At 36.3% G+C, this 263,294-nt stretch overlaps 4 protein-coding genes across 6 annotated transcripts; 3 read left to right on the top strand and 1 right to left on the bottom strand.

The window, feature by feature from the left end:
- Positions 1 to 21,964: 21,964 nt before the first annotated feature.
- Wdr49 (WD repeat domain 49) lies at positions 21,965 to 201,589 on the top strand. 2 transcript variants are annotated; one of them, XM_021253888.2, is made up of 19 exons: positions 21,965 to 22,106; positions 22,419 to 22,654; positions 78,480 to 78,920; positions 83,390 to 83,563; positions 84,792 to 84,966; positions 98,096 to 98,263; positions 103,767 to 103,915; positions 119,196 to 119,429; positions 135,466 to 135,630; positions 139,808 to 139,923; positions 155,665 to 155,795; positions 158,622 to 158,720; positions 160,343 to 160,507; positions 162,196 to 162,383; positions 163,253 to 163,450; positions 167,470 to 167,651; positions 181,049 to 181,158; positions 184,610 to 184,753; positions 200,152 to 201,586. In XM_021253888.2, exons 2-19 carry the CDS (start codon positions 22,490 to 22,492, stop codon positions 200,280 to 200,282), a joined length of 3,135 nt encoding a protein of 1,044 aa, XP_021109547.2. In that variant the 5' UTR covers positions 21,965 to 22,106; positions 22,419 to 22,489; the 3' UTR covers positions 200,283 to 201,586. The 2 variants fall into 2 exon arrangements, with proteins under 2 accessions (XP_021109547.2, XP_087042602.1); XM_087186476.1 differs by lacking the exons at positions 21,965 to 22,106; positions 22,419 to 22,654 and adding an exon at positions 68,218 to 75,509 and having other exon boundaries at positions 200,152 to 201,589.
- LOC101715120 (endogenous retrovirus group K member 25 Env polyprotein-like) lies at positions 27,742 to 68,068 on the top strand. The gene is made up of 3 exons (XM_013066611.3): positions 27,742 to 29,350; positions 52,651 to 52,742; positions 57,931 to 68,068. Exon 3 carries the CDS (start codon positions 57,932 to 57,934, stop codon positions 59,588 to 59,590), a length of 1,659 nt encoding a protein of 552 aa, XP_012922065.2. The 5' UTR covers positions 27,742 to 29,350; positions 52,651 to 52,742; position 57,931; the 3' UTR covers positions 59,591 to 68,068.
- Positions 98,261 to 102,528, bottom strand: LOC101714760 (DNA-dependent metalloprotease SPRTN-like). 2 transcript variants are annotated; one of them, XM_013066546.3, is made up of 2 exons: positions 100,966 to 102,528; positions 98,261 to 99,569 (listed from the first exon to the last, which is right to left on the bottom strand). In XM_013066546.3, the coding sequence occupies exons 1-2, from the start codon at positions 102,248 to 102,250 to the stop codon at positions 99,391 to 99,393; spliced, it is 1,464 nt and encodes a 487-aa protein (XP_012922000.2). In that variant the 5' UTR covers positions 102,251 to 102,528; the 3' UTR covers positions 98,261 to 99,390. The 2 variants fall into 2 exon arrangements, with proteins under 2 accessions (XP_012922000.2, XP_087042603.1); XM_087186477.1 differs by having other exon boundaries at positions 98,261 to 102,528.
- A 9,995-nt stretch (positions 201,590 to 211,584) lies between the features above and the next one.
- On the top strand, positions 211,585 to 245,312 carry Serpini2 (serpin family I member 2). Its single transcript, XM_004834550.3, has 8 exons — positions 211,585 to 211,954; positions 220,142 to 220,372; positions 221,307 to 221,501; positions 221,582 to 221,774; positions 235,131 to 235,228; positions 238,339 to 238,425; positions 240,991 to 241,080; positions 244,983 to 245,312. The coding sequence occupies exons 1-8, from the start codon at positions 211,708 to 211,710 to the stop codon at positions 245,057 to 245,059; spliced, it is 1,218 nt and encodes a 405-aa protein (XP_004834607.1). The 5' UTR covers positions 211,585 to 211,707; the 3' UTR covers positions 245,060 to 245,312.
- The last annotated feature ends 17,982 nt before the right edge of the window (positions 245,313 to 263,294 follow it).

Genomic DNA, 263,294 nt, shown 5'->3' with positions numbered 1-263,294 from the left:
TTACCCTTTCTGTGTCACACACACTTCTAGATACATTTATTTAATTTATTTTCTTAAAAGTTCTGTGACAATTATTTACACAGCTGGTAACTGCTGGGGTTAGCTTGAATTCATTTGTCTCTGTCCTCTCCACTGTACTTTCTCTACTGCCAAAAATACACCATTTAGAATTCTATTTCCTGATTACCAAACTCCTTTATAGTTCACCAGAAAGGGAGAAAAATTAAGACGAATGTGATTTTTTCATAAAATGAATTTCTTTTAAGATTATTACTGTTTTCAGTGTTTAAAATGCCTCCTCCCCAATCCTTTGAAAGAAAACAATACATGATAATTGTGTGGTTTTGTTTAAATTATATAACCTTATTAGACAAAACGTGAGAGTGGCAAGCCAATAGGTCCTTTTTAATTTTTTCAACTTTCATATGGAAATAATTTCAAGTTTAGAGAAATTTTGCAGGAATGAAAGTAGTACAAAGAACATTCATATACTTTTTACCCATATTAACTGTTGTTAACTGTTTACTTTCTTACTTTTGTCATTTGCTTGTTTTCCCCAACTTAGGTCTCACCAACTCTGGATCATTTTTGTGGCCACTTTTGTCTTACATAGGATTAACATGTTTTAAAAGTACAACCATCTTTCTCTTCCCTCCCATTTTTTAATAGAATGTTCCTCAATTTGGGCTTCCTCATGATTAGATTCAAGTTACATATTCTTGGTTCAAATACTACACTGGTGGCTGTGTCCTCAAAAGTGTGACATCTAGGAGCATACAATATCCATTTTCTCACTGATAATTTTGGTCACCTGGTAATGATGGAGTTCTATTTTTCTAACATACAGTTACCATTTTTTACCTTCTAACTAATAAGCTGTCTCTGGGACTCCTAAGTCCCCAATAATAATCTTTCCTTCAGGATTAAAATCCACTCCTGATTCTTCAGTCTGTACTTTGACAGTAGCTATGTGGTGATTTCCCAATCCCAGCATTTCTTCCTCATGTACCAGTTGTCACTCAACATTCTACTCCAAGCAGGATCCCTCCTTTATCCCCCTCCATCCATCCATTTATCCATCTGTGTATCCTCTTAAATTTTATATATGGTGGGCTGGGGATTTAGCTCAGTGGTTTCGCCGCCTGCTGTGTAAGCGCAAGGACCCAAGTTCGATCCCCGGTACCAAAAAAAAAAGATTTATATATGGTATTGTTATAGACTCCTTGTTTCTTATATCCCTTTTCAGTGCTTTATACCTCATTAATGAACTTAGCACTCAAATTGTCATGGCAGTTTGGCAATAGATACTTCTTCAATCTGTGTGGAATCAGCAATTTCTTCAAAGAATCATAGTGTGTAGGGTATTGGATGCCTAGATCTGGATCCTAGGTGTTTTTATTGCTACTGTCTGCTTCTAGGCCATTCAGTAGACAACTGGGAAATGTCATGTATATACATACATTCACAGATGTGCATGTACAGACACATATTTTGTACATGCACATATTTTTGATGATTTAGCAATCACACCAACACCACCAAATCTGATTCAATCATCCTCACAGGGTTCTTCTTTGCCGTCTCCATTTTCTGTTTCAATATTTCTTCCTCAAATTCCTGGCTTCAATTTATTCAATTGCTCAATCCTATAATATATCAAAAACAGGTTTAGAATTGCTTTTGCCCTATCTATAAAAAAACAAGACTTACATGTGGTTTCCTCCCTTCCTGTATGCTGCCTGAAGCTGAGGGTACTTACTGCATTATGTTTTCATAAATTATTCTGATTCTTTAATTTTTACTTTGGTGTGGTATTTATTGAAATATAGTTGGGTTAATTTTTAAAGTGTGCCTACAGATTTAAGATCCTCCCCATAACCCCATAACATTCTTGTTTAGATATTTAAATTATGTAGCACCTTACATGTTTGTAGAAGTCAGAATTGTATCCAAAAAAGTAGAACTTTCATATACCCTTTCTGCCCCATTCTCTACCCATTGAAGGTATCAGTCTTCACAGTTCTTAGGGTGTTTCCCCTGTTTGAAGGAAAACAAGCCTGTGTTTTCCTTTTGCTTCTTCCATAGTACATATGTGGGATACCAACTATCTCAGTTTTCTCAAGAGGACTGAGACAAAACTTGCAGAGCTAAAACTGGGAAAATGAGGGAAACTGACATGGTTAGTCTCTGTATTAAATGGTCACTGTATCATTTTCTGTTGCTTACAATACTGCAGATTGGGTCAATTATGAACATGAGATTTTTGGCTCACAGTTTTTGTCCAAGGTTGAGGGGCTGCATCTGACTGGTGGCCTGCTTCCTGTCAAGGTCCCAAAGTAGTACAGTACCTCACATGACAGGAGACTTTGGAGTACATGCCTAGAAGTGGTGTATTGCTGGGTTGTATGGTAAAATTCTATGTAACTTTAAAAAACTGCCAGACTATACCATTACATCCTTGCCTGCAAGGTTAGAGTGTTCTCCATTTCCTCACAGCCTCATGGTTTGTTACTAACTTATTATAGATGTTGTTATAGAGATTCTAGTAAGTGTGAAATGGTTTTAATTTTCATTTTTTGATGACAGTGATATTAAAATCTTTGCATGCGCTTATCTACTTAATATACATGCTTTCATGCATTTTTCATTTTTCACTTAACATTTTCAGAAATCACTGTGTAAGTTAATAGAGACTGTTCTCGATGAGTTTTTAAAAATAATACTCCACAGTGCAACATAGTTTATCTGATCCATCAACTATACAAGAGTAGGTAGTATTTAATATATTGTAAACATACAAATACAGTGAATGACTACACAAGCATGTGCACACACACAGACACATTTGTTACAGGTGTATCTTCTGAATAGATTCCTAGAAGTGAGGTTACTGAATCTAAGGATATGAACATACATAATTTTACGGGATGTTACCAGTATTCTTTACATGAAGGTTATAGCGTTTCACTTTCCATCAACAGTGTAAAAGGTCATTTCCTTACAGGTTTACTGACAATGAATCATAAAGCATTTTAATTTTTCCCAATGTGCTAGGTGAGAAATGGTATCTCATGGTAACTTTAATTTGTATTTTACTTTTTACAAGTGAAATTAATACTTATAAATTAGTATTTTTATTCTTTTATACTAGGAATTGAAATCAAGGCTTTTGCACTGAGCTATGTCTCAACCCTTTTTACTTTGAGACAGAGTCTCCTTCCATTGCTAATTTACCCAGGTTGGGCTTGAACTTGCCATCCTGCTTCAGTCTCCCATAATTCCGGGATTCTAGGCATGTGCCCTGAAAGAACAGTTTTGGTATCTATGACCTTGACTTACATTTATTTTTTTCTATTTTTTTTTTTTTTTTTTGGTACCAGGGATCGATCGAACTTGGGTCCTTGTGCTTGCAAGGCAGGCGGCGGAACCACTGAGCTAAATCCCCAGCCAGAATTTTTGGGGTTTTGTTTTTGGTACCGGGGATTGAACTCGGGTCCTTACGCTTGTGTAGCAGGCAGTGAAACCACTGAGCTAAATCCCTGGCCCCCTCTATGCTTATTTTTATCAACTCGTGATTTTTATGAACCCTTAATGATTTTTTTTTTGTTGAGTAGTTCTTGATAACTTTATTTCTTCTATAAAAATTGATTTCTTTAACTTTCTTTTTCTACTATGCATGGGTCAGTTTGTTACATTAGTTTTTGTTTTGTTTTGTTTTTTCTTGGTACCAGGGATCGAACTCGACCTTGCACTTGCCAGGCAGGCGTGGCACCATTGAACTAAATCCCCAGCCCTACATTTTTTTTTTTAAAGAAACTATCTCCCATTTTAAAATTACATCAAAGTAATTGTATGTTTTAAATTTTTCTGTGTTGATAGTATTTCTTATTATTTCTTACTCTGTATATTTGCACTTGTTTTCTTTACTCAAACAACAAATCACTTGTTTTGAGTTTTCCAGGATTTTACTCATTAATTTGACTTACCGGTTTTCTTTTCTCTATTTCCTAAACCCTACTCTTGTTATTTTCTTCCTTGGACTTTATTTTTTTTAAATTTTTCTTCTAATTCTTTCAGTTGTAATTTCATTCTTTTAAGTTGAAACAATTGTTAGTGCTATGAAATTTTCTTTACTGTTTAAAAGGTCTCCGGTTGATATTATTATTGTTATTTTTTAGAAAGTCTATAATTTCTGTTGTATTTTCTATTTTGCCTAAAAGTTAAATAGAATATATTTATTTTCCACATGGAAGGACCTTTGTATTTAATTTTTAATTTGTTTTTTATTTCTAGTACTTCATGTTTCCTGCTGCTGATTTCTTTATGCCCTAATGTATGATCAATTTTTTTTTTCACAAATGTAAATGTTTCATGAATTTGCTTCACAAATGTGAATGTTTCACAAATGTGAGTATTTCGTGAATACTTGTGATGATTGTATATTCTCTATTATTGGGATATGGTATTCAGTATATATCAAAAATTCTATTATGTTGTTTTAGATATTCTTATTTTTTTGTTCATTTAATATGCCTTGCACTTATGTTAAAATTATTTAGCAGTATGTTTATATTTCTCCTTAGATCTCTTCTAGTTTTTGTTCTATATAGATGGCTGCTATGTTATTTGTTTTATAGATACGTTTTACATCCTAAATGTGAAATGTAAATTTTGACGTTATAAAGTGTCTTTGTCATGTTTAATGATTTTTGAAATTTGACTTTTGACCTTGAGTTAAACTCATTTACATTTATTTCTATGGCTGTTATGTTTGGGCTTAATTCTTGTATATTAGTTATAATTTCTGTGTCTATTATGTTATAGTTACTATATATCTTTGTCTTTTTTGTTTTTTAAAACATTTGTTTTGAGGGAGATTTTATATTTTTTCTTCATAGGTACTTTGTATTAATATTTTACGATATTTCCCTTCTATCCTTAAACTTTTACATCTATATTCCAGTTTTTTTAAATGTATTGACATATTTGCAATACTAGGAATTGGATCCAGAATCTTCACACTGAGTTACATCCCCAGTCTTTTTTTTGAGACAGTCTTGCTAGTTCGCTAAATTGGCTAAACTGAGGTCAAACTTGGAATTTTCCTGCCTTAGCCTCATAGAAGACTGGGATTACAGGCATGTGCCACCACACTCAACTTCTGAATATCAGTTTTAAAACATTTCCTTTGACTTCTAGTACCTAAGTGACAGTTGATGTTCCTATTCTACCTTTCCCTTTTTTTTCCTCTCTTCTTTATTGCATTTTTCCTACTATATCAAAACATAAAATTCTACCTATTTTATACTTCTAACAATATTTGCATCATTATCTGTCTAATTTCCCCAGTTAATTACAGGAAATGCTCACTGTTACATTGTTAACCAAATTCAGTCATCCGTTGGTTAAAGTACATTAGTAGATTCTTCAGCAAGGGTATATCTGAAACATCCTCTGGGTTTTTACATATTCAACATTTTTCTATAGTTTTGATATTTGAAGGGCATTTTGATTGTTTATGATGTCCTGGTTTCCTAAAAAGTTTGTTGAAATGTGATCTCTTTGATGCCTTGCCCTGTATATCATTTTTGATAAGTCTGTTATCTGTTTAATTCTCTTGCCTTTAAATTTTCATCCTTTTGCTTAGAAACCTTGCAGGCTTTTCTTTAATTTTAGAATTTATTAGTTTTATTAGAATGTATCAAAGTGGATTATTCCAGGTCCTTTTTCTTTGTGCCAAGTGGACATTTTCCATGTATAGATTGAAGTCTTCTATTTCTGGAAAATTTTCGTAGATTACAGTTTTAAATATTCGTTTTGTTCCATTGTTTTTTGTCCTTCCAAGCCATCAAGTGAACATATGTTGGAACTCCTTTGCCTATCTTCCAATTGAACCACACTTTCTGTGAACTCCTTTATTTTATTTCATTTCTTTTACTCCTTTATTTTATTTCTGGTTTTCCTGCTCTGCAAAATTCTTAATTAAATTTTTAGCCAAATCTGTTCTCCTCTGTCCTTGGAATTTAATCTGTGTTTCTGGTATAATTTGTTTTTCTATTTCTTTCTTACGATCAACTTTTATTTCTTCCTACATATGTATATTTTTCTTCTTAATACTTTTACTTATGATTTAGTCTAGCTTTTTAAAATACCATATACTTGTTTGAAGATAATAAATTTAGATGGAATGTGCTGTACGGTTTCTTTCGCTGTTTGTTTTGCTTTGCATAGAGGAAGATTTTTGTCAGCAGAAATGAATTGTGTTGATGTTAATGACAGGAAGATCAGCATTTCTCCAACTCTTTTTTATATGCCCAGATGCTTACATTTTCCTTTATCTATATATTTATTTTTTAATTCTTTTAACTGCTTCATTTTCTAGAAGTGGTGCCTCACATTAACTGCTACATCCATTCCAGCCTCTTCTTATGTAGGTAGTTTTGTGGCCTGCCAAGTATCCATGTATGTTTAGAATTTTGGCCTCTAATGTTGCACCTTTTCTTTCTAAGCAAAATTTTACTTTTGCTCTAAGTCCATAGGTACTTTGTACTCCTTTTCACAGACTGTGTTAAATCTCTCCTTACCTCCTCCTGCAGTCACAGATTTGTAGCAATTAGGGAGCAGTGGGAGCTCTTTTGGGATTTTCTTCCATTTACAAGGCAATTTGAAGGTTTCAGTATTTGCCTCCCAGTAGTACTGAAGGCATATGTCACTAAGGTTAAATTTAATGTCCATGTTGATGTATCACTTTATTTAGAAGAATATCAAAGAAATTTGAACTTAGCCAACATTGTTCTCCAAACCTAGAAATTCTATTTTCAATTTTAAAAATAATTTTTCAGGGTGTTAAAGCCAAAATTTCTGAAAAGTGCCTTTAAAAGACTGAGGTAGAGAAAAATCATAACCTTGTGTTGTCCTTTGAGAGGAAAGATTTAGTAAAAGCTCGTACCTAAAGTCCAGTGATTGTTTCCATCGCCAGATCAACTATGCAAACCAACTATGATAAGTTATATAATAGTGCACATTTTGAGTAAAACTCAGTTTTACTAATGATCACTAAACCCACTATTTGTCTTCTTGGATTGGTAAAACAAAATACAATAGAGTGGAACCTTAAACAACAAAAATTTATTTTCTCACAGTTGTAACTGTTGGAAGTCTGAGATCAGAGTGTTAACATGGTAGGGTGCTGGTCAGGGCCCTTTTCTGGCTTACAGCCAGCCATTTTCTCACTGTTTTCCCATCATAGAAAAAGAAAAAGATACATATAGAGAAAGTATTTGGCAGCTTCTATTACTGTTACAAACATCTGAGATAATCAACATAAAAATGGAAAAAGTTTGTTTTGACTCAATTTCAAAGGTTTCAGTCCATGACCCTGCAGATTTGGGCCTGTGGAAGAACATGAGTGGTGGAGCAAAGCCAGTCATCTCATGGCTAGCAAGCAAAAGAGAAAAAGTGGATCTCACAACCACCTTAAAGTCACATTCCCAATGGCTGAAGATCTCCCAATAGGCCCCACTTCTTAAGGGAGGCCCCACCATCTCCTCATACATAGTGTCACCTTGTGACCAATGTGACCAAGCCTTTGCACATGGGCCTTTTAGAGACATCCTAGATTTAAACTATAGAAGGGAAAGGGGCATTCTGATATCCTCCAGTATCCCTTCTCCTAAGAGTATTAATGCTGTCATGAAAGTCACATCCTCCTGACCTTGAAATCTAATTGCCTCTTCAGCTTCCATCCAGCATTCTGCATGTTTGGGCTTCAACATACAAATTTTAGGTGATACGATTCAGTTAAAATCATCAGAAGTATAGAACTCAGGATTATTATGAGGGAAGTAAAGTATCAGTGGCTCAAAAGAATAATATTATTTAAAAGAACAAAAATGTATAATTGATAATGTTAGGTAATTATCATGTGCACAAATGGAGACCAGTCCACAGGGAAGAAAGATTCAAAGAATTTCTGTAGAGCAGGGATAACACTACACACACACACATATACAGACACAAAACAGCAAACAAATGATCATGTACTAAGCTTCAGTTAATCCTGAGAATGCACCAGAAAACAAAACAGCAACTCAGATATAAGGATATAGAATCTTCATTTTCTCAAATGTTATACTTTCCCAGAAGGCTATTTGTAAATGAGAGATGCAATGTACATTTTATTTCCATAATGCCTGTCAGTGTATGGGATCACTATCCTGCCTCTTATTAGCTGTATGTTCTTATATAAATCATAAATGCCTGTGCTTCAGTTTCATCTATAAAACTTGGGGGCACACCTTCACACCAAAATATTAGTCCCTTTTATTTCCTCCACTCTGTTTTACTGAGATGATCCTCACCGTATTTTGTCTTTTGTTCCCTTTCTAACATCCCCTCCTGTATAGAAGATGGCATGGAGGCTAGAGAATGGGACTGTGTATCATTCAAGATTCTCCAGAGAAACAGGATACATAGGATGTATGTATACTCAATAGGACATATGTACCCCAGTTGGGTACATATATATATATATATATATATATATATATATATATATATATGCTGTATAATTTCATATATAGGTAAGATTTGTAGTAAAGAATTGGCTGGTGTTAACTAGGGAAACTGACAAGTCCCAATATCTGGATGGTGAACCAATAAGCTACAGACTCAAGAGACTTGATAGTTTGATTCTAGTTTGAGACCACAAAGGCCTCAGAATGAGGAGAGCCAATGGTGGAATTCCCATCCAAAGGCTATCAGCCATAAGAGCAAATGTTTTAGTTCATGTATGAAGGCAGGAAAAAGTTGTGTTCCAGTTCAAAGACCACCAGGAAAAAAGAATTCTCTTCCTCAGGGAAGGGTCAGCCTTTTGTCCTATTCAAGCTTCAACTGATTGGATGAGGTTCATCCTCATTATAGAGACAATCTGCCTTTTAGTTTACTGATTCAAATATTGATCACATTAAAAAAATAAAACCTCATATAAATACCCAGAGTAATGTTTGACCAATTATCTGGGCATCCTATGACCTAATTAAGTTGTCATAAAATTAACTATAACAATTGCGCTACAAGGAGAGAACCTCTGCAGGTGGGACTAGCAATGGAGGAGAAAGCACACAACAACCTAGAAGTGATGGATGAAAATGTCTGAATTTGTAGTTTAAGTCATGTGGAATATTCCATTTTCTTTGAAATGTGATTGTAACATCACTAATGAGATCAATCGTTATACTAATTTTGGTTTGAATATAAAAACATCTTAATGTTTTATTTTGACATCAATAGTACAGTTTTGGCTCTCCCTGACCCCCACCCATGAAAGACAGCCTCTACTGTTTATCAATAAATAGGAGTAAAGAAAATACAGTTGTACCTTGGTTCACAAACTTGATTCTTTCCAGAGAACTGAATTGAATTCAATAGATTCCATGTTGACCTTATGGGGAAATTTGATTCCCTTCTAGTCCAGTTCGGTTTGCAACCAGAGTCATGGAGAAAATCTATTGGAAAATAAATCAGAGTACTACATGAAATTTGTTAATTATCTTATTGACCTGACAATGCTAAAAAAAAAAATACAGAGAAAAGTATTTAGTACACAAAAGAAGAAAGAGAGCATAGCATTTAGCTAAGCACTCAGAACAGTGCTTAACTGAGTAGGCACTTCATAAATACTGAAGGAATGATCTATTAGACTTCCATTGCTTCATTAATATCAAATGTGTATTATATGCAGAAAATCTGTAGATGATATTACGAGTTGAGTGAAGGTCTTAAATGGAGACAGAGGGTTTTTTTCTTGCAGAGCAACAGATAAAAGAATAATCAGAGAAGAATGCTAGATAAACCTGATGAACCGTCAGATATTCTAAGGGAGACCTAAGATAGATAGTTTCACTCATTAAAATTAATATGAAAGAGGGCTGGGGGTTTAGCTCAGTGGTTTCGCCGCCTGCTGCGCAAGTGCAAGGACCCGACTTCGATCCCTGGGCCCAAAAAAAATAATAATGTGAAAGAAAAGAGGGAGAAAGCTATGAAAAAAACCCCACACAAATTCAAAAATACATTTTTATACTATGGCTTTCAACTATAAGAATTAAGAAGTTAGAGGAAGAAAAAAATGTCCTTGGGCCGGGGATTTGGTTCAGCGGTTTTGCCGCCTGCTGCACAAGCACGAGGACCCGAGTTCGATCCCCGATACCAAAAAAAAAAAAAAAAAAAAAAAAATGTCCTGGACAATTATTTTGAGTTATCCTCGCTTATAAATGGACTGAAATGTTTCACTCAGCTTAAAATAATTATTCGGGGTTTCTTGTTATGACGCTAAATAGGAAACAAACAGTAGTTCAGAAAAGATGACTCCAGCTAGGCACTTGCCTAAAAAACAACAAATTACCAACAAGATATTATTCTCAAGGGAATTTTAAACAGAAGAAATTAAAAAGATTAAATTTTAAATAGAATTAAGATTACTATGGGGGGAGGCTGAATATTGATCTAATTCATTTCCCTTTTGATTGACATTTTTATTTTTCCTCTTTTTCATGTTTATGCATTCCTCTTTTTCTATTAAGCTTTTTCGAAAAATTGTTTTAGGGAGTTTTTATGATTTTTGATAGTTTGACATTTATATTCCAAGCAAAAGTGCTAAGCGTTTTCAAGCTTGTTTTACTAAGGTCTTAGAGAAAATAAATCCAGTCATTTGGTACCACCACAGGGACGGAGCAGTCATCTTTTTAAATCAAATCAGCTATTCACAAGCTTATTGAATATCACATTTCTTCTATGATTATCCAAGGCATCTGATTTTTCAAGTGTGAGTAGGAAGTGTTTCTGTGCATGCCACTGAACTCGAGTATCTATTTCTTAGTTGTTTTTTTTTTTTTTTTTTTTTTGGTCTTGTCCACAAGTACCAAATGAGGTACATTGGTTTCCTTCACACTCCCCTTTGAAGGAGGCTGCAACCACAGATGCTTGCTGCCCCCTTCACCACTGAAGGATAGGGATGTTTCCACTTCCTACTTGACTCTTTCTAGTTAAAATGATCAGAGCAAGGGAAGAAACCTCATCCAAGAGCACAAACTGCTAATTCGTGGCCTTTAAAAAGATACCCAACCCATAGTGTAGCTCCACTCAACCATGATGAGCTGGGTCACTTCAGATTCTTGCTCCACAAACCGCGTAGTACTAAGAGTGCATCAGCAGTGGCAGAGGAAGCTGAAAGAACACAATGAGGCTTAAAGCAAAGGGGGTGCATATGAGCCAACATGAAGAGGAAGTAGAAACCAAAATCAAGGAAAATCAACCAGAAGATAAGTTGTCAATTGAGAGGAGAAAGTGGAGTGAAGAAACACCAAGCTGAAGAGTTGCTCAAGTGACATCTAAATGAAAATCCAGTTGATTGCTACTGATATAAAATAATCCAATCCTCAGCCTTGGTTTGCCTCCCAGTTAAACCCAGCTGTGCTGTAATCCCTTCTCCTGACTCCCTTTCTCTTTCACTCTTTTAAATGACACATATGGCCATTATATTAACAAATCCCCTTACTAGGCTATACTTTTGTGACTCTGTTCTTTATAATCATAGTGTGATCTGCATGGCCTAATGGTCATTTTGGGCAGCTGAATTTTTTAGGATATTCATTTTCCTACTGTCAAAATATTACATTTATTCTCCTAATTTCATCATCTCTCCCAATTTGTATATTTACCTACCCACTTTTGAAAAGTGAACTCTGCAATGAAGGAGGAAGGAGAAAGAGTGGAATCTAACTATACAGTGCTCTTTTTTCTCCTGGTCTTCATACTTGTCAGTTACAGAACGCCCCTGGCTCATCAGAATTTCAAGAACAGAAAGCAACTATTTACTTATAATTTAGAAAAGAATGATTCACAAAATTCTACCTATAACTAATAAAACATAACTAGTGTTTTTAATTTGTTTTGTTTTTCAATTTTCTTTTCTACATTACAAACAAAACAGGTATGAGCAGATACTTCCCAGGCAACAAAATAACCACAAGTGAAAAACAACCCTTTCCTATTCCTGATGTGTACAAAATACAGAAAGGTGGGAAATATAGTAAAATGGTTTCGGGTATAGCTTTACTATGAATAATGGATGGAATCCTGATCTGCAGTGATCCTTTTACCTTGGTCTCCCTTATTTTCCTTCTTTGTCCATTTTCTAAACAAACAAATCATGAAAGAAAACATAGCCTGTTCTTGATAGAGGGTTTTTTCTTGCAGAGCAACAGATAAAAGAATAATCAGAGGAGAATGCTAGATAAACCTGATAAACCTGATGAAATTTCAGGTATTCTAAGGGAGACCTAAGATAGTTTCACAGCCTGTTCTTGATTGCCTACCCCCTTAATTCGGTATCAGAAATTTAATGGTGCTGTCATACCCCTATTTGTTTATATGTTAGTAATATATTCATTCAATTGGTGATAGTAATACAAATTAATGTTTAAATAAATAGGATTTTTTTTTTCACATGACAGGTTTAGGAAAAGGCAGTTGCTGATATTAGTGAAGTGGCTTAAATAGGGTCTGTTATGGTTTAGATCTAAAATGTCTCCAAAAATTCTCATATGTACAGAAGGTAACTGGATCATGGGGCATTATACTCATCAGTGGATTCATCCATTGTGAGTTCAGTCCCTGAATGTGCTGTTAGGTGGTGGGGACTTGTTAGAGGTGGGTCCCAAGGGGGAGTGAGTGACCTGGAAGAGTATATTCTTGTTCCTTCTCTCTTTACTTCCTGGCAGCTGTGGGGTGAGCAACTTTTCCTCTGCTATACCCCTTTGCTATCCTGATTCAGGCTTGGAGCCTGCTGAGGACGGACTAAAGCTATGAGCCAAAATAAACTTCTCCTCCCTTAAACATTAGGTGTTGGATATTGTGGAAGTGACTAAGACAAGAAGTTTCCAAGATTTTGGCAGTCTTAACCTCAGCTACTCCAATCATCATGCCCACATTCAAGTCAGGACAAGGGGAAGAGGACGCACTTTTCTCTTATCAGATAAAACAAAAGCTACAAGAATTAAAACCCCTAAGCTAACTACTTTTTCATATATGTCTTAAGAACAAGTGTGCTCTCCTGCTTAACTGCAGAGCAAAATCAAGTTAAGAAAACTATTTATTCAGTACTATTTCTAATATACAGTCTATACTCAAATTTTGCCTATTTTAAAAACTGCCTAGGTGAAAACCACTGAGCAATCAATGATTGATTCAATCCTTCATAGAACATCTCTTCATGTTACATTTCCAGTTTAAAAATTACCGGAGCATCCCAATTAACTCAGAATGAATAACTAGCTCCACATGGTTGCTGGGTGGATTTAAGGCATGTGATACTGGGATTAAGGATGTGTAGTACTCAATTAGTCCACTGATTGGAATTGCATAGTTCTGGGTGTGGATAATGGGAAGGCCCACCTTGGGTGTGGGTGGCATCATCCAAAAGACTTGTATCTGGATGGGTTAAAAAGAAAAATCAGGCTTGTTGTTTGCTGCTCGCTCCCTGCCATGGACTATTTCCCCTCTGCCATGGCCCTCTGCCATGATACCCTGCCTTGGAACTGACCATGGACTGAAACTTCTACAAATTGTGAGCTAAAATAAACCTTTCTTCCTTGTGGGTATTGGGTATTTTGTTTCATCAATGAAAAAAGTAACCATCTTACATTTTTCCAGCCAGACTCTTGCCCCTTATTGTTAGTCCTCCTTTCCCATGCTGTAAGAACCATCTAAATCTAAACTACGTGTGTGTGTGTGTGTGTGTGTGTTTGGTTCTGGGGATTGAACACAGGGCCTTCTCATTGTTTTACATCCCCAGTTCTTTTATTATTTTTTATTTTGAGACATGGTCTTGCTAAGTTGCCAAATTGTTCAGGCTGAAATTTTAGGCTGCACTCAAACTTGTGATCCTCTGTGCTCAGCCACCCAGAGTGCTGGGATTATAGGAGTTTTGTCAGGAGCCATTCTACATAATTTTTGGGGGGAAAATAATTTCATAATTAAAATCTGACTACAGCTGTCTAAATCCCAATGTCACCTTGCCCACAAATAGGCTATAACATGTGGAAATATAACTGTTTTGCCTCCAGTCACAAGTTGAGGCCTCAATGGTCTCGTGATGCCTTGACACTCAAGGGCAAGATGGGAGCAGCTGAAGACTTCCTGGTACTTTGAGAACCAAATAGTAATATAAAAAAAATGCAAATGTTGTTTCCTCTGCTTAATCTCTCTTCTTCCTAATTTTTATTTGTCAGTACCTAATTATCATTTGGTTGCTGTCACAGCTATGACTTCTCTCAATCATATCTTCCTTCCTGATGTGAGCCCTTGTATGTTCGTTCTTGGATATCCCTCATCACTAGATTGCAAGCTTCATGGGAGCAGAAACCAGTCTGTGTTCATCACTTTATACCACCAGTGCTTAACAGTATTCTTTGCCATAGTGACTGCTCAATCGGTGTTTTGAGAATTGAGTGACTGGGTAATAACCAAATACATGTAAATGTCATTCTATTGAAAGAATCCATTTTCCATGAGCCAATAGTAAAATCCTCACTAGTAATACAATAAAAGAAGCAGATAATACAGGACTAAGTGTGTGGCAGATATACAGATGCTTGAATTACAGATGCATTAGTTGATCCATTTAATGATCTCAGTCATTACCATTTAAAAAGTATTTACAGTGTTTATAGTCATGTTCTCAGTACTTTCAACATGAATCCAGTATCTGGGACAGAGCACCTTTTGTTGTTGTTTTGTTTTGCTGCAAAGCCATAAAGTACAGGTGATTTAAGTAAATACTAGAAAGGAGTTTAAATATCTTGCGATTTAATTTTTAGCTTTTGCAGATGAAGATTCTGAAATCAGAGAATTTAAGTAACTTCCCCAAAGTCACACCACTGGTTGTTGTCATAAATCTGTGTTATTTTTCCTTAATTGAAAATTTAACTTACTTCCCTAAATTTATAACCACTTCATAAAACTGTAAGCCGCACCATTACCACTGCTCTATTTTTGCAATCTGTAGATGAGCTCTTTCTTCTGAGCTAATTGCACCTACCATATCTGTAGTGGATATGAGCCCAATGATTAGCACTTCTATCATTCGCTCTGAACATGCTTAACTCCCTAATTCAAGGGTACATTTTTAAAGCTCATCTTTAAAGAATCTCATATTTCTTCAGACAGTGGCAAGACTTAATCTTGAAAATTACAAGAACAAATGTGTTGAGTAAATTGAGATCCATTTTCTCTGACAGCATTTGGCCTAGGCAATCATTGCAAAAGCTCTATCTGCATTTAGTAAGATGCTTCTCTCTGAGTACGCTGGCAACAACTTGATTTAGGAGTGTTATTTCCCATATTAATTTGACAATTGCTGCTCTTGCTGCAGAGAAACAGAGGCCATTGGTCTTCAGGGCATTTAATCAGCCACGCCATGTTCAGGAGCACTAACTTCTGAGAGAAGTATACATGTGGCGCTGTGCTCTCTTGTGACAGCAGCCTTCAATCTTTTAAGGTACAGTTTGTTTCAGAACTTTGATTTTTACAGTTTCAAATTCATTTTTATTACCTTTTTCCTTTTATTTTGGGGCTTTCTTATACAGAATTTCTTAAAGCAAGGTGAAGTTGCAGCAAGGGAAGTGGACTTTCTTAATTCTTTTTCAAGGAAGTTGAAGATTGGCTCAGAAAAAATAGAATCTGAAACAAGAGTATGAAATGGATTTTTAAAAATATATTTGATGCCAATTCATTCTTTCTTGGATTTCCTTTTTCTTTACTAAGACATTCATTTAATACATATTCATTTGGTGCCAAGCACCATGATAGATCTTTAATATTATATTACTGTAGTATGGTGACTATAAATAGTAATATTTTATATTAGCTTAAGAATATCAATAAACATTAAAATTATACATTTCTAGCCATAAACTTTCTTTCCTGTATTTCCATATAACCAACTGAATTAGTTTCCAAGGGCTATCATAATAATGAACCATAGAGTCAGTGGCTGAGCCAACAGAAATTTACTGTCTCAGTTCTGAAGGCCAGAAGTCTAATATCAAGGCATTGCTGGGGCCATGCTCCCTTTAAAGGTAGAAAGGATCTGCTCTAGTTCGTATTCCTACCTTCTCATAGTTCCTTGATTTGTGGCAGCAAAACTGCAGTTTTAACATGCTTTCCCTATGTGTGTTTATATACAAAGTTCTCCCTTTTTATAAGGAACCTAGTCATATTGAATTAGGGATCCGCCCTGATCCAGTGTGATTTTATTGACTTAATTGCACCTGCAATTACCCTATTTCCAAATAAGGTCATATTTTGAGACACTGGGAGTTAGGATTTGAACTTATGCATTTTGAGGTCATGTAATTCCAGCTATAATACTATCTCCAATGTCACCTCTCCCCAAAGCACCTTTGCTCCACCTACCATGCCTCTTTGGCTGCATTTATCTTTTTCTTAGCTGAATTTACACAATATTTCATCTATATCATTTTACCTGTATAATTCATGTAGATGGTTTATGTCATAATCTAGGCTTTGTGCCCCTTAATGTTAAGACCTATGATTGATAGCCATTGGTATTGCCAGGATGGTGTCCTAGACACATTATAACATAAAAATATTATGAAACGAATAAACTGACCAACCAATATTTACATAGCCCTTTCTGGTTAGCATATATCTTCACATAAATAATCACATTTGAAACTTAAAATGATTATTTCATATGTGCATGTAGGAATTATTATTTGCAGTTATGACTGTAGAAACTGAAGCCCACAAAGGTTTAATGTCCAGAGTCACATTGATATGTGGAGACTGCAGAAAAATCCAGGTCTCCTAAATATGAATTTAAATCATATTTAAATTATTACATTTAATAACTAAATGTACTTAAATAAATATAAATAACTATAATAAATATAAATAACTAAATATAACTTAAAATATTGATTAGCATTGTTCTGTGGGATAGATTCAGACTAAAGGCCTCCCTAGAAGCACTAAAAATGATTGTATAATTTTAGCTTCATTGCTACAGGGATTTTGGCTTTTTCAATGTGCTAATATTGATGTTAATTTGCATGCATAATGTTTTTACAACTTACATAAAACTTTCACCACATTTTTCCATTTTTCGCTTAAAACCATCCTGGGACAGAAATAGAATTGCCATCTTCATTGTGAGTAGGCTCAATCTGTCCAACATCATGGGACTGAAAATGGGAGAAGCAAGACTTGAACCTGGTATTCTAACTCCAGATTCTAAACCCCTTTGACTTTATTGCCTGGTATGTACTTTCTTGTTTCCTTACTTTTTGTACATTTTAGTTTCCAAACTGGATTAGAATTTACTGTGGTGTTTAGCAGGTTACCCTGACAGGTCTTTATACTATAGAGTAGCTAGAAAGGTCTGGAGTTAGAATTTCAGCTTTTCTACTATTTTGCTAGATAATCTTGAACAAGATATTTTGTCTAAGCTTCAGTTTACTTATTTAAAGATGTTGATAATAATAGAGCCCATAGAATTGGGGTTTCATTCAATTAGAGAATTGAATGAAATAATCTTTATAAGTTTCTCAGCAGAAGAACTAGCTAGCATCATTTCACTGGCATTATTATAGAATTTGCAAGTTGTAGAAAATTGAACACAACACTTAAGTTTTGCTTCAGTTTTCTTATTGGTTAAAAAAGGGGAAATGAAATATAAAGCAAAGATATCATGAAGTTTAAATAAAATAACATTTGTGAAAGTGCTTAACACAGTGTTTGGCACATACAAGGAACTCATTAATTGTTAATTTCCAACCTACTTCTTTCTGTCTTTCTTCAAAGAGGTAATCAATTAAGTGTTTACTGGATTCTCAGTGACCCCTTTCATGCAATGACTTTATGACTGTTGTTTCTTGGTTCTATCGATGGACGCAGGCATTCAATATCAAGGTGACTTTAACAGACTGTTCTAAAGCTCTAAGCAGCAGTGAATGCAGTGTTCTCTCAGAGAGGCAACATGAAGGAATTGGTAGCCTCGTTCATGGTAATTGGCCATGGTAATTGGCCAGTAAGTGGCTCCCTACTGAAAGGCAGGCTGACAACTGAGAGGCCCACAGAGGACAGAAAACAAGGACAATAGATTTCAAAGAGAAGAATGTGTTAAAGCAAAGAGGGCCCAAAAGCTATTTGCTGTTAGGGATGACCATCGGAATTTGCATAAACAGATTAAACCTGAGAATCTTTTTAAACATCAGTTCTCAAATTTGATGGATTCTGAGTGCCTACTGATAAAGTCACGGTAGCCTTTTTTCAAATAAGTAGAAACAGTGAAGTCATTAATTAGAATTTTCCTCTCAATTTTCCGTTTTATACACACATATATACATTTAACTTGGCTACCACCACTTACTTAGACTAAAATTCAACATTTGGTGATATATAGTTATAAAATTATAACATCATATATTCAGTTATTTTCAGTTATTTTTATTCAGGATATCAAGAGTTCATGACTTCTATGTTCAGATACCTAAGTCTGAGAAATGCTGTTGTGAAAATCCGATTCTGTTATTTTGAAATATTTAAGAAATCAAAAAAGATTAATAGTATGTTGCCTAAGTTTAACAGGGAATCTGCTTTCCCAAAGATAGGATTAATATGCTGTCATGTGAGCAATGGTGGACATAGGGATGAATTTCACTCACCTTTGCTTTTTTGTTGCCAAAAGCAGGGACAGGGACAAAGCAAGAGCCTTAACACATGTTATATATTACATGGAATTTGTATGTCCAAAAAAAATACTTTATTTCTAAAGTACTTGAATAGTTTATTTTGTTACGTGGCTTAAAAACACAATCTCAAATTCATTGCTTATCATTTTTTGCTTTCACGGAATTGAGACTTTCTTTCTGATTCAGTGCTACCTACTCCCAGCACTGCCCACTAATCACTCAAGGTGGCAGGTGAATGTCCCTTTCACCTATGGTATTCTACAGATGAAGAAGATACATCGGAGTACTGTTGTCTAGTTTGCTCAAAGCTTTGTGGTAAGTAATGTAAGGCTTCAGGGATTAGTGAGGAACCATCCCTGTTCTTAGGGAGTTAACCTAGTGGGAGAAATATACGGACAGCTAATTATATTGCAGGTCAAAAATAAAAAGTGCTGTGGTTAGAATATAAAAAAATGCAGTGGTTGCAGAGTGGAGGGAATAATTAATTCTAACTGGGAAGATCAGAAACAAGGCAGGAAAAAAATTAATATTTGTTAACTGTTTATAAAGTGCCAAAGCAAGATCTGGCTTTAAATTGGGGCAATATATGTCACTGGGGCCATGTTGGGAAGCCAGGGGTTCAAGAGGCAGGGAGATGGAGGGAAGGTACCTTTTTCTGGCCTAGAGAGGTGGGGACTGACACAAGAGGCAGCCTGGATTTGAAATAGTTTGGTAGAAAATGGGGTTAGCAAAAACCGGTTTCAGTTCTAGTGAGGAGGTAAGGGGAGAATTCTAAGGGAAGTTGAAGGACATTCATAAGCATAGCTTCCAGCATGAATGAAGGGCAAGCAAAAGGAAAAGGAATTGGGGAAAGGGAAGGTCTCTACCTAGGCGGGGAACAATTACTAGAGAGGAAGAGAGCACGGATTTGAGTATGGACTGGAGATTTGGGATAAGGACACATATGAGGAAGTCTGCTCAGAGGGGAGAATTATTTGGTCCCAGAGTTTCAAAGGCCAAGGGATGTCTAGGCTGACTCAGTCCTCCTGGGCGCTTCCTGCTCCACTGCATTAATGAGTGTCAGCTCTTCTCTGCAGGACAAGGGAGCAAGTGTCATTTATTACTGCTTTCTGGATTAAATGGTCAACATTTTGAAAGCACAGACTGTCTTCATCTCTGCCACATTCATCATAGAGCCTAGTATTTGTCAGCTTTTCACAAAATCCTAATTGATTCATGACAAGCAAAGAAGTAAATTCCAGCAGTCAAGGGGTTAGTTATGGATTTTACAATGCTGCAGAAATTTAACCTGAAAATTAGCCATACAGTTGCAAAGTCACTTAAGACTTTACCATCAAGAATTATTTCTAATGTTGTAATTTTATGGAAAGAAAAGTATGTCAATTGACTATCTCCTACTGCAATTTGTTAGCTGTTCATTAGACTTTCCTATTTTTACTAATGAAAACATTTAGAACTGCATCTTTATGGAAGCTAAGTAGGCCAGGCAGTCTGACGATCTTAGAATAATTAAAAATTTTGCTTTATCAGCCAGTGGGTTACCTGCCTCTCTGTGTGCAATTTCACAGAATGGTATTTCTATTTTCTCTTCCTTCCCTCATTAGTGTCTGTTGCTAAACTAAGCTGGACTCTGCAGAATAGCACTAGAAAATATTTTATAAACATTTATGGGGCTGACTTAGTTGATCTAAACTATTATTAACCTACTCACTAGGATGGTAGGAAGAAAATTTTGTTCCCATATGAGATAACTTAGGTGAATATATGATAGTAGGTCTTAAATTGTTTTTTTCTAACTTGTATGGAAGGGTAAGGAAGGAAAGGTAAATTTGTGGTAAATATGTCCCCCCCCACCGCCCTCCTGTGCCTGTGATACCTATCTGTAACATATTATGCCACCTTTTCCTCTGAGCCTATCTGCCGCCTCAGGATCCTTCTCAACACAGCACTATACATAGCAAAAAGCTGGAATTAGCCTGAAAAATGAACTAACCAGTTAACTAACTAACCAGTTAACTAACTAACTAACTCTCACTAGTCTGTGAACATCCAATCCAGGACTTGACACACTGTATGGTGTTAATAAATGATTTTTTGAACAGAGAATATACAGATACACAAATGAATTAATGAATGCAATTTTAATTTTTTCTACAGTTGTTCAAGAATGGTGGCAGAAAGTATCCTTCCCTGTGCTGTAGGGAATGAACTGAAAGCACATGTGCCTTTGAACACCAGCTCCCAGACACTTAGAGCAGAAAGAGATCTCAGAGAATATCTAGTGCCAACTTTCCAAACTGCATAAGACGAAAACGAGATACAAAGAGGACATCTGTCTATAACAGGCTCTGAAGCTTGGGAACCTTTCTGTTGCCTTCCACATTTTATATCTTACTAACTTCCTTGTCTGACCTTCAGCATTTTCTTTGCCATTTCATTCATAAAATGGAGATCATGATCATATCTCCTTCGTAGAGTTTTCTGAAGGTTAAACAAGAAAAAGAATGCATCCCAGTACATGGAAGGCTGAGGCAGAAGATTGAGTTTGAGGCCAACCTGGCTACATAGTGAGTTCAAGGCCAGCTCAGTGAGAACTTGTCTCAACAAAACAAAACAAAACACAATTAAAAGGAATGTAAGGTGCACAGAGAGCAGTTCCTGGAACATGATAAATATTCACAGAAAGTTAATTTTTTTCCTTTTTCTCTTACTTTTCATTTTTTTCATCACTAGTTCAGCTTACTGTAAATAGTTTCATCATTGAGTTTATCATGTTATGCTTTACTTTCTTTTCACATTTTCAATGAGTGCAAAACTGTTTTATGAGCCATGCTTAATTTATACACACAGAAACTAGGGTAAAGAGAATATAAGGAATAGTGTTCTTATTAAATAAGACTTACAAATTTCTGTGTAGAAAAAAATAAAATTCCAGAATGCCATACTCTTTTTCTTTGGCTAATCATATTGGTTCATAGGAGATAATATGCTTCACAGAAAATACGTTTGTAGTAAAAATAGTCTTTAAATAATGCAGGATGTAGTTTCATTAAAAAGTGAGTGGGCTGACCCATTCTTTAAAAAAAAGTAATTCAAGGTTTACATTATCCTTTCACACTTTCAGTTCAATTATTAGTTAGGAAGGGGAAGGAAAAGAAAAGTTTTAGTTGGCTTTATGATGGTTGCCAGGAAACATACAAAGGCATCAGAAACAAATGAAACAAACAACTCCACATTGCTGGGAAGGTGGGTTTCTGTCGACAGCGCCTCATTGGAGCTGCTTCATCTAATGCCCCCTTGACAAAAAAACGGAATTGAAAACGACATGTTAATGTAAGCAAGTTTAACCAAAGAGATTTTGAAAAGTTGCTTTTCTAATGCATTTAAAAGAGGATCTGAAGGTGTTTCAGTATCAATTGCTATAAACTTGGGGGGAGGTTCACACATTTTTAACCATGCCATTTGTAACCGTAGAAGATAAGCAGGGGGATGGTAGATTTTGGAAATGAACTATAGAAACAAATAATGGGGGGGGGGATTTCTTTTCTTAGCTTAGCTTAAGCATTTTGCCTCCTAATTTCATTGTCAGAAAGGTTTGTAGTTTCATTCTGGGATTCTGTTGCTAAGTTGTGTTTCTTTTCAAAGGCATCTGTTGAAGAAAATAAAACAAAAACATAGGAAAGAGGTGAAAGCTACTGAAAAGAGGTGAAGCTATTATGAGTTGCCAGAATTCTGCACCTGAATTAAATATGGGGCCCAAGCCCGGGCCAGGAATCCCTGAGAAAATAGCAGGTCTAAATGCGGACAAAGACTGTGGCACAGGCCTGCTTGAAAACCACCTTGAAGTGAATGATTTTTTAAAAATACAGAGGGCTTTTGAGGTAAGTGCTCAGCTTATTGACCAGAGACTGAGTTGTTCACGAAGGACACTAGGAAGAAACAGATTTTTCTTTCTTTTCTCCCTCTCTCCTCTCTCTCTCTCTTCTTCCTTCTCTTCCTCCCTCCTTCCTTCCATTTTCTTTCTTTCTTTCCTTTCTTTCTTTCTTTCTTTCTTTCTTTCTTTTTCTTTCTTTCTTTCTTTCTTTCTTTCTTTCTTTCTTTCTTTCTTTCTTTCCCTCTCTGTCTCTGTCTCTGTCTCTCTCTCTCTCTCTGTCTCTCTCTCTCTCTCTTTCTCTCCTTTTCCCTTTCTCTTAATGTAATATAGTTAATAGTTAAAGCAGGGAATTGAAAATAGCCAGACTTGAATTTAACATCATTGCTTGGTAACTTTATCGCTCAGTTCTTTAAGACGAATACCACTATGTAGCTTGAAATTGCTACACATAGTGGGAGTGGTGGCTCATATCTGTAATACCAACTGCTTGGGAGGTTGCAGCAGGAGGATCAGGAGGATCCCAAGTTCATGGCCAGCCTGGACGACTTAAGAGACACTAACTCAAAAACTGAAACCCAAAATATAAATAAAAAGCAAAATAAAAGATAAATATTGGAAACAGGGAGATACATCTTTTGCAAAAGGGAAGGGGACCAAGAGATGAAGTGAGGAGGGGAGGAGAAGGGGATGAAAAAAGAATGAAGATGTGTCATGAATGTGTACCACCTCCCCATGAGGAATGTAATCACTATGTTCTGCAAACATGTACTAATAACAAAATAAAAATTGAAAAAAAGAACCAAGAATGAAGATAAAATAAAAAGATCTGGGGATGTTATACAATACCTCTAGGTTCCAATCTTTAGTACTAAAAATGAAACGAAACAAAACAAAACAAAAAAATCCAAAAACCAGAAACAACGGAATTGTTGCACATAAATATTATTCCCATAAGGAAGGAGAATTAATTCTTGGAATTATTTTTTCTTAGAAATCAACATATTTGATGGTAACCAAAAATTATGGTTGTGCATGAGAAAAACCAGAGTACCCCAGATTATTTGAATGACCGCAATAATAACTGTCCTTGCATCTGATATGGACCTAGGATGAGGCAAATGCAGCTGTACACACCCAGTTCTGACTGTTCTCTCCTGCCTCCCTCTGAGGGACACAGCTCCCTTCAGAGCTGATTTTGGTCATTTGCTGTCCCATGGACCCACAGGAAGGACCGGCCTCAGGTGCTTCTTGTCAGTCCTGGAGCAATGCCAATAAAAACAAAATGAAAAGTTTTCATTTTAATTCCACACACAAAATAAACTATAGGAATTTAACTACCAAAGAATAATTTCCTTCTCCCTAACTTAGTTAATTAATTTAAAATTCTGCAGCTATGCCTAATTAATAGCATACCAAAGTGATTTTTAGTTTCAAATGTGGGTAGGAAGAAGTGCCCTTCTGTGCTGTGAAATGGACATGAGCCTCCATGCTTTCTACTCCATTATGTTTGCTAAAATATGATCTCAGTTACAAGGTCCTCCTGGGGGTGCTTGGTGTATTTATTACTTTGAAGCAGACATACACTATTTGGGAATACAACTTTAAATGAATAAAACATGAAGTCTAACAGTTATATTGACCTATAATTGGAATAAATTTTATTTGTTAACTATCCAACAAACAAGTTAACATAAATAAAAGTTACTAACCATGGAAATTCAATTATACCCCATTTTGTATAATAATTTCAATTCTATTTGTGTTGATACATTTATGCCCCAATAGTAGCAATCATTTATTTACAATAGATTCTATCATATTGGGTAGCAAAGATATGGTCTTACACTTTTCTCATTTTAATCTCCATGTATTTGCTATTCCTCTAACCTCATTTTTCTGAAAGATTTCAGGGCTGCTCATGCCCAATGCCCCAGTGAATTTGGCATATTTTGATAAACATAGCAAACATTTTGACAGCTTGAGGACAATCAGAAAAATATAACTGCAGATTATGACAGCTTTGACTCTGGAATGAACAGAAATGTGACAGCTTTGTTCTGGTGCTAAGAGCACAAATAATTTGAACTCAAAGTTCCATTAGGAGAGTTAGTTTTATAATCAGTATGTTAGTGAAACTGCTACTCAAGGTTGGGGTGGATGTCTTGCCAAACTACACACTTGTCTTAAATGAACCCAAGATAAAATAGAAAGTTCAGTCTCAAGTGTTTTTTTCTTTTTTAGTTTTCTTTTGTTTTACATTAGACCTTTCAAAATAGGATCACTGATTTTGAAATTGCCAGTTGGAAAAGTAGGCACTGATGGACCACAAAGGAGAAGAAAATACAGTTCTGACCTTCCATGAACACAGAGTATCTATAGCAGTTTTTTTAGTTGACTTTTGAGTCAAAAAAAAAAGAAGAAAAAATGGCAATGATCTATTTTTAATACAGAATAGAGCAAACCAAGGGCCATGTACAGCTGGTATTAAGAGTCAAGCCCTTGAGCAAACATGATTTCTAAACACAGGATGGACACTCTGAGAAGACAACACCCTGGACGAGGTCAGTGGACTTCAGCCCATCTGTCAGGAGTGCTGGGCTCACACCTAGGTGTGAGGTGAAAACTGTAGCAGAAGGTAAAAATGCCCTTAGCTGCTGTCTAGCAGCACAGACTCTGCAGGCAGTGGTTTGTGATGCACTCACTAAAGACATGCCCCTGGAAATGCCAGACTCTGCACCAGGTTCCTTCATTTTTTGTTTTTATTTATTTATTTGACTATTTATTTGAGATTTAAGAGTTGACATATATTGGCAGAAGCCCATCTCCTTAAATAGCAGTAGCAATGCTTACATGAAGAACAGGGAGTTCTTAGAACGGTGCAATGGTTGTTATACATATGTTGCCAAGTGAAATGTCCATACCATATTATTCTTAGTAGTAACATTTAGGAATAAAGCATGTAGTTATGTTGTTTGTATAGTAGTGTAAATGGTTCAGGGTCATCTAGTGTTCAAGAGTCCCAAGTCAGATTTCCTAGATTTGAATACCAATTTTGCCACTTACAATGTGATATTGTGCATTTCTAGACCTCAGTTTCTTTTATTTCTAATGTGGACATAATGGAGTTTTTTTTTCAAGGATTAAGTGAGGTATTAGTGGGCAGCACAGGGAAGAGTGCTATCCACACAGATGGAGTATGCAATTAACATTTGGTGTTACTTATTCAGTTAGAAGTTGAAATACATACTCTCTAACACTGTCTTGATTCTAATTCATGTTTCCTAAAGGAAATAAGCTTCCGATGACACTTGTTAATGTTTTTCTACATTCCTTTTTCTTGTGGTCAGAGATGGGAGCTAAGGCAAAATGCGCCTAGAAGAATAAAAATGTATCATTTTTCATCCTCTATTTCACATCATATTAGGAAGCAAAGATGCTAATTGATGTCTTGATTCTATTCTTTGGAACGAAGTTATATATGTGGAGAGACTAGCAAAGAAACTTCATTTTCTTTTAAGTGATGGTGTCAAAAGAACATATACCAGCCTAAAGAGAGTGAAACTTGTGTTATTCATAGAATTGTAAGATGGTTGTTACTCAAACTTTCCTGTAGAAATGCAATGCCTAGAGAAATGACATGGTCTCTGGATATCTATATTAATTTGATGTCAACCATATTTTACATTTTCTTAGAAACTTCATAAGCCAGCTATTGCATGAAAGAAAGAATGGCTGTAGTTGCTGATTTTATAGGAATAATGAGAAGTCAAAATTATGGTGTAAAGGAAATGAAACTTTTGGAAAGCCCCATTGGGACTTCATATATATTTTGTTCTGTGCATTGGTTACGTTGGTATCAACATATTTCTCTCCTTGCTTTCTCTCTTGTTGACCTCATTGTGTAAGAACTTTCTGCCTTTGATACTGGATGCTCTGTTGCCTCTCTAATCTGTTTTGCCTGATATAATTTGCTCACAACTGCTGAGCTCTCTAGATAGGGTCCCGATTTGCCTCTATAAATAAAGTCCTTACACATCCCTTCCAGCTCAGGTTATGTGCCCAAAGCTGGGGGCCATCCTCACCCTATTTATGCTGCCATTTGCCAAAACCTTGCTAAATCTTTAATTTTAACTAACACTAGAAATAAAAACCCCCAAAACTAACATGTAGCACAAGATGTATTCATACTCAAGGTCAGAAGGATGAAAATAGTTCAGTGTGAAAAAGTCACAGTGAAAACTCCTCTAACAGGAAGTCTCTGGAGACTGTTCGGTGAGAATTCTTGGAATGAAAGTGTCCTGAGAGCGAATGGAATCTAAACACACTGTACTGAGGCTACCTTAATCTCAAAAGATGAGAAAAGTTCAGGAAGTAATTCTCCAAGTCCTAACATTGCAATTGAGGAAAATTAAAATAATTACATTTGTAGAATTTATGGTATCCTTATTCTAGATCACCTGTATAAAATTCCCAAGATGACTGCAGACAATTTTATAACAGGGCCTAGGAAATATGCTTCTTTCCTTCAACAAAACACAGCTGAGATTTACTTACCCTGTCATACCCTTGCGGGCAGACTAGGATTTCAGGGGATACAGAGGTTTGGCCCCTTCATCTCTTTCCCGTATTTGTTCTTCTTTCTGAACCACCAAGCTTCCTCCCAATTTGTTAAGGATCTAGAAACCTCTAGGCCTTCACATTGCCCATGGCAACTTCACTATTCAGGTACACAGGAGAACAGGCCCCACTGCACGTGCCTCACATTCCACAGGTAACCTCATCTCTTGCTTCTTTTCTTTCCACTACATGTGCCACCATCTCAAACGCATAAACAAAATTACCCATTTCTGTTTTATTGTCTTCCCTCAGAATGTTTATATTTTATATTTTGTCTCTGATAAGATATGATATAGTTCAAGAAGACAGTTTAACATTTTTATTAGATAAGCCTGATAGCTAAATATTTAATAAATAATTTAATAAATATTATTTATTAAATTATAATTTAATAAATAATATTTAATAAATAATTTAGTGTTATATTATCATATAATCTTCTAAATTAGACAACTTTGTTTTTTTTAGGATGTGAAAATTGAGTAAAATGTACTTATGCATCACTTAAAGACAGGACTTGTGAAAAATGTGTTTACAGGTGATCTCATTGGGTGAATATCATAGTGTGTACTTACACAAACTTTTACGGCTACAGCATCGCTAGATGACCACCATCATATTTATGTGGCCCATTTGTCTTAGTTACTTTCTCATTAGTTACTTTCTCTGACACAATACTTGACACTAACAATTTAAGGAGGTTTCAGTCCATTGTCAACTGGCTCCAAGGCAGGGTGGCATGGCAGAAGGGCATCACAGAGGAGAAACAGTTCATAGCATGGCAGTTGGAAGCAGAGAGTGGAGAAAGGAGGGAGATAGACCCTTCCAGGCTATGCCCCTGGTGACCCTCCTCCTCCAACCAGGCCTCACCTCCCAACATCACATTATCATGCCCTCATTACCCAGTCATCTCCCACCCATGAGTGCATGAGGCTCTAGGGGCTTATATGTAGATATAAGCTATAACACCATTGTTGACAATAATGTCATTCTTTATACATTATGTGATTGGTTTCAATTTGGATAGTGTCCCCTTAAAGTCCATGTGTTAAAAGCAAAGTCTCCAGAGCTGAGGTATTGGGAGGTGCTGTGGACCTTTAAGAGAGGGAGCCGAGGTACTTAGGTCATTGAGAGTGTTTTCTCAGAGGGTATTGTGGGACCCCAAAATCTCTGTCTCTCTCCTTCCTGACCCCAGATGTAAGGAGTTTGCTCTGTCACACCCTCCCACATTGATGTGTCATCATCACCAGACCAGCAGACCAACGGAGCTACTCAATCTTGGAATGAATCTCCAGAACTCATCTTTTTACCCTACAAGTGGCATGTCTCAGTTCATTATAGTGATACAAAGTTAAGTACTACAACTGCACATAGATTAAACATGAAAGAGGCTTATTTCTTGCTCATGTAAAATAGAAAGCAGATTTTTTAAATTGATAAGTGGCTCCAAATAAGTATTCAAGTCCCTTATCCTCTTCTATCTGCTGCCTTCCAACCATGCCATGCATCAAGCTGCTAGGAAGGGAAGGAGCATGGGGGAACACATAGGGAAGGTTTTTGAGGCTTAGGCTCCCATCTCATTGGCTAGAACCCAGTCACATGACCATATCTAACTGCAAGAGGAGTATAGACAAGTGCGTGTCCCCAACACAATCTCACATTCATGTCCTCCTAGCCTTTAATGGCAGGAAAATTTCTGTCTCTCTTAATGACTCTGCACACTTCATTTTGTAATTTAGGAGAACCAAATGCCTAATTGTGTTCTGTTTTTTGCCTTCATTCAAATCTGAGTTTAGTGCTCAATTGAAGCAACTATTCTTAATGTAGATTTTCCAGAACAAATATCTGCTATTTCCATTATGTGAATTGTTATATTATCTGTGCTGTAATAGTCTTACTATGTTCCTTCTGTTGTAACTGAACTAAAACTCTTTCTGGAAATCAGTGTGTTGCAGAAATCTCAGAAAGAAATACACAGAGACACAGAATTCAGATAAAATAATAAAATTTCTTCTTGAGAGCAAGCGGGAATGCCAGAAACCAGACCAGTCAGTATCAGCCCCTTTTGTTCAGCATTTCCCTTTTTGTATCCTTTTTAGCCATTATCTCATCCCTAGTGGTCTTTGATATGTAAATACAATTCCAGTTCCTATTTACAAGTCACAGACACAAGATAGGCCATATACATTGTAAATTCACCCTGGCAAGGTAACTTTGTTAGGTTAATGAAGTTACTGGTTAGAGTCAGATAATCCTCACCTTAAACAAGGAGTTATGAGAAAAGCAAATCTTAAAAGAACACATTACTTATTTTGCTTCTACAATTACCTTAATATTCAATCTATTAAGTTATCTAAAACTTTTCTGTATCAAGTGGGGATAAAAAGGAGGAATAAAAATTTAAAACCTTTCAAGTGTGGTAAGATTTTATAAAGCACTTCTGTAAGCATGATGTTATTTGATCCTCTCACTAGCCTGAAATATATAAACCTCTTCTTTAAGCATTTTTATTTCCTGATTACATATAAGGGCATACAGATAATGAGACAGAGATTGGACTCAGAAGTAGACTGTCAACTTTTCATTCCATTGAATGGCATGACTCTCACTTGCCACAAGGCAACCTTCCTTTTTTAAAATTTAAATATTTATTTTTTATTTTATTAGTACATGTTTGCAATTCATGCAGTTTACAATCATCTTGGAAAGTGGTTACATGTACATACCACAGCTTATTTCTTTTTTATTTTTATTTCCCTTCTTCCCTCCTCCTCAAATTCCTCCACCCCATTTTTCACTCTTGTTGGTATTATTAATCTTAGCTCATGTTATAGCATATACTGTTTACATTAAATGAGATTATTAGGTTCCTGTACTTGGTATATCTTTATTCTACTTATTTCACTTCCCTTCTGATAGGTCTCCCACTACCTCAGCAGCTATTATGGATAGTAGCTGCCCTCTTCCTAGTGTGCCTTGCCCCCTCCCCTGTGTGATGTCATGCCAGGATGGTTGCTCCCACCAAAGAATAAACCCTTCTTCCCAGCATGCCCCTGTTCCTGCCTAGAGAGTAACCTAATACTCACCTCCTACCACCTAGTGATATCACCGGCTCCTCCATTCCCTAGTCACTACCTCATTCAACCCCACCTCAGCCCCTACAAGTCCCACCCCAGTATCTATAAAAGACTCTCCCTGCCCCGGCCATGTTGCTTTTGTCTCTCCTTTGTTCAGAGACAGCCTGGCAGATCTATTCCCCTAGTAAAGGCTTGTTGTGGCCTGGTCTGGTCTTGGTCTTTGGCCTTTTACCTGACACCTTCTTCCTCATCCCTCACACTTTTCACCTTGAACCATTTACCTATTGCAAGAGATTCATCTCCTTGTCCACTTCTCTCCATCCTTTATTATTGTCTTTGTTTGTACTTTGTCTCAGTCAAATGAGAGATACCATATGGTATTTAAACATATGTGTCTGGTTTATTTCACTTAACATTGTATTTCCTAGGTGCATCCATTTTCCTACAAATGTCTCAAATCTGTCATTCTTTATAGCAAAGTAGTAGTTCATTATATATAAATAGCACATTTTCTTTATTTAATTGTCTGGTTTTGGGTATACAGGCTATTTCCAGCATTTAGCTATTACAAGTTGTGCTGCTATAAACATTGGTGTGCATTGTTAAGACTGAGGGCCTTACCAAATGCTCTGAGGAGTGGACTGCAGTGAAGAACACCCGGGAAGGAACACACCGGACAAGTTGGAAAGTAAAACAGACCTTAGTCTGGCCAGATGGCACTCCCAAAGCAAAGTAGCTTAGAGAGGCGACTAGCCCAGAGTCCCAGGCTCTTTTTATAGGGGGTTGCAGGGGAAGTTAACAGGCGAAATTTACAGAAGAGGAACAAAGGTTAGTGGTCAGCTGACATGTACTGATGGTCAGCAGATGTTTGTAGATTGTTCTATAGATAGTGGTGTCTGGAACATCAGTTTTCGAACAAAGAGTTGAGTAATTTACTTTGGGACCTTATGGCTGATACAGATCTTATCTAGTGTCCCAGAACTAACAAGCATCTTTATCTATTTACTCACATTCAATCACAGTTGGGGCTAGGGGAGTTTTATGATTACAGAGTTATGCAGTCCCACATGCATGTATTGTATCTGTGTGTAGTATGCTGTTTTTAAGCTCTTTGGGGAATATACCTAGCAAGGTATATGGAATTTCTAATTTCAATTCTTTGAGAAATCTCCATACTGATTTCCATAATGGTTGTACTAGTTTATGTTCTGCCCAGATTGCAAGGTCCCCAAAGACCACCAAGGAGCCGATTCCGATGCAAACACACGAGGGTCATTTATTCAAGCTCAAGCAGGGACTCTCATCCCACACTGATGCAGCAGGTCAGGGTTGAGAGCCCCGACTCTAAAACACCAGGGGTTTTTATAGAGGTTACAGCAAGGCGCGGGGTTTCAAAAAGGTGCAGGGTTTCAAATCACACACAAATCACACAATTGGCTAGCATGTAGCAAGTTTTGAAAGTTTAAACCTAATTGGTTGGGCCTTGTGCGCTGAACTGCAAATGGCTGCTCAAGTCATCGAAAAGAACATCTGGGATACTGGGGTATTGGGATAACTACTGATTAGCTGTTTCAGGCCATCGAGAAGAGCATCTGGGACATTGAGGTAGCTACCAACTAGCTGTTGCTAGGCTAGTTGCTAGGCTAGTTGCTAGGGGACTGCTGAACATTATCACAGGCAGGTGGCCGAAGTGCATCTTGTGGTTTTTCTTGGAACTAGAATTTATGTCCAGGCCACCTTACTCTAAAATGGGGCCAAAATTTTAAAATGGAGTCACTCAGGTCTCACATTCCCCCCTTCTCATGAGACTATCGAGGCCCAATCATGGGTCTTGGAGGGTTAACTCTATTGGGTTTTCTGATATATGTTGATACTGTGACCTGAGAGCCAATATTTGCACTGCACTGACACGTTCTCTAATGAATGAAGTCAATTTGTTAAGTAAGCAAGGTCCAAATATCAAGAGAAGCAGCAAAATAAGCAGAGGACCAAACAGGGTAGAAATCAGGGCAGTCAGCCATGGCCCATCCCTGGGCCAGTTCACGTTCACATTTTCGTTTAGCTAGGCCCTCTCTGACTTTTGCCATGGACTCTTTGACCACACCTGAATGATCTATATAGAAACAACATTTTTCTCCCAGGGCGGCACAGAGCCCTCCCTGTTGTAGGAAGACCAAGTCCAAGCCCCTTTTATTTTGAAGCACTACCTCTGCCAGGGAGGACAGTGATTCCTATAAGTGAGAGATCAAACTCTCGAGTCTCTCAATGTCTAAATCAATGGCTGTTCTTAAATCATTATAATGCTTGTTTTGCAAAATCAGGGCGGAGACCCCCACCCCAGCTCCGGCTAGGCCTAGACCCAAGAGCACTGTCAAAGTGATGGCTGTTATGGGCTCCCATTTAATCCTAGTTGGGGCTTTACCTAAGTATGGGGTATAAATATCTTTTTCAGGGTGATAGATCAGCCTGGGAACTAGTTGTACTAATATACAAAAGTCACTAGTCTGGTTGAGCACTGTTTCATGTGCACAAGGGATGAGCCCCATGGAGCAGGCCCACCATCCATTGGGGGGGAGGTTATAAGGTATCTTCCAGAATAAGGCCAGAGAGTCTGGCTACAAAGGCGTTGGTGAGTAGTCGGGATGTTACCAATACAAGTGCCGCTCCCAACTATGGATTGTAGAGTCAGTCTACCTGTCCCCTTCTGTTGTCACCTGCATTGACTAGCATTTTCTGATTTAGTAAGGTTTCCAGGGAAAGCTATTCCTTCATAGTAGGGGGGCTTGATATCATAGCATAGCCAACAAGATTAAGTAAGATCAGGTCGAGAGGCATTTAGGGTTTTAAAAGTCTGGACCATAAGCTCCCAGAGAGGGTCGTTTCGGACCTGGACCTGGTTTTGTCTACTCTGGGCAGTAGGCAGAAGGGGCAGAGTAGTGGTAGTAGGCAGAGGAGTAGTAGTAGTTGTGGTAGTAGTCGGGGGAGGAGGCAGGGCAGTAGGAGGAGGCTTTAGCATTGGGAAGATTGCAGGTAGGGGCCCAATAGGGTGAGACCATAGTGGCTTTTCTATTAGCCGGAGAGTGACTAAGAGCCCGGGGTCATTGCTTGGTGTCTTAAGGTGGAGACCCCAGTGTTCTGGCCCACGGGTAAGTCAATGGAGACCCTAGAGGGGGGGTGAGAATGACAAAGGACAGGGGACACAAGAGATGGAGACAAGACAGGTTTCTGATCAAGTCTCGTTTATTGCGGAAGCTGCTACTGCATATATACCGTAGGGCTAGAGGGAGGGAGCAAGGGGAGGGTACTGAGGCTACTTCCTTGTTGCCGGGTAGACTTGCAGCAGGCTTAGACATGCCCGTAAAAGGCACTCAAGAGTACTAGCGGGGGGGGGGAACAAGGCCCCCCACAGGTCCTCCCTTTAAAATTATAATTATAAGAAAGGCGTCAGGAGAGCCAAGCCTGCAGGGGCTGAGCCTGTCTTGGGTCAGAGCAACATACGTGTCTGCACCATGCACCTTACCCGTCATCGGTTAACCAGAGAATCAAGGCTCTGGCACCTGTCTTAGGTGGCACACGAGGGCTCTCTCATTGCATGGCATGCTTGCTCAGTTGCCCGTCATTGGCTTACCAGCCAACTCACCAGGTGGGGCGAGAACACTTCACCACGGCGAGGACCTAATCAACGGTCTGGCATTCGTCCTGGTCAGCCATTGCCAATCTATGATAGTAGACCTGTATGGGCGCTGTTTTTATCACCTCTATTTGGGCTCTAAGAAAGGCCATGATTTTGTTATAAAGTATGGGCCCCAAAGAAATGAGCAAGAGTAGACCCAATAAGGGTCCCAGCAAAGGGAGAAGATAAGGGAGGAAACCATTGAGGCCAGTCCAGAGGGGATTTTGAATGAATTCTTGTCGTTGTCTGTTTAAATCTTCCTGAAGTTCGCAAACTTTTCCCCTGACGATCCCAGATTTATTGGCATAGAAGCAACAATATTCATTTAGGGCTATGCAAGTCCCTCCTTGTTCTGCCGTGAGGAGGTCCAGACCCCTTCTATTTTGAAGGACCACCTCAGCCAGAGAATCAATCTGATCTTGTATATCTGTAAGAGTGTTGGAGAGAGCTCGAACATCATTAATCAACTGGTTGGATAATTTGGCATAGGAATGTAACGCCACTCCAACGCCAGCAGAGCCAGTGGCAAGGGCGCCGGACAACCCTAGCCCCACAAGCAGGGGGACCAGTGAGACGGCCCTTTTATGTCACCCAGCAATATAGTCAAAGCTGGGCAAGGGCACTGGCTCATCTCCTGGAATGAGGGAGATGTCCGGGAGGACAGTCGCCACCACGCACAGCCCAGTCCAATTAGTGGGGAGGGAGGTGAATGCCAAGCTCCCTCCACAGACGAGCACGTGACCCAGGGCAGGGCAAATGGCGGCAGGGCCATTAAGCACTACCGAGCAGAGAGAGAAATTTTGGACTCCAACATGTATATCGAAACTATTGTTGTGGCCCGTATTTAGATAGCAAACTGAGGCATTGAACTGTACTGGCTGGACCCTGAAGGGCAGAGAAAAACTGCAATTGTAACTAGAACTGTTGGCATAATTAGTTTGGTCAATAACTGGCAAGGCGAGGGGCAGGGGTGTGCCAAGGGTCAAGCATAGCCAACAATCTGCAGCAAAGGCTGGGTTAGATGTATTGATCAAATGGTAAGTGGCCTCTAGGACACTCAGGGTTTGGGCATCAGGGTCTGGGCCTCGAGGTTTGGGAAGGGCCAGTGGATGATAATTTAGGGAGGGGTACATCTCTTGGATGATAGTCTCCAGTTGTTTTGTATTCGCTCTTCCCTGAGCTGATCTGAAGGCCCGCCACCATCAGATACATGAATTGGGGCCTGTGGCGGCCAGCAGACATCTTTGCCGAGACCGCCATTACAGGAGGCTTGGCCAAATTTAGAATATCCAGTGGGGCTGGAAAAATCCCAGTCACCTCCGATGGAGTCCCTCTAAGTTCTTTGTAGAACAGCAGTCAAATATATTTTTCCGTCGGAATATGTACATTGTTGGGCTTCAGTGTAACAGGTAGAATGCATCTCTGTGGCCATGACACAACCGGCAGGGCATGGCCCTGGTTTGCCATTGACAGTGGGTATGATTTTGGGCTTAGTGACACATTTCCATTTTTGGTTATATCCTCCCACTAATGCGGCCTCATAAACTAAGTAGGCAATCTTGTCGCCGCAATCAGTACTACGAGTGTAACTTGTGGGTGCAGCCCTGCCAGAACCCCCAGCACAGTCACAGGGGTTACCATACAGGGCAATGAGCAATTGTTCTTTGTTAACTGGTTGAAATCCACTTTTTGTTGTCGATGCCAGGAACAGCAACAGACCATGCAACGGAATCAGGGATGTCATCTTCTTAACCTGTAAGCAAAATTTCGTACTGCGATGTAAACAAGGCTGGGCTGTAGATAAGAGGGTTAGGCTAACCTGATTAAGCTTTTGAAGATAACCAATGTGGGCATATTGCAATAACATTTTCAGAACTAAACCAATGTAAACATTTTGTAACAACATATTCAGTGCTTAAATATCAAGGACAACCAATACAATCAATTTATAACATATTTAGATAATATTCATTGTGATATGTCTCCCATAATATTATATAATATAAAATTTACTAGGGGGTCCCTTTAATGAATTAAGACCAGAATAATCATTTTCTGGGTGGCCACTTCTATATTCATCAAAGGGAGTTCCCATCTATAATCGTTTTGACAAACAATTAAGAATATATATCTTTTTATTTTATAACTGTTAATTGCAATTTGATTGTTGCGTGTGGGTGACAATGCACGTCACTTTCATAAAATAAATTTCAGTGGTACTTTGATCAATTAACAACCTAGGAAGAAAAGCATGTCTTTAGTTTAATAATATTTATGTATAAGTCAATTTAACAATAGGCGAATATCCTTTGAAGAGGAAGGGAAACATTGAGCTCAACTGTATGAACACAAACAACAGACAATAGACAAACATATGATACAGTGTATAAATTAGGGTGCACCCAAATATAACTAGCCAAATTGAATTATACTATACTCTTGATGATTATTAGATTGTAATTGTAGACACCATTATTAACTGGTTGAAATTGGACAATGTTGGATCATCGGCATCATCAACACGCTTATCAACTTGTTTTACTAAGCGTTCTGGAAGCCACCTGGCTGATTTCATTTCCTTGGAGTAAACACACACTGACCCTCGGCCCCAGACGAGTACGGGGTCAGGCCCATGCCGTGAGTGGTCCAGGGGGTCTCTCCACATCACAGAGGCAAATTGTTTTTGTGTCTCTGGTTGCCAGAAACGGTTGGCTGCAGATAATCCTTTGGCATCCAAATTTAAGAAGTTAAGAATAAATAGTGCATGTGATATCAGGTTTCTAGGTGACCCCTTGATAGGGTACCATTCCCCTCTTTTTATTTTATCTAATGTAATTTTGAGTATGAGGTTGGCTCTTTTTATAATGCCTTGTCCCTGTGGATTATATGGGATTCCCGTTATGTGTGTTATTTCTAATTGTTTGTAAAACTTTGAGAAGCCAGAACTGGTATAGCCTGGACCATTGTCTGTCTTAATTTGCTGTGGACATCCAAGTACTGAGAAGGCAACTAGAAGGTGGGCAATTACATGTTTAGTAGCCTTCCCGGATTGTAGGGTGGCAAATACAAATCCACTATATGTATTAATGTTGACATGTATATATTTAAGATTTCCAAATTTAGGGTAATGTGTGACATCCATATAGTGTATAACATACATTTGGGCCCAAGATTTACGTACGGCCTGAATAGCTGAAGCTACAAAGGACTGGCTCAATGGGCTGCACAATACCTGTAGAGTGTTTACCTAGCCCTTTGCCTGGAATGTACCCATTTTTAAACATCTGCATAGTGACAATTTCATTAGGGCTAGAAATAATCATCCCCATTTGTGATAATAGGTCTCTCCCCCATAGATTAATGGGTAACCCTGAGATGATATAAGGTTGAATGGTGCCCTGATTACCATCTTGGTCTCTCCAGGTCAGATCTTTGGCACTTTGTTTAGGATTTTGACTCTGACCTATACCCCTGAGATGGGTGAGGGTGTCTTTTAATGGCCACGCCTGAGGCCAATTTTTTCCCTTGATGATAGTTACATCAGCACCAGTGTCTACCAATCCAGAAAATTGTCTCCCATCCAACCACAAGGTCATGAGAGGCTTTTGGGCTGAAAGCATCTCCGACCAGTAGACATCGGATGAGCCGAATCCCTGGCTGCCTCGGGCGTTGTTAAGAGCCTTATTAGAGGTAGGGAGAACGGGAAGGAGTAACAATTGAGCAAATCTCTGGCCTGATGGAATGGTGTTAATGACTTTGGGGGAAGAAACCATAACTGTAATCTCTCCGGAATAATCATTATCAATCACCCCTGGGTAGATCAGCAGCCCATCCATAGTGCTGCTGCTTCTGCCTATTATAAGCCCAAAAGTTTCCTTAGGCAGGGGCCCAAAGACCCCTGTCTGAAGGGCCTGTACCCCCATTTCTGGAGTCAATACTGTGTGGGCGGTGGAACTGAGGTCCAGTCCGGCACTTCCCATTGTTGCTCTGAAGAGGTCTGAAATGGATTGTTGCTTGCTGGAGCAAAATTGAGTGCCCCATAAATTTGTTTGGGTGCAGGGGCCTGGGGCTGGCCCCCTCTCCCGTTTCCCTGATCCGGGTTATGGACAAGCGGGAGGGGCTGGCCCTGAGCATCCGTCTTGGACCTACAGTCTCTCGCCCAATGTCTACCCCTATTGCATCGAGGGCAAGGCCCCGGAAGTGAGGCCCCAGGGGCCAACGCCCTAGGGGCCTGACATTCCTTAGCAAAATGACCCATTGTCCCGCACCAAAAACACTTGTTTCCTGGGTGGTGCGACAAAAACTGTTTGACCGTGTAACCCTGCATGGCAGCAGCCATAGCAAGTCCCTGTTGGTAGGCGGTCCCAATTTCTGAGCAAAGGCGAATGTAACCTGAGAGATCAGTTTTCTTTTTATAAGGGCGGATGGCGGCCTGGCAAGCAGCATTTGCATTTTCAAAAGCAAGCTGTTTAACAAAATCTGTCCCGGTTTTTGCGCTCCCAAAAATCAGACCCACTGTTGTGAGCAGGCGGTGAACAAAATCCGCGAAGAGCTCATCAGGCCCCTGTCGGATATTGGTGAGAGAAGTCAATTTTTTGTCACCGATTTTAAAATGGCCATTGTGTAAGGTGCAATGGCCCCGTATTGAGCTGCAGCAGTTTTAAGTTCTTTAATAACCTTAAAATCGAAACCACTGTGGTGTCTCCACGCCTGTCCCTGTGTGTCAGTAGTTTCAGTTACGGGAAAGGCTTCCGCATTTTCAAGTTTTAGGGATACTCCCGACCCAGATGGCACCCTAGGGGCCGCCCCTCTAATGGGGGGTTGTGGCTTAAATTTGTCCTCTCTACGGACATTTTCATGGGCTTTGCCTGTTCTTAAGCCTTTGAGCTGGGCAATAAGTTCTTGATGTTCCTTTTCTAATCTTATTTGTACTTTTAGAAATTTTATCTTATCCCGGAGTTCCTTTTGGGGATCAACAACAGGGCATGCTAAAGCGGGCGCAATGGGAGTGTTGGGTTCTGGAAGATAAGGAGGCGGGCATTGAACTACGGGTGGCCAATCAGGCTTGCGATATCTGGTTGCCTCCTCCTCGAGATTGGCCCAGTCAGCCTCCCCCGGACTGTTCTGTGAAAAGGGGGGGTTTCTGAAATGTCGGAGAGAAGGATACAAGGCTGGTACCTCCTTAACAGGCGGGACGGGGTCAGAGGCAGGGGCTGAAAGAGCGGAGGCGGAAGCTGAGGAGCGCCGAAGCTTTTCTTTAAAAGGCTTGGAAGAGGCAGAGCCCACCGGTAAACCCTCATCAATAACATTTTGTTTTTTCTTGTCTAAGTCATCGTCGCTATCAAAAGACATCAAGTCTTCTCCTTCATCCTTTGAGGGAGTCCCGTCCAGCAGGGGCTCGGGCCTCGGCACCATCTTGGCGTCCCACAGGGTATTTACAAACTTCTCACTCTGAGGGAGAGTGATCGATCCTTCCTCCGATCGGAGAGCTATCTCCCCGACCTGGATGGCTTGAGCCACCACCGGATCTTTGGTTTTTTGAGAGATAATGTCATTAATAAGATTCCAATAAGAAAATGCAGTGATCGGGACCTTTCCTGGTCCGCGAGTAGCATAATAATCCTTAAGGGCCTCCCCTACTCTTTTCCATCGCCTCTCGTCAATGGTACCCTTGGCGGGAAACCAAGGGCAGAGATCTCTAATATAATCAGAAAATTTTAACAACTGTTTGACTGTAACCTTTACCCCTCGTGCCTGTAAAGTTTCTTTAAGACCTTGTACAAATAACTCATGCTGGCTAATGCCCTGTCCCATAATCGCTGCTCAACTCACCGAGGTGCAGGAAAGACGGCAGGTTCACGTCAGACGCAATCCTCTTTTTTCTATTTTATTTTATTGGGCCCCCGAGCAGCGTTCTTCACTGGATCCCCCCGTTCTCTGGCCCCACGTTGGGCGCCACTTGTCCCAGCCCGCAGGTAAGTCAACGGAGACCCTGGGGGGGGTGAGAATGACAAAGGACAGGGGACACAAGAGATGGAGACAAGACAGGTTTCTGATCAAGTCTCATTTATTGCGAAAGCTGTTACTGCATATATACCGTAGGGCTAGAGGGAGGGAGCAAGGGGAGGGTACTGGGGCTACTTCCTTGTTGCCGGGTAGACTTGCAGCAGGCTTAGACATGCCCGTAAAAGGCACTCAAGAGTACTAGCGGGGGGGGGGAACAAGGCCCCCCACACCCCAGGTCCTGCCTGTTTCCCACCCAGAGGCCTGTTTACCTGTTGGAGTGAATTCTAGCCGTATCTGGGAGTTTCCGGGAACCCGAGCCAAGGAAATAGGGTCTGGTCCCTTTTTCGGTTTCCATAATTCTCTCCACTGTGTAGCTGGATTTCCTATAACCATGGTCTCACAGCCCCAACTTGTGGAAAAGTAAGTCTCGGGACCCCCACATATGGTGGTTCTTCCACCCCCTGGGCACACATAAAATATCCTCCAAAAGCAACCCGGGTATACGTCTGCCAACTTTTGGGTATGTGTCCAAGAATCCTTGGCCAGTTGGCAGAGATCAAACGTTAAGCACTCAGGGAACCAGGGGGCTCTAGGTCCCATGGTTGAGGCCAAAGTCAAGTGGAGCCCAGTCTCAGTATTGATAATTACCCAAGTCCGATTGAAGGGGACATGGGGATTTGTAGCTGTCACTTGGGCACTGCAGGTTATGGCGACCACCCAAATCAGGAGCGTTTGAATCTGAGTTTGAGGGGGTTGTTGTTGTCTTTGGATACCTGACATGATGGGCTGAAGTCTGTTAATATGGCGTGTGGATCTGCAGGGCGGACATGAGTGTAATGTATCCATGAGGCGATCCTGTCGACTTTGAGAGCAGTGGGCGTGGTCAGAACAGTAACATAGGGTCCCTTCCAATGAGGCTCAAGGTTTTTCTCTCGCTATCCCAGGATGAAGACCCAGTCCCCTGGCTAGTAACGATGGGGCTCAGGGGGTGGCCCGGACTCGTACAGGGCTTTCAGTTTAGGCCAGATGTTTTCATGAACATGCTGGAGGCTTTTTAAAGAGGATAACAATTTTTGGTCATCAAATTTAACAAGTACATTTGATTGGAGGTTGGGGACAATGGGAGGGGGTATTCCAAACATAATCTCAAAGGGAGTCAGTCCCATTTTATAGGGTGAATTGCATACCGTATAGAGGGCAAAGGGGAGGAGAGCCACCCAGTCACTGCCAGTCTCTAAGGCTAATTTAGTTAAGGTCTCTTTTAGGGTCCTATTCATTCTCTCTACCTGTCCTGAACTTTGGGGCCTATATGCGCAATGTAATTTCTAATTTGCCCCCAGAACTAGGGCTAAACCCTGACTCACCTTGGAGATGAAAGCAGGTCCATTGTCTGACCCTAGCATTATTGGGAAACCATACCTTGGCAAGATGTCTTCTAGCAGTTTTTTTGTCACAATCCGTGCTCTCTCATGTTTGGTAGGAAAAGCTTCTGTCCATCCTGAAAAAGTGTCTACAAAGACTAGCAGGTATTAGTAACCATATTTTCCAGGTCTTACCTCAGTAAAGTCTAATTCCCAGTATGCGCCAGGTCGGTCTCCTCTCAATCTGTTACCAGGGTTAGCCTTATTTGAAGTAGCATTGGTCAGTTGGCAGGCCTTGCAAGTAGCAACAATACGCTCAATTTTGGAGTTGGCGTCTCGAATCTTGATTTCAGCATGTCTTAGGAGGTCCTGCATCTTGCAGACACCCATGTGGGTGGATCGGTGCATTTTGGAGAGAACTTGTTCTCCCAAGGCCTCAGGCAGAATGATTTTACAGTCAGATGATTTCCACCATCCTTTGAGACATTGGGTCATGGGCAGTTGTTTTATCCAATTTAAGTCTGCCTTGGTGTACTGAGGTTTACCTGGCAGAGCGGTGCCCCCTGGATCAGGCAGTTGAGTGGTCAGCATCAGATCAGCCTCTAGGGCTATTTTTCGAGCTGTCTGGTCAGGCAAATTATTTCCTCGGGCAATCGGAGTATCGTTCTTTTGGTGCCCAGGACAGTGGACAATAGCCAATTTCTTTGGTAGCCATAGGGCCGCCAGTAAGGCGAGAATTTCCTCTTTGTTTTTAATAGTCTTTCCTTCAGCCGTTAACAGTCCTCTTTCCCTGTATATGGCCCCATGTATGTGAGCAGTGGCAAAAGCATATCTGTTGTCTGTATGCACGTTTAGCATTCGGCCCTTTCCCAGAGTCAGTGCCTTAGTTAGCACTATGAGCTCTGCTCGCTGTGCTGATGTTCCAGTGGGCAAGGGCTCAGCCCAAACGACCTCAGTTTCAGTGACCACAGCCGCCCCCACATACCTTCGGCCATTCTGGACAAAACTGCTCCCATCGGTGTACCAGGTGTCTTCAGCATCTGGCAACGTTTGGTCCTTTAGGTCCTCTCAGGTCCTGTGTACCTGAGCCAAGATGCCAGCACAGTCATGCAGCAGGGCTTCCAGGTCTGGGTCAGGCAGTGATGTGGCCAGGTTTAGGGTGGCCAGGGTCTGGAAGACAACTTGGGTCAGGTTCAAGAGCAGGCCCTGATAGTGGGTGAGGCGAGCATTGCTGAGCCATCTATCTGGAGGCTGTTTTAGAACCCCTTCAATGGTGTGGGGGGTGGTTACATACAGTTTTTGGCCTAAGGTCAACTTATCAGCATCTTTGACCATCAGGGCCACTGCAGCAATCATTCTCAGGCATGCGGGCCATCCAGCCGCAATAGGATCAAGTTTCTTGGACAGGTATGCTACTGGTTGGTGCCATGGGCCCAGATATTGCACTAGAACACCCTTGGCAATTCCTTTGCTCTCATCAATGTAAAGGTGGAAGGGTTTAGTAATATCGGGCAAGCCCAAGGCTGGTGCTGACAACAAGGCAGCCTTAATTTGATCGAAGGATTTTTGTAGTTTATCTGTCCATTGAAAGGCCTGATTGTCTCTAGTTGCCTCATAAAGGGGCCTCGCAAGCTGCGCGAATCCTGGTATCCATAAGCGGCAGAAGCCAGCCGATCCCAGGAACTCTCTAACCTTCCGAGGGGAACCTGGTACAGGTATTTTAAGAACTGTCTCTTTTCTAGCATCTGACAGCCATCTTTGTCCCTTTTTAAGCATATACCCCAGGTAGCTTACCTCAGGTTTGCAGATTTGGGCCTTTCTGGCAGATGCCTGGTATCCCAGTTCCCCTATGACTGTTAAGAGTTTCCTGGTTCCATCTAGGCAGTCTTTTCACATTTCAGCTGCTATAAGGAGGTCATCTACATATTGTAACAGAGTCAGTTGGGGGTTTCAGAGGCGAAACTCACCCAGGTCTTCATGTAGGGCCTCATCAAAGATGGTGGGAGAATTTTTGAACCCCTGAGGTAATCGGGTCCAGGTCAACTGTCCATTGAGGCCCTGTTCGGGGTCACTCCATTCAAATGCAAAAATATGTTGGCTTTTGGGTGCCAGCGGAAGGCTAAAGAAGGCATCCTTGAGATCCAAGACCGTGTACCATTGATGGCTCGGGGGGAGTGAGCTCAGAAGGGTGTATGGATTAGGCACCGTAGGGTGGATATCTACGACCCTTTTGTTTACCTCACAGAGGTCCTGTGCTGGTCGATAGTCACCTGAGTGGGGTTTCCACACTGGCAACAAGGGGGTGTTCCAGGCCGATTGACAGGGCCTTAGAATACCCTGAGCAAGCAACCTCCTGATGTGTGGAGTTATTTCTTTGCAGGCCTCTAGGGTCATGGTATATTGGCAAACTCATGCAGGGTCTGCTCCTGACTTTATCTCGACGAACACAGGTGTTCTGTATGCGGCCAGCCCCATACCCCCAGTCTCAGCCCATGTTCACGGGAACATGGCAAGCCATTGTTCCACATCAGGATCAGGAGGGGGCTGTCTCTGATGTAGCAGATATTCATCCTCAAGGCTCATAGTTAACATTTGGATGGGCTTTCCCTCTTGGTTAAGGACCTCCACACCCCCAGGCTGAAAATGGATTTGGGCTCCTAATTTAGTGAGCAAGTCTCTTCCAAGTAAAGGGTAGGGGCAGTCTGGTGTAATCATAAATGAGTGGGTTACCCGGCCCACTCCCAAGTCTACCATTCTTTGGATAGTCCATGAATATTTTTTCATGCCTGTGGCTCCTTGGACCCAGGAGGTTTTGTCAGATATGTGGCCATGTGGTTTAAACAGGACTGAATGTTGAGCGCTGGTATCTACCAGGAACTCAATGGGCTCCCCCTCCACTTTAAGGGTTACCCTGGGCTCAGGGAGGGGCACCGAGCCCCATTCCCCCTAATCAATTAGTTCATTCATGGCCAGGACAGGGGCCTTTGAGGGGCCTCCCTGCTGTCTTTTGGGGCACTCCTTAGCCCAGTGGCCTTCCTCTTTGTAGTAAGCACATTGATTTTTCCCCAACTGGGGGTGTTTCCTACTTTTTCCCTTACCTTCTCCTTCTGCTGCAATTTTTTTCAGGCGATGTTCACATTCCCTCGTCTCTTCTGCTGTGGTGGCCAGAAGGATCCGAGCCAGGTTTCGGGTCTGGCGGTTGTCAGTTCTCACCTGCCTTTCCTCTGTGGTTTCCTGGTTGTTATACACTCTCTCTACCACTGCCACTAAGTCCTGAATACTCTTTTCCCCTAATCTGTCTACTTTTCATAACTTTCTCTTAATATCTAGCGCTGCCTGGTTGACAAAATGTATTATTACAGCTGCCTTTGTCTCATTTGCTTCTGGGTCCATAGGAGTATACCTATGGAATGCTTCCTGAATTCGTTCTAGGAAGGCAGCAGGGCTTTCATTTGGCCCCTGTTGTACATCCCCTATCTTAGCCAAATTGGTGGGCTTCCAAGCCGCTGCTTTAAGACCCCCCAGTAGAGCCTGGCAATAGACCCGGAGCCTCTCCTTACCTTCTGCTGTGTTGAAGTCCCAATTGGGCCAGGACAAAGGAAAAGAAATGTTGATAGTGTCAACATTAGTGGTGGGTTGACCATTGTCACCAGGAACAAATTTTCTGGCTTCATTTTGGATTCTCTCTTGCTCCTCTGTGGTAAACAGGATCTGGAGGAGTTGTTGACAATCATCCCAAGTGGGCTGATGAGTAAACAAAACAGTTTCTAATAGGTTAATCAAATCTCTAGGGTTATCAGAGAACTTGGCGTGTTGAGTATGCCAGTTATAAAGGTCACTGGTGGTGAAGGGCCAGTTATGATGAGGCTGGTTACCATGCTCATCAGGGGCCCCTATTGCTCTCAGTGGGAAAACGGTAGAGTCTGCCAGCCCTGCCAGAGAGATGGCACACCGGTGGCGAGTGTTCTGGGTGGGGCCATCCCCCCGGCCAGCACCCGGTGCCGGCCCCTCCTCCCCAGCTCCGGCTGGGGCCGGGTCCTCTCTCCCCACCTGTTGTTGTGGGGGAGTAAAGAGAGAGTTGTAAGGGGGGGAAGGAGATCTTCCTCGGTTCCTCCTTGGAGGACTGGGTAAAGCAGCGCAGTTTCGGTCCACCTTTTGCCGTCGCGCTCTCTGGGAGTCTTCTCACAGGCTGTCAGGATTAGCTCCAGCTGCTGTTTCTGTGGAGGCAGAAAGGGCTTAACCCATGGGGGTGGGTTACAGATTAGACTCTCCCAAGTGACAATGTAGGGAACCTGATCAGGATGTCTGGTATAGGGACGGAAAACAGCTCCACGGACCCTCCATGTGATCTGCAAATCAAAAGTTCCCTCGGGGGGCCATTCTTTCTCAAAGGAAGGCCACTCCAAGCTACACAGAGTGACAAGTCTAGACTTTTTTATTTCTAAATTTAGACTATGGGTGCACTCCCTAACCTCTCTAAAGTGGTCCGTCATGAGGGACAGGGGGGTGGTCACAGTCTGTCCCATCATCTCCGTCCAAGTCACCACAATAAACAGACAAACAAACACAACAGCAGAACAAAAAAGCAAGACAAAACTGTCCTCAGTCCGATTGGAGGCAACACCAAAAATGGGACTTCGGCCTCACGCCGTACCACGGGAGTGACCCGCACCGTCCCCCTAGGAGTCTCACAGACTCGTACTCATGGCACACTTCTGTCCCCTCCAGATGGATCCAGAACATCTTCCAGGAATCCCGGCTCGGTGGCCCTCGCAGTGTGTCCACCTAGACCATTTGCTGACCTATTCAGAATTGGGCCCCCCGGATTGCAGACAAACAAGGAGACACCAGACACTCACCGGTCAGCCTCAACGCTCCAGTATGGAGATCCTGGGGTCTTGGGGATCCTGGACGAGCCCCCAAATGTTGTGCCCAGATCACGAGGTCCCCAAAGACCACCAAGGAGCCAATTCCGATGCAAACACATGAGGGTCATTTATTCAAGCTCGAGCAGGAACTCTCATCCGACACTGACGCAGCAGGTCAGGGTTGAGAGCCCCGACTCTAAAACACCAGAGGTTTTTATACAGGTTACAGCAAGGCGTGGGGTTTCAAAAAGGCGCAGGGTTTCAAATCACACACAAATCACACAATTGGCTAGCATTTAGCAAGTTTTGAAAGTTTAAACCTAATTGGTTGGGCCTTGTGCGCTGAACTGCAAATGGCTGCTCAAGTCATTGAAAAGAACATCTTGGATACTGGGGTATTGGGGTAACTACTGATTAGCTGTTTCAGGCCATCGAGAAGAGCATCTGGGACATTGAGGTAGCTACCAACTAGCTGTTGCTAGGCTAGTTGCTAGGGGACTGCTGAACATTATCACAGGCAGGTGGCCGAAGTGCATCTTGTGGTTTTTCTTGGAACTAGAATTTATGTCCAGGCCACCTTACTCTAAAATGGGGCCAAAATTTTAAAATGGAGTCACTCAGGTCTCACAGTTTACATTCCCACCAACAATGAAGAGGCTTCCTTTTCCACCACAGCCTCACCAGAATTTGTTATTGTTTGATTTCTTAATGATTGCCATTCTTTCTGGGATAAGACAGAATCTTAGTGTTACTTTAATTTGCATTTCTCTGATGGCCAGAGCTGTTGAACAATTTCTATACATTTGTTGACCATTTGTATTTCTTCCTCTGTGATGTTTCTGTTCATTTTTCTTGCCCATTTCTTGACTGGATCTTTAATTTTAGGTGATTTAATCTTTTTGAGTTCTTTGTATATTCTAGATATTAGTCCTCTGAGGAGTAGCTGGCAAAAATTTTTTCCACTTCTGTAGGTTGTCTCTTCACTCTGCCAATTGATTCTTTTGCTGTACAGAAGATTTTTAGTCCAATATAATCCCATTTGTTGATTCTTACTGTTATTGCTTGTGCAATTTGGGTTCTGTTTAGAAAATCCTTTTATATACCTGTATGTTTAAATGTTTACCTATTTTATTTTCAAGTTTAATGGTTCTGTTTTAATGTTGAGACCTTTGATACATTTTGATTTAGTATATGGTGAGAAATAAGGGTCCAGTTTAAATCTTCTGTACACAGATAACCAGTTTTGCTAGTACCATTTGTTGAATAGGCTGTCTTTCCTCCAACATGTTTTTGGCCCCTTTTTCAAAGATAAAATAGCTGAATGTGTTTGGGGAAGTTTCTGTATCCTTAATTCTGTTCCATTGATTCACATTTCTGCTTAAGGCAACCTTGCTTTAGGGTATTGTTTTAAAGAAGGAGAACCAAATAACATAAAGACTTCATTAACAACACAAGAATGTTATCAGTATTCAGGCTCTGTGTTCTGCTAACTTGGAGTTAAAACATAATCATCAAGTAATCAACTATCACAATAAAATCAAGCTAAGAAAACTGTTGAAAATAAGAAGATGAGAATAACCTATTGCTTTAAAATTATCTTTTCCTTTCTAAAAGCATCTCAATAGAGATGTGTAAGAAAGTAAACAGGTAAACCTGAATTTATAATTCAATTCTATGATACAAAGTATATTTACTAGCCTTAATCAATTTATCACCTGCTAAACAGGTCAATAGGTCAGTGCATCCTCACCAGTTCCTTAATGGAATCAAAAAACATGTCATTGATGGCAGTAGAGAATTGATAGAGCTCTGCAGGTCCCCCTCCTTAAAATTAAAGTAATAGTGTAAAGTCAAATCTGATATCACCACAGCTGGGATAATTGGAATTGGCAAAGGAATTCTATTGTTTGATTTGTTAAAATTTCTGGGCGGTAAGAAAAAATGGTGTCATCACCAAAATTCAAGAAACTGCAGTTGCTTGTCAGTACAAATAAAAACTGCCTTCTGAAGTGCTGCTTTTAGCATTTGGGAGGACAAGTGCTGAACTGTGTGACAAGTTCTAACAGCTTCATGCCTTTTCCAATTTCTCTGTGTACTTTTGTAACAGATGCTTCAAATAAAAATCTGGATCAGAGGAGGGGATGTTGAGTGCTTTCGGTAGGCAAATGCTTTAACCTTGAGCTTTGGCCAGGATTGGAACAGAGAAGGTAACTCAGAAAAACCTTGTTATAAAGGTGGAAAAAGGAAGCAAATGTCACCGTTGTTGATTATGTGAAATGCATCTTAGCTGGACCTGTAGACCAAGGGGGTCTCTTCAAAATTTGCTGAGGAACAGACAGGAAAAATGAAGAAAATAGACAATGAAAGATCTGATTTGTGCCATTTGTATGTCACATTTGTTGTGTTTTACCAACTATGGTGTATCAATAATGAAATAAGATACCACCAAGTATTTCTAGAAATAGGAAGACTCCAAATTGTCCCCTGGTGATTTGTGATTTACCCCAAGGCCCCATCTCACACTTGCTCAGGGCCAAATCCTGGGGTCTTTTCTCACAAGCACCGCCCATATTTCATGTGCTTAGTAGACACATGTGGCCAGTGGCAGTCATATTGGACTGAAGAGAATATAAAACATTGTCATCATGGAAGAAAGTTCTATTGGACATGCTGCTTTAGACCTTTCTTCCTCATACTTCCCTACTACTTTGTTCTGCTTGCTTTCTTCAGGCCACACTTACATGACTAAGGAGGTATTCTTAGCTCTTCAATCCCCTGGAAATGAACCAGACCATTCATGCCTGAGAATTTATAGGCCAAATTGATTCTTGGCCCAGAGATAGCAGAAAATATTATCTCTAAACCTAGTCTAAGAATTGTTTTTCCATGTTTCATAGGACTATGGAGAATGGGAACTTCAATTCCTTTCAGGGGAAATACTTCTTTCCCAGTCTATACCATTGTAACTCCAGTCACACAGGTGTTTAGTGTGGATTTATGGTTCCAAAAAGTCAGTGACATAATTATTTGATGTAGGATCATTATCTAAAGTGTTTCAGTCATATCAATCCTATTTTATTTTCATTTTCCAGTTTTATGGCTTACCAAGTGCTGGTACCTTAGTTTAGAATAAGCCCCAACAATTTTCCATCTAATTTATAGGAATTATAGGTCTGGAACTATAATTCATATTTAAATACTACTGCCTCAGGAAAGTCTTCTCTCACCACTCAGGTTGGATTCATGCTTTAACAAGATCCTGTTTTCTCATAATTTCTTTGTATGTTCCTTTTGTTGCTTTTACCACACATACTCTGATTAAGCATAATGCCCTAATTGTTTAAAGACAAGTAGAAGAATCAGGCAAACTATAAGAGAGCAGTCAGTTTGAGAAGATCTTAACATCGATCCTAGAGGTTAAGGCTATTTGTACAGATGAGATGTCTGGAGAAGAGAACAGACTATCTAATACTGGATGTTGTAGGCACTTTTTCATTTCTGGAACAAAACATCTGGCACTCGCATTTAAGGGAGGAGATATTTATTTTGGTTCATGGTTTCAGTCCATGGTCAGCTGGCTTCAAGGCAAAAAGAGATTGGTGGAAGGGCATGGCAGAGGAAAAGGTGCACAACTTATCGAAGCCAGGAATCAGGGAGAAAAGTGAGGGGCCTGGGTTAAGAATACACCCTTCTAGGTCATGCACCAAATGACCCACCTCTTCTGACCAGGCTCAACCTTCTAACAACACATTTAGCTACTGAACTCATCAATGGATGGATCCACTGATAAGTGCAGTGCCCCCATGATCCAATCACTTTCCATACACATGAGAATTTTGGAGAAAATTTTAGGTCTAAACCATAATATTCTTCCCTGGCTCCCAAAAGATTTATTTTCTTCTCATTATGCAAAATGCACTTAGTCCATCTCGAAGACTCACCAAAGTCTTTTTTTTTCTTCTTTGTACTAGGGATCGAATTTAGGACCTTGCGATTGCAAGGCAGGTGGTAGAACCACTGAGCTAAATCCCCAGTCCTGGTTAGTGTAATCTTAATAGCCTGCAGTATTATTAGTGTACTGATTACTGTTACTAATTATGTTAGTGTAATCTTAATAATTGGCAGTATTATTTCTAAATGCATGTCTAACCATACTGAATTTAAACAGTGCTGAATTTAAAAGCAATACCTTTCATAGATATATGTCTTTACACTAAGTAGTGTTTCTTCATGGACTTCCTTCTATTGAGTTTTAGGATTAAGAGAGACCAGAAACCTATTCTACTATTTTCATTTTAGAGATGAGGAAACAAAAATCCAAAATAAGGGATTTCCTTTTGTTCACCTGAGTTTTCAGCTGAGCGCACAGATTAGCCACCATGCTCTGATAACTAGTTTTGTGTCTTTTCTCTTAGCAAACAATTCTAAACTTTTCTCCTTCAAATTTATTTCTAATTTCTCAAGTTTATTTTGCACATTTTTATTCTATACTGTTGGCCATCATTCCCTCCTTAAACTTGCTATTATGGGTAAAATAGGTAAAAAAAATTTTATAATATAGAAGAAAATATTTACAGTACATTTGCTAATTTACTCATTCTCACAACAGTCATTTGTTGGATGTCTGTCTTGTGGCAACTGAAAGCCACTCAACTCAGGCCTTCCCTTGTGGCTGTTGCTTAGTTCTGTGAGAGGAAGAGAACAGTCTTGAGAGAGTACATGTGTTGCTCCAGGAGAGATCTCTGGGAAGGCTCTCTGGAGGATGTGTCTTAGTCGCTTTCCTCATCACTGAAATTCAATACCCTATACCCACAATTTAAAGGAGGGGAGGTTTATTTGCCTCATGTTTTAGTCCATAGTCAGATGGCTTCAAGGCAGGATGCCACAGCAGAGGGGCAAGTCAGAGGAGAGCTGCTCACAGCATGTCAGGGGAAGCAGAGAGATAGAGAAGTAGCAGGGGAAGGAGATAAACCTTACAAGCCACACCCCCAGTGACCTGTCTCCTCTGACCAGACCCTATCTCCAAATATCATGCCAATAGTTCAGTACCCATAATCCAGTCACATCCCTAAAGTCCCACCTATGATGAAATGAAGCTTTGAGGGTCCTCTAGATACAAACCATAAGACAAGGTCTCATCCAGACTGCCTTCTGAGGGCAGGGCACCATTCAAGTAGGTGGAATGGGAGCTGGGCGAGAACTTTTCTAAAGAGAGTGTTTCAAGGTTGTGGCCAAGGGAATATGGTGCATTTAGATGTTTATTGGCAGGAGTCAGGGTACTCTTCTGCAGAGGAGCAAAGACATAGAAAATGAGGCCAGAGAACCAAAGCAGAACCATATCAAGGGGTGTTCAGGGCTCCACATTAAAGAGACTGAGTGCTCTGGAGAGCTATTGATCTGTTTTAATCATGGAAGTGATGTGGTAAGAATGACATTTTGGAAATGGCCTTTGTGCCTGTGTTCTTTGAAAATGGTTTGGGATTAGAGGTAAGTGGAGTTGGGAACATAGTTAGAGGAGGAAGAGAAGCTATTCTGAAGGCTGGTGCTATGATTTGTGAGTGCAGAAGAGGCCAATAAGAGTTTCACATATCAAGAGCTGTGATGCACAGAACTTGTTGATTGGGAATGTCCAGTAAGGTACAAACATATATACATATAGGGAACACAGAGGAGGAACTAGTAATTTTTCTCCCTAAATTTTAAAGAAATATCAAACCTATATTTTGATCCTTATTTATACTTCCAGTTTCTCACATTAGAGAAACTATTTGATATTTACACATGTGTATCCTATTTATTTCACTTAAGAGTATGGCCTCAATATGCATCCATTTATCTATAAATGTCTCTAGTTTCTAATTCTTTATGGCTGAGTAGTACTCCATTTTATATAAAAAAAAAAACCCACTTCTTTATCCAGTCTCCAGTTGATGGGCAAATGGGCTGTTTCCAAGTTTTAGCTATTACAAACTGTGCCGCTATAAACATGGGTGCATGTATACCACTGTGGTATGATTCTTTTAATTCTTTTGGGAAGATACTGTGGAGAGCGAAGGGTTGAAACAACCCTGAGCCTTTTGAGATTCTTGAGTCAGATAAGAACATAATGAGCCAGGATAGCCTTTTGAGATTCTTGAGTCAGATAAGAACATAATGACTGCTGGACAAGAAAGTAACATTCCCGGAATTGTAAAAATATAATTGACCTTTTCCCTGTAAAAATAATTAGTCACCTGGTCACGAGGGGAGGAGGGGAGGGAGGCTGTGGGTGATGGAGGATATATAAAAGGCTCAATAAAGTGGGAAGGAGAAGGCTCTCCCTCTCCTCTCCTTTTCTTTTCTCCCGAATTTGTGTTGTTTTTCTTAATCCTCACCCCTCTCCTCGGATACTGTTCATCTAGTGACGGCTGGCTCCGTCACAAGTGGCACCCTAACAGGGACCTGAGAACGGAGGACAAGGTGAAGGACGCCGCTGGATTGTGAGCTCGGACAAGTAAGTACGGAGTGGCGATATAAAATATGGGGACGACTAATAGTCAGATCCTGTTCATTCAGATATTAAAAAAGATGCTCTGTAATCGGGGAGCTAAGGTTGGGCAACAGCAACTGTGTCACTTTTTAGAATTTGTAGAGAAAGTCTGCCCATGGTCCCCCGAAGAGGGATCAATTGATTTGGAACTTTGGACTAAAGTAGGAAAACAGTTACAAGGTTATTATGATCAAGAAGGGCCTTCCAAATTTCCTGTTCATGTGTTTAGTCTTTGGGGTCTTATCAAGGAGAGCTTGGATCCTCGTCAGGGGACTTCAATGTGTAACTCACAAGGAGACGTGGTTGCTTCTAGTCCGGAGGACATTCCGTGCATAGATAGAGAAACTGAGTGCCTTTCTTCTTCAGCCGCCCCCCCTTGTGGAAGGTTTAGATGAACCCCTCGACCCCTCTGATGCCATGGATCTGGAGGAGGAGGTGGCTAAGTATAATAATGAGGAATGGCCTCCCTTCTCTTTGATAGCTCTTACCGAAAAAATGAAAGTAAAAGATAAAAAAGGATGAATCTGAAAATATACATCCCTCAAATCCTTTAGATATGTTATGGTTTAATTGGAAATGGAAGCAAAAGGAACAAGCACTGCTGAAGGAACGGCCACTTCGGCCCAGTATCCTGGCAGGGCTCGACCCTTTTCCTGAGGTTGCCCGCCCCGACCTTCAGTTAGATTCCCCTCCTGTCCCACAACTTTCATCCCCAGCGCTCTGCCCTCTCTTGGCCCTGCAGGCTACTTTACAGGTGGCCGCCGAGAGAGGGGAGGATCTGGCTGGGTTCCAAATGGTCTGTCTTGTTTTTGAGGAACCAGATCAACAAGGGCAAATGGTCCGCGTTCATAGACCTCTTCCTTTTAAACAACTTAAGGAGCTAAAAGTTGCTTGTGTTCAGTATGGCCCTACGGCCCCTTTTACCCAGGCCATGCTCGAGTCTTTAAGCTCAGATGCTCTCCCCGCTGGGGATTGGAAACAAATAGCTAAAGCCTGCCTTTCTGGTGGAGATTATTTATTGTGGAAGACAGAGATCGTGGAACAATGCCAAAAGATGGCTGAACTCAACCGTGCCACCAGTAATAACATTACTTATGATATGTTAGCAGGGGAGGGACAGTATGCTGATATAGCAAATCAATTATTGTTTCCTGGGGGAGCATATGCCCAAATTAATACAGCGGTGAAACGAGCCTGGGAAAAGCTGCCCATGACGGGGTGAGCTTCTGAGGACCTCTCTAAGATCAGGCAAGGTCCCGACAAGCCTTTTCAGGAATTTGTTGCCTGTCTTTTACAGACTGCTTCACGTCTGCTAGGAGATGCTGATGCTGGATTATTGCTGGTTAAACAGCTAGCTTATGAGAATGCTAACTCCCCCTGCCAAGCTGCTGTCTGCCCTTTCAGAAAAAAGGGGCACCTGGGTGATTATATAAGGTTATATGCGGACATTGGACTTGCCTATACTCAAGGGCTGGCCATGGCTGTGGCTTTGCAAGGAAAGACCGTAAGAGAGGTTCTTTTTCAACAAGCGCATAAAGGGGCTCAGACACGAGTTGCTGGGCCCCTAGGAAGCTGTTATGGGTGTGGAAAGATTGGACATAGAGTTAAACAATGCCCAGAGAGAAAGGTCCCAGTAAAAACTGCTTCATCCTCCCCGAGAGAGCCAGGATTATGCCCAAAATGTAAAAGAGGGAATCATTGGGCAAATGAATGTAAGTCAAAAAGGGATCATTTGGGTAATGCACTGGAGCAGGAAAACTCCAGGCGGGGCTGGCCCCAGGCCCCAAAACAATGTTATGGGGCACTCCAGTCCTTCATTCCTCAACAAAACAATCCATTCAAGACCTCTTTAGAGCCACCCCAGGCAGTGCAGGACTGGACCTCAGTTCCACCGCCTTCACAGTACTAACTCCTGAGATGGGGGTCCAGGCCCTCCCCACGGGGGTCTATGGGCCCCTACCTGAAGGCACTCTAGGTTTACTCCTGGGTTGAAGCAGCACGACCCTTAAGGGAATTTTCGTCGCCCCTGGAGTCATAGATCAGGATTATGAAGGAGAAATCAAAATCATGGTCCATTCCCCTACTACTATATCTACTATACCAGCTGGACAGTGCATAGCTCAGCTGCTTTTGATACCTTTAGTAAAAAAGGAAGGAAAAGTTAAAAACACTCATAGAGGCCAAAAGGGATTCGGCTCTTCAGGAGCCTACTGGGTACAGCCTATAGGAGCCCATCGACCTGAGATTCATTTAAAAATCAATGGAAAACTCTTTTCAGGTCTCCTTGATACTGGTGCTGAAGTTTCAGTATTAACTGCTGAACAGTGGCCCGCTAAATGGCCCAAACAAGCCACTATGATGCACCTACAAGGGATTGGGCAGAGTAAAAGTACCAAACAGAGCAGTGATCTTTTACTATGGCAGGATCATGAGGGCCATCAAGGACATTTCTGCCCATTTATCGTCCCTGGATTGCCTGTAAATTTGTGGGGAAGGGATGTGATGAAAGATATGGGAGTTTATTTACATTCATCTAACCCACAAGTTATGCAACAATTATTTGATCAAGGTTTACTCCCTTATCAAGGACTTGGAGCACACAATCAGGGCCCCTCTTCCCCTTTGGAGACTGAACAAAAATTAGATAAAACAGGGATAGGGTATTTTTGATGGGGGCTGTTGACCTCCCTGTGCCCCATGCAGATCCCATCACATGGAAAACTAATGACCCTGTGTGGGTGGATCAATGGCCCTTAACCCAAGAAAAAATTCTCACTGCAGAGCAGTTGGTACAGGAACAGCTTTGTGCTGGACATATTGAATCTTCTAATTCCCCATGGAATTCTCCTATTTTCGTAATTAAGAAAAAATCAGGAAAGTGGTGACTTTTACAGGATTTGAGGGTGATTAACAAAACCATGGAAATTATGGGGGCCCTACAGCCCGGGCTTCTGATACCGTCAGCTGTCCCAGCACAAACTTTCAAGATAATTGTAGATTTGAAAGATTGCTTTTATACAATTCCTCTTGCCCCACAAGATTGTAGATGTTTTGCTTTCAGTCTACCCTCAGTAAATTTTAAAAGACCCATGCAACGCTTTCAGTGGAAGGTCTTGCCACAGGGTATGGCCAATAGCCCCACCTTGTGTCAAAAGTTTGTAGCTTGGGCAATTCAGATAGGACAGATTACCCGTCATTATATTTGGTCCATTATATAGATGACATACTTTTAGCCTCTAGTAATGAACCCCTTTTACTACTCGCGTTTGCTGATCTATGCCAGGCCTTGGTAAAAAATGGATTAGTTGTGGCCCCTGAAAAAATCCAAACTCGACCTCCTTTCTCCTATCTTGGTCATATCTTATACCCTAAGGTCATCCATCCTCAAAAATTTCAATTAAGAAAAGATGCTTTACGCACTTTAAATGATTATCAAAAATTGTTGGGAGATATAAATTGGCTGCGTCCATATCTAAAACTGTCCACGGGAGATTTGAAACCCCTTTTTGATGTTTTGAAAGGGGATCCCGACCCCTCTTCACCTCGACAACTCTCTGAACAGGCCAGAAAAGCTCTCCATAAGGTTGAGTCAGCTATTCAAGACTGGACTGTCCACTATTTTGATTATAGCCGCCCTTGGGCTGCTTATGTTTTGGCCACACAACATATGCTTACTGCTGTTCTTTGGCAGGATGGCCCACTCCTTTGGTTACATTTGCCTGTTTCCCCTGATAAAGTTTTATCTCCTTACTATGAATCTGTAGCCCAGCTTGTGCAGCTCATATGCAAGGAATCATGTAAATATTTTGGCGTTGAGCCTTCTTTAATACGGGTCCCTTTTACACAACAACATATTGATTGGCTTTTTCATAATGTTGATTCTTGGGCCCTCACCTTTGCCCACTTTAAAGGTTCTATTGGTAATCACCTCCCTCCGGATAAATTACTTCAATTTGCTAACATTCATTCGTTTGTTTTCCCAAAAATTATTCGTCACTCTCCCATCCCCCAAGCTAAGTCTATTTTCACTGATGGTTCATCCAACGGACGTGCAGTGTATGTTGTGGGAGACGATGTTCATACTTTTTCTTTCACTCCCTCTTCCGCACAAGTGATAGAGCTTTGAGCCGTTGCCATAGTTTTTGATCTCTTTCATAATGAATCTTTTAATCTATATACGGATAGCCAATATATTGCAAAGGCCATTCCTTTATTGGAGACGGTGTCTTTTATTGCTTCTGCCGCCTCCCCCATCCAATCTCTTTTTGCACAGATTCAACGATTTTTATGTTCTCGTACGGAACCATGCTATATTGGTCATGTACACGCTCATTCTAATCTCCCTGGTGCTATATCAGTGGGGAATTGTCTTGCGGATCAGGCCACCAAAATTGTCGCCCCTACACAACTGCAATTGGCACAACAGCATCATGCTATTCATCATCAAAATAGTTGTAGCCTCCGCTACCAATTTGGCCTTATGCGTGAGGCTGCTAGGCAAATTGTCAAACAGTGTGCTCATTGTCCACTTTTCTGTACTGTCCCCCATTATGGAGTTAATCCCCAACGTTTTAAACCTAATCAATTATGGCAGATGGACATCACTCATATTTCTGAGTTTGGAAAACAGAAATATGTTCATGTCAGCATTGATACTTTTTCAGGCTTCGTTGTGGCTACCGCTCTTACAGATGAAGCTACAAGACATGTTATTTCCCATTGTTTACACTGTTTTTCTGTGATCGGTCTACCCCAAATTATTAAAACAGATAATGGCTCTGGATATACCAGTAAACAGTTTTCTCAATTCTGCATGTGTCTACAAATTTCACCTAAAACTGGCATACCCTATAATCCCCAGGGGCAGGGGATTGTTGAATGAGCTCATAACACCCTTAAACATCAGCTTCAAAAAATAAAAAAGGGGGAATTATACCCCTTGTCTCCTCAGAATCTTCTAAACCATACCCTTTTCATTTTAAATTTTCTTACTTTGGATGCACAGAAATTAACACCTGCTGATCGATTATGGCATCCAAGCACAAAAACATCCTATGCACAAGTAAAATGGAAAGACCCCCTCATGGACTGATGGAATGGTCCTGACCCTGTACTAATCTGAGGACGAGGGCATGTCTGTGTTTTTCCACAGAATGAAGACAATGCGCGATGGTTACCAGAACGGCTCGTGCACCAGGAAGATGTCTCTTCAGCAGATTCTCCTCCTCCTCATGGCGATGGTCACGATGACTAAGTGTGAGATGTTTTGGGCCTATGTCCCTGACCCCCCTCTTTTGCATCATCCTGTCACCTGGGAGGATTCACCAGTTTCAGTATATGTGAATAATACTGCAATAGCTGGCCCCCCCTCACTCGGTCATATAAAAGAAGAGATAAAAGAAGGTTTTAATTATTCAGGGAAAGGATGGGGAATCCCTATATGTTTTTCACAAAATGGTACCATAAAGAGTTGTTTAAATTTTACATGGGATACTTTTAATGAAGGGTCTCTGTATGGCAACAAGAGACACAATATTCGAATGCCATGGCCAAGTTGTGGAGGCTCTCTAGAGATAGATGATCCTCCCCAAGACTACCCCCAATGTATGAATAAGGCACTCACCAATAACAGAATCATACCATGGGCCAGATGTAGAGTGGACCGGCCGGCCATCTATAACTTCACCGATCAACAAGAAGTGCTACAGGATTGGAGTGCCCAATTGGACAATTGTCAAGGTGGGGCGAACACAGAACAGCAGTTGACTGTGGGACTTTGGCGAGTGCCTTCCGGCCCTTTTCAGCCCATGATATGGAAACTTATGGTTGCTATGGGAGGGATAAAAAGGATTGGTGTGGGACCAGACTCTGGGTTGGAGGGAAATATCACAGCTTGTGTGCCCCAGCCCTACTTACTGTTATTGGGAGGTTTTGAGATTGATTATGAAAATGGAACTCGTCAATTTAATGTAACATGTGATAATTGCACATTGTCAAATTGTGTGAAATTCGGGTATCAAAATGTTTTAATAATTCATCAGCCCTCTTTTGTAATGTTGCCAGTTAATCTTTCAGAACCATGGTATGCAGAAAGAGGACTTCAAATATTGGAGAGTCTAAATGGTTTATTGAAAAGAGAAAAAAGGGTGGCCGGTATGATTGTAGCTGGAATTGTTACCTTTATAGCATTTTTGATTAGCTTATCTACTGCTGTGGTTGCTTTATCCCAGTCTGTGCAGACAGCAGCTTTTGTAGATAATCTTTCGATGAATGTATCACAAGCCTTAGAGTTGCAAGAAGATATTGATATAAAAATGGAAGAGAAGTTGAATGCTCTTTTTGACACGGTGATATATTTGGGACGCTCCCTTGAGGCTCTCAAACATAGAAACCATTTACAGTGCCATGGAGAATATCGTTGGATCTGTGTCACATCACTAGCTTATAATATGACAGATTATAACTGGCAGATGGTCCAGGACCATCTAAAAGGGGCATGGTCACATGGCAATGAAACCTCAGACCTATTAAAGCTCCATCAGCAGATATTGAGCATTCAACAAGCGGGAAGAATAAGTCTGTCACCTGCACAGGTGGCACAGTCTCTTTATGATCATTTAAAAACATTGGTGCCTTCCTCATTCTTTGCTAAACAGATAGTGAGAGGCCTTGGACTACTGGCTGTCGGACTTCTGCTTATGTTTCTTTTTTTTGTCATATTCAGCCAGTATGTTCGATCCATGTTCTTAACACTGGCTGTTCAATTACATTATCAAAAATTGATCACCTCTAAGAGGCCGGTTAGTCAATGATGGGTTTGGGACCAGGAGAATCCCTTACCAACCTAAGACAGGGAAGGTTCTCTTCCCAATGACAGGTAAGGTGGGATTTTGTTCTGAGATCTCACCTAAGACAGGCACAGTCCTCTAATAAATAAAAAAGGGAGAGGTGTGGAGAGCAAAGTGTTGAAACAACCCTGAGCCTTTTGAGATTCTTGAGTCAGATAAGAACATAATGACTGCTGGACAAGAAAGTAACATTCCCGGAATTGTAAAAATATAATTGACCTTTTCCCTGTAAAAATAATTAGTCACCTGGTCATGAGGGGAGGAGGGGAGGGAGGCTGTGGGTGATGAAGGAGGATATATAAAAGGCTCAATAAAGTGGGAAGGAGAAGGCTCTCCCTCTCCTCTCCTTTTCTTTTCTCCTGAATTTGTGTTGTTTTTCTTAATCCTCACCCCTCTCCTCGGATACTGTTCATCTAGTGATGGCTGGCTCCATCAAGATACCCAGCAGGGGAATAGAGGGGGATAGCTGCGTCAAATGGAACCTCTAATCCTAGTTTTTTGAGGTGTCTCCATACTGATTTCCACAGTGGTTGCACCAGTCTATACTCCCACCAGCAGTGGAGAAGGGTATAATAGATAATGTGAAATAGGAAGAAAAGGCCCAAAGGGGAAGTGGGAGTGGTAGGGGAAAAGAAAGAAAGGAAAGGAATAAATATGAGAAAAGGAAAAAATGTAAACAGAGTCTTTGTAAATAGGGAGGGGTTGTGAGGTTGAAGGGAGGGCAGGGGAATGGGGGAAAAATAAGAACCAATATATATCATGTAAAGGTATAAATTTCCAATGATGAATGTCACCATATTGTATACCTAAAATGTACCAATAAACTTAATGAAAAAAAACATCAGACCCACAGAAGATATAAAAATGAAAAGACAAGTACGATGAACTCTTCCATCTATATTCAACAATTTTATCTGTAACTAAAACATAACTTGCAGGCATCATAATATTTTATTTCTAATTAGCTCAGTATATATCTCCTGCTAATAAGCACATTCTTCTAGGTCCTTTTAAGACATTTCCACCAATTCTTTTATATCCCTCTTTTCTTTCTAGCACAAAATTATATTACTGTACAAGTTCTGGAACCAGCTGTTTCTCCAGGGATTCCCATGTTCTGTTAATTGTAGAATAGTAATTAGAAAAATAGAATCTGAGTCATAGCATGCTCATTGTTGTTAGAAATGTCATTGCTTCTATGCTTTTTCAGTTGACAGAGCTAAAATATATCTACACCTATCTGCACATATATCTATAGGTCATTGATCAATAGATTTTAAAAAACTTTGTATTAATACTTACAATTAAATTCCAGCATCATAAGGTTCTTTTTGGTCTCTGCCATTCTATACCTGTATCATTTGCATTTTCTCTCACATTTGAACCTTTGTTTCAGCAACATCAATGTGTTTACTCTCAAACTGCATTCAATAATACATAAAAGCTGGTTTCAGAATTTCTATATCATTATCACTCTTTAAAAAGTCAAATTCAAAATTTATTTGCAGTTCTTTTTATCCTTACATTATATTGCATTAAGTGCACATGGGCCAGAGAACTGGGCTTATTGATTACTAAAATTTTTTTACCTTGTGGTTGTGTTATTAGTTGTTATATGATTAGGTTAGTATATATTACATTTTAGAATTTTGAATATCCTTGTTTTAATTGAATTTTATTGACTACATTCTGCATCTGTAACTATTTTTATTAGCTTCAGAAAATGTTCTCCTTTTAGTTGGTTTTTTATTTGTTACATAATACATCTGTGTCAACATATATTTTTTACCTTCTCTTCTTTCTCATATAAAAGGTGGCATAAGGTCCGGGGACTTAGCTCAGTGGTTCCACCACCTGCCTTGCAAGCACAAGGATCCAAGTTTGATCTCCGGTACCAAAAAAAAAAAAGGTGGCATATTTTCATTTGCTACTGTATATAATTTATTCACATAACAGTATTTACATATGCTCATAGAGACTATTATTATTTGTTTAATAGGTATATTATGCTTCCTTGTTTCAATATACCATGCATGATCCTGTAGATTGTGTTTTCTCCATAATTGTTAATTTTGAAAATATTCATAACTAAAGAAAAGGGGGAAAAAGATGATTTTTGAGGAATGATAAATTGATACTTAGATATATTGATTTGAGGTGCCTATATGGGATGCATACATTGAGATATCTACTAGACAATTAGATGCAAAAGTTCAGTGCTTAGAAGAGAGGTTTAGTTAAAGATAACACTTCGATGTTCTCAGCAATTAGATCATGTTTGAAGTCATGAAATTGGATGATATAAATTAGAATATGTGAAGGGAGATGCTGTGGGAGGAAGCTAATGCATACCAAGATTTAAAGGATGTAGAGAAAAAGTAGAAACCACAAAATGATTGAAAAGGAATGATCAAAAATGTCAGGAGAAAATCAAGACACAGAGTTGTTATGTAAATTAAAGAAAGCATGCATCCTAAGTATTAGGGAAGAGTCAACAGAAGCAAATTTTGCAGAGGCATGTGTTAGAATCATATACCTTATGGGCGAGTATGACCCAAACTTGGAGTTATGGAAGCATTGGCTCAAATCCAATGTGCTACAATCCTGGCTATCAAATGCCCTTCCTAAATTTCTGAAAATTCAAAGTCATCTCTGACGTTTCTTTAGCATAGTTGTCTCTCTGATCTCTCTTCTCTATTAGATTATACAAGTTCAAGATGCAGTTCCTAGTTACCCAAGAATTCCCCTTTAGAAAGCATTTACAAAAAATTAGCTGATGTAACTGAGCATTTGGATGTGAGACTGAGTGGGGAATATGTGAGAATGATTTTCATTTCCACAACACAAGGACACTTCTGTTATTAAAAGTCATTTCAGCCATATTGCTATGAGGTGTGTCCATGATCTCATGATGCCTGGCCATCCTGTCTTCTCCTGTTTGCTCTACCTCATCTCTCTGCCACTATTCTCTTCTCTCCCTCTCTGTCTAATCAAACAGCAAAATGGTTTCAATAAACACAAATACCAAATTCTCCTTTCATTCAGAGCAGCCTGACCCTGTTTTATCTGCCCTTGATTTATGTCTTGCACAAACTTCAGGTTTCATTTGTCCACTAAATGGGAATCTCAAAGATGTTCAGGTACTAAACATTAACTTGGTACATTTTTCACTTCAAATAAGAACTGGAAAGAACTCATTGAAAGATTCAGCTACAATATTGTTAGTCTTCTTTTTTTTAAAATTAATTTCATTAGTACATTTTAGGTATACAATATAATGACATTCAACATTGGAAATTTGCACTTTAACATAATCTCTCTTGTTTCTTATTTTTTCCCCATTCCTCTGCCCTCCATTCAACCCCTCTGTCCCTCCTTATTTACAAAGACTTTTACATTTTTTCATTGTCTTATATTAATTCCATTCCCTTTTTCCTTTTGTTTACCCCTCCCACTTTCCCTTCCCCTTTGCCCCTTTTCTTCCAATTTCAAATTATCTGTTATCCATTTTAGTCCTTATTTACACTTTCAGGTTCTCAAACTAGAGATACTATTCAGTATTTACACATGTGTGTCCTATTTATTTCACTTAAGAGTATCACCTCAATGTGCATCCATTTAGCTATAAATGTCTCCAGTTTCTCATTCTTTATGGCTAATACTCCATTTTATATAAAAAAAACCAAAACCCACATTTTCTTTATCCAGTCTCCAGTTGATGGGCAATTGGGCTGCTTCCAAGTTTTAGCTATTACAAATTGTGCTGCTATGAATATGGGTGTGCATATATCACTGTGGTATGATTCTTTTAATTCTTTGGGGAAGATTCCCAGCAGGGGAATAGCTGGGTCAAATGGGACTTCCAGCCCTAGTTCTATGAGGTAACTTCATACTGATTTCCACAGAGGTTGTACCGTCTACTCTCCCACCAGCAGTGGAGCAGGGTTCCTATTTCCCCACAGCCCCACCAGCATTTGTTATTGGTTGATTTCATGATGGCATCCATTCTTTCTGGGGTAAGATGGAATCTCAGCATTGTTTACATTTGCATCTCTTAAAGGACCAGTGATGTTGAACATTTTTTCATATGTTTATTTGCTATTTCTACTTCTTTGTCTGAGAAATATCTGTTCATTTCAGATGCCCATTTTTGAATTGGGTCTTTAAATTTGGGAGGACTGATTTTTTTAAGTTCTTTATAGATTCTAGAGAGTAGACCTTTGTCTGAGGAATGGCAGGTGAACATTATTTCCCACACTGTGGGTTGTCTCTTGAAACTGCTGGCGGTTTCTCTGGCTGTGCAGAAGCTTTTCAATAAGAAGAGATCTCACTTGTTGATTGTTTTTGCTATTTCACAGGCAATTGAGGTTTTGTTTATAAAATCTTTCCCTACACCAATGTTTTCAAGAGTTCTACCTAACCTCTGTTCCAGGCGATTCAGTGCTTCTCTTTTAAAATTTAAATCTTTAATCCATTTTGATTTTAGTTTAGAGGTGGTGAGAGATATAGGCTTAGTTTTAATCTTTGACAAGTTGAAACCCAATTTTTCCAGCACCATTTATTAAAGATTCCTCCAGTGAGGGTGTTTGGCTCCTTTATCAAAAATGAGGTGGCTGAGTGTGTCTGGAGTTATTTCTGAATCTTCCAATCTGTTCCACTGGTTCTCAGGTCTGTTTCTTTGCCAGTACCATGCTGTTTATATTGCAGTAGCTTTGTAGTATAGTTTCAAGTTGGGGGTTGTGAACTCCCTGCCATGTCTCTGTTGCCTAGAATTGCTTTTGCTATTCTAGGTATCTTCTTATTCCAAATTAATTTTTGGATTGTTTTCTCCAGGATCATGAAGTATGCTGCTGGAATTTCAATTGAGATAGTATTGAATCTATATAGAAGTTTTGGAAGAATGACCATTTTCACTATGTTGATTCTTTCCACCCAGCAACAAGGGATGTCTTTCCATTTTCTGATATCATCTTAAGTCTCTGTTTTCAGAGTGATATAGTTTTCAGAGAAGAGGTCTTTGATTTCTTTTGTTAGGATGATTCCTAGGTATTTGAGTTTTTTGGATGCTATGGTGAAAAGAATTGTTTGCCCTATCTCTCTCTCAGTGAGTCTGTTGTTCATGTAGAGGAAAGCTATTGATTTTTGTGTGTTGACCTTGTATCCAGCTACTTTGCTGAATTGGTTATTAAGTCTTGAAGACTTTTGTTAGAGTTCTTGGGGGTCTTCTAAATAGAGTATCATGTTATCTGGAAATAATGACAATTTGACTTCTTCATTTCCTATCTTTATTCCTTTTATTTCTTTGTCTTGTCTAACTGCTGTGGCTAATGTTTCCAAGACTATATTGAACAGGAGTGGTGATAGTGGACATCCTTGTCTTGTTCCTGATTTTACTGTGAAGGATTTTAGTTTTTAACCATTTAGTATGATATTGGGTGTTGGTTTTTCATAGATGGCTTTTATCAGATTGAGGTAAAGACCATCTGTTCCAATTTTTTGTAAGGTTTTTTTTTTCATAAATGTGTGTTGGATTTGTCAAATGCTTTTTATGCATCTATTGAGATGATCATATGGTTTTTGTCCTTGGCTCTATTGATACAGTGTATTACATTTGTTGATTTGTGTATGTTAAACCATCCCTGCACCCCCAGGATGAATCCAACTTGATCAGAGTGTATGATCTTCTTAATGATCTTCTGCATTCTATTTGCTAGTATCTTATTAAGAATTTTTGCATCCATGTTCATTAGTGAGATTGGCCTATAGTTATCTTTTTTGGTTGGGTCTTTCTCTGCTTTGGGGATCAAGGTGATGCTTGCTTCCAGGAATGAATTCGGGAGCATTGCTTCCCTTTCAATTTCCTTGAGCAGTTTAAACGGTTGTGACAATAGTTCCTCTCTAAATGTCTTGTAGAATTCAGCAGTGAATCCATCAGGACCTGAGCTTTTCTTAGTTGATAAGTTTTTAATTACATTTTCAATTTCATTGATTGATATTGGGTTGTTTAAAATTTTTATGTCTTTTTCGTTCAACTCTGGTAATTCATACGTAACTAGGAATCTCTCCATTTCTTCTGTGTTTTCCATCTTACTGCTGTATAGGTTCTCAAAGTAGGTATTGATGATCCTTTGGATTTCTGCTGGGTCTGTTGTAATTTCACCCTTTTCATTCCTAATTGCATTGATTTGGGCCTTTTCTTTCCTTTTTCTGATAAGGTTGGCTAAGGGTTTGTCAATTTTGTTTATTCTTTTGAAGAATCAACTCTTGACTTCATTTTTTTTTTTTGTATTGTTCTCTTAAACTCCATTGCATTGATTTCTGCTCTGATCTTTATAATTTCCTCCCTTGTATGAGCTTTGAGTTTGCTCTGCTCTTCTTTTCTAGAAACTTGAGGTTCAGCATCAGGTTGTTTAATTGGGCTCTCTCTGTTTTCCTAATATGATTATTCACTGCTATGAATTTCCCTTGTAATACTGCTTTCATTGTGTCCCATAGATTCTGATATGTTGTATTGTCACTGTCATTTAATTGAAGGAACTGTCTGATTTCTTCTTTAACTTTGCTTGTGACCCATTGGTTATTTAGGTGTGTGTTCTTCAATTTCCAAGTGCTTTTGAAATTCTTGCGGTTTCTTTTGCTATTGATCTCCAATTTCATTGCACTATGGTCTGATAATATACAGAGGATAAGTTCAATTCCTTTGCACTTACTCAAACATGTTCTATGAGCGAGTATGTGGTCTATTTTGGAGAAGGACCTGTGTGCAACTGAAAAGTATGTGTGTTCTGATTTTGTGGGGTGGAACACTCTGTAAACATCTGTTAAGTTCATTTGTTCAAGAGTTTGATTGAGTTCTAGTATTTCATTGCTTATTTTTTGTCTAGGTGATCTGTCTGTTTGTGACAGTGGGGTACTGAGGTCCCCACTACTATTGTGTTAGTGCTTATTTGATTTTTCGCCTGCATTAATATTTGCTTTATATAGTTGGGTGCACTAGTTTTTGGTGCATATATATTCATGATTGTCATCTCTCCCTCTTGAATTGTTCCCTTTACAAGCATGTAGTATCCTTCTTTTGTCTCTCTTAATCAGTGTTGTTTTGAAATCCACTTGATCGTCAAAGAGAATAGCTACTCCTGCTTCTTTTCAGGTTCCTGTTGCATGGAGTATTGTTTTCCGCCCTTTAACTTTCAATCTATGAGTTTCTTGTTATGCAGCATATTTTTGGGTCTTGCTTCTTGACCTATTCTTCCTGTCTATTTCTTTAGTTTTTGGTACTTTGGATTGAACTCTGGTCCTTGCACTTGTGAGGCAGGTGGTGGAACAACTGAGCTAAATCCCCATCCCTGTCTATTTCTTTTGATTGGTGAATTGAGACCATTAACATTGACAGTTATAACGGATATATATTGAGTTATCATTGTCATGAGTTTTTCTTATTGTTGGATTCTCCTCCTTTGCATTTAATTTCTTGTCATGCCTGATGGATTCATTCTGCTGGGCTTCCTGGGGTTGTGATCCTCATTGTCTTTTCCTAGGATATTGTCTGAAACTTTTTGGAGTGCTGGTTTGGTATTCATGAAGTTCCTAAGGTGCTCTTTGTCATGAAAGTATCTTATTTCTCCATCAATTTTGAAAGATAGTTTTGCAAGGTACATCAGTCTGGGTTGGAGGCTGTTTTCTTTTAGGGCTTGAAGTATGTCACTCCAAGCTCTTCTTGCCTTGGGGGTTTGCATTGAGAAGTCTGCTGTGATTCTGATGGGCTTTCTTTTGTATGTGATTTGTTTCTTTTCTCTAACTGCTTGTAGAACTTTGTTCTTCTGTTGAGTTTCTGGAATCTTAACAATTATATGCGTATGTGTAGATTTTTTTTTTTCAAGGCTATTTGGAGTCCTATATGCCTCACTTATGTGTATGTCAAGCTCTTTTCCCCTGCTTGGGAAGTTTTCTGCCATCACTTCTGTGAAGAGTTTTTTTATGTTGTTTGTCCTCTCTCCTGTTTCTTCATTGACTCCAATCAGTCTTATGTTATTCTTCTTTGCATCATCTAGCAGCTGCTGGGTTGATTTCTCATGTTCCCTTATAATTTTGAAGCAATTTTTCTTTTCCTGGTCACTAATTGCAATCTTATCTTCTATATCTGAAATTCTGTCCTCACATTGGCTCATTCTGCTGTGTAGACTTTCAGTGGAGTTTTTCATGTCCTGGAAATCTATTTGCATCTGTTTTATGGATTCCATTTGTTTCTTATGTTGGGATTCCATCATGTTCCCCAGCTCCTGTATTTTTTAATCTGTGTCCACTCTAGATTTATTAATCATGTCTTGTACTATGCACACAATCTCTGCTGTTATCTGAGAAATTATTTCTGTTTTCATTTTTTCAAGATCCTCTTTTTTTTTTTTTTTTTTTGCCAGTTCAAGGAGTCCAGGTGGTTGAATATCAGAGTGTCCCATCTTCTTTCCTTTTGGGGTTGCTTTAGGTGATCTGAAAGTCTGGTTTTGAGAATTGTTTACATGTCTTCTCATTTTGATGGGAGGCAGGGTTTGCCATTGGCACCTGCGCACTTCACCTCCTTTGTGCTGGGGTGGTTGGAAGTATGTTGGCCTGGAATCCTTCTCCTGGGTTCTGGGAGCGGCTCACCTCCTCTGCCCTGGGGGAGGGGGGTTCATGGTATGGTGGCCTGAAAGCCTCCTCCTGGGCACTGGGAGTGGCTCACCTCCTCTTTGCCTGGGAGGCTGGTGGTACAGTGGCCCAGAAGCCTCCTCCTGGGTGCTTGGAATCACTCACCTCTGCCTTATTTGGTTTTTCATGTCCCCTAATATTTGTTTTGTATAGTGGGGGGTATTCGTATTTGGTACATATATTTTTATGCTTGTCATCTCTTCCTCTTGGATTGTTCCCTTTACAAGGTTGTAGTGACTTTCTTTGTTTCTCTTAATTAGTTTTGATTTGAAATTTACTTTGTCTGAAAATATGATAGCTACCCCTGCTTTTTGGGGGGTTCCTGTCACATGGAAAACTGTTTTCTATCCTTTTACTTTCAGTGTATACATTTCTTTTGAACTAGGTGCATTTCTTATATATAGCATAGTGTTGTATTTTGCTTCTTAATCTACTCTACTGGTCTGTTTCTTTTTGATTGGTGAGTTGAGGCCATTAACATTAATGGTTATAACTGATATGTATTGACTTATCATTGTCATGTTATTTTCCTGTTGCTGGTTCTTTTTTATTTTTTCTCCCTCTCCTTTCAATTTCTTACCCTGCCTGATGGATTTGCTCTGTTGGGCCTCATGGAGTTGTGACTTTCATTGTCTTTTTCTGGATATTTTTTAGAATTTTTTGGAGTGCTGGTTTTTTATTTGTCAAGTTTCTCAGGTGTTCTTTGTCGTGGAAGTATCTTATTTCCCCATCAATTTGAAAAGATAGTTTTTCAGGATGCATCAGTTTAGGTTGGAGATTGTTTTCTTTTAGGCCTTGAAATATCTCAACCCAGGCTCTCCTTGATTTGAGGGTTTGTGTTGAAAAGTCTGATGTGATACCGATGGGCTTTCCTTTGCATGTGATTTGTTTCTTTTCTCTGACTGCTGGTAGTATTTTGTTCTTGTGTTGGGTTTCCAGGATCTTGATTATTATATGTCTAGGTTATATTTTTTTGATCATGGCTAGTTGAGTCCTATGTGCCTCACTTACCTGTACATCAAATTCTTTTGCTGTGTTTGGACTGTTTTCTGTCATTAATTCTGTGAACAGTTTTTTATGTCATTTGTACTTTCTCCTGCTTTTTTATGGACTCTTATCTGTCTTATATTATTCTTCTTTGCATCATCTAGGAGCTGTTGGATTGATTTCACATGGTCCTTTACTAGTTTTAAGAGATCTCTCTTTTCCTGGTCACTGACTGCCATCCTATCTTCTATATCTGATATTCTGTCATCAGATTGGCTCAGTCTGCTGTATATACTTTCAATAGAGTTTTTAATCTCCTGGTATCTGTTTGAATCTGTTTCATGGATTCCATTTCTTTACTATGTTGGGCATTCATGATTTCCATTTCTTTCTTATGCTGACCATTCATGGCTTCCACCATGGTCCTGAACTCATCTATTTTTTTTTTATCTGTTTCTGTTTTAGAGTGTCTAATCATGTCTTTAATTCTGCTCATTATCTCTGTAGTTATCTGGGAAATTATTTCTGTTTTGAATTTTTCTAGAGCCTCATTCATGTGTTTTGTTACTTTCTGTGTTACTTCCTGTGTGTCCAGGTGGTTGATTATCAGACTTTTCCATTTGTTTCCCCCAGAGTTTGCCCTTGGTGAGCTGGAAGGCTGCAATTGTGCCTTGCTTAAATGTCTTCTCATTTTCATTTTTGTTGTTGATACTGTCCTTGGTTTAATTTCTGGGTTGATACTTCAATAGTGCTTATTGTATGTATCTTTGTTGTTTGTATTTAGAACCCTTATGGAATGATTGCTTCTCAGAGGTGTCTTCCAGATATAGCTGGTCTTAAGGTTTTAGTCTCTAATGACTCTGGGGCAATCTCATTTTCACTATACCAGAAGAATAACCGATTAAATCAATCACAACACCTTAGCCCAAGTGATACAATCAGCTACAATAATAGCATCAAGCACAGCTTAGAAAATGACTATTTGTGGTAGCTCTTAATCTATCACCTTTAACTGTGTGAATTAAATAAAAATTGAAGACTAGCCCAAAATATGTTTATAGTGAATAAACTCTTCAATATAGTAACTTTACCCTTTGGGATGGGGACTTAGAAGAAGTTGGGGAGGGATAGATAGGTAGAAGGATAGGAAAAAGTTAGCAGTGAGGCCAGAGGACACAGGAAGATCACACAAACTCTAGGGAACTGTTGAAGACAAGAGCAAAAGACAGAATGAAAGAACATAGACAAGAACAAAACAACCTATCAGCAATAGGGAAGCTAGAAACTGTATTGACTTTCCTTTGAAAGTAATGACAATTGGGAGAAGGAAAAAGAGAGAGAAGAAAAGAAAAAGAAAGAATCTGAATTAGGGCAAGAATGGGAACAGAAAGGGAGATGAAGATCAACGTGGGAGAGTGAGAGTGAGAGAAAGAGAGAAAGAAAAGAAAAAAGAAAAAGAAGGAAGAAAAAAATTGAAAAGAATAGAAAAAACTAAAAATTAAAAATTAAAAATAAGAGGAAAAAATAATTTTGAAAATAAAAAATAAAAATGAAGGGCCTCTTTCAGGGTATGTCTCTGCTGTCACAATAGACTATGTGGGCAGCAGTGTGCAGATCTAAGTCAATTAGTCTCAGCAAGCCAGCAGCAGATCCCTGAGATTCAGGCTGATTTCTGGCTACAAGGCCTAAATTGAGCTCCCTGACCTCCTGCAAGGTTGAACTCTGCAAGGTTCTACTGCAGGTTCCAGCTGGCCTTCCCCTGAAGATAGTCTAGGTTCTTATGGGAGGTGATGATCCCTCCAACTTACCAACCATGGTGGTCTGGTGTGCCTTTATTGCAGAGATTCTCTTCACTTTTCTGGTGGGCTTCAATTTTCATGCAGGAGCCTGAGAGAGGCCCTCTTTCTGTTGTTCACTTCTGCTCTATCTTCTGGAGCTCAGGAGAATGGCCATTATGAACCCCTGTGCCTCTGGGGTGTGGATCCAGGTACAGGTCCATCCAGCAGGCCAGAGGTGGGGGAGGGGGGCTGAGGCAGGCACCCATGGGGCTCAGCTCCTCACCAGTGTACCCCTGGCTGGGAGGCCTGCAAGGGGGTGCTCATTTTACTCTTGATTGATTCAAAATTTATTTGAGTAAAAATTAAGTGTATCATTACAAAGCTTTTTGGTTTAAATATATAACTTTTACCAGAAAGTATGCGCTAATTTGGTCATAAACATGGTTTTTTTGGGTTTGTTTATGACTGTGTTACCTTGGAGAGAAAGTTTTTATTGAAGCCAATATATTTATGATGTGGCTAAAGTGATTAGGAATCTAGGCCTGATTTTGGTAATGGTGACCCATTATTTTCTGTGATCTTATCAATGTGGTCTTTTAAGCCATCTGGGCCTCAGTTTCTTCCTTTTAAATAAAGGATTTGGTGTAGATTCTCTCCAGGTGTATTCCTTCCAACTGCCAAATACCATTAATTCAGAATCTTACAAATGCATGAAATTCTTTGCTGCTATTATCTTGTGGCTTCCAAAAACAAGACATGCAGTGTATTTAAAGCATATTTATGTTGCTGTTATGAGACTTCCAAATGGAGATCAGTGGAGGTTAGGTGACTGGTTGCTATCCCATTCCACCAGTCAGGCTCATCCCTCAAATTTGGAGCTTAGACAAAACCAGGTGATAGTAATAAATATCATCTTAGACCTAGAGCAGAGAAAAATTTCCATAGACTCAGAGAAAAATTAGATATCTCAGCATCATGATCATCTGTATTTAAAAGAAGAAGATAGAACTATTGATTTTTCTTTCTCCTGCAGTTCCAGTTTACTTCGAATTCACCAGCTGGATAGGAAACCTAATTATTACATTTTTGGTATGAGAGTTTGGCTCCATACTTTAAATCCAGTACAAGGATTTCAAGGTCTGTGTCTTTGTTAGTCATAATGCTGTAATTCTATTTGAATCAGTGAGCTCTTGAATCATTGATACCATAATTAAAATGAAAATGAAAGCCAACTAACTCCACTGAAGCATGAACCCTAGCTAGCAGACCAGTCTGTCTTGTCCTGTTGCTCAGTCTCTCATGAATGTTTATTGGTAGGTGAAAATTGCATGGGATGATATAAGCTGATGAATCTGTTTTGAAATAATGTATCTAATCTTCTGCTCCAAAAGATGTTCACAGGGTTTGACAGTGAACCCTAATACATATTCATAACCAATATGCTTTGTAACCAGGGGACATTGAGGCAAGTACAACAGAATGAAATATGAGAAAGCAGTCTGTTAATTTTAAATTTAATTATAGAGATAGAGGGAAAGGATGCATTTTGATGGTGTATACTCTCAGCTGTTATGGGACATTACCTAAAAATCATGCTGAATGGCTGACAAAAGATATATTAATTTTGGTGAAGTGGTTGATAAAGCGAGCAGTTTCTGGAGAAAACAAGATTCTGAGATCCTATTATAAACTATTTTTTTTTATGTAGAGAAAAAAGCATTGCAGAACTCTAGTGATTTGAAGTAAAAGCAAAGAAATTTACAACTTAAGGGAAGGTTTCTTATCTTTATAAGATGTTTATTTATAGAATGATTCAAGATGCTTAAATCCTACCCTCAGTTTGAAATTTGGAAAAGCAATAGTGTATGTGATGCTTGTGACCTTATAACTTTTGGTAACCTGGGATCGTGTGTCATTCACTATGACATAGGCACTCCTATGCTCTCACACCCTAGGAACGAAAATATTGGAGGGGGTTGACCTGTATGTCTTGTTCAAAGTTAATGTTGAGTGTTTAGAATAGTATTTGACAAGGAATAAGCACTTAGTAATTATTTGTTGAAATAATAAATAAATCACCTTGTGCCACTTTGTATGGCTTATAAACTAATTATACATTTAATGAATGTACCAATGGATGATGGAAATACTTCAGCTCACCTTTTGACACTTATTTCCAGGATCTGGAAACAAATACCAATGGATGAGGGCATGGACCTTTGGCTAGCGACATGCTAACCAAGCGTCAGGCTTTGACAGAGGACAAAATACCCAGTTTCTGACCACATTGGCTCATGCTCTCTCTATAGCTTTAACTGTGGACTTGTACTCTTATCTTTGACAAGTCCTTAGCAGAGTAGGAGAAAAAGAAGGAAGTTTTTCTTTTTAAATGTAATTATTAAATTATTCCTATAAGAAAGGGTTAGAAAGAATATATGAATAACATTTCCAAGTCTTGGCAGATTTTGAAAGCTAGAGTTAAGTGTCTCATAGGGAAACATATTGCTCTTTTCTCCAGAAAGTATGTAAACATTTAGGTTTACTGAAACTATTTTTAAGAAATAGTTGATAAGTCTTAAGAAGAATAACGTGTTGGTGTGGTGAGCACCTTTGGTATAGGCAACCTCATACTTTGTTGATAGGAATGTGAGCTTGTTCAAACATTTTGAGGAGGATTTTTCAAGACATATCAAAAATTTTAAGAATGTACAGATTCTTAGCCTCAGCATTTCTGCTTCTAGGGAATTTTTCTTAGGAATTAATTGCACAACAGGGCAGAAATGTATGCATGGAGATATTTGTTTAATTAAAGGTCGTTTATATGTAACAGTAATACATTGAGAATAGTTAAATATTTTATTAATACAGGTTAAAATAATTATATGTTTTCTCCATAGAATAGGTGATGATAAAATTCAATATATGTTATAAGACACATAGCTTTATTGTATGATCTAAGTGGAAAAAGCTACATGAAAGATGTATATGATGAAACTCTTTGGTAAATAATGCATGGTCATTTTTATTTCTGCCTATACTGGTAAATGGAGGATTTTCATTTTAGCTTTATGTATATTTTCTCTAATAAGCATGGCTTATTTAAGCAAATGATAAATAATTTTTAACACGATTGCTTCTTGGTGCCAAAATCAAAGGTTGTCAGGTATCATGCAAAAGGTATTTTTATTCTTGAGATTTACATCTAGGTTTAGAGTGACTTTCTACGTAAGTTACAATGAAATTCAGATCTAATAGAACTCAGAGGCTGAAGAGAATTTTACAGAGTTAATGCTTTAAAATAGACACACATACATTCACACACACACACACACACACACACACACGTGCTGCTCTCTAGAACTGACTGTAGGTGCAGAAAATGCTTTCTAGCCAAAAATAAATGATTTTTATAAAGTTCTTTGAAATAAACTAAGGAAGATAGATTTTCTAAAAGTCTAAGTTGTGCCTATTGAGATAATCAACTAGGCATTCATTCTAAGTATATTAATTTTTTGGTTCTCATAAAAGCAATTTGAGACAATAATTGGTCACTTTTTAAATCAGTAATTAAATATATATAGCAAAATAAATTTGCAAACAATTTGCAATCTTGGGAAGAGATGTGTTTTCTAATTGCATATATACTTTACACCTGTACTTGAAAAATTGTTCTGATAGTGGCAAGAGTACTAATGTTTTACTTCAAAAAGATTGGACTGAATATTGATTAATAGGATTGAAACATATGTTTCAGAAACACTGTTAAGTAGTATTTATCTGAAAGTCTTACATTTAAATTGTAACAAATTTTCTCCTGGGAAAAAGAGTTTTATACATTGTAATTAAACTTTTATTTGAAATGAATGAGAGTTAATTATTTTTGCTTTATATTTTATGACTAAATAAAATTTCCTAAATTCTTAATATTTCCCTATTTATACTAAATAATGCTTGTGAATCTTGCTTTATGTGTATACCTCTTCAACAACAATAGCTAATGTTTGAACACAATTATTTTATATATAGATGATTTTTTTATACAGATTATCTTATTAGAGCCTCTACAACCTTAAAAGAGGTTATGACTGGCTGGTCCAAGGTCACACAAATATTGTGTGGGAGATTCAGGCATAAAATCCATATTCTAACTAAATTAATACTAATCTAATTATATACATATATGCATACATCTGTATCTCTGTATTTCCAAAGATAGCTCAAAGATAAATTATTTTGTCACACAATGCTGAATCTAATACAAACTCAGAGCTTGTACCAACTAAATCATGGTATATATAAATTAACTTTTAGATTGAAGGGCCATCTCAGCTACTTTTCTGTAGTGTAACTGCCTGCCCAGAAGTTCAGGATGGAACCTCTGGCACACCTAAAATCATGAGCAACCCTACAAATGACTCAAGACAAAATGAAAGGTATGGTTAAAAAAAAAGAAAGCTGTGGTTATCCACGTTGAGGAAATGTTGATCTTGTGCACATAAAAAGGTTACACATGAATCTGGCTAAATTCTTAGATGTTAATGATATGCTGACTTAAGTTATAGAGCCCTTAATATTTTTGTAAACCTCTTACCAGAGAATTAATATTTACGTATAAATAATACTATAGGCATTAAATTATCCCATGTATAATACATACATGAAATTATCAATTAATCCTGATAAAAGCACTAACAGTAAGTTATCATTGTTCTTATTTAAAAGTTCAATAAATGAGACTGAGGCTACCCCAGCTACACCACAACACAATCTCCCTGACACAGTATGATATGTACAGTAGGACTGAATGAATTAATTCTAGTCCCAGAGGGAACCACTGACAAATGAAAATTAATTGTGTGGTAAAAGTTAATGTATTCATGCTTCTAAGCTTATGCAAAAGATCAAGTACTTTATGTAATTGTACTTTTAACTAATTTATTCAAGTTGGCATATGATTAATAAACATAGACTACATATTGATTGAGACATGCTTTTGTAAATAAGTTAAGATTTTCAGTAAAGGTAAACTCTTAAATTTTAACCAAAGGTATGGCCAAAATGTGATTATATTTTCAAATATACAGTACAAATGTGAATGGCTGAACAGTCAATAATGAAATTGTTAGGGATATATATATATATATATATATATATATATGGTGTGTGTGTGTATATATATATGTATATATATATATATACACAAGTGGGTAGTTTTTTTCAGTTTCATAAATTGAAAGTATTTATCATCTCTTCAGTTTATATTTGGACTATCACTGTACAGAAAACTATGCAGTTAATTTCTTATGTTACTTTGGGGACAAAAATTTCTTATATATGCGATATTTGCAATTTTACATTCTTGAATGTAATGAGGAAATTGTTTTGGCTTTTGTCAGGATAATTTTCTGTTCTCAGAAAAAAATGAAGTAATGGCTCATACAAATACACTGCTTTTAAAATTCTGTTTTAATAATGAGATGGTGATATAGATATGAGATTGGCATCATGATGAAATAGTTTACAATAAAGATCAACATTGACTTAATTTTCAAAAAAAGTTTGCAGTTTTTGCTCAGATGAATGCTTTTGAGTTCAGATTTCTTTGAACTAAAAATCTGGGTCACTAAAAAATTTCATCCATCTAAGCTTTCTAGACTAAAAATAATTTAATGGAGATAAATTGATGGGCTTTTGTCTGGTTCAAAGGACTGAATACTAATTATTTTTCAGAAAATTAATATAGTTAATTAAAAGCCTGGACAAACTTCTATTAAACATCTGATCATTAAATTCTCGCACACATAATATCTGTTAATCTTCATAATAATTTTATTGTGATGCTGCTGCCATATACATTGTACATATGGAGAAATGAAGGCTTAGCAGTGAAGTACTAGTGTAATGTGGATTAAGAGTGCACTTGTTTGATTTGTTCTGCAATATGCCGCCTCCTGTGCTGAATGTCAATCTTGACTCATTGGATCCAACACAGGAAAACTTGATTTTCTCATCACAAATCTTACTGGACTAAACAGCCTACCAATATTAATCTTTATGCTTATTCAAAATATAGTCAATCTTTACTATATCTAGATTCTGTATTTGTGACTTTTCAAGTCAATATTCACAGTACTTCCACGGCCCTCCATAGACATATGAGGAATATGGAAAAATGTGTCTCCCAATGGGTGCATTTTAAACTGAAGTCAAGCAAGTCAATACTCTGGCTTCTTATTCCAGCTCTCACACTATACATAAGTATCTGTTCCTATTTCTCTGTAGTACCACATTTTGACTTTTTCTTTTTTGCTTTTTTATTGATTTTTATGTTGTTTACAATAGCTCCAAGTATTACACTGGTGAGCTGACTAGTGTTCAACATCACAACAAGGTTGTGAAGTGCTTTACTGACAGAATACGAGTTTTAGCTTCATTCAGGCACAACTTATAATGCCATTGGCCATGTGTCTAACTGTGATTAATTAATAATACTATGTATTAGTAAGGTATCTTTTAATGGAAATACACATAAAGCAAAATTATATATTGAGGAGCATATGAAAACAGGGTGACCAGAAATTTGTAGATACTTGATCCTGTATTTCCACAGAAGCGGTGTTTCAATGTCTGCTAATAGAGTGTTTGCCAACACTATAGAACAGTGGAGGCGAACCTACAGCACTTGTGCCACAGTGGGCTGTTTGTGTCATTGAAAGCCCTAAAAGATTCACCACCACTGCTCTAGAACATCATAGCAATAGTCAGCTGCATGTGAGTTTACTGTTCTTTGTAATACTGTCTTTACAGAAGTGAAATTCTTATTCGTGGATTAAAGTTTTACTATGTTATAATTATCCTGCTGCTCTAAGCCCTGTGCAGGATTCATCTATATTCTATAAAGCACTGTATTAGTTTTCTATTGCTGTTGTAACAAATAAGCATAAACTTAACGGATTAAACATACATATATATTAATTGAAAGTTCTGGAAATCAGAAGTTCATAAAGTGTTTTATAGGGCCAAACTTAAGGATTGCCTTCCCTCTGGAGGCTATAGGGGTGAATCCTTTTCTTGCTCTTTCCAACTTCTAGAGGCTACCTGCATTCCTCATCTAATAGTATTGCATCCCTCTGACCTCTGCTTCCATCACCACTTCTTCTTTGACTCTCTTGCCTCCCTCTTTCAGTTATAAGGACATTCATAACAAAGGATGCCAGCTCCTAGCCTTGTAAGTTATTTATTACCCAGACCAAATTTACTTAATGTATAATAGTAGCATTAGGAAGTAAAAGATATTTTTCTCTGAATCTTAGAATTGCCGATTCAATCCAATGTCCAGTTAGTCCAATGCTTTTGTACCTTTTGCTTACACTTGTGACTCATATTTTTACTCTTATTTTTAGTCCCTAGAGTCAAGGAAAACCAATTGTATGTCCAGAGAAGAGTTCATGCAGAAGATGACAGAGATTGTTGGTTGGGGCACACAGGAAGAATATGGCGAGCTCTTTGATAAAGTGGATGTGGACCAAGATGGCTTTATTAATTGGGACAAATTGACTTCATTTATACTGTTATCGCTTTATGAGAAAGATGAACGAGAAAAAGCAACTGTGGTTCCCCAGTGGAAGGACCTTGAATTCCTCGAAGGAAAACACAAGGACACCATCCAAAAAGTAATTTTCTTAAAGAGTTCAAGTCGTTACATAACTATTAGCAAAGAAGGTTTGCTGGGAATCTGGGGAGAGAATTTAAAGCTCCAAGAAACACTTCCCATCACTTCTGATGCCACTAAGCTCAAACACCTGTGGGTGACAAGTCTGGTTTCCCTGGAAAATGCAAACAAGGTACAAAATCTTTAAAAATAAACTGCTTGTAAAAAGGGGGCAAATGATGGGACAGGGCTCCTGATCATCAGCAAGTATAACACTCATAGTGAGAGAGAGCCGAATTACTCATTTGGTGCTTCTCACTGACCTGGAAGGAAAACACACACAGCCAAGTGAGCTACTTGATTTTCCAAGCTGTTCTCTTGGGTGCCTTAAAATGACACTGCTGATAACTGCTGGGATTCTCAGCTCTCTCCTAATGCGGCCATGCTGCATCGGTAGCTGATAAAGCCTTTATTCCTGTATAGGTTACAGCAGGATCATGGATCTTACGCAAAGCAGAGGCTGCCAAGTGCCTGACACAGCATAATGCTGCTTATCTGATTTTGAGTGCTTTACTAGTCAGCTTCTTAATTCTAGTAAGTAGGGCCTACTCAGAAAAAATTTCTTCTGATTACCTGTAAACAACGGAAGATAAGATAGTCAAATAACTTTTTAGCTTAAAGGACTCATATTCTTAATACATGAAACAGAGATAAATTTTATCATAAACAATTTCAAGTGTTCACACATGAAGACAGCATAGGATTAGCAACCTGGATCCACCTTTACAGCCACTTTTAACACATAGCCAATCTTGTTTCATCTGCCTCTCCCATTTAGATTAGAAAACATTAAATCACCTCAACTCTAAATAGTTCTGTATTTTAAAAAAGATAGTCTGAAACTATCAAGTACTTAAGTTTGATTATCAATTTACTGGTAATATAATGTTAAGCTACCCCATGTACACAATATGCAAAATCCAGATATGTAAGACAAATATTAAGTTTAACTCTCACAGACAAATATTGAGCTTAATAAAATATGTCAACTGCAATATCCAAAAAATGCAAAAAGGCAGAAGAGATGGAGGAAAACATGTAGATCAAAAAAAGACATTGCTAAAGATATCTTTTTAACATAACCAGAACACCTGTATCACTCTTAATAGCAGTAATTCCATTCAATGTCCAGTCATGTACACATTCCCCTAGCTTAATCATTTCCTTTAACTCCTTAACAGAATTCAATGTCCAGTCATGTACATATTCTCCTAGCTTAATCATTTCCTCTCTCTTTACAATCTGGAATATCACTATAAAAGGAAATTATCTTCGTTAATTACTTATCATTTGGGACATATTATATAAAAATGGAGGATAGATATCTGATTCTTCACCTTTATTCACTAAAAATAATGAGCTGGTTTTCTAGTATCTTCTAAAGATAAACCATAAACACTAGCATCATTATTGTTGTCAGTAAAATTTAAAACCATTGATTTAAAATAATTTGATTTTTTTAATCCACTGAGTTTTTAATCCCTTGCAAAACCCTCTACCATCTTTAGACGGAACTAACACAAGTTAGCTTTGAGTATTTTTGTAACTGTGAGTCTTTAGAAGCTACTTTGCTTCCTGGTATGACAGGATATTCAAGAACTGTCTTGCGTAATTCCTGTGTCTGACTTGTAGTCAGCCACTTTTCTAAAGAGTCAGGTTCTTTCAAGTGGGAAATATATATATTCTACTGCCTAGAAAAGTAAAGAATCATCATCAATAGCTTCATGGGGAATGCCCTGATCAGCTAGTCCCCTCTAGATCACCATAAAGTACTATTATTTCAACATAAAGATGGGTGGCTGAGCAAGCAAAAGTTGTGTGATTTATCCTAATCACACAAGATGTAATGAATGTTGTCACAATTAGTAAACTGAGGCAGCCCATCTTCTCAGCCTGCACTTCCCAGTCTGCTGCCTCCTTGTTGCTGCTTTATCTATACACTGTTATTAGTTGTTTTTCCTAAGGATCTAATGCTAAGGCTTAAAAGCATTAGAACATTGAAGATTAAGACATATTTCTAGAATGATTATGTGTTTTTATGTATTTGTGTGCAGTGCTCTGCTAGCATCATGTTATGTTTGTCTTACAGTGTTTCTTCTTTTTAAAACTGGTAACTAAATTGTAGCCTTTCCTTTGTATTATTGAGGTATAATTATATAGAATATACTACACATATTGAAAGTGTTCCATGTGAAAAGTTTTTGTACATGTATGTCTTCTTCTGGAAAATCAACAATATGATGAAGGTAGTGAGCATATTTTTCACCTTCGAAAATTTTCTCTCATTACTTTGTAACTCTTCTCCTGGTTGCAAAGCAAAACAGCTGTTTCCCAAGAATTTTCTTATTTGGTATGTTGCCACCCTTGTTTTCTACTGTATTGCACGTTTTCATCTGTATCTTTTCAAGGTTTTTTTTTTTTTTTTTTTGAGGAATCTAGGTTAGTGATAGTGAGGTAGAGTGTAAGTCAGAATCAGCTCCTGCTTCGATGTATAATGGGTTTGATAAGCAGATGAGTCCAATCCTGGAAAATTATAGACTTTGTTGTATGACAAGCCCATAGTAGATTATAAGTCCTCATAATTAATTGGTATTAATTATTTTTTAAATATTGGTAGAATTTATCAGTAACACCATCTTCACTGGAATAGTCTTTGTGGAATTTATCTCATTTAGTCCTTTTGTTCTCAATTTGTAATAGCCATGATGATATTTTCTAAGTCTTCTTGACTTAGTTTAGACACTTTTGGTATTTCTCAGAATTTTTCTATATCTAAAGTTACATAGTTTCTTGGCCTATAATTATTTATACTTTCTCTTTCTTAAAAATTAATTTTATTGGAACATTTTATTGGCATACTTTAGGTATACAATTCATTTACATTTATCATTGGGTGCGTGTACCTGTACATGATGTATCTTGGTTCTTATTTTTTTCCCCATTACCTGTGAGCCCTTCACCCTCTCCACCCTTCCCTATTTACATAGATTTCATTTCCATTTTTTTTTCTTTTCTCATAGTTTTTCCTTTCCCTCTTTTCCTTTTATACTTTCTCTTTTAATCATTTTGTTGTTTCTCTAAAGTTGGTAATACTGTCTACCATCTCCTCCCTGCACACTGTCCACACTGAAGGCCTTGCACACACTTGAGTTACACCCCCAGAACTCTACCCCTTTATTTCCAATTTTAATAATTTTATCTTCTCCTCCCTTAGTCTAATTAAAGATTTGTCAATTTTGTTGATCTTCTCAAGAACCCTGTTTAGTTTTGTTGATTTTTTTCATTTCCTTTCTACTTTCTATTTTCAAAAAATTTCTATGCTAATCTTTAAGATTTCTTTTAAGATGGAAAGTTAGGTTATTGGTTGTATCTCTTGTGTATGCTATGTTTGTATTTTCATCCATCTCAGTATATTTTCTAATATCCCTGTGATTTGTTAATTGGCTTTTTTTTTAGGACTATGTTGTTTAATTTCTATGCTGAGGTACATTTCCTGTTTCCTTTTGTTAAATAAAATTCCCAATTTCATCCGATTATTTTCAGAGAACAAAATTTGTATGATATCATATCTTTTAAATTTATTAAGGCTTATGTTTGTCACCTAATGTATGGGTCTATCTTGCAAAATGTTTCATATGCTCTTGAGGAGAATGTATATTTTGCTATATTGTAGGATGTGTTCAATAGATACTTGTTAGTCTATATCTATTTGTTTTAAAATGTTGATCTTCAGCCTAGTGTTTCTATCCATATTAAAAATAGGATACTATTATTACTGAAATGTCAAATTTTTCTTCAATTCTTTCAGTTTTTGGTCCATATATTTTGGGGTTCTGTTAGAAAAAATGCAAATGTAAATCTTACCTTGTCATCTAAATCTACATTTATTAAATATTTCATTTAAAAACAGAGATCAACAGAATTCTTCTTTAATGATTTATACGTGTTTACTTATTTTATATTTTCTTTAGTTAGACATCATTCTTATACTTTCACTTAGCTGTTTTGGCACTATTTCTTTAGTCCTTTGAACGTATTTCTGATAGCTGAATTAAAGACTTTGTCTAATAAATCCAATAGTGTGGCTCCCACAGGGAGAATTTCCACTGACTGATTTTTATGTTGTTTGATCATTTACTCTTTTAAAAACAGCCTTTAGGGTATTTTGTATAACTTATAATAAGACTACTTACACAGTTTTTATCAATTCATTTCTGTGAAAAATCCCTGCTTGCTTCATAAAACATGGTTAATAAAGTGTCTGGTGTGATGTTTGATGCTGTAGCTTTCTGTGTCTTTATTTTCCCTATATGATTAGTGTTCTTTCTTGCCTCCCATGGATGGAGGATATTCGTGGCTGTGTAGAGTAGAAACAGAGAAGAAAGGATGTTCAAATGCTTTTAATGAGAAAAGTTTCTTTTGGGTAGAGTTCAATGTTAGACTGAAGTACATTTGTGCCACCATGCTATACTTCTGTAAAACTGTTAAAGCCCCTCAGGGAACGATGTCTGATTTGACAATTACATTTGCATGTCTGCTTTGCATATTGATTTCACTAAATTCACGAGGAATATTTTCCGACTTTCTATTCTACTACTTTAGATAGCGGTGACATTTACAAGCAAAGAGATTTGTTTCTATGATCTGCTGTCTGAAGAATTTCCTTGTCAATACAAACTCCAAGGCCTGAAAGGAACACCAATTTGTATGGATTATTGGTACAATCCTCTTGATGCCAATGAATCAATTCTTTCCTTAGGAGATACAGCTGGAAAGGTAAGTGAGGGAAGAAAAGATTGAACATTATAGATTTAATTATTGAACTGTATGTCAAGACAGAAATTAAAATGCCATGAGTATGACCTCCTAATTGGACTACTTTATAGTGGATAAGGTCACACATAGATGGAAGACTTGGATTAGATTACAGTTTCTCTTCTGACTTAGAGAAACAAATCTTCATTGTATTTTTTTTTGTCTCTGGATAGTCATATTTTTTCTTATTCAGAAAATCTTGCTAGCTTTACATCATAGGATACTTAATCTATCTGATCTCAATATTAATAAATATTTAAAATTAAATGTCTTAGCTTATCTCCCATAAGTCTTTCAAATTATCTGTTCTGATCTCCATTTGTAAGATTTTGGGATTCTCAGTATCATCCAACTAGGAAATACTAATTTCCTGTATCATATAACAAAGAGATGGATCCATTAGAGAGAGTGACACTAAAGCTCAGACATTTGATACATTGATTTCTCTGTTTCTATCAAATTCCATTCAACATGTGAAAAATTATACTTAATGAGATATGCCAGAGACCTCTGAAGTAGCTTAATTTGAACAGCTGTATTCCATAATTGTGAAAGCTTTTCAGTCTGTTTTTAATCATAAGTGTATCTTAAAAAGAAGTGATTATATTCTTAAGTGAAGTAAATCAGACACATATGTTTAAATACCACATTGTTTCTCTGGTGTGAGAAACCGAAAGTGGAAATAAGGACTAAAATGTATAACAGATATTGGGAAATGGGAAGAAAATGTTCAAATGGGAAGGAGAACAAAGGAGGGAAGGGAAGGAGAAAGGAAGGAAAGGACAAGAAAAAAAGTAAAAATAGAAGGAAAAAATGGAAACAAAGCTTTTGCATATAGAGAGGGGATGGGGGATTGAAGGGAGTGGGGAGAGGAAAAAAAGAAGAGGCGGGATACCATATACAGGTGCAAATTCCCTATGATGGGGGATGAGTGTTACCATTACGTATATCTAAAATGCACCAATAAACATTTTGCTTAAAAAAACACAATAATGTTTTACATGCCAGATCAAAAAAAGTGATAATGAGTTGCTTAACCAACCTTGTCCGTATTCTTGTATCCTCTAAATAATACTGAAGGAATTCTTATTAATACACTATCTATTCCTTATCAATCTTTAACAATATAAAATCTTCTTGCAACAATTATCTTGTCTATATTTGACTTTCACTCAATGACTCTTTCAAGGTTCGAGCAATTGTTTTCACAGCAGCTTTGATTTCCCTGTTTGAAAAGCCTGTTAGTACATGGGAAGATGAAGAAGCCACTATGACCATTAACTGGGAAGAACTGCTTTCTGGATGTCACAGATGTTGCCATGTATTAGAACACAAGCTTCATCATGGAGATTGGGTGAGGCAAGGTACTGAATCTGAAAAGTCAACTTTCACTTCTACATTTATATTCTTTGATGAAAATATTTCACATAGAACATTGAAGTCTAGAAACCAATAGTTGGTTCTCTGGAGGTTTTGATCTGAGTTCTGCTATCCCTGAACACTGGCAGGAACTATTTCTTTTCTTTCTTTCTAAAATTTGTCTTTTATATAATTAATTCAGGTGAACTGTGAACTCAAGAAATCTCAAGAGAAGGAAGAAAATTGTCACAGAATCAGTCCACTTAGTTTTAGTCCCACTCTGATTCTAACTAATGTCACATAGTCACATTCAGGGGTGCTTAATAAAAGAATGTAAGAAGTTTCCCCAAACTCACTTCTTTGTTTTCTCCACATTGTATGAGAACTATATTACTTTGTTTTCAAAACGGAATTGTCTTAAATTTCTTTTCTTCTTTTTTTTTTTCATTTTCTTCCTTTTTTTTTTGATATAATGACTACTTGGTCATGTGAAGCAGTTGAGCAACAATTCTCTGATAGGTATATTACAAATCAGAATCTGTAGAATACCAGAAATTACTTAAAACTTTGTCACCAATTAGTTAATTCATTTCATAATATACTTTAAATCTACAGTATTTTTATCTGGTGATTGAAGACCTAAATGAACAATATCTGCTCTACTGTAATGGTCCAGATACTAAAATACTATCATAGCTTTCTCATTTCCAAATTGCCACTTTAAGGATTTCCATCGAAAAAGGTGGGAAATCAACAGTTTTATTGACTTTACTGAGGTTTAAAGAAATTAATTGTGTTGATCTTTTTAAAATAGAGTTGGAAAAAGAGAATCAAACGGATTCTACTGTTAGATTTTATGGTAGTTCTACTGTCTTTGGGTTTCAAAAAGGTGGAATAATTCTCTAGTATGCCCATAATGGTTCCTATATGAGGAATTATATACCTTTAGCATTTTTCTTTAACATAAGCACATCATGTGTTTGCTACATTTTATCCATCCTTTAATTTTAGCATGATATCAAGTGAGGGATAAACAAAAGATGATGGTTTTTAGTCATCCACTATGTGTGACAAGCACAAAATAATGTGTTAAATTTTCATAGCACTTAAATAAAAATCAAAGTACTAGAAGTGAACAGAGCAAAGCTATTGCAGCTGCTTTGGCAAAATGTATTTTGATATACAAACCAAAGTCTAAATAATAGTAATAATAATAATGATAATAATAAAATAATAATTCTTAAAATCTACTTTTAGTGGGTTCTCTGAGGAAGAGTGTATTATTTTAGTTCCATGATCTGAAATTAGTATGAAAAACAAAAAGAAATATCCTGTAGAATGATCTCTTCAAAAAGACTGAGGATATAACATGTAAGCTTTAAAATTGAGATTGTTTTTTTCGGAAGATGGATAACATCTAAATACCTTCTTCATTCTCAGGAAGAAAATTAAAAGATCTTTTGTTTAGACCCTGCTTCAATTTCATTTAATCCTCTCAAAACCCAACCCTACTGCCAATGAGTAACCTGCCAATGAGCATTTGTCTCTTAGGTTGCAGGGCAAATTTGTTTTCTAGGTCACTGTGAATTTGTTACTCATCACGTCTCCATCATTCTGATCTTTGATTCCCTCATCTACTGACAAAGAATATGGGAACATAGTTTAATAAGCAAGAATTCTCCCTTATGACCTATGTAATCCTACTTGAGAGTCTGGCCTCTAAATCACTGCACATTAGGAATTGACTACAGAAAAATATATGCATTTTGTATATAATTGCATATATTGTTAGAGATTTTTATTGTCTTTTTGGATTTCACATTTATTTGCTTTCAGAATAAAAATGCATTGTAATTATATTGAAAAACTAAGTGAAATATATATGTAAATATATAGTTAGAAGAATATTATCCAGTTTATGTGAATTGTGGACTTTATGTGACAATCAACAATTATTTCTTGATATTTAACATGTTTTAAAACCATCTTAGGGCCGGGGATATAGTTCAGTGGCTTAGTGCCTGCCTGGCAAGTGCGAGGTTCTGAATTCGATACCCCCCACCCTGAATCTTAGGCAGTTGAAACTGTAGAGGAAATATTTATTATAGGCACAACTCTTGAAAAACATACATTTGAAAGAGAATTAAAGATTAACATAAAGGAATTTATGAGAACATTTTACATGGAACTGAAAATTAACTAAGCCATTAAATAAGTTTTTAATTTCTATAGTAGTTCTTAAGCCAGAAAAGCCATAAGGTAAAACTTGAAGGTTGTGTGATGGCATTTGAAGAATAGATAAATGGAAAGAAAAAGAGGAAAAAGAGAGAAGACAAAGAACATGGCAAAGGCATAATTATGGCAGAAGAAAGGTGAACATGAATAGATCAAACTAAGCATTGAAGAAATGATAGTGAGGAGCTCAAACGAGGACACATGTTGGAAGACCTTGGCCAACTTCATATTTGATACAATGAAAGAGTGAAGCATTGAAAATCTCTGAAGAAACTTAAATCTGATGTGAACTGCATTTAGGAAAGGTTTAGTTGGTAGTTCTGTTATGCATAAGTTGGAGAAAAAGTGAAGTGAGTCTGGCTAGTCATAAAGTTTGTTATTTTCTATTTTGTGTGTGTGTGTGTGTGTCTGTGTGTGTGTGTGTGGTGTTGGGGACTGAACCTAAGACCTCACACATGCCACCACTGAAAATCCACTCTCAGCACTTAGAAAGTTTTTGTTCATGCAAAGATAGAAATGATAAAGCAACAATAGGAATAAGCAACCTTATGCAGCCAGAATCTTCAGGAGTTGAGGTCTGAAGATGTGGAATAATAAGCACTCTTAGAAAATTTTACAGAAATTTTACTTTTCTAGTAGGGAAATCTGTATTTGCAGGTCATAGATTTCCATCTATGCTAAGTCTAATGCTCAGGCTCTTCCCAGCTCATCGTTTCAACTTTGATCACTTCTAGAGGATTGTTTTCCCTTTGGTTCTCCAGATCCTGCCACCAAAGGACCTTTCTTGCTAGCATTGAGCCTGGAGCTTCTCACCTTTTGCCATTTCACCTCCTATTAACTGCCTTAGTTTGCTTCTTCATTCATCTAATTTGAGCAAATTCTTCATGGCATTATTTGCATGTGGTTCTCAGTTTTGGCTTTGCTCCTAGATTCTTTTTTTAAAATCTTGCTTTCAGATGCTGCTCAGACTGTGAGCCAGTACTACTGATTTCTATACTCAGTTAGAGTTTGGGTCTTGCCCTCATTACCCTCCTAACCCAAGAAGGAAATTTGAATTTATCACATGCAAGTTACATTGACATTTAAACATCAATCAAAGCATCCTTCTTGGTGGTGGCAATATGCCTTTTATTTTCCTTAGTGTCCATGATGACATAATGCATAATAGAAGACTTTGTAATGCTTTCTCTTAATTACTTATTTCAAGGAATTTAATTATGATATGCCTCAGTTTTTCTTGATGTGCGTGTGTGTGTGTGTGTGTGTGTGTGTGTGTGTGTGTGTTCATGCTGAGACTCTTGAATATGTGGATCCTTAGTTTCTGGTTTTTTGGAAACTTTTCATTTTATTGTTCTGTCTTCTCCATCTCCCTTTTTGTGAGGAATCCAGTTACCCGGCTTTCCAGACCTCTGCTCCACAACTTGTAACTCTTCATTCTTTTGTAAACTTCAGTCCTCATCTACTAAACTCAGGAGGTTGTTAGACTGTGTGGCTTCCTTCTGTCTATACATAAGTTTGGAAATTTCTTCTAAGAAACCTGGGGGTGATTATAAGGCTAGCTTCATTTGTTTCTCTTATCCCATGGCTCACAGTTTTTCACTGCCTATTTTCAAGTTCTGAAAATATTGCTACCAATATTTACCCAGTTTTCTAGAGATTAAATTTAGTTCTTATTATTTCATTATGATTAGAGGAAGCAATCGAGCACAATGCTCTTTAAATAGTAAGTTTGCAGTAAGTATTGTTGATAACTTACTTTCCTTTTTGAGATCTAGTCACTTTAACCATCCTTTCTTTTTTTTTTGGTACTGGGGATTGAACTCGGGCCCTTGCGCTTGCAAGGCAGGTGGCAGAACCACTAAGCTAAATCCCTGGCCATTAACCATCCTTTCTTGTAACTGTAGGAGCTTCTAAGTGATGTTCATCAGACAAAATTTTTTAAGTAATTACAATGTAACAGGCATAGTTCTAAGCATTGATATAGTTCAATTGATTCTGATGTCTAGACCAATCCTAATAAATTTATCTTTTAATATGCTGACTAAAAAGATTTTTAAAATAATTACTTCAAGATTTATATTTATTATCATGAACTTTGAAGCGCTCAAAACCTAGCAACCAGTCAGTAAAACCAAACCTCCATATGTATGGCATATTATGTGGTATAAGTCTGTGATAATTATTGTAGGGAATAGTAGGCAACTTATTTGCCAAAGGATGCTGGAGTGAAGAAATATCTTGTTGAAAATAATTGGCAGTACATCAAATTGATCCTAAGAAATTGGACCACATTTTGACATTGAGAGATGCCAAAATTGTGAAGCTTATGTGAGTTACGTTGCAGTAATATTCCTCTTTCCTTTTTTCTTTTCAAGATATTTTATTTGTTTCTGTTTAATAATCCTATTTATTTCTTTTATGGGACTCTATTTTTTTGATTGTGAAAAAAGCTGATTTGCAATTGAGGTTTAAATTCTTGAGTGAACGTTATTAAGAAATATTTTCAAAGAAAAAGCACTTATAGAAATTATGCTTCATATTTGTAGAATTCAGTTTCTTATAAAAGTGGGGGCTATTTATTGTGAAAAGAAAATAGAAAGGGGAAGAAAAACCTGTTAAAATCATGTTTAGTTCAACACTATAAGAATGGATATTGAAGGAAATAAAGAAATCACTTACAAAGAAAAGACTAGGGCTGGGGATTTAGCTCAGTGGTTTCATCGCCTGCTGCGCAAGCGCAAGGACCGGAGTTCGATCCCCGGAACAACAACAACAAAAATTAAATAAAAAAAAAAATAAATAGAAAAGACTAAAAGAGTAAAGGAAGTGATAAGTATAAGGAAGTGAGAGAGCTGTACCAGATTCTCTGTTCTTTCAAGGCTTAAGTTTGAAGCTCAAGTACCCCTAAAAGCAGGACCTTTTACAGTGTCAAACAATGAATGAGGACTTAGATTCGGCCATGGAAATTTGAAGTGTAAATATGAATTTTTGTTATTTGAGACTCAGTTATTTCAGTATGAGGAGGATAGAGGAAGAGTGAAATGAAGGAGAAGGAAAGGAAGAAAGGAGTCAAATATAGCACAGTGGAGTTATGGAGATCATGACTTCTGTTCATTGATCTCTAAGGCTTATTCTGTCAGGAGCAAGCAATCAGTGGTTGCTTTAATTTGATACTATTTTCACCCCTAGCAACATGAAGTGATATTCTTATAATGCTTCGAGAAATATTTTTGGTGATTTTCTTCTCTCTGAGGAGGGGATTGAGGAAAAAAAGAAATACTTGAAAAGGTATGGTCATAAATTTTTACCAAAGCTAAAGATACAATATCTCTAAAACTGAAATGTAAAAAAAAAAAACAAAATCAAACCAAAACAACAACAATGAAACATCAACTCAGTTTCAGACATAGGAGTGCTAGCATACTGCTCTAAGATAATGTTCTCCCTAAAAATTTGAGGGAGAATATGTTTTCATCCTGCCTGAGTGGTTCTGTGTGGTATTTTAATAGAAAAATAATTGCATTCTCAAATGCTTGTAAAGTTCATGGAGAGATTTGGGGCAATAATAGTGAGACAAAAATATCTTGAGTGTCAGAGGATTTTCCTTTTAATAATTGTCTTCTAATATCATTGGAAGCCATAGCCCAGGAATATAGTTATTTGAAAGATTAAACGCAAAATTGACAAAACCAAACTCATTTTTTTAAATGTTGAAAGGTATTTTCTGATGTTTGCTTGACCAGGGGTAGAAGAAAATAGAGAACAGCTTGAATTGATAACAAAATCACTAATTGCTGCACTAATTAATGGAGTGGGTGCCAGAGAATCTGAAATACAACCATGAGGTTGTGTTTCCTTAGGGAATTTTCATAATTGACAGGGACCAAGTTTAGAATAGAAGCCAGATCTAGTGTCTTGCTTGTGTGTTGCTCCACTTTGCTGCATCTAAATCAGTCCTTCAGGCAAAATGGGACTACACCACTGAGAAGCTAGACCACACTGCCTTTCCTGCCTGTGCCTTGCTGTGTTTGAAGCAATTGAAATCAGCTGTGAATTGAAGGCCTGTGCTTGAAGAAAGGATCTTTTCTTGCAGCTTGTTCCATAGCACGATGAAAGGGAAGACTTGTATCTAACATGAACAAGGGCCCACTTAGTATTTTGAAAAGTCATAAATTGATCACACTATTGTTTTTAAATACAATTAGCTATGCTGGATTTTTTTATTTTAAAATGCATTTTGAAAGATAAAATGGATACAGTTATTCTTTCTTGTTTTTCCTCTTTGAAATCCTGGCCGCTCAGACTATACAGAGACCCATGGTGGTCTCAGAGACTGGGATTCCAAATTCAAAGTCCCTGAAACAAGAGCACATCAAAGAAAGTTCAAAATAAGGTGTCGTTCTAAATCACATGGTTCATAAAGCCAAAGCCAGAAAAAAAAAATGATAGTAAGAATTCCTAATTAAAAATGGCCCAGTTTTCTCCCCTAACACAGACTATCTGTTGGCGAATGTTACAGAGATACCTATTCTGTCCTACTCGAAGTGCACTTAATAGTATGACTTAGTTTTTAAGTATCATTTTTCATTTTTGAATCATTTTTCCACATTGACTAATTACTATTATACAAAGTCATTTTGACAGCACACACAGCGACAAGAATCAGACAAGTTGTCTTTTTCCCTTTAAAAATGTTACATAAAGTAATTTAAAAATATTTTCTTCTTCTTCTTTTTTTTCTTTTTTTGGTACCAGGGATCCAATTCAGGGCCTTGTGCTTGTGAGGCAGGTCCCAGTACCACTGAGCTAAATCCCTGGCCCCTGTTTTCTTCTTTTAACCTCTAAACTCACTGAGAATATTAAAAACAATTTATTTTACCAGACCATCCCAGTGCCTAACTTGATGTTTTAAAACTTTTCTATTATGACCTATCATTTCCTTAGCTCATCCCAAGAAATGAGGAAAATATTTTTATTTTCAAATAATTTGATTTTTAAGGAAATGGCTTTTTTCTCCCCCTTTATTCAAGCATCCTCAGGAATTCTAGTGTTCTATAATTTAATCAAGAACAAGTCATAACTTGGTTTAGAAATAAAGTGTCAATTGTTGAGCCTCCAGTGTGTAATAAATGTCCCTTGTTAACTTGCAGATTCAAATCTTCAAACAATACTCTGCATATCAGGGCCAAATGCACTTTGTGATGTCTTTATCACTCAAAATCATAGATGTTAGTTGGGAATAATGGAGGAATACATGACAAAGTAATTTCCTGGGTAGAAATATTTTATTTTGGTTGTACTATAATTATTTATGGAATTTCCATGAATTTGAAGATGTAATTATAATATTATGGTGTATACTTTAGTTCTGACAATATTGAGTCATTGAGTGTTAAATTATAATGACCCTTAAATTAATATTTTCTGTAAACAAAAAGGATATTGTCAGCGAAGCTGCTTTCTGAATGGGAACACATGCTATCAGGTTTATACTTATTGGTATCTCAGTACAGTGATAGTGGTATAATGAGTGATCACTTATGGTCCTTATGCCTCTGATATTGATTTCTCCTTAATGAAGTTCAAAGCACTCCCTTTTATAGGAACTCACTATTTCCTGGGCCCACCCTCCCTCCATCCCTCCATTCCTCCATCCTTCCTTTCTTTCTTTCCTTTCCAAGAAGGGAAGATAGTAAATGAAAGAGTAGGATAAAGAGAGAACAAGGAGGCCATGAGAATATAGTTCCTATGGGGATAATTGGGAAGAAAAAAGGGAAGATATCAGGAAAGGAAAGATGAAGTGGAGGCTTGGTCTGGATGAACAGGACAGTTAAGTGGTTGGTAATAGAAAAAACTGAGATCTGGTGCTGGAATTCACATGGTGGTGTGGCTTAGTAGATGAGGAGCATATGACAGTACGTGAAAGGAGAGCTCACAGCCAGACAGGACTGGGTTCAATCTCATCTTCACCTGCAATTAGCTGCAGACCCTTGGGCAAATTGGATTTCAGAATCTCTACTCATCAGTGAACATGGGGTAATTTACTCACTGAAGATTATTACAAGAGCTCCAGGCATGCTGTCTGGCACATTGGAGGAATTCAATAAATCATCTTCATAATTATAAAAGTAATCCATATGTCAAGGAGACATTGCAGAATGGAGGGAGAACAAGAAACATATCATCCACTCAAATTCTAGTCAGATTGGGAAAATAAACTATTTTGCCCTTTGGCAGTCCTTTTGTGTTCTATGGTACACTTCACAGTGAATTATTTTGTGTATTTCATGCCCTGTGAGGCAGCTTTGCCTGGGTTGCTTTTCTGAAATCTCATCTACATCGAAGCTCTTCTTTTTTTTCTAGAAGAAATTCTTTTCTGTCATTAAAGGGATCACAGGGTCAAAGGACAGATAAACTCTTTCACACTGAGAAAGTAAAAGCTAAAAGAGGAACCTAAAGTGGGCCTTGACTATTACTAATAGAAACTTCCAGAAGCCCTTGGAAAAAACAGGAGATTTTTTTCCCAGTCCAAATTTCTCTTATTCCCAAAGGTTTATCACCTAAATTCTTCAGCTCTGCTACACTTGGGCTTTATAAATGGTGGTGGAGAAGATTTAAAATCTGCAGCTTTCATCAGATTGCCAAAGGAGTGTTCGGTTTCCCAAATTTTAAGAAGTGCCGACGATAACTTTGGTAGTGTGTACATAGTGTCAATACTCTGTGGAATGCAGTCCAGTGCCTTCTTACTTAAGTGTGGCCTTCAGGGATTATCATCAGCAACACCTTGGAAATGTGTGAGAACTGCCAAATCTCAGGTTTATGGAATGAAAAATCTGCCTTTTAACAGTGATCTCCAGGTGATTTATGTGCATGTTAAAATTTGAGGAGCCCTGTTCTGGTTGTCACAGGATCTGGCCTTATGTTTTGAATTTGTTCTCTGGCTCTGCTAAATAATAATGTACTAAACTTTGGTTTATGTTGGATGTTTAACATTAAACTACACTAAACTCAGAGTTAATCTCAGGACTCAGATCTGAGTTTGATAACAGTCACAAACCTTGGCCAGTTCATTGAACTCTGTGGGTGAGTTGATTTCTTCATTTGTAATGTCAGAAGTAGGTGAGTTCTCTTTCATCTTGAAATTCTAGAGTTTACCTTTTATTTCCCATACAAATGTTTTGTCATGACCTCCTGTTTCTTGCAATGCTATCTTTTTGTCATTTAATATTTTCAAAAATCTGAAATCTGCACTGATTTCTTTCTTTTTCTGATTTCTATTACAAATTTGAGTTTTCTTTAGCACTTTGGTATATGCTAAGATATTCTCTAACTGTTGATCTACCTGTCTTTTTTGCAGCCATGGAGTTATACAATTAAGGCCTAGGCTGTATCTATTCTCTTTGAGTATGGCCTGTCATAGCGCAAGGCAGAGAGTAGGTACTCAATAAATCTTTCAAGATTGGATGCCATATTTTGAGAGAGGGTATCTGTAGATGACACACTGAATAATGTCAATTTAATTAATTTGGTTATAAATTAATCATGTTAAGCCATTTATTTCCTAGGAAGATAAACATGAAGTAGGGTTAAATTAAGCTATTCACATGTCAGTATCAGCTCTTTAATGAATAATTCCTAGTTTTTAGAATAGGTCAAAGAAAAAGTAATATATTGAGCCCTTCTGCTTCTCCAAATTTCCTTTTTTTAAAATTCTTTTATTGGTACATTTTAGGTATACAATACGTTTACATTTATCATTGGGTGCTTGTACCTTTACGTGATGTATCTTGGTTCTTATTTTTTTCCCATTACCTATGCGCCCTTCACCCCTCCACCCTTCCCCATTTACATAGATTTCATTTCCATTTTTTTTCTTTTCTCATAATTTTTCCTTTCCCCTTCCCCTCCCACCACCCCTACACCTTTGGACCTTTTCCTATTTCAAATGATCAATTATTCATTTTAATAATTTTAATCCTTATTTACACTTTCAGTTTCTCACTCCAGAGAAACTATTCAGTATTTACACATGTGTGTCCTATTTACTTCACTTGAGTATGGCCTCAATATGCATCCATTTAGCTCTAAATTTCTGTAGTTTCTCATTCTTTATGGTTGAGTAGTACTCTATTTTATTAAAAAAACACATCTTCTTTATCCAGTTTCCAGTTGATGGGCATTTGGACTGTTTCCAAGCTTTAGCTATTACAAACTCTGCCGCTATAAACATGGGTGCACGTATATCGCTGTGGTATGATTCTTTTTTTTTTTTTTTTTTTTTGGTACCGGGGATCGAGCTCGGGCCCTTGCACTTGTGGGGCAGGAGGCAGAACCACTGAGCTAAATCCCTGGCCCCAAAGTCAGTCCCTTTTTTTTTTTTTTGGTACCGGGGTTCAAACTTGGGACCTTGCACTTTCGAGGCAGGCGCTGGAACCACTGAGCTAAATCCCCGGCATGATTCTTTTAATTCTTTTGGGAATTATATTTAATTCTTTTGGGAATATTCCACCAGGGGAATAGCTAGGTCAAATGGGACCTCTAGCCCTAGTTCTTTGAGGTATCTCCATACTGATTTCCAGAGTGGTTGCACCAGTCTGCTTCTCAGAATTTCTTTGCCTTTAGTAATTATTTTGAATTTATTTATATATATTTATATATGCACATATGTGTACATGCATATTTGTATGCATAAATGGACTACACATATACACATACATATATGCAGATATAAATTCCTTTACCGAAATAACAAAACTGGATGTTCTATTTAACTCTTTAATGAGGGGTACTTTTGCAAAGTTGAAAATACTTTGAGTAAAAGTTCTTGTATTAGTTTGTTCAAGTTACTATAACAATACTGTATTATGGATTAGGTGGCTTATAAGCAACAGAATTTTATTTGTACAGTCCTGGAGGCTGAAAAGTCCAAGATTAAGTTATTGGCTGATGTAGCGTCTGATGAGGGTCACTTCCTCATTCGTACATAGCTTTGTTCTCACATAGTGGAAGAGCAAACAGGCTCCCTTAGACCACTATTATGAGGACACTAATCCTGTTTATGAGGAATTTGCCCTGATGACCTAAATGCCTCTTCCAAAGGAATTACTTCCTAACTGCATCTCTTTGAAGACTGGGGATTTCTGCATATGAGTTTGGAAGGATACAAATATCTGGCCATAACAATTCCTGTTTGGAACTGTGAAGGGTCTAAGATTTTATGCTGCCTTCAAGTTAGCTGTCAACATCTTAGCTTACCATTTTCAGTACAACCAGCAATAAAAATATGGTACTGCTCCCTACAAGTGAGAAATAAAAAACCCCAAAGATATGCCAGATAAGGTACCTTATTATTTCTAGTAGACAAGAAGTCTAAGTATTGGTGCATTTGTTTCAGTTCCCCTAGCCAAAACTGCATAAAGGCAGCAAAGATGGGCCCAGATGAATGCCAGGAGCATGTAATGTATCACATTACAAGAAAGGAGCCCCAAACTTTAGAAATCTGATTCTTGCAAGCTGTCCAATCTGTTTCTGCAGTGTGCTTGCCGTTTTAAAAAATGTTATAATAAGAAACATTTTAAAAGAGGAAATTTTGTTACTTTTATACATTCACTATATTATGTATTTTATATGTAGTCCAAGACAATTCCTTTTTACATAATGTGACCCAGGCAAGCCAATAATTTGGAAATGCCTGAACAATGCATGTCTCCTTCTATTTTAGAGGATGATACTATTTTTATTATTCAGGAAACACTATTTCTACAATCCAAAGCTAATTGCTAAACAAGTATCTTTGAAAAGATAATCTAGAGCAAAGGGCAGTCAGTGCTCAATTTCATGTTTCTAAAGTAAAAGCTCATATTTTATTGGGTGAACATTTCTGATAATGATGCATTATGAGTATGAACCATGTTGGGGTAAAAATATGAGAAAGCAATCCAATGCTCTCATGAATCTTTTCATTAGAATTGGTACAGAAAAGGAAGTGTACCATTGAGAATTTTCTTCCTAGACTATCACATTTGATTCTACATAAGAAGTAAATTGGAAATGTTTCTAAGAGCCATTCTCTTAAAGCAGCTTTCTTTAAGCTATACCAAGTAACAAAATCTTTCTTTGTGTGAGTCAAGGATGTGATCTTGAGGTCAAATCAGAACACTTTCTAAACTGGGCACAAATCATTCTGAGAAAAGTGCAAGAAAGAATTTCCACCTAATTGTGGAAGGCATGTGTTTTGATGTTGGTCGAAGAGCAGCTCTGATTGCTACATGCCTTTTGGAGTTTGTGAGTCTGAGAGGAATGGAAAGGTCCTCGTGACAACAGGGGACAGGACCTTTATCTTTGCTTGGGAAGTGGGATTTTGCTCTGTAACATCTGGTATTGGGTCACAGGGAGCACAAGGACAGCCATTTTGACTTGAGCCTCTTGCTGTGTTTATGAAACTTGGCAGGCATTGAGTCGTTGAATCTATTCTACTCTCAAACATTATAGACCAGGAAAAATTCAAATAAGCTCTCATTTGAGCTGGGCCATTGGAGAGCAGCAGATGGTTGGTAAGACCTTGTTTGCCTGTTCCAGGGCCAGGAGGAAGAACATGGGAATTTGGTCCATTATTCATTTTACATTTCCAGAATCCTGTATGATTATTATGATTAATTTAATACTCTTTCCAGCCATTTGTTTCATAAGAAAATTAAGGAATCCCTAGAGTAAGAGAGACATCTGAAAGCACAATTTGCTGTAACTCCTCACTGTAAATTCTTTGGTAGGAGGTGTGAAAGGGGTGAATGAGGTGTTTCTGAGTTTAATTTTTAACATTGTATACTTAGTTCTATTTTGGTAATATCTTGTGAAAAAACCAACGAAAAATTCTTTTTGTCTGTTTAATTTTTTTTTCAGTTAATTACAATGCATCTTTGGACGCTATCATTTCTAGTACAACCAACAATACAAATACTGTGGTGCTGGCTTGGAGAGAGAAATCAAAAAAGCATCTTAAAATGACATCCTTCAACATTGCCCAGGGCATTCATGCTTTTGATTATCACTCCCGGCTCAATTTAATTGGTATGTAAAATAAATCATGATAACTACGAGGGCTCTCAAATGGTCTAGGATGCACATTTGTATGCATGGAGCTTCTCCACCTTGTTCCTTTATTGCCAGAGAGACCAACTTGAGCAGCTCACATTTTATTGCCTGAGAATGTCTGATAATGATGCATTATGATGTGTAGTGTATATGAACAATATTGGGGTGAAAATATAACAAAGCACCCAACTCTTTAATAAGTCTTTTTATTAGAATTGGTGGGGGATGTGAAATGATGTAGAGAGAAAGAAGACAGTTTGTACAGCATCTGCCATTCTGCCATTTTCTTAACACCATCAAATGCTGCACCCAAACAAATACATCATTTTCATTGCTGCTAAACACTCTCTCTCTACTAGAGAACTCCAAAATGTAGAATGTTATTCGATTACTTTTCAGGGTACAATCTGTAATGATTGTTTTGTAACATTTGCAGATCAACCTAACTTTAGTTTATTAGAGACCTTTTGATGTAAAGGGAAATATGAGGGATTTCAGACATAGTTATTTAACTGAAATATCTAGACAATCTGAAAGTTATAATTTGATACACATATAGGTATGTGTTCAAACATTATAAAAATGAGGTTCAGTTCTGTTCAAGAAGTAAAATATGTTTAATATTTGTGACTTTATTAATGTGAACAGCACATCTATATTAGAAGGAGATTGGTAGTTTATATGGTAAAGTGACATGCATATACTTTTTTTTTTGGTTTTACTAAAAATATACTTTATTGCACTTGTTAAACTGATGAATGTTAACAGTATATATTTAAAAAACACATATTTTAATAGTCATTTATCTATATACTATTTTTTTTTAACTTTATGCTTTAATATCAAAACTTCATCCAATTAAGACAGGGTAAAAACAATGTTAAGAATGCTGAACAACTGGAAATGCTCACACACTGCTAGGATGAGTGTAAACTAGCAGTATTTACTAAGGCTACATAGAAACACCCTGTGACCCAGCAAGCCAACCTGTGTGTATTCCCAACAGGACTAGGGGATGTTCTTAGCAGCATTATTTCTAACAGCCCCGAACTGAGAACAAGTTAAACGATCATTAATCTTACAATGGATAAACCATTCTATATTCACACAAATACTACAGAGCAATGAAAATGAACTGCTACATACACCAACAAAGATACTTTATAAAGCTTGAAAAATAGGCTAAAACTAACCTTTGGTAACAGATGAAAATAGTTGTGCTCTTGGGGACGGTGAGCATGGTGGGCACTGGCCAGAAAAAGGCAAGCACAGGGAAGTCTCCCTGAGCAAGACAAAGGTTTTAATTTTTAAGTTACACAGGTAAATGCTATGCAAATTTACTCTGACTTTACTCAGACTTGTGCACCTTACCATGTACAAATTATATTCCAACAAAGAAAAAGGACAACTGAACAACTAAGGTTCTGGCAAATAGTACAGCTATGGGCAAGAAGTAAATGGATACAAATATCTTTGTCCCTTTGCTGGAACACAGAAATGAGCGATTGCATTTGCAAAAAGAATAAATTTTTAAGTGCATAAATGGTATTCCTTTTATTATAATGGTTTTCAATTTTGGCTGAAGGTTTGAAATACTGTTTGGCAGATATTTTTGACTCCCATGAATTAGGCAACTTTGTTATGCTACACATACCAGTTACTTGCCAGCACTCAGCTTTAACCACTCATTTTGCTAAATATAGTACTAAGTAGAAAATTAAACTGGATGTGGAATGTGGCCTACAGAATTATAATGGCTATTGTCATTAGTAATACTCCAAAATAAATTTACTTCTTTTACTATTTTGTTTATCTATTTTCACCTAAAATCTGCTGCCAACTCTAGTAAGGGTGAAACAGAAAAAATTCTTTGAAATATAGAAAATTTATTTCCTAAGCTTTTGGGAAAAATTAGAAAGACAAAAACCTTGAATACTCTAAAAGAACTTCTCCACTTTGCACTCCAAATTGTTTTCGCTAAGTTTGACACTGTGAAGATGGACATCAGTCCAGGGAAATATGTTTTAATACTATTACTTAAAGAAATATTCAACTTAACCAAATACTTGACAAGATTCCTAATAGAAATTGTACAAATAAAAAGATTAATACATGTAAAGATCTTCAAGAGCAAGAAAAAATAAAAGTACTTAAAATTATCCATGCAGAATAAACCCTGGCCTACAGTGCAAGTAAGGCAAGAGTGAATGTAACACTCTGACATGTAAAAAAATTTTTTGTTTAAAAAAAATGGGGCTTATGTTGCTCAGGCTGATCTCAAACTCCCATCTTAGCCTCCTGAGTAGTTGGGACCATAGGAGTGCCACCATGCCCAGCTGGAGAAGTAAATACTGTTAACTACAATCTCCCATATGTATAAATAAAATAGAACATTTGTGCTGGTGTGTGAACTAGATCCTAACCTTCAAACTTAGTGTCAACCAGAACTTCTCTACCAGCTGGCCATTTATTTGTGAGACAATACAGGCAGCAGGTGAGATTCATTTTTCAGACTTTTCAGCTTCTAACACTGATGGCACTATCTTCCAGGCACTGGTCTAGGTGCTCATTAATCTGTGACTCCACAACGTCAGTCTGACACACTGGACAGCTGACCAGCTGACTCTGACTGCGTAAGCGAGTTGTAGCTGTAAAGTATGAACTACTATTTGGCTCACTCCTATCACTTTGTAGTTGTTCTTTCTTCGTAAAGGTGTCAAAAATGCTTTTGTCTTCTAGCCTGGGTCGTTTGCCTGGGAACTTGTCTTTGGACCCATGTCCATACTGGGATGCAGTTACAGATGCTGAGGCCATCACTTGGGAGGGATTTCTCAGGGATGTCTTAGAAGATGGAACCTTCCTTCGAGAACTAGAAGAGACTGAGTGTTTAGTGATGTCACCAATGGTTCCATTTTTCAATTGGGATCCGTTCACACTTCTGAAAGCCTTTAGGTTGACAACCAAGACTCTGGGAAAGTAGGTGCTTAGGACACTTTGGTGTACAGGAGGGACTTGATGAGGAGAATTTTCACTTGAACCATTCTGTTTGAATTTCACCTCGGTGGTAGAATCAGGTCTTATAGCACCTGCTGAATTGTCCTGACTTAAAAGATCTTGGGATTCATTGATGGCACGTGAGGCAATCGCTTTCCCAGATGAAGATGGATTCCTCACCTCTTCCAGAACATACCCTTTGCCACTGAAAGGGATTAGCGGTCGAGCCTCACTTCTATTGGGCTTGTCTTTATTCTCCACTGTTGATACAGGCTGCTTTGTCTTTCCTTTTCCTTTTTTGGAGTAATTTTCTGGTTCCTTGATTTTTATGTAAGTGCCTCCACAGGCTTTCTGGTGCTCAGCCCACCAGGAGTCATGTGCAGAGGGTGCCCTGTTGGTGGCACGTTTCACATAGCCGTAACATGGGGGTTTGTGCTGACATGGCCCATTGCAGCGCCACCAGTGTCGGCGGTACTCTTCCACCTCACTGTGAAATGTGCGGTGTACCGTAATATTGGCTCCAGTCAGGCGATTGATTCGATGCATATGCTTACAAAACTCTGGACCATGTCCTTCCCGGTCTTTATCATTATTAGTGATAAATAAATAGGCATGTATCATTTCATGCAAGAGAGTCTCTACAAGATCTTTTCTTGGTCTGAACTTTAAAAGGGGTTCACTGATACGGATGGAACACATTCCGCCACTGCCCTCATAGCTGCAAATCCCAGCACACAGCGTCATGCGCAGGCTCCACTTTACCTCCACGGCCTCCAGCCGGCCCCGGAAAAAGCTGTCATTGAGCTGCACGAATAGGTCCTGCAGGTTCGGGGTGGGGTCCACCAGTTCCCAGGACGGGTCCACCAGCGACAGGGTCTCCCGCGCTGCGCGCTTGGCGGCCCTCGCATCCCACTCTTCCTGCGCCCGCAGCGCGACCATCGGGTCCTCATCCATCGCGCCCTCATCCATCGCGCTGCCAGTTCCCTTCACACCCTCGACTACACCGGCTTCAAGAGACCTCGGCCCCACTTCAGGGCGAGCGCGGGCTCGTCCGGAACATCAGCACTAGGATGCGGGGTCTTCGCAGCTAAAAGTAGCACAACGCCGACCGCAGGCAGTGGCCGAGTAGAGTCCCATAAAACCGGCTACCGCCTTTATTCCTCACTGATAGTCTCACGCCCCACGTCACGCTCCGGCTAGGCGCAGATCCCAGCCGGCTCCTAGTTCCGCAGCGATGCTCACGCGCCTTAGTCCGTTACCGTTTCTGCGCTGGTGTCACAATCGTGCTCAAGTCTAGCGCAGGCGCAGTGTCATGCATATACTTTTATATAAAGCAGATTTAAAAAATTATAAATGAAATAACTTTTTTTGAAAGTGACTTTCTTAATTAAGCTTAGGATACATCAAATATTTGTGGCAGATGGCTAAACAAATTATCAACGAGAATTTTTTCTAAATAATTAGAAAATAAAATTTTTTATCAAAAGTACTATTTCATTTTACATTTTCAAGAAGGTGGTGAGATGTGTTTATGGCTGAGGTCTCTTGAAATTGAAGAAAAGGGAAATTTTTCTATCTTGGGTGCCATGTCATTATGAATATAAACCTCAGTTTACTGGAATACGTATAGAATGTGTGGTTCTGGTTAACAAAAGATTAACTAGCAAACACTCAGTAACAATCATTACAGAAAAGTACTTCTGTCTTTAAAAGTATGGCATGCTAGAGATAAGTTATTTTAGGTTTTAGACATTTCACATGCCGTGCCCTCTATGTTATACTAGACAATTGGAACTGGATGTAGCCATAGAAGGTACAGGAAATGGAACTTGTTACTGATATTGAGAACTCACCTGGAATTTTAAAGAAATAAATGTGTGTTATCCTTTTAAAAAAATGAAATGTAGAGGTATCACTGAAGGGTAGATATGGAGAACATACATGGCTCAGAATGGGTTGTATTAATCTTCATTCAATTGTTAGCATTCATATTAAGAGTATTGATATTATCTAAGAGGCTAAATCCCTAATATTTCCAACAATAATATCTGGTAGTCATGATTAAAAAAATACCTTCACTATAGACTCAAAATATGCCAACACAAACTTTCAAAGAGTACTATAGAGTTATTAGAGAGGACTGGAGGAGTTGATCAATCAATTTGAAAAGGACTTAATTATGAACCACTTAATTCAGTGATTTATTAGTTATATTTTTTCTTTAAGATCATACATATCTCTCTCCCCTTGGCAAATCCCTTTCTCCCTATGCCTTCCATTGTAACAATCACTATTGGCTGAATTCATTCTGCATAGGTGTAGTCTAGTTGGGCAAGGGCAAGATTTTCTTTTCTTCAAGACAAGTGATACCATTCATCAAAATACATTTATCCCCTTATGCATATGTGACAAGTTCATTTCAAAAAAAAATGCTGTGGGTTATTTATTCCACTAAGACATTTTTTTCTTTTTAAAATCTGATTAGCAACTGCTGGCATTAACAATAAAGTTTGCCTTTGGAATCCTTATGTTGTTTCTAAACCAGTCGGTGTCCTTTGGGGTCACTCAGCCAGTGTAATAGCGGTCCAATTCTTTGCGGAAAGAAAACAACTTTTCAGCTTCTCCATGGATAAAGTAAGTAATATTGTGCATTTAAGTTATTTTGATCTGGCTTACCAGTTCCTATTGAAATTTAACCTGATCCTGATTTTCTCTTGGAAAGGATTTTAAATTTTAACGTATACTAGTTATTATGTTTTTAAAAATTGGCACTTAGAAAAAAAAGATGGATGGTTCTTTAACAAAAGTCCTGACCAACTAGACAAAGTAATTTATTTAAACCTTGTTGAAAACATATACTCATGAATTTAGTCCTTTGTACTGGACTTTCAATATGTAACATCTTAAAGAGTTTTCAAAGTTCTCATTAATTTAATAGGAAAAAATGAAAATGGGAATGAAGTGGTATTGTTTTGGTAAGATAGTGAGAATAGGAATATCCAATTAGCTATTGTTGATTTGATATTAAAGAGACTTGATAAATTAAGAGATTTAAATTAATATAAAGAGTAGTAAGTACATTAAGAACATTTCAATTCAGTATATTAGTTCATTTTATATTAATATTTGATGATGTTTCGTTTGTATTTTAGGGTGCTGGGGACAAAACCAAGTGCCTTGTACCCATTAAGCAGATATTTTACCACTATACTTGAAACCATTGATGGGATATGTTAAATAGGGTGGGAAAATATACAGCACTAAAGTGTGATAATCCAAGAATCTTGAGCACTTTACTACATATATTCACTTAGGCAAATTCTTAATCTCTAGAAATCTTGTCTTTTGTGCCTGTGTGAAACTTCCATTTACATAATGTCTAAATTAAAGCTCCACTTCAAATATGATAGATTTCAAGATACTTGGTTATGAAGAGAAAGTTGATAAATTTACTAGAAAAAAACCTCTTGAGACTTTTTCAGTGAATCAGTATTTTGCTAAAATGCCATATGTATATTACAAATATATGTAAAAACCATATAAAATGCATCTTCAGCTCCTTAACCACAGCCAACTCCAAATCCTACTCAAATTACTTATTTTATATTACCTATCATATAAATCTTGTTTCCCTTATATTTCTCCAGTTAACGGTCAATTCTTATGGATCCCACCATCAAAATATCTATTAATCACACTTCTCCATCTTAGATGACACTGCTCTAATAAAAATCTTGTCTTTCCTCAAGACATCACAAAGCTTTCATATCCTGTCTCCTTACTTTTAGTGATTTGATTCTAATATGCCTTCCATTTACTAGTTTAGTTTGAAAATTCTTCTGTTTCTCATCTAAATTTAACACAAAGTCCTCCCCTTCTTTGCAGCAGATTTTGCTTCTTTATCACCTAAGACTCTAGATCTGTATCAAACTATTGGTTGTTCTCAACCATGCAATTTTATTGCCTAGCAATATGCTCTTTCTTCTGCTGTTCAATTCTCTCTCTTTCACTAACCAATGGAGGACTATTTATCCTCCAGCCTATAGACACTGGAGTCTCTCATGCAGGCCTAGGTGTTTCTCTCTATGTACTCCCACTGATCTCGTGTGTCCTCCGTTAAAGCAAATACCATGCTGCACTGAAATTATTAGTTTGCTTCTAGGCTCAGTATCTCTTTAAGTTTATATTCTTGGTATCTATCTGTAGGGAACAGGAAAAGGGGATGTTACTAGAACTTCTGCAGTGAGTCCTAGTCTCCTGCGAGCCACGGCAGCACAAGGTGAATTGCAGGAGACAGAAAAATCAGACTGAGGAGCAGCTGAGCTTTGGGTCTGATCAGTGCTGCTCTGGGCAGCAAAGATGAAAGCTCCCAGTTTACCACACCTTTTATTTAGTACATTGGGAGAAACAAATGACTTGCAGAGAGTTCAATACATCCGTGTAAACAAGATGTAACAATCCAAGAACAACGAGGAACTGAGTAGATGTTTGTTTCTCCCAGGATGTTTTCAGCTCCCAGGATGTTTCTTGTCCTGGAGAATCACAGCTTCCCTGGATCATTGAGGTCTCAGCTGTGACCGGAGGCCAAAAGGGAATTATGTCTCAGAATTCCATAGCTGGGCTGTAGGTAGGAGAACTAAGCTAAACAAATGATTTTTCCCTAAAATTATGTAGCATTGCTCCCGAAACCCATCATAATACTTGGTACCTAGTAATGTTTATTCAATGGTTATTTGTTCAGAGCTTGAAGTGAAGATACATTATCAGGAACCTAAAGTAGTAAAGAAACTCAGAATGAAAGCACTTATGATGTCCCTCTCTTATGTAAGATTTAATTCTATTTTTTGAGATGGTTTAGCAAAGTTGACTTCCATAATTGAATTTAGCACCATCTGACTTGTTTACTAGAGCAGGGGTTCCCACCCCTGGGTCAGAAACTGATATCCTTCTGTGGCCTGTGAGGACCCTGGCCACACAGCAGGAGGTGAGCAGCTTACAGCTGGGAAGTTTCATCTGCGTTTACAACCTGCACGCTCCATCACTGCCCTTACCACCTGAGCCCCGCCTCCTGTCACATCATCAGTGTTATTAGAGCTTCATAGGGGAGCAGACCTTTCTGTGATTGCTAAACTCTTGATGAGAATCTAATCCCCAAACCACCCCACACCCCATTCCCACCCTTCTCCCATGGAAAAATTGTCTTCTTTGAAACTGATCCCTGGCACTAAAACAGGCTAGGGGTCTCTGTACTATAGCTTTGTACATGGACATTGTACCTTTTATATACTTTAATTGATCGAAGGGAAAAATTATATGTTTCCCAGGATCTAGCAAATATCACTATGTTAAACTCATGCTGAATATGATGGAGGAAATAGGAAGCTAGGCACTATATCTTTCTTGGGTTATGCCATATACATACAAGGGCCTCAATACATAGTTAATTGAATGAAATTTTATCATATAGATGAGACAAATAGCATAAATTTTAATACTACAGAGTTCTTCAACATATATTATAACTTTTAAAGCAAGTGATAAATTGTCCTTACTGTCAGAATTGATCATGTACAGCTGTCTTCAATGTTAAGACCACCTGGCCTCTTTCAAAAGCAATTTTGCCCTTTGATTTTTGCTTTGACTTCTCAACCATTACATCATAATAAACCTTGTCATGCTATCATTCACATTAGTCTAAATCCATTTCATTTGGATAAATGCACAGTAATCCCGATCCTTATGTCTTTATAGCAAACAACAGGGCTTTCTGTACCGGATTAAACCTCTGTTTTGCAATAAAATTCTTTTGGCTATTTTATAGACCTAGAGTTAAGTTAGGGGACAGGGAAAATTTTAAAAAGGCATTTGAGAAAGCATTCTTTTTTCAAAGAGGCTCTGAGTAAATCATGTTTTGGTCAATGAGTTGCTAAATTAGAAGATTTTCAGACTAGAGAAATTTAGATCTAAATAATTTCTTTCAAAAATGATCTGCTACTTTGGTTCTGTTTGGAAGATTGTTCTTTTATCACTTCTCAGTAATGATTAAACAATGTTACTCCCACAGAGTTTGGTATTATACTAAATAATAGTCCAATTGCACTTTGCTTTGGACTCCTAAATTGTTTCTCTTAACATGGCAGCCACACGTGGTCAGACCCTGCTGGCAGCCACTAATTTTGTCATTTGGAGGAAGAACCACCAAGGGACTAAAAGGATTTTCAAGGCCTAGAAGAAATCTCACTGCTGGTGGCTAACATTCCAACTAAGAAGAGGAATTCAGCTTTTCTATTGCTCCTCACTGTTCTCTCCTGGGATACTAATCCTGATTTGGCCACCAGAATCAGCTTAATTTATAACTTAATCCTTTGTTGGAGGTTTAAACTTTTCCAGAGCCTGGAAAATCTACTGTAGACCTATGGTTGGCAAGGAAAATACTGACTTTTGTGCTGATTATATCGTATCCATTTTTCTTGTTTAATCTTTCCTCTGTACTTCCCCTAACTTCATCTCCCATCTAAAAAATCCAGAAGCTGAGTCTTTTCATTTTTTCTGAAATGAGTAAGTAAATGTATTAATTTCTTTCCTTAAAAATTATGAATGATGAAAAGATATGTAGTGCACAAATATTACTCCTTTTTATTTCCCCTTAAGTCAATTTCTCTCCCAAGAAATAACCATTATTAACACTTGCTTTGTGTCTTCCCATACTGTGCTGATTTATACTTAGTACATTATTCTGGTTTTGCATGCCTGCATGTGAGTGTGTGTGTGTGTGTGTGTGTGTGTGTGTGATAGTAGGGATTGAACCCAAGGGCTTCACACTGAGCTACATGTCCAGGCCTTTTCTTTTTTCTCTTTTATTTTGAGGCAAGAACTTGCTAAGGCACTAAATTGCTCAGGCTGGGCTTGAACTTGTAATTCTCAGCTTCCAAGAGTGCTGGGATTATAGGCTTGCAGCATCACGCTTGGCTATAGTGTGTTTTAGGTAAAACCCTATGGGTGTGTACATACACAGTGTGGTATGTTTTAGTTGTTTGTAAATGGTATTATATGAAATTTATTTTTCTGCAATTATTTTTCCATAAACAACATTTCTTAGAGAACATTTTATGTGGGTATACATAGACCTTTTTTTAAAAAACTACATAGTATTTTATGGTATGGATCACTGTGATTTAGTTATTTGATCATCTATTGATTAGAAAAGATATTGTTTAATTTTTTACATTTATTAGTCATGATATACAGACATACACATGTATCTTTAAGATTTTATATTAATTTCTTGTGATAAATTCCTAGAAGTAATGTTATTGAATCAATAGAAATGTACTTTTGTTTTGGTACTGGGGATCGAACTCAGGTCCTTATGCTTTCGAGGCAGGCACCGGAACTACTGAGCTGAATCCCCAGCCCCAAGAAATGTACTTTTAAAAAAGATTTTACATAAATATTGCCATTTCAATGCAAAAATATTGTACTTACTGGCCTACTTATCAGAAGTCTATAAAAAGTCCTGATACCCATGTACTTAGAAACCACTACTGTGCTCATTTTTTGTTTGTGAAGTTGATAAACAAAAATTAGGGTGAGTTTCTTTTTCCAATATTTATTGTTCTTTTATATATGTTGAGTTTTTCTGTATTAAATGATCATGGCTTTTATCTTATTTTTCAACAGGCTTGACTATCTTCTTTCTTTATAGTGGATGAAAAAATTTTGATTAGTTCTTGCTTATTATATGTGCTACAAAAAACAATATTTTACCTCTTTCAAGCACGCATTTTTAAACTTTACATTGTTCTACGCATCCAAAAGTTTTAAATCTGTATGAAATTGAGTCTTAGAAATGGTTCTCTTTACGGCTTTGGATTTTGTATCTACCTTAGCAAGGCCTTCCATACCTCTTATCTATAAAAAAATCTACCTTTTATTTCTGTTAATGTTTTTTACTTTGTTGATTTGTTTTTGCTTTTGACATTGTAGTTTATTTTTGTGAAAAGTTTTTTTTATAAATGTATACCTAGGATTATTGTTTGATTAATCAATTTTCCTACTGGCTTGAAGTGTTACTGTTTTCATCATCTGAGTTACCATATGTACCTGAGTTTCTTTTTGTATACTTTACTCTTTCCATTGATCTAGTTTTTTTACCCTGCACTAATGTACCACTGCTTAATCATCACAGCTTTATTGTATATTTTGATACTGGTTAGGGCAACTCCTACTTAGTGTTGTTCTTTTCCAATTTTAACAATGCTTTGACATTTTATACTTCCATATAAATTTTGTGACCACGATTCATACGCGATGAAAAATTCTGTTGCTATTCAAATTGGAATGCCATTAAGTTTGGGGAAGTCTGACATCTTTAAAATATTAAGAAAGCATATGTTGGCTTTCTTAATCTACTCATTCTTTTAGTATCATTCTAGAAAAAGTATATATTGACTTCTTTCCTACTTCTTGTTCAGGTTTTTGTCTATGTATTAAGGGACATTCTTATCAAGTCTTAACTTTTAGGAGGGTGTTTCTGAAGAGAATGTGTCCGCATTTCCTATAAACCATACCTTTAATTTCAATAACTATTTTATTAAATTTTTAATTGAGCTTTTAATTTTAATAAATATTTTTCTAAAAATATTTTTAATTTCTTGATAATTTTGGGTATTCTCTTGTTGCTTATTCACTTGTGAATTCTGACTTTTAGATCTTTAACTTCATATTTAACTACTTCATATTTTGTCTAATAATTCCAATATCTGGAGTCTTTGGTAATCTAAATCTGATATTTGCACTGGCAATTTTCCTTCATAGTGATTTGTTTCCTTTTATGTTTGGTTATCTTTTCATTATTATCTGATTTTTTTACAGGTGTTAATCCATGGACATTTTGAAGAACTAATTTAGATGCTTTCCTTCAAAGATGTGTTTCTAAGATGTGTGTTTGTTTCTCCATAGTGGGAGTGTGAAGCACTGCTGCCTGAGGTTGCCCCCTCTACTTAGCTGTCCAGGCCCATAGTCTTGCTTCAGGGCCCATTCCTTGCCACCTCGATCATGGCTCAGGCTCCTGATTGAAGTCTCTTCATTTATGCCCACTGCCCACTGCCACCTGCCCCCTGTCCCCATTTTAAATTTCTTTTCCTCTTTTTCTTCTTTTGAACTCATGAAGATTGCCCCCATACCCCGAAGGCCTGAAAGGTAGCAGAAATTATGTTTTATTCAGAGCTGTGTTTCTTTGAAGCAGGAAGGCCCCTTTCATAAACCTAGGTTTCAATGATAATGGAATCAGAGTTCCTAGTTCTAGCTCTTTTGACTTATTTCTTTAAAACTGTGGTTAGTATAAATATTGAGTAAAAAGAAATTACAAACTAATATTTCAGTTTAAATTAACTTTGAAAATGAAAAGAGGAACTATGACTCTGAAAAGTAAAATTAGAAGATAATTTTTCAAGACCAGGAAAAATTGTATGATTTTCAGTGTTATGTGAATAATAACAATGGCAGAAAATCAATTTAACTGAAACTCTTTAAATGAACTTTTGTTCTCAAAAAACAAAGAGCCTGAATAAAATGTTGGTGTTAGTTAAATTTATTGACAGATTTGCACAGATGAAATCAATAGTTTTGAGGAAAAAGTCATAGTATTAGGAAAAATTTTCCTTTTTTCAGTCAGTGATAGAAAACACAAAATAGACACAAAATAACATCCAAGTCTTAGTGCTGTATATCTTCTCTCATTTCTGTTGAAAAGAATTAGTAAAATAGAGAAGGTAACATTTAAAGATGAATAACAGGGAGAAATATTTGAATTTTTCAGGTTAATATTTTAAATTTAATTTCATCCCTGGAGAAAAAATATAGTACAATTTTTTCTTCAAGGAAGAACTGTTATATGACTTTAATATAAAAACATTAGCTGATTCAGGAGAAAAATCTTGCTAGCACAGTATACATTTTGATAAATTTTTTTTAAGCATTTACTGATTATGATTTTGTGGATTAGAAAAAGGCTTAAATTCTGAATAAACAGACTTGTTAAGACATAAAAGTGTATTCAGGAAACCCAATGCCCTTGGTTCCTGTTTCTCTATTATCTGCAAGAAAGCGACTCATTTCAGAGTGTTACTCCTGGGGAGTGGGGCTGCTGCACTGCTGCATTCAGTATCTGCTAGCCTTTCAGACGCACACCCAGGTCACTCTCTCTCTTATCTTATTGTCATTTTATATTCATCTTTCACAGAATGCCAAAAATTAGTAATAAAGGCTTTATGAAACCAAACAAATCCTTTTCAATAGGCTCAGTTGAGTCTTTAGTCTGCTTTTTCTGTACCTTTATGTCATCATTAGGAAATTATTAATGGTTTTGCTTGTTTTGAATTAAACTTGACACATTGCCAGTATGTAAATAATGCTGATCAAATTTTTAACAGTGCACTGAAATCATATTCTCTATCCATCCATAGACTTACTTATCCATCAAGTTACCCATCGATAAATGTCATATTTACAGAACAAAAGAAAAAATATTTACTTCTTATAGTTTTACTATATTTATGTGAATAATAGTGATTCTGTCTATCTCTGGCAGGGAGCAGAGAATTTTTTGGCAAAACTGGACTGCAAACATGATGTCCTATATCTTCAAATTCAATTCTTACAACTTCTTGCAGTTTTGAATTGTTATTATTTTAGAATGTCTAGATAAAGGACGAGCAATTTTAGTATATTCTAGCTAGAATTGACAGTATTTCAGAGCTGGCACCGAAGGTGAGGAAATGGACAGGTAAAATCACAGAGATATCCATGAGACTTCTGATCAGGAATAAGATAGGAACCATATGTCTGTAATCTAAATACACTGGTTCCTAGTCCTTGTGTATATGAACAGACAGCATTTGCTTACAATCCCACATTATTAAAAGGATAAAAATTTAAAGATGAAGATTATACAGAAAAATATGTTATCACCATATAAAAAATCTAAAGTTTAAGTAGTTATATCTGCTAGTATAAAAATGGAGATAAAATAGAGAACCCCAGAATAGGCCTTTTCAATGACTTGACTTGGTAAATCTGAGTTGGGACAGAATTACAGGTTCTCAGGTACCAAGATATAAGCAGACACAGCACACAGTAATGAAAATTTGTGGAACTTAAATTAAAGTGAACCAATTATTCAACTGTATTTTTTAAAAATTCATTAAGTTTATAGGTAGATTTAATGTATACAATATGCTGACATTCATCATTGGAAATTTGTACCTTTACATGATATATCTTGGTTCTTATTTTTACCCCATTCCCCTGCCCTCCACCCCTCCTTATTTACAAAGACTTTGTTTCCGTTTTTTCCTTTTCTCATATTTATTCCTTTCCCTTCTTTCCTTTCCCCTACTGCTCCCACTTCCCCTTCCCCTTTGCCCCTTTTTCTTCCTATTTCACATTATCTATTATACATTTTGATCCTTAGTTACACTTTCAGTTTCTCATACCAGAGAAACTATTTGGTATTTATATATGTGTGTCCTATTTATTTCACTTAAGAGTATGGGTCTAGTGTGCATCCATTTAGCAATAAATGTCTCTAGTTTTTCATTCTTTGTGGCTGAGTAGTACTCTGTTTTATAAAAAAATATATTTTCTTTATCAAGTCTCCAGTTGATTGGCAATTGGGATCTTTCCAAGTTTTAGCTATTACAAACTGTGCTGCTATGAACATGGGCACACATATATCACTGTGGTATGATTCTTTTAATTCTTTGGGGAAGATACCCAGCAGGGGACTAGCTGGATCAAATGGGAGCTCTACTGCTACTTCTTTGAGGTGTCTCCATAGTGATTTCCACAGTGGTTGCACCAGTCTACACTCTCACCAGCAGTGAAGTGTTCCTTTTTCCGCACAACCCCAGCAGCATTTGTTATTGGTTGATTTCTTTTTCTTTTTTCTTTTTTTGGTACCAGGGATCGAACTCGGGACCTTGCGCTTGTGAGGCAGGAGCTGGAACCACTGAGCTAAATCCCCGGCAGGTTGATTTCTTGATAGCAGCCATTCTTTCTGGGATGAGGTGGAATCTCAGCATTGTTTTCATTTGGATCTCTTGAATTACCAGTGATGTTGAACATTTTTTTATATGTTTATTTGTTATTTCTACTTCTTTGTCTGAGAAATGTCTATTTCAGATGTCCATTTTTGGATTGGGTCTTTAAATTTGAGAGGTCTGATTTTTTTAAAGTTCTTTATATATTCTAGATAGTTGACCTTTGTTTGAGGAACAGCTGGTAAAAATGTTTTCCCGCAATGTAGATTGTCTCTTCATGCTCTTGGTGGTTTCTCTTGCTGTGCAGAACCTTTTTAATAAGATGAGATCCCACTTATTGATTATTTGTGCTAGTTCATGGGAAACTGAGGTTTTGTTCATGAAATCTTTTCGTAGGCCAATGTCTTCAAGAGTTCTACCTAACCTCTCCTCCAGCTGGGAACAGCTCCAGACATACTCAGCCACCTCATCTTTGACAAAGAGCCAAACGAAATCTTTTCCTCACTGGAGGAAAGATTGCCTCTTTAATAAATGGTGGAATAAAAATTAGGTTTCAACTTGCCAAAGACTAAAACTAGACCTATATGTCTCACCATGCACTGAACTAAGATCAAAATGAATTAAAGATCTAAATATTAAAATAAACATCAATTGTAATTTTTAAGCTTAAAAAATTTTCAGCCTACCTATTTTTTTCCAATGTGAGTTGAGGAAACACTCTAAAACATTTGAAATGAAACTTGATGTTAAATATGCATACTTCTTTCTAAATATGTGACCTAATTCTCTGTAGAACTTAACTGGAATATAAAAGATAGAGCCCTGGATTGTCAGATATTTACGTGACAGTTTGTCAAAGGACTTGCTTAATAAAATTGAATTCATACAAACTCTTTTTGTGTTTAAAAGGATATGGACTGGTTACAAAAGAGGAGTATAGTTATTTGATTTAAACCTAAGCTATATTATATTCATAATTAAACTGACAAAAGTTTTTTTGTTCAAGGATATTAACTCTGATCTTACAACCAAAGAGGACAGTTAAGATATATTTAATACAAAGGAGAGACCTGAGAATTTAAAAATATTAATGTCTGACACTCATCCTTACAGATTCTGATTTAAATGGCTTAGGCAAAGGGCCCAAGCATAGATGATTTCTAAAGCACTATAGGCATTCCTCATGTCAAGTTTAAGAGAAGTTGCAAGAGAATATGGTAGTAAAGTGAAAATTGAAAATGTATGGGAGGTCACATAATTCTAGCAGCATGCTAGAACATGATTTTATCCATTGATAGCAGTACATCAGCACAACTGTTCCTTAGCAGAGATAAAAACTAGAGCAGGCAAATTGAAATTATTAACTTGAGAGAGCATAAATTTTCCCAGAAGAATAGCAATAAAAATTAGTTTTAAGAAAAGTAATGAATATATACAGTCCAATAAAATTTTTCTAGATTTAGTTACTAATCATAAGTAACCTATTGTAGACCAGAGAACTCATAGGCCATACCATTTTAATTTGTAATTTAATTTATGTTACTAAATGCCAGTAAAACAGTAAAATCAATTTAAATTATTTGAACAACAAAATGGAAGATGATTCTGGGAAAATTGTAGTCCATTAAAATACTTGAATTTTTGTTAATTTATATTCAGCTATACTCCAGATGTTTATCCTGGCATGAAATTAGTTTCTATTTCTGAGAAGGGGATCCATATTAAACAAGACAAGATTTTGAATAATAAGAACATGACCATTGTTAGTAATATGAATATTTAAGAATTATTAGATGTGTCTAATCTTGTGGCTGTAATACTCAAAATAATTGTTTATCAATTCTGTTTATACCTACAAATATTAAAATATATTTGCTAGCATTAGTTTCTATAGGACTTACGTATTTGATAATAACATTCCTAGGAGAGCTGCTAGAACATTTAAAATTTTTAAAAATTAGCAAAACAAAACAACCAGAGCTCGTTCTTCAAGAGAACTTTGGAACTGCTGTAGGACAATTGGAAGTTCAAGTCTATCTTGGGGAAGTTAGCAACTCAGTGTGAGACCTTGTTTCAAAATAAAAGAAAATAAAAAGATTTGGGGATGTAACTCAGTGGAGAAGCTTGGGGTTTATTCTCCAGAAAAGATACACAGACAAAAATTCTTGTCAAGAAAACCCATTTAAAAAAAAATATATTTATGGGCTGGGGATTCAGCTCAGTGGTTCTGCCACCTGCCTCGCAAGCGCAAGGTCCGAGTTCAATCTCCCGTACAAAAACAAAACAAAACAAACAACAACAACAACAATATATATATATATATATATATGACTCCAAACATATATATATATACGTATATATGTATATACGTGTATATATATATATATGATTCCAAATGATATTGCCACCTTGAAATTCTAAATGAAAACTGGAAAAATTTCTAATCTTAGATCAAAGAATCAGATTTTCGGAGGCAAGGTGGTAGATATCTGGCTAGATTAATTGTTCTCAGGGATAAGATCTATAGTTTTGCTCGGTCAAAATGTCAAGGCAGGTGAATGGAGTGCGTTAATCAGTTGAAGCAAAAATGTGCTGCTTTAAATACTGGCTCAATCCTCGGTGCCTTGCTTAAAACAGGTCACTGAGCGCCTTAAAACACTCACAGATAGTGTCCTATATTAATGGGTGCAATAATTAATGTTTATTATTTTAAAATATAGTAACCAATAGGACTAAAAATTTAAATGCTTAGATTGGGGAAAATAAAAAGTGAAAAGGAGAAGAATATATGTAAGTCCTTTTCTTTCAGAGGACAGTCATTTTATACATGATGTGATTAAAATCTATGGTGAATATTTAAAATAAAAGAACTTATTACAGTTAAATGACATATTACCATTAATCCTCCTCAAAATACTCCCTCTCACTTTGAACTGACTTATCCCACTATGCTTGCCACTTTCTGAAGCAATTCTGGAAGTCCCCTTTTGTGAGTATCTTTATTAAATATGATCAAAAATAGGCCTCTCTGTACGCTACCTAAAGGAAAGGTATGCTGGTAAAAACATTACTGTGTGTCCTCATCCACCTCACTCACCCTAGCACCATGCAAGTTTTGCTCTTCCTTGAAGTCAAAATAAAAGGTAAATTTTTTAATTAATTTGAGACAAGGAAGCAGCCACAACATCATAATTAAAGACACTCATAAAAATGGCAAGAACATCAGGTGTGTCTGAAGTAAGGGGAGATAGTTTTGAGGGGTATTAATCGCAATGCATCTTTTATTATAAGAAATTTTTTAAAATTTCAACTTTCATTGTAGCTTTTTATCATGCTTTATAAATGATTAATATATACAGTACACACATAATGACATTATTTAGTGTTATGGAGAAAACCATAACCTAGGAAGAGTTAAAGAAGGCTGTCCCCAAAGAGCAGGATTTAGAAGAGAGAGAAGCCTTGTGCTGTTTGAGTTTATATAATGGATATACCCTACTGTAGTACTTAAAAGGAAGCAAGGTCTGGGTAACTATTCTATCCTGGAGATAAAATAGAAATAAATGCAAAATGAAAAAGAATCAAGAGGCTATAAACTGGGAGGAAGATCTGAAAACTGATATTAAGATGCTCAAAGGAACTGGGGTCATTTACTGTAGTTAAGGGCCTTAAGAGGAAAGTTATGTGGATAGGGAAAAGGAGGTAGGAGGTAGGATAGAATCAAAAGGTAGAAAAGAATATCTTTGGCTTACCATATTTAATAATTGCTATTATTAGAAATTCCTATTCCGTTAATTCCCAAGACCTGCTCATATGTGAGTGAGCTATATGTGATGTGTCCTGTGTAGCCAAAGAAGGTATACAATTGGGCATTATATGCATCAGAAGTAGGAGATTGAACAATTATTTTTTAACAGACTTTTTCCCAAATGAGTATTTGATTTGAAGTAGATTAAGAACTATGAGGTTGCTGGCATAATGAAGTAATTACCCCTCATTTCAAGACAGACTATCTTTTATTAGAAATTTAGAAATAATTCTCATATTTAGTAGGATAGATTATTTTATTTGAAGTAATATTTTTTGGCTTCTAGGTATTAATGTTTTTACAATAAAAATAATAAAATAAATTTAATAATAAAGAGCATCATTTAACATTTATTACATCTTGTTAGACGGGCTCTTATTTAATTCTCATAGCACTGGATGAGGTAGGTACTGCATTAAAACAGAGAGAAAAGGAAACTTGCTGGTTGTCACCTTACTAGTAAGGGACAGAGCCCAGAAGAGAGCCCAAAAAGTCTGACCCTAGAGTTTGCTCATTAACCCATTTTGGAGCAGTTTTTCATGGTCTTCACTTTGACTTTTTTCTCCTCATTAGCCTACGATTTCTGTCTGCCTTCTGATGGCCAGGTGCTTGTCCTGCAAAGCTACTCTCCTGTTTTCTTCTCCGGAAACTTAGTTTGACTCACTCTCATTGGAATGAAAGGAGCTGTAAGGAATGAAAAAAATAGCAAAAGCAATTATTTAATGTCTGCTGGATTTAGAGTAGCCTGTCTTCTGAGCAAGGATTCAGTGTTTGTCCTCTGCTCTCCATTGATAAATATATGTCATTTATGTATCTTGATTGTACTTTAGTAAGAACCTCATACCTGCGGTACAATTTTATTCAATAGCATTTCTTTTTTTTCACCAAAAAAATGGAGAGAGAGCGAGAGAGCGAATGGAAGAGAATGAATTAGTTTTCCATTGGTACTGTGACAAATGACAACAAATGCAGAGGCTTGAAATAACACTGATTTACAGTATTCTCTGATCTCTGGGCTAGAGTTCTGACATAGCTCTTGTGGAGGCTTTGGTAGGAGGACTGCTCCTTTATGGAGGCTCTGGGGAGAATCCACTTCTCACCTTTTCCATTTTTCTTGGATCAGGGCCGCCTTTCACTACTTTCTCAGCCAGAAACCTAAGAAGAGTTTTCACATTGTATCACTCAGACCTTCTTTTCTGGCCCTCTCTTCCACATTTAAAGACCCTTCTGATTATACTGGACTCAAATAATCCAGCAGAGTTGTGCCATCTCAAATTCTTTTTTAAAAAATTTATTTATTTATTTTGGTACCGGGGATCGAACTTGGGATCCTGTGCTTGTGAGGCAGGCGGTGGCACCACTGAGCTAAATCCCGGCCCTCAAATTCTTAATATAGTAACATTTGCAAAAATTACTTTTGCTTGGTAGGATGCCATATCTAGTCAGATGTGGTGATGCCCGCCTATAATCCTAGCACTCTGGGAACCTGAGGGGGAGGATTATAAATTCAAGCCCAGCCTAGGCAATTTAGTGACTTGGTGAGACCCTGTTTCACCTGTTTCAAATAAGAACAGAAAAATAAGGGAGAGGGCCGGGGATTTAGCTCAGTGGTTCCGCCTCTTGCCTTGAAAGCACAAGGACCCAAGTTTGATCCCCAGTACCAAAATAAAAAAATAAAAGAAAAATAAGGGAGAGGGGCACAAGGATGGATCTCAATGTGAAGTCCCTGGGTTACATACTCAGTAAAGCAAAAAAAAAAAATCATAATCACAGGATCTGAGAACATCATTTTTCAACTAGAAACACATAATAAAGGTGAAGCCCTATTCCAAGGACTGGGGTAAAACACAATCTCTTTCCTGGAGGAGTTTAAAATTTAGGAGGTATTTAAGTAGATAACTCGAACATAAAAATGTTATGTTCTAGGACAGAAGTAGGAACCAATTTTAGCAAAGGGGAAAAAACAATTGTCTACCTGGGGCCAAGAGTGAGCTAGAAAAAAAAGTGGCTAAAAATTAGAATTCTCTTTGACATATTAATACAATTTAATCACTTTTTCATCTAGATTTTGAGACTCTGGGATATTCATCACCAACTGTCCATCCAGAGGATAGCTTGCTCTTTCCCCAGAAGTCAAGACTTCACATGCCTCTTCCACTTTGATGAAACCCACGGACGGCTTTTCATCGCATTTAATAACCAACTAGCATTATTGGCAATGAAAAGTGAAACGAGCAAGAGAGTGAAAAGCCATGCAAAACCAGTCACTTGTGTTCTTTACAATTCACTCTTGAAGCAGGTAATGATGCTTTCCATTCTGTCACTCATATAAGACATCCACAAGTCCAGAGCCTCATTTCTTTATTTCACTCTAAAACAAAATTGAAGACAAATCTAGAAAAAACAAAAGTGAAGAGAAAACTATTCAATAGCCATATGCTTTTCTGCAAGAATGTGTTTTCAGGTGGATTCAAAGAGGGATTTCATTTTCAGCCAGTTACTACAGCAGCACTGATAGTTATGAGGAATTACAACATTCCAGCTAAAACAAACACAACACATAATGTAACTGAGCTTATCTTTATTAAACATTAGTCTGGGTCTTGAGCCAAATACAAGTGAACCTGGTTATAAAATTCCCTATTATGAACACCATCCTCCTGTATCCCTGTGGAAAGTTCTGAAATATGCATGAAACGTAATTAGCAGAGATCCATTTTGGCAGCATATTTTACACGAGTGGCTCACAGTGGCAGCCCGGGATGTATTCATAATAAAATGATTCAGTTAAATGCGATGCCACTTGGTATGCAGTGAGAGTTTGTTTTTCTCCTCACCACTTTAATGACACTCTGCAGCCCTTGCTTATGTGAACACTACCTGCATCTCAATGAAGAAGCTCTACGTCCCTGGAGCACAGGTGCCATAGGACCACAGCCCTTCTTAGAGGACTGGGAGGTCGAGCCAGGAGATCAGGCAGAGCTGAGAGTGGGGAAGCCTGTGGGACAAGGCAGGAGCCACACCCTTCGAGGTTAGTTTACTGCAATGATCGCCTCAGGCCTGATGGTAACAGCACAGCAGGAGTTGAGCAGGAAGCCAGTCTCCAGGTTGGGGCCAATTAAACAATAACTCCAACCCATTCTTTTCTTTCCCATTTATAGAAGCTCCTGCATTTGTGCAGAAATGAGTAGTTCAGATTTTGTGCAAGGGGTGGAAAAACCTTTGTTGGTAATGAGTGTGTGTCACATAACTACTTCAAACACTCTATTTTCTGGTTATTCTAGGAAACAAAATCCTTTACAAAACATTCCCCCACAAATGTTTTACTGAACTTTATGAAGGCAACCAGTTAATTCGGCCCCCCTGGTGGTCACTAAGAGATGTATTTGTTTCCAAGAGAACATTCTTCTAATTGATTTCTGCAAAATTAAAAGGCTAGGTTTGTGTGTAGAAGTTAAGACCCCGTGTTGCTTGGTCATAAATCAACAATATCCCCTGAGGAATTCAGGAAATGGGACACAAAGAAGTTCTGGAATCTGCCACTTGGACATAAAGAAAAAACCAAGGTAAATATGTAGCAAAAGGTATAAACCAGAAAAGAATATGTACCTATAGGAGATGAAGTAGGAAGTATTGTCCAATCCAGTTCTACTTCTTGCTCTTAGTTGCATATTCACTTAAAAGCATCGACTTACATATAAAGCACATAGAGCTGTGTATTACATACAGCAATGTTCTGTATTAGCTGATAATATATAGAGAAATGCTTTCAGGTTTCAAGATTTTATTGCAGAGAAGTTCAGAGAAGAGTATCACTTGCACTCCTATCAGCCATTGATAACTCACTTTAGAGTAGTTAGACAAAGCAAATAAAACAGTTTTGACAAATATCAACAAAAGAAGGGAAGGCAGACACATTACTAACACAAAGAAATAATGGAGTATGGTAAAATAAAGTAGAGATAAAAGAACTCTTCAAGGAAAATGATCCAGTTGGTTTCGGATTGGGATGGGAGGTGTTTCAGCTGAGCCTGGAAAACTAGAGTGGGAATCTCAAAGAGAAACCGGTAGCACCAGACAGAAGATATAACATGGGCATCTTGGCAGAGAAGCTTGGGCACTCACAGTGCTTGTAGGGAGACCAGGCTTAGTTTGGAAACTCATAGCACAAAGGTTGCAGGAAATGAGGCAGGAAAGGGAGCTGAGGCAGAATGTGAAGAGTGTTCACAGAACATGCCACAGTCTGATTGTAGAAAATGAAGCACAGGTTGGAGGATAAAACCATTCTCAGTGTGGTCTTGGGCACTAGATGCTTTAGCTCCACCAGAGGAGTCTGAGAGATCAAACCATTTTCATGACTGTAATAATGCTTTTATTTTCTCTCAAGTGTGCAATAGAAATTCTCGAAACTACGTAATGTGTGATGGTTTCACTGTTCTGATGGCTGAGGGAATGTGTTCTCTTGTATCCTCATGTTTTAACAATTGTTCAGTTTAAATTTGTAATGTGACGAATATATACATATATATGTATATTATTCTATATAATATATTTTTTTATGTTTGAATCCCCACATAAATGACTTGATAATTTTTAAGAATATAGACCAATCCCAGGACCAGAGCTTTTGAACTCTGCAGAGTTGGAGAGATGGGGATTAAAATACTGCACAGACTACTTAACCTGTCTGAGCTTCAGTTTCCTGGCTTTTAAAATAGTTTCCAGTGAGAGTGGAGGGGTAGAAATGGCAACACATTATGCCTTGACAACATTGTCATGCTAGGGCTGGCCTCTGGCCATTTGAAGCCACCCTCCAGCCTTCCAGGCTGCTGGGCCTAGAAAGGCTTCTTTAGCTCTTCCATACCTCTTGGGGGGAATGTGGTTACTTTATGACACTTCATTTTTTTACTAACTTTTTTGGGTGCCTTAATCTTTATTTTAATCATGTGTCATGTGATAACAAATATTAGAAAGAATTTAGGACTGGGTTGTGGTTTGGTGCTGGCCCTGTACCTCTCTGAACACCCTTGAGATAAGCCAGTCCCAGTCCCTGGTTCCCTTCCTCCTTTTCTCAGCCATTGTAGTTCCTTGTGAGGATTCTTTTTTTGGTATGAGGGATTGAACTGCGAGGCAGGCAGTAGAACCACTGAGCTAAATCTCCGGACTTGTGAGGATTCTTTTACAAGGTGCAGCCTTGGTCTGGTCATTTTAGCTCCTTTAAGTCTCCAGGGAACATCCAGCCATTGTTACTTCTCCTCTTTCTGGCTACTGGCCATGTCTCCAGTCTAGTTGTTTCTCAGTTGAAAATGTTATTACACTCTTATTTTCCTCTCCTACTATGTTTGTGACGCAAAGGAAAGATCTCGTCTTGTCTTCCATTTCTGCCTTTCCTTATAACTCCAACACTCTCTGGCCACAAAATGGATGCTCAAAGCCTAGGGTTTAGCCAATTACTGCCATTTCTCATTCTACCATAAATAGGCCCTGTGCCCTTTCAGTGTACTAGCTTTTGCTGTCTGGCTTTTAGATTTGGCATCACTCTTGAAAGCTTTCCATAATCTGAATTTAATGAAATCCTTCCCTTCTGTTGTTTCATTTCAACATGTTGCCCACATTTTATTATTGTTTCATTGTATTTGGACTTCAGTGAGAAATCTAACTTAATTCCCATATAAAGGCAGCTTGGCACTGTTCTGCAACTCTTCTTTGTCTTCTTGCCTTATGTTTCCCTCTCTTAAAGTAAGAAGTGTAGCTAAACCACACAAAACCTTTTAAAAGGAACCACATGCTTGTTTCACCTGGCAACTTTTGCTCCCATACCTAGCAGCTAAACAAGTTGGAACTGGATAAGGAAGTCCTGAGATGTATTTATTTTGAAAGAATTGAAGGAACTCAATATCCTCGAGGCAATTCTAATGAATGAGCTTTGCAGTGATTTCGTTTTCTTTCTTCTTCCTTCCTTTCTTTCTTTCTTTCTTTCTTTCTTTCTTTCTTTCTTTCTTTCTTTCTTTCTTCTCTTTCTCTCTCTTTCTTTCTTTCTTTTCTATTATTTTATTGGTACATTTAAAGTATAGAGTATAATGACATTCATCATTGCAAATTTGCACCTTTACATAATCCATCTTGGTTCTTATTTTCTCCCCACTTCCCCTTCCCCTTGCACCTTTTCTTCCTATTTCACACTATCTAGTATACTTTTCAGTCCTTATTTGCACTTTCAGTTCCTCACACTAGAGAAACTATTCAGTATTTATACATGTGTGTCCTATTTATTTCACTTAAAGAGTATGGCCTCAATGTGCATCCATTTAGCTATAAATGTCTCTACTTTCTCATTCTTTATGGCTGAGTAGTACTCCATTTTATTAAAAAAACCCCCACATTTTCTTTATCCATTCTCCACTTGATGGGCAATTGGGCTGCTTCCAAGTTTTAGCTATTACAAATTGTGCTGCTATGAACATGGGTGCACATATATCGCTGTGGCATGATTCTTTTAATTCTTTGGGGAAGATACCCACCAGGGGAATAGTTGGGTCAAATGGGACTTCCAGTCCTAGTTCTTTGAGGTATCTCCATACTGATTTCCACAGTGCTTGCAGCAGTCTACACTCCCACCAGCAGTGGAGCAGGGTTCCTCTTTCCCCACAGCCCCGCCAGCATTTGTTATTGGTTGATTTTATGATAGCAGCCATTCTTGCCAGGGTGAGGTAGAATCTCAGCATTGTTTTCATTTGCATCTCCCCAATGACCAGTGATGTTGAACATTTTTTCGTATGTTTATTTGCTATTTCTACTTCTTTGTGTGAGTAATGTCTGTTCATTTAAGATGCCCATTTTTGGATTGGGTCTTTACACTTGGGAGGTCTGATTTTTGTAAGTTCCTTATAGATTCTAGATAGTAGACTTTTGTCTGAAGGACAGCTGATGAAAAGTTTTTCCCAAATTGTGGGTTGTCTCTTCACACTGTTGGTGGTTCCTCTTGATGTGTGTGCAGAAGCTTTTTAATAAGATGAGATCCCACTTGTTGATTCTTTGTGCTAGTTCATGGGAAACAGGTTTTGCTCATGAAATCTTTTCATAGGCCAATGTCTTCAAGAGTTCTACCTAACCTCTGTTCCAGCTGGTTTAGTGTTTCTGTTTTAATACTTAGATCTTTAATCAATTTCAATTTCAGTTTAGTGCATTGTGAGACATATAGGTCTAGTTTTAATCTTTGGCAAGTTGAAACCAAATTTTTCCGGCACCATTTATTAAAGAGGCTATCTTTCCTCCAGTGAGGGTGTTTGGCTCCTTTGTGGAAGATGAGGTGGCTGAGTATGTCTGGAGTTATTTCTGCATTTTCTAATCTGTTACACTGGTCCTCAGGTCTGTTTTTTTTGCCAGTACCATGCTGTTTTTTTATCATAGTAGCTTTGTAATATAGTTTCAAGTTGGGGATTGTGATACCCCCTACCTTGTCTTTATTGCCTAGTATTGCTTTTACTCTTCTAGGTCTCTTCTTGTTCCATATGAACATTTGGATTTGTCTGTGAAGTAGGCTGCTGAAATTTCAATTGTGATTGCACTGAATCTATATAGCAGGTTTGGAAGTATGGCCATTTTCACTATGTTGATTCTTCTTACCAGGAGCAGGGGATGTCTTTCCATTTTCTGATGTCCTCTTCAATTTCTTTTTTCAGAGTATTATAGTTTTCAGAATAGAGGTCTTTGATTTCTTTTGCTAGTTTGATTCCTAGGTATTTCAGTTTTTTGGATGCTATTGTGAAAGGAATTGATTGCCCCATTTCTCTCTCAGTTAGTCTTTTTTTGTGTGTACAGAAAAGCTTTTGATTTTTTTGTGTTGACCTTATATCTAGTTACTTTACTGAATTTGGTTATTAAGTCTAGAAGAGTTTTGGTGGAGTTCTTGGGGTCTTCCATATAGAGTATCATATCATTTGCAAATAATGACAATTTGACTCCTTCGTTTCCTATCTTTATTCCTTTTATTTCTTTCTCTTGTCTAATTGCTGTGGCTAATGTTTCCAAGACTATATTGAACAGGAGTGGTGATAGTGGACATCCTTGTCTTGTTCCTTATTTTAGTGTGAAGGATTTCAGTTTTTGACCTTTTAATATGATATTGGCTGTTGGTTTTTCATAGAAGGGTTTTAGCACATTGAGGCAGAGTCTATCTATTCCAAATTTTTTAGAGTTTTTATCATAAATGCATGTTGGATTTTGTCAAATGCTTTTTCTGTATCTATTGAAGTGATCATATGGTTTTTGTCCTTGGCTCTATTAATATAGTGTATTACATGTATTGATGTGAAAATGTTGAACCATCCCTGCATCCCCAGGATGAATCCCACTTGGTCAGGGTGTATGATTTTCTTGACGATCTTCTGCATTCTATTTGCCAGTATCTTATTAAGGATTTTTGCATCTATGTTCATTAGTGAGATTGGCCTATAGTACTCTTTTTCAGTTGGATCTTTCTCTGCTTTGGGATCAAGGTGATGCTTGCTTCCAGGAATGAATTTGGGAGTATTGCTTCTCTTTCAATTTCACTGAAGAGTTTAAACAGTAGTGGCACTAGTCCCTCTCTAAATGTCTTGCAGAATTCAGCAGTGAAGCCATCAGGACCCAGGCTTTTCTTAGTTGGTAAGTTTTTAAATATGTTTTCAATTTCATTGATTGATATTGGGTTTTTTAGAATTTTTAGGTTCACCTTTGTTTGGTAATACACGTGTGTCTAGGAATCTGTCCATTTCTTCTGTATTTTCCATCTTATTGGCTTATAGGTTCTCAAAGTAGGTATTGATGATCCTCTGGATTTTTGCAGGGTCCATTGTAATTTCACCCTTTTCGTTCCTAATTGTATGGATTTGTGTCTCTTCTTTCCTATTTTTTGATAAGGTCGCATAAGGGTTTGTCAATTTTGTTTATTCTTTAGAAGAACCAACTCTTGGCTTCATTGAATTTTTCTATTGTTCTCTTAATCTCCATTGCATTGGTTTCTGCCCCACTATTTATAATTTCTTCCCTTGTATGAGCTTTGGATTTGTCCTGCTCTTCTTTTCCTAGAAGCTTGAGGTTCAGCATCAGGTTGTATAATTGAGCTTGCTCAATTTCCTAATGTGAATATTCACTGCTATGAATTTCCCTGGTAAGACTGCTTTCATTGTGTTTCACAGGTTCTGGTATGTTGTATTGGCATTGTCATTTCATTATAGGAACTGTCTGATTTCTTCTCTAATTTCCTCTGTGACCCATTGGTTATTCAGAAGTGTGCAGTTTCCATATGTTTATGAAATTCTTGTGGTTTCTTTTGCTATTGATCTCCAATGTCATCGCACTATGGTCTGATAATATACAAGGGATAAATTCCTTTGCACTTACTTAAACATGTTCTATGAGCAAGTATGTGGTCTGTTTTTGAGAACGACCTATGTACAGGTGTAAATTATGTGTATTCTGACATTGTGGGTTGAAACACAGTAAACATCTGTTAAGTTCATTGGTTCAAGAGTTTGAGTTCTAGTATTTCATTGTTGATTTTTTGTCTAGTTGTTCTATCTGTTTGTGGCAGTGGGGTATTGAGGTCCCCCACTACTATTGTATTAGTGCTTATATGATTTTTCATGTCCATTAGTATTTGTTTTATATAGTTGTGTGCACTAGTGTTTCATGCATATATATTTATGATTGTCATCTCTTCCTCATGGATTTTTCCCTTTACAGGGATGTAGTGTCCTTTGTCTCTCTTAATCAGTGTTGGTTTGAAATCCACTTATCTGCAAAGATCAAGCTACTACTGCTTTTTTTTCAGGTTCCTGTTGCATGGAGTATTGTTTTCCACTCTTTAGCTTTCAGTTTATGAGTTTCTTTTTGAATTAAGTGTGTTTCTTGTATGCAGCATATTGTTGGGTCTTGCTTCTTGACCCATTCTGCCTGTCTATTTCTTTTGATTGGTGAGTTGAGACCATTAACATTGATGGTTATAACTGATATGTATTGACTTAATATTGATGGTTATAAGTGATATGTATTGACTTTTTCTTTTTGTTGGATTCTCCCTCTGTGTTTAATTTCTTGTCCTGCCTGATGGATTCATTCTGCAGGACTTCCTGGGATTGTGATCCTAATTGTCTTTTCCAAAGATATTGTTTAAAATTTTTTGGAGTGCTGGTTTGGTATTCATGAAATTCCTAATGTGCTCTTTGCCGTGAAAGTTTCTTGTTTCTCCATCAATTTTGAAAGATAGTTTTGCAGGGCACATCCATCTGACTTGGAGTCTGCTTTCTTTTAGGGCTTGAGATATGTTACTCCAACCTCTTCTTGCCTTGTGGGTTTGTGTTTAGAAGTCTGCTGTGATTCTGATAGGCTTTTCTTTGTATGTGATTTGTTTCTTTTCTCTAACTGCTTGTAGAATTTTGTTCTTCTGTTGGGGTTCTGGAATCTTAACTATTATATGCCTATGTGTAGATTTTTTTCTCGATCAAGGCTAGTTGGAATCCTATATGCCTCACTTAATGTCAATGTCAAGTTCTTTCCCCCTATTTGGGAAGTTTTCTGCCATCGATTCTGTGAACATTTTTTTGTGTTGTCTGCACTCTCTCCTGTTTCTTCATTGACTCCAATCAGTCTTACGTTATTCTCCTTTGCACCATCTAGCAGCTGCTGGATTGATTTCTCATGTTCCCTTACCATTTTAAAGCAATTTTTTCTTTTCCTGGTCACTAATTGCAATCCTATCTTCTATATCTGAAATTCTATACTTGCATTGGCTCTTTCTACTGCATAGACTTTCAGTGGAGATTTTAATCTCTTGGAAATCTGTTTGCATCTGTTTTATGGATTCCATTTGTTTCCTATGTTGGTATTACATCATATTCCTCAGCTCCTCTATTTTTTTAATCTGTGTCTGCTCTAGATTTATTAATCATGTCTTGTACTATGGGCACAATCTCTGCTGTTATCTGAGAAATTATTCTTTATTTCATTTTTTCTAGATCCTCTTCTGTTGCCAGTTCAGGGAGTCCTTGTGGTTGAATATCAGAGTGTTCCATCTCATTTCCTTTTGGGGTTACCTGAGGTGATCTGGAAGTCTGGTTTTGAGGCCTATTTATATGTCTTCTCACTTCAACAGATGCAGCCTGCTGTGTGTTTGTTGAGGTGACTTTTTGCTCACCCAATAGTCTTGAATTCTCAGTGAGCCACCAAGCAGCCTTTACTCTGCTGCTCACCTTTATACCAATTCCTGGCTTCAGAGTGGTGGCCTTCTGGATCCCTGAGCTGACCTCTTGTCTGGGCAGGATTCTGGCTGGTGCCTGTGCACACTTGGGATGGTATCTAGGTGTGCCTCTCAGTGGGGCCCCTATGTAGCTGTTGTCTGGGGAGCCTTTGGTTGGGTGCTGTGCAGCCCAGTCCCTGTTGTGTGCTCAGGCTTTGGCTAGCGTCACCACACACTTATCAATGGTATCAGATAAGCCTTGGATATTGCTTGTGTGCCTGTGCAGCTCTTCTCTAGGTGGGTCCCTGACTGTGGCTGATGGTATGACAGAAGCTCGCATGCCCATGTAGCTCCTCTCTGAGTGGCCCCCGTTTGGGTGGGTACACAGGGGCCTCTGTGGTCCGGGTGGACCCCTGACTGGGAACCACCTGCAGCCTTGCTGATCTGGGCCACATAGCTGCTCCCTAGGATCTGCACAGACTCACTGATGGAATGGCGGGCCTCTGGCGGTAGCCCAAGTGCCCCAGCCTGGGCAGATGCCTTTGCAGTGATTTCTCAAGTTTCTTTGAAAACCCATGAATGTTAGGAAACTTTAAAATATGTATTTCAAAATATCATAGAATAGACAAAATTTCCATATATTGTGACAGTGATCCTCATCCTAATGATGCAGGTTTATGTGATTTTGTAAAATAAATAATGGTTCAGTTTGTCTTGCATGTTGGATATATTTATGGTTGAGGTGGATATTCACATGCTATCAAATTTTGACAGAAATTATATTTACTATTTCTTTTGGAATAATATTTGTTTTGAAAAATATTATATGTAAACAGTACATGTTTAATGAATGGAATTAAAACAATGCAGTGAAGCTCAAATAGGACCAAAATTTTGCTGAAATCTCATCAAGTTCTAAAATCTCTCCATGCATAAACTATTTCACATAAACATGGTTCTGTAACCTACTTTCTAATTCAATAATATATTGGAATATATTTTCTTTACCTAAACATAAATCTATCTTCTTCATTTTAAAAAGGCAGTATAGTGTCTCATACCATAATTTACAAACCCAATCCCTTTGATGTCATTTTGCTCTTATAAAATTCTTGTATGTAAATATATTCACACTCATGACATTTTTTTTAGGGTATATTCTTAGGAATGAATCACTTGGTTGAAGGATATGTATATTAGATAATATGACACACCAATAGCCTTCTAGAATTTTACCATCTTGCCTGGCTTCTAGGAGCAAACATATTAATCACATACATGATTGGCCAAAGAGACTTGTCAGATGTGGCTGGCTGGCTTCTTCCAGCAGAACTCTTAGATCCTCGGGGTGGAGGGGGTATGTGTGAACCTCATAATCCAGCATGAGGGTTGGCTTTGCAAATTGGAAGATGGGATCATCTTCATTTTATCCAGTGAGGTGGTTATTTTTGAGGATTAATCACAGGAAACCTGATGTGAAATCATTTATTAAAAGGGGAGCTGCAGACCATGTCTTCTTTTCTGTACACCATTTTTTGGGGATTGAGGTACTTGAAAGCACAAACAGTTCAATTGAAAGTTCTCTTGGTAATTGTAAAATTTGAGAAAAAGGATGAAATTTGGCTTGAGGGAAATTTACTTCCTCCTTACAAGAGAGTATAACATTTTAGTGCTTCTTTTTAGGGCAAAATCAATGAGTTTCTCTTCCGAACAGAGGTGGATGAACACTAATGAAAATTTTTCCCTTTCTTGCTTCATTGCTGGGCTCCAAGTGACATCTCTCTGTTAATATAGCCTTTCACCATGGGCCAGCTTAAAGATGTAATTGGTTACGTACCAATCCCAAAGCTATGTGCTCATGTCTCTTGTTGGAGATATAAGAAGTCCCGCAGTCTTATAATTTATAGCAAAATACACACACACAGACACACACACACACACACACTTGTTTGTTTATTTAATGTGCTTAGTTTAGCAGAAATAATATATTTACATGTTACAGAATTCAAAAGCACAAAAGGACATACGGTGAAAATGTCTTCTTATCCCTCTGTATCTACTTGCTCAGATTTTTTTCCCTAGAAGCTACCAGTTTTATGAGTTCAATGGTTACCTTTTAAGCTATTTTATTCTTGTCTAAGTGAACACACACACACATACACATATATATATATCTATATATAATGTTCTTTTATAATATTTTTGAATAGATATATATTTATTAATTCTTAACATTTAATGGTATATGTTACATTAAATGGTTTTTTACACAAATAAACCCAGTGCTTTTTGGAACGTTGTAATCTGTGTGCACTGAGCCCAGGCAGGCACAGCCAATGGCTCCTCTTCTCCCTCACACTGCCTAATCTTTGAGGGCCTCCTTATAGCTTGTTGGATATGCCAAAGACACCCCACAGCAGGGCCTTTGCATTGCTGCTTCCTTTTCCTGGAGCACCTTTTCACTCAACTATCTAAATGATCCCTTGGCAATGTCTTTGCAGAGCCCCTGATTGTCCACCAACACACGCTGCTCCCTTCTTTCATCTCTGCTGTGTATCCCTCTACAACTCTTATCACCACAAACATTAATTTTATATGTGTTTTTTTTCCTTTCTTTTTCTTTCTCTATCTGGTTGCATTTCTCCCTCTGTCTTCCTACAAAAGTAAAGGAAGAATATATCATTGTGGTATCCTCAATGCTTAGATCCAGTGCTTCATACATTACAAGTGTTCAACAAATTCAAGGAATGAATTTGAAAGAGCAGATTACAGATTAATCTAGGAAGAGATAAAAATCTGATAAGCAAGATTTATAAACAGAGAATGGCTGACTTAGAATATGTAAATCCTTTGTGTCAGTGCGCTGCAATATTGTCATTCTTCGCAGCTCCCTACTTTCTGGGATATAACTTATAGAGATCAGATACAAAATGAAAACAAAGGAAATAACCTGCTTTATATTATGGGACTATAAATAGCATTGACTGAAGAAATAAAACTATAAACAGCAATTAAATCAAATGTCCCTATCCCTTGCTAGCACAGGCATGCAGCACGTGCTGCTGTAAGTTTCCTGTTCTTGCTAAGACCTAGGATTTGGAATGCATATGAAAGACAATTTATACATTTACTGTGGTGGGAATTACAAGATGACAATTAGGTGACAGGGATACATCCTCACATCTTATGAAATCATCTGATTAGGTGTGACAGCTCAGATGAGAGAGACAAAAGAACCCATATATTCCTAAACAGTTATTAATTCAGGTACATAAGGTAGAGCATGTTGCTATTAGAGGATGGTTGGGCTCATGAGGCCCATTTGCACTGAAATAGTTATTAGGACAATGCTTCTTTAGCTCTGCAGATTATCAGGGCCCAGTCCTCATTAGCTGAGGTTAAGCCCGATAAAACACAGTCAGAAATGAACTGTACACTTAAAGGATTTGGCACCATCATAATGTGGCACATAACTGTGTTGCTTAGTCCAGGGTTTTATTATGAGTAGAAACAGTTTGCTAAAAATAAAGTTCCTACTGTCTTTCAGTCAAACAATTTCCTTCATCTGCCAAGTGACATTCAATGCACTCCTTTCTTACTAATCTTTGAAGGGCTTTTCACTCGCATGGTTATTCTTGGATTCCAAAATTGTCACAGTAAGAGTAGATTTTGGTTAATACTGGCTGTATGTTTGTGTCATAGTCAGTTTCAACACATTGTTTTCCTGTAGACAGCACTGGAAGGCAGATTGCCATAAAATAAAACCAGACGGGCTGCACGTTGTTGTCACTATTGATTCAAATTCCATGAGAAATTGTTAAATGAGCAGAGAAAGGTGATGAAAAGTGATGAATTGGATGCTGGCGCTCAGTCAGGTGGGCAGGAAAGGGAGAGTGCAAAGCAGCAAAAAGTGAAGGTTACTAATTCTAGATCAAATATCTACATTAGGTAAAAGTGATGGGGTGAATAATGAGATGCTTTATGAAGTGAGCAAGGAGAACGAGTGAAGAAGAGAGCAAATCTTGTGTTTGAACCTGGCCCTTTAAATTTTATGTTGCTCTTTTTATTTCTGTTAAGAGATGTCTGTTTTATTACTGAAATGTTACCACATAATACATTCTCAATAAATGTTTTTTGGATAAAACTAATAAGGCCCTTTATAACCTTCAATATTCTATTAAAAGGCCTCTAAGGAAAAAATTTTACTAACACTTAGAAAATTGTGTTTTGATGGATTTGTCTTTAATGACAATAAGCCAAATTTCTAAGCAATTTGTGAAAAACTCACAAGTCTGACATATTTTGAAATTTCAAAGTACCTCTAAGGTGTGGTTTCCAAATTGTCTACATTCACTGACATGGCCAGAAGAAAGCAAGGTATTCTTTTTTAAATGGACCTGGATATGCAAAGTGACATGAGCCTAAATAAGAGGTCAGGCAAGTAATTTTATGCCCTATTCATTGCTATGCTAACCACTATGTAAGTGATTTATAAATGTTAGCTTATTTAAACCTTATAACAAAATTTTGGGCTAGTTATGAGTATCTGGTTTACAGATGAGGGAATTGAGGCCTAGAGAAGTTAACTAATGTGCTTGACCTTAATGTCCAAGGTCAAATAACTAGTTGCTGAGGTAGCTGAGAGTCTAACTCAGGCCTTCTGCCTGGGGCATTCCAGTGATCTTAACTACTACCCGTGTCACACAAACAAAATCAAACAGCAACACTGGCAGCTACATGAATTGATAATTAAAGTGTTAGGTCATGTTATTTCAAAGATCCAGGTCTTTCATTCTAGAAATTACACCATAGTTTAACAAGGGTAATTAAATTTGTTAGGTACCTTTAGTTCTATTGTGAGAAAATGTGTAGCATGCAGTTTTGTATCATTTAAGAAATTGTCTCGTCAGAGTTGTAATTTCAGGGAAGAAAGGGAACAGAGATCATATGCTCAGGATTAGCTCTTTGTTGAGACATAAATGTTGCTAAATGATGCCCCTTTTTTCAGTTTTTCCTGTACTTTCTCCATCTGGAATTATTGTATGTGGTGAGCCTCATCTGGACTGGCACAGAGCCTCCACATGGTCTTTCTGAAACTTGAGCATGTGCTCCATACCGTGGTTAGCAGTGTGTCCACAAGCTAATCATCTGAAATGCTATATCACTCATCTCTTTATTAAGAAAATAATATTAGTTTTAATCATTTAGATTAATCACAGACCCAGCTGATAATCAGTGAAATATTTTATGTATTACTCAATATTCTCTGGAACTACATACTACAGATTTCTAAAATTTCATCTTCAGCCTGCCTCCCCATCTGTTATCACATCATATTTGTCCCTTCAAATTCTTTGCAACTCAGGTTTCATTCAACTATTTATTGTTTCTCATGTTTGCAATATTTTCCAAGCCCTCTTGTCTTTCAAGAAATTTCTTAGTTACCTGGGATACTATGTTGGACTAAAGGTAGGCTTATGGGATGGCTGTCACCTAAGCTGTCAAACCTAATTACAGAAGCTTGGAAATGCTACTTAGCCAATTTTTAAAAACAGATTTAAAAAAATAAAGATCAAATGAGATAACCAATGTAGAGGGCTGGTAGGTACTAAATATGTTTCTATCTTCAATTCCAGATCAATTACCAACTTCTGTATGAATCTTAGCTTGCCCCCCTCCCTTCTACTTCCTAAACCCCATCACTCACCCTAGTGAGTGGATTTGGGGTTTTCCCCTCTGTGCTCCCACCTCACCCAAGGGTGATACCTCTATTTGGCCTGTATGAGTTTTTAAAAATCTGTTTCTCCATCTAGTTCTTAGCACAACCTGCACATTTAAATAATTTGTGGAGCTCTTAAAAGAATACCCTTTCATGGTCCAGTTAAAGCAGAATCTCTGTTCTGGTGTGCGGTACTGCTTAAACATTTTTCAGGTGGCTTTAATGTATAGGTCTAGTCCAGTGATGGTAAGCCTTGTAGAGCTTTCAGTGATAACAAACAGCCCACTATGGTATGCATGTCATAGGTTCACCACCACTGGTCAACACTACTGACTCTGTGGAAATAGGGATTCATCATTGAAGTCCCTTGCTATCATGGAGACAGGCACTGATGGGATGTTCATGCACCATGGACCCTCTCTGGTCCTTCCCAAATACTTTTGACAAACTTCAACCTACTTGATTATGAAAGTGAAGTTGACACTTAATTTATTCATCATAGATTACATCTATATGATAGGAATCAATATCTAATAGAAAAGTAAATACTTTCTTTTCTCAAAATTTAGGTGTTGATTCAGACAATTTCCTATTCATGCATTTTTGTAGTTATAATTTTTTCATTATTTACTTTTCTGCAGTCATATTACCTGAGTGTTTTTAATCCATAAATGCCTTACAGGATGCCTAAATACCTGGAGCTGAAAATAGCAGTCTACTTGCCAATATGATATTTCTCATGTTTGCAGTGCTACATATATAAATCCAACACCTTCTAGCTAGCACTATTTTGTTGCTTTCCTCTTGAAGCGTAAATGCAGATTTATGCTTAACCTTATGTTGTGTTCTTTGTTTCACAGTAAGATATAAGTAATTGTGTTTAGATGTAAAACTGTACATAGTACCGTGAGAAAAGCTAAAGCAAGAGACAATGGAATAAAAAGCAATAGCTCTAGTAATTTGTTAAAACTAACTTTTCCCCGTGATGTCTGGCAGTGCTTCTTTTCTGAATGCTAAATGGAAGCTGATATATAATAAAATGCTTTCACACATTAAGTGTCAGACCACCATGACTAGTAAAATTTGATTTCTTATCTAAATGTGAAAGATATATGTTTATTTGTAGTAGAATTTGATTTTAGAGTGGCCTCTAGACACTAAGCTGAATGGTGGGTTAGGAAAGCAGATTCTTATCTTCCCTGATAAAGGGGATCCTGACTTCATTACCTCAGCTCTGGCTTAGAAATTGAAATGCTATCAGCTTAAGAAAAAGAAAGAAAATACATTAGAAAAATTTCTCTCACTGTTGGGGATCTCATTAGTGGAAGTGCACAGGGTATGTATTTTTATTGAAATAATTTCTATTTTCTAATTTCTTGCAATTTTGCTTTCTCTTAGATAATTAGCTCAGACATGGGGTCTACAGTTTCCTTCTGGATGATAGACACTGGGCAGAAAATCAAACAGTTTACTGGTTGCCATGGCAACGCAGAAATCAGCACTATGGCCCTTGATGCAAATGAGACCCGGCTTTTGACTGGCAGCACAGATGGAACTGTGAAGGTGTGAATACACTATGCTTTTTCTATCCAGATAGGAGGAGGCTAAAATGCTGTGTGAGAAGACATAGCTATAGATCCACTTGTTTCTGCCTTTTTGGTCTTTCAAGAAGAGAGATGAGACAAGATGAGAGCTAAATAACTTAAACTCTCTAATAACAAAGCTGCTAGGAAAATAAACCTCTGTGGAAATGAATAAATGATTTCTCTAAATAAATTATTTAGAATGAAGACATAACTTGGCTTACTTATTTCAGGAAGTCTTTTTCAGGATATTGAATGCAGAGTACTTTGGGGAATAAGAGGCCTGAATAATTTTCATGTGCTTCAGCTAATGTCTCTAGGTCTCTCCTAAATTTCTAAAATGAGAAATTAGGTCAAATTAGTAAACTTTAAAAAATGACATAGATGTAACTTTTTCAGAAAATGAATATTTAAAAGTAAACCTGTTTAATGATTTGTATTTTCATTACATGAAAGTGTAATAAAGAAAAAAAGATAGCAGAAAGAACAATCATAATCTTATTTATTGTCCATCCTAAACTGACATATCTTATGACTTTCAGTTTTCTTATTTTGTAACTATTACTCATTTCTTCTGGGAGGAAAGTGACATTTTACTTTGCAAAATGATGAATTTTTCATGTAAAGCTGGAAATGTGCTATCTTCAGTCATGCCCATCCATGACTCTTCTGTGCTTCCCTCAGCCCAGATAGCAATGACAGTCATGACTGGAGATGGCTTGTGACACCTTGAGGCAACAGAGGGCAGTTTCTTGAATAAGCTTTGAATAGTTCTCACATCTGTCATAGATACTGGGCTGCCTTCCACTGCAGTCTGTGAAAGGCCTGCCCTGGTGTGGTGTGTTACCCATTCAGCTAAGCTGCAGGGGTGAGGGGTGATTAGGAAGTCACCTGGAGATGTAATGACAGTATTGCAGAAATTAGGGGCAAGTTTTCAGAAATTCCAAGCTGTAACTATCAGTGTGAGAGAGGTGCTATATTTGGTTCCAAGTGAGAATCTCTGGAAATTAGTAAAACTGGGCTCTAGGAAGGTGAAAGGAGTCAGATACAGACTGGGAAATTGAGTTCAAGTGAAGACAAGTGGTTCAGTTACGACCTGGAAGATGCATCACGGTTCCCAAACAACCTCTATCCCAACAATTGAGATAAAATAAAACAGGGACAACTGGAACTGGAGAGCTAGACAGTGGTTTAGGCAAAAGGAACAAGCCAAGATCTCATTTACCAGACCTAGGGTATAAAAATGAACTCAACAATGAAGCAAATGAATTAGGTTCCATTTTCCCTGTCTTAGAAAGTAACTGATTATGGACTTACTAGGATCATGGATGGTCAGATCTTCTCAATACCTAATTTTGAGAATTATTTTAGATGAGCTTGCTTAAAGTCATGTCAGAGGAAAATAAAGTAATATGCATGAAGAATGTGTGCACCCTTCAATTCTCAGAGGAACCCTGGACATTTTAGACCTTTATGTGAATTTAGTAGTATAATCACTGATTTTGAAGGTGCATTTATAGCACAGGTCAACTCTGAAATCTGGCAACCTCTTAGTAGAACACATAAATCAGGGCAGGCCTGTTCTGGCAATATTCTCTGAAGAAGCAGGAATGAAAGACACTCTCCAATCTCGCCTCTAATTTAGAATCCCAAATAAGTACCTATGTAATCAAAGACTTAAAATTATTGCCATATTTATCATGATCTCGAGGGATGCATTTTAAAATTAATTAATGTTTTTAATAATGTATATAGACAATAAACATTTTAAAACAAATAAGAGATACACAATTAAAGTATTTTTGTCATCCCTGTTTCCAGCTTGTCCCTTGAGTCTATCATTGTTAGTGGTTGTTTTGGGCATTCTTCTAGGCTATGGGTATGATTTGTTTCTTGATGGTAGTCCACTATACACGCTGTTCTACATTTTACATTTTTCTTTCTTGAACACTGGTTCATATGATGCATAAACTGAAAATATTAACTAATTTTTATTGTGTGCTAAATATGAACCAGAGACCATCCTAGGTGTGTGTGTGCATGCACACATACACACACACACACATCTACAAGGTTGGTACTGCTATTACTTTTATTTTATAAATGAGAAAATCAAAGCTTAAAGATCTAAAGCAACTTGCTCAGGGTACCACAACTGATTACGTTTGGGAAAATTCTACAGACACGGAGATGTTTCATCTTATTTTATTTTACTAATACTGAGGATGAAACCCAGGGTCTTACACATGGTAAGCATGTACTCTACCACTTGGCTATACTCCAAGCCTGATTCATCCTTCTTAATGGTTACATTATATGCTTCACAATAAATATTCCATAATCTGATTCAATTGCCTACTTGTGAGCAATTAGGTTAATTAAAAATTTTGGCTTTTGTAAATAAAAGATTTTGCAAGATATAATTGAAAATATATCATTTCACACACATAAGTGTATCTGTGGCTTGAGCTTTAATAAGTTAAAGGTAGTTTTTTGAGTTAAAGGGTACATATAGGCATTTTAATTTTGATACCTTGTATCAATTTGCCCTCTGCATGTGACTTAGCACTATTTTATAGAAGTGCTTCATTGTAACTGCTAGTGACTTAATACACCCTTCTTAAGGTACATCCATTGGGCCTACATCTTTATACCATTGCTTGAGTCAGAAGAATAGAACCTTTGTGCCTCCAGTAGGACCAAGTCTGGCACCCACTGTCAACAGGGCTCAATCAGTAGAAGATGGAAAACCTGGTACATGATAACTATGTTTCAGGCCCTGTATTAGATGTTTAATTCTTTAAATATCTTTAAGGAGTAGCTTTCCTATTTCACAACTGAGGAAAGGGAAATTTAGTCACCCTGAGATAGAATCAGGATTCCAAGAGACTCCAAATAGTGGCTTTTCATGATTTAATATTACCTTTTCCTTCAAGTAAAGCAAACATATTTACAATTTTTAAAATAAAATCTCATTAGAATAGACTGGTAGAGTTATAAGTAGAGTATGAGATATACATACATATGTGAAAAACAAGTCGTTTCTCCTTCTGTCACGCTCAATACAATACATACCACTGGTCACCAAAACTTTTGGAGGTATATTTTCCTCCACGTAACCAATTCTGTGGTGGGCTTTTCAGTGGATAGCAGCTGAGTGTCCTCTCAGTTCAATTCTGAAACTCTTCCTGGATATGATATCAGACCCCACAGGTCAAAGGCTCAGTCCTACTTGTCTGCCTTCACTTCAGATGCCAGTCACAAGCACAAGCATAACCCTGTGCCTCTAACCCACCTGCTTTGTTTTTCTTTTTCATTTTTCTTTTTTTTTTTTGGTACCAGGGATCGAACTCAGGTCCTTGCTCTTGAAAGGCAGGTGGTGGAGCCACTGAGCTAAAACCCCTGCCCACCCACGTACTTTTAATCAAGATTTCTACAACCCCCTGACTTGGATTTGATTAATTTACTAGAGCAGCTCAGAGAACTCAGGGGAAAATATTATATTCATCCGTTTATTATAAAGAATATTCAGAGAACACAGATGAAAAGGTGGAAGGAAAAGATTCATATGGCACTACACACGGGAAGGGTGTGCAGCTTCTGTGCTCTCTGGGCATGTCACCCTCCAGGCACATCCAGGTGTTCAGCTGATCCCTGACCTTTCTTTTTATGGAGGCTTTATTTTGTGGGCAAGATCTATTTGTCATTGCCGATTGACCCAGTTTTTAATCCCTCTCTCTCAGAGGCTGGGGAGTGAGGCTGAAAGTCTCAATTCTATTTGGTTGGTCCTTCTGTGAGCAGTTGCCACATAGCAGAGCTCTGTATCAGCTCTTAATTACCAGTCATTTCCTTAGCATACCAAAGACACTCCTCAGTCCAGAGATTTCAAGAGTTTTAAAAGCACATTTCTAGGCAACAGGTAGAAGACCAAGTATTAAAACATATATTTTTCACAGTGTCATAAGAGTGATAAATATAATGTTAACTTTCAAAATAGTGAGAGTTTTCTTTAATTATACAGAACCCAAGAGAATGAACCTTAGTTTAGAATATAAACACAAACGTCTAAAATAATCCTATTCATAATGTTGACTAGACATTGAAGAATATAATCTCATTTTCTGTCTCAAAGGTGATTTTAATTTTTTTTCTTAAAGATTTGGGACTTTAATGGATATTGTCACCACACACTAAATGTTGGACAAGATGGGGCTGTGGATATTTCACAGATCCTCATTCTTAAGAAGACAATACTGGTTACAGGCTGGGACAGGTATGATATGCTTCATGTAAGACTGTGGGAAGAGAAAATAAAAACATTTTTATTTGAATCAAAATCTAATGGAAGAGGAATGTAGAAATCTGTGTTGATTCTAAGTCATTAACTTGCTAGTGACCTAGGAGAGGGAAACTAGCTGGAATTGAAAGCTTAATGAATAAAATATAGGATCACATAGTATAAGTGGCTTTGTGAAATGTTATAGCGCTTTCTGTAGCTATGGGAATTTGACTTTTTCTGCAAATATTCCAGATAAGGATGTAATAACATTTGTTGAGTTGCAAGTCTCCCCAATTTTAAAGTCAATAAATTCTCAGCATATAAATTACCTTCCTTCAGCTGTAATGGGAACTCAGTCTTTGCATGCCACTTGTTTTCAGTTGTAGTACAGGAGGGAAATGGCCCACTGACTTCTAGTGTTAGGACCTACTTTATATCACTGCAGAAAAAGCATTTTTCACAGGTTCTTACTCCTCTCCAGGAGGAGGTTGTTTTTTTTTTTTTTTCATTTCATTATAAGGAAAGGTTTTTCTTCTAATGCAAATGAACAAGCAGACTAGCAAACAGTGTTGCACATTGCTTTGCTTTCAAGGGTAGTTTGATAATAAGAAAACTATAGTCCAGATCATATTTCATATTAAGAATTAATCAATCATCCTCTCCCTCAAAGGATAACACTTCTTCACAGTCCTGGGAGTAATCATGATCCACTATTAATTTACAGCTACTCTAACAGTCTATGGCCTAATAATCTCTATAATCAGGCTATGGCAATGAATAAGCTTGATTCTCTAATACCACGACAGAATAGATTTGTACTATCCCAATGATCCAATTTAAATTTTGAACAAAACAAAAAGGAATTAAAAAATGAATCCATATATGTCAAAACTTGGAGGTACCATTTTTACTTTTTAAAACGTCCAGTTAGAAATTAGTTACAAATATAAGCTTTTTTTGATTGTTTACAAGGGAAAATTTGAAAGATTAGATGTACTGAGTTACCAAATAATGATTTAAAGTAATATTTGATACTCTGATCTATGCTGGTGGGTGGTCACCTGCCATAATCTTGGGAGGAAGATTTGGGGACATAGAATGAGGGTGATAAAAGTTATTACTTCTCCTATCTTCCCCTATGCTATCATTTTTCTGAAGGTTGTCAGGAGATGGAAACTTTATTAGAAATGGAAAATTGAATAATACATTCTCAGTTATATTATTTCCCTCTTTAGTGGATTTAAAAGTTATATTTTCTGAGTCAAAGGTGCTATGTAGGGATGGATTTTGTAGGATAACATAGAGCATCTTTTTGCTAAGAAGCTTTAAACAAAAGAGGCAAGAGGGTAGACAACTGTTTGGGTAAATCTGGAGAAATATGGTCTATTAATCCAGCTCCTTAATAATTCAGTGATTAGAAAAGAAATAATCAGAAGATTGACAGTCAGCTTTTTAAACTTTCTGTAAAATCCACAGAGAGATTGTTAGGTTAAGCTGTAGCTTTAACTTTTGGCTAAAATTACTTCTAAATACAGATATTAGTTTGATAATTTTGCCCAGAATGGAAGAGAAATTACGTTTACAGAGTGAAGTATCCCCACACATCATTTTATTTATACTGCTGTGAAACATTAGACACTTTACACACATTATGTAATTTAACTCTTCACTTCATCTGAGAAAGTAGGCAATATTTTATATGTACCTTAAATCTTTGTCTTCAGCTCTTATCTGTGTATGTTCACTTACCCATTTGTTTGCTGGGTTTGTCCGACTGCAATGCCAAATTAATTCATTATTTATTGCCCTATCCAAAACCTACTTTTTCTCTTAGATTTAGAGGTTTATTTAATGACCAGAGACCTGGATATCCACTTTGGTTTCCATTTCTCACTCGACTTCACAATCTAGTAGTCACTAAGTCATACTTTTCTTATATCCCAAATGTTTCCTAAACTTACCCCCATGAATACTTCAACTATATTATTCAGAGCATTGCTCCTACTGAAATGAATGCCACAACCTTCTAATTTATCCTTTCTTCCAGTAATGCCTACCTCCCACCACTTAAATAAATTCTGTAACTTTAGGTACAATGGTTCTTTTTATGGTGAATTACATATAACTTCCTTGTTTAAAATTTCCCAATGTCTACAAAATATATCTAAGTATTCTTTGACTTGAGCTTATGCTTTATTCTCAAGTTTCAATTTTACACATTCTCATGTCTATTCTAAATCTTATCAAATAACCTGCTGGTAGTGCATTCCCATACAAAGTATACTGTTTAGCATCTCTATTCCTTTATTCTTTCTCCATACCTAGAAATCCCTCTCCAGTTCTTTTTTTTTTTTTAATGTACTAGCATTTATTCCTCTTTCAAGGATTATTCAGATGGCTCATCCATCAAGACATTCCTGTTAACTCCCAGGATGAAAATGTGTCCTCCTTTTGTCTTTGTGCTCTCTAGATGATTACGGTATTTAATTTAGGTGTGCGTGTGTGCATACACACATCAGTTGCTTATTAGATGTACAGTGATACTTCTTGAATGATTTAATCTTTTTTTTGATATATAGGAAAACTGAGGATTACAGATAATAATTTCCCATATCCTTACTCTTTGCAAGAAACAAGCAGCATAGATATTAAAATCTATTATATTTTTCACAATGAACCAGATGGGAAATCATTATATTTCTTTACAAAAGAGAAAATTGAGGTTTGAAGAGGTTGGGTAGACCAGCAAAGTTACAAAGCACTTAGTAGACAGCTAAGTTAGAAATCTAAGTCATAGTTAAAAATCTATGTCTTGAGTGGATTGGTTGCAACTGGATTCTGTTACTGTTTGGATCAAAAATGTCCCCCAAGAAGGTGTGCAGAGGTGGCACATTTGAAAGGTAGTTAGAAAACAGACACATTAATCTAATAAAGTTCATAGATAAATGTGCTGTTAGGAGGTGGGGCCTGGTTGGCTGGAATAGGTCACTGAGGGCTTCTTTCTGGCTCCCTTGCTCTTGATCTGCATTCTGGCCTCCATGAATGGAGCAGCTTTCCTCCGCCATGTCTTTCCACCATGGTGTTTCTGCCTTGAAGCCCACTGACCATGAACTGAATCCCCTGATACCCTGAGACAAAATAAACTTTTCCTCCTTTAAGTTATTTATGACAGGTGTTTTGTTACAGCAACAGAAAGCTAACACATAGACATAAAATCATGAGAAAGCAATTATACATAATTTTTTTAAACAAATGATTGAGTAGGTTGGTTATTTTTAAGCAAGGCTAATAAAAACAGCTCTGTACACATGAAGAAACAATTTGTTGTCAACAATATCCCACAAATTTACCTTAGAATATTTTTCTCCCTTCCTTTCCCATAAATATTTTAAAAACTGCACCAAAGCAGAAAGCACTGAGTCAGGAGGTATAGTGGATTGAATGTGAAAAGCCATGATTTCTGTTGTCAAAAGCATCACAATTAATTTGAAGAATTAACACATACAAGGCAAGATATAGTAAATACCCTTGTAAAGTGGTCCTAAGCAAAATTAATTAGAGATACTATTTATTTAGAAATGTGATCATCCATATGTGGAGAATTTATCTTTCAGGAAAAGAAGCTCAATATTCAAAACTACTTTCTTATTTTTCTTAAGCAAAATATACTTTTAGACAGAGTTGGGGATTAACATAGGGTTGATTCAGAAATCCCTCCTGGGATCTTTGGCCATAATTATAATAGTAAAATTGAATGAATAGACAATCAATTATATTTTCATTAAATCAAAGTAGACATGTGATATGTAATAATTTTTAAAGATACTAACCAGCTCTAAAATTCTGTTATTCTTTACTTACAATGCATTAAAAAAATAGACTTAGTTTCTTTCAATTTCTCTCCTTTGTGTAAAAAAGAAATTCCTGTTTTTGTCTCCACTTTATCAAGATATAATTGACAAATAAAAATTATATTTATTTATAGTATATAAGTTAATGCCTTGATAGTTATATAATCATGAAATGACTAAATCAAGCAAATTAACATATTTGTCACTTTATATACATATTAGATGCTTTTGTGGGAATCTTTTGCTTATGAGGTTTTATCTCCTTAAAAATTTAGATAAACAAATATTATAAAAGATTTATATATAATTCTTTCATATAATTTTAAATAATTCTGAAAGCACTCTTGGAACTATTGTCCTTCATGGAGCTCTGTAGAAAAGCAGGTTTCAATGAATAGCTGTTGATATAATTCTATTTTTCCTGTTTTCTCCCAAGTCTCAATCTTATACAATAACCAGAATGCATGCATAGTTTTCCTTTTTTTTTTTTTTTTTTTGGTACCAGGGATCGAACTCGGGACCTTGTGCTTGCACGGCAGTCGCTGGAACCACTGAGCTAAATCCCCGGCCTTGCATGCATAGTTTTCATATAAGGTGTAAGAAACTAAAGTATTTAAAAATCATCTTTATCTGATTTTTCAAAATATTTTTAAATGAAATGACATTAATAATTTGAAGTTATTGGGCCGGGGCTTTAGCTCAGTGGTTCTGCTGCCTGCCTCAAACACGGAAGGTCCTCAGCTCAATCCCTGGTACCAAAAAAAAAAAAATAATAATAATAATTTGAAGTTATTCAAGAATAAAATGTATATTTTACAAGCTATTAAATTATTAAAAATCACCTCACTAAGAAACTTATACATCTCAGATGACTCAATTCATCTATGAGGCTGAGAATCAGAATGGAAAGTTCTGTGCACAGTTGCAACTTTTTCCAAATTAGCCATGTTTGAGCTAGGGAGAGGAAAGGCTATTTTTGAAATTCACAAACAATCTTTAAATAAAATTTGGTGATTACTCCAGTGCCCAAAAATAGGCTACCAATTTTAGGAAGAAGACAGTAAGAAAAAAAATCAAAATTAATTGATTTATGTGGAATTTATTTGTTGCCTTTGGAATATTCTTGGTAAGCCTAAAAATCAGTAAATCAAAGTATAGGATACATATTAACAGGTCTTATTATAGCTGACCAAAACATGTGAACAATTAATCCCTGAGAGAATGAATGTTTCCTTGTGTTATCTCCATGACAATTTCAACATGATTAAATTTTAATCAAAAAGTTATTTTTAGGGCTGTGGGTGTAGCTCAGTGCTAAAGTATGAGCTTAGCACATTAAAAAGTACTGGGTCCAATATCCAGTGTCACTAAAAAGAAAATAATTATTTTCCTAACTCATTCTTCCTGGAAAAAAAAAGGTGTTTGGTTTTTTTTTCTTCATTTTTTTGGTGGTTGTTTTTTTTGCACTTGATAGGTAAAATAACTTTGTTCTCACAGAATTGGTCATCATGTCTAAGTTCTGAATTACAGATGTAATCCTCATCACAGGACATAGTGACCCAGTTGCAATGCCCTCAGGACTCCAGATGTGAGGTGTGGAACGACTCCCTCAGTGCCAAAAAGACCAAGTCTCTCAAACTCCTAAAATAAGGGAAAATTTGCTCATTGTGAACTTTAATTTTACTCTTGCCAAAAGTAAAAAGTTAACTTAAAAAAAGGTGTCTTTGAAATGGAAAAGTGAGAACTCTAACAGATTCTTAAGGCATTTTAAGGACAACTGTCATTTCAGATCAAGGCTTTAAAGGAAGGGTGACAGGTCATTAGTTTTTCACCATTTTGACACACAAGGTCAAATATCAGAAGGGCTGCTTTTCACACCAGTGTAAGAAAATCCTGTTGTGCCTTTGGGTGGTGTTCCTTGAATATATTTAGTGTTCTTACTTAATATGGATATCTTGGCAAGCAGACATTTGATGATGATTTTTGGCTAAGAGATAATAGATGTAGGCTGTACTGCCTTCCTCTCACTCCTACCACATTCTTCATCCTTTTTTTCCCTTAAATTCTTTTATTGGTACATTTTAGGTACACAGTACATTTACTTTTATCTCTGGGTGCTTGTACCTGTACATGATGTATCTTGGTTCTTCTTTTTTCCCCATTACCTATGCGCCCTTCACCCCTAAACCTTTCCCTATTTACATACTTGGTTTTGTTTTTTTTTCTTTTCTCATAAATTTTCCTTTCCATTCTTTCCTTTCCCCTTCCCCTCCCACCTCCCCTACACCTTTGGGCCTTTTCCAATTTCAAAGTATCATTTATTAGTTATTAATCCTTTTAGTCCTTATTTACACTCTCAGTTTCTCACACTAGAGAAACTATTCGGTATTTACACATGTGTCTTATTTATTTCACTTAAGAGTATGGCCTCAATATGCATCCATTTAGCTATAAATGATTATAGTTTCTCGTTCTTTATGGCTGAGTAGTACTCCATTTTATAAAAAAACCACATCTTCTTTATCCAGTTTCCAGTTGATGGGCACTTGCCCTGTTTCCAGGCTTTAGCTATTACAAATTGTGCTGCAATAAACATGGGTACATATAGATCTTTGTGGTATGATTCTTTTAATTCTTTTGGGAAAATACCCAGCAGGGAAATAGCTGGGTCAAATGGGACCTCCAGCCCTAGTTCTTTGAGGTATCTCCACACTGATTTCCATAGTGGTTGCACCAGTCTGCACTCCCACCAACAATGGAGAAGGGTTCCTTTCTCTCCGCATCCCCACCAGCATTTGTTATTGGTTGATTTCTTGATAAGCAGCCATTCTTTCTGGGTTGAGGTGAAATCTCAGTGTTGTTTTCATCTGCATCTCTTGAATGACCAGTGATGTCTAACATTTTTTCATATGTTTATTTGCTGTTTTTACTTCTTTGTCTGAGAAATGTCTGTTCATTTCAGATGCCCATTTTTGAATTGGGTCTTTGAATTTGGGGGTCTGATTTTTTTCAATTCTTTATATATTCTAGATAGTAGCCCTTTGTTTGAGTTACAGCTGCTAAAATTTTTTTCCCACATTGTAGGTTGTCTGTTAGCTCTATTGGTGGTTTCTCTTGCAGTGCAGAAGCTTTTCAATAAGATGAAATTCCAGTTGTTGATTCTTTCTGCTAGTTCCCATGCTACTGAGGTTTTATTCATAAAGTCTTCTCCTATGCCAATATCTTCAAGAGTTCTACCTAACTAATCTTCCAGCAAGTTTAGTATTTCTGTCTTAATATTTAGATCTTTAATCCACGTAGATCTCAGTTTAGTGCATGGTGACAGATATAGGTCTAGTTTTAATCTCTGACAGGTTGAAATCCAGTTTTTCCAACACCATTTATTAAATAGGCTATCTTTCCTCCAATGAGGGTGGTTAGCTCCTTTGTCAAAGATGAGGTGGCTGAGTATGTCTGAAGTTGTTTTTGCACCTTCTAATCTATTCCACTGATCCTCAGGTCTGTTGCTTTGCCAGTACCATGCTGTTTTTATCACAGTAGCTTTGCAGTATAGCTTCAAGTTGAGTATTGTGATACCCCCAGCCATGTCTCTGTTGCCCAGAATTGCTTTTGCTATTCTAGGTCTCTTCTGGTTCCAAATGAATTTTTGGATTGTTTTCTCTAGCTCTGTGAAGTATATTGTTGGAATTTCAATCGGCATTGCATTAAATCTATATAGCAGTCTTGGAAGTATGGCCATTTTCACTACATTGATTCTTCCTACCCAGGAGCAAGGAATGTCTTTCCATTTTCTTATATCCTTCTCAATCTCCTTCTTCAGGGTGATGTAGTTTTCAGCATACAGATCTTTTGCTTCCTTTGTTAGATTGATTCCTAGATATTTCATTTTTTTGGATCCTATTGTAAAAGGAATTGTTTCCCTAATTTCTCTCTCAATGAGTCTGCTATTTGTTTATAAGAAGGCTATTGCTTTTTGAGTGTTGATCTTATATTCAGCTACTCTACTGAATCTGTCAATTAAGTCCAGCAGTCTTTTGGTAGAGTTTTTTGGGTCTCCTATCTAAAGTATCATATCATCAGCAAATAATGAGAGTTTAACTTCTTCCTTTCCTATCTTTATTCTTTTTATTTCTTTCTCTTTTCTAATTGCTGTGGCTAATGTTTCCAGAACTATATTGAACAGGAGTGGTGATAGTGGGCATCCTTGTCTTGTTCCTGATTTTAGCGTGAAAGTTTTCAGGTTTTGACCATTTGGTATGATGTTGGCTGTTGGTTTTTCATAGATAGCCTTAATCAGGTTGAGATAAAGACCTTCTATTCCAATTTTCCATAGGGTTTTTATCATGAATGAGTGTTGGATTTTGTCGAATGCTTTTTCTGCATCTATTGAGATGATCGTATGGTTTTTGTCCTTTACTCTGTTAATATAGTGTATTACATTTATTGATTTACAGATGTTGAACCATCCTTGCATCCCTGGGATAAATCCAACTTGGTCAGGATGTATGATCTTCTTGATGACCCTCTGTATTCTGTTTGCCAGTATCTTGTTGACAATTTTTGTATCTATGTTCATTAGGGAGATTGGCCTGTAGTTCTCTTTTTGGGTTGGGTCTTTCCCTGGTTTTGGAATCAAAGTCACACTTGCTTCCAGGAATGAGTTTGGAAGGCTTGCTTCCCTTTCAATTTCCTTGATGAGTTTAAAGAGTAATGGCATTAGTTCTTCTTTATATGTCTTGTAGAATTCAGCAGTGAAGCCATCAGGATCTGGGCTTTTCATTGTTGGTAATTTTTTTACTACATTTTCAATTTCACTCATTGCAATTTGGGTGTTTAGAATTTCTATAACTTCTTCATTTAACTTTGGCAATTCATATGTATGTAGGAATCTGTCCATTTCTTCTGTGTTTTCCATTTTATTAGAGTACAGGTTCTCAAAGTAGGTATTGATGATCCTCTGGATTTCTGCTGATTCTGTTGTGACTTCCCCTTTTTTGTTCTTAATTGTATTTATTTGAGTCTTTTCTTTCCTTTTTTTGATAAAGTTGGCTAAAGGTTTATTGATTTTATTTATTCTTTCCAAAAACCAACTCTTTGATTCATTAATTTTTTGTATCATTCTCTTAGTCTCCATTGCATTGATTTCTGCTCTGATCTTTATAATTTCCTCTCTTGTGTGGGCTTTGGGTTTGTTATTCTCTTCTTTTTCTAGGAGTTTGAGGTTCTGCATTAGATTATTTATCTGAGTTCTCTCTGTTTTCCTAATATGGGCATTTACTGCTATGAATGTCCCATGTAGAACTGCTTTTATTGTGTGCCATAGATTCCAAAATGTTGTACTGGCATCAGCATTTATTTGTAGAAACTGTCTAATTTCTTCTTTAATTTCTTCTGTGACCCATTGGTTGTTCAGGAGGGTGTTATTCAATTTCCAGGTGTTTGTGGGAGTTTTGCAGTTTCTCATGTTATTGATCTCCAATTTTATTGCACTGTGGTCTGATAATATACAGGGAGTAATTTCAATTCTTTTACATTGACTTAGAGATATCTTGTGAGCTAGCATGTGGTCTGTTTTGGAGAATTACCCATGTGCAGCTGAAAAGAATTTTGTATTCTGATTGTGTGGGGTGGAACACTCTGTAAATATCTATTAAGTACATTTGTTCAATAGCTTGGTTCAGTTCTAAAATTTCCTTGTTATCTTTTTGTCTAGATGATCTGTCTATTTGTGATAGTTGGGTATTGAGGTCCCCCACTACAACTGTATTAGTGCTTATTTGGTTTTTCATGTCCATTAATATTTGTTTTGTATAGTTGAGGGGATTCATATTTGGTGCACATATATTTAGGATTGTCATCTCTTCTTCTTGGATTGTTCCCTTCACAAGGTTGTAATGACCATCTTTGTCTCTGTTAATTAATTTTGGTTTGAAATCTACTTTGTCTGCAAATAAGATTGCTACCCCTGCATTTTTCTGGGTTCCTGTCACATGGAGAGCTGTTTTCCATCCTTTTACTTTCAGTCTATGAATTTGTTTTTGAGTTAGGTGTGTTTCTTGTATGCAGCATATTGCTGGATTTTGCTTCTTAATCCATTCTGTCAGTCTACTTCTTTTGATTGGTGAATTGAGGCCATTAACATTGATAGCTATAATTGAGAGATATTGACTCATCCTTGTCATGATATTTTAATGTTGTTGGATCTTATTTCTTTTTCCCCCTTTCCCTTTAGTTTCTTACCTTGTCTGGTGGCTTCCCTCTGTTGAGCCTCATGGAGTTGTGACCTTCATTGCCTTTTTCTAGAATATTGCTTAGGATTGTTTGGAGTGCTGGTTTGATGTTCATGAAATTTCTCAGGTGTTCTTTGTCATGGAAGTATCTAATTTCCCCATCAATTTTGAAAGATAATTTTGCAGGATACAACAGTCTAGGTTGGAAGTTATTTTCTTTTAGGGCTTGAAATACCTCACTCCAGGCTCTCCTTGATTTGAGGGTTTGTGTTGGGAAGATTGCCATGATTCTGTTGGGCTTTCCTTTGTAGGTGATTTGTTTCTTTTCTCTGCCTGTAGGATTTTGTTCTTTTGTTGGTTTTCTGGGATATTGACTATTATATGTCTAGGTGTACATTTTTTTTTGATCATGGCTGGGTGGAGTTCTATATGCCTCACTCATCTGTATGTCCAATTCCCCACCTCTGTCTGGGAAGTTTTCTACTATTACTCCTGTGAACAGTTTTTTTATGTCAATTGTACTTTCTCTTGTTTTTTCACGGACTCCTGTCAGTCTTATGTTATTCTTCTTTGCATCATCTAGCAGCTGTTGAATTGATTTCTCATGGTCCCTTACTATTTTGAAGAGATCTCTGTTTTCATGATCCTTCACCGCAATCCTGTCTTCTATATCTGATATTCTATCTTCAGATTCTCTTAATCTGCTCTGTATTCTTTCAATGGAGTTTATAATGTCCAGAATATCTGTTTGAATCTGTTTCATGGTTTCCATTTCTTTCTTATGCTGTGGATTCCTAACTTCCAGCATGTTTCTGAGCTCATCTTTTTTTTTTTTTTTTATCAGTTTCTGTTCTAGAACCTCTAATCATGTCTTTCCCTCTGCTCATCATCTCTGTAGTTATCTGGGAGATTATTTCTGCTTTGAATTTTTTTAGAGCCTCATTCGTCTGTTTTGTGACTTCCTGTGCTATCAGTTCAGGGTGTCCAGGTTGTTGATTATCAGACTTTCGCACCTCATTTCCCCCAGAAATTGCCTTTTGTGGGATGGAAGTCTGGGTTTGTGACTTGCTTAAATGCCTTCTCATTTTTGTTTTTGGTACTGTCCCTGGTTTAGTTCCTGGGTTGATATTATGAAGTTGTTTATTGTAAGTGTCTTTGTTGATCTATTTAAAACCCTTATGGAATGATTGGTTCTCAGAGGTGTCTACCAGATATAGCTGGTCTTTAGGTTTTGAGTCTTTAATGACTCTTAAGCTATCTCATTTTCATTATACCAGGAAGGAAAACCGTTTAGATCAATCACAACACCTTAGTTCAAGTCATACAATCAGCAATGCCATAGCATCAAATACCTCTTAAAGAATGACAATTTGTGGTAGTTATTAATCTATCACCTTTAAAAAATAAAGGGCCTCCTTCAAGGTGTGTCTCTGCTGTCACAATAGACAGCGTGGGCAGCAGTGTGCAGTTATTAGTCAATGAGTCTCAGTAAGCTAGTCCCAGACCCGTGAGATTCAGGGAGATTTCTGGTTGCAAGTCCTAAGTTGAGCTCCTTGTCCTCTTGCAGGGTTGCACTCTGCAAGTTTCTACTGCAGGTTTCATCTGCTTTTCCCCTGAAGAAAGTCCACTTTCTGATGGGAGCTGATAACCCCTCCAACTTACCAATCACGGCGGTCTGGTGTGCCTTTATTGCAGAGATTCCCTTCACTTTTCCAGTGGGCTTGTTTTCATCAGGGAGCCTGAGACAGGCACTCTCTCTGTTGTTCACTTCTGGAGCTCAGGACAATAGCTTTTGTCCCCCTGTGCCTCTGCAGTGTGTAACCAAGTAGCTGCACAGCCAAAAGGCCAGAGGCCAGGGGTGAGGTGTATTGTTGGAGGTGCCTGCATGGCCCAGCTGTCAGCTGGTGGGCCTGCCTCGGTTGGTCCTCCTCACCTTGTCCTGGTGGCTGGTGGAAAGCTGGTGGAGCAAGCCAGAGCAAGCAGGTCCTGGTCAGCCTGCAACTGCTTGGCCCCACTTGGACCCCGCTGGCTCTGTTTGGCCCAGCCATCAGCTGGTGGACCTGCTGGGGGGTTGGGGGGGGGTCCTCCTCACCCTGTCCTGGTGGCTGGTGGAAAGCCTGTCCTGGTGGCTTGTCCATATTCTTCATCCTTAAAGGGTAATCTCTTCAGCCAAACTTACCAATAATAAGGAGAAACTTTAAAATATATTCTTAAAAGTCATTTTGAAACTTAATTGCCATTTCAGAACTTTGGTTACCTTATTTATATTATCTTGCTAAGCCTCATTATGGAACTAATACTAATATTAAAATCATTTAAAAAATAGAAAAGTAGCTCTTACATTTATTGAGCACCTATTATGTGCTAAGTTTTGTTCAAGGCATTGATGAGACAGAAAGAAATATTCTTGCTTTCCTAGAGCTTACTTTATGATAGAAAAGACATAAAAAGACCAGACAAATGAACACAGTAAACAGAACATTATACCATTCAGTGATAAGCATTGCAGAGCAACATGGAGAAGGATGAGGGATGACAGACTCAGGAGAGTCTTGAGATGGGGGACAGGGAAGAAGACTTACCGGGGAGCTGGCATTTAAGCAGAGACAGCACTTTTCCCTCCTTCATCTGAACAGACTGATGAATACTCAGTGTGTAGATCACTATGTCAGCTACTATGAGTTACAGACTAAGACAAGATCCCTTGTTGCTAAGACTTTAACCATCTAGCCAGGGAGCCAAAATTATCTATCAAACAGTACTGTGATGTAAATGAAAGAAGAGGTCAGAAGAGGGAGCTATTTAGGTTCTTATTATAGAAGCCTAATAGAATAAAGAACCTTAGAGAATGGTGTGCAGACAGGTAGATGTGGGGCTGCATGTGAAAGCAAATCCATAGAGGGATAGAAGAGCATATCGTGATTAAAAACAAAACAGTTAGAAATGAAAAGAATCATACCACAGCGATATATGCACACTCATGTTCATAGTGGTACAGTTTGTAAATAGCTAAAACTTGGAAACAGCCCAATTGCCCATCAACTGGAGACTGGATAAAGAAAACGCATTTTAAAAAGTAAAGTGGAGTACTACTCAGCCATAAAGAATGAGAAACTAGAGACATTTATTGCTAAATGGATGGACATTGAGCTGATACTCTTAGGTAAAATAAATAGGACACACATGTGTAAATACTGAATAGTTTTTCTGGTGTGAGAAACTGAAAGTGTATATAAGGATCAAAATGTATAATTGATAATGTGAAATAGGAAGAAAAGGTCCAAACGGGAAGGGGAAGTGGGAGAGGTACAGGAAAGGAAAGAAGGGAGTGGAATTAATATGAGTAAATGAAAAAATGGAAACAAAGTCTTTGTAAATAGGGAGGGCTGGAGGGGTTGAACGGAGGGCAGGGAAATGGGGAAAAAAATAAGAACCAAGATATATTATGTAAACATACAAATTCCCAATGATAAATGTCAGCATACTGTGCACCTCAAATGTACCAATAAAATTAATGAAAAAAAAAAGAAATGTGCAGGGTGCTGAGAAGGCAAAAGATTATAGTTTGGGCTGGACAAGAAGGCATGTTTCCAAAACTCAGCCCCTGAATACCCTTGAGAGCTCAAAACAGTTCCTTCAGCAAAGAAACAGACTTGAAAACTTATATTCTATCTTTAAAATTTAGGGAAACTTTGCATTTTATTGTGTTAATCTATTTTTATTTTATTAGAAAAATATTTTCTCAATACTCTGTGCAAGATCAAAATTTAGGAAGGTATATCATATTTATCCTATGGCTTCCAGTGCTCCTGTCAAATATTTAAGTGGACATTCACATATAACTTGGAAAAGCCAGGGTAATAACTGGACTTATGCATTATTGGATCTTGAGAAACAGGCCCACACATGTGAATTTTATCCTGTAGGAAATGGAAACAAGAAATCCTCTGAAATAGGATATTGGTCTCATCTTTTATCACGCTATTTATTCTACCCAGAGTGTTTCCTGCTCCGAATCTTGATCTTTTAGGGTCCATTTGAAATATCAGCCTCTCAATTATGCCATCTATGATTTCTGCTGTGGACTTTCATGGCAGTTGATCAGCGCTTCTTAACATTTACCACGTTTCACTTTTCACTTTAGTTATTTTATATGCATAGCTCTATGTCTGTGGCACCCACAGACAGAGACTTTAAGAAATTCATGCAGAATGAATGGATATTAGGAGCCCATAAATGGAAAGAGTAACCTAGGAACAGAGTGAAGAATGTACCAGAGGGGGGTAGATTAGAGGCAGTGAAATTGGTTTGAAGATTGTTACAACTGTTCAGCCATGGAGTACTGAGCACTAAACTAGGAACCTATCACTGGCTGCTTAAAATTCTAAAAGCATGGTTTGAATATATAACATATGGCAGAGGTAAAACTCTAAGTATTTGATTTAACTAGGGAAAAGAGTGACACTCAGGAGGCTGTAAGACTGATCTGTGAATCAAATTTGAAAATTCAGCATAGAGGCATGGTGTGGAGTGAAGATGGCAAAGTCTGATTTTTTATGTATTAAGATCTACCACTGAAGGAAACATTATATGGAATTGTCAACTGGAAAATGGAAACTATTCAACATTGGCAAAGCTTATGAATGAAGATCAGCTTAGAGCCATTTATACAGAACAGAGATGGGAACTCATGGTGGTACACTGGATCTTTGGTTAGGGCTGTTTGAATGGATAGAAAGGAGTGGAGCAATGACAGTAAGAAATGTTCATATTAAAGGCCGAGAGAAAGAAAGGAAGGGAACTAGAGAGTGGAGAATAAAAGATAAGGGAGGTAGGAAGAGATGCAAGAGGTTCTGACAGTAAAAATGTTCCAGTGAGGGGAAGAAAGTCCTTCCATGTGAGGCTGATGAGTAACACTGAAAGGACAATTAGGAAACCTATAGAGTGGCGAGGAGAGAAGCACAACTTCAGGGAGGTGAAGAGAGAATGAGACAAAGACATCGAGCTTATGATTACAAATGCTCATTTGAAATGTGTGTGGCTACGGAAGGAAGGAGAGGCTTAGCACAGGCTGGTGACCAAGCTCAGATCATTGAGTGGACTCAGGGTGATACTGATACTCCTACAATCTAATGTCTACAATTCTTCCCTTGTCCACTAGGCACCAGACATTCATTCCCTGTCCATTCTTGTCTGCACTCCAATTTGTTAGCAGTGTCTCAGGATGCTCAATTTTCTTAAACTATTCTTTTGGTTCATGAAGTATCTGTCCTAAGTCTCATTTTTTGTGTGTGACATTTTGCAAGTGTGTCCTACAACTGGTAGCTCTTCCAGACTTAATGAATTCCAGGAGAATAGACTCTGTGGCCACTGAAGTCCGGGAAATGCCACAAGGAATTATAACATGAGAAGCTTTAATGAGATATCTCATTGATTTTGTTGAAACTACCAAGCAGTATTTATAGTTTATAGATATAGTTTATAGATCTACCCCAATTTGTATTACTATTGCTATAAAAGTCTTAGTAGTTTTATGGTACCCAAGTGGAGAAGTCTTTTAGCCTTCTTGAATCATGCCATTCCAGTGGATAATGGCTACTCAATATCTATATCAGTGTTAGATACAGAGCTAAATTCCATATCCTTTTTACTAGAGCTATTACTGTGTTTCAACCACAGAAGTTCAATCAGTTTTTCATCCAGTCTGAAGAATGGAAAGGAGGAATCCAACACTACGATGACATCTTGTGTGTTGCATTTTTACCTCCACAAACTCTTGCCACAGGTAAATTGAACATTCGCTCCACAATTGGTTGAAGACGGTTTGGTTTGTTTTGGCTCATTTAAAAAAAAATACTTTTCTCATCTGAAAAATGAATAGATTTCCTGAAGAAACAACCCTTACCCTTGAAACTCCCTTTGGTCCTTATTTCAAGGACAATATTTTAATGGTTACGACCATCAGCTCCTATGAAGGCTCTCTGGATTTACATCCTTGTTCCGTTACTTGCCACAGTGTGATATTGTACAAATTATGAATCTTCAAATTATGGTTTTCTTTGGCTAATAAAAAAATCTATATTTTGGTTTAAAGTAAAGATTATTTCTTTATTATTTTTCAAAATATGTGGCATTTAAAATAACATTCAAGGCCAGGTATGGTGTCACACACCTGTAATCCAAGTACTCAAGAGGCTGAGGGATGAGGATCACTGTGAGTTTGAGGCCAGCCTGGGTTACATAGTGAGTTCAAGGCCTGAACTGCATAGCGAGACCCTGTCTTAAAAACTCCAAAATAAAATCATAATAAATAAAATAGCATAGAAAGATAAAAAAATAAAATACAGATTACTTGTGTAAGGATTCAACATAGTGTTTGGTAAATAATACACAGATTAATAAGTAAATGCTACCTTTGATTTTTATTGTTCAGTTTTCAAGAGCAGCATGAGGACTATTAGATATGATCACACAGTGGTGTCACTTGATGTTTCCTAATGAGAACATATTAACCTTCTTGCATAATTTAGCTCTGATAATGTCAGGAAAGACTCCTCACAAAATGTCTATAAATCCAAGCTCTTAAATGATCCCATGGGTATGATTTGATGTAACATATTAAAGGATATCAACATTGTTGTATCATTTCTGGGCAAAGAAAGCTATTTATAAAAACAGGTGGCATCATGAGATCTTGAAGTCTGTGTTCTGACAGCCTAATTATTTTTTTGATCCTGAAATGGTATCAATGAAGAGGAATGAAAACTTAAAGGAAAAGAACTACGGAATCTATGAAGTGTTAACAAAGAGATTTACTGATCTATTTACATTTAAGTTTCATTGTTTTTTAAGAGTTATTGCATCACCTGATAAGGCCAACTGTCTAGTTTAATTGGCTTTATAGCCACTGGAACCTCTGGGGAGGACCAGATGCTGAAATGTGATGGAAATAGTTAACTATAAAGCTGTGTAGTTATTACTGTGACAGTATACTAAAATACCATTATAAACCTATACATAATGGAATACTACTCAGCTATAAAGATGGATAAGTTTGAGACATTTGTAGGAAAATGGATACACATTGAAAACATAATGTTAAGTTAAATAAATCAGACACCCAAGGTGAAATGTCATATGATTTTTCTCGTGAAAAATCCAAATACAAATAAAAAACAAATAAAAATACAAATAAAATACAAATGAAAAGCAAAATAAAAGACTAATGAAAGGAAACAGGGAAATAGAGCTTTTGCAACTGGGAAGGGCACCAAGAGACCAAGAGTAGGGGTGGTGGGGAGGGGAAGGGGACATAAAAAGATTTAAGATGCATCACTTGCATGTACCAACTACCCACAATGAATGTAATCATTATATGTCACAAGTGTGAGCTAAGAAAAATAATAACAACATCAATGAAAATGGGGAAAGGGAATCTAGAGAGGGAGGAAGGGAGGTGGGTGGGGAGGGGAAGAGGGATAAGAAGAATCCAGATGTGTTAGGTACACGTACCGAATCCCTAAGATGAAGGTAAGCATCGTGTCCCGTAACCATGTAATATTAATAAAACAAGCTATGCAGGTTTAAGGCAAAGAAAAAATACAATTGTATTAGTGGATAAATAATCTCTTTAATAATCTCTTTAATTCATGCTATCAGTTCTATTTGAACATGTTTGATGAAGCACTTTGCAAATAAATCACCTCAAAATCATGGGGAAAGATGGTTAGGGCATAAGCACCTGAAATCCATTCTCCTTGACCAATTTTTGAGTTATCCAGGTTTCTCTTTCCAGGAAATACAGAGTTTAGCGTACATTTCTCTCTCCTTTTCCTAAATCTCAAGAAAGTCACCATGTGCACATCCCACTGCAACTCTGCTCTTCTCTCGCATGCTCCCTATGCCCTTGACACTTTGCTTGGGAGCAGGCTGTCCACATGAAGCCACTGGGTACTGCCATGTTGTCCCCCACAGGACAGGCTTCATCAGACTAGCCTTACTCTGTTCTCTGTGAAAAACAGTAGTGAAGGACTTTCTGTATGGAAGGTTGTCACACTGGATAAAGCAGTATTTTATAAAGTGTACAGGAGAGGGAATAAAAAGAACCCCCACACAGTGTGGGGGAAAGATATCTAGGAGGATTTGATTTTTTTCATTACACAATAATAAAAATGTATGGTGACAATTAATTTTCTAATACACTATGCTCAGCACCATTATAAATACTTCTTATTCTGCACAAAACCTTATAAGATACAGTTATTAACCCAGTTTTATAGATGAGGAAATTGTAGCATTTTCACACACAAAATTACACAGCTACTAAGTGACAGAACTTGGACTCCAACACAAGTTGTTCAACATAATGCCTCTATTCTGAATGCGTACTCTAAAATGAAAGGAGACATTAATTTCTATATACCCATTGCACTCTTTGTTCTGTGTGGACTGTAAGACTAATGTTAATAAAAGTACTAATTGTTTTGAGTTCATTCAAAATATATAGAGAATGTGACTATGTTTAAGATATATTGATAATAATTTCTTTTAATTTTTTGCTTGTATTTTCTAATATCCTGACAACTTATATTCTTTACCCTGACTCATGTAGGGAGTTACGATGGAGAAATCATTCTATGGCACAATAGCACAGAAAATGCTCACCATGTCCTTCACCCTTGTTACCAGAGGCTGTTAAAAAGAAAGTCAGGTGAGTGGAGATTGGAAACAAAAGTAAGGTGCTGAGTCAGACCATGGTTGGCCTGGTTGTTCATTCATGTATCTTATGCAGCTTACTCCTAAATGATAGATGATTGGCTATAAGTACAAAGGATTAGTAACACTGTTGTCTTTTCAAAGTGAGTCAAAAGAGCCTTGAGCTTTACTTGGCATAGTAAATTCTTCAAGACGTGTCATTCCTCGTCTTTATGCTACATCAGCATTTCTATATTACTGACAGCAGGGAGCAGGTCTCTCATTTTTATCTGGTTTAGTTTTTACCAATAAACCTCCCCAAATTGCCTTTGAGTGAACCTTGGGTACCCTTGATAGGAAAACAGAAACTGTGTTCACTTGATTGGCTGTTCATTCTCAATCTAGAGTTGGTATTAAGTGTTATGCCACCTGGAAATCTTAAATTATTCCTTACTTTAGAAGCCTGTGAGGAGCATTAGACAGGAGTATGTTATATCTTATGGGAGTTTAACAGTGCACATGAATATTTTATACTTAAGCAAAATACCTTGACAATTGCCTTTCACATTTTATTTTCATTTTCTTACATACTAAAGGTTTTTCCTTAGACTAATTTTTTTGGGTAGTGAATATGCCATTCCTCATGACCAAGTCAGGTTCTATTGTCTCAATTGGATGAACTCAAAGAGAATGAATTCAGCCTTTGGGAAGTGCTGGTCATCAGAGGCAGTGTGTGTGTGTGTGTGTGTGTAAAACTAAATAAGTGATTTATTGAGAGTAAGAAAACCAATTTAAGAGATTGAGGGATTACTTGGCAATCGACACAAAGCTCTGACCTGCTTTATGTACAGAGTATTAACCATTAGGTTTCAGCTTCACCTTCTATGGAAAAGGTGGAATTTTGCCGCTTCCTCTACTTTGACCTTCAACAGAGCACCACCTTACTCATATAGCAATTGCATTGTGCTACCATAAGCATACAGAGAAATAGGAGAGAAAAATAAATAATATCAAATCTTTAAATGAATCGAAAGGTATTGCTATAGATTTCTTGCTTTGAAATTTTGAAGATACTTCTGCAGAGATTTTTTTCAAAGCTATGTGTAGACTTATGGATTCTGAGATGAATGTTCTCAGAATTCCTTAGTATGGCTTTGAGATGTTTTCATTAGATAACTGATGTGCCACTAGGAATGTCTTCTCCAGGGTAACTCACTGACATATAACATGGCTAAGAAATTATTACTTCTCTCTCTCTCTCTCTCTCTCTCTCTCTCTCTATATATATATATATAGTTGTTATATTTCATGTACCTTAATTATTTGTATGGTTACTATTAATGATTAATAAACTGGAAATGACATGTTATTAAAAACACATTTGTCTTGAACATATCAGTATTTCTGGGAAATCACAAGTAACTCTGATATGAAATCCCTATTAGTTCACGTCAGGGAGAACACTGCATAGAACATACAAAACAAAAATTAAATCAAATAATCCTTCCAGTGTGACTGAGGAAGTAAATAACAGGAGGTTGGATGGTGTTGGCTGGTCATCTATTATGGGCCTTGATGGAATCACTGGAGCCAAAGATAGACGTGGGTCTGCTGTTTTCCCTATTGTCTTCATCACAGATATGGAGCCGCAAAAGCTTTACAGTGCTGAACAAAGAGGCTCCACTTACCCCGTGGCAGACCAGGCTCCCTTGGCAGCCCGGACCTCTGAGACTGACACTGAGGGTAACAATGCTGTTGTGAGGCTTTGCTTCCTTGAAGCAAGGAAAAACATTGCAGCAACAGGTAAAAGATGTATTTATATTTTTCCTGATGTTGGGAAAGGGAAAAATAAAGAAAGTTCAATCTATTTATATTCAGGCTTTGCTATATTTGGCTCCATGTAGCTAGGATCCAGTAGTGGAAAGCCATGGGCTCTTGCAAAGAAGGTAAAGATTGAGGAAGGTGGTGTAGGAGCAGGAGACAGATTATGCCTGCCTACTAATAGATCCAGTGCTGTATGTGTCCACATAAGAGTGAGAAATACTCAGACAAATTATTTCATAGGGGTAGCAATGGAAATTGGCCTTCTAGGGATGGTATAGAGATGTTTTGGTAGGGTAGAAGGCACAGTGAGATACATGTCCCAAATGTTGGTGTCAAGGGTTAGGTCTGCATGTAGCAGAAGAGTAAAGTCCGACACTCTCTGTACAGGCACCTGATATCAAAATGGGCTGGGAGGAAATAATAAGGAGCTTGTCAGTTAGAGGCAATGGCAAAATTTGACTCAATTGCTGATGGCAGGAGAACAGCTGTTCCATTCTCTGTCTCAAACTTTTTGGAACATTCCAGGTATATTTGCAGGTTGTGTATACATTCCAGGATAAGTAAGAGTCCTGGTTTAATTTTTTGCTGAGATATATGCCAACATTGGTATTACCATATAGTTTATTGCAGTTATTTGATATGATATAGATGAAATAACTATTGGCTAGTTGTCTGTTTTCAATGGCTATATTAGCATGATGTTGAGGAAACCTGAATCTACCCAAAATAAAAATCTGCTTTTGAGAATAATGCATAGTCTTTGTACTTTCATCTAAGTTAAGTGTATTTTAAATGATTTTTCATATTTTAAAATTTATTTTTATTAGTACGAGTTTGCAATACATGATTACATTCATTGTAGGGAGTTACTACTTGTACATTCTCTTTATCAGTATTCTCAAATTGTTTTCACTGAAGCAGCTATATGCAAGTTTTTCAACCTCAGACAGATATGATTGTTAATTACCACTACATTTATGAAGCAATTTGGACATCATCTACAGATTTGTCAAATAATAACTTTGCCACAGAAGACTAATTTAGGTAAAGTGCTTCTACAAAGCATATTAAAATGGAGAGTGAAAAGTTTAGTTCTAGATCTGTTAAGCAAAAAAAAATTCATAAGGGCTTACAATAAATTTCTGATGAAAAATTTAAAACCAAGCTAACAAACAGAATTCTAAACCTGCTACTTAATAATCAGTAGCTATACTGTTATAACCACAAACATGCATCTAAATCTGTGCATGAGGACTTTTACTTCTTTGATGTATATATAATGGACTATTAGGGAAGATAAATTTTATATGACCAGGGTTTCTTTTTATCATAGTGTTGAAATTAACATTTGATAATTTTATGTGAAGAAACTAACTAACTAAAAAAAACAAACATAAAACACATTAGAATAAAGGAGGAAGGAAAGGAAACTAAATTTAATGGAACAATTTATGTGTCCTATCTCATTTAATACTCAACACAAATCAGTGAGATTATTATAGGATTTTCCTCATTTTTATATTTTAGAGAATCAAAGTGTCACTAAGAATTGATGTCAATGCTACTGGACTCTACAAAGTCATGTGTTTAAGATGTAAGAAACCACTTGAAGTCATTTTTGGTATTTGTTGCTATGGTTTCCTAATTAGATTTATTTTACATATTAGGCGGAGCTAATCTGGTATCATGTGGAGGATCTGGTTATGTTAGATTCTGGAATACACTTAAGAAACAACTTCTGGCTGAATTTTTGGCTCATAGTGGGGTTGGATCCATTACCATGTCTATTGATAAGCTGAATCGATATCTTACCACAGGAGATCTTGATGGATGTTTGAAAATCTGGAATATAGAGGTAAATTGAAAAAAACTCACATCCTTTTCATTGCTTTTGACTGGGTCTTGCTATTACAAATATCTGATAAAATTATATCTGATTGTATAAATCAGATCTCGAGATAGGCAATTTTCAGTATTTTATTTATTTTTTTATTTGGTACCAGAGATCGAACTGGGGACCTTACGCTTGCGAGGTAGGCGCCGGAACCACTGAACTAAATCCCCGGTCCAATTTTCAGTATTTTAAAGAAAGCATTAATATGTATTGAGCAGAAATTTTAAAAAAATAATGAGGAAAACCAGATTTCCCTTAATATTGAAAGCGTCTCAATATACAGTCAAATAAATCATCATCTAACTTGGTAAATCAGTATTGTTAGTAAGGTACTGTTGTGTTGTTTATATGCAAATAATTAGATACACAGTACCTTATTTTAAGTGAGATTGTAAATGTAATTTAGAGTACTGGCCCTTTATCTAATATTATTGTCATCCCGACTTAGGTTTTTCTGTTGTTGCTGCTGTTATATTACTGATTTTTAGCTCAATTTTCAAATAATATTATAAAATTATTAATATGTGACTACATATACATTGAAAAGTTTGTCTTTATATAACAATGACTTTGCTGTTCATTTTTTTCTTTCTGTCCTTTCCTTTACTTCTTTTCTTTCTACTTTGCAACTCAGTCAAATCGATGAAAAACTTTTGAAAAATGTGAACACCATTTTTCTAGCTTGTTATCATGACCTTATTTTTGGATTTGGAATAGAGATTGTTTCCAAATGTACATTTTAAATTTGTATATCAGGCTTTAAAAAGTGTTATATTATTATAATCATTTAGTATTTGGATTTTTAAGTGCTGGTATTTCTTTTCTTTCAGGAATACTGTTTTGAATCAAATAAGAAAAAAATCACACAGACTCCAACTCTGATCAGGTCCTTCCAACCTCATGAGGACCAGATAACTTCCTTGGAGATGTGTGAGCGGGATGCACATTTACTGATTATCTCTGCCTCTACTGACTGCAGTATTTGTGTGACTGGCATCCATGGTGCTCCTGTTTGGATCTTGGGTCAGGTAGAAATAGTGCTAGTCCATTATTCTGGTATTTACTCGACTTTTCATGTGAATGTGGCATGCTTTCTATTTAACTATACTTATCTATTTAAAATTCATCTGTCATGAAAAATTGACTTAAATTTCCAAAGCTAGAGCATCAAGCACCTCTTGCCCTATTTTTCATTAACCATGATTGTTCCATCAAGTGGAGGACACCCAGAGACAAGTATAGACTGTGGCTCTTTAGAACTCAAAATATCTTGGGATATTTGAGAAAAATTGCTCCTCTAAAATGAATGAATTCTTTCAATTTCAAAATTTAGTAAAAAAGTAATGTGGATAAAATTTACGCGTTCCTATCAAATACAGGAAATTTTACAAAATAAAATAAAATAATAAAATAAATCTCCCTATACATTGTCTGGTTTACTTCTGTTGAATAATAATAGTTAACATTTACTAAGTATTTCTTGGGTACCCAGAAGAGTTAAGATATTTACACATCTTAGATATTTTTAATTGGATTATACATCCCATTATTATAACTACTAGACCAATATTAACTCAACTAAAACAGAAATGCTACATTCAAATATAAGGCAAAAGTCTCCACATTTGTCCTACACTGTAGGGAAGGAGGAAGGAATTCTCAAGAGAGTTTTGAACCTATTGCTTTAGCTCACAGAAACTAATAAATGGCAGAGTTTCATTCATGCTGTCTGTTTCAGAGCTCATGCTTTTAATTCCTTCATTCCAGGAAATTAAACTCTGATGGATTCCTGCCTATGAAGTAAAATGGAAGTCGGGAGCATGGGAAAGAGGAAATATTTGTTATCTCATTTTCTGTGCTATTTTTCCTTTTGCTTTCATAAGTACCCTATTCCCATTGTCTTTTTGCTTTTGAGACAAAACTAGTCTGATTTCAACCATGGTGGCATGAGTTAAAGCTGAAGCCACAGTTCTCTTCGACTAGCTCCCTTGGTTCATTTCAGTACCCTCAGCGACCATCTCATGCTGTGAGAGTGTGGTGATTCTCTTAGTGTTGGTAGACAGATGGTTGTTGCTGTATTTGTGAAGTCAGTTTGACAAGGTAATCCAGAGCTCAAAGAATTCTGTGCAACCCTTTAAGACATGGAAGCTGATGATGATAAATCAGAAATAATCTGAGGTGGTGGACTCACTATGGCTGAGCAATTAGGAGTCTCCATATAATATTTAACAGTTGTGTTGGTGTCTTCTACTCTGTAAATAAGACATCAAGTACTAGACTTTGCTCAGTCAGGAAAGATGATAGCTTAGTGGGGTTTCAGATGGATGTGTGAGTAGGTGTGTGGTGGTGAGCCAAGGTGGGACATAAATGGGAGTCAGGATCAGAAAGAAATTGGAAGCCTGATATTGGCAAAACAAGAAGCCGATCAACACCAACATTGCTAGATGTTCACAAAGGCTCTGGTGAGGTAAGGGGAAAGTTCTAATGACAGTGAAGATGTCATTGGGTGAGTGAAGTCTGCAGCAATAACTCCTTTAGCTGGGATTGAAGGAGGAAATAAGACTATTCTAGGTATGAGAGCCATGTAAATTGTGCCCGCCAAACACAATATGTAGCTCAATTTTATTTTAATTAATAACTGTGTGCTAGTAAAGCCTTATCTGCACGGATATTTTTATTTAGTTGTTTTTGCTAATTCCTTCTTTTTAATTAAAAAAACCTTAGCCTCTCAAAACCTGTATGAAAATAATGGTTTAAGAAAATTTCTGTGTAGGATATGAAAAGAGCCACCAGAGTTGGGCCAGTATTAGAAATTAAAAACTAGCAAAGCCAGCACAGTTGGGCTTTCAAATTCGTTTTGTGTACCTCCCCTCATTTTAAATAAAGGATTCACTTTTATCAACCTATCTTGAATATGGACATTGCTATTCTCAGGGGATACAGGTAAAAGAAAAGGGGAGGGAAGAAGAGGGAAGGAAAGAGAAGAGGATAGGAGAGAAGGGGAGGAGAAGGAAAGGAAGAGAAGGGAGGGGGAAAGAAAAAAATTAACAAATGTTAGAAAATAGGAATAGTGACTTCCTAACCATGACGTATAAGAGGAGACGTCTTTTATATTGAAAAAACAGAAAGCTATGAAGGGCAAATGTTATATATATATAGAAAAGGATCCCTGTTAGCAAATGTAACTAGGATGAGAATAAATCTTACTGAACTAATTCGATCTTTACAAGGTAGTGACTTTTGCTCTACATTTGAATGTAGCATTTGTCTTTCAGTTGAATTAATATTGGTCTATTAGTAAATAGGACACACAATCTGATTAAATTTCAGTGCAGTGTGATTCCATATGTTTTGTGCAATTTTTCTAAAACAACCTCTGAATCACTTTTGTAACATAACTATTGATCTTTGGCTAGTTTTCTAGTAAAATTTTGAGAAGTACATTCTGTGGTAGGCCTATTTCTAGAATTTGAGAAATAGGAGTGAAGATGGTTTATTCATGAATACACATTTATTCAGGAAACTGTCAGATGATTGTGGGATAAGAAGAAAGTAAACGTCACCTGCAGTTCATGAGTGGCTCTCCTTAAGCACCACCTACTATTGTGCCCCTGCATTGGTAACTCTCTGTGATTGATTGATTTGATGGGTAGGGGCTTTGAATCTATTCACCTGGTGTTTAAAATCTGATTTAAACATTAAGTGATCTCATGGAAAGATCCAGATTTCCTGCTTCTCTTGATTAAGAACATACATCATTTTCTGAGGCCACTATGACCCCTCTGTTAGTCCATTTTCTGTTACTAAAATGACATGTCTGAGGCTGGGTAACTTGTAAAGAAAAGTGATTTGTTAGCATACAGTTTTGAGAGCTGAAAGTCCAAATAGCATGGCATAGATTATGACAAAGGCCTATGGCTGCATGGCCTTGCAGAAGATGGCATCTTAGTGGTAGGAGTGCATGCAAGACAGAGATGATACGGTGGGCAGGAAGCCAGAGAGCTGGGAAGGTCAGGCTTCCTCTTGGGGCACTAACTCAAGTACAAGAACTACCTTAACTCCAGGCAGGGCAGTGTGCCCAGTAAACTAAATGCTTCCCATTGCACCCTATTTCTCAAAGGCTGCACCCTCTTGTTTACCTTTGACACATGGGGAACGAAATTTCACGACATAAACTCTTAGAAGATACCATCCAACTACTTCCAAACCCAATAGCCTCTTTTACAAAAATTAGGGTTTCAGGATAGTCTCCACTTTTCTTTCTTACTAATAAATGCAGATGTGAATTTCTTTTGATATTTACTATCCATGTATTATCTTACATAAGGTTCAATCATTCATTGACATTATCTTATTGGCTCCATTAGGCATTTTACTTTGTAAACACTTAGGACAAGGCTGTTCAGTTTATAGGCCAGCTAGTCAGGTAAAGTTGGAATATATTTCCCTCCTATCATATAGACTGTGTTCTATATTCCTGTGTGCATGACTGAAATGATATAAAAGCAAGAAATCAGTCTTTTATTAAAAATATGAAATGGATTGTCAATGGAGAGCTTTTGCTAGATGGATGCATATTTAAGAACTGTAGCCAAAAAACTGTGAAAACAATCATATTTTTCCAGGAGAAAATATTCAATAATTGGAATGGCTTTTGAGGGTTTTTTTTTTAACCTTTAGAAGGTAAGATGAAAAGAAAGTAGGAAAAATTAATTCTGGAAATTCTCCAATAAAAATTTCCTTTTCTAATTTTTAGGAAATATATGCCTTATTATTAAAGATTTTAAAGTCAGAATTGCAAAAAATTATCTCTGCAGAGAATTTTTGTTTCTTATGACTCTTCTAGATTTCTTTGTTAAAGTTACATGAATATATTTCATCTCCCCTATAAGAGTGTAAAGTCCTTGGAGACAGGAATCATCTCTTTGATATTGTGTATGTGTGCTCATGTGTGTTCCTAGGAGTTAAATTAGTAATCTAGCACATGACAAATACACATACACGTTTTATAAATGATACAAAAATAAGATAGATTTCTTTTTTTCAGGCAAAACATTGGCATCTTGAAAATTGTTTTTCTGTTCTTGAAAGAGATGTGAATTTAATAGAAAGTGAGAGTCCAGAGGAAAGTATGAAGGTAAACGCTTTATATTCTAAAGAGGAATCATGTTTAGAGTCAACTGAACATTCACTACTTAATACTCAAGAAAAAGATGACTCAACAAACATGTAAGTAGTTTTAAGTATTACCCAGATATTCACTGCAGTTGAAATAATAAATCAAGTTGGTTCCTACCTCCTTCTGTGCTGTGTGGTTGTCCAGTGAATGCTTCATCTGTGTATGTGTGTCAAGTGGTAAGTACATATATTCTCAGGGATGTATCCAGTTACTGTTTCTTGAGTTCACTGAATTTTTGATTTCTACCCAATACCACCCAGTGTTTTATTTCTACTCCATCATCAATGTAATTGTGAAAATTGGCTCTTTTCCCCCCAAATAATGTCTGAATGTCTGTATCTCTATCTATCTATCTATCTATCTATCTATCTATCTATCTATCTATCATCTAATATCTCAGAATGTTTGTTAGACTTCACGTCTGTCTTTTGGAAAAGGCAGTTTATAGAAAAATTTCAAAGAGCTTAACTGTGAATGTTAGACATCACTCTCCTTAAGGCGTCTAGCTTATTTTTATGTTGCTCAGACATTTCTTCATGTTACTCTGCTAGATCCCGTTATAACATTCCTCTTACTCTCTAGTGTTGGGTAGTTCATACCTCTTTCCTATATTTTGGTTAACCATGTTCTTATAATTTCACCTTCTGAATGAAATAATTATCTTATTTTAGAGGATAATTTTATTTATTCTATTTGCCTCTCTCTCTCTCTCGTTCTCTCTTTTTTTTTCTTGAAACAAGGTCTCTCTATGTAGTACAGGCTGGCCTTGAACTCACTATGTATCCCAGGCTGGACTTGAACTACAGCAATCCTCCTGCCTCAGCTTCCCAAGGGCTGGGATTACAGGTGTGGATCACCATGCACGGCATACTGTATTTACTTCTATACAATTGGTATTATATTTTACCTTGTGCATATAATAATTTTTAGGTTTACAGAAAAACTGTACAGAAAGTTCCTATATAACCCCCATTCTGTCCCCACATATAATTTTGTACAATGCATGCTACATTTATTAGAACTGATGTAAAATACTGATAGTTTACTCTTACTGAAACTCAGTAGTAGAGTTTACCTTAAGGCTCATTTTTTGTTTGTACAGTTCTATGGGACAGTGTCATAATAAAATAGTTTTACAGCTTTAAAGGTTGCTTGTCCATTCATAGACCCCTCCTTCTTCCTTTTACATCTAGATAACCACTGATACTTTACTATCTTCTTAATTTTTCCCATTTTAAATTGTCATATAGCTGCCATCATACAGTGTGCAAACTTTTTTTAGGTTAGCTTCTTTCCATTAGCTATATGCATCTAAAATTTCTCAATATCTTACCATGACTTCATAACCAATTTCTTACAAATATTGAATAATATTCCATCCTATGGATGTACCACAGTTTGTTTATCTATCATCATTAAAAGACATCCTGATTGTTTCCATGTTTAGGCACTTATGAATAATGCAACTCTGAGTAGTCAATAGACTGTATTTGTGTGGGTCTATTTCTGGCCTCTCTATTCTACTGTACTGATATATATGTCTATTCTCTCACCAACATGTTAACATCTTGATTACTGTCATTACATAGTAAGTCTTGATGCCAGATAGTGTTTGTTCTTTAATATTCTATTGGCTACTCTGGAACTTTTGCCTTTTCATATAAACTTTAGTGCGTTTGCAGATATCCACGAAGTATTTTGCTAGAATTGTGATTGAGATTGTACTGAATTTATAGATCAGGTTGTAAACAACTGATAATATTAGTAGATTTTTGTTGGATGTAGTGGTGCATGCTTGCAATCTTAGCACTCCAGAGGTTGACACAAGAGGATCACCACAAGTTTGTGGCCAGCCTGGGCTATGTAGCGAGTTCAAGGCCAGCCTGAAGTACATAGAGAGAACCTGTCTCAAAAGAAAACCAAAACAAACAAACAAACACCAAAAAAATCCCCACTAAAACAATTATTGTATTTTCTACAAGACAATGATGTTATTTTTAAGCAAAGGAAATTTTTATTTCTTTTTTTCCAATCTTAATGCTTTTATTTCCTTTTCGTGTCTTTTTGTATCAGCTAGGACTTTCAGTACGTTGAATCAATGTGTTAAGTGGAAGCATTCTTTCTTGCTCCTGATCTTAGGGGAAAATCGTACAGTATTTCCTCATGAAGTACATTAGCTGTAGGCCTTTTGTAGATTTTTTTAGCAAGCTAAGGCTATTATTACCTTCTTTAATGAAAGTTATGATAAATGGGTGTCGGGTATTGTGAAATGCTTTTTCTGCACTTGTTGATATGATCATAAGATTTTTCTTTTTTAGCCTGTTGATGTGATGCATTATATTAATTGATTTCCAAATGGTGAACTCATGTATTGGTCAACTTTCCTGTCACTGAGATCAAATACTAGTCATGGACAAAAAAAAGGAGGAGAAATTTATTTGACTTACAGTTTCACAGCAGTCAGTTCATAGTCATCTGGATCCACAGCAAGGATATCATGGCAGAAGAGCATGGCCAACCAAAGCTACTTAGTTTATGGCAGTCAGGAAACAGAGCGGGGACAGAGAGGAAGGTACCAGGGGCCAGATATGGTACTCAAGGTCACGCCTCCATGATCCACCAGGCAGCACCCAGAAGTGTGGTTTACTGACCTCCTGGGTGTCTTTCAAGCTAAGCAACTTGACCTTTAAACTTAACCATCACAATGAGTCTTGCATACCTGGAATAAGTCCCATTCAGCCATAGTATATAATCCTTTTTATACATTGTTGAAGCTGATTTGCTTCTGTTTTGTTGTTGCAGATTTTTACAACCGTATTCATGACAAATATCATCTGTAATTTTTCTTTATTGAACTTTGTCTGATTTGGTATGACATTCTGCAGGCCGTGCATAGAATGTTACAAATTATTCTTGCGCTTCTTTGTTCTGGAACAGATTGTAGAGAATTGGTATCATTTGTTCTTTAAAGGTTTGGTAAAATTTACAGTGAAACTGTTTGGATTTGATGCTTTCTTTTTTAGGTTTTTAACTATCAATTCAGTAGAAATGTTCATAAACATTTATAAAAAGAAATACTTCTCCCAATATGCATATAAAGTTACAATATAGAATTCTTACAACGATAGATATTTGAACCTATTGACTAAAGAATAATACAAATTTTCAGTACTTTTGATTAATTACTTATTATTCCAAGAAAGGAATGAAATGGGATTTACTTAGAACTGACAAGGAAACAGTTCTATAAAATTCTCACCATGACCTTTTGGCCAGAATCACCATCTTCCAGTAATTTGCCAAGATGATGAATACAAAGGGAAAGAGGAGGGGAACCGGGTATACGTTCTCTAGGCCTTTTAGAAGACATGGGATTGTTCCTTTGTCCACATACATGCAAATCTACAAAAAGGGTGATATTGTAGACATCAAGGGAATGGGTACTGTTCAAAAAGGAATGCTACCATGGCAAAACTGGAAGAGTTGGGGCCAGGGATTTAGCTCAGTGGTTTCGCTGCCTGCTGCGCAAGTGCAAGGACCCGAGTTGGATGCCCGGTACCAAAAACAAAACAAAACAACAACAACAACAACAGGAAGAGTCTACAATGTTATCCAGCATGCTGTTGGCATTGTTGTAAACAAGCGAGTTAAGAGCAAGATACTTGCCAAGAGGATTAATATGTGTATTGAGCATATTAAACACTCAAAACAGTTGAGATAGCTTCCTGAATATATCAAGGAAGAAGATTAGAAAGAGAAGGAAGCCAAGGAGAAAGGTACCTGGGTTCAACTGAAGCGCCAGCCTGCCCCACCCAGAAAAGCACACTTTGTGAGAACCGATGGGAAGGAGCCTGAGTCGTTGGAACCTATTCCCTATGAATTCATGGCAGAAGCTGGGATGTAGCTATGCCACGCAGCATCTAATTAGCATCTGAGTGCCTTAAACCCTAGTTAAAAATAAAAAATCATCTTGTGTTGTAAGGATGGTTTTCTTAATTGAACAGGTGTGTGGTGCCTTTACCTGAGAGAAACAAATGTTTGGAGCAGATTCTCATTTTACCCAGTTAATTGTGTCAGGTCTTTACTCTTCGGTGTTTTTCTTGCTGAAAGATGTGAAGTATTGTGCAGATGTATACTCAAATGGCCAAATATTTATGAAATATTTATATTGGCTTGAAGATCCTCTAAATCACCTTGGGGACAAGCTGTATCAAAATAAATGAAAGCCAGTATATGGCATTTCAGTTAAATAAATTGTTTAAAGCACTCTAAAAAAATTCTCACCATGTTTCAATTCAATGCTATACATTGCAAAGGTAGAATGGGACAGCAAGACCTGTCTTTCCTTCTTCCCTGCCATTCACTGGTCATAGTTCCCCATTCATTGAGAGTACAGGATGGATAAAGGAGAATGGTGAAGGAAAAGGAAAATGCTGCCATTTCTGGTCTCTCAACTTGGCATATGGGCAAAGCCTACTCTTATCTGAGGGTTCAGTTGAGAGTTTTTGATGACCCATCGGAGACTTCTGCATTGACATTACCAAATTGGTACACTCTTGAATCTTTGTTGTGGCTCATCTTAAATAGCTCACACTTATCTGGACATCACCCTGTTTTTCTATTATACTAACACCCTCGCACTATCAGGATCATTTTCTTTCACAGCTTCTCTTGGGTTAACTTCTGTTTGGCTCATAAGAAACTCATTTTCTTGGTGTACCCACTTCTCCACTCCCCTACCCCATCCCTGCCCAATTGGATAGCTCCAGCCACAACATTTTGCCAGTAGAAGTTTTGGGGTACAAATGAGATACCAATCCACTGTGTCCCTCTAATGGTTAACCTAAGCAGCATACCTCAAGTTCCTTGACTGGTCAACATGATTTGAGGCTAAAAATGTGAAAGAAAGAAGCTTCCCTCTAATGTCATGAGAGTAGACCTCCATACATATCTCTAATTCTTTCTGATAATGTCTACCCTGTTTCTATTTTTACTTTATGATGGTAGTTAGTTTAACCATCACAAGATTGGTTTTGGATCTACCTCCTTGGCAAATTGAGCCTGAACGAGGATTTTAGCATCTAACCTTCCTTTAGAATGTGGGAATACATCTTTTTAATGCTGCTAATTAATTTAGTTACTTTTAGACTTTTTGGACATCTGCTGACAGAAAGATGTAATAAAACTTTTCTTTTAAAGATCCTGCTGCACTAAATTACATGTTGGTATTTGTTCTTTCATTTTCTTGAATTGTGACTTGTTGAAATGTCAAGTGGCATTTTACTTTCAGGCAGAAGGATGTCTGCAATTTAGAAATAAAACACAGCCAATCCCATACCAGCATAGAATGCTGAGATTGGAAGGACTTTATGTAGGATAAAACGTCTTCATCCACTCCACACAATTTTGCAGATGAGGAAATAAAGTTATCTCAGGGCAATACAAGATAGATCATAGGTCCTTTTCTTGTCATATTCCTAAAAGAGTGAAGCTATTATTACAGATTCCTGTTTAAGAGTATTTCACAGGAAAGAAATTACAAAATTCCTAGAATCAAATGATAATGGAAATATAACATACCAGAATCTGTGGGACAGAATGATAGCAACTCTAAGAGAGAAGTTTATAGCCTACCTTAGAAAAATAGAGAGATCCCAAACAAATAACCTAATGGTGCATTTTAAGGTCCTAGAAACACAAGAAAAATAAAAATCTAAAACTAGTAGAAGGAAAGAACTTATAAAGTTCAGAATGGAAATTAATGAAAAGGAGGCAATAAAAACAATACAAATGGTAAATGAAATCAATGCGTTGATCCTTTTAGAGGATAAATAAGATCAATAAATTATTAGGCAAACTTACCAAAAGAAAAAGAGAAGACCCACATCAATATAATTAGAAATGAAACAGGTGAAATTACAACAGACAGCACTGACATCTGGAGAATTGTAAAAATTTATTTTGAAAACTTATATTTCAAAAAATTGGAGAACTGAGAAAAAGGATAAATCCTAAGTAAGTATGACTTACCAAAATTTGACTAAGAAGATATAAAATCCCTCAACATATCAATAATAAGCTATGAAATGGGTGCATTAATAAAAACCACTAACCTATGTATTCAACACTGAATTTTACTCGAACTTTGGAGAAAACCTAATCCAAATACTCTTCAAGTTTTTCCATGTACTCGAAAGGGGAGAAATACTTCCAAATTTATTCCATGAATCCAGCATTATTCTGTTACCAAAACTGGATAAAGATAAAAAAAAAGAATAGAAAAGAAAATTTCAGGCCAATATCTTTGATGAGCATAGATGCAAAGAAGTCAAATTACATCTATTGAAAGATAATATCTTCCTTTATATAAAAGACCCAATAAACTCCATTGAAGACTCGTAAAGCTGTTAAAATAATTCAACAAACTGGTAAGATACAAAATAAACGTATAAAAGTCAATAGTGTTCCTGAACAATAACGAACTCACTGAGTAAACAGGTAAACATTTCCATTCACAATAGCTTCAAAAAAGAAAAAATAGATACTTTGGAATCCATCTAATCAAGGAGGTGAAAGACCTCTGTAAAAAACCCCACAGAATTCTGAAAAAATTGAAGAGAACATTAAAAAATGAAAAGATGTCTTCAATTCTTGGGTAAGCCAAACTAATATCATTAGAATAGCCATATCGTCAAAAGCAATATAGCATTAATACAATCTCCATAAAAATACCAGAAATATTCTTCATAAAACTAGAAAAACTTCTAACATATATAGAACCAGAAGAGACCCAGAATAGCTAAGAAATCCTGAGCCAAAGGAATCAAGTGGGTTTCTTCACAATTCTGGATTTCAAGTCACACTACAGTAAAAAATGAGCATGGTACTGGCACATAAATAGACATGTAGACCAATGGAATAGAGCAGAAAATACAGAAACAACTCTGAACTTTCAGACATCTGATTTTTGACAAAGGGGTCAAAACATACTTTGAAGACATGATGATTCTTTAGTAAATGGGGATGGGAAAATCAGTTACCCAGATGGAAGAAATCCAAGCTGTATCCATATCTCTCATCTGGCACTCAAATCAAATTAGAATGGATCAAAGGCCTAGCTATAAAAACAGAAACTTTGAAACTTCTGTAAGAAAACATAAGGGGAATACTTGAAGCCATAGGCCCAGTCAAGGACTTCCTGAACAGAACTCCTATACCACAAGAAATAATACCACGAATCAACAAGTGGGATTACATCAAATTAAAATCTTTCTTCACAGCAAAGGAAATAGTCAACAGAGTGAAGAGACAACCTATAGAAAGGGGAAACATTTTTTGCCAGCTATTCTTCTGATAGGCAACTAGTATTTAGAATATATAAAGAACTAAAAAAATTGACCTCCAAAAATCCAAATAAAAAATATGCAAATGGAATGAATAGACACTTTTTTAAAAGAAGTACAAATGACCAGTAAGTACATAGAAAAATGTTCATCAACTTTTATCATTAAGGAAATGAAAATCAAAACAGCATTAAAATTCCACTGTACTCCAGAAAGAATGGCTGTTAGGAAGAACACACACACACACACACACACACACGCACACCCCAAATACTCTGGAGGATGTGGGTAAAAGAGAACACTTCTACATTGTTGGTGGGTAGGTAAACTAGTACAACTATGGAAATATGCATGGAGATTCCTCAAAATCTAAAAATAGAAATTTCATTCAACTCAAGCTGTAACTCCCTGGGGTATTTGGGTATTTTTGAAAGAGTTAAAGATATCATACTTTAATGATACATACACATCCATATTTAAAGCAGTACAATACATAAAAGCAAAGTTCTGGAAACAACCTAGATTTCCATGAACAGATAAATGAATAAAGAAAATATGTATATACAATGGAATATTATGAAATCATGTCATTTGTGGAAAAATGAATGGATCTTAAATAAATAAGGTTAAATGAAATTAGAAAAATTAAATCTAAGTATCACATGGTTTATCGTATATGAGAAATCCAAAATATAAACAAGTTAAAGAGTAAAAGAAAGGAGAGATGATAGGAAATAGGGAGGCAGACTTTTTGGAGATGGGGAAGAGAGTCAGAGGAAGAGGGTGAGGGATGTGAATAGAGAGGGAGGTAAAATGATGAAGATGACATTTACATGTGCCAAACCCCCAGTGCAAATGTGAATATTATGCATTACAAACATACACTAAAAAGGATATTTTAGCCAATACATTAACTTCTCATTCCTTATGACATGCTCAGTTATCTGTTTAAAATTTTATTGCCTTTCCTTAGATTCAAAACTTGAAAATTTGAACTTTTTACTTGTTTCTTGGTTTCTATATAATTTCATTTCTTTTCTATTGATCCTAGTCATTTTTAAATGAAAATTGGTACAGTTGTATTTTTAAATTTACAGATTTCTCATAAAACTGCAGCTTTGTTATCTAGCAGATTAAATAGGAACATAGAGCGATCTCACTCTGAGCTGGGGAAGAGATCTAAGGTGGAGATGCAAAGTTTTGTCCGTTGTAAACTTTTTTTTCAAAGCATAAAATCATTCATTAAAAAGTACTTATAGCCTCTGAAATATCTGTTTTTATCTCACTTGTGACTAGACTGAAAAAATTTTAGGATTATAGTAAACAGATGGTTCAGAATAATGTCATTTAGGCATTACTAAAGTAATAGAAAAAAATGGTTAAAAATGTGTCCTCTGAATCGACTTCTCAGGTGCATGCCTCACCTCTTCTTCCACAAAAGTGACCAAAATCTTCTGCAGAAATCACACAAGCATGCTAAAGTTTTCAGATTTCAAATGTCCTGTGCACTTTCTATCCAGTAAAAGATCATTTTCTCCCTCGTAAAATATTTTCTGAACAATGTGCTCCTTACCTAATCAGATTAGTAAACTCAACGTGAGAATTATACCAATTATCATTTGTATGCGATAGCATGAAAGAAGAATAAATGCGTGTGAGAAGTTAGACAAAACAAAAAGGAAAAAGGATATTTGGTGTATGTGCCTGCCAGTGGGGATATGCTTAGATGAGGAGGGGAATACGGTCATAAAACATGTACATGGGAAAAGCAAAAGGCAACAGGAAATGGAGGATGCAATATATATGAAGAAATGTCTTGATTTGAAGCTACATTGTTAGACTAATGCCAAGATGATCTTTCCATGATAACAACCTTAGTGTATGTGACCTTCTGGCTTATACATAAACACTTAGTTTTCCATCATGCTTAGAGAATTTTATAATACTGTATGTGAGAAATAAGTAGGTTGTAAAGAACTATCTGTAATTTAAATCCTGGGGAGATGAAGACTTACCTATCTATACCTATGGATATAGAATTTAAAAGACTAATAGGAAGTCCTAATGTTAAATTAACAATTGATACAGAGAAATAGAATTTTCCCTTTCTTCAAATCTGCGACAATTATGCTAGTTAGAAAAGGAAAAAAATGAAGAAATGAAGGAATCAACTGAAAAACAAAACCAATAGTGCACATGCATTTTTCTTAATCTGTAGCAATATTTGTTTTCTGGGCTCACACAAAATTATTTTTTTCTAGAAAATTATACACAAAATAAATAATTTAGGCAACGTAAACTTAGAATACTTTATTGTAAAAATAACACATTTTCATTATATGAAAAGTTTGAAGTACAAGCAAACAAATGAAAAGGATAAAAATGATTCCCTATAGCAAAATCATTGCAACATTTAAACATTTTCCTCTCTAGACTGCTCTGGGCATACTTAGGAAAATAAACAAATACAAAATTTTATAAAGCAGAGCTCTTATATCCTGTTTATCATTTAAAATATACAAAGAATAAATTTCTGTATTAATTAATATAAATTTCTATGTACATCAATATGCATAATGACTCCGTAGGAATTTATCATGTAACTTTTTAACTATTTTCTTCTTTTCAAACCTGTTGGCTGTTTACACAGGCTGGGAAAATATTTTTGTGAGTACCTTCATATACATGTGTTAGAGTACCCAACTGAATTCATCATTAGAACACATTCTTTGAAATGGAATTGCTGAGTCAAAAGATTTAAAAGCCTTTGGGTCATTTTGCTGAAATTGCTGTCTGGAAATGTGTATCCCTCCCCAAGCTGTGGAAATGGCTATTTCCTGCCTCTCAACTAAGATTGGATGCTGCTATTGAATTAAAACTACTGCCATGATAATTTATCATTGTTTGTAATTGTATTTTTTTACTGGGAAAGTGTATATAATATATATATATTTTTGAAAGTGTGTATTTTTAAACATTGATTAACTTCTAAAAATTCAGTAATAAAACTGACTGAGCTCTTAGAAGTCTACCAAGACTAAGTCCTTTACATCTTTCAGAAGCACACTCTAGCCCTTTTGAATCATATTTATGCAGTGTATTCATTCACTGTCTTATAGATATTCTCTGTTATTAAACTACTCTTTATTAGAGAACATTTCTAATATTATGGCAAATTTATTCATTTGTAGAATTGTGATTCATTTATCTTCATTTATATTTTAGGGCAACAAAAAGCAATTCTATTTCCCCTTCTATTATCAGACACATTTTCTCTTTTCTACCATCAAAAAAATTGCTTATCAGGGAGGAGTCATTATTACAAACTGGGATAAAGAATCAGATGAGAAGTGAAAGAGCCATTTCTATTAACTTCCAGAAAGTTTCTACATAGCAGAAGGCACATTTCAAATTAATGTTTCTTAAACATACGAAATTACAGTGTTCCACATTCCATATTACTGTTAAGAGGGAACTAACATTTACAATTACTTGTATGCTACTGATTATTTAGTTTTTCTGCCAGGATATTTCATGAGAAAAATTAAATTAGAAAATTAATTTAAGGAAAAAAATTAAATATTAAAGTCCCATTTTAAATTAGGCCTTATATGATATAAAACACGTAGAGAATTGACAGTTTACCTTTGCCAAAATAATCCTTTGCCCAGATATGACAAATGAAAGCAAATGGAAGTCTACTTAATTTTCAAAATTTAAGCCTTAAAAATATTACAGGACCAAGGTATTAGTTTGGGAATTGCTCTGTCTCTTTACTTTCTTATTCTGATAGTTCCCAACAGTATTATAATTAGTGATAGGGAGCAGTTAAAACTCCCTGCTTTGAATGAAAAACAGTCTTGTTTAGTAACCAGTACTTACTGAGCTCTTACCATACTCAAGGCACTGTTCTAATATGTTTATGTGTTCAATTCTTAACCCTACTACAATCCTAGAAGAGAGTTACTATTAGGTTTAGGGTTGTTGGGGTTGGTGCCTTTTGGAAGAGAGATCTTCCTACTATAGTTGGCCTCTCAACATTTTACACTTCAGTTTATACCTACAGTGATTTTCGGGGGGGAAATGTTTTCTTAATTCAATTAACTGGAAGGCCTAAATACTTCACAGATACCTTTCCAGGATTCACTATTGACTTCTTATTGTTACAGATTCCCTTATTATTTTAAAATGATAGTTCTTGTAGTCAAACCCAGACCACAGTTGAAAATATGCTCTTATTTAAAAGCGATGGTATATTGTAAGGAAGCCACTCCAGCATGGTTTGAAGAAAAATTACTCACATACCCTATGTCTTTTGCCTGGCAAGACTCTCCTAAAAATTTCATAATTCCAAATAACTTATAGAGATGCTCCCTCCACCAAAAAACATTTTCTAACTCCTGTCCTCATTCTCCCCTTAAGTGTAGGCCACAATTAGTAACTCGCTTCCAAAGAAGTAGCATTTCAGTGAGTACTGTAAGCTGTTATTACTGTGAACTTGACAAACACTCTTGGCCGAGTGATCAAGGTTAATATCAACACTGGTAAGTTAGGTTGGTAGTGTGTATCCTTGGTCAGATATGATGAGGATAGTGCTTCATCTCTGTTGCCTTCCTCCAAACAACCAATAACTCCAGTTTAACTGTAAGAAAAATATCAGACAAACACAAATTGAGAATCATCCTACCAAAAACTCTGACAAGCAGGTCTCAGAATTGTCAAGGTCATGATAGGAAAGAAAAGTGATAAATTGTTGTAGGCCAGAGAAGGCTCAGGAGTTGGTTAATGAAAGAGATTTTGACATTATAGAAATAGTACATTAGGAAAAAAACTGGAAAAAACTAATAAAATTTAGAATTTGGTTAATCATAATGTACAAATATCAATTTCTTCGCTGTGATAAATGGTGATGTAAAGTATTAACAATAGAGAAAACTTGGTGAGGGGTATATGAGAACTTAGTATTACTGTCTCAACTTTTCTGTAATCATAAATATTCTAAAACCAAAAATTTACTTATGTATAAAAAAGCAATCAATAAATTATTACTTAAAGCTATAAAAATAGCATCTGCTTAACTTTAAAAGAGATACACAAATTTCATTTTATTTGCATTAATATTTTAAGATGAGTTTGTGGAGATATAGAAATAATAGAGTGGAAGGAAAGGCAGAAGAGAAATGAACACATACTTAATGGTATTATTTACAAGGCACATCACTAAACTTTCATTCATTCGATCACCTTTTAAAAGCTACAGCAAGAGCCTCATTACCTGGAAGGAAAATTGGGAAGAGAATACAGGAAACATTTCAAAGTTGTACAGGCATGAAATAAGTAGCAGAATTGGCAATAAAAGTAAGGGGGTAAGGAGCGTGGTAGCTATGAATGGCCATATGATGCAGAGAAGGGAATCAAGAGGAAGAAGGCAATCAAGGTCCCCATAATGATCCAAGATTTGAGGGGAATGAGTGTTTTTTCAAGTCCACTGCTCCCTAGACACTAACACTGAATTTTGGCAACACAAGTTGTATTAAGGTTGGAGTATTCAATAGTGAATGTTAAGTATTTGAGATCATTTTCTTCTTTCTGACATTTTATTGAGCAATATGATTTCACTCTTCATGTGCCATTGCTAGAACCTTTTCTGTGGATTCAAGCTAATCTAACCTTTTCTTGTAGATTCACATGGCAGGCTTCATAAAAACTGAACAGTGTGTTTTTGGGTGAAGATCTATCCTTAGCTTTGGATGAAGGGCTTTGACATAGACCACTGATGCTTACTTTTCATTGTTCATGCAATTTATAAGGATAGTATGTATGTGTTTCTGTGAAATTTTCTTCAGCATAGTTTGTGTTGAACTTCCAGTTGTTATGGCAACAGTTTTTGCTTAACTGGACTTTCATCTTTTCTGGCTCTTACTTTTATCTTTACCTGACTAGCAGGCATTTTATTCAAAGATATGGCTTGATTAGGATAAAGAACTGTCACTAAGTATACAGTGGTAGGATTTTTTTTGCAAAATAATATATATAATTACAACTAGAAATTGTGTGCTCACTGTTGTGGTTATTTTATTTTATCATAAATTATTTTTTTCCAGTTTCAGACCATCTGAAGACATAAATTTAGGTATAAAATACAAGGAAAGAAATATCCATAAGAAAAAAGCACGTAAACTTTACTATGATGAAATTATACAAAAAACAGCCAGTAAGTAATCACTGTTGATAAGTTTTTATAATGTTTTATACATTGCTGTGAATAAGAGAAATACAATAATACCTTGGTTAGCAAACCTTTCTGTCTTCAAACAATTTGGTTCTCAAAAGTGCTTAACAAAATTTTGTTTCTGTTCACAAACTCCATATTGAGTTGCAAACACAAATGTGGCCATCTTCTCCAAAATCATAAAACAAATTAAGTTTATGAACTGAGGTACTACTGTACTGTACCGTACTATATTCTGTATGCTAGTTTTGTTTGTATTCCTTAGTAAACATAACATAATGTTCTGTGATCTCCACTTAACAAAAGAGGAAGCAAAGCTCAGAGATATGTCACTTATTCAAGGCTGCACAGCATATGTGATGCAGTTCTAAGTTCTAAGCCATAAAACATGTGTAAAGTGTGTCCTGTAATTTCCAAAACAGAGACAGCGCTAGAGTTTTAATATTTTCCCTTAACTGCTTAAGAAATGAGAATGGTTAAAACATGGACAGAACTGGAAATACTAAGTAAAATAAACAAGGAACAGAAAAACTAGTAGTACATGACTGTTATGGCTTGTATTGAGATGTCTCCCCAAAACCTCACACAGTCATAGGTGAGGCTTTTCAGAGGTTGCTGAATCTAGCATGTGTGATGCTGGGATTAAGGGTGCATGATTACTAAATTAGTCCACCGATTGGTTTAGCATAGTACTGGGCATGGATGATGGGAAGGCCCACTCTGGGTGTAGGTGGCCCCACCCAAATATGGGTAGCTTGGAAGGGATAAAAAGGAGAGTCTTGCTCCTGCTGTTTGCTGCTTTGCTATCTTCTGTCTGCTTGCCATGAACTGTTTCTGCTCTATGATGCCCCTCTGTTATGCCGCTCTGCCTTGGAGCCAGCCGACTATGGAATGAAACCTCTACAAACTGTGAGCTGAAATGAAAATTTCCTCCTTTAATTTTGGATGTTGGGTATTTTGTCTCAGTAAGGAGAAAAGTAACTAAGACAATGACCTCACTTAAATGTGGAATCTAAAAAAGTTGATTATGAAAGTTGGAATTAGAGAATGTAAGTAGGGAGGAATGGGAAGAACTCACTTAGTCTATGGGTACTAAGTTACAGTCAGATAAGTGCAAGAAGTTCTGTTGTTCTATTGCATAGTGTTGTTGTCTATTGATACTAATAATGAACTGTACATTTCCAAAGACACGAAAGGGTTTAGAATGTATTCACCGTAAAAAAAATGATAAGTATATGAGGACATAGATAGGTTTAACCTAATATAAATATTACACAATGTATATATGTATCAAAACATCTTATGGTATCCCACTAATATGTACATTTTTATGTTTTTACATGCCAGTGAAAAATAAATTCAATTTAAATAAAAAAATGAAGATGAATAAAAACTTTTTTCCCCCAGGAATACCAAAGCTACACACATCAAGGTATTAGTTTAGTTTTGGCTGACCAAAAAGAATATTTAAAAAAGTAATTGAAAGGCAGGCATGGTGGAACATGCTTGTAGTCTCAGCATTCAGGAAGCTGAGATGGGAATATCACTTGAGCACAGAAGTTTGAAACTAGTGTGGGCGACATAGTGAGACCTATTCCTCTCACTCCCTGTACCTCCCACCCCTCATGTTATGGCTTGTGTCTAGATGTCCCTCCAAAGCCTCATGTGGTCATAGGTGGGGCTTTATCAGAAATGGCTGAATCTGGAATTTGTGATGCTGGGATTAAGGGTTTGTGAATACTAAATCAGTCCACTGATTGGTTTGGCCCTGCTCTAATCCCAGTAGCCTAGACAGAGTATAAAAGGGGCAGAAAGAAGCTGCTAGGGTCCCTTGTTGCTTTACTAACCTCTTCCTGCCATGAATTGTTTTCTGTGATGCCACCTTGCCTTGGAGCCATCTGATTGTGGACTGAAACCTTTACAAATTGTGAGCTGAATAAACCTTTTACCCTTTAACTTTCGGTATTGGGTATTTTGTCTCACAACAAGAGAAAGGTAGCTAAGACACCTCAAAATAATTGAAATAAAGGAATCTTTATAATATCTAAGTATATTATTTAGAAAGGTAGTTGAAAATCATTCCTTAAGTTCAATTTGCTACAAATCCTTTTTTTCTACTCATGGCCAATGGGATGTTATACTTTCATCAAGCAGATATGTTGATTTTAGAACTTCTGGTGAAACTTTGCCGTCAAAACTTGCATAATAATTTGTTAACATTCAATGCCCACTTATAAACTAATGTAATCTATAGAGTAATGTTTTTGTCAGGATCACATGAGATATATGCTAAGCACTTTGACAATTATATTATAGAAACTCAATACAATTTTATTATTAATGTAATTGTTATTATTGTTACATCTTGGAGCATGGCTTTTGTAGTTAAACATACTCAAGTCCATGGTCTACCATTTATCAGCTGTATAAACTCAGGCAAGTTACTAAAGCATCTAGAACCTGAGTTATTCAATCTGTCTTATGGGTGTAATAAAAACCTTACAACTGGTAAAGATTTCTTCTTTAACTTGACGTAGTCCTTTGGTTCTCAAAGAGTCACTGGCCTAGGATTGTCAATATTATAGAACTTATTAAATATAATAAGATTTAATTTCTGGTACCTTTATCTACCCACCCACATTAAATATGAGACCTGAGTGGTACACAGCAGTCCATGCCTTAGTAAGCCATTTGGGTGGTTCTGACGCCAGTTAAAATTTGAGAACCACTGACACCTGACTTGTACCATAGCAGGTACTGAATGTCGGCCTTTTCCCAGTTACTGAGACACAATGAGGACAAAAGCAGTGTTGCTACCTTCACCAAACTCACAGTGCACAATATGAAATCATATCTTTAATTAAGCTTTTGTTGATTTTTATTCCATTGGCCCCTTATCAAATGAAACAAAACCTTTTTCACTTTGAGCATGACTTTGCTTTTAAGGTCATGATTAAAATAAGATTTCCGTCATCTTGTGTGCATAATAAATAAAACAACACAGGTCTGGTTTACATTATAGCAAAATGAAAGAGTAACTGCAAATTCAAAATTTTTGATGTTTTGTTAAATTGAACACTGAAAAAAATGATTTCATTTCACAAAGGATACAATTTTCTGGTAGATAAAAGAGAAACTGGAGCTTCCCCAAAACTTCAGGATATTAATTTTCAGGCAAAAAAGCACAAAAAAAGCAAAATAAATGAAAGGGAAGGCTTAAGTCAGTCTTGGTTCCTTTGAATAGAAAGGACTCTGGATTTATTTTGAACAGCTGTGTTTATTAGGTTTGCTGATCACAGCAGTTGTAGCAGCTGAGTAATAGGAAGGTTAAATTTTAAAAACAGTTAACTTGGAAATGTGATTGCTCCTTGTAAAGAATTAATATTATTGTCCTTTTCTCCCCTCTCCTTCTCTAAAATTTGTTGTCCTGAAGGCACATTTAGGTCATTAAGCATCAGAGCCCTGACAGAGTTGCCTGAGGTGAATAAACCTGCCTTTCTTCTAGACCCTGAGAAATATTTTAAGAAAGAGCCAGAGGAACATCTCAGAATTCCAGAGCTTCCTTTACTTTCTGAAAGTAAGTCCACAGCCATCATCTACCTCTATTATCTCTGTCCATGGAACGCAATTAAAATTGAAATAGAAAAGCATGAAAATAATATATGTTTGCCTTGTAGATTGCAGTGAAATGTGGTTTAACTGTTGAGATTATAGCTCAGCTGCTGATCTGTGCTTTCAGAAAGGAGATGCTTTTATTTTGTCATTTCTCTGAATCAGAATTCCATGAACATGTATCCTGAAATGCAATGAATGAGAACTGCTCCCTCCAAAATAATATTAATTTTCAAATCTGATACCAAAGAAAGAGCCATCATGAGACTGCTTTAGAAGAGAGTCTTTAGCAATCTGGTTTTGTTCTTTTCATGCCTCTAAAAATAGAGGCCACTTAAAATGTATTGTCTCAGAGGCTGCCAGCTGCAGTGCTAGCTAGGCTAATAAGAGAGGACAAAAAAACCCAACATAGAAAATATAAGTGAATGATCTCTAAAGATTCAGAAACAAGATATGCAAAAGAATGGTCTATTTTTCAGACTATTCTAGGGTTTTGAGTTCCTAAGAATTTGAAGAACAATTTCTGTACAAAATCATTCCCGCAAAGGGGGGCCCAGGGGGAGCACAAGCAGTCCAACCTGTGAGGCACATAGAAAGCATGTGGACACTGAGGGAGCTCCTTAAAGATCATTTATGAAAGTGCAAGTTTCCAACTTGTAACAGTTCAAAACTCCAAACTACACTGCAGCCATCTGAGATCTGTGGTTTCTAAACTTTTCAAATCCTCTGACAAGGAATTCAGCATCATCCTTGAGCAATAATAACCCTTTCAGAAGGAAGGTGTTTCCTTACATCCACACTTGTGCAAATTTAATCTCCTCCCCTTTGCTTGATCCCTTATGGAGAGGGAAAACAGCTGCTCAAAAATTCATATTTTTTAAAAAATTCCTTTTATAAGTAAGGTACAGCTGACATTCCTCATCACCACAGTTTCCAGTCCAGTTATCATCAGTTTCCTTTTATCTTTTCTTAGAATTCCTCTTTGTTAAGTTCATAATCATTTGATTTGTTGCTGTGTAGATCATCTATGGTTTCTGCTCATTTGTATTAAAAATGCCAAGCCATAAACTTTAGGGCTGTGTATAACCATTAGTGAATAATCATTAGTGAAAGCCTGATGGGGCTTTGAATCTACCATCCGCCCCATTGTTTTTAACAAGTACGATCCACCTTCAAGAATGAATGTGAGGAATTTTTGTCTTGTTCCTACAAGCCAGATGCAGGGAGAATCTGGCAGAACAGTTAGTAAAACAGATCCAGAGAGCCAGGACAAAGCAGTATAAATAGTGCAACCATAAAGTATTTGGAAACCAAAATGGAGCAAAGCTTCAGAGTTGAGATGAGATAATTAGGTAACAGGGTATGCAAAATCTGAAGAGCAAGCAGTGGGAGAGAGACAAGGAAGGTGCAGATGAATTCTTATGGGGGCGGGGATGTGCATGCAGGGCCTGGGGTGATGGCTGGGTAAAAATATCTAAAATACCTAAAAGACTCTAAGAAACTTTCAAGGAAAAAAATTTTTCATCATAGATTTCTTGGTATTAGATTTTACTCTAAAATTTCCCTGTAACTTCTTAAAAGATGCTCTTTCTTTTGCTTTTTAATTTTCTTTCTTCAGCTTTTATTCTTTGCCCCCTTAAGAAATATTTGCACTTACCTGCCTTTTCGGCAAGTGAAAAGTTCTGTGTTTTAAAAGTTTCTGAACTTGTAAGATAGATTGATGCAAACTATTGATGAGAATAGAGTTTGTGAGATGGAATGGTACAAGTGAGATTTTGAAAATGCTCCAAGGAGGAAGAGGTCAGATTCCTTCTTTCTGGTGTTGAGGAAGAAGTTTAGAGTAAGGGTTACATCTGAGCTGAGGCTTAATGAATAAATAGGCATTCAAACTATGAGAGAGGAGGCCAGGAAGTCAAGACTAGAAATAATGTGAGAAAAGACATCAGGGATGAATAAGGAAGGGCAGAGGTAGTAATAGTGCCAAGTTGGTTGTTATGGGCAACATCAGATGTTTAGACATTTAAATGAGTTTGATGCACAAGTAGAACCAAATGGAATCATTCAACTGTAGAACATGTTGAGTTTGAGCTAGTGGTGTATCATTTAGAACAAGGAAGTAAATTATAACATCCCTTGCATAATAGCACAGACTTCCACCAGCAAATATACAAGTAACGTCTGTCCCTGTATATATTTAATGATTATAACATAGATATTGAATACCTTCTCTTTATGTAATCAGCATTTTCTAAGTTAGATATTGAGTGTACTAGCATCTATATTGGATGTTAGATTCACAGAGATGTGTGTAGGATTAACCTTCAAAGATCTTGAAAAGTCTGGTTGGGGAAATAAAGAATTATATTCTACAACAATGATTTGGTAATAATAAGCCCTGGGTCCTTTGGAAATTAAGAGGTTTCTTAGGAAAAACAAGATTATGTCTGAATTTGTTATAGTTTAGATCTAGAATGCCCCCCCCCCCCAAGCCTCATGTGTTCAGAAGTTGGGCTTCTAGGAAATGATTGGATCATGGGGTGTGATAGTCAGATGAATTGATCCACTGATGAATTCATAGGTGAATGAGCTGTTAGGAGGTAGGGTCTGGGCAGAAAAAGCAGATAACTAGGGGTGTGACCTCAAAGGGCTTCTCTTTCCTCTTTGCATCCTGATTGCCACAGTGTGAGCAGCTTTCCTCTGCCAGGCCCTTTCCACCATGGTCTTCCTGCCTTGGAATCAGCCAACTATGGACTAAATCCAATAAAAATTGTAAGCCAAAATAAACCTCTCCTCCTTTAAGTTGTAGGTATCAGGTATTATATACAGCCTGTGATGAGAACTTGACTGAAAGAAAGCTATATATTAAAAGTTAAGTTGCTATTATCCAGGAAAGAAAAAAAGGAAATATTTTTGGTTAAGGAATAGCATATGCCAATATGAGTAGCATGAATAACATAATAGGCTAAGGCAGCTACATGTAGTTCTCAATGGCTAGATTCTGAAGTGAATTAACTTACACAGATAGAGGGGCCAGATCATGAAAGGCCTAGTATGCTATGTTAAGGAACCTTGGTATTATTTTATCAGAAACATTTCAATCAATTATTCTGAATCATTCCATTTTATTTCTTCTGTGACCTCTTCAGTTTTTCTCTTTGTATTATTCTTTGTGATTGCCCTAGGGGCATAATACTTCTACTTGTGCTCTTTATTCTTTCTTGTGGTACCAGGCTTATATCTGAGATCATTTGCTTCAGTCTAAAGAACTTTCTGCTGCATTTCTTTACTCACCAATGATTTCCCCAGCTTTTATGTGTCTGAAAAATGCATTTATTTATTTTGGCTTTGGAAAGCTATTTTCATTGAATTTAAAACTAGATAAAGGATTTTTTTCCTGCTCTTTAAAGATAACATGTTTCCCTGTTTTCATAGTTTCTGTTCAAAATTGTACTCTTAATATTATTCATTCTTCTTATTCTTGCTGCTTTTAAAAGCTTTATTCTTGATTTTCAGAAGTTTTACTATGATGGATCTAAATACAGTTTTCTGTATATTTATATGACTTAGGGTTCTCCAAAGTCCTTGAATGCATCCTGCTTCAATTGTGAACAGTTTTTAGCCATTATCTTTTCCCAAAGATTATTTATGTCCCATTTATACTCTCCTCCATTATTCTAGGATTATGATAACATGTATATTAGACTGTAAAAACATTATATCCCAAATGTTTCTTTGCCCTTTTCTCCATGTTATTTGCTTGTCTGGGCTTTGGTTTGAATATTTTATGTTGACTTTTCTTCGAGTTCATTAATCTTGTCTTTTGTCAATCTGGTTTTAAATCCATGCAATCAGTTCCCAATTTGGATTATATATCTGAGAGTATATTCACACATACAAATACACATGCCCTTTGATTTCTGGTGTGCCATTTGAATTTCTTCTCTATAGTGTTTCTTAATGAAAATTACCCATGTTTTTACTTATTTGTTCATCGTTTGTTTTCCTTTTCTTTTTTCCTCCCTCCCTTTTTCTCTCCCTTCCTTCCTGCCTTATTTCCTCCCCCCTCCCTTTTTGAGATAGAATTTCACTATGTTGCTCAGTCTAGTCTCAAACTCCTGGACTCAAGTGATCCTCCTGCCTCAGCCTCTCATGTAGCTGGGATTACAGACATCACCACTGCCCCTGGTTTTTCTTCTTTAACAAGCTTACCACACTAGTTTTAAAGTTCTGGCCTGTTAACACCAATATCTGGATGATCCTTGGGTCTGTTTGTAGCATGGTTTTCTTCTTAGTTATTGTGTTTATTTTTCTTACTTCTTTGCAAGCCTTTACATTTTTATTGTATAACAGAAATTATAAAAAGCTGAAATTAATGTCATTTTCTTGCAGGCAGTTCACTCTTTCCTTAGTTCGGCAGGAAGGTTGAAGGCCTGACTCCCTTAAACAAATTAGATATTGAGATAGGTCAGTGCTGAGGTATGGCTTAGTTAGGCATAGGCCACTTCTGTTTTAAAATCTCTGTAGACCTCTTCCTTTAGTGATATATTGACTTCAAAGTACTGCAAGAAGAGATCAGGAAATAGTACTTTGCATTTGTCTCTCACACTGCACCACCATGCAGGGAGGGTCCAGTGGGCAGAAATAGCTAGAATTATGTGATTTTTCTAGATTGCAATAGCCATGAAAACTGGATTTTGCTTTTCCATAGAAGAGACTTTTGATCTATTGTAAGTCTATTTCTTAGCAATGCCTCAATATGATAAATCCCCAGAAGAAAATATTTAGCAATCTAAGCTCAGCAAGGAAATGTTCTACCATGTTTAAAGTTTCAGTTAACACGGTCAGCTTTGCTTCCAAAGACTGCTGATGGCCTTAAAGTGTTATTTGTAACTTGTCTGCTTTTTTCCCCATCAGGTGCAGTGAGAGTGGAATAGTGTGTTGCCATTACCTATCAGATCCTATCCAAAAACAAAACTCTTGTTGAAAGGTTTGAAGTAGGAAAATGACATGACTAGATTCATACTTTAGAAAACTTTGTGGAAAGTGTGTGGTGTATATACTGTAAGGGGCTGGACTGAAGGAAGCATGTTAGAGTCCTGGGAACTTGTGTGTAGTCAGCTGTTTCTCACTAATCACTTAGCCTTCCACTACGACTGTATGTCTGAATAAATGAGCTTGTCTTCTTTCAATGTTCTCATGTATGATATTAAGATAATGATATTTCCCTTTGGAGATGGGTGGGTTAATTAAAGCACCATGACTGCACTTATTAGTGTGATTTTTTAAAAGACAAAAGGTATTTAGAAAGTAACTAGTTTGAGAAGTTTTAAGAATATTGAATTGAAATTACTGTGAGCCCTGATCATAAATGAATACAGTTTAGGCTTTCAGATTTGAGGATTGTATACCAAAACAAGACTGTCATTGAGAAAGGAAAAGTAGAAGAAGGTGGTTTAAAGTTAAGATATGAGGTCAATTTTCAAGATGGGTTGAGAAGAAGGTGCCTTTGGGACATCTACCAAGAGAAGCTAACACTAATCCAGGAAACTGGCTATATTCTGAAGGCAAGAAAAGACTGGTAATAGAAGAATTTTAATTGAAGTATTTTCTTTTGATTTTAGGTGTGGTATATGGAAGCCACAAAAAACTGACTAGAAAGAAGTAGATAATTCTAAATAATACAGGAATGGGGAATCTAAAGAGCAGCCTTTACTACTGTCAAGGCACACAGTAGGGTGACCATGGAAGATTCCCAGTTGCTCCATGACTGAGACTGCAGCAGGTGGAAATTTGGTAGAAATTACCATCACTACCATTCACAGGGAAGTGCTTTCTCTAAGATCTTACTACAGAGCCACAAAGGGGGTGCAGGTGAGGCTGGGTGCTCACAGGGAGGTGTCACACAGGTGCTTCTCTACTTGACTTTGGGCATATTATAGAAAGTTATTAATGAGTAGTGCCAGACAGGTGTCACTCAGCTGCCAGGGAAAGCTGTTGGCTGTAGAGAACCTGTATGGTAGGTGTCTGGAGCTAGAGAAGCCCCTGAAGAGATTGGTGCTACTGGACTCTGGTGTTGCAAAGACTGCACTCAACGAGGCTGAGGAGAGGAGCCCACTGGATGGGCAGAGAAATCCATTTGTCTTCCAGTGTGCCCCTCGAGTGCCCTCCAGCTAAAGGGCATGACATGCCAGATTGCAAAGGGAAAATTAAAAGGGCTTTATTGCATTACCATAGAGCAGGCATTAGAGAATGCTTTGGCTGTCGAAGCAATGCATCGATAACTGGCATATTCTCACTTTATCTACTTCTTCATGCTTTCTTTTTTTCATTGCAGGTCATTTTACCTCATTTTGTGACATTTGGAATCACAATAATGCTTTTATTTTTGACAAATTGCCATTTATGAAAGGAATAAAACATGCAAGTTATAAAAGTATAAAGGCAAAATTTCAAGTGTATGACTGGCTTCAAACCAAAGCCCTACTACTTGGGTGACCTTATATGTTCTGTTATTTTTGTAATACATTAATATTCTATGTTCTTATTTTATGAAACAGATCTATAACTAAGGAATTATTATTACTCAATTTTCTATATGAAGGATTGTGGCATTATGAGTTTAAATAACTTACACAGGTTTTACATAGATACCGAAGGTAGGATATGGATAAAAATATTGGAAGACAGACCCGAGTGTTCTTGTTTTAGTCTTTCTAGATGCAACTTTCCCTGTTCTAATGGTACTCAAATTATATTTCCTAGGCATCTTATCATTGTGCTTATCTCTAAAACAGGTATTTTACTATAATATTATCTATTTTTATCACTTTCTCTTAAAATTGTTCATCTCCTTTTCAGGAGGATGCTGCAGAATTTAAAAATCATTATAAAAGAGCACATAAAACATCTCAATTACCAAGAGTCCCCCTCCATGCTATCATTACAAAGTCTACCTTCAGCTTTTGTACTCTATTTTATCCACATTCCTGCAGTCTCCATAATTACAATGTGTAGAAGGTTATTTGGCAATTGTACCAGGAGAAGCATTTCGCCAGGTTTACTTTCAGTGTTCTAAACTATTACTTTTGAACTTGGGAGACTTTTCAAACACTTCATAATCCCCGGGTGACTTTTAGTCTTACCTTTAGTCTGGATTTTTAATATCTTTTTGTATTCTCTTTCCTTCCTTTTCAACTTGAAACATCTTTTGCAGTCTCTTTAGCTTCCAACTTGTTCCCAGTGGGTTTCTGAACAACTTGAAATCCTTCTTTGATATGTCTTATTTAAAAACCTAAAAAGTATTTAGAACTGGCTTTGGGTCACATTTTGCCAACACATGCCCCAGAAGCCATTCACAGTGTATCTATAAAGTTTTTACAACTTCCAGTGAAGAGTAAATGCAGTATCAGTGGTACCCCAGGCAAATTTTATTTTTTGTTGTTGTTATTTTCTATCAAAGACGAAATATGTGGGACAATTAAAGAGATGGTTTTATCCAGACTGTTGTAATAGCAAGACTACCAAACTAGAAGAACTGAAAACTTGGCAATGGTTGATATTTGTGTGGTGTAACAGGCTCCAGTCCAATTTACAGAAACCAAAAACTGGTATTTCTAAGGAGTTGATGGAATCAAATTTCTACTATACAAGACAGAGTTTGCATAATCCATCAGTAACCTACTGTATTAATCAGGTTTCTCATGTTGTGACAAATACTTGAAGGAAATCAGCTTATAGAGATAAAAGCTTTATTTGGTTCATGGTTTTGGAGATTTCAGCCCATGGTCTCTTGGCCCCATTGCCCTTGGACCTGTGGCAGGCAGTACCTCATGGTGGGGACCATATGACAAAGGAAGCTACTGGCCTTACGGTAGCTGAGAAGGAGAGAGAGATAGAGGAGAGAGATAGAGAGAGAGAGAGAGAGAGAGAGAGAGAGAGAGAGAGAGGAAAAGCTGGGCTCCTAACATCTTTTTTAAGGGGCTAGCAGTAATGACCTAACCTCCATGAGGCCTCACCTCTTAAAGCTTGCAACACCTCCCAAAAGTGCTACAGTCTCGGGAGCCAGCCTTTCAATATGGGCTTTTGGAGGATAATTCCAAACCATAGTCCCTACAACTTATCAAAAGGGGAAAATAGTTAAAAAATACTGAACACAGAAGAATTTGACAAACCAGAAGGACTTGTGAGAGACAATACATAGGTTTCCATGGAAACAAAAAGGTTTGTCACTGTAGCTCTTAAACTACAGATAAAAAATGTATTCATAGGCTTTTATTAAAATTTAGTTTCATGTATCTTTGCTTTAGAATATATTTAAAATCTGGTACTCATACAGAAAACTAATCTCTGATATGTTAAAGTTCTTTCTTGAACAAATAATCAAAATACATGAAGAAAGCATTTATGCATATATTCATCTGAAGAAAAAGATGAGAAATTGGTACAAATTCACTTACCCCCAGAAAATTTTAAGTATTCAGAATGAGCACAGACTAAGAGATATTTTCTTTCTTTCTTTCTTTTTTTTTGTACCGTGGATCAAACTCGGGTCCTTGTGCTTGCGAGGCAGGTGGAGGAACCACTGAGCTAAATCCCCGGCCTTAAGAGATATTTTAAAGTATACATTCTTCATATTATTCCATGTTTTGGGTCCTGTAATGCTAAAACATCTTTAAATTCACACACACGCACGCACACACACACACACACACACAAATGTAGGGTCTACAAATAAAAGTCATATATATATGAAAAGCATATTTAAAAGTCTCAACAAATCTCAAGCAAACATTATTTTAAAGTTATGTGAAAACTATCATTTTGTGCATCCTCTCACCAGCCTGCTTCCTTGGTCTGGTTGTTACCCAATAGTAGCTGAAATCAAATGACAGTGTGACAATCCTGTTCTAGAAGGTAGATGTAGGAATATCTTGACACCAAAAGGAGGACAGTGGATAATAGCATGGATGTTACCTGGAAGCACGTAAAACAGCATGTCAGGCCCCACCCCATATCCACTGAGTCAGAGTCTGTAATCTAACACCTTATGTATGCTAAAGTTTGACAGGTAAGGAATTGCTAAAGAACTTAGAACATGAGACAGATTGTGACTTAGGAAGGTTTTCAGAATACTGTACAATCTGACTCACGACCGCTGGTTATTGCATGCTCTGTTTACATAGCCTCTAAGCCCCTTGTTGTCTGAACATTTCTGAGTTTTGCCATTATGTTTCATCTAATAGAGTTAGTCTCCAATTAGTGGGCAAGGGAAGGACCAGAAAGCAACAGATGAACAAACTCTCTTATGTTCAAATCACTGAATCATTTTATTTAAGTGAAAATGCTTTGGATAACTTCATGACCATCACATCCTTCATTTTCATTGCTTATAAAAACACTTTTAGGTTATTACAACAAACCTGGCCAGGCAGCCAAGTAGAAAATTAAATGATGAGTACATAAATGTCAAATTTTCCCAGGTAGGATATAGTGAATGTAAACTGTTACTGATAACACTAGATGTTGATTTTAAAGAGCTGGTGTTGTGGTTGAATGGATGGATCATATGGGATGAAGAACCTTTTATCATTATTATAGACCTTCATGTCTTGGGAATGCAGAATTTCCAAAATGTGAAGAGTGAGTGTCACTTTTATTTGTGCATTCATTCAGTAATTGTATATATATATAATTAATCTCCTTCCTATGAATGAAACAGAATGCTGGGTACTAGGGTATGTGGTGTACAAGGGAAGACAGGGTTTTAAAAATAAGAGAAGAAAACAAGCTTGGGTAGATATATTATTAAGAGTTATGTAGAAAATAAACCATGATAATGTAGTAGGGCATGATTAACGAGACCATTAACAAAAGTCTCTCTGACATTTAAGCTGAATTGTAACAGATAAAGTCCCACAAAGACTTGGACAGAGTATTCCAGGCATAAAGAACAGAAATATGAAGCCATTGAAGTGTGAACAAAGTCTTCATGTTCCAGAGACAGAAAGAAGGTCACTGTTGTTGGGGTAGAGTGAGGAGAGAAAATTGCTGAGACAAAATTGGTCATGGGGCCATCCTGCCTGTTCAGGGACTTTGGCATATTCTAAGCATGAAGGGAAGCACTTAGGAGGTAGAAAGAGAGGTGTGACGAAAAGAAACCATATACAATGGCTATTGCTAGCCCTTCTCAGGAAGCTTCTCTCCAAGTTTCTAAGTTTTGTGGCCTGAAAAGCAAGGAATTGGAGGTTCCTAAACTAGTGACTATGTGAGAATTTCAGGGTACTTGAACACTGTGTATTTTTTTAAAAATTCATAATTTATGTAACAGACTGTAACCACTTGACAAATCAGTCTATTTTCCTAAGAACACATTCCCTTTTGTGATCATTCCATATAAACAGTTTACTTCCTTGCAACTCCTGATACAATTTCCTTGTATCAGTCATGGTTGAACCAGGGATGTTGGAGCAGTAGGATTCAGAATACTGAGGTATGTTACATATGTAAATTTATTACAAAGAACTGGCTTACTGGATCATTAGGTTGGGCTGAGAAAGTGCAAAATGTGTAGGGCTCTCTGTAAAGGAAGATGGGCATTTCAGACACAAACAGAAGCTGTTTTCCAATGGTGGAATTTCTTTCCCCTCTTAGGGAAGCTCAACTTTGCTTTTAAAATTTTCTGACTATTCAAGTCTGTCTCACCCAGATTATTTAGGGCAATCCCTCTTATCAAAAGTGTTAATTAGGAACTATCAATACATCTACAAAATCCCTTTAGAGCAACATCTAGATTAATGATTGTTTGAATAACTTAAGACTTTAGCCAGTAAACTCAATATATCAAAAAAGTAATCACAGTAATATTAAAGCTATTATTTTTAATCTAAGTTCAGTAAATGGTTAATGGCTTCTTACAAGTATTATCATCCATTGCAGACTCATTCACATCACCAGATGACATCATTGTGCTATTAACCTAGCAGATGTCATTATTACAAATAATGAGAGGAATTGATCACCATTATCCATTTGGAAGCTTAATAACATCATTTTTGTTACATAAAGGAGATTTACAGATAAAATCACTGGAAAGATTTTTGTTTGTTTGTCTTTTGATGCTGGGAATCAAACCTAGGGTCTTGCACATGCTAGGCAATCCCTCTACCACTGAACTACATCCCCAACCTGAAAGTTTAGTTTTATGATCTCATCTACAAAATCCCTTTGGAGTGTTAGGAATTTTGGAGAGTTGGAGCATGTTCTCAGTGAGGAGTGGCAGTCAGTTTACAAGCAGAAATAATTTCCAGGTAAGCATTTCAGTAACATTTCCTAATAAAGATTTCAGGAGAAAATGACTCAGCTCTACAAAGCTCTAGTAATTTGTTGGCATTTATTTTCCAATCAAAAAGTTACTTTTATGAAAGCTTTGATTTGTGGAATTTTATATTCTTTTTGTTAAAGAAAGCTACCAAAGCTGTAAGGTTTAAGCTGAGGAATAAGGAATTCCCCCTGCATTTGAATTTTGAGCATATTTTAAAAACTAAAAACCAAAAAGAGCCATCCAATCCTGTCTCTTAAAATCTTACAAGGAACTATCAGCTAGTTTTTGGTTTAACTGCCCCCAAACCAAATCAAGTCTAGTGAAAATTTATCTAGTTGAGAGACAAAATCTCAACAAACAGTTTCTTTCAGAAGTAACATTCTGACTTCTGTATGTGTAAGGAGAGTTCTGAGGATTCTGAATTCCTTGTGATTCTGTAGTACTTGTCTGCAGTCCTGTGGGAGAGACACAGGTGCTGATGTACAGAAATCCACATTCTCATAGTGCTAGCATGAGGCAAATGGAAACATCACTCATTTGTTGCTCTGTTTAAAACTAGCTCCAGTTTTAGTCATTGTTATCTTACTTCTATAAAACAAAACATTTTCATATATTTAAAATATTAGAACTTGTAAAAATGGTGAGAAATTTCTTTCTCATGATGAGTTGTCCAGTTCCCATTCTCATTAATTTCTTGCAATTATGGATTTCTGTGTATCATTTTATGGCTTCTGCATACATTTCTGACTTTTAGTTTTTGACCCCCTTTTCTTTTGCCTTTTATTTGATATACCTTTCTTATCCTTTCCTCAAAAAATTGTTTTTTTTCCTTTTTTTGAGATAGGGTCTCACTTTGTAGTTCAGGAAGGCCCTGAACTCACTGTGTAGCCCAGGCTGGCCTCAAACTCGTGACGATCGTCCTGCCTCAGGCTCCTGAGTGCTGGGATTATAGGTATGCACCACCAGGCCTGGCTCCTCACAAATTCTTAAATCACTTAATTTTTGAGATAGGAAGAGTTTATCTTTTGATATAATTAAAAATTATTTTTAAAGATTGGGAAATTGAGCACATTAATATGATGTTAGACATTTGGTTTTATATTTCTCAGTACTTTATGCTATTTTAGATTCATGTTGAATGATGATGGAATGAACATATTTCTTTTTTCTCTTTTCCATCCTCTTCCACATAATTTTATTCAATAATATGATCTTTTGTGGGCTTACTTTTACTTTATTAAATTTACTTATACAACTATTCACTGTCAGTGTTAAGTGGAGTATTGTTATCTATCATGAATAAAGATTCTTTTTTCCTTATCCTGCCAATTTTTAATTGTGTCATTTCTACATGTTCAGGCATATGGTTAACATTGCTTTTATATCTCATTGAAATATATTACATGCATACCACCAACTGGTTATTTTCAAATTTTTTTGTCATGTCTCAGTTTATCTTATCATAATTTCCTTGCATATTGAACTTAACTATAAATTTTAGATTTGAAGAGCAACTTGAATGTATATAATATTCTTTCCTTGATTATCTTATAGGTGCTACTCTGCTGTCTTCTGATTTTGATCATTTCTATGAAGACATGCTAATTGAAGATAGATTTTTTTCCGTTTTCGACTTGATCATTTTGTCTCTTTGAAAAACAATTCTCTCTTTTTTTGTTAAAATCTAATAATTAATGTTCTGTGTTGTGATTTTGAGTATTCTGACTCCATTATTCCTGGAATATACTGTGTTCTTTTGTTAGTTAAACCAGATTGTCTTTTATTTCAGGAAAGTTTTTTTTAAATGATGAAATTCTGGTTTACTTCCTTAAGGATTTACTTCAGTTATAGGGTTTTTTAAAAATCTATTTTTGACTGTCTTCGATAGCTGTATTTTTCTCAAATAAAATTCTCATATAATATACTTGTTTTTTTCATTTCTAGTTCTATATTTCCTACCATGTTTCCAACTGTCCTGTTCTCCATTCTGATTCTATTTTGTTTTATTTTTCCTCTTTTTCACCTTCCAGTTCACATTTCATTACATTTTAATGCCTCTATCTTTTTCCTAAGTTCTTTCACTTTTGGTCTTTCACAGATACAATTGCTTCTTAATTTTTTTTTTTTTGCTTCTTAATTTTTTTAAATTTAATTTTTGTCAAAATGCTTGCTAAAAATGTTTCTCTGCAACAGCTACATCTACATTTTTTTTCCGATGATGTTCTGCTTGTTAGATTTGGTTTTTTTCCAATTTGATTTGCTTTTTCTTGTTGTTTATAATACTTTTGTGTCTGTACTCTGCTAGGTTTTTTTTTTTTTTTCCTTTTTGAATTAATTAACTTTAGCCGGTTGGATTTTTGTAGCTATGAAGGAGGCAGCATGTCCCTGGGTGAGAGATTGGGGTGGGGATTAGGGAGGTCTTATATTTTATGACTCATGCTTTTAGCAAAAATATGACTCGCATAAGTGATCTTCTGGTAGTCGTGCCTTATCTGTTTCTCTGAGCCAAGCCAGGTCAGGGAGACTGCTGCTTGCAGCCTATTCTCTTCTTCTTAGCACCCCAGATGAAAATGAAGAATGAGGCATTTGGACTGAAGAGTGAGTCCCCCTTTGCAAGGAATGCACTCTTGCTGAAACTCCCTGAGCTGCTGCTGCTGCTGCTTGACCTCTCACACTCTGCATTCTGTTATTCTTTCATATTTTTGCCCACTTTCAGCTTTTTGGCTGTTCTTCATATTTCTTAGGCTATCCATTACATCTCTCTGAATTTTTCTGAAAGGCGAATTTGTTTACTGAGTTGTTTTTCCTCATTTTCCTCCTAGTTTTGTATAATTTCCAGGAAACAGCAGGAAAGATACAGACATACACCCATATTTGTGCTAGAAGTGGAAAGTTTTGTTTTTAGTCCTCATAATGATGCCACTATATTATGAAATTGTTCAATGTCTACTTATTTTTTATATTCCTTTGTTTGCTATTTAAAGTACTCCTTAATCCAGCTCTACTTCATTCCTCTTTATTTTTATATTTTATGCTTCTGTTAAATTGCATTCAGTAATTCAGTCACCTCAATAGCAGCTCCTATTTCTCCATACTTTAATTCATTTTATTCCCTCTCTTGGCATTTCTGTTCCCATTGGTCAATCCTTTCTCAACTCCATGTGTGCTACTATGAGGTAAAATCCAGTCTGAATGTCAAGACCTACATCAAATAGCACCTATTCTTTTAGCTTTTCTCCTGACTCTACAGGATTTTATATCATTTTTATGTTTTGTGGATAATTTACAATGCCTATATTGTCACTGTATGGTGTCCCATTATATATGTTATTTGGCATCTTAAGTACTGCTTCTCCTTCGTACCATTTGGAGGAAAGCCTATGACTTAGTCATATTTGTGCCCCATTTATGCTTGAACACAGAACATTGTGCATAATGTATGTTCAATGAGCATTCATTGAAATGATAAAATTACACAAAAGGCTAAAATTATTTTCCTAAATGTGTGGTACAATTTCCTCTCAGTTCTTGCTGATGCACAATATAACCATTCATAGGGATAATTTGGTTCTTTTTTTTTTCTGAAGCCACAGAACTCTGCAGACCAAGTATCTCATAGGATGTGATTGCAGATGCATGTATTTAGTCATACAGACAGGCAAACTGTGTTTTGATTATTTTAATTGTCTTATTTGAATACAGAATAATTTGCTCTTAGGATTTTACAAGTCCTTGATAGCTGTTAAGGAGATTAAGAAACAAAAGTGGCAAATGCAAACTTCTTCAATTCTTTACCCTTAAACAGCAGATCTCTGTTATGATATAAATGCATTAATAGAAAAATTTTGTTTAAAATTTACTTTTTCACTTAAATCAATGTAGGATGAATAGTAGAAACTTAGAGAAAATCTCCCCAAGTACACTCTTGGTTTGAGAAATGTATAACTTTTTAGAAAAATAAAATGCGAATTTTATCTCCATTTCATTTAATTGGGTTTCTTACACAAAGGAATTCACACATCATTTTCTTCATCATTTTGTAGCTTTGAAAGCTGTATTTCATGAGAAAAACCTGTTCCCCAAAGAAATTCTGGATCAAAAAAGAAAACCCAAGCAATTATGTCAAGAAACAACTTGTGAAGTGAAGATAAAAAGAAGTAAGAAGCAATTATAATTGAAAGAAAAATAAATATTTCATTGTCATATACAGTACTTACATAAAATGCCAGAAAAGAATCAGGAATTATGCTCTTTTCTTTTATTCTAATTTGAACTTCTTAAAATTTCATCTGCAGATGATGTTTTATTGCTGCTTTTATTAGTCATTTTCACTTTCTCTGTATTCTTAATATTAAAAGATTGGAGTCAAGAAGGGGAATTTCAATTGGTATTCTCTTTTCCGAAATGCTTTTAAATAAAAATATTGCAATTGTAGAAAAAAAACTAACCTAACTAGTTTTCTCTTAGCAACTTTTATTGATAAACATTTTTGTCACTTTTTAAAAAATGATTTTTTTTTACTTAAATTCTTTTATTGGTACATTTTAGGTATACAACACACTTACATTTCTCATTGGGAACTTGTAACTTTGCATGATGCATCTTGGTTCTTATTTTTTCCCCATTCCTAGCCCTCCCTTCACCCACTCTACCCTTCCCTATTTACAAAGACTTTATTCCTGTTTTTTCCATTTCTCATCATTTTTCCTTTCCCTTCTTTCCTTTCCCCTGACCCTCCCACTACCCCTACCCCTTTGGATCTTTTCTTCCTCTTTTGCATTATCGATTATTCATTCTAATCATTGGTACATTTTAGGTATACAATATAATGACATTCATCATTGGAAATTTGCACCTTTACATAATCTCTCTTGGTTCTTATTATTCACCCTTGCCCAGCCCTCCCTTCACCCCCTCCAGTCCTCCCTATTTACAAAGATTTTGTTCCTATTTTCCATTTTCTCATATTAATTCCATTCCCTTCCCCCTACCCCTCCCACTTCCTTCCTCTTTGCCCCTTTTCTTCTTATTTTACATTATCTATTATACGTTTTAGTCCTTATTTATAATTTCAATTTCTCACACCAGAGAAACTAATCAGTATTTATACATGTGTGTCCTATTTATTTCTCTTAAGAGTATCACCTCAATGTGCATCCATTTAGCTATAAATGTCTCTAATTTCTCATTTTTTATGGCTGAGTAGTACTCCATTTTATATAAAAAAACACATTTTCTTTATCCAGGCTCCAGTTGATGGGCATTTGGGCTGTTTCCAAGTTTTAGCTATCACAAACTGTGCTGCTATGAACTTGGGTGCACATATATCACTGTGGTATGATTCTTTTAATTCTTTGGGGAAGATTCCCAGCAGTGGAATAGCAGGGTCAAATGGGACTTCCAGTCCTAGTTCTTTGAGGTATCTCCATGCTGATTTCCACAGTGCTTGCACCAGTCTACACTCCCACCAGCAGTGGAGCAGGGTTCCTCTTTCCGCACAGCCCTGCCAGCATTTGTTATTGGTTGATTTCATGATAGCAGCCATTCTTTCTGGAGTGAGGTGGAATCTCAGCCTTGTTTTCATTTGCATCTCTCGAATGACCAGTGATGTTGAACATTTTTTCATGTATTTATTTGCTATTTGCACTTCTTTGTCTGAGAAATATCTGTTCATTTCAGATGCCCATTTTTTGATTGGGTCTTTAAATTTGGGAGGTCTGATCTTTTTAAGTTCTTTATAGATTCGAGATAGTAGACCTTTGTCTGAGGAAGAGCAGGTGAAGATTTTTTCCCAGATTGTGGGTTGTCTCTTCACACTGCTGGTGGTTTCTCTTGCTGTGCAGAAGCTTTTTAATAGGAAGGCATCCCACTTGTTGATTGTTTGTGCTAGTTCATGGGTAACTGAGATTTTGTTCATAAAATCTTTTCCTACACCAGTGTCTTCAAGAGTTCTACTTAACCTCTGTTCCAGCCAGTTCAGTGTTTCTGTTTTAAGATTTAGATCTTTAATCCATTTTGATTTCACTTTAGTGCATGGTGAGAGATATAGGTCTAGTTTTAATCTTTGACAAGTTGAAACCCAATTTTTCCAGCAGCATTTATTAAAGAGGCAATCTTTCCTCCAGTGAGGGTGTTTGGCTCCTTTGTGGAAGATGAAGTGACTGAGTGTCTGGAGTTGTTTCTGGATCTTCTAATCGGTTCCAGTGGTTCTCAGGACTTTTTCTTTGCCAGTACCATGCTGTTTTTATCACAGTAGCTTTGTAGTATAGTTTCAGGTTGGGGATTGTGATACCCCCTGCCATGTCTCTGTTACCTAGAATTGCTTTTGCCATTCTGGGTTTCTTGTTCCAAATGAATTTTTTGATTGTTGGATTATTTTCTCAAGGTCCATGAAGTGTGCTTCTGGAATTTCAATTGGGATTGCATTAAATCTATATAGCAGTTTTTGAAGTATGGCCATTTTTACTATGTTGATTCTTCCTACCCAGGAGCAAGGAATGTCTTTCCATTTTCTGACATCCTCTTCAATCTCTCTTTGCGAATTTTTTATCTAGTTGATGTATCTATTTGTAACAGCGGGGTATTGAGGACCCCCACTACTATTTTATTAATGCTTGGTTGATTTTTAAAATCTGTTAATATTTGTTTTATATAGTTGGGCACACTAGTGTTTGGTGCATATATGTTTATGATTGTCATCTCTTCCTCTTGGATTGTTCCCTTTACAAGGATGTAGTGTCCTTCTTTGTCTCCTTAATTAGTGTTGGTTTGAAATCCATTTGATCTGCAAAGAGGATAGCTACTCCTTCTTTTTTGGGGGTTCCTGTCACATGGAGTATTGTTTCCCACCCTTTAACTTTCAGTCTATGAGTTTCTTTTTGAATCGTGTTCCTTGTATGCAGTATTTTGTTGGATCTTGCTTCTTGACCCATTCTGCCAGTCTATTTCTTTTGATTGGTGAATTGACACCATTAACATTGATGGTTATAACTGATATATATTGAGTTATCATTGTTATGACTTTTTCTTTTTGTTGGATTCTCCCACTTTGTGTTTAATTTCTTGTCATGCCCAATGAATTCATTCTGCTGGGCTTCTGGTGTTGTGATCCTCTTTTTCTTTTCCTAGGGTATTGTCTAAAAATTTTTGATTGCTGGTTTGGTATTCATGAAGTTCGTAAGGTGCTCTTTGTCATGAAAGTATCTTATTTCTCCACCAGTTTTGAAAGATAGTTTTGCAGGGTACATCAATCTGGGTTGGAGGCTGTTTTCCTTTAGGGCTTGAAATATGTCACTCCAAGCTCTTCTTGTCTTGAGGGTTTGCAATGAGAAATCTGCTGTGATTCTGATGGGCTTTCCTTTGTATGTGGTTTGTTTCTTTTCTCTAACTGCTTGTAGAATTTTGTTCTTCTGTTGAGTTTCTGGAATCTTAACTATTATACGCCTATATGTAGATTTTTTTATGATCACAGCTAGTTGGAGTCCTATATGCCTCGCTTCTGTGTATGTCAAATTCTTTTCCCCTGCTTGGTAAGTTTTTTGTCATCACTTCCATGGACAGTGTTTTTTATGTCACCTGCGCTCTCTCCTGTTTCTTCATTGACTTCAGTCAATCTTATGTAATTCTTCTTTGTGTTGTCTAGTGGCTGCTGGATTGATTTCTCTTGGTCCCTTACAATTTTAAAGCAATTTTTCTTTTCCTGGTCACTAATTGCAATCTTTTCTTCTATATCTGAAATTCTGGTCCTCACATTGGCTCATTCTGCTGTGTAAACTTTCAATGGAGTTTTTATTCTCCTGGAAATCTGTTTGCATCTGTTTTATGGATTCTATTTGTTTCCTATGTTGGGATTCCATCGTGTTCCTCGGCTCCTCTATTTTTATTATCTGTGTCCTCTCTAGATTTATTAATCATATCTTGCACTATGGGCACAATCTCTGCTGTTATGTGAGAAATTATTTCTGATTTCATTTTTTCCAGGTCCTCTTTTGTTGCCATTTCAGGGGTTTCAGGTGGTTGAATATCAGATTGTTCCATCTCCTTTCCCTTTGGGGTTGCTTTAGGTGATCTGGAAGGCTGGTTTTGAGACTTGTTTACTTGTCTTCTCTTTTCATTGGGGAGGTGGTGGATGGATTTGTGCTGCTGATTCCCAGATGGATCACCTCCCGGGCACTGGTGGAGGTCATGCTGTGGCCTAGAAGGTTCACTTCTTCTGAGCTGCGGGCAGCTTTGGTTCTCAGTGCTAGAGGTGGTGGTATGGCAGCCCAGAATGTTCACCTCCCCTGTGCTGGGTGTGGCTGTACTCCTGGGTGCTGGGGGCGGTGGTACAGCAGCCTGGAAAGTTCACCTCCTCTGCCTGTCACTTTTTATTATAAAATCTATATCAAAATACCAACACAAGGAAATTAACAAATTTGAATAAAAAAATTGCTCCCACTCCTTTACATTTTATTTTTTCTATGATTCTGATAATAGCAATTAGACTTTGTAAATAGCAGTCTTTCCTAATATTTCTTTTTTTCCCTAATATTTCTTTTAAAGTATGTTTTAAGTGTTCAAATTTCTGATGTAAAATATGATAATTCAATACATGTGCATAGTGTATAATGAACAAATCAGAGTTTTTAGCATTTCTATCAGTTTAAATATTTAACAAATATTTGATCATGTAATTATTATACATATTTATGGGGTATAATGTAATATTTCAACATATGTATACAATGTGTACTGATCAGATCAATGTTATCAGTGTTTATTAATTTGTATTCATTTTTTCATATACTTGTGGAGAAATTACTGTGTGTGATTTACTTCTATACTTTGTTATACTGGACTTTGGAATAGACTAGTAGAGCACAGCCCAAGAGACAATGGCCTTGCAAAAGTGTAAGGGGAGAGGAATACATAAAGATCTCACTCTGCACAGATGGCCAAATGGGAAACATTTGGTTCTCAAATTGAGGAAATCAGTATTCTAATCCTTTTTTAAACTGTGTCTTATAGAAATTATTAATAGATGTATTTACACAACTTTTGTTACTTATAATATATTTACATTTAAAGAGTCCTTTAAAAATATTTGTATTTTAAGAAGCGTTTTGTAACAGCACATGTTGGTAAAGTAAATGACAATATAAGGGGACTTACTTTGCATAACGACTGTGAAAGTTCAATATATTTAAAGCTTACAATAATCACATTAGTTACATCTCTTTTAATGTTAAGATCTGCCACTTTAATTCATTAGGGGATTGCCTAATTATCAATAGCAGAGTTGGAATTTGAGTCAGGCCTGTTTTACCTGTAAAGCAATGGCATTTGCCTGTTATCATTCTGTTTATTTCTTAATAGAATAAATTCAATGAAATGAATTCTAATAATAGAGTTTCTAGCATCAGTAGACAAATGTTTTGGTTTGGGAGAGGGTAGTGGCAGGAGATTTTTCAGAAGGAAACTTCTTCTATCTATATTTATGTGCACTCAGAGTCAAGCAATGTAACTTCTATGTATATTGCTTTTCCTCTCCATTGAATGATGATCACATAAGGGGAACATGTAAGAGAAATGTGCATTTGTGTATGTATGTATGCTGTGAGGTAGTCATATAAGAGAATGTTCCTTTCCATACACTGGAAAGTTTAGGTGTGATGGAAAACTATGTTTGTAACTTGCACTCAAATAATTTGGAAGACATTAATTATGTATAATATATAGACATATTATCCATCTATCTATCAATCTGTCAAGGATAGATATGCAGGTGGAGTACACAAATATGGTAAATGATAACAACTGGGGAAATGAGGAGGAAGAGACATGGAAGTAGTAGTTCTTTTTATTACACTGCAACTTTTATATAAGTTTGAAAATATTTCCATTTAAATTTTTTTTTTAATTACAAAACTTGCCTTGTTCCAAAACATTTCTTGAGATGTTCAAGTAGAAAATAACTCTCTTACAGTAATGTTTCAGGGAATTCTTACACTGGATGAGAGGTTTGATTGGATAATCCATCATTTCAAACTCATAGGATATGATTTATGAATTGTAGGTTGGTAATAGTACAGTGTAATGAAATCTGAGCCACATTCCCAGAAACTTAAAGGAATATGAACACATTGGAAATATGTAATCTGAGCACAAAATATTCTGTGAAGGCTCTTTTCATCCACCCTTCCATCCATCCATCATCCAATTATGAAAGAGATATGCAATGGACTGTTTAGACATAAAGTTATCACATATAAATAAAATGAACTTATTCAGCCATCCAGTTTCTAGAATGGAGACACATAAAATATAGTGGTTTATTAAGTAAGGATTGAATGAGCTGACTACTTTTTATGGTGTAATCTGGAAATTTACTTACTAGATATATTTTACTTTTTACTCATGGAGATGATTTTGTTTACAGTGATTAATCTGAGATAGTCTGGTTCATAAAGACAGGCCTTCTCTCTATAGCCTATGATGTGTAAGAAGCTCTATTCCATGTATTCCATCTTTAACTTTAGGGCCTCTTTTGTGAAAGGAGTTAAGAGGAGTTTTTCAGAAGTATATTTAATAAAAATAAAACCATTAAAGCTATGACAGTCTCTTTTAATATCACTATTTATAATATTTGGAATAAAACATGCACAAAAATGAGAAAGACATTTGGTTTTTGTCTTATCCTTCTTTCATACCTCACAGCATTTAATTGTGCTAGATAGGTAGCAGGGTCTCACCTGTCAACTGTTAATAGAGCTGGAGACATTATAAACTGTTTCTGAAATTAACATTTAGATTCAATTATTTAAGATCCATTTTCTACAGTGAAAAGAACTTGTCACATTAAAATAGGATGTGTCATAATTTTCAATACTTGTTTATAGCATGTAGATGTACACTAAATATAATTTAACCTTTTCTCTTTTCAGAACATTTTCCTCTTATCACTCAAAATTCATAGAACAAACTGACAGAAAAAATTGCTGGAGATTACTCCATGTTGAATTGGAAAAATTAACTTTTAAAATAATGATAAGAGCAATTGCTTTTATGTTTAATTTTGGAATTAAGTACATCTTTACTTAAAAAGTGTACATTGTTAAGAAAAGTGATGAGATTATAACTGTAATCTCATGCTATTAATTTGCTATGTATTCCTACCATTATTTCTTAGAGTGGGGTTAGTGGTGGTGTTGAAATTTATACCAAGTTATTTGGCTTTCATGAATATTTTTCCTAATTCTATGGGAGCAAAAGAGAGCTCTGGATGGAACAGGTCTGTGAAAGTATTTAAAAGGTTTTCACTAATATTCTATGGATAATTTTTGTTTTTTTAATTTTCTATCAAAATAGTTTAAACCAGTGAGGAGAAATTCATGATTAACTGCTTTTTATTCCAAAAGACACAGGAAAATGCACACTTTGCTTGAACTGCTCTAATATAATATCCTTCCAGAAGAATTTCATCAACACAACTTCTTCTTAGTAAGACAGAGTGGCTCTCTATGCCATTGGAAGGAAAAGTAATGGCCTATTCCTAGATAAAGCATATTATGATCTGAGTAAGGTATAGACATAATAATTTGGTAGCCAGTGGTGCTGGAGATGGATGTTTTACAGTGTTACTACATGGGAAGGCAAATGTTGATTGACTGGTTGTCTAGAACATTCAGATATATTATTTACGTATCATAGAGTGGAACAAAAGGGATGATAGTATTTGTGTGTTGCATAACTCAATTTTTGGAAAATTATTTCTAACACTGTTACACTTAAGCTAGGAAAGAGTTTTGTTACATTAGAGAAAGCAATATTTGAATAAAATCCAAGATTTAATCAACTTTTAGGGATTCCTTTGTTAAGTATATTAGTTAATTGGAAAATCACAGCCTATAATGGGCATCAGGCTTCTCAAGTCTCTAATGAACTCATGTTACCAGCATGCTTGGAGAATTTTATAAAGATAAGTACCTTTCAAAGTTATATACACTCATTAAATCTTAGTCAAATTTTCATTCCTGGGACTCAGTGTCTGACATCCACAAATTAATAAAGGAGAGGTTCATTTTGGCTTATGTTTTATAAGTTTCAGTCCATGTTCAGTAGACTTACGCACATAAATGTCATGGGCAGAGGGGCCTGGATGAGGGAAAGCTGCTCACAGCATGAAAGCTGGGAAACAGAGAAGGAAGAGAGGAACATATTCCCTACCAGCTCATATTCCCAGTGATCGCCTCTTCCAAACATACCCTAACTCCTGCATCACATTTAGCTATTGCACCATCGTAAGCCAATCATCTTCCAAAAGCTCCACTTATGAGTGTACGAGGCTTTTGGAGGACATCTAAATATCAACCATAACAAGCTCATTGTATTTGTTTTTCATGAGTTTACCAGAAATGTTAGTTGATGATCAGTAGTGACTTATTTGTTTAATTGAAACTGAAAAATTTCCATTTCCTCTCTCAGAAGCCATTGATAAATAATACCCCATGCTTAATATGTGATGGCCATTGAGGTGATCCAGTCAAACTACAAAATTGAGATAAAACCTTTTCATTTGAGCATGCACTTTTGTTAATGGCCTATTTGTAAAGAAAATTAAGTAAACATTTTAAAGCACATAAATGCTTATTATCAAGTTACCTATGGTTGATAGTATTTTCTTGATATCATCTGGTAAATCATTAAATAATTGTCCTTTTGGTCAACGTAAAGTATGTATTATTTCACACCATTCTGTTTCTTAAAAATTCAAATGGGCCTCGTATCTATAGGAAACTCCTCTGACTATTTTATAATTTGATGAATTGCTGAGAACTCTGTAAATGCAGCAGTAATTTGTCTCTGCATTGTGAACTTGATTTAGTTTTATTCTTTTTCTCATAGGCATTCTGAAATATTTATGATGAGGCACATTGGTAATCTGATGTGCAAGTCCTGTGAGAAACAAAAGAACTAATTACTAGTCAATTTACAACCACTGACACATTCTTCCAAATTCTGTTTCTGCTTTTAAAAGAACCGAAATAATAGATAAAATAATAATCTAAACTTAATGGTTTAAAAATCCTATATTGTTTTCTTTCTCAGTCCTTGCACATTTCATCATAAATCATTAACTTGATCATGTTAGTCATTTTGAACACTTGTATTGAACATCTGCTCTGGTTCCAGAGGAATTAATCAAGCAATGTTCAAGATAATAGATTTGGCCTTGATGATCAGGTGTTTCATATGCAAGTGTTCCCAGAAAGCATATTTTAGTTATTACATTCCAGTAAGTAACGAGAAGCCAATTGTGGTAAGTACTTTAAAATTATGTTTTACATATGATATGTATACAAAAAATTGACTAATAGAGGAGTGCCATTTCAATTGACTTTGGTGTAAAAATCCTTTGAATTTGTCAAATTAACATATTTTATTCTCATTAAAGGATTTTATTATGAGTTATAAGGTCCAATTCTTTTGGGAGTTTTCATCAGGTAGTTTAGTTCTTAGTACATTGTGCTTTCTGATGAGATTATGTTCCCAAACTAAATGGGTTAAGTGCATTTTTAAAACCAGTTATTTTTCTGGAAGTATAATTTATTATATGCTGAGAAATTTTCTGAGAGAAATAGAAATGCAAAAAATTATAAAAATTATTAATATGAGTATAATTAATGCTAAAATTCTACTGCAAAGAAAAGAATACATCTTTCATAATATTTTTATTATTCTTTTAGTATTAATCAGGTACATAAAGATATACTTAATGAATTACTACTATATGACAAAAGTATTAATAATATGTTGACTACTTATTTAACTACAAACAAATGCTTTGGTAAGAAAAATTCTGAGAAATTACATATATTAGAACATAATGTTACATGTAAACATTTGTTTTCCATGTGAAACTTTCTTATACATTGGTTTATATTTTTAAATTTTATTTTTATTTTATTTTTTATTTTTTTTGGCACTGGAGATCAAACTCTGGACCTTGTGCTTGTGAGGCAGGCAGTAGAACCACTGAGGTAAATCCTTGGCCCAATACATTGGTTTTAATTGTTGTACTCCCAGAAACTCATGTTTTAGTTTAATCCTTAATTAAACAAACATTTACTGAATAATTTATATCTATATTTGTTTTTATCAGCACATTACTTTTGAACAATTTCTTCAAATTGCAATTTAAGGTCTTTTATCTTTGAAAATGTGTATTTAAAGAAATAGAGTTTAACTACAAATATTCATTTAAAACAATAATAAATAATAATGCCATAGCTTAGTTTTGGAGAATATTTGACTACTTGTAGTCTTTGTATCTCATCCTTGTTCTTAACAGATTTTAGCTCATTTATGTGCCATGATGGCACTTCTAATGATCTGGAAAACACTCTAGAAATGTAGCCCCCCATTTATTTAAGGCTAACTCACTACTCTGAAGGCTTGCAACTTAATCTCCAGTGAAGATTTAGTTCTTACTAACCCTTTACTCCTACCTACTAACTACAGGTTATTAACATGTTATTTGTAAAGTATAATTAGTATTACTAAAATTTATGAGACATCAGAGTTATCTATACTAAGTATGAAATAACACAAAACTAATTCTACTCAAAGTATATAATCAAATGATTATATGTCCTGTAATTTTACTGGAGGACACTTTAATATTGTGTTTGTCTTGTGAATTGGTTATGGTTTTCAATTGCTGCTATTCTTACAGTTGTTAATTATGTTGTCAAATTATTCTATTCAGCTAGCTCTGATGGCACATGTCTGTAATTCAGCTATTTGGGTGGGGGTGGGGGGGTTCAGGCAAGAGGACTGGACGATTGAGACCCTGTCACAAAAAAAAAGAGGGCTGGGGATGTAGCTCTGTGATAGAGTGTTTCATAGAACGAGCACTACCTTGAGTTCAATCCCAAATAGATGCCAAAAATTCTTTAAATTTTAAAATTTCTTTCTCCTTTGTTATCATTAAATCATTTCTATTTTATTGCTAGTGAATTTCTTTGCAGTTTTCTGCACTTCTTTTTCCTTCCTTTTGAAAAGTAAGAGGTAGGCTTTGGATTATTTTTTCCCTATGAAAGTGAAATTCCATATAGTATGAGAAAAACTGCTGTAAGAATATTGGCCAATTATTCAATTATTTTTAGAATACATTAACATCCTAACATTTCAGGACCAAAATCACACTGGGATGTGTTGGTTTTTATTCCATTTCTGTTCTTGATTGATAAGCCACTTTAGAGAAGCCTGTATAAAAGTTTCCTTTGATAATCAGAATTACAGTTATCCCATTGAAATCTATGGAAAAAGATAGAAAATGTAATGTGTAGCTGTTTAAATATATTATTGCTGTTGATAACATTCCATGATTATTATTTCTTCCTTGATTTTAAGAAATTTCAAATATATTGTGTACTGATTCTTGAAGAGACAAAAACACCACTAGCATATTGACTATTTCTCATTTTAGATGATACTTAGTCAAACAACTGGAATTGCATAGAATCTTCTTGCTAATGTATTCTTAAAGTCTTCTGTTAAGCTTGGGATCTATTTTGAAAACTAATATATTTTAAATTAAACAATGTACAGAGGTCAAAATGGATAAGATCTTGTTGTGGAACCTCCTGTTGTTTTTTTCTGGAAGTCAAGCCTCAAGAACCTTGGCTCAAAAAAATGCCGAATTTGCAGTGGACCTTTATCAAGCAATTCGCTTATCTCAAAAGAACAACGTTGTATTTTCTCCCCTTGGAACGACTTTAGCTCTTGCAGTGGTACAACTGGGAGCAAAAGGAAAAGCACAACAGCAGATAAGACAAACTTTGAAGCTTCAGGATGCCGCAACTGGTGAGAGTCTTATACTTGATTATTTGCAGCAGATGAGATATGGTTCAAATTTGTTTTTAAAGTATTAGAAAGAAGCTCGGGTTCATAGAATTTGAATAAGTGAAAAGTATTGTTGGAAATACAAAATCATAATAAAATGGAGAATTGTAAATGTAGTTTTCACTCATCCATAATAGTTTCCCAAATAAAATGTAACAATAACTCACTAAGACATTAATATCTATAAAGATATAACATTTTGTGTATTTATATTGCCTTTTGTTTGTTTTTCCTAATGTTAATTAAGATTATGTCATGTTTGCATTTGTGTGCATAACACATAAAATATGTCCATTTTCTTCCACTGACACTTTGTTGAATCAATTTCCCATATCATGCAACTTATTCAGAATACGTATGATTTTAAATTATTTTATTTTATTTACTCTTATAGAAACACAATTACTTACTCAACACTTCTGCAGTATGTTGTTTCTAACACTTCTCTTACAAAAATAATGCACTCACATCCACAGTATGACCAAGTAAAAGCACTAATTTATGCATTTTAAGAACTTACTTAATATTTTCATAAGAAATTTTTAGGGAAAAGCATTTAAATGACCCAGTAAATGTCTTGTTGCCTACAGGTAGTGATGATTTGGAGTCACTCAAAGGCCTATCTAGGATATGAATCCCAGGACTGGGATGTTATACTTTCTGACATATCATTAACAGAGTTGTCGACCAAATCCCTGGACAGTCTCATACTCTCAATTCCCATAGTAGTTTAAAGTTTAAATTGTGCATCACTATCAGATATTATATCCTAAACATCAGAGGAAACATCTGGATTTTTTGATTTGGTAATTTAGTTGCTATAGCTATAACTAATTTCTGTATATTTGCCTTAGTGCAGAGAAGCTGTAGATAGGAGTTTGTTTTTCTGAAAATACTGTTTACAAGTTTTAAATTGCTTCATTTTAAATAAAGACAATTTTATATAGAAAAGAAGCTGGAGATAAGTTAATTGCAAGGGTTTTCCTTTGTGAATAATGTATAATGAAGCTACTATATTCCAGATTTAGTCTTGATTAATTTCAGCAAATCTCACTCCACCACTCCCAGAAACATTAAATCATATGATATTGCTTTGAAAAGTGATGGAATGTTTATGAATACATGTAAAGCTGATTCCACAATAAGCTAGCAAAATTAGAGAGCTTCTGATAACTAAATTCCTTTAAATGGATACATCATAGACTGAAATACAGAAGTCTTAATGACTGTGAATTGTAAACAAAGTCATCATCATATTACTAATGTATCCTCAAACATATATGTAGTACATCAACTATTGCATTATGTGCTTGATATATATTAAATCATTTAATATTTATAATTACTCTGTGAGGTAAATATAACTCTGCCATACAGACAAGAAAACTGAGGGAAAAGGAAGTTAAATAATTTGGCCAGAACTAATTGAAAAAATGATTTAGTGAGCCTTATAGGTAATAAGAACAGTAATGAAAAATGTTATCTTTTCTTTGGAAAAGTATATATGAATAATCAGAGGTTAAAGCTTTAATACATTTAACAAAATCTACCCTGAGAGTTCTCAGCTATGCTTTGCTAAGGGATGGAGATGGACACAGACGCAGGATAAGTGCTAAAGGAAATCAAAGTCACAAAGGGAGAAAATAGGAAATGTAAAAGCTGGAAAATAAAAAGAAGAGAAATAACAAATAAAAGGAAAAGAGAGACAAGTGGACTGCAAGGAAATGGAGAAATGCCCAGGCAGTCTGCCAAGAAGAGTAGATAGACTCTAGGATAAAACAAAGAGTAGGACGGATCAGAAGACAATGCCTCGCAAAGTCAGAAATACAAATCCTGTCTGTATTTTAAATTATGATAGTTTATTCATCACAATTTTTGTGTAAATTTTGATTTAAAAATATTGCATTGAAATATTAGGTATCTGTATTATTGAGGGTTTTCTTAGCAACTCTGTAAATTTCATGCCTAAGATGAGTATCCCATTCATTTACCTTGTTACTGGCTCTGCACTTATTCCTCCATTAATTTTTCAGAAGAATACCTTTGAATCAGTCCTGATATTGTTTTCCTTGCTTTCAACCTATGGTTCCTGAATGCCAAATCCTGGCTTATTCTATGAGAGCCTACAGTTGAGCACACAACTGTTGGCCTCTTAACACCACTAGGACTTTTTGTGTCCTCAATTCTCCTTCCTTTTCCAATGTCAAAAGACCTGCTGAATGTACCTTTTCCATTTTGTGGAACATCAGATAATTCTTCATTTTGCTTTGTGTCCAACAATGCTGCTGACTAAACAGAATTTAAATTGAAGATGCTTCTTTATTCTACCAGGGTTATGAGGAGAGTTCTGGGGCCAGAGACATAGATCAATGAAGGAACATTTGCCTTGCATGTGTGGGGCCCTGAGTTCAATCCCCAACACTGAACATAAGCTGAAAGAACTGAGCATGAATTTCAGTCCCAGCTCTGCAATGAAATGACCTTGTGATTTGGTACAAGTTTTCTTATCTCTCTGGATCTCAGATTTCTTTCGGTAGAAAGAGGGGTATAAATTAGGGGATTTACATGGAACTTTTAGCTGAATCTGACTGCCCTTGTTTTCATCTTTGCATCTCTCATATGCACACAAAACCGGCCTTTGGATTCTTAACAGCAGAAGGGATCCGGTATCAAAATTGTAGAACATTTTGGTTTATAAACAAGAAAAAAGCCATCTGTTCCTCCTGATTTCTAAGTTCTCCATGGCTCTGTTTATGAAAATGAAATGAACTTGCTCTTATTGCTTATTAGGGACCTTTCATATGTATTCTTTTCAATCTGTGCCAAATGAGGTCAGTAATCTGTAAAGTAAAGCAAATTCATACAGATAACTTTTATTTTCCCCCAAATGTGTTCCTTGGTGAAATGTTTTCACTGACTTCTGAGACAAGTGATTTATCGAAGGGCAGCTGTTTGTCACAGAATCTTAGGCCCTAAGTACATGACATAAGTCTATTTGTCTTGACAAATGAATTAGAACTATTGTTTCTCCACCTCTCTCTCTTTTTTTCCCCCATTAAATTTATTGGTACATTTTAGGTATAAAATACAGTTACATACATCATTGGGATCTTGTACCATTACATGAGTATCTTGGTTCTTATCTTTTCCCCTTCCCTTGCACTCCCTTCATCCCCCCACCCTTCCCTATTTGCAAAGACCTTGTTTCCATTTTTTTCCTTTTCTCATATTTTTTCTTTTCCCTTTTTTCCTTTCCCCTACCCCTCCCACTTCCCATGCTCCTTTAGAACTTTTCTTCCTGTTACACAATATCAATTATACATTTTTTAAATTACAATATCAAGATCTAGGAGACATTACTACAGATTTTACAGAATTTAAAAGGATATAGAAAGCATATTACAAAAATCTTTTTTGAAATGAATTTGACAACTTCTAAGAAGTACCTTGGAAGACAAATTAATAAAACTAACTCTGGAGGAAATATAAAATTTGAATAGCACCTATTAAAGAAAGTATATTCCTAGCTTGAAAACCTACCTATATGACAACAGCAGGGTCATATACACTTTAACTGATAAATTATATCAAACAATTACAGCAGAAAAAAGAAGGAACACTTCTCCCCTCATTTTAGGAACTCAACATTGTGCTAATCCTAAAACTGGATAAAGATAATAGAAGAAAAATTATGAACATAGATAGAAATTTGTTTAACAAAACAAACTATTGGAAGTAAGATCTGGCAGTATGTGGAAAGTGGTTTTGTTATAGGGATGGCAGTGTTGGTTCAGCATTGGAAGATCCAGCCCCAAAAGTCATCATTTTCACAGAGGAAAGGAAAAAGCCATATGATCCTGTCACTAGTTGGAGAAAAAGTATTGGACTAAATTCTACAGCTGTTCATGGTAAAAGCTATCAGGAGACTAGAAGTAGAACAGAACCTTCTCAACAGATTAAAGACATGTACTCCATACTTCCAGCGAGAATGCCTTATATGAATGGACAAGATACAATGTTTTCTCCTTAAGGTGGGGAACAAGGGTAGATATGCTTATTCTTTATCTGTCCATTAAACTTTGAAACCTAGTCCCCACCAAAATAGTCTGGCAATAAAATGACACAATTAGGATAGGATTGGCATGGCAGAAGCAAAATCTTTATATGTAGATGAAATGATCATCTATAGAGAAAATACTAAGAAATCTCTAGGAGCCCCTAGAACTTGTATTTGAATTTAGCAGGATTAGAAAACACAAGGTATATATAAAAATTCAGGTCTGCATATACTTGCTATAAATGAAGAATTGGATATTGAAATTTAAAAGTTATGTAGGAGTACAAAGGACCTAGAAAAGTTAAAAAACAAAAAAACAGTGTTGGAAGATGTTTAGTACCTAATTTTAAGACTTCTTCTAAAGCTACAGTAATTAAGGCAGTGTTGGTGTAAGGAAAGACATATAGATCATTAGAATAAAACAGAGAATCTAGAAATAGAACCACACATATATGGTCCACTGAGTTTTGAAAGATTATTTAACATTATTATTTTATAGAATATAAACTCAATTCAAGAGCCAAGGAAGAGATAGTGTTTTCAGCAAATGGCACTAGAACAGCTGGTATGCATAAATAAAAAATTAACCTCAACCCTTTATTTCCATACATGAAAATAACTTGAAGGGATCTATGAACCTAAATATGAAAGCCTAAAACTATAAAACTTTAAGAAGAAATTATAAGGGAAAATGTTTATGAATTCAGTGTAGGCAAGAACTCCCTAGGATACAGAAAATAATGTATAAAAGAAAAAAATTGATAAATGAGATTCCATCAAAATTTAGAACTTTAAATGACATCATTAAAATGAAAAGTAGTCCTTAAACAGACCATATTTACAATGCCTATAACCTATGACCTGAATATATAAAGAACTCTTACAGCTCATTAATAGACAACTCAATTAAAAAGTAGACATAAGAAGATGATAAATAGCCAGTATAGCACAAGCAAATGTGTGCAACTCTAGAATCAGAAAAATACTAATCAGTACAATAAGAAGATTGAATTATGCATTCATTAGGTAGATGAAATTAAAAGTTTTAAAAGCCTTGTCATGACCTTTTCTTTTTGTTGGATTCTCCCCCCTATGCGTTTAATTTGTCATGCCCCATGGATTCATTCTGCTGGGTTTCCTGGGGTTGTGTTCCTCATTGTCTTTTCTAAGGGTATTGTCTAAAATTTTTTGGAGTGCCAGTTTGGTATTCGTGAAGTTCCTAAGGTGCTCTTTATCATGAAAGTAACTTATTTCTCCATCCATTTTAAAAGATAGTTTTGCAGGATACATCAATCTGGGTTGGAGGCTGTTTTCTTTAGGGCTTGAAATACATCACTCCAAGCTCTTCTTGCCTTGAGGGTTTGAATTGAGAAGTCTGCTGTGATTCTGATGGGCTTTCCTTTGTATGTGATTTGTTTCTTTTCTCTCACTGCTTGTAGAACTTTGTTCTTCTGTTGGATTTCTGGAATCCTAACTATTATATGCCTATGTGTAGATATTTTTTGATCAAGGCTGGCCAGAGTCCTATATGCCTCACTTATGTGTATGTCAAGTTCTTTCCCCCTGCTTGGGAAGTTTTCTGCCATCACTTCTGTGAATAGTCTTTTTTATGTCATCTGCACTCTCTCCTCTTTCTTCGTTGACTCCAATCAGTCTTATGTTATTCATCTTTGCATCATCTAGAAGCTGCCAGATTGATTTCTCATGTTCCCTTACAATTTTAAAGCAATTTTTCTTTTCCTCCTCACTAATTGCAATCTTTTCTTCTATATCTGAAATTCTATCCTCACATTGGTTCATTCTGCTGCACAGACTTTCAATGGAGTTTTTAATCTCCCAGAAATCTGTTTGCATCTGTTTTATGGATTCCATTTGTTTTCTATGTTTGGATTCCATCATGTTCCTCAGATCCTCTATTGTTTTATCTGTGTCCTCTAGATTTATTAATCATGTCTTGCACTATGAGCACAATCTTTGCTGTTACCTGAGCAATTATTTCTGATTTCATTTTTCCCAGATCCTCTTTTTTTGCCAGTTCAGAGAGTCCACATGGTAGAGTATCAGAATGTTCCATCTCATTTCCCTTTGGGGTTGCTGTAGGTGATCCAGAAGTCTGTTTTTGAGGCTTGTTTACATGTCTTCTCATTTCCACGGGGGGGGGGTGCTTCTGGCGCCCACATGGCTCACCTTCTCTGCCCTAGGAACGTGGGATGGCAGCAGGGGAGCTTCCTTCCGGGTTCTGGGACCAGCTCAGCTTCTCTGCCCTAGAAGCATGGGATCCACGTCTCTCTTTTTAATGTCTTTCCTTTAAAGACACTCATAAGCTACTTATTCTTAAAACTTAATTTCAGATTCTGTCACTTCACTTCTGACCTGAAAATTAGTTTCAAATTCTATCACTTCATTTCTGACCTTAATTAATTCTTTTGGAGATGCTCTTATGTCTTTACTCAAGAAATCTTTGTAACCTCCCAGCTATTAAAATATTTCTTTTTAAGCTTCAAATAATGATGAATGATTGCATCTGGAATCATTACATAAACAAGTGAAATAGACTTTCTTTTCTTCCTTTTTTAAAGAATTCCAGGGTTGTACAGAATTACAAAAACTCCTCAGATGGAACGATAATAGAAGTAACATTTTATATTTTAACTCTTTTATATATTTTTCTATGTCTCAGTGAATAGCAAATCCTGAAGTTTGAAATGTAGTGCAACATCTTGGCAGAGGTTCCTGGAAGAATGTGCAGGTTGTGCCTGTGTGAAAGCAGCAGGGCAGGGAGGCCAACAGACACTGGACAAGAGGCAGGGCCAGTAAGCTGCAACTCCTAGTGAGAGCTCTGTTCTCTTCTGTGCACAAGTGTGCTGTGGGCTGCGAGCTTTCTGATAGAAAATGTGCTTGGACACATACATACCCCTTATTTCCATTCGATGACCCACTAGCAAGTTCCTCTCAGTAATATTTTTTAAAAGTACTCAATCAATATTTTTAAAAAATTCATTACCTTTATTGGTATATTTGAAGTATACAATATGATGACATTCATTATTGGGAATTTGTACCTTTACATGATATATCTTAGTTCTTATTTTTCCCCATCCCCCTGACCTCAATCAATATTTTTAAATGACAAACCATGTTTTGTTTTCTTCAATAGATTTACTTAATATAATCTGCTCTAAGTTATGAAAGTGTTGTATTCAGCACTTAAAATATAATGAAAATCTTGAAAAAATTGTTATTTGAAAATGTTTCTGACTTAATGATTGAGTTCTAGAGTTAAGGCAGAAAAGAATGAAAAATGTTTAACCATTTAGTAATGAATAGGAAACTACCAAGAAAAGTACCAGAACAGATATTTCTCATATGCATGTACAGCTTCCTGATGATACTGCATCAGAACAATGAAGTCATAAAGAATAGCCAGTGGTGATTGTTTGAGTTAGTTCTGACTCTTTTGGCTAGTGGTGATAGTTGAAATGGTTACGTATTTTTATTTTTCATGTAGATAGCCAAAGTATATAGATTCATAAATTGGAAGAAATAGACAATTCTGATTCTTACACATCTTTACAGATGTTTATAAGGGCTACCTTGTAAGTTTCAAAATATGGACAGGTACAGTCACTCAAAAGAGAGCAATTCTTAAGCTGCAATAAGAGAAATATTGAAATGGATTGCTCAGAACAGTCATACTCCCATTAACATTCATAAGCATCCTCCTTTTATATGAATCACATTCATATTACGCAAAAATAAAATTCTAAACGTAAGTTTCCAACAACAAAATTGAGCTAAGTGTATTGTTGTAAAGAGGGGCTTTTCTTCAGGCTATATAAATACATATTCTTGTTCTTAACAAATTTTAAATTTACATGGACAATCTTTTGCCTATATAAAAGTTGATTTCTCTACAACATGTGTATTCTAAAGAATATAAAAGCTTGAAATATTTATACTAACTTAAGATCATTAGTGACACCTAAGGGTGCAAAACTGGTGGTATGAATCAGAATGGTTAGATTGCAAAGCTGAAAGCTGTTGTTTTTATGTTGTTCAATACGTCAGTATACATTGTAATTATTTTTTAGGAGAAGAATTTTCTGTGCTGAAGTCATTTTTCTCTGCCATCTCAGAGAAAAAAGAAGAATTTACATTTAATCTTGCCAATGCCCTCTACCTTCAAGAAGGATTCACTGTGAAAGAACAGTATCTCCATGGCAACAAGGAGTTTTTTCAGAGTGCTGTAAAACTGGTGGATTTTCAGGATGCAAAGGCTTGTGCAGAGACAATAAGTACCTGGATAGAAAGCAAAACATATGGTAAAGTTTCTTTTTTTCATGAAATCATTATTTGCCATTGTGTACATGGTTTTTAATATTCTAAAAATTGACTGAATATCTTTCTATTCCATTATGGATCAGAGGGATCAAATCTCCTATTTTATTTTGCTTTATTTAAGTTAATACAAATGTGCAAAACCAAGAGAATCCATAAGCTATTTCTGGGAGATATCTATCCATGGAATTCTTTAAAAAAGTGTTATAGTAATAATTTTTGTTGGAGCCATAATGATCTTTCAAGTATGGAAGCAAGAGTTGTAGCTTTGGCCAGGTGAAAGTTAGCTCTGTGAATCCCAAGTTCCTTTTTTCCTACATATGCAGAAAAAATTCAACACAGTTTAATCAAATATGTTAATATTTTATGATAAGTATTAATGGTACTATCATAAATATAGTATTCTAGTTTTTAATTTAAACACAAGCTAGCAAAATTTTAGCATGATTTAAAAAGTGCATAACAAGTTTAAAGTCAAACAGATCTGACTTGAAATTTTACAAAGTTGTAAGCTATCACTATTGACTATATCATTAACCTATTATGTATGATTTACCAGCTGAAGAAGCTTGAAACAAAGTCTGAATAATGCCAATAAACATACAAAAATGAATACTTTGGTTTTTATTCTTTGTGTGTGAGAGACAGGTGAAAGGAATAATCTCAATGAGGAGAGTCCATTACTATGTTCACGTTTGCCTAAAACAGCCTCATATTTCTTGTTTCTGAGTGAAAAATCCTACTTAGTGAAATATTTAACATTCTTTTTCCTCTCAAACTTGCAAAAGTTAAATGAGACACCTTGTCCTTTTCAAAATAGCTGTGCACAGGATATTTGTGCTTTAATTCTGTTTAAAACAGTCCCACTGAGTCATTATTGCATATTTCTCCTTTCCTCTTCCTCTATTCTCTTCATAGGAAAAATTAAAAACATGTTTTCTGAGGAAGATTTTGGCCCTCTGACTCGACTTGTCCTAGTGAATGCTATATATTTTAAAGGAGATTGGAAACAGAAATTCAGAAAAGAAGACACACAACTGATGAATTTTATTACAAAAGATGGCTCGGCAGTCAAAATTCCAATGATGAAGGCTTGGCTAAGAACAAACTATGGTACTGTGAGAAACCATATTCTTAGAGCATGGCTTTGGTAATTACCGTGGATATTTGATATTTTATTTTCTCCGTTGCAGGTTATTTTTCTGAACCCTCCATCAGCTATCAGATTTTAGAATTGCCTTATAAGAGTGATGACTTTAGTTTAATCATCATACTTCCTGCAAAAGGTGTGAACATAGAAGAAATGGAAAAACTACTGACTGCCCATCACATTCTGAAATGGTCCTCTGAGATGGAGGAAGAAGTGGTGGAAATAATTCTCCCCAGGTTAGTAATATCATTTTAGAATACTGATGCTTATGTTCCTGTATATGGTGGAATTTGAATAGCCAGGTGAAACATAAATGCTTGATAAGCTTATTGCCGTAAATGACAATGAAAATGCATTTGGAAATATTACTTCACTCTGGGTACAAAAGGAATTCTTACCTTTGCCCGCACTGTTTCACCATGAGGAACATTGAATTTAAGTGCTCAATTTTCCTCTGAAAGAGATGAAAAAGTGTACATCTTAAAACTAGAAAATTGGGATTAAAATTAATTATTATCTTTTTATTATACTAGTTTATCTTTCTCTAATATTTTTGCTAATTTGGAATTTATAATATTCATCTTCTATTATGTTTAAAGAAAGCAAAACTCTACAATAATTTATGAATGTGTATATTATACAATTAAAGGACATATTAAAGTTACCTTTGACAAATAGCATTCTAGCAGTCATTAAATGATAAATAAAATCCTGTGGTCAATTTTAGGTACTTAATATAACATGAAAATTACAAGGAATTATTTTAGGAAGCAATAATTATAAACACTCATATGCTTCTAAATGACAGGAGAAACTAGAATGAAAGTGAGTCCAGATAACCCAGGTCACACTAAAAGTTATATAATGCTTTACTAATTGCTTTTCCTACCTTCTTTGATATTCTGGAGAAAGAGCTACCCTTGATCCACCTTTTCTTTTTCCCTTTTACTCTCGATGACATTTCTCTCTGTCTCCTTCTGTCTCTGTCTGTCTCCTTTTCCCAGATTTACATTTTTCCTTTTAGCTTTTCCAATAAAAACATTCACTAGAGTTTTATATTCAAAATTTTTCTTTTCTTCTTCCTTCTGAGAAAAATTATTTCCCCCCTATCATTGGGATCTCTGAAATCTGAGTCACCAATCCCAGCACTTTTCAAATATCTACAATCAATACACCTCTGGATGTTACACATTCATTCAAAGAATATTTTTAAGCTCCTACCAACTGCCAAACACTGAGCATGTAATGGCTTATGTGATAATTTAACTTCTAATAATTGAAACGATAATTTTTGAAAGTAAATTGTTTATCTTCAAGTTATCTTTTTGTTCTATGGAAAGATCACTGTCTTGGAGTTAAAAAATACTATGCCATGTCCCACCAGGGTGGTCATATTATTGTGGGAAACTGAAATAGCCCAGCATTACAGCCAAGTGTTACAGCTCTGTGTTACAGTTAAATGTTACAGCAAAGTGTTACACCTATCTGAAGGTTTCCGGTGCCAAAGTTGAGCAGAGTGGCATTTGGAGAGATGGGAGAGATGGAGGAATTCTTTATTATGCCTGCAGACATAGAGGAGTTCACACTCCGAAGTCTGAGCCCCAAAATAGCAATCCAAGAAGCCTTATATAGACATCTTGGGGTAGGAGGCTGGGCCCACCTATTGGGTGAACATCCTCATTGAGACAGATGGGTAGAATTAACAGAATCTTTGGTACAAATATCCTGCAGCACAAACAATTACATTGCATGAACAGAACATTTTGATATATTGGGCAGGAACACCATGCAGTACAAACAGTTACATTATTTGAGCAGAACATTCTATGATAAAAACATGTGGGTGGGGGAGGTGGGGTTGGCAACAAACAAAGGCCTGCCCTGCTGAGTATTATTTCTTTATCATTATGAGAATGACTTGACTGCTCAGAATTGTGGCTTTATCCCTTTGAAATGTGGATAATATACTTGTGAGCAAGGTATACCTAGCTTTCAAACTAAATAACAAATGCCTCAATATCAATGTCTATGCCCAATACTTGACTAACAACAGAAAATAAAAGCTTTTCCAGTACCTTCAGAAATACTTGCAGAAATGTTTCACAGTCCAAAACTGTGTGCAGGCTACTGCAGTCTAGCACCTTTTCTGTTTTGGCCTTATTATCAACTTCTATGGGCTCCCCTCCCATGCAACTACTTCCATAATGGAGACTTAGCTTGGTCTCTTAATTTCTCCAGACCCAATGTTTATGGATTGAATTATGTCCCTCCAAATCCATATATTGAAATCCTAACAATCAATACCTCAATTATGACCTTATTTGGATATAAGGTGTTTACAGTCAAGTTAAAGCAAGGTTATTAGGGTGGGCTCTAATCCAGTATGACTGGGGCCTTATAAAAGAGAGAAATTTGGGCACAAAGATACACATAGAAGGGAGGCAATGTGAAGAGACAGGGTAAAGATCATCATCTATAGTCCAAGAACAGAGGCAAGGAACAAAACTGCGATAGCAACCCTCCGAAAGAACCAAAAGTATTGAAATCTTGATTTTGGACTTTTAGATGCCATAACTCTGAAATAATAAATTTTTGTAATTCAAACTACCCTAGCAAACTAATGCAATTAAGAAAACATCACTGTGTAACTAAACATTAGTGAAAACTTGGTGATAATGAAAGGGGTTTACAAGGTAGAAAGTAATTCAAATTTGGATACCAGGAATGACTTTTTCTGGAGTGTAGACCATTTCATGTGCCATGGAGTCTCCTCCTGTCTGTTGCTCCTCTTAGTTTGCCATTGTCCTGGTCCCAGGGCCTATCCTTACCTCAAACACCTGCCCAACTTTCCCCAGCACAGTGATTAAGTAACCAAGGTGCCCTTCCATTTCTCTCTTTCTCTTCTTTCTTTCTTTCTTTCTTTCTTTCTTTCTTTCTTTCTTTCTTTCTTTCTTTCTTTCTTTCTTTCTTTCCTTCCTTCCTTCCTTCCTTCCTTCCTTCCTTCCTTCCTTCCTTCCTTCCTTCCTTCTAAGACAGGGTCTGTCTATGTAGTTCAAGGTGCCCTTGAACTCACTATGTAGCCCAGGCTGGCAGCAAACTTGTGGCAATTCTTCTGCCTCAGCCTCCCAAGTGCTGGGATTACAGATGTGCACCATCATGTCTGGCCTTCCATCTCTTCTAATGCCTACTTCCCAGTTTTGACAGGAATCTACACCAGCAGATTTCAATACTTAGTGAAAACAAAGTTTTCACATCATATAGAATAGCTCCTAAGCTCATGATCTCAAACTTACTCATATCTTTCTTATTGGTTCTGTTTAGATAATAAAAATCACTGTATTGCTTTTCCAAATAAATAAACAATTTACTTTACTGGGTGAATTTAAATCTTCATTTACATAGAAATAGAAACATTAGTTGCCAGTTGTGCCCTTTTTGTGTGTGCAAATTCATGTTGCCAAAGATTTTTAAAACTTGGTGACAGTATCAGCTATAGTAGTATTTCATTTTATCTATACCTAGCACAAAATCTGGAAAATAGAAGATACTAAACCAAAAATGGTTGTTATTCTTTGTTGTTGTTGTTGTTAAGATCACTCCTTAGCCAGTATCAAATTAGACACATTGTCTTTTTTTTCTTGTCAGTCTCCTTCACTGATTTTCCTCTGGTAAACCCTTCTACAAGGTGTCTGACCATTAAATTTCCATTTATCATTCAAGAGATCTCCCTGAGCTATCTCTCGCATGAACATTTCCTCAAAATTGCCCAAGTAAAATAACCACATCTTATTTTTATTTTCAAAATTATTCATGAAAATTTACATTGCATTTTTTTTCTTGCTTCCATTCTTGTCAACTCTGTAAAGATGTGAATTCTGGGATAGAGGGTTTCATCTCATTCGTTTTGGTTTCTGTGGTCCTTAGAACATTTTGTGATGCCTAGTTTGTGTTCATTGTGTCCTGCTTAATTAAATTACAGAAATATTTTCAAAGAAAGAGATTTTATACTATTTCTAATAACCTAATTTTAAATATCTCAAGCAGGATTCAATTCTCCAGTCATTCTTTAATTCATTCCCTCTGAGGGTCCTGATGAAGCTGCCCCACCTTCCCATACATTCAGCATAATAAAAAGCAGAACATGAGGTATTTATTTGGAAACTTTTCTCTAGAGGAAAAAAATGAGATTATTTCTTGAGATTTTTCTGTTTGTCACAGTACTAAAAATTATGTCAATTATTTAATCACATTAATATAATTTCACATTTAAAATATATTCACTTTTTATAATAGAATGCCTTACATTTTCTAAAAGGAATTATTTGCTTATGTATATTTTAAATACATTAACAATTTTAGCCCATCGTAACATATATATTGAATTAAGTTTTCTGAGCACTAAAATCATGTGTTGAAAGTTCTGATATATATTTTTTCCCAAAGTGAACAATTTCTTTTAGAATTTTTCTGTTAAAACACACACCCAGGAAAAAAAGAGAAAATTATATAACTCAATAAATACTTTTGTGTGGATTGAAAAATTTGTAAATTTGTATTTTATCATTCAGTGCTATAATTTTTATAGTCTAATGGATGCATAATGGTCTTCACACTAATAAGGGATATTTTGGGAATATTAGAGGAGTTCAAGCACTTGTCTTAATTTACTAAAGGTGCCATAACAAAATAACAAAGTAGTCTAGGTAGCTTAAAACAACAGGAACTCATTCTCTCACATTTCTGTTCAAAAAGTCAAAATCAAGACGTCCTCACGACACACTGTCTCTGAGACTATAGGTAGAGTCCTTCCTTCTTTCCAGGTTTTGATAGTAGCTGGCATCCTTTGTGGTGTTCCTCTGCTCATAGATGCATCACCCCAGCTTTTGCCTCTGCTGTCATATGGCCATCTGTCATCCTCTGGCATTCTTAGATCTTATAGGATGTTAGTCACGTAGAAGTAAGGGTCCAAACTACTCCAGTGTGACCTCTATCTAATTAATTATTGCTAAAATGACCACTGTTCTAAATAAAGTCATATTATAAGGTGTTGATTTTTAGGGCTTCACTACATGAATTTCAGCATGTGTGTGTGTGTGTTTGTGTGTGTGTGTGTGTAGGCACAATTCAACACCAGCCATTCTAAACTTCTAAACTCTATATTGTTATAAAATAAAATATCTTTTTCATAGAAAATTTTATAAACACCAAAGAGAGAAATACTAATCCCGAGGAGGCCTATATCCAAGCTAGAGTAGAAAGATGTGAATAATGTTTAAAGTTATTGTTTGAGAAACACTTGTCCTTCACCCTTTTTGCTGTACAACTACTTTAGAATCAAGATCAATATGTTGTTTAGTTTAAAAATACTAGGGTTCTAACTAGTGTATTATCTGTGACATATTAGATATCTAAACTTAGAAATTGTCCTGCAGTTCAATATTAGCTAAAATAATCATGTCACTTTGATAAATAATATGAGATCTTATAGATATCTTTTAAATATTTTTTCTCTTATTACTATATGTTTGCATTACATGATGTTTTTACATTCATCATGGAGAGTGGGTACATGTACATAATACAGCTTATTATTTTCAGTCCCCTTTCCCTTCCTACCCACATCCCTCCTTCCACCTCTAAATCCCTTTTCCAATTTTCATTCTTGTTATTATTATTATTAGCTCATGTTTATGACATATAATGTTAATATTCATTGAGGTTATTTGGTTCCTATACATGACATATCTCAATTCTACCTACTTCTCCTTTCCTCTCCCCTTCTTCCTTCACTCTCAGTCTCCTGGACCCCTTCCCATTTGCCGCAGATCTAAACCCTTGTTTCTTTCTATCCATCCTATATTATTCTCTTTGTACTTTGGCTAACTCAAATGAGAGATACCATACTTTTTAAAGCTTGTGTGATTTATTTTACTCGGCATTATATTTTCTAGATATATCCATTTTCCTACAAATGTCTCAAATTTTATCCTTCTTTATAGCCAAGTAGGGTTACATTATGTATAGATACTACATTTAAAAAAATCCATTTATTTGTTGATGGGTATACCTGCTACTTCCAGGATTTAGCTATTATGAATTGTGCTGCTGTTAGCAATGGTGTGTGTATATCACTGTAGTATGATGTCTTTAGCTCTTTGGAGAAGATACCTAGAAGAGGAATAGTTGGGTCATATGGAATTTGTAATTTTAGTTCTTTGAGTAATCTCCATTCTGATTTCCATACTGATTGTACTAGCTTATGTTCCCAGCAACAATGCCTCCATTTGTTATTCTTTGTCTTACTGATAATTGTCTTTTTTTCTAGTGTAAGATGAAATCTAGTGTTTCTTTAATTTGTATTCCTTAATGGCCAGAGATGTTAAACTTTTTTTCATATGTTTGTTGGCCATTTTTACTACAGAGAAGTGTCTGTTCCTTTCAGTTGTGCATTTCTTGATTGTCTCTTATTTTAGGTGGTCTAATTTTTTTGAGTTCTTTCTATATTGTAGATTATATATTCTAGATAGTAATTGTCTGAGGAATAGTTGGCAAGAATTTTTTTTCTCATTCTGTAGGTTGTCTTTCATTCTACTAATTAATTCCTTTGCTGTGCAGAAGCTTCTTTTTTTCATTGATTTTATTGGTACATTTTAGGTATACAATATGCTGACATTCATCATTGAGAATTTATACCTTTACATGATATATCTTGGTTCTTATTTTTTCCCCATTCCTTGCCCTCCCTTCAACCCCTCCATCCTTCCTTATTTACAAAGACTTTGTTTCCATTTTTTCCTTTTCTCATATTTATTCCTTTCTCTTCTTTCCTTTTCCCTACTGCTTCTACTTCCCCTTCCCCTTTGGACCTTTTCCTCTTATTTTGCATTATCTATTTTACATTTTGATCCCTATTTACACTTTCAGTTTCTCACACTAGAGAAACTATTCAGTATTTACACATGTGTCCTATTTATTTCACTTAAGAGTATGGCCTCAAAGAGAAACCACCAACAGCGCGAAGAGACAACCCACAATGTGGGCAAAAAATTTTTACCAACTGTTTCTCAGACAAATGTCTACTATCTATAATCTATAAAGAACTTAAAAAAAATCAGGCCTCCCAAGTTTAAAGATCCAATCCAAAAATGGGCATCTGAAATGAACAGATATTTCTCAGACAAAGAAGTAAAAATAGCAAATAAACACATGAAAAAATGTTCAACATCTCTGGTCATTTGAGAGATGCAAATGAAAACAATGCTGAGATTTCACCTCACCCCAGAAAGAATGGCTGCTATCAAGAAATCAGCCAATAACAGAAGCTTTTTAATTTGATGCTCTGCCATTTGTTGATTCTTGCTGTTATTATAGTGCAATTGGGCTTCTGTTTAAAAAATCCTTTCCTACACCTATTTCTTCAGGTGTTTTACCTGTTTTATCTTCCAATAGGGTCAGTGTTTCTCTTCTAATTTTTAGATCTTTGATTAATTTTTATTTTAGTTTAGTGCATGGTGAGAGATATGGGTCCTGTTTCAATCTACAAACAGATATTCAGCTTTCCAAACACCATTTGTTGAATAGGCTATCTCTTCTCCAAGGTATGCTTTTGGCCCCTTTGTCAAAAATCAAATAGTCGAATGTGTCTGGGAATAGTTCTCCATCCTTTATTCTGTCCCATTGATCCACATGTCTGTTTTGGTGCCAGCAGCATGCCGTTTTTATCACTGCTGCTTTGTAATATAGTTTGAAGTCTGGTATTGTGTTGCTCCTGCTGCCCAAGATTGTTTTAGCTATTTTGAGTGTCTTCTGGTTCCATATGAATTTTAGAATTGTTTTTTCTCAATTTGTGAAGAATGCTATTGGTATTTTGATTGTGATTTCATGGAATCTGTATAACAGTTCTGGGAGTATGGACATTTTGACAATAATGTTTCTGGCTATCCAGGAGCAGGAGACATCCTTCTATTTTCTGATTCTTCTCCAATTTTTTTTTCGGAGTGTTGTAGTTTTCTTTGTATAGGCCTTTCATTTCCATGGTTAGGTTAATTCTTAAGTGTTTAATTGTTCTTGATGCTACTGTAACTAGTGTTGTTTTCATAATTTCTTTCTCATTGAGTTCATTATTGATGTACAGAAATGCTATTGACTTTTGTGTGATTTTGTATACTGCTACATTGCTGAAGTTGGTTATCAATTCTAGGTGTTTTTTGGTGCAGTTCTTTGGGTCTTCTATGTTGAATATCATGGCATCTGCAAATAATGATAATTTGAGTTCTTCCTTTGGTATATATATCCCTTTCTCTTGCCTGATTGCTCTGGATAATGTTTCAAATACTATGTTGAAAGGAAGTGGTGGTAGTGGATATTCTAGTCTTGTTCCTGATTTTAGAGGAGGCCCTATAAATATCCTAGGAGTTAAACTTTCTTAGGTTCAAGAGTCTAACATAATTTTGCAATATATCAGATTCCACTACATAAAGATAATTTTGAAAATATGCTTATGTATATGGCCAAAAGTGATCATTCATTACATATAAATAAGTTAAATAAATATGTATCATTCATCTACATAGTACTTTTAACTTTGTAAAGGACTTAACATTTACACTTTAATACTAAATGTTAATGGCTCTATAGTCTGACTTGGTTATTTGTATTTCATAGATAAGAAAACAAGGGCACTCAAAATTAAATCAATTATATTCAAATATAGGGAGAGTCAGGATTAATTCTCATTTCTACTGGATCACAGACTTACTCTTATTAATTTCCTATTTATTAAAAATTTATTTTCCATTTAAAAGCACAGATTATTTGAGGCCCTTCTGTGGGCAAAAGGTGAGAACAGATGTAATACTGTAGATGTTGATAGAATGGTTACTACTCAGAATGCAGTAGTGCAAGATTTCCACGAGAAATTTATTAAGGCTATATAAAGCTGTGTATTGTGAGTACTGGAAAAATAGTATTACCAGGGAGGACTGGGAGGTTAATTCGAAAAGGCTGTGAGACAGAAGGGAGCATCAGAACCTTTAACTGTTATCAGGGGTCCATAGAAGAAAGATTTGAGAACTAAGCTTTAAAACAAACAAGAGGGATAACCCTTATATACAATGGTGACTTATTAAAAATGTCAAAGGCAGTGGAATGATTACTGCAGTGTTGTAGGAAGATATATTTAGTAATTACAATTATTTTGTTCATGCTCATAGCTTCCTTGAAATCTCCATTTCTTACTCTTTCCCATTATCTCCATTTTTCTGGGTAATTTTTGTTGTTGCTACTTAAAAATCAAGTTTGGGTTTTAGAAATCCTTTACTTGCTGTGCAAGATCCTACAGACATTTTCCTCCTTTCTTGCTAGGAAAATTTCTTCTGCCATCTTGTATTTATTTCCACCTAAGAGTTGTATTAACATTATTTGTTTGTCTCCCTACTGACCTGTAAACCTCTTGAGATCAGGAACTATGCAAGTTTCCCATTTGTAGACCCAGCACAAAGAATAAGCCAGAAAAAATAGTTGCTATTTAGTCAGTTTGTTGCTTTAAACTGAGTAGTAATAACATTTAGAATATGTTGAAGAAGGAAATTGAAACCCCCACATTAGCTAAGGAACCACTGAAAAAAATTCAGGCATTAATCAGTGAGTGTTTACAGGGAACAGCTCTGCTTGGAAGATTAAAGAACAGATGGAAACAGAAAAACATTTATTGGAACTAACTTGATGTAGGTTATGAAAGCATAGGTGGCTTTGATGTTCTAAGCTTGACTTCCTAGAAAAATGAGAGGACTTTGGTTTCTTATTCCTCTGTGGCAATCCTTAATGAGGTTCTGTGGATTTCTGGAGTATTCTGAGGTGAACTTCCATGTCCTTGAAGCCCATGAAATTATTTACTAATTTACGCATGTAAGGTCAAAAATGTATTTTCTTTGAGAGAGCCCTTATAGATTACATTGAATTTTCTGAAGTCTGGATCTTTAAACTTGTTTAAAACGACAGTTCCATTTAAAAGTAAATATCTAATTAATAAGCGTATTCTTTCTGGTAGGTGTCATTCTTTGAAAATATTGACTGATACAGCATTTTGCAGTATCTTTTATCAACTCCTGAAACCATATCATGGACAATAGAATATACTATTGAAGGTCAAAAGCATGGCCAACTTTTAACTGTGTAACTTTAGGTTAATCATTGTACTCGTCTAATAATTTTCTTGTGTTTTTAAGTGGAATAATGATAATATATGCCTTGTGAAGTTGTTCTGAGGATCCTACGAGACAATAAGCATATGATTTTGGTGTTCGATATTAACTTATTTGCATATTATTTTTACTGAATTCCAATACTTAGATGTTCCTGTATATCTCATTTAACCCCTATAAAATTTGATAAGGACATAGTTTTATATTCGTGTTACAGAGGACATATAGACAGGTGAGTACCTGAAATTCACACAGCTAATAACTAGCAGTAACAAAATTGCAAGAGGACAGCCAGAAGTCTGAAAAGAGTACAATGTAGGGTAAACAGAAGGGAGAACACAAAACAGAGCAAAATGGTCAGTGGTAGAGCTCACAGCAAAGTAAGAGATCTGGAGCAGGAGTGCCACAGCTTTTCCAAAAAAGGACACTTACCGTAGGACATGAAGTGTCAAATCCTTGCTGAACTAGAAAACAATCTTCAGGCTTGGCCAGCCTTTGATCTTTAAGTCAGTGAATGAGAATTATGCATAGAAAAGAGATTTTAAAAAATGGAAAAAATGAGAGTGGATGAAAATAGATATGTCATGACCAGTTACAGTAATTACTGAAAAATGTTCAACCTATTGGACAGTGATACAAACTATGATAACAAGGATACATTAAACATTGTCCACATATGTTTCATCATATGTTTTATATGTGACAGAAGGTATTTTCAGTTCTTCCCAAGAGCTAATCAGGTATTTTACACTACTATGTGCCAGTTCATTGGCAATGATCAGAAGCTGCTATGTACCCACCACTGTTAAGAACTGTGTTATATTTTTATCTTCATGGAAACCCTCGGATTTGGTTTGGTTGGTTTTAGCTCTAAAAATTCAGGAGTGACTCAAACCCATTACATAGAAAATGAGGTGACAAATAATAGGATAGGTATCCAAAGGGAAATTTGACCAAGACATTTTTCATTAAACAAGAACTTTGGGTGTAAAAGAGAGAGAATGAATAACACCAATCCACAGTAGGGTTGGGAGTCTAGCAATGGCTCCATCTTAAAACAGAAATTGAGATTGTTTTCTTGCATTTTCTATGTTTTTTACTCATGTGAAGCCTATTTACAATTTGGGAGTAAATTGCTATTTTTTAAGCAAGCAGATAATGTCCATGTATGGTAAAAATTTCATTTCATGATTATTTAATTACTCCTCTAAACGGCATCTCTGTTGCTCATTCTTTTACCTTTGACTACTGCTCTTTTGACAATTTTTGAAAAAGATCAAGGAAAAGAGAAGATGGAACATGAATGGGATAAATATTAAGACATTAAGACATACTTTGGAAGGGGGACATTTTATATATATATATAATATATCACATATATATTTATGTATATGTTATATATAAATTGTATATTGTATATAGTGTTTTGGAATTATATTTTGATTCTTTTATTAGAGAACAATGGCAATTGACATATTAGCTTTGAATAAAAAAATGGACCTAAGCTTAAATTATAACTCTAGCTGTTATCTTGACCTTGAGGATGGAAATCAACTTTCTAAATTCTGTTATAGATTAATGGCACTGATAATGCTGACTTCCTGGGATATTTGTGATGATTAAAAACTATAATCTATATTAAGTGCCTCATCCATGAAAATGCTACTTCATACCTGGCTATTCATGGTTCCAAAAATTATAGATAATTAGAAATTGGCTGCAGATTATACATCTATTAAATGGCTGAATGTATGTCTATTGCTATAACTTTCATTGTACTATATTATGACCAGCACTATCATTTAAATGTCTCTTCAGTGATAATTAGTCAGTATTAGAAGTTGTAATAAGTCTTGCAGCATTCTTGCCATTATCCTAAAATTGCTGGACTAATCTAGTAAAAATCACTAATTTCTAGGTATATTGGACATATATTTTCCACCTGTTAGACATACTCCATTCAACTTAAAGAGTATGATAATGAAAAGAAAAAAATCAAAACTATCATATTTACATTTTATCTTAGTAAGAAATTACAAAGAAGAAATTAAAAATAATTCACATCAAATAAGTTATTTTCATTATCAGTAGATTTTAATATGCATGCTGTACCCATTCCTATTTTAGCCAGGTTCTGAATGAGTTAGCATCTTTCAAAAGTGCATATTATTTTACCAGGAAATAATTTAGGCCCAGTAAAGTTCTGCCACAGCATGTTCATTGTTTTGAAGAATTATAATTAAGAAACTTGCTTTGTACTTGCTAATTAAAAAGCGATCTAATTAGACTGAATATTCAAGCTAATTTAGCCTCAAATGTTGGTTTACCTTTTACATAAGTGAGGATCTTTGAACAGCTTCCAAACCTGGACCACTGGGGGCAAATATCTGCTGGGCATTCACAAACTCCTAGGAGTTGCCAGAAATTTCACTGATGTCAAAAACATAGTTCCATGTTTAGGAATGTTGTATTTGTCTCTTTTATTTTAAAATTAAAAGTATTTCCAATCTGATTTAAAAATGTAAATTGATGCTTTAAACACCCATGAAATAAAAAAAGCACTACCTTTACCCCTTTCTTATTAAATGAGTAAATGAGATTCAATGATGCTGTTGATTTGGACCATCTCAGTGCCTGAGAAATTTTTTGAGAGCTTTTTGGTTAACATCCCTCTTCATAGGTGAGGAATACAGAGCTGTGCCAGATGCTGTAGTCCTAAAATTTGTATGGCCCTGCATTGGAAGCTCTGACTAGCTCTCCCCTACCCTTTCTGTATTTTTATCATTCTGTTCATTTGAAAGAGACCTGGTTCTCTTTGAATCTAACCGCTTTACATAGTCCATTGGGAAGATATTAGGTGTGTTTCAAAACTGAAGAAATTCACATAAACTGTACCAGTGAGTGGGATAGATGACATATTATAAATGACTAACTGTACCTCAGGAACAATCTTCTCAGAGGAAGGCTGATTTTTGTTTCCTGCTCATAGTGTTATAAATGTCTGCCAGGTGCCATCTTTGATGGTGTGAAAAACTTGAGTATCTAAGAGTTGCTGGAAGGAAACTACACTTCTTAGGAAGGAACTAAGCAATAAAAATTTAGAGCTGTTTTGTTAGGTAATCGTTACTTAAAAAATAGAATATTCTACTTATTATTTCCATCAACCATTTATCTAAGAAGCAGGTTATTAGCAACTTAGAACAGATTGGTGGAGCTAGGGGAAAATGATGTGAAATATGAGAAAAATGTAGTTGGGATAATGAGAACAAAAGATTTCACAATATAATCTCTTTCAAGTCATTCATTTTATGAAAAGCATTTTTTCTAGCAAGTGAAGTGTGTACAATGTTTCAAGAATTTTTCTCATCACCTTTTCTTTTTTTAAAACAGATTTAATGTAGAACAAAAATTAGACTTCAAGGAAGCTTTGTATTCTTTGAACATAACTGAGATATTTAGTCGTGGCTGCAACCTTTCTGGAATAACAGGTAGTATAATGAATAATATCTATATTGTCTTGCTAGATTATTTTCTTAGTACAGTGCTACATTAACTGACTGATCTTAAAACTGAAAGATTATTTAGCTCCAGCAAACATACAAATTGTGAATAAATGTTGTAGGCGTGCTGAACTGTTTATGAACAAGCACTCTATAGTATTTTGTATTTTAGTTTTCTTTGATGAAAGTCAAAAAGAATTTCATAATTTTAGACAACATTTTATTTTTTTAACTTTTATTAGTACATGTTTGCAGTACATAATGATTACATTCACTGTTGGGAATTGGTATATGTGCATAGTACATTTCAATTTTTTCCCCTTCTTCCCTCTGCCCCCTTTTATTTTTCCAGGATTAGACAAGAATTTTGGTCATAATTTTAATAAAACCATATAGGTAGAAATATATGGGCTTAGATTTCTTCCCTGTGTTTATTTCCTTCTCTGTATAATTGAAGTTACAACTGTCTAATCCAACTCTGGATTTGCAGAACTAATTTGCAAATATTAATTCAGCAATAGTAGAGTCCATAGAGTAGATACTCACAAGATTAAGAAATTGTACTGCTGCAGCTGGGAGATTTAGCAACAGATTCTTTTACACTAACAATGGACGGGAGATGGAACCTTCATGCTGACTTGCTCCTGGGGGATTGTGCCACTTGTACAATAATGCAAGATAGTTTTTTAATCCTTTTGGTTTGGGCAATACTAGTTAGTAAAAAATAAATAACCAAAGAGAAAAATGGAAGAAGAGTGCCAGTGCATCACAAATTCACTTATCCTTTTTAAAAAATGGTCTTCTGTGTAATAAAAGGGATGTTTTAAAAATTTTATTATGAAATATTGTGGAGCTATTTTATGTTTTCGTGTATAAATATCTGGAATTCAGAGTGACATTTGTTAATTTATCCTCTCATCAATTATACGGGTAAGTGAGGAGACTGAATGAAGTTTTTGGTTGGAAGAGGTAGATGAGGTTCACAGGTGTCATAGATGTTCATTATCACCTTCACACATGATGTAGCTACTCGTTCTCACAGTGACAGATAGCCTGATTTCTTTGAAAATTTCATCAACACCAGGAATGAGATAGTCAACATTAAAGATTGCAACAGGATGCTATCTAAATATATCCTAGAACACAGCCATCTCACCAACCTAGAATAAACCAAACTATTTTCAATCTGTCTTTTCCCCTCTTAAATTTCTTTCTGGCCTTAGGAAGCTTGCTTAATATAACTGAGACTTTCAAATAACCACTCTGCAAATTTCCGCCAATGTGTGATATCTATAAAATCTCCTTTTACCGACTGATTCAAGAAAATACTTCTAAAAGAGTGCACAAAAGAATTTGTGCAAGAGAATAATCCTGAGTAGCGAAGAGTAAATGTCACATTTTCTGCCTCTTTCTTCCCAGGTTGTCTGTTCAGGTTGTGTTAGCTGCTCTGGTTTTGTCTTGTTACCTGTAATAGAACACCCAGAGCCAATGCTGACACTACAGCTGGCGGTTAGGAGCATAGAGAATTCTCTGCTGTCCCTATTTGAATTAAATATTTTTACAAAGTTACTCTGAAAACTAGGAGATTCATATTTGATTTCTCACTCTGCTATTATTTCCTGTAGTAAAGTACTTAACCTTTCTGAAGTTCAACTTTCTAATCTAAGATAATGTATCTTAGTGACTTCAGGGAAATGAATAAAAGAATGTAAGTAAATTGCCCACTTCATCTAACACATAGAAGATTCTCCATACATGTAAAAAAATCAAGAAGTTACAGCAGCACATTAGTATTTACTTGTACATTTTCTTGCAAAACTGCAGTTTTCTTGTCTTCTTAATTTCACAGAGACATGTTTGGAATTTCCATAAGAATTAAGGGAAATAATAGTTACCAAGGTGTAGAAACCAGTGGGTTTATGGAGTTCATCATATTCTTTGTTTTGTTTTTTTTTTCCTGAGAAAACGTGAAACACATGAGATCAAGTGTATGACTGCCAGGAAGCCATGTGAGCTGGTGCCATTAATAACCTGGGTGAAATTCTCCACTCCTCCTACATGCTTTCTGCCTCTTAGTATGAGCCTTTTGGTTATTTACTCTGACCTTTATTTGTGAATCGTGTCTTATTGGCAGTTCTGGCAGAAGGAAGCATCTACTAGCCTGACCTTGAGAGTCCATTCTCCTGAATTTCTGTTAATCCACACTAATAGGGTGGCTGCTCCCTTTTCTCTATTTTACAGATTTCAAATCATGGGCATATTCATATCCATTGATTTATTTATTTGAGAAGTATTAGTTTTAAGATACCCCTGTGCAAGGCAGATTTACAAAGCATGTATCTGTTGACTCTGTGAGGAACACTGTCAGATCTGACTCTTCCTGCAAAGACAACTTGACATGGCTTCTAGAGACATGGCTTCACTTCTTCCTTCTCAAGAGAATTATCCTTGCAGGTTGCTCTCCCAGAAACACTTCACACATACATTGATACCACTGAAGGGAGAAGAGGCACATTCTCTTTCAGCTCATACCCACACCGGAACAAAATGTTTGTAAGACACTATCTTACGGGTGAAAATTTTAACAGGTTTTAAAGCATAACTCCCAAGTGATTTTGAAACATATGACACAAAAACTTTTTAGACTTTGATAGCCTCACCATTCTTGAAAGGAAGTAAATTTTGTTTTGAACTCAGATCAAAACTGAACACAGAATTTAAAAGAAAAGTTGGCTCTGGTTGAATACAAAGGGTGAAATTAATCCAAATCTGAAAATCCTCTTTCATTCTGTCTGTAGATCATGACTACTGGAGTAAAACCTTCTGTTCATTCAAATATTTTATTTACTAGAATACCTAATTCGAGGCTTTATCTTTTGTAGTGGGGAAAAATTTCATCTTTCTCTCTGTGTCTATATCTATGCAATATCTGTAAGAACTAAACCTAAACCACATATATCTCTAAAAAATTGATTACATAGGAATTGTTTCATTTACTGATTCCTGTTCATTGTTTATTTGAAAATGTAATTAATTTAGGATCTGATGAATAATGGCTCTTAATTTAACCTACAAATACTCTTTCCTCTTTTGATCAGATTCATCAGAAGTGTATGTTTCTCAAGTCGTGCAAAAAGTTTTCTTTGAGATAAAGGAAGATGGCAGTGAAGCTGCAACATCAACTGGTAGGACAAATGACATACCCATAAACTAGGAAGAAAGATGTGGTGGTGAAAGGCACTGGCCATTTCGCCAAATTCTGATGTCCTTTTTTTTGTTCCATATAACATATTGCAGGAATAGAAAAGACAGTGCTTCTATAAGCTGTCCACACATATCTTCAGTCACAGCATAATGCAAAAAGGAAGGGATGAGATTTGATTAGGAGTTGGGGTTCCTCCACTGATATTTGTTTATTTGCAAGTTGAATCACCTGCCAAGTAGCAGATAGGAGCTGTGGAAAAAACCTTAGGACTTGCATATGAAGTCATTATTTTTTAGAAATGCTCAGCCTTAGTTATTTATGTAATTTTATTTTTCCATTACAAGTTAATCCTTATTTTTCTAATTTAATTCATGTTATTATCTCTGTGGTAGTCAATCTCAAACTTAGGTGCAAATTAGAATTACTTGGGAACTTTAAAAAGCTTCCATGTCCAGACTACACTTTAAAATAATTGAATCAGTATCTCTGTAGGTAAGATCCAGGTTCTAGTAGTTAATTAAATTTCCCTAAGTGATTCCAATGTATACGCAAGGTTGAAAACGTGTTCTCATTGTGGCCCACAGCTTATCTTTGTCACTACAAACATAGTGCATACATACCCAGCAACAATATCAACAGATAGGAACTTGTTCACCTACTGAACCAGGATCTGAGTTTGCCAAACAAGAAGTGATTTGTATGTACATTCCAGATTAAGAATCCCTCTTCTATAGTACAATTCCACACACAAATGACACTTTGAATAGTATTGATGATGCATATAGTAATCCTTGTGAAATAAATGGAAAACCCCCTTAAAATCAGAAATGAAAAAGGAGCTTTAATGACTCCCTGATAAGTCCACTTTAATCGCTCATACTATTTTTATTTTAATATTTTGAGATACTCATCATTTGAAAATTATTATTGATAAATATTCAAAAATTCTTCTCCACATAACAAGTTTTTTAAAAAAATAATTTGTAATGTTGCATGGTGCCCACGGATTTTTGACATCCAAGTGGGACACTCTGGATTCACATTACCATTTTCTCATCTCCTGAAGGACTTTACCTCGCTATGCTCAAGAAAATTAGATTGTAGGGGGTGGACTACATCAATCATTGGAGAAATTGAAAGGATGCATTTGAATGAGGTGATTGGTTCAGGTAACAAACTTTCCAGTGGCTTTTACACAGAACTGCCAGAATCCTTTTAGGTCATTGTCTGATACTAGTGAAGAAAAAAGGTCTATCAATGTGAAGTGCTCACCAGAGGTCATGCTATTAGTAGAGTTTGAACTGAAATCAAGTTCTCTTACTTCCAGTTCAGAGATATTTTCCACTGCCTTCCATAGTAAGTCTAAGATTTTCTAGGAGGATGTAAGAGTCATTAAGCTATGACAATATGAGTAGGCAGTGATCTTGATGTTTTACCTCTCAGAATAGTCTGCTTAAGTATTTTGCCTTTGAAGATTCTGCATTGGGGTTGCCCAAGAACAAAAATGTCCAAGTATTCACTGAAAATGGCCATAGGAGTAAAAGTAACTTTCTGGATGTATCTCAATAATTCAGACATACATAAGCCTAAATTTTCTGATAATTTGAGCAGCATAGTCCTTATATTCCAGGCAGAAGACCGCCATTTATGTTATATTAGAAGGTTAAACTCAACTGTTTTCAATTCTGATTGTATATATTGGTTTTATTTTCCCTTGGGCCTGAAAAAATTGTTTAAAAAGCATTGCATTAATGCTAAATAAAATACCTAAATCGAATGTAGAAGTATTTAATCTAGAAAGAAAAAAATTCAACCATTTACAATTTCTTCTTGTAAATATTGACAAATGCCATAATGGAGTAACATAATAAAATTATCATGGTAAATAATTTTTAAGGCAGCAAATCTCTGCTTCTAATCTCATAATAAAATACCCATATACATTCACTACATAAATTCAAAAGGTCTCAGCTCACAGAATAATTTTAAAAGGTAAGTGCAAAATAAATACATTCAAATTCAGCCATGATTATCATAAGCCTTAAATATAGAATTGAAGTGCAAATATATCTTTTTTTTTTTTTTGGTGCCTGGAATCAAACTCAGGACCTTGCACTTGTGAGGCAGGAGAGGTACCACTGAGCTGAATCCCTGGCCCCAAATATATCTTATAGGAAGTAAAAATTAAAAATATTATCAGAATAAATCATATAATATAAATAAAAAATGAGCAGAAAATTACTATTTAAAAGATGACATTTTTCAACTCTTTCCACTAAGTTGAATCTAGTATTTGACTTTCTTTTTCATTGAACATAAATGTGAACTTAGAATCATGTCATAAATGATCGAATATTTATTGTTCTGCACTTTGGTTTTAAAATTAATTGCAAATTTCTCTATATTTAGAAAATAGTCATTTTTTCCACATTTTAACTTCTTAATTAAAATAAACTTTCTTGTCTACAAAAAGTAAACTGGATATATTTTCTTCACTGATCTTTTTAATGTGAATATCTAAATATCTGTTTTCTGTATTTCATAGGTGTGCACATTCCTATGATCATGAGTCTGACTCAAACTCAATTTATAGCAGATCATCCATTTCTGTTTGTTATGAAGTATAATCCAACAGGTACTGTTTTTGAAGAGTCTTTGGAAGTGCTACCTAAGTTAAACTACAAATAGCAATCTACATATCTGAAATCATTTTTCATTCAGTAGATATTTGTTGAGTACATGACATACAATGGGCATGGTATTTCAGTAGATGATGAGTGCCTGAAATAGGACAGTGGTAACAATGACTTTCTCTATAATGATTACAGGTAGTAACCACTTTGCATGCATATCTCTAAAGGTAGCAACATTTTAGCAGAGTTTGTATTTGACTAATAAAGATGCAGAAGCTCAAAGAAAGTTTATGTAGTTTGCCTAAGGTCATAGAACTGGAGCGTGGTAGAGTGGGGACTGAGGTTAACTCTCTGTCTTATCATGCCTCAATGGGGTGGAAACAGAGTTGTGAGTTGTAAGTGACCAGTTAGGCACCGAGGTCAACATACTTCCAAACCTACACCCTGGACAATTGGTGAAAGATGGTGCAGCTGCAAAAATAGGTGCAAAAGAGAATGTAGAAGACCAAGGGGGTTAGACCGGCATTTGACACAATGTCAACATATGGAAATCCAGATCGTCTTGATATGTGTTTTAGAACTTGCTCTTATGGCAAAAGAGAGACCAGAAATGTGAATACAATAGGGACATTTTCTTTAAGCTTGTATTTGGGACTCCTTGGCAGTCAGAATGTTGGTGTGAAAAGTATGAACACAGGAGAACAGAAATTATAGCTTATTCAGGCCGGATTTTGGCAAAATGCCTTGCAGAAAGTGTCAATATACCTAGAGGTTGAGAATGTGAACCCAGCTGTGAGATTTGGGGTAAAATTCCAGCTCAGTCAACACAGAATTAAGGCAAGAAAGCTTATCCTTTCTAAGCCACATTTCCTCAATTTCCTATTTAAACATAATGTTAGTACTTATCTCATAGAGTTAAACCAAATAATATATGAAGCCAGTGACAGTGTGCTTAGAAATGTATCAGTGTAATATAAAGGAGTGAATAAGTGAAGAAGAGAAATTTTTAAATTTCTCTATAATTACTGGGTTATATGAAAAAGAGATACAGTTAATCCCAGAATCTAAAGCTGTTAAACTAGTGATTTTGATATTGGCCCACTAAGATGTATTACAATCTCTTTTATAACTCTGTGAAACTAATGCTGAATGATCCTTTTTAAAGTTGTGTCTTACAAACAATGGAACAGCTTTACAATTGCTGAAGTTGCATTAACCCAAATTCAATTCCAACAGTCGATGTGTCAGTGTTAAAATAGTTTCTGAGTTTGTCATTTGATCTATATGCCTTTAACCTTTGGATAACTCTAATTTCTTACAATTAGTATATAATTATTGAGTATGGAGTAAAGAAAGGAAAGAAGCTGCACTGGGCATCAATGCACAAGTAAATAGTGACTTTTAGAATAATTATGGTTGACTCTATTTTCCAAGCTGATGACTTGATATATTCTAAGGATATATAGTAGCATTTGGTAAAACAACAGTGAAAATTCAAATCCCAAAATACTCCACTTATGTATTTATTTGTGGTAATGTTTAACTATCAGGACTTAATGACAATTTCCACTGTTTCATGATCTTTTATTAAAAGGAAACTTTCCAAAGTAGAGTTACTCCTTTAAAGTAATCTTTAAAATGAATGGCCACTTATTTATTAGAAGATGCAAATTGTTGCAGTATAAAATGTAGAATGGGCTATTATCTTAAAACAATGTACATTTAGTGATTTATCTATTTTCTCTCACAAACAAACTAAGAAAGCATTGATATAATGAAGATGGGGATTTAGCATCACCGTAGTGAATTATGAAATAGGTTTGTGCTTTACAAAAAATATATTCAGTTGACAATTTCTGATGTATGAGGATAAATGACTTTAGGTTTAGAAAAAACAATTTTTATCAAGATTAAAAATTTTCATTTGGCCAAACACTTCCCTTGTGCAAACTCTATGTTTGGATTTCCTATTGGATGAGTTGTAAAATGTTTATCTAAAGTTCTATGTTAAACTTCCAAGAAAATGAGATTTTTGTTTTTTGGCCTTTTCTTGGCTGAGAGTGCAGACTCACTTTATAGACTTTGGGAAGAAAGTTGTGAACAATGCTACATGAAATGTACCATTATTGAGAAAGTAGTGCATCATGATCTTGAAACTGACATCCACACATAATAAATGTTATTGCATTTTGAACTTGTTAAGGTCTTTGGTCAAAGGGAGAAGCAGGCTTCAGGATATTAATTAAGAAATCTTTTATTCTAGCCATCAACTATGGTTATACTGTGTATTTTAATATTAATAGGTAAAAGTTGTTTCCAGCTGATGGGGATATTGTATATGTATTTTGATTAAATGTGGGGACACCTATTTGGGAAGGAGGTCGGAAGAGAAAAATGGAAGGAATAATGTTTTCTGCCTCAGCCTGCCTCCTAAATCCCTTGCTTTATTTCAAGGAACATTTCACGGATCTGCCCAGTTTAGTAATGACCAGATTGCTGACAGTATGATGACTCACCTCAAAATGTGGTTCTCTTTGGTGATAAAATCAGATTAAAAAGGCTGGGACAAATTACTTATATGTAGTGCTCTGTACTTCTGAATGTTTAACAATTTAAATTATGGTTTTCAACTGGGGAAGTAAAAAGGACTATAATGCAATGTGTATATGTATTAATATCCCATGATGAATGTATTCGTTATGTATCACAGAAGCATATTAATAAAAATGAATTCTTCCACAAACAATTCTGAAAAGCACTTTGTGCCATACCATCATGGAGATACAAGATTAACTGCTGATTCTTCTTTTGTGAAATATATTATTCATACTGGGAAAGTTATGTGCATAGTCCCTTCTATCTGAAAGATAGGACTGTTAATTTCCTTTTTTTCCCCAGAATAATTTTTAAGCAAGACATTATTGATTACAATTATTTATAAAAAGAAAAAATAAAATTGTTTGGAAACTACATCGATTTCTATGTTACTGGCTTTATTTTTTAAGCATAAATAATTAACTAAAAGGGTTTCTCTCATTACTTCAGATATATTTGAATGTTATTTTATTCAGCTTTAAAAGTATGCAAAATTTATTTTCTCACTTTTTTTTTTTGGTACTGGGGGATGAAACTCGGGACCTTGCGCTTGCGAGGCAGGTGCTGGAACCACTGAGCTAAATCCCCAGCCCCCTATTTTCTCACTTTTAAAAGTAAGTTTTATTACATCTAAGAGTATAAGAAATTTAAGGCAACATTTTATATTGATCCCAAGTTTAATCCCTTTCCCCAGTTGAAAAGAAAGGTGAATAAATTTGACATCATTCATTTCTGCTGTGTCCTCTATTTCTTATTTCCTTTTGACTTGCAAACACAGAATGGCTGGAAACAGGTGTTTGCTTTCATGTTCCATACTATATCATCTAGCTGAGGATTTGAAAGTTCTAGTGATACAAAAATATTGTCTTTAGCAGTAAAGTAAGCTTTGATTCAGACCGAAGGAGGAGATCAGGGAAGCTGCACTTTTAACCCTGAGGCGTACACTCCCTGCATAAAAAGATGACTGCTGATGTTTTAGATTTTAGATTCACCATTTTATTATGCTATGTTTGCCTGACTGGGTCTCTATATTTAGAAGAACACCATTCTCTTCACTGTATTTTTTCTTTCCTATGTGAAAAACAAGACTAATGCATTTTCCATGACAAGCTGTTGTAGGTGTTAATTTGTTTCATAAATTACTAGAAAATGATTAATAATGATCTAATTATGTATTTTAGACAAAAGAGAGGACTTATTATTAGATACTGCCTATAGAGAAAAAAGACTGAATGATTGTTAAAATATTAAGAAAAAGTAATTATTGTCCTTTTTTCTAGAAATTTTGAAAATATGGTTTCTTTCCTAGAATCAATTTTGTTTATGGGAAGAGTGACAAATCCTGACACCCAAAAGATGAAAGGAAGAGATTTAGATTCACTGTGAATGAAAACACAGCTCAAGAATACAAGACAAATCCTGGAAAATTATTGATTGGCAAAATACCATGCTTTGAAAATATTTTCTTTGTATCATTTTTTGTTTATAACTCTTCCCATATAAATCTCTATTAATGTAGTTCTGTATTAATGGTGATGGGAAATTAGATATGTATTTGTTTCTGTTCTTTCTATATGTTTCATAAATCCTATATACATCCAAATCAATGAGCTTACATAAAATAAAATGATGTTAGATAAAATACAGTTACTATTAATTTATATGCTAATCACACATATGTGGCATACATTTCTTGTTCTTTCTTACTAAAGAAAGTGGTGAAAAAACATAGTTTATTGATTTGGAAGAAGAGAATATAAAGTTCAAGTTAGAGAAGAACAATTTTGCTCAGGTGTTGCTCAATTTCCTGTTTCCCTTGAACTGACAGATACCTTCTTCTCCTATGTATTACATATCACTCAGCCATTCAACTCACACATTTGTGCTCTCACCATGTTTCAGGGAATGGAGATATCCCAGTGAACAAAGTGGACATGGTGTCTTCTCTCATGCAGCTCACATTTTATTGGTGGCAAGACAGAAAGTAATCCAGTAAACAAGTTAATTTTAAGTGGTTACAATTGTTGGCATAAATAAGACAAAATAAGGGAATAATATGGATTTTAATAATTAAGATCCTTTAATTAGGTAATGCTGAAGTTTTGGGTTGAGTATATGTTCTATGTTGGGCACAGTGGTACATACATAATAGGATCAAGAGTTTGAGGTCAGCCAGCAACATAGATAGACCTGAGCTCTCAAAAGAACACATGTTCTTAAATGTTTTCCTAATGCATTTGCTTCTCTTCAGTAAGATTAGTTAAATGTTTAATCTCTGCCTCAAGTTCCCTATTATCAAACCTATTTGCATTATGTGGAAGTTACAGTTAATTTTTCTTATATTTCATGCTCTTCCACTGGCCTACGTTCTTTGACTAAAAAGGATAATTTAAGCTCCTTGTGAAAGACAGAGTAGCTGTCTAGTTGGGTTCATGCTGAAAATATTCTTTTACCCTGTTTTAGGACCATAGATGCCAAAGCACTTCCCAAATTAGCACCTTCAGTCTTCATCTTCTGTTGCAATTAACTCAGTATTTCTATAACATGAAGGTTATGATGCCTGAGATATATTTATAAAATATATATCTATTTATGAAAGAAAATAAATATGAAATAATTTGTAACAAGAAATGATTGAGAAATTTTTAGAATTCACAAGTAGTACATAATCTATTTGAGATAAAAATATTGACAATTTAATAGCCCTAATGAAGTCTATCTAGTATGTCACATATCACATATTTTTTCTTCTTGAGCCAAAATTGTCATTCAGGTTGTAGAAGAATTGAGTAAAACTGACAATATATAGTTTTAATTCAGATCATATGGTAGAGGTGTCTGCTACATCAAGCTGTGGGAACCAAGAGGTCAAAATCTTGAGATCAGGAACAATTTCTTTTTTGGGGTGAGGTTTATAAAATTCTCCTGAACTGGATAATAAAGATCTGGATATCTGGAAAAGATAGAAAAATTTAGGCAGTTTTCATGAGAATTCAGTGCTTTGGACTTTTGAAAATAAAACATTTTCACATAGCACATTCTTGACTGTTGGGATTCATTTTATGAGGGACCCAGATAGTGGATCAGGTTCAGACTGGTTCCCGTGCATCTGGTGAGAAGTCGGGCTACTTTAACCTGTTTGCTGCTAGGAGTAGTTTTCCCCTCCCTCACTTTCTTCTGCCTCTTTCCCCTCAGTATCTTATGTGATAATCTCTAAGCCTGAAGTAGAAATTCAAGGGGCAAAAAAAATCTATTTTGTTTTTTTGATGCCTCAGATGTTCACCCTGATGGTAAATATAAAGGAGATGAAAGAGGTGATACATTACACTGTCGAACATTATACCTCTCGGCTTGTCACCTCAATGCTCTGGGGCTTCAGGGTCCTCACCTGTACCATGAAGGGCCAGACAAGTCCTATTGAAAATCTTTATTCTAAAGTTATATGATTGTAAACCTTGGACTTTTCAACAAAGCAACACCTTTGAAATAATGCCTTTTGAGTCATTATTGTGTATAAGCAGTGTCTTTCCATCTTTCCACAAAACAAAATAAATCTGAGAATGCACTTCTCGTTAGGACCTTGGTCCATTATGTTATCTTTATTTGTAGTTTTCTCTTTAATTTTGAAATTTTATTTTTATAGACAGAAAAGCTTACTACTGTGGCAGAGACCTTTATCTATTAAAGGTTTCTGACCGTAAATTCACAGTGCAGAGTTGTGGTGGGCAGTGGCAGACTTGCCAGGATTTTATTTCCTTCCTCCTTGGATTTCTCCAGCTGGAGCCTGATTCTCATCAGCAGAGGGTAAGTCAAGGTGAGTGTGTCACTTGTGAGCTCACATGATTAAGAAACAAGTGTCCCTCTCTGATAGATCTCTTTTCCTGTGTGGTCTAGATGTCAGTGCAAGGTGACCCTGTAAGCCATATTTAGAAGCTGACAGATCTTCTGTTAGCCCCAGTTCATCCATGATTCTCTGTAACAGAGCCCCTTTGCAGCCTTCTCTAAAGACAACCAGGAATACCTGCACTGGACTGTGAGTGAGCAAAGTTATATTTACATGACACTTGAGGGATTATATGTGAAAAGAGTTAATTTAATACATTTAACAGGATGTTTCTATAACACAAATTACATAGCATTATTTGAAGTTGGACAGTAGTACCCACAACAGACTTAGCAGGCTGGAAAGGAGAAGAGCTAAGCTGCAAAAATATTTGGTAAAATTGTCTATGGTAGCTTGGAAAGTGAATACTGGCCTAGTATCCACCTAGACACTACCTATCACTTCTGTAGAACTTGGTAGACTTCTTTCTGAACTTGTTTTTAGCAGTGGGCTATGAACAGAATTACTTCATGCTGTGTCAGTTAGAAAGCAAATTTGCCTAGATTTATCGTGTCCTCTATGTTAGTTGAATATCAGCATTTGGGTGATAATGGAAGCCTTGTATAGAACAGAGCAGAGGCTTTGTCTGTTATGGTCCCTGAATGATTGCGTAGGTCACAGTGATCCTATTTTCTGTGTCAACATCATACGTAGGACTCTACTATGCAAGAAATATACTGTATGGTACTAGGCCATCGGAACTAGATAGCTAGTACTCAGCAAAACAATACAACTATGTTCTTAGCTCATACTTTATATGTAGTATATTTTCTCATTCTGGCGTTGGACACCTGTTAAGATAATATTCTGAAAATTTTTTCCAATTTGCATTATTCTGTGAAAGAAGTTTAGGAATGATATTGCTTTGTATTTTCCCATCAAACCACTCATATCCACCATAATAATGTACCTTCTTCACCAGAAGAAAAGAAATAACATAGAGTACAGAAAACCCACTAATGGAGTGCTTTTCTGACTGTCCGATAGCTCTCTTGGTTGACACTATTTACATAATTTTTAAAAAGTAGCTTTCTCCTGAGAGTTACTCACCTGTGTGAGTGTGCACCTGCGTGTGTGCTGGCAATAAGATACCTTATTTAAAGATTTCTTTAAAATAGAGTTTTGACTAATAAAAAATTATGCATACTTGCAAGGGATGAAGACAAAGTCTTCTTAATATTTAAAAGCATATGCTTAAATTCCCCATGGAAAAGTACATAAGTAAAGGTGATCAAAGAAAGTTCTCAACAGAATCTGTAGAGACCAAAACAAATTTTCCTTTGGATTATATATACAGATTAGATTTGAATTATTTGGTTAGTCATAACTGCATGACACTATTTATATTTGTGTACCCATGAAAATATTCAGAGCAAAATTTCTTGTAATAAGTTTCCTACTTTATAATCCTCAATAGCTTATATTTAGAGAGAGCTCACTATTTTGAGTAATACATATATCTTAGATGGTCTTCAAGTCTGTTTTGCACCCTTTATAAAATGAGGAAATTTATTCCAAAAGGTTAAGAAGGCTTACCCAAGGAGTACATCTAGTAAATGGTAGAACTGGTATTTGAATTTTGAGTCTTTGACTTTAACCCTTTAGTGTTAATCAAGGAACCAGTAGTTCTCACACACTGACACGCATCAGAATCCTTAGAAGGGCATATACAGATGTGTGGGTCCCAATCCCCAAGTTTCTGATTTGGCAGGTGTGGGTTAGGTCTTCAGTATTTGCATTTCTGACAACTTCCCAGTCCAGCAAACACTGCTAGTCTGGGAACTGCAACTTAAGAACTACTGAAATGAGGCACAGTATAGTGTTTCCTTTTTTTGATCAATTTGTATATTATACTCAAAATGATCTAATAATAAAACATAAAAGAACCCATCAGAGCCAGTGAAGTAAGAAGCTAATGAGAATATTACATGAAAAATCCAAATAAAAAAGGCAAATATAAAGAGGATGAGTCCTCACTGCAGGAGGAAAAAGAAAAGCCACTATTAGGCCAATATTCAAAGCCAACTTTCAAAGACTCCCATAGTTTCATCCTGCATTTCTCATCTTGTTGGTCATCCAATACAATCTTAATCTCACTTGTTGAATGACTGTTTAAGCTGCTTTCTCTGCTGGGGGATGGTTTTCTTTCCCCATCTACAAAATCTGTTCATAGAAGCTCTACAAAAATTAGGCAGTTTTTGCTTCAAGACTAAGATCAAATATTTCCCCTGCTAAAAAAGCCACCCAAGATGTTCTCGATATCTAGCTCTTTCCATCAACATTCTCCTCCCATCTCATAATAATCCTCTGTGTGAGCAGCTCATCTCAGAACAAACCCAGGACAAATTCTAACTTGTTTGAACTGCACCATGATGAGTTATTACTCATCTTTCTGGCTCACATAGGATCTGGGGCTGCACACACCCTGGCAGTTGCACGATGAAGGGTCACTGAATTAGAATTGTCAAAAATAAAATCAGATCAAATTAGGATAAAATATAAAAGTGTATTGTGATACAAAGGTAGATTGTGATCATGGGAATCTCCATGTAGTAAAAACTTAAGACAGTTACAAAACAATTTATAAGCAAGAAGTATTTTGACCTTTTTCCTGATGGGCTCTTACACATTAATGTTCTTTTCAAGGAAAAAAAAGTCATTTAAGGTGATTTGTCTGCAGCTGATTGATTTAGTTTCACTGAATCATGCTGATAAGGACATAAAGCTTATGGTTTCTGTTTATGATTAGAGATAGCATTTTGGGAAACCAGGATGATTTGAGTTTTAGTTATATAGTTATGGGCAGTTGAGTAGAGGTATGTCTAAATTGTGGCCTCCATCTTTTTTTTAAAAAATAAAGAGCTTTGGGTTACCAATTCAGGTGCACATTTGTCTCCTTTAATTTGTTGTGAAAACCCAAGATCCATAGATAATAATATAAGATAAATGGGTTTCAACTTTAACAGTTGGGTTTCAACTCCAAACAGTTCCTTAAAAATGACAGAAGATTACTTCTTTGTTAAATGAAAGAAATCTGGAGGATTTCAGTCCAGACCTGATGTACTGCTTCCATAGTTAGCAGCCGTTCAGTTTCTTATAATAACTCTTTGTGGTGTTACTATTATCCCTGAGGTCTGGGGTGGTTTCAGAATGCCAACCAGTAAACCCACATTCTGAAGAGCAAGAGGGAAGCAAAAAGGAGAAAAGATACACACTTCTTTAGAAAATTTCAAAAAGTCCAACTTATTCATAGTTCTTGGTGATACCATTAACTTTTGGGGCTACAAAAATACAAGGGTGAAAAAAATCAGGATTTAACTCAAGAGGGTGCAAAAATGGGAATTTGGTAGGCAAAACAAGATCTCTGCCATAGCACTCAAATCCATACTTCACCAAAATAAATAATAAAAGAAAATATCCAACATTCTGCTCAAGATAACATAAAATTTATAATATATTCACAATTATTTTTCCAAATATTTTTCTCTTCTCCCCACCTTTTCCAGTTTTCATTATTTATAGTTATAGGACCTATTTTTGAGTTCTTGTCAGCTATATCTATTATTGCTGACATTATGAGTTGTTTTTCTATTGACCGTTATTTATTTATGGACTACATTTCTGTTCCTTTTTATATGTAATAATTTTGTTGTGGAGCTGGATTCTTTTTTTACTATCGATTGATATGTGTAGTTCTGAATTTTGTTGTTTGTTTTTAGAGAGAATTTAGCTTTGCGTTAGTAGCCAATGAAATTAATTTCTATAAACCTGGTCAAAGACAGAAAATTCCCTCAAATACAGAACATAATAACAAAAGGAAAGATGTCTTTTGAAGGTAATTGGATTACACTTGAGAGAACTTTTGGAAACCACTCACCAAAATTCATTTTTCTATTGATTATTAAAAGTCAATTTAGAAAGTTATTTAATTCTAACCCTATTTTTTCTCACTTTGCCTCCTCATTGGCATCACTCATTGGGAAAAAATAGAAAAACTTTGGAACTCAAGAGGGACTGTGGAGGTATGCATTTCCTCTAGTTACCTGTGCAATGGCTCACTGCCATCCAGGCAGTATCCTTCTTAAGTCATATTCCCTGCCTCTATGTCAACTTGGAGGGTTATGCATTTCTATAATGGAGAAGAGAGCAAGGAGATAACTTCAGATATCATGGTAAATAATGGATAAGTAATGGAACTAATCACCTAAGAAAAGGCAAAATATATTTAAATGAGTGTTACTCTTACACATTTTTAAAAGATAATAAGAAGGGAAAATTTTACCTGATAAATGTATCTAGAGATTTTTAAAGACAGATAATTTGTAAATTGGGGTGTTTGAACTTTCACAAATATTCCAAATGGTGGCATATATTCTAATTTTTTAGTAGTTTGTAGAATTCTATAATTTGATCTTGACTAAATTATATCAGAATGTTAGGATAAAAAAATATCTAACCAGAAAAAAGCTAGATGCATTCAAATTATATACATGAGCATTCAGAGGGAAAAATAATGTGAATAACCTAAGATATTTATGTAAAGTCAGTTAGTAATTGACCATTTTTATTAACATGATGATGAAAATTTATATACCAATTTACTGTATATGTTGATTTATAAGCTTTTAAAGATTTGATTTGTTTCACTAAAGTATTTCACATATTAATAAATTTAAAATAGGGATGTGCCTTCTCCTCTAGAAGGTTTTGTATGACATCCTCAAATGTACACATTTGGTCAGTACAGTAAAAGCCACACTAGTTTTTTTTCTAAACATGTATTACTTTTTTACTTTTTGATGATTGTTAGGCTAATGTCATTATATATTGTACAACAGTACTTTTGAAAGTTTGGTCTGACAGTTTCTAGGGGTCTGCAATTCTAATGAGGCCAAACTTTACAGATTAAGAATAAGAAATATTTTACCCATCTATCTCTCTCTCTCAGTCTCTCATGAACAACCACTAGAGTTTCAGTAATCTATCAAGTGCATGATATTAAGATAGACTGAATGCATATGTATATATGAGATTATAGATATGTTCTACTAAAAAGACACACAGATATGAAAAATATAAAGAAATGCCATTCTCCTTTGAGATTATTCTTAACTTGGAAAACAGGAGGGTTTTTTTGTTGTCATTGGAAGAATGCTATTTATGTTTATGTTAACCTACAATGAGTTATAGCTACTTTAAAATTAATTGGTATAAATATATTATAAATTAGTTTTATCTTCTAATATGACAAATGTCTTAACATTTTGACATGCTTAATGATTTTTAAGCATGTAAGTACTTCTTGAGGCCAAAAAGTTTGCAAAGCCTTGGTATGTATTTATTTCATTTGTTTATTGCAGAACTGAAGGTTGAACCCAGGGCTTCACCCATGCTAGGTAATTATACTACCACTGAGCTACATCCCTAGCCCTTGGTGTGTATTTATATGATTCACATTGACATTAGACAGTTAAACATTACAGTAATAATCTGTTGATGGAAGGAAAGCAGAAGTGGAAGTATGAGTCTGGGATAGCAAGAGTGAATGGCGCTATGAAACAGGCACACCAAAGGCTTAAAGATGTCTTCACAACATGGATAAGGACTTCAAGTACTACAGGACCAAAAAACCTTTACTCTCACATCACAAAAGGAGGCAAAATAGCTGTAAAGACTTCTACATGACTAAAGGACTGTTAGGAGAGACCAGAATATAGTCACAGGGAGGGACACATTCAATCAATAAGATTTTTAAAAAGTTTCCCTTGAGGGTATATAAAATCATAGAAATTGTTTCTAAAGAACAGGCATTAAGAGAAAAGCCAGACTCATTTCTTTTCCCAGTGTTTACAGAGATCTTTATAAGGCAAATTTGACATTTAAGCAATGTTTAGTCAAGGCTTTTTGGATACAGAAACTCACTATTGCATATACAGGAAAGTGGAATTTATTTGAAGATACAGAGTTATTTGATTACCAAGTAAAATGTGTAGCAGGCTCCAGCTGGGGAGTGAATTGGGGACCAGAACATGGAATTAACTAAAAGTAAGTTCCCAGAAGGTTACTAAATGTTCTCCTTTTTGAACAACACTATGATTTTCCATATGTGCTTCTCCCTTGGTCCTGATAAATTCATTTACTTCTGAAGGTGGGCTTTCTTGGTGCTGCATGCATGTAGCAATATAACCCATGTAAGTTCCCATGTTTGTAAGCCAAGCCACATGCAGAGGCTGGCTAGAATCATTGAATTTCAGCACAAATACTTTGAATAAACTTGTCCAATCTGGGGTATACATATAACCCTGATCAAAGCTTTGGGGTCCTAAATGCTCTTGAAAGAACACATTAATTTTCAGAAAATGTCTTGTAAGCTGAACAAACATTACTGTGTACTACAAATGAGATATTTAAATACACCTCTAAAATTTCTACTTATCTCCAGGTAACTTATTATTATTATTTTTAACCCAGGTCTCAACTAATTCTTATTTCAGCACATAAATCATTACAGCTTTAGTAAATCTTGTAAATACCCCTTTATATGACATTTTAGGTAACTGTTTTGGTAGTAACATCCTGAGTCATTTCTCTTCCATGCCCCTTTCCCATGCTACCCTCCCTTGGGGCCAGCTGACTATGGACTGAAACCTCTACAAACTATAAGCCAAAATAAACCTTTTTTCCTCTAAATTATGTATGTCAGGGTGGGGCCAAGTGGGGCTGAGTGGTTGCAGGCTGACCAGTCCCTGCTTGCTCGGGCTTGCTCCACCAGTTTACCACCAGCCACCAGGACAGGGTGAGGAGGACCCCGCCCAGGGCAGGCCCACCAGCTGACCACTTGGCCTCCCAAGTGCCTCCAACAATAACTCCACCCCTGGCCTCTGGCCTTTTGGCTGTGCAGCTATTTGGTTACACACTGCTGCAGAGGCCCAGGGGGACAAAAGGCATTGTCCTGAGCTCCAGAAGGAAACAACAGAGAGAGTGGCTATCTCAGGCTGCCTGATGAAAAGCCCACTGGAAAAGTGAAGGGAATCTCTGCAATAAAGGTACACCAGAATACGGTGACTGGTAAGTTGGAGGGACTATCAGCTCCCATTGGAAACTGGACTTTCTTTAGGGGAAAAGCAGCTGAAACCTGCAGTAGAAACTTGCAGAGTGCAACCCTGCAGGAGGACAGGGAGCTCAACTTGGGATTTGCAACCAGAAATCTACCTGAATCTCACGGGTCTGGGACTGGCTTACTGAGACTCATTGACTAATAACTGCCCACTGCTGCCCACATTGTCTATTGTGACAGCAGAGACACACCTTGAAAGAGGCTCTTTATTTTGTAAAGGTGATAGATTAATAACTACCACAAATTGTCATTCTTTAAGAGGTATTTGATGCTATGGCATTGCTAATTGTATGACTTGGGCTAAGGTGTCATGATTGATATAAACAGTTTTCCTTCCTGGTATAATGAAAATGAGATAGCCTCAGAGTCATTAAAGACTCAAAACCTAAAGACTAGCTATATCCGCTAGACACCTCTGAGAAGCAATCATTTCCATGAGGGTTTTAAATAGATCAACAAAGATACTTACAATAAACAACTTCATAATATCAACCCAGGAACTAAACCAGGGACAGTACCAAAAACAAAAATGAGAAGACATTTAAGCAAGTCACAAACCCAGACTTCCACCCCACAAAAGGTAATTTCTGGGAGAAATGAGGAGCAAAAGTCTGATAATCAACGACCTGGACACCCTGAACTGATAGCACAGGAAGTGACAAAACAGAAGAATGAGACTCTAGAAAAATTCAAAGCAGAAATAATCTCACAGATAACTACAGAGTTGATGAGCAGAGTGAAAGACATGATAAGAGGCTCTAGAACAGAAAATGATAAAAAAAGTAGATGAGCTCAGAAACATGCTGGGAGCCAGGAATGCCCAGTATAAGAAAGAAATGGAAACCATGATCACCCAATATAAGAAAGAAATGGAATCCATGAAACAGATTCAAACAGATATTCAGGACATTAAAAACTCCATTGAAAGCATGCAGAGCAGATTAAGAGAATCTGAAGATAGAATGTCAGATATAGAAGACAGGATTGTGGTGAAGGACCATGAAAACAGAGATTTCTTAAAAATAGTAAGGGACCATGAGAAATCAATTCAACAGCTGCTAGATGATGCAAAGAAGAATAACATAAGACTGATAGGAGTCCACGAAAAAATAGGAGAAAGAACAATTGACATAAAAAAACTGTTCACAGAAGTAATAGTAGAAAAGTTCCCAGGCAGAGGAGGAGAATTGGACCTACAGATAGGCAAGGCATATAGAACTCCACCCAGCCATGATAAAAAAAAAATCTACACCTAGGCATATAATTGTCAAGATCCCAGAAACCCAAGAGAAAAACAAAGTCCTACAGGCAGTTAGAGAAAAGAAACAAATCACCTATAAAGGAAAGCCCATCAGAATCATGGCAGACTTCTCAACACAAACCCTCAAATCAAGGAGAGCCTGGAGTGAAGTATTTCAAGCCCTAAAAGAAAATAACTTCCAATCTAGACTATTGTATCCTGCAAAATTATCTTTCAAAATTGATGGGGAAATTAGATACTTCCATGACAAAGAACACCTGAGAAATTTCATGAACACCAAACCAGCACTCCAAACAGTCCTAAGCAATATCCTAGAAAAAGGCAATGAAGGTCACAACTCCATGAGACTCAACAGAGGGAAGCCACCAGACAAGGTAAGAAACTAAAGGGAAGGGGAGAAAAAGAAATAAGATCCAACAACATTAAAACATCATGACAAGGATGAGTCAATATCTCTCAATTATAGCTATCAATGTTAATGGCCTCAATTCACCAATCAAAAGAAGTAGACTGACAGAATGGATTAAGAAGCAAAATCCAGCAATATGCTGCATACAAGAAACACACCTAACTCAAAAACAAATTCATAGACTGAAAGTAAAAGGATGGAAAACGGCTCTCCATGTGACAGGAACCCAGAAAAATGCAGGGGTAGCAATCTTATTTGCAGACAAAGTAGATTTCAAACCAAAACTAATTAAGAGAGACAAAGATGGTCATTCCATCCTTGTGAAGGGAACAATCCAAGAGGAAGACATGACAATCCTAAATATATATGCACCAAATACGAATGCCCACAACTATACAAAACAAATATTAATGGACATGGAAAACCAAATAAGCACTAATACAGTTGTGGTGGGGGACCTCAATACCCCACTACCCCACTATCACAAATAGACAGATCATCTAGACAAAAAATTAACAGTGAAGTTCTAGAACTGAACCAAGCTATTGAACAAATGGACTTAATAGATATTTACAGAGTGTTCCACCCCACAAAATCAGAATACACATTCTTTTCAGCTGCACACAGGTCATTCTCCAAAATATACCACATGCTAGCTCACAGAACATGTCTAAGTCAATGTAAAAGAATTGAAATTACCCCCTGTATATTATCAGACCACAATGTGTTGTACCCAGTGAGAGAGAACCAACCAGAGACCGATATTAAATCCACACAGGAGTTTATTACCGGCCAGGACCCGAGCTGAGCATTGGACTTGAGCTTCAACTGGGGGTTGACAAACATGTTTTATACACCTTTGAGACCAACAGTTTCTAGGCCCCCCCTATGGGATAGAACTAGTAAATCAAGCAAAAGGTACAGAAGTAGAATGCGCAGCTGTTAGAACATTTGTAAAACAATAGTTGATTAATTGTTGTTTTTAAGAGACTCTCTAAGGGGAAGAGGTTTCTAAGCTTCCTCCTTCTGAGTTCATCTAAAGGGCAGGCAGGTGGGTCAAGCAGCAATATGGAGTCTATCTTGCTAACAAGGCTCCTTCACAATGCAATAAAATTGGAGATCAATAACATGAGAAACTGCAAAACTCCCACAAACACCTGGAAATTAAATCACACCCTGCTGAACAACCAATGGGTCACAGAGGAAATTAAAGAAGAAATTAGACAGTTTCTACAAGTAAATGATGAGGCCAGTACAACATTTTGGAATCTATGGGACACAGTGATAGCAGTTCTACATGGGAAATTCATAGCAGTGAATGCCCATATTAGGAAAACAGACAGAACTCAGATAAATAATGTAATGCACAACCTCAAACTCCTAGAAAAAGAAGAGACTAACAAACCCAAAGCCCACACAAGGAGGAAATTATAAAGATCCGAGTAGAAATCAATGCAGTGGAGACTAAGAGAATGATACAAAAAATTAATGAATCAAAGAGTTGGTTTTTGGAAAGAATAAATAAAATCAATAAACCTTTAGCCAACCTTATCCAAAAAAGGAAAGAAAAGACTCAAATCCATGCAATTAAGAATGAAAAAGGGGAAGTCACAAAAGAACCAGCAGAAATCCAGAGGATCATCAATACCTACTTTGAGAACCTGTACTCTAACAAAATGGAAAACACAAAAGAAATGAACAGATTTCTAGATACATACAAATTGCCAAAGTTAAATGAAGAAGATATAGAAATTCTAAATACCCCAATGACAGTGAGTGAAATTGAAAATGTAATAAAAAATTTACCAACAAAGAAAAGCCCAGATCCTGATGGCTTCACTGCTGAATTCTACAAGACATTTAAAGAAGAACTAATGCCATTACTCTTTAAACTCATCAGGGAAATTGAAAGGGAAGCAAGCCTTCCAAACTCATTCCTGGAATCAAGTGTGACTTTGATTTCAAAACCAGGGAAAGACCCAACCCAAAAAGAGAACCACAGACCAATCTCCCTAATGAACATAGATGCAAAAATCGTCAACAAGATACTGGCAAACAGAATACAGAGGGTCATCAAGAAGATCATACACCCTGACCAAGACAGATTTATCCCAGGGATGCAAGGATGGTTCAACATTCATAAATCAATAAATGTAATACACTATATTAACAGAGTCAAGGACAAAAACCATATGATCATCTCAATAGATGCAGAAAAGACATTTGACAAAATCCAACACCCATTCATGATAAAAACCCTACAGAAAATTGGAATAGAAGGTCTTTATCTCAACCCGATTAAGGCTATCTAGGAAAAACCAACAGCCAACATCATACCAAATGGTCAAAACCTGAAAACTTTCACGCTAAAATCAGGAACAAGACAAGGATGCCCACTATCACCACTCCTGTTCAATATAGTTCTGGAAACATTAGCTACAGCAATTAGACAAGAGAAAGAAATAAAAGGGATAAAGATAGGAAAGGAAGAAGTTAATCTCTCATTATTTGCTGATGATATGATACTTTACATAGAAGACCCAGAAAACTCTACCAAAAGACTTGTAGACTTAATTGACAGATTCAGTAGAGTAGATGGATATAAGGTCAACGCTCACAAAACAATAGCCTTCTTATACACAAATAGCAGACTCATTGAGAGAGAAATTAGGGAAACAATTCCTTTTACAACAGCATCCAGAAAAATGAAATATCTAGGAATCAATCTAACAAAGGAAGCAAAAGACCTCTACACTGAAAATTACATCACCTTGAAAAAGGAGATCGAGGAGGGTATAAGAAAATGGAAAGACATCTCTTGTTCCTGGGTAGGAAGAATCAATATAGTGAAAATGGCCATACTTCCAAAACTGCTATACAAATTTAATGCAATGCTGGTTGAAATTCCAAAAATATACTACTTCACAGAGGTAGAAAAAACAATCCAAAAATTCATTTGGAACCAGAAGAGACCTAGAATAGCAAAAGCACTTCTGCACAACAGAGACATGGCTGGGGATATCACAATACCCGACTTGAAGCTATACTACAAAGCTACTGTGATAAAAACAGCATGGTACTGGCAAAGCAACAGACCTGAGGATCAGTGGAATAGATTAGAAGATGCAGAAACAACTTCAGACATACTCAGCCACCTCATCTTTGACAAAGGAGCCAACCACCCCCATTGGAGAAAAGATAGCCTATTTAATAAATGGTGTTGGAAAAACTGGATTTCAACCTGTCAGCGATTAAAACTAGACCCATTTCTATCACAATGTGCTAAACTAAGATCTAAGTGGATTAAAGATCTAAATATTAAGACAGAAACACTAAACTTGCTGGAAGATAAGTTAGGTAGAACTCTTGAAGATATTGGCATAGGAAAAGACTTTATATGCAAAACCTCAGTAGCACGGGAACTAGCAGAAAGAATCAACAACTGGGATTTCATCTTATTGGAAAGCCTCTGCACTGCAAGAGAAACCACCAACAGAGCTAACAGACAACCTACAATGTGGGAAAAAATTTTTAGCAGCTGTAACTCAGACAAAGGGCTACTATCTAGAATATATAAAGAACTGGAAAAAATCAGACCCCCAAATTCAAAGACCCAATTCAAAAATGGGCATCTGAAATGAACAGGCGTTACTCAGGCAAAGAAGTAAAAGTAGCAAAAAAAATATGAAAAAATGTTAGACATCACTGGTCATTCAAGAGATGCAGATGAAAACAACACTGAGATTCCACCTCACCCCACAATGAATGGCTGCTATCAAGAAATCAACCAATAACAAATGCTGGCAGGGGTGTGGAGAGAAAGGAACCCTTCTCCATTGTTGGTGGGAGTGCAGACTGGTGCAAACAGTATGGAAATCAGTGTGGAAATACCTCAGAGAACCGGGCTGGAGGTCCCATTTGACCCAGCTATTTCCCTGCTGGGTATTTTCCCAAAAGAATTAAAAGAATCATACCACAGTGATATATGTGTACCCATGTTTATTGCGGCACCGTTTGTAATAGCTAAAGCTTGGAAACAGCCCAAGTGCCCATCAACTGGAAACCGGATAAAGAAGATGTGGGGATTTTTTTATAAAATGGAGTACTACTCAGCCATAAAGAATGAGAAACTAGAGTCATTTATAGCTAAATGGATGCATATTGAGGCCATACTCTTAAGTAAAATAAATAGGACACACATGTGTAAATACCAAATAGTTTCTCTAGTGTGAGAAACTGAGAGTGTAAATAAGGACTAAAAGGATTAATAACTAGTAAATGATACTTTGAAATTGGAAAAGGTCCAAAGGTGTAGGGGTGGTGGGAGGGGAAGGGGAAAGGAAAGAATGGAAAGGAAAAATTATGAGAAAAGAAAAAAAAAGGAAACCAAGTATGTAAATAGGGAAGGGTTTAGGGGTGCAGGGTGCACAGGTAATGGGAAAAACATAAGAACCAAGATACATCATGTACAGGTACAAGCAACCAAAGATAAATGTAAATGTATTGTATACCTAAAATGCACCAATAAAAGAATTTTAGAAAAAAAAATTGTGTGTGTCAGTTATTTTGTCCCAGTGATGAGAAAGTAAGATAGCTCCAATGAAATGTCTTTCTTTAGGCAACAAACTTTCATCTAAATTAATACAAACCTATATATAAATGAATACAGGTGCAACTTAAGAAAATAGTTCTGTTTGTACATATGTGTGTGTGTATATATATATATATATATATATATATATATATATGTATATATGCAATGGAAGAATGTAATTGGCTTAGCCTTAGGATACAGTTTAAAGTTTTGGGTCTAGAGTGCTCTTTGTTGGAAGGCCTGATCACTAGTGGTATAATTGCACCCATATCATGGAAGGCCTAAATGCCACACCTCCCAGAGAGCCTAATTCAAGTGACATACACTGTCTGGCTTGACATGCAACAATGGAACTTTTTTCTTGGGACCAAAAGATGGACCTGTTTTCTTGGGAACGTGATCTACTACCCTGAGACCAGTTTACAGATTGTTGATAACATATAACATTAATTGTTCTGGCCACACATCATGTTTTTTATTCCCTCTAGTTAATGGGAGAGATTGGAAGTGGCATTAAAGTTTCCCTGAGTAAATCCAATGCCTGTGTAAATGTTGCTCTTTATACATGTCCGTTTACTTAAAGGAAAAAAATCATTTTTATATTCTACTCTTGGGACTAGCATGTATGATCTTAATGGGGCTTATTTATCAATTAGTTTAATATAATATATGCTGAAATAATGATTCTTTTTAAACAATTCATTTTAAATCTTTATTGATCCACTATGACTCCCTAGCTGTACTCAGAAATCATTAACCGCATATCCTCAGGACTTGATATGATATGACTCATTTCCAAGTCATTGACTGGCATAGCAAACAATGGGTGTACTTAAAAGAATGCATTCCAAATGTTGAAATCAAGTGGCAGTAACAGGATATGAGAATGGAACTCAACTCCAAATCTTCTCTTGACTGCCTGCTGCTGGGTTCAGTGTCACCCTTAGAATGAGGAAAGTGAGTTTGATTACATGTAATAAACCTCATCTTCCAACCTCTTGCCATGTTCTCACTCTAAGTAGCTAAAAACCCACAAACTCAGGGGCATTGTGTTCATCTGGAAGTAGGACTCTATTTTATATTTATTTATTTTTGGGGATATTATTTTTATTAGGATATATTTTCAATATCCATTGAATACATACATACAATCTGGAGAATTGATACATATACATATCTCACCTTAATCCTTTTTACTTCCTTCCCTCCTTCCTTCTTCCCTAGATCCCCTCTCCATCTGCACAAAGTCTACTCACCTTGTTTCCTATCATCTATATTTATTTTGCTCTTTAAACTATTTATATTTTGATTTTCTCATATAAAAGAAACCATATGATATTTAACTTTCTGTGTCTGATTTATTTTACTTAGCATTATGGTTTCAAGATATATCTTAGATTATATCTTTTAGATGACGCTTTGTGTAACTGAAACCTTAGAATTTGCTTCTCAAATAATCCCAATAACTTGTTTCCAATGTTGGTGTAAAATACTTCCTGGGGTGTGTACTCTTTAGGAATCTTGTATTGCTAGAAGGCCCACCCCAAGGGACTCCCCTAAAAGACCAAAGGACTATGTTTACAGGGACATAGATGGATCTTGGACTCATAGGTTAGGATCAGCATGCAAGCAGGCCCTTTGCAGTGCGGAAGAAAGACAGAAGTGGTAAACAACAGGTTCCTCCCTTCTGTGGACTAAGAACTATTCTTTTGATACCATCTTTTGATGTAGAAATCTAATGAATGCCAGAATTCCTATGGGAAACTGACCTTCTAGACAAGGACAAAGGTTTATTTATTGAAGTAAGAGAATAGACATTATTTTCTTTAAATTTATGGCACAATTTATAACTTCTAAATACTTGTACAGATGATATGTGGGCTCTAGAAATATTAGAAATTAGCATATTCATATTCTTGAGTTTTCAGAAGAATTTAAATACTTTATTAATATGCAACTATTTAACTCTAAAGTGTTTGTTTCATGGGCTAAATTCAACTGGAAGAGACAAGAAGAATATTCTTGACCTTATGATAGGGCAGACTCAGCTGGAATCAGGCAGAGCAGCTTGTTTCTGTCTCTGTCAAGCCCAGACTTACATTTCATCCTGTTTTATTCAATTTTCAAAATCAAGGAAAGTAAATCTAAAGAGATGACTTTTAAAGGAGAGTGGAGAGAAATTGTTCACTCTAAGACTTAGGGAATAGCCATCTATTCTAAGATTCTTTTCTCTGAGACTTAACCTAGCTCCTAGTAGACATTTTCTATATATACATTTGGCTATGATTTCTTACCAAAGAGGCCTTGGATATTACCAATGAGGTATAATACATACTTCTTGTGAATATATGACATTA

This window comes from Heterocephalus glaber, unplaced genomic scaffold, assembly GCF_053883595.1.
Source record: "Heterocephalus glaber isolate CG9 unplaced genomic scaffold, H.glaber_assembly_v1.0 deba00001504, whole genome shotgun sequence".
Lineage (NCBI taxonomy): Eukaryota > Metazoa > Chordata > Mammalia > Rodentia > Bathyergidae > Heterocephalus > Heterocephalus glaber.
The sequence above is the reverse complement of the archived record's forward strand: the minus strand, read 5'-3'. Positions and strand labels throughout refer to the sequence as shown.

Excerpts from the sequence above, each read along its gene's own strand:
- Wdr49 (XM_021253888.2), top strand. The coding sequence starts at position 22,490 with ATGAGTTGCCAGAATTCTGCACCTGAATTAAATATGGGGCCCAAGCCC. Across the intron at positions 78,921-83,389 it reads CCCTGGAAAATGCAAACAAG|ATAGCGGTGACATTTACAAG; the intron begins GTACAAAATCTT and ends CTACTACTTTAG. Across the intron at positions 162,384-163,252 it reads TGAAAATCTGGAATATAGAG|GAATACTGTTTTGAATCAAA; the intron begins GTAAATTGAAAA and ends CTTTTCTTTCAG.
- LOC101715120 (XM_013066611.3), top strand. The coding sequence starts at position 57,932 with ATGAAGACAATGCGCGATGGTTACCAGAACGGCTCGTGCACCAGGAAG.
- LOC101714760 (XM_013066546.3), bottom strand. The coding sequence starts at position 102,250 with ATGGATGAGGGCGCGATGGATGAGGACCCGATGGTCGCGCTGCGGGCG. Across the intron at positions 99,570-100,965 it reads ACAACTACAAAGTGATAGGA|GGAGACTTCCCTGTGCTTGC; the intron begins GTGAGCCAAATA and ends TGTCTTGCTCAG.
- Serpini2 (XM_004834550.3), top strand. The coding sequence starts at position 211,708 with ATGGATAAGATCTTGTTGTGGAACCTCCTGTTGTTTTTTTCTGGAAGT. Across the intron at positions 220,373-221,306 it reads GATAGAAAGCAAAACATATG|GAAAAATTAAAAACATGTTT; the intron begins GTAAAGTTTCTT and ends TTCTCTTCATAG. Across the intron at positions 221,775-235,130 it reads GTGGAAATAATTCTCCCCAG|ATTTAATGTAGAACAAAAAT; the intron begins GTTAGTAATATC and ends TTTTTAAAACAG.